The following is a 253,009-nucleotide window of genomic DNA, read 5'->3' as shown; positions in this document are numbered from 1 at the left end:
GAATCCGCGATAAACGAAGCGCGAAATAGCGAGGGATCACTGTATTAAGTTCATTTTTCCCCCACCTCTTTCATCAAATTACACTGTTCCTAATGAGCACAAGTACTTTAGATCGTTTGGGATTTCAAACCAGTAAATATTTTTCTTTTGTAACACTGTCATCTAAAGGCTGAAGAGTGACGTTGACGTGGCACAAACAGGGACAGCTGAACCTATGAACTGTTCCTGTGGAGGGTGCTAAACCCCTACAGAAATCTGCGTAGGCTCAGTTAAGCCGAAGCCATCATTTTATTTTACAAATTAAAATATTACTGATTTATTTTGAAATTAAAAAAAAATAAAAATATCTAATAACCATTGTGTTCTAATCCAATCCCTGCTTGCATGTTTGTTCTGTGCCTGGGCCAGTGTCTCTTTTGGTCATTGGGTATTACCTTTTGGAAACAGATATTAAAAATACAAAAATCACTCATTATTTCAAAATTGAAATTCAGCCTAGCCATATGCATATGTGGGAATATTAAGTTCTTTCTGTCTCTAGTAGACACGGCTTTTAACAGATGGCCCTAAAATCCATCCATCCATCCATTTTCAACACCACTTAATCTTAAAATTAAGAGGGTTTCTGGGAGTTGGTGGAGCCGATCCCAGCTGACTCTGGGCAGAAGGCAGACTACACCCTGAACTAGTCGTCAGCCAGTCGCAGAGCACATATGGAGAGAAACAACCATTCACACCTGCATCCACACCATCATTGAGTGGGATCCGATCCCACACTGCCCACACACAAGTCAGGCGAGTACACTGCTACACCATCAGCGACTGTGCCTAAAACCTTAGCAATTTGAATCAGTTATTTGAAGGAAATGTGAAACGTTTTGCCCAACTAACCAGCAATTTTAACCTACCCTCAAGGATCACTGTAGGTACTTACAAATAAGAAATTATATAACAAAACATAGTGAATGGGTATATCAGAAGGGAGCCAACACATATACAGTAGAAAAGCATTTCATACGCTTGATTCACAATGAGGGCGGCACGGTGGACAACTGGTTAGCACGCCGGGTGCAGAGGTGCAGGGTTCGATTCCGGCTCCGGCATATTCTCCCCCGTGCCGGCGTGGGTTTTCTCCAGGTACTCCGGGTTCCTTCCACATTTCAAAAACATGCACCATAGGGTTAATGGAACACATTAAATTGTACCTCGGCGTGACTGGGAGTGTGAATGCTTGTTCGTCCATGTGTGCCCTGCGATTGGCTGGCAACCAGTTCATGGTGTCCCCCATCTCCTGCCCTATGACGCCTGGGATAGGCTACGGCATGCCCTCATGAGAATAAGCGGATTGGAAAATTGATGAATGGATGGATACAGAAGAGTACTGAAAAAACAAGTGCACTTGATGTATTAGAAATTGTTGAGTGACACATCAGATAACACACAACACATAAAGACAATGGGAACTGGACATGAATGTGACGTTGGATGATGACACCTGGGATGTCTGCTGTGGTAGTCAGATGGGGCTGGGATGTCAACTGTGGAAGGAGTTTGACTGGAAAGCTAAGATACAATTTTTTTTAGCACCCTATAAAAGTGTTCTCTGTTTAAAAGTGGGGTTAGTAACAAATGCTGGAAGAATTATGGTCTGGTAGGTGATCAAACCCACATTTTCTTCATCATACAAGCTTTTTAGACTGATGAAATATTAGAAAATCCTTGTGACATGACCCATCCCTGGATCACGATGTTTTTGCTGGATGTACTTTCTGATAGTTTGCATATTTGCAAGCCACTTTCCAAAAACATTATTTATATTTCTATTTTTTACATTCTGGTGTAATCTGCAGTAGCTGAAAAAAGTAATATGCCTAATTTGACATAGTAAAGGGAAGGAACTACATATTTTGTTTTTAAAATAGATATTCAAGGGAGACTGTCTTATTGTCACACAGGTTAAATTGTCACATTGCAATTATCTTCTCCATCAGAGGGCGGAACTAACAACTGGAAAACTAATTTTATTCCAGGTTCTCCTTGCCAATTGCAAACAATTGTTTTCAAAATGTTTTATCCTGGCTCTTAAAGTTACCAGCAACCTTCGTAGGTCTTTGTCGGTATTGTGCTGTTGATGTTGTCGGTATTGTAATTTTGATTGGTGACCTGAGCCCTGAACAACGGTGATGCCATTTTCAGTAAAAAGCAACTGCCAAAATGGTGGCCCCCTGGGATGGACAAAGACCGGTGGAGTTTCCCGCTTATGGTAACTCATGTTCCACAAATGCAATAATGATCACACTCCATCGAACATATTATTGGAAAGGAAACGTTTGGGTTGACTTCCCCTCTGACTTTTTTTAACTTTGGGTTGTGCAAAATAGTTAATTGGCGGTCATCTCAGCTGACAATGTGCTCAAACAAAAAAAAAGTTTGACAAAAACTGTAGATTGTTAATGAGTATATCCATATCTTTATATTTTATATAAATGCAGACGTAATGAGTGAGAGAGAGAGTGAGACAGTGAGACCCATGAACCTTGTGTATTATGTAGGTTCTCGCTTTCGAAAGAGTGACCTTGGGTGTCTTGAAAGGCGCTTATAAATAAAATGTATTATTATTATTATTGCTATTGCTGAAGGGCAGATCTGCCACATAGAATATGGCGGATACTCTCACGTGTCGCAGCAACGAGTCAACCCTCTCAGGGCGATCTAACATGTCTGTGGCAGATGCAGCCGTACGGGCAGAGTGGGATAGCACTGGAGCAGAGTGGTTAGCTTCAAAACCGCAAATTGAGTGCTATGGCAGGTCTGCTCTCTTTCGTCGTGACGAACATGCTGTAGAAAAGAAAACAATGTGACCTATATAAGGATATTGTCCGAACAACAGCCACACGGAATGCAGAGCACTTGACGTGAAACGGAGATTCTAACACCACAGACGCTAAAAAGAAGACGCGGCTGTCTCCGACTTCTCTCCACCATTTTGGTTGTCAGTGATGGAGCACATCCGGACGCCCAAGGTATCTTTGAAATGTTAACAGCTACATAGTGATGATGCCGAGATTTTCCGGTTCCTTATTTTCTTACTTTGTGTTTATTATCATCTGTGGCCATGCTTCTTCAATTGACTAACGTTACCAGTTGGCAGGTACAAGTATCCGAGCAGCATCAGGCTCAATGGTGTCACTGTGCGGACGTGCAGTTCTGCAAACGGCCTATTCGTTTTTTTTTAGGATGGCACTTCTCTTCTATGTGATCCGAGCAATCCTAATAATTGCCCACCCTATCCGCACACACTCCAATGGTGTGTCCGATAATGAAATGGATTTCGTAAAAAAAAAATAAAAATCGGGATGTACGTAATACTATCTTCTAAAGACATTGTACGTTGATTGATTTTTCTTGCAACAATTATTAATGTTAACGTCTTTTTATTCGTCCATTAAAATCCCCCATTATGACTGCGTCCCTGCAGTCTTCGGGCATCTGCCAACCGTGACGCTGCATTTTTACTCCGAACCATTTTCGCCCTCTCCTTCGTCTCACCACATCGTCAAAGCGTACCTATTATAAAGAACTAAGAAATTATCCTTATCAGTGCTTCATGGGAATACAACTCAAGAATACTCAGACATTTACAAAACATTTTTTCTGCCTAAAGATTCAGACGTGTAATTTTTTTTAAATAGACACGTTTATTTCAACTAAATTGTCAAGCCAAGTCAAATGTATTTATATAGCCCTTAATCACCAAATAGTCTCAAAGGGCTTTATATGCTCACCGTTTTTAATGACATCCCCTGATCTTAACCCCAAACAAAACAACAAAAAAACGAACACATCTGGGGAAAAATAAACCTTGAGAAGGGGCTGCAGATAATGGAATTCCCTTTCTCGGAAGACCAGGCTGCAAAGTGCCAAGTGGGCAACATTTAACTCACAATGTTACTGTACAATCTTAATGAATGATGTAAAAATCCATTTAATAAGATGAAACAATTCAGGAAGATAATGGTGGTTGCAAGGTATTCCACCATACAAATGCTGTATCCCTGACATTTGTGTGTGTGTGTGTGTGTAAGGTGGAAAATGTGCGTCTCCTGGACCGGTCAAAGGGCCAGAGAAAGGCCAGTGTTGGGACGTTCTACCTTTCAGCTACACATTCAATGTTTATTGAGAACAACACTGAGACACGCAAGGAGACATGGGTAAGCAGGAAGCCGTATGCTGGTCTTCATTAACCGCAATAACGTCATCTAATCCATGACATATTATATATATATATACAATATAGAGGTAGATGCTGAGTACACTATTCCCAATTCTTTCACTCTCAGTTTAATTCTGGCATGGGCAGCTGGTGGGCCTTTCAGTGCATGTTACTGTAGGTACATGCCTTGTGAATGAGTCAAAGAAATATGAAATTATAATATAAACCCAATTCCAATTAAGTTGGGACCTGTTAAACAAATAAAAACAGAAAAAAACGATTTGCAAATCATGTTGAACCTAGACAGTATTTACTTAATTACACTAGAAAGACAAGACATTTAATGTCTGCATTGTCGTATTTTATGCTTTATAATGCACCACAGTTTCAATGGAAGACTGGCTTGCCTGCAGTCAAGACCTGTCTCCCATTGAAAATGTGTGGTAAAATACAATAAAGGAGACCCCGGACTGTTGAACAGCTAAAGCTGTACATCAAGCAAGATTGGAAAAGAATTACACCTCCAAAGCTTAAACAATATGTGGAACTGAGTAAGTTACAAAATGTTTTTTGAATGTTGTTTAAAGAAAAGGTCATGTGATGTCAATGATTATTTGCTAATAAGAATAAAGTTTATCAGTTTGAACATTATATATATTCTCTTTGTAGTGTACTCAGTTAAATAAGATAAGAAAACATTTATTTGTCATACAATGGAGAAATTCCCAATTTACAGCAGCAAAATTATGAAAGGGAGAAGTAGAAGAATTAAAAGTATAAAAAATAAATATAAATATAAGCATATTAAAAATGGATGAGTGTGGGTGAGTCCAGGTTTTCAAGTCTGTCTATTCAATAGCCTGACAGCAGTCGGCAGGAACGAGCGGCGGTACCTCTCCTTCTTGCAGCACAAATAGAATATAGCAAATATAGGTTGAACAGGATTTGCAAATCATATCCTGTTTTTTTAATGTTTAATTGAATGTCCCAACTTAATTAGAATTGAGTACGTATTCAGAAAGATCAGTATTTGACAAGACCCTTGTAAAAAACAAGTAAAATAATGTATGTGGGTGTCTTTGGACACAGCAATACAATAACGACTCCTTTTGTAAACTGTATGACCACAAAAATTCTTGGACTGTCATGTCTCTCACATCGTTAGTCCCTTGTCCAACGTTTATAAATGACTACGATACAGGTTGCAACTTCGCTTCACATTTTGTGGATATCCATGGTCTGATTGCATATATTGACTGATATATCTGACAATCGCCGATATATTAGGGGCGTTCACACGGCACACATTTGCTCCGGCGCTGCACCGATGTATTTTGTTGCGATATATTTTGCACCGCAGCAAATTGTGTGGAGCGTTCACACATACAAAGCCGTTGAGCGTGTCTGCACCTGCACAGCGTCCGTGCAGCCCCACTTGCATTCACACGGCAGTTTCTGCAGCGGAGCAAAACGACAGAAAACAAATGAGCTGTCGTGTTGGTTCTTTTTAAAACGTATACACAACTCAAGCGACTACTGGACAGGCACATCCTTCTCCTTCTCGGTCTCCGTGCCTTCTGCTCGAGAGTGACCGCCCCCGAAAACGTAAATCAACGATGACTTCAATGACACTCAGAAAAGCAAACACGTAATGCGCCAAACAGAAAATCAAGAGAGGAAATCACAAAATAAATTATATGGGGGGCGGGGGGTTGTGAACACACAACAAAAGCACTACACGAACAACTCCGAGACAGTCCAGTCTTCTACAAAAGGAAAGATGTTACCAGCCAAGTCTTGTGTCGTTATTAAACAAACGCATGACGGAAGTCCGACAGAGCGCGAAAGCAACACATTCTCGCCGTATGTAAAGTCTTCACAAGCATTTGCTCTGGAGCAAATTTAACCCAGTTGCGTTCACACGTGCAAATTTACACCGGTGCTGCTTCGCTAACGAGCATTTGCTCTGGAGCAAATTTTTAAACCACCTCCCTGAGGTGGATCAAATTTGGTCCGGTGTAAGCTGTTTTCCGGGGCTACGCCGGAGCTAATTTGCACGCGTGAACGCTTTACTGGGGCAGCCCCGGCGTAGCACCGGACCAAATCTTGCCGTGTGAACACCCCTAATGTCTAGTAGCTTTATTCATTTATTTATTGCCCCCAGAATTGATATCTGCCCAAAAAAATTCCATTGTGGTCGGACTCTACTCCAAACGAAATATACTGCTCCTCCATCCCATAATGATCACCATCAAGATCTAATGTGTAGAAGAAAGCTAATTTTTCTGGAAACATTTGAAATTTCCAAAGGATAGATTTCATCTTTTCATTCTATGGATTGTAGTTTTAAAATGTGTCTTGTGTTTCAGCTCTTACACAGCATGATAAGCAGTGTGGAGAGGTTGCCCACCACACCCACTGGTAGTCAGCTGATCTTACGTTGCAAAGATTTCAGGGTCATCCAGATTCTCATGCAACAGGAAAAAGATTGTTTTGATGTCCACGCCTCATTATTGAGGTTGTCACGACCAGGTTTGTGTGTTTTAAGGGCTAACTGTGTGTCTTTTATACTATCTGATACTGTATGTGCGCAACCCACTTCCCCATTCGGTAAGGCGGGCAAAAGCACTTCCTCCTCATCCAGGTGAATGGCGAAGGGGACCGTGACATACCACCCATGGTAACCTTAAATGTCCACAATTAGGGATGCAGGACAAATGTTTTTTTCTACGATACCAATAACCGATAACATCCTACTTCTCCAACCGATATTGATAAACGTTAACTTTATTTTTGCATATTACAATGCAGTACAATATATCTTTATTTATAGAGCGCTTTCACAACAGCTGCAGCTGTAACAACGTGCTTTAAAGAACAGTTAACATAAAATAACAAAATAATATAACAAGATGCGGACAGTCATGCAATCTTAACCACTTTTCTTGCATACGCTTATTAGAAGCAGTTCTAGATGAAAGAGGAGAGAATCAAAGTGTCCTTTCACCAGGGGATCAGAGACGTCCTGCTCAAAATGTGCACACGCCTGCAAGAAGCTTAATTTTGAAAGTAAACAAGAAGCTGTTGCGTCCATTGATTAAAAAAAAAAAAAAGAGATTGGTTCACTTCTCCTGTCCCATATAAATCGGCTTCAACTCTCAGTTACAATCACGTATCTGCGCTTCGCGCCAACGCTCCTCTCTCCTCGTCCTATGCTCCACAAGCCATCCATCAAGCCGCACCAATGCATACTGTCCAACAGCCCCGCCATCTCCGCTGAACAAAACGACACTGTGAAAAATGCTGCACAGGCGCAAAAAACACAAGCACCCTCGGGGCTATCCAGCGGCGACCGTCAAATAGTGCCGACATTTCACCCCATCAAAAGTAGTGCTGGTACACGTGTGTTGCAAAGAAGGCACAACAATCAAACACGAGATTCTTCTCCTTGAACGAATGGCGTGGCCAAAATGCTAAAAAAAAAAGTCCACAACAGGTGCAAACGAAGGAAAAAAAACACAATATGACTAAACAAAAAATAAAAACAATTTTAAAAAGTTGAGCGCTTCAAGAGTTGTTGTAGACAGCTGCCAAATACTTTGTACTGATAAAAATTATATTTTTGTGTATTCCAAATATATCAGTTGTTGCAGCTTAATAAAATATTTCAACCCCTCTTCACACTGATGTAGCGGGGTCAGAGGATGATGCAGTATATAAAAAGTGGTCGGCAACAACGTATAGTCACGTTTTGCTACTTGATGTTGTTGCGATGAATCAATCTCAAAAGCTCTGATGTGTAGCAGTACCTATTAATAAAGTTGTTTTTTATTTTGCTATCACCCCCACTGGTGTTTTGCAGATATTTAATAGTACTATTTCAAGGAATATATCACTCACAAAATTATTCTCTTAGTTGTGACATTTCAACAATACCCATTGCACACAAACATGGGCACACGCATATTTTTAAATAAAGGCAGGACCCCAAACATTTTATTGCGACTGGCCATTTTTATGTGACGACATTTAAAAGGGCCAAGAACAAAAACATGATTAAAAAAAATATCCCTCACCATAGCTCAACTTCAACGAGCTATGGCTGTTTGTATTCCAACAAGTACAGTTGGACACAGTGCAGTGTCATTTGCTATCCATCCATCCATTTTCTGAACCACTTGCCCTCACTGTTAGCAATTAGCTTAGCCATTGCTTGTTTAAGCTGCTTTAAGCCGCTTTTGGTTAGGTTGTCTCTGCTGTCTCTGGCGCCTGCCAGACCCGGCAACTATCCATGGAGGTCTTGCTGGTCACGCCTTATCTTGTCTGGCATGTTGAAAATGCTGTGAAATTTTGCTAAAACTTACTTTGTACTGTAATCCAATGTTGATAAAGGCCACACAGTTATAGTATGTAGCAACGAAGGTAAAAGTATAGTTAAAACAGAAAAGGCACGGTCGTCATCACTATATGGCATCCGAAGCAGGCCACCGCCTTCGGGACGACTGGCGCTGAGGGAGCCTCGGCTGTGGCTCTCATTCAAGTGAATGGGACCCAGCACGCGGTGCCTACGCTCATGAAAATCTTTACCCTAAGTATCAATATTTATAAAAAATATTGTTTTTAGAGTTGAGGAGACTTCGGTTGGTTGTTCATGTAAACAATCATTTTAATCAGTCGCCATACCATGAAATTTGGACACAGACTTGATCCCTGTTTCAAATTAATAGCTCCGGTAAAACTAAAGCCCTGTTGACACTTCTCACTGTTATTTGTGAAGTTGCGTGCAGCGGCGCTGTATTACCTCCTATGTCATATGCAGCAGAGGTTTTGACTCTTAAAGTGACAATTACTACACCAACTTTAGTGCATTTGAGGCCGGTTTCAATGTCAGCCTAATTTATTGCCATCGGACTGATTGAAGGGATGTCATTTTTATCCCAAAATTGGATCGATAATTGTCAGCCCGATTAGTTATTGTGCATATCTATCTACAATGTTTTTTTTTTTTAAACACAAGATGACAATAGCTGTTTAGGCTTCCTTCATGTTTACATGTATCATGTATTTGTATAAATAAATTATATTGATGTATTTAACTTTTGCCTGCTGACACCAGCCTTAAAGACTTTATTTGTTTTTGTGTGGTTAGGCTTCAACAATCATGTCATCAACCCGTTGTGTTGCTCGTTATTGCAGCATACACAGGAAACCCGCTAACCTCTTTTTCATGTTTGATTATGTGCTCTGCCACATACAGTGGATTATTTTATAGCATGTTGAACAATAAAAAACAAAGCATTTCATCCTTTTTTTTGCTGGCTCTTCTATTTTTAGAGAAGTACAGTGAGCTGTACTGTCTGTCCTTCAATCCCAACATTAACAAGGAAGAGAGGCAAGAGTCATGGAGCTTCATAGACCTCATGGCCGACTACAAAAGAATGGGAGTTCCAAATAACCTCTGGGTTGTTTCAGCAGCAAACAGTGAATACAGGGTTAGTTGTGATTCTTATACCCAACATTTTCATTTTGATGCGATCCATCCATCCATCCATTCATTCATCGAGGCTTGGCAATATATCGATTTAATTGGCACTCATAGGGGGATAGGGGCTGTGCCGGCCAGCGAATAGTGATGATCTATGTTGATCTGTTATGATCTTTATGTTGCATGGTTGATGTAATTCCCAGGTGCTGGCCAATATGACGTTTTAAAAATAACATTAAAAACTGAGTTGAAAAAAACCCAATATTGTGAATTTAATTTTAACATCAAATTATTTTGTTAATGGAATTGATTCAATCTTATTGATTTCAATAACTTGATAACTAATTATCATGTCGATGTGAAGCCAGCATCGATGTAAACTTGTCCAGCGAGTTCGATGTAGTTGGATCGCACGGCAAACGCATTGATACATCAAATAGATAGATGTATAGTTACACCCATACTTTATGACCAACTTTATGAAAAATATTCCTTGATAAACTGTGAGCTGTGCTTGCATTTATAATTTTTCTAGTTTTTCTTTAGTTTTGTTATCAAAGAAAACTTTTTTAAAACATTTAAATAAAATGTTTTCCAAAGTACATAAAAAATATCAACTAAATGAAATATGAAATACACTCCTCACAAAAAGTTGTATAGTTAGTTGGCTTACAGGTGAACTTTATGAAAAATGTAAAGTTCATGCTACACTGATATCATATGTTATGAAAGTAGGACATTTAAGTAGAAGGATACACTGGTAATTTCCTCATCTCAAAGATTAATTGAAACAAAAATTAACAATGGTGAGTACACCACAACAAAAAAATGTCTACATCTCAAAAACTCGTCATGTGCCCTTGAGCATCAATTACAGTTTGACAACGTCTCATGCTGTTCACAAGTCGACTTACTGCTCTCAGGTTATTGAGGTTCTGGGGCGCAGCGTTTTGAGCCTCGATACGGCGACTAAGCTGATCCCACACGTTTACAATAGGATTCAGGTTGGGAGAACATGCAGGCCATTCCATTTGAGGTACAACAGTCTCCAACAGTTGTTCCCTGATGATGCGACCTTGATGAGCTGGAGCATTGTCATCCAGGAAAATGAAATTAGGCCCGTGTTGTTCATGTAGGGGCACAATCACTGGATTAAGAATGTTATTCAGGTAGTAATAATAATAATAATAATAATACATTTTATTTATAAGCGCCTTTCAAGACACCCAAGGACACTTTACAATAACAAAAAACACAAAACAGGGGCTTGTCACAAAGTTTAGGGCAGTTCTGTACAGACTGGAGATACCTGCCCACATGTAACACCGCCACCACCCAAAGGTCGTCTGGTGACAACAGTGACTGAAGCATAAGAGCTCTCCTTGATGTCTACAACATTGTTGGCGGCCATCATTTCTATTCAACCTGAATTAACTTTGATCAGAGACCAGCACTGAGGCCCACTGGTCCCTCGTCCAGCATAAATGCTCCCTGGCCCATGCAAGACAATGTCACCTGTGCCTGGTGGTGTGGTCAGGTACTCTTGCAGGTCGTCGAGCACGCACACCATGCATTTCATGCCCCTTAAATGTGCCTGGAGTTGAGTGGCCTTACTCATTCGGTTTCTCAGGGCATTGTTTACAATGTAGCGGTCATCAGCCTGGGATGTGGCCAAAGGACGTCCATTTCTACATCTTTCTGTGACTCTTCCAGTCTCTTGGTATCTCTGTTGCAACCTGCTGATGACACTGTGACACTCTAAGCTAATTTTTTGGCCACTTCCGTCTGAGAATGTCCTGTTTGAAGCATGAAAATGGCAAGATACTGTTCATCTATTGTTAGGTGTCGTCTCATATTTTGACATCTCATGATGTCAAAATATGAAAAGCATGATGAGGACGACTGTTTAAATACAAAGACATTTATTGGTCGATTCATGGATCTAAAAGGACTGAAACATTTAACAGTTGCCCATCTGTATTCAAAAGCATGGGGAAGGTCATAAGTTCACCTGTTAAGGTTTGATTGCAAATTTCACCTGAAAGCCAAATATCCCGAACGTTTTGTGAGTAGTGTGATTCATGATAATGCATACATCCCTGTTAATGTAATTCAGCTCATCACGCGACTTGATTTTTTTCACGAAGGACACCCCAACGTCTTCATAATGTTCCAAATAGCAGCACATATCTTGGAGTCAGCTAACAACATTGAATAAAATATTATGTGTCGTCTTTTCCCAGATATGTGAAACGTATCCTTCAGAGCTATTTATTCCAAAGTCAGCCTCACCTACCGTCATTTTGGGCAGCTCAAGGTTCAGGAGCCGAGGACGATTTCCTGCTCTGTCGTACTTTCACCAGGACACACTGGTCAGTGTTCCAGACAATCATACTGAACTACCATAAATGAGTGTAATGTTAATAGCATTATGATGATGTTTCATTGCCTTTTAGGCTGCAGTGTGCAGGTGTAGTCAGCCACTGTCAGGCTTCAGTGGACGTTGTCAGGAGGATGAGGCCATGCTGCAAGCTGTGATGAAATCCAACCCTGGAAGTGCCTATATTTATGTGGTCGATACGAGGCCCAAGGTAACACACTTAAGACTCACCTCTCAGCACATACCCGAGGAGAGCTTTAAAGAGAAACATCGAGTTATAATATTGTCCATGTACACTGCTCTTTATGAATGTGTGTCCAGCTGAATGCCATGGCAAACAGAGCCGCTGGTAAAGGCTATGAGAATGAGGACCACTACACTAACATCAAACTGCACTTCATTGGCATCGAAAACATTCACGTGATGAGGAACAGCCAACAAAAAATTATTGACAGTAAGTAGGATTGCAGACCCGTAGACCGGCCGTGGAAGGTGTCTTTATTTCTTCTTCCAGGATCACTGTCCTGTGTATAAATGATTGAGTGAGTAAGGATGGCCGAGTAATTTACCGGCTTCCACCTTCGTGTTGGAGACATAACAGAGGCATTGTGTGAAGTCTAAAGCCAGAAACAAACCACCCACGCCCGTTGTGTTGAAAGCAATAGATCAGTTTCAATGTTTACAAACATTGCCTCCAAGATCCGCACGCATCTTAATGACGTCACTGTTGTTTGCAAAGACAGACATTCTTAATTGCCTCCTCAGTCGAATTCTCACGTTGTCAAGCTTGTAACCATAATTTTCGCCGTTTTTTTTTCTGAAAGGGGTGTATACCAGCAGGAATACTATAAAAGACTAGATCTCTGTGTGTGCTCTTTCCATTCTGACAACCCGCGGCACGAGACTATTTACGACTCACAAGCGTGTGTTTTCCGCCTTCAAGATGCGTGCGCAGCCAGACTTAATGAATGCAAACGTCACATGAAACTGATCGATTGTGGTTTTTGCAGGTAATTATTTAATTGCTTTGAGCCCAATTGCCAATGTGAACGCGCACATCTATTGAAAGGAAAAGGCCAATCAATTCTGGCTCTCCTGTTATTGTTAAGCCTCTGATGTGCCAATTTACCATGAAGCCAATGTTTGCTTTTATATATATTTATATATATGTATATATATATATATATATATATACAGTATATATATTAGGGCTGTCAGTTTAGCGCGTTGGCATTAATTTAAATAAATTTTAACGGGATTAAATTTTTTCTCGCGAGATTAACGCGGCACACGTCACAGCGGATGTTACGTTGCTCTATTAATAAACCAGAAACAAAACATCAAGCGCGCTGCACAGGTCCACGCACGTTTGTTTTGCCAGCCACGGCAGCGCGAGACACCGAAAACGGATACTTAAAGAGTTTATGAATGGAAGGTTTACTTTTAAAAAGTTGCCAGATAGTTCCACTGACAAGACCAAAGTTACCTGTATGTTTTGCAGTCGTAAACTGAGCTATCATCATAGCACGTCGAGTCTGAAATACCACTTAATGGCCAAGCACACAGCTGATGTGAGTACTCCGCCCCCTCGTCTAAGACAGACAGCTATGGATCATTTCAAAGCGAAGAAAATGGATAACACGACGAAGAACAAATTTGCTGAAGCCATCGCTAAATGTATGGCGACTGCATGCAAGCCTGTCAACATTGTCCACAGCTCGACTCAAGCTGAAATAATTCGCATTGCATCAAACGACTCCACAACGGATTGCCAGCGAGAGCCTCCATTACAAGCTGTGTATAGAGATTGTACGTAGCGGAGAAGGCTAAGGTACACCAAGCGGGAGAAGACACTGTTTCGGGAGAGAAATAAGAATAAAGAGCAGGTAGCCTGTCGAATATGATGTATGCCACTGACGCAATTGTTACTTGTTTGGAACTATTTTGTGTTGAAGGTTACAGTGTTGCGTGTCCATATTAATAAAGCGGGTGGAGCTTCTGTGTTCGTCTGACTGACGGTGCACTTAGGCACGTCGAGAGTTCAGCGGTGCAGTCGTGGCGACCATACTGAAAATAAAACGTCTCCGGTGTTGTCATCGAACCAAGTGTAGTCATCTGAAATGATGTCGACACAAAACCGTAGAGAGACTTTAGCGCAAGAAGGAAAAACAGAATCAACATAGCCTGACTGCTGTGTTCAAAGCAAACTTGAGAAAAACGAATTATGCAACCATGCCTTAAATCCGCTATCGGCTGAGTACTAGTTTACCTTCAATGTGCACTTTATAATGTTATATTGCTCTGTTTTGATTCCATAAAAAGAGCTGTTAAAGCAGCTGTTGTGTGACAAAATACATTTTTCACTGTTGTTCATGGACAGTAATATTGTGTGAGAGATTATGTGTGAATAACTGCTCCAAGTGAAAAATGTTCATGTAAAATTGAAAATCAAAATTATTTCAGTAAATATTTGCATTTTGCACATAGAAAACTGATTCATGATTCCATGTTGATGAGAGCATTAAAATGGGGGGAAAATAGGGCAAAAAAATATAAAAGGAAATTCAGAAACGATAAAAAATGCGTGAGTGATCATGATTAATTTTTAGTAAATTTGAGTTAATTATGACAGTTGCATTTTTTATTTGATTAAATATTTTAATCGTTTGACAGTTCTAATATATATATATATATATATATATATAGATATAAAATATCCGCTGTGACGTGTGCCGCGTTAATCTCGCGAGAAAAAATTGAATCCCGTTAAAATTCTTTTAAATTCATGCCAATAAAAACGCGCTAAACTGACAGCTTTTATATATATATATATATATATATATATATGTGTATATATATAAGTAGAGAATGTTTAATTAATAAGGGGCGGCTGGAGTTTACTGCCTGCACTATACTTGACCACCATTAGGGGTACCACATCTGTTTTTGGGATTAAATTAAAAAGGCTTAAACAAACAAAAGAAACCTCTGGAAAACAGTCATTCATGAGACATTTGCTGCACTTGAAGATTTTTGAGTTAGTTTTTGAAGCTTAGAGGTTAACTTTAAATACAGACACACACTATACAATGCAGGTTTCAATGTACATGCACATTGCACATTATTCTTTAAATCTACATGGCAATCAGAAGAAGTACATAATCGGGAAAGTAACGATTATGATAAAAGAAGCAAATATCGATAAAATCTTCGCACATGACTGTTAACAAGCATGAGGATTACAGAAATTAATAGAAACTGTTTTTCGGTTCTGTCAGATTACCCAATGGGAAACCACTAACGAATTTTGGGTTCCATAAACGTTCATCATGGGAACCCATTTTTCTATTTTAACTGATATTCATAGTCAAGATTTGTGATCCTCAAAACTATAATATTTAAAGGATAAATGATTGAAAATTATGCATTAACAATGAACAATTACCATATTTTCACGACTATAAGGCGCCATTAAAAGTCTAAAATTTTCTCCAAAATGGACAGGACGCCTTATGATGCGGAGCGTCTTGTCTATGCGCTGAGTTCCAAAACCTGACTGACAGCCGACACGCTGTTTATATAGAGAAAATGCGGAAGTGACTGTGGACAGGCATGCGGCAAAGAAGTCGGCCAATCAGTGAAGGGTGGGCGTGTATATATATACACATATGGAGAGCGAGAGAGAGAAAAGGCAGATGTGAGTGAGGACAGGCATGCGGGGAAGAAGTCCGCCAATGAGTGAAGGGTGGGCGTGTAAGTGGACGCTAAAGGTACGCCCCAAGCAGGTACCAACACCTGTATAGAGTGTGGCTATGTGCATTGTTGCAAAACAACTTCGGTTTTGGTTTCTAAGAACCCCCGAAAATAAATTCTACAAAGAGACACGCCTACGAAGCTCAGTTCAAACTTCAAGCCATCGGTTATGCTTTTGGCATGCGTGCCCATCTCACAGCAGCGGTGAAAAACCAAGTCAAGCAAATGAACTCTGAGCTTGCCGTCATTCCCGGAGGCTTGACTAAATAACTCCAACCGCTGGACATCGGCATCAACCGGGCGTTCAAAGTAAAGTTGCGAACGGCATGGGAACAATGGATGATCGATGGCAAACACAACTTTACAAAGAGTGAGAGGCAGCGCCGGGCGAGTTACGCCACAATTTGCGAATGGATTGTGGCTGCTTGGACGAACGTGTCTGCTTGCACTGTTGTTCGAGTTTTTGGCAAAGCCGGCATCATTTCTGTGGAGCCACATGGCAATGAGAGTGACTGACAATGAGAGGGAACACGGCGTTTTTGATGGATTACCGGTACTTGCACAATTGTTCAATTCTGATACAGAGGCTGAGGCCTTTGATGGATTTCTGGGTGATGATTGATCGAAAAACGTGAGTACATTGTACGATGGCTAAATAAAATACAACGGAACTCAGTTTTCCGTTGCCTTTTTAAAAACGTGTTTTTAGCTTGTATCTGTATGTCTTGGCATGCTACCGTATGCTACAAGCTAACGTGTTTTTAGCGTGCGCGCATGCATGCCGTATGTTTTACCACTTTAAAATTGCGCCCAATAAACAGTGCGTTTTGTCTGTGTAAAATACAGAAATAGCACCCATTAATGAGACTGCGCCCAACCTACGGTGCGTCGAATGGTCGTGAAAATACGGTGCATCAGCAGCCGTGTACTCCAGGTTTATTCTATCAAATAAATGGATCAAAATATGTTGTTTATCACAAAATCTGGCTATATACCATGGGCCACAAGTAAACCTGACACTGTTAACATGATTATGTATGTGTGTACTATTTATGAAAATAAACATAATATCAATGGCTACTCACCCCCTTTATTACCGTATTTTCCGCACTATAAGGCGCACCGAAAAGTCTTCCATTTTCTGAAAAACTCACGGCGTGCCCTAAAGATGGCTCCTTGCTGGAGACATGCTTACAATGTTATAACTTGCTGTCGGTTCAGTGAACTGTGTCGCTGCTTTATTAAATAAGTTTTTGTTGCAGCTCCGAAAAAAGGAGAGCTGTGGTGTTGTTTTTCAAAACGCACACTTTAGTAATGGTTTTCACAGTCTCAACAAATACAGGTACGTCTTTGTCTGTCTCCGTGCCTTCTTCCGTTCGACTCGAGAGGCGTTCATGACCGCCTCGGAAAAACGTAAATGAACTATTCCTTCAATGAAACTACGAAAATTGAAAATAATGCATCAAAACAGAAAATCAAGCGACAAAATCACAAAATAAATTCTGTAGCCCCACTACAGAATTTATTTTGTGATTTCCTCGTTTGTGAATACAGTACACAACAAAGGAATAAATAAACTTTTCTGAGACAACTGTATTTATAGAGCACTTTCAAACAGCCATTGCTGCATACAAAGTGCTGTACATGGAGCAACTAACATATATATACAACAATAAAGCAATAATCAGTAACAAAGATGGTAGTAGGCACCAAACGGTACAACTAAGACCAAATTTACTGACATTTGATCGTTCTGTTGCAGCTTCGCTCAAGGAAATGTCAAAATTAATTCTGTCGGGGGGCTATAGAATTTATTTTAGGATTTTCTGTTTTGATGCATTACTGTATTTTCAATTTTCGTAGTTTCATTGAAGTAATCGTTGATTTACGTTTTTTTGGAGGCGGACATGAACTCCTCTCGAGTCTAACGGAAGAGAAGGCACGAAGACGGAAAAAGACGTACCTGTATCTCCATCTAGTGGATGCATTGTAGATCGCGCCTTATAGTCCAGTGTGTGCAATATATGAAAAAAATTAAAATATAGGCCATTTATTGAAGGTGCGCCTCATAATCCAGTGCGCTTTTAGTGCGGAAAATACGGTAATACAAAAGCATGTAATAGGAATTGAATGATTACAATCATGAGATGAATCTTAAAAAATGACCTTATTACTATATATAGACTTATAGTATTGATATGGCTTGACGTCCTCTTTGCAACCCCAAGACGATGCACTGTGTAATCTACTATCAATTTAACCAAAGAATCTACCACACGTCATCGTTAGGCCTACCGACAGTTAACATTAGTATTACTACACCTTATGACGAATGTTTTATTTCTAAAGTTACCATGTCAACAACTAGTAAATTATAGAATAACTAAGACAGTTTCATAATATTTTTGATAGCGATTAGCCTTTAGATCTAATGACCAACTTCAAGTACTTGCCTCGGAATTGTGTCTCCCGTCCTATTTCTCTTTTGTGTTTTGTGCATACATCACACGTCATGATGGTAATACTCCCTTCATCGGATGATTCAAAAGAAAAATTTGACTGGCATTCCCATTTCTTAAATGTAGTAACTAATACACCCTTTGGTGTTTTTTTTCGGCGCCATCTCTTTCCATCATCCACGCGCTTTCTCAGCGTGCAGACTAAAATAGCAACCCACATTCGCGCATAATGTTTCCTGTTCCGCACCTCCACCACGTAATAAAAACAAAACGAAAGGAGAATAGAAGAAAAACACTCACACACCACACCACAAACACACATACAGGCAGAGTGAAATCGCATTGATCACACAGGAGAGATTTTATCTCATACTGTCTGGTGATTTTTATGGGAAAAGATTTTTCGGTACCGTACAAATGATCTCACGGAAATGACACGCTACCGGAAACGATCATTACCGTGAAATCCTCAGGCCTGTGTTAACTTCCTGGATGGAAATAGCACTCATGGAGGAAATTAAAACAAATTTTAAGTACCAATTTTGTACATATTTGGCAGCCTGCAAAATGTGTGCCAATGGCTGAGCTGTGTGAAGTGGGTCCAAATTCCAATCCCACAGTCGTTTGAAGGAGGTGGCAAGAAGTCGGGGGGGGAAAAAAGAATAAAAAGCAAAAGTTAAAAATGTGCTTTGTTGTATATAAAGAAGTAAACAAAAAAACAACCCCAAAACCATACCGTATTTTCTGTACTATAAGGTGTTTCGCAGTATAAGGCGCACCTAAAATGAATGGCCTATTTTAAAACAGTTTTCATATATAGGGCGCACCACATTCTAAGGCGCATAGAATAGAAGCTCCAGTAGTGGCTGCAGTTGCATTATGGAGCCACTAGATCACAGGTGTCAAAGTTAAGGCCTGGGGGCCAAATCTGGCCTGCCACATCATTTTATGTGACCTGCGAAAGCAAATCAAGCGTGCCAAGTTCCATGATGCTTGCTGAAGTCTGAACTAAAATTTCAAATTGCCATATGTAATCCACAATAACAGTCATTATTCTTGACTTCTGATTTTAAAACTAGTTAACCATCATTTTTTTGTATGCTGTGTATGTAATATGTGGAGGTGATTAAACTTTTGTATGGTTTCCCAAAATTCATAACGGCCCAGAGTTTGACACCCCTGCACTAGATTGAGCTATGCTAAAGTGAATACAATACAATACAATACAGCTTTATTTTCATCGAGCTTTCACAACCGCTGCAGCTGTAACAAAGCGCTTCACAGAACATTTAAAATACTACGTCCATGAAATCGGAGTATTGATCCATATACTGTATATAAGGCGCATCAGATTATAAGGGGCACTGTCGGCTTTTGAGAGAATTGAATACATTTTGGTGCGCCTAATAGTGCAGAAAATACGGAAATAATGAATGAACGATTGGTTTTCAGTTTTAGATCATTTAGATTTAATACTGAAATTTAATATGTGCATCGAAGCACACGATCATCCGCTCTAGAAACATTAGTTAGATTTGACATAACTCTCTCCCTATATTTTGGTCTATGAGACGAAGCGACATCACAACTCCAGTTGGGATTTTGCCGGCTAAAACAAACTTGAGTAAGCCTGATTTGTTCAAAGGTGATCAGCAGGAACTGCAACTGTTTCAGGGTATCATCATCAAAGTGTGCAGTCTTTTAAAGTGTCTGTGTATTAAACTGGCTTTGATCCGACAGCTTTCACTTGCTTAGCGGCCCGCTAACAGTAGAGCTCTCGCTAAATGCAGGCAGCAGGCACCGTACAATTTAGTGCATAATTATGTCCTTTATTTATTTATTGCACCCTTAATTAGCAATTGAACATTATTGACAGTGCACGTGTTAAAAACCGAGTACTCGAGGCAGAAAAAAAAATGCAAAAGCATTTTTTTGAACCAAGGTTACGGAATTACTCGAGGACCTGTTTCAGCCCTAGTCTTCCATCACCCATTTTAGAAACAAACCAGTGTCCCCTTTGCAGATGATGATAGAACTTGAGGCGTGTGGAAATGTTCAAACTGTGGCTAATCATTGTTGATAACAATGACAATAATTTGAAGAAGAACAACTGTTTCACCTGTGTGTGTGTATTTCCTTCTGTCTTCTACGCAGTGGGTGAAATGCGATCTCCTTCGATGACTGACTTCCTTTGGGGTCTGGAAAACTCTGGTTGGCTGAAACACATTAAAGCTATTCTAGATGCTGGAGTCTTCATTGCCAGGGTATATACTTCTTAATCCCTGTAAAGTAACACTTTTTTTACTTCAAATTGCGTGTGTGTGTGTGTGGTTGTGCGCACGTGTGCGTGTGTGTGTGTGTGTATGTATGTATCACCATTCACTACTAGTTGGCACACATTCAATTGCGCTCATATAAACTTATGAGCACAAGACTACATGTTAGCTATCCAATTCATGAAAAAAACTACGATGTGGGTTGAATTCCATTAGCCCCGAAAAGGCTTCCCATGGTCCCAGATGTTTTTCCATTCGACTTTTTTGAGGGCGAGCAATTCTGATGGAACTGTCTCAGAACTATCCCAGAGTTGGTTCAAAAGTGCCGGCCATCTGGGGCCAAGCGAGGCTGTGTTGTTACTGATTGGCTGACAGCGCTGCAGTAAGGAACTCTGTCCCACATGCCTATTTCCTGGTTTTAGACAAGCTGCCCACTGGCCCTTTCCAGAGTTATAAAAACACAGTATATACAATAAACAATGTTGTTTCACAACAACGGTGAACCATATTTACAATTTCATCCATACTAATGGATGCATTTTTGATAAATAATGGTGAAAATTTCGTGAAAGTACGCAGACAACACTTGCTTGCCAGGTCTCATTAACTTGAATGAGAGGATGGAGGACAGATTAGAGGCCTGCCGCTCCCCCAGCCTGACCAATTGTGGCCCCCACCTCAGAATGGCGGCTTCAGGTGGCCGCTGGAGAGCTTCAGATGCCGCAGAGTGAGGACGACCAGCTGTTGACTCGGGAGAGGTGGCCAAATGAATGAGAATGAGTACTCATTCAAAAAGAATGAGCATTGGCGGCGAGCTATGCGTGCCGCTCACGAAATCACTGTTGTACTGTTTTGTCCATGGTACATATGAAATTGTAAACATGGTTCAATATTGTGATCAGACACAAACTAGGTATGCAGTATACACTGCATTTTTGTCTTGGTGGTGGTTGGCTAGTGGTTGTCATAAACTTGGAAATTGATTTTTTGTCTATATGTGAGAGCTTCTGTGTATTCAATGGACTGTACTTATAACGTAACCATATCATGCAACGGGAATTACTATTTTGAATTGCTCCAAAAAACAGTGGCCAAGACATAACCCTTGGAAAATGTTATCATACACTGCAAGCTTTCACAGGACAGTTTATCCCGCCCCCATTCCGCCTCGTTATAATGGAAAAGCAACAAAGGTGTGTGGTGTGGTGCTGGGCATAGCAGCATGCTATGATGTGGGGCTGCTTGGGGCCAATGGAAGAGCGGCATAAGTTATTACAAGCCTGAATCTTGTTTAACATAATCATGAAAGTAGCAGGTAGTTGCTAGTTTTTGACACATAAATGTATCAAATGATTTATTTTCAGGCGGTGGCTGATGAAGGGGTCAGTGTGTTGGTTCACTGTTCCGATGGCTGGGATAGGACAGCTCAGGCCTGTTCTGTAGCCAGCGTACTGTTGGACCCATTTTATCGAACAATCAAAGGAATGATGGTAAACACACAGCCACACACTAGGGCCTGACCGATACAGATTTTTATTTATTTTTTTGGCTGATTCCAATGCTGATGTTAAACAGAAAAAGTAAAGATTACCGATTAATCAGGTGATATAATTTCATCCATCCATCGTCATCATCGGGCGCCGACAGGTATGGCAGCCTCGGTCACACGCTCGCTAGTATTATCCCTGTTTTTGTCATTTTCGTTAGTTTTTGGCGACCCTGAGCGGCTTACTTACACGAGGGAAAAGTTGCTGCGCATTGGGGAGTCTACGCTCGGTCTTTTTTCACCAGCACACGAAAATCCACAAGGCGTTTCGGAGCTAATCGCGAGCGGAGCGGCTGCGCTGTACGGAGCATGGAAACGCCGCCGGAGGAGGGGGAAGAGAGCCGGCGTGCTCGTCAAGCTCCGGCAGCGCGGATTTCGAACCCCGCTCCCATCGATCCATCTTGCTAATCTACGATCTCTGCCAAACAAAATGGATGAACTTCTTCTCCTCACAAAGACCAACAAAACCTTTGCACGTTCTGCTGCGCTCTGCTTCACTGAAACCTGGCTCAGTGACCGCCACCCGGATTCCGCGCTACATCTACCCGGCTTCCGCCTTCTCCGAGCCGACCGCGACACGGAGCTATCAGGGAAATCGAAAGGTGGCGGGATTTGCTCCTATATCAACGAAGAATGGTGCACTGATGTCACGAAGCTCGACGCACACTGCAGCCCGGACCTGGAGTCGCTGTCTTTAAACTGCAAGCCATTCTACTCGCCACGTGAGTTCACCTCCTTTTTACTAGTCGGTGTTTACATTGCGCCACAAGCTAACGCTAACACGGCGATACAAACGCTAGCCGAACAAGTAAACAAACTCGAACTAAAATACCCAGAGTCACCCCTGATAATTTTGGGCGATTTTAATAGAGCACATCTTAACCGTGAACTTCCCAGATATAAGCAGCACATCGACTGTTTCACCAGAGAAGGCAACATTCTAGACCACTGCTATACAACAATCAAAAATTCATACCAATCGGTCGCCCGTGCAGCATTGGGTCTTTCTGACCACAATTTAATCCACTTAATACCTACATACAGACAGAAACTCAAATGTGCTAAACCGGTTGTTAAGACTGTGAAAAAATGGACAGATGAAGCAAAGCTAGCTCTACAAGAATGCTTAGACTGCACTGATTGGGGCGTCTTTGAAACTTCAACGGGCACACTGGATGAATACACAGACACTGTAACATCATACATCAGTTTCTGTGAGGACATGTGTGGACCAACGAAGTCCTTCCGCTCCTTCAACAATAACAAGCCATGGTTTACTCCCAAACTCAGGTAACTCAGGAAAGAGAAAGAGGCCGCATTTAGAAGTGGAGATCGGGCACTGTACAAACACGCCCAAAACCAATTGACAAAGGAAATTAACATCGCTAAGAGAAGCTATGCAAAGAGGCTGAAAAACCAGTTCTCTGCTAACGACTGCATCTGTATGGAATGGCCTGAAAGCAATCACTAACTATAGAATGCCACCCCCCCAAACAGTGAACAATAAGGGTCTTGCTAATGAACTAAACATGTTTTTCTGCCGATTTGAAAAGGTCACCCCCATTTCCCACACACACCCACCTCTACCAGAAACCACTCTACCTACCCCCCCCACCCTCTTTTTCTCCACTACAGATCCATGAACAGGACGTGAGACGGCTCTTCAAGCAGCAGAAGATCAAGAAAGCTGCGGGGCCCGACAAAGTGTCCCCCTCCTGCCTGAAAGTCTGCGCTGACCAGCTGGCTCCGGTCTTCACACAAATCTTCAACAGATCCCTGGAGCTGTGTGAGGTCCCATCCTGCTTCAAACAGTCTACCATCATCCCAGTTCCCAAGAAATCGGCAACATCGGAACTGAACGACTATAGGCCTGTCGCCCTGACGTCTGTGGTCATGAAGTCCTTTGAACGCCTTGTGCTGAACCACCTAAAGAACATCACCGGACCCCTGCTGGACCCTCTCCAGTTTGCCTACCGGGCAAACAGGTCTGTGGAAGACGCAGTCAACATAGGTCTGCACTACATCCTCGAGCACCTCGACAGCACAGGGACCTACGCAAGGATTCTGTTTGTGGATTTCAGCTCTGCGTTCAACACCATCATCCCGGAACTCCTCACCCCCAAACTTCTCCACCTCGGTGTGTCCCCTACGATCTGCCAGTGGATCCTCAGCTTCCTTACGGGACGGACACAACAGGTGAGACTGGGAGCAACAACATCATCAATACGCACCACCAGCACTGGAGCCCCACAGGGATGTGTCCTCTCTCCACTGCTCTTCTCTCTCTACACAAACGATTGCACCTCAACAGATCCAGCTGTCAAACTCATAAAGTTCGCAGACGACACCACGGTCATCGGTCTCTTCAAGAGGGTGACGAGTCTGCGTACCGCCAACAAGTGGAGCAGCTGGAGCTCTGGTGCAGCCGACACAACCTCGAGCTGAACATGCTCAAGACTGTAGAGATGATCGTGGACTTCAGGAAACATTCTTCTCCACAGTTGCCCCTCACACTATCCAACTGCCCCGTGTCAACCGTCGAGACCTTCAAGTTCCTGGGAATCACAGTCTCCCAGGACATGAAGTGGGAAGTCAACACCATCTCCATCCTGAAAAGGGCCCGGCAGAGGATGTACTTCCTGAGGCTGCTGAGGAAGCATGGCCTGCCACAGGAGGTGCTACGCCAGTTCTACACGGCAGTCATCGAATCAATCCTGTGTTCTTCCATCACGGTTTGGTTTGGGGCCGCCACAAAAAAGGACAAAATCCGACTTCAACGGACAGTTAGGACGGCGGAAAAAATCATTGGCACCGTTCTTGAGGACTTGTACACTGCAAGAATCAAGACAAGGGCACGGAAAATCCCCCCGCACCCTGCCCACCACCTTTTCCAGCTACTCCCCTCAGGCAGACGCTACAGATCCATGCGCACCAAATCCAGTAGACACTTAAACAGCTTCTTCCCTCTAGCCATTAACTCCTTAAACAGTCACTGACGTAGTCACTCTTCTTGTACTACAAATACTGCTACTGGTTACTCTAAAATGGTTCAATGATTTGTTGTTTACGATGATACTAATGCAGCGTGTTATACCGGAGACAAATTCCTTGTGTGTTCTACATACGTGGCCAATAAAGATCATTCTGATTCTGATTCTGATCTTGATCTTCAAATTCCCTTTTCCTCACAAGAGTCGTGGGGGGTGCTGGAGCCTATCCCAGTTGTCTTCGGGCAGTAGGCGGGGTACACCCTGAACCGGTTGCCAGCCAGTCGCAGGGCACGCAGAGACGAACAACCATCCGCGCTCACACCATGGGACAATTTGGAGTGTTCAATGAGCCTGCCATGCATGTTTTTGGAATGTGGGAGGAAACTGGAGTACCCGAGGGAAACCCACACAGGCATATAGAGAACATGCAAACTCCACACAGGAAGGTCGAAGCCGGAATAGAACCATGCACCTCTGCACTGTGAGGCCGACACACTAACTAGTCGACCATCAGGCCGCAAATACTGCATGCATTTCACATTATGGGGGCGGTGAATTCTACACTGATGATGAAAATGTTTATACATTCTATGGAGACAATATCAGGACCATCCATTCATTTTCTGAACCGCTTATCCTCACAAGGGTCGCGGGGCGTGCTGGAGCCCACCCCAGCTGTCTTCGGTAGTAGGCGAGGCACACCCCGAACTGGTTGCCAGCCAATCACAGGATTTCGGGACCATTTATAATAAAACATGCAAACTCCACACAGGAAGGCCGGAGCCAGGATCAAACCCACGACCTCTGCACTGTGAGGTCGAGGCGCTAACCATTTGACCACTGGGCCACCCTGAAATTATTTAAAACCTATAATTCATAAAATACCCCGCGGCCCTCAATTCACTTCAATGGGTGTCAATTATACGCGGGTTTTCGCTATTCGTGGGCTTCCCTGTTCATCGTTAATAGCAGGGATCAACCATTAGTATATGGCTCGGAAAGATAACTTGATGTTGCACTGTTTTTATTTTATTGCTTAAATTTTTTTTTAACTGACTTTAGGTTGCGTGTAAAGTAGTGAAATCCAGATCAATTACTTGCACAACTTCTTTTTATTGCGCACCAAAGGATTGCATGTAAATATTAAGATTTGCTTTGTTTTGAATGACAGTTCCAAATAATGACCCAATCAACAATTTCATGAGATGTATTTAAGGATACAAGGTTATGGTCTAGATTTATCCGTAATAAATAATGAGGCCAGAGTTATTTGCGTACAACTGCTGTAATTGGTTCGAGTGCATAAAGATAAAAACAATTGGCAAATATCTTCCGTTTAGCCAATTAATTTCGCTGATATTTGAAGGGCCATAATCGCCCACTTTAATCGGCTAGCTGATTAATCGGTCGGGCCCTACCACACTCACCCCACGTATTTGTTGTTCTAAGATCACTGTCTGTCATGCAGCTCAGCTCTGATCTGCTGGTAGGCCATGTACCTGAATATGGCAGATCTATTTTTATTGTTCATCATTTACATGTGTTTCTCTTCTCTTACGTAGTTGCTGATAGAAAGAGACTGGGTTTCGTTTGGTCACAAGTTCTCCCACAGGTCTGTAACTGATAAAACTTGACAGCACATGAACACCAGATCACAAGTTATAAGGAAATTATAGCTGTTGTTACTGTACTTGTTTTTTGAAATGAAATCCATCCATCCATTTTCTGAACCGCTAAAATGTAATTCAACACCCAATAAATTCAACAGAAATTAACTAGCTCAAACTTTACTAAGAACAGTAACTGTAGGGGTCACTGTGACAAATATAATACCGTATTTTCCGCACTAAAGGGCGCACTGGATTATGAGGTGCACCTTCAATGAATGGCTATTTTGTAATTTTTTTTCATACATTGGACGCATCGCATTATAAGGCGCAATCTACAATGCCTCCACAAGATGGTGTTACGCTCCTTCCATTCAACTCGAGAGGCGTTCATGACAGCCTCTGAAAAACGTAAATGAACTATTACTGTACTTAAATGAAACTACAAAAATTGAAAATAATGCATCAAAACAGAAAATCAAGCGAGGAAATCACAAAATAAATTCTATATCCCCCTACAGAATTTATTCTGTGATTTCTTTGCTTGATTTTCTTCGTAGTTTCATTGCAGTAATCATTAATTTACGTTTTTCGGAGGCAGCCCTGAACGCCTCTCGAGTGGAACGGAAGAAGAGAAGTTTTAAAAAACAACACCACAGCTCCCCTTTTTTCAGAGCCGCAACATAAACTTATTTAATAAAGCAGCGAGATAGTTCACTGAACCAACAGCAAGTTATCACATTGTAAGCATGTCTCCAGCAAGGAGCCATCTTCGGGTCGATATATTACCGTAATGACCATACACAAGACGGACTGAATTTTAAGGCGCTCGATGAGGTTTTAAGAAAATGGAAGACTTTTTGGTGCACCCTATAGTGCGGAAAATACGGTACTCTCTTTCCTGCAAACCAACGTACCAAAATTTTCTCCCACATGTCCTTGTTAGGGTGTCGTGGGAGTTACAATACAATACATCCTGATTTATATAGCGCTTTCACAACAGCTGTAATAAAGTGCTAAACAAAACAGTTAACATAAAGTACAATAAGAAAACACAACACATAACATAAAAACACGGGCAGTCGTGCAATCTCAACCACAATTCCCTCATACGCTTTGTTGTTTGAAGCCATTTGAGATGAAAGAGTTGAAGCCTATCTTGGTCGATTGGGCGAGAGGCAGCCTTGGACTGGTCGTCAACCAATCGCACCGCACAAACAAACATACATGCGCTGTCACATTCACCCCTTTGGACAATTTTGAATTTTCAGCTAACCTAACATGCATGTTTTTGAAATGCGGGAGGAAGCTGGAGTACCCAAAGAAAGCGCCAATCCCACGCAGGAAAGCCAAAGCCGAGATCTGAATTCCAGATCTGAGAAGTGTGAGGCAGATTTACTCACTCACCACTGTTGTCACCACACCAAAATCAAAATAACAAAATCATGTTTTAATGTTTTGACTGCAATCAGTGTTTTAGTTGTAGTTTTTTGTATTTTGTTCTCTCCTGCTTCTCCAAAAGCAACCTTGAACAGAAGAGGAAATTAATGGATGGATGCTTTTATTCCCTGCAGAGAAAGTCATGTTGGTTCCAATGATTAAGAGAACCTTTGTATTTATTTCTTCAGGTATGCCCACTTGGATGGCGATCCCAAAGAAGTGTCCCCAGTTATTGATCAGTTCTTGGAATGTGTGTGGCAGCTGTCTCAACAGTTTCCATGCGCCTTTGAGTTTAACGAGTGCTTCCTCATTGCTATACACACACACGTCTACTCCTGCCGGTATGGGACCTTCCTGGGCAACTGTCAGAAGGAACGCAATGATATGAGGTAACAACACAAAGCACACAATTCAGCATGGTCAAGAACCTTTTGAGGTACAAGAACAGAGAGTGGGCACGGCCAACCTCGGGGGGCACTTTCCTGCATGTTTTAAATGCCTCCCTCAAATGATCAGGATTGTTATCAGGCTTCTGAAGTGCTTGTTGATGATCTGATCTTTTGAACCATGTGTGTTGGAGGAAGGAGACATCCAAAACATGCAGAAAGCCAGGAAAGCCAAGGACCGGAGTTGCTCAGCCCTGTACTAGAATGTTGTTTCGGGTGCTGAAAAGGTCTTTAAACTTGAGATGGCACAGTACAGCAATTCATAAAATAGCTCTGAAAATGTTTCTGTTGATTAGGATTCGTATAGTTTCGTTTTCGTTTCGTTTGTTTATTGAACATAAAACATATACAGTAATAATTTGACAGAAAGTAAGCTAAGTAAAATAGTCATCATTCAACACAATTATTATAGAAAGTATTTGTGCTTAAAAGCACAAATAGGGATGAGGACACTTATATTTAAAGAAAGATTAGATGTACGCTAAAAATAGTGGAACTTGTGTTGTGGCCCGGTGGGCGACTATTTAGTGCGTCGACCTCAGCGTGCAGAGGTCGTGGGTTTGATCCCGGCTCCGGCCTTCCTGTGTGGGGTTTGCATGTTCTCCCCGGGCCTGCGTGGGTTTTCTCCGGGTACGCTGGTTTCCTCCCACATTCTAAAAACATGCATGGCAGGCTGATTGAACACTCAAAATTGTCACTCGATGTGAGTGTGAGCGCGGATGGTTGTTCGTCTTTGTGTGCCCTGCGATTGGCTGGCAACCGCTTCAGGGTGTCCCCCGCCTACTGCCTGAAGGACATGCTGGGACAGGCTTCCAGCACCCCCCTGGTGACCCTTGTGAGGACAAAGTGGATCAGAAAATGGATGGATGGATGGATTAATTTCTTTACTTTTAAATGTGCCTGTGCAGCCCTGCCTACTACTAGCCACAGTTTTCAACTGGTCTTCAAAAATTCTAGAATTAGGGGTCAGTCAATGGTCCAGAAAATGTTCATTCAATTGAAAGACAATTTTTTTTTGTTTTCTATGAAGTAATATCATGACCTGCAAACTTAAGTTATACCTCAAGGGATTCAGCACATTTCATTTGGATAAATGTGTATAACTGCTGATGATGTGCATATGTGCATCCCCCAGGCTTCAGGAGCGCAGTCATTCCGTGTGGCCCCAGCTGTGGAAGGACAGAGCAGACTTTACCAATCCACTGTACAAGGCTGAACTGAGTCAGTGTCAGGGTGTACTGAGACCTAACACCACCCCTTACTGTTTTAAGTAAGTCACCACTGTGTGGATCCTCAATTCAGTACAGTACAGTGATCCCTCACTCTTAACGCAGTTCACTTTCCGTGGCTTCGCTGCACGGATTTTTTTTAGTGCAGTTTTGTTAAATACTTTTAAACAGTGAATTGCGTTCTGCATCCTGATTGGCTAAGGGACTGACCAAGGTGAACAGTCTCCGCACCTCGTCTCTGTACAGCTTGCCAAATTTACCTTTGCTAATTTTTGGTCTTTGGTTTCATTGTCTCAGTGGCGGATGCTGGTCTGTCAAGGAGGGGAAGCTCAATTTCGGCCTACATCATAAAATGCGTCCGTTTATTTACACGTGAATTCTACTCTGCGTTCCTTTTCAAAAAAATGACACGGTTGCCTTCACCATAAGATCGGCGATTGGCTCATTTCGCTGTCAATCAAAAAGAGATTCAGCCTCAGACAGATCAGACAGATCATCCAATCATCGTGCAGAAAGCTGAGCTTCCTGGCCAGCCTATAAAACGCCCACTGTCCATAGACTCCCAGAGACGCTGAGGGTCCAATGGGCGGGACAAAACCAGCATTTATCCAATGACTCGTCTCGTTTCAATGCATTAGGACAACCAACCCTGAACTCTCTCGACGCCCAGCGTCCACACAGTTTAAAGCACAGTGAAGCTGCGGGAATGAATGAGAAGAGAGTCGCGTCATAACCAGTAATAAGAAGCTGATTCGGAACAAAGGTTGAGCGCATTGTAGCGCATATTTAGTCAATGACATGGACACACAATTGTACGTACACACATATATTTGATCACTTATTTTTTGACATTTTAGGGGAAGCTGAGCTTCCCTTGCAGTCTGAGAGCAATCGCCTCTGCATTGTATACATAGTTCAGTATTGTATAATAACTGTAAAAAATAAAGCTGACCATCAAGTACCAATTACAACTTTATTGTCAAATGTGCTGTATGTGAAGTAGGATTTATAAAAATGAAGCAAAAAAATGTGAGAGGGACAAAATTTCAAATGTGCTGTATGTTCCACATACAGCACATTATAAATCCTACTTCACGGATTTCACTTATCACTGGTTCCTTTTGGAACGTAACCCCCGCGATAAACGAGGGATTACTGTACTGCACTAAAAGTGAAACGATGATGGCTTGAGTAATCGTTCTGTGTTACACATAAATTTCATATAGTTCATTGATACAAGCAAGATGTCATTCATCTTGTATCTACTCCCAAAATATACCTTGGACATCCTTGATGGAGTTATTTTTAAAAGTATATTTTTGTTTATAACTCAATTTACACTCAGCATGTTTTTGTGTTGCACACCACAGAGAAAACCAAATTGCACACGCATGTTTAGGTGTCACTAACCTTGTCCAAATTAGTAGGCTGCGTTCACCAAAGGGCCCTTTGCAGCCTTGGTCCTTCAAAGTTTCCTCCTTATGGAGCCTCAGTGGACCGCATAAACCGTAACGAATTGGGACAGGTCGAGTGACTGTCACTTGACTGTCTTCTGTACCACCACAAGGTGGCGGCAATGTGCTTGGCTGGTAGAAGAGACGATGAAGTGTAAAAGAGCGGAGCAATGTAAACTACGTTCGCTCAGGGCCCATCTGTATGGAAACAAATTTCATTTTTCGTTGATGTCCTTAAAGATGGGCTACTGCTTGCCCGTATTACTTTCTACTTGTCATTGTTTTAGAATGTGGAAGGGACTCTACAATCATGTGGAGCGGTCGACGCCTCCTTGCCAGTCACCAGCCGACTTTCTGTCCGCTATGAGGGAGGAGTCCCAGCAGCTGGAGGAGGAGCTGACCAATCACCAGGAGGTACCACCAGGAGGAAACGCTCACCACCACCCGGGCTCCAGACAAGGCATACAACACACAGAACACTCGTGACATTGCTACACGTTTTCCCTCTCTAGTTCTGCTTGTTCCATCTTTGGAAGTTATTCATAACGTCCATTTGTGCTGTTGAGCATGTCAAAATACAAACCAACAGTAATGGCACTTTAATCATAAACCTAATTCCAAAGAAGTTGGGACATTGTGTTAAACATACATAAAAACAGAATACAACAATTTGCAAATCATGTTCAATCAGCCAGAGACTGTTACACCCGCGCTGCAAGTAGGAGAGATACCGCCGCGCGTTCCTACCGACTGCTGAATAAAAAATAAAATAAAATAATGTGAAACAACAATTGTGACTAGCACAGCCACGTTATCCATATCTATATTTAGATTGCACTTAATTGAACGGTGTAAATTGAAACTGTAACATTTATTTTGTGAATGCAAACACTTTGTTTTTCTTCTTTCTACCCACAATCTTGCTGCTGTAGACTGTAAATGTCCCCAGTGTGGGACAAATAAAGGATATCTTATCTATATTTCATTGAATACACAACACATACAAGATATTTCATGTTCAAACTGATCATTTTTTAAAATTGTTTTTAACTTTGAATTTTATGGCTGCAACACGTTCCCAAAAAAAGCTGGGATGGGTGGCAAAAAAGACTGAGAAAGTTGAGGAATGGTCATCAAACACCTGTTTGGAACATCCCACAGGTGAGCAGGCTAACTGGGAACAGCCTGTTGCCATGATTGGGTATAAAAGGAGCTTGCCTGAATTGCTAAGTCAGTCACAATCAGTGATGGTGTGAGATTCACCTCTTTGTGAACAAATATGAGAAAATTGTCGAACAGTTTGAGTCCAATCTTTCTCAATGTACAGTTGCAAGGAATTTATGGATTTCATCATCTATGGTTCATAATATCAAAAGGTTCAGAGAATCTGGGGAAATCACTGCATGTAAGCGGCAAGGCTCAAAACCAACATTGAATGCTCGTGACCTTCAAATCCTTAGGCATTATCTATGTGTAAAATGTATCACCACATGGGGTCAGGAATACAGGTCGGCGCGACATCCGTAAGTACAACTTAAAACTATTACAGTGAAACTCCTTTACAAAGAAATCATGTTTGCAGCAAGAAATTTTTCACAAGAGGGGACTTTTCACTATAGCAAATTTATCTCAGATGTACAGTAAACACACACACACAAACGTAGTGTAAGATAAGATAACCTTTATTTGTCCCACACTGGAGGAAATTCGGTTATCTAATCTTACACATATGTTTGTACTCTTTATTTTTATTCCAATCGTGCATAAGTATGAGCATACACTTATTTGACACTTCATATACCCAGCGGAAAAAAGAAAAAAAGGGAAAGAAATTACCAAATTTACGATCAGCATTCACTTTCACTTACCGGTACATCAATTTCTTGCAAAATGTCTTTTACTTTGCTTCCTCCATCTTTCATTTTTATTACTTTTATCCTGTCTTCAAGCGTTAAAGCTTTTCTTTTCTTCACTCCTGGGTCTCTAAAGATCCCGTTTTTGTAGCTATAAAATCTAAGTTAATGATTTGCTAAAAACAACAAAGTGAATCAGTTTGAACATTAAATGCCTTGTCTTTCGGGTGTATTCAATTAAATGTTGGTTGAACATGTTTTTTCAAATCATTGTATTCTGATTTTATTTAGGTTTAACACAATGTCCTAATGTCATTAGAACTGGTGTTGTGCAGAACAGATGAATAAGTCAATGTTCTTCCAGAGTTTCACACATTACCCAACTTTGCTTCACAAAACTCAAGAAAAGTGTCTTCGTGATTTCCCTGATGAATCGGTGATGAGTAAATAAAGAGAACTTCTCACTTCTCTTTCTTATGCAGAGAATATCTGCACTAACAGGGAAACCAATAATGTGGGAGAAAGTAGTGGTTAAAAGGAGGACTCGGCACATCCAGAGACACTCTGGGCCGGACCCACCCAGCCCATACACAATTCCAGTCACCAGCCCCGCACAGGACCACAGGACCACAGGACCAGCCAACCAAAATGAGAAGGGGAAGGACCCCGGTCTCACCACATCTGTAGACCAGCCCATCCAGGTCAAACCCCTCAACGCAGATGACATCTCCAGCGACCTGGAGTCAGGCGTGGCTGACCTCAGCAGTCGGTCATCCAGTGCTGGGGAGGAGGCCAAGGACCCGGAGACGGACGAGATAGCCTTCACTACTGCCTGACTCAATACTTAATTGGAGTCGAAGAAGACCGCTAAAATGTTAGCATTGTTTTATCTGAATTTTTTGGTGTCTTTCTGGTGTTTTAAGTTTTGTCATATTTAAGATGTGAAAGCCCATATTTGAAATCAACAATACTTGAGTGATAATTTGCTGGCATTTGTATAAAAAAAAAAAGCACTTTCGTGATGGGGCCGTGATTTCATGCAGGAAAACATGATGGTTTTGGGGAAATGAGTCAGACATCGGGCAGTTGCTTTGTTTTCGGGACAGAGAAATCTTGCGTTGGTTATCAGAGTCTTCATCTAAAAGGAATGCAGCAAGAGGAGAAATTGTCAAACATTTGTCATGTCGTCTTCACATTGGAAAGCCAATGTGCAGGCCTGTTTGGTTTTATAGATAATTTGGTTTTGTAGAAAACAAACCATGCTTTTTTTTTTTAAACTGTATTATAACCTTTAGGAATCACTTTGCGAATGAATTGGAAGTGATGGATGGACTTGTAAGCCACATAGGGAAGTGTTAAATCTGAATGCTGAAAAACAATTTGATACGTTATAAAACAAGAACAAAAAGTGAACATTGTTTACATCAACAGCTGCTCATGCCCCCCCCCCCCCCCCCCCACGGTCATCTCATTCTGTGCAATATAATTTATTCTTCGTGTACTGGATTACATTCTCAGATTGTACTGTGATTTACCAGTTGAGTGCATTAAGGTGTTACTGTAATTGTTTAAACTTTCGCGTGTCTTGTTTTGTACACACACCCAGAACCCATTCTTGAATCAAGAGATGATGTCAACCTGATCTCTGCACTGCTTAACCGTATGGGGTGTATATAGTGGCAAGCATTGTAAGACCTGATCTTGTTAAGTTTGTTTTTGACTGATGAGGGACACCTACAGATTGGCTGGAGGTGGGGATGCTGTGTGAAAAGCATTATTGAATTCCCTGAATGAATGATGAGTAGCAGTAGCAAGCTAGTATAACTGTCCTATACTTTAGAGCAGTGTAAAATTTCACAACACTGTCAACATATGCTTTAAAAAAGTTGTGAAAAAGCTTGACATAGCACAGCAAAATAAATTGTTACAAGAGAGGAACGGCTGATCAATGCCATTTCCTTCTTACACTGCTGTCTGGCGTGCATGTGTTCTGTCTTAACGCTACATCAATAAACACTCAGATGGCAACACTCTTGATGTGACATATCTCAAAGACAAATGCAAAAGATCATGACGTAACATGATTTATTTTTTTGAGAACCTGTTCTCATTTCCCACAAAATACAGCAAGTGGCACAGTAATAATTATGAAATGCTTAAGGCATTACAAGCAGTTGTGATTTCTTTCCTTGTTCGCGTCGACCTAATGTTATGACATCATGAAACAGCAAGTCTTCTGCATGCTGTGCAGTAGTTGGTACTGGTCCCATAGGCGGGCAAAATTTGGGATTCCTGGGTGGGCATTTTACCTTTCACAACTCCCTTTGAGGAAGCATGGCCTGCCACAGGAGGTGCTACGAGAGTTCTACGCGGCAGTCATCGAATCAATCCTGTGTTCTTCCATCACGGTTTGGTTTGGGGCCGCCACAAAAAAGGACAAAATCCGACTTCAACGGACAGTTAGGACGGCGGAAAAAATCGTTGGCACCGCCCTACCCACTCTTGAGCACTTGCACACTGCAAGAATCAAGACAAGGGCACGGAAAATCCCCCCGCACCCTGCCCACCACCTTTTCCAGCTCCTCCCCTCAGGCAGACGCTACAGATCCATGCGCACCAAATCCAGTAGACACTTAAACAGCTTCTTCCCTCGAGCCATTAACTCCTTAAACAGTCACTGACGTAGTCACTCTTCTTGTACTACAAATACTGCTACTGGTTACTCTAAAATGGTTCAATGATTTGTTGTTTACGATGATACTAATGCAGCGTGTTATACCGGAGACAAATTCCTTGTGTGTTCTACATACTTGGCCAATAAAGATGATTCTGATTCTGATTCTGATTGAGCCACTGCCATATAAAGCAAAATAGTGCATGTTTCTTGTACCTTTTTCTTCAGTAACTTGCAACAGAAAAAAAATCCTTCATCCCACTTTGTTTGCACACAAATGATCGAGTTGTTAGCTCAGGGATCGAGGGGCGTGATTCAATTCAACGAATATGGTCAATGAAACCCAGATTGTATTTTCCTGAGCAGTGATGGTGTTAATAAAAAAAAAAGACTGACAATTATTCCTGATTAGGTTGCACATTATTCCAGTTATTCATCATTCATTCTCAAGCGGGCAGCTACGAAGTTGCTAATTATCACCAAATGTTGGCGATTACAGCCATCGTTTAAAAATGCCTTGACACTTTCATGATCAGATTTCAAGTCATCACCAGTCAAATGATGCCTCAACAAAAACTAGTAACCCTAACCTGAAAGTTAGAGCCTCCGCAACTATTACAACTTCTCAAATACGTCTCTTCCGTCCTTGACATGCAGTCGATGTACTCCTCTCATGAAAAGAAAAGCTGCTGGCACAGCGTTATTGTTTCATCTGGACAGGTAACCTCATGACCAATGGTGCGAGAGTCGCAGTAGATCTCATAGTCATTTCCTCCCTAAAGCAAAACAAAGACAAACACACACACATAAATTGTTGAAGTTATTTCCTTTTCATCCCTCCCTTTACAGAAATATTTCCAATACTATATGAATAATTTAAAACTGCGCAAGCGCAGGTGAGCGATGTTGGTTAAGGCTGTGTTTCACCTTGTGACATGTTCCCACGTGTCACAGGAATGAAACGCCACCATAAGGTCCAAGGACAACCTATACAAGTTCAGTTCACCTATTCGCCGATTCTTGTTTTGTTCTATTGTCAGTTATTTGCTGAAAAACAGTGGCACCATGTGGCATTGTGGTGCAAAAAGTATGCTGAAGGGGGTTGAGGGGCTTCATTTTGACACCACCTGGTGGCATCTCGGTGCCAAGGAACTATGTTGAAGCACCCCTACATTTTCTGCTTGTGCCTCTGACCACAGAAGAGGTACCACTGCGTTGCTAAATTGCACGGGGACATAATACCAGCAACGAGATTAAGATTACAATACCGAATCGTTGATCAATTTATGTCTGCGGTGAAATTGTGAAATGACATTTTGGGTAAATACTGAACGGTTCAGAAAAACGTTGAGCCGAAACCTTCAAAATGTTCACTTTTCAAGTGAGGCCCGAGCGACATGGCTCTGAGACGCATACTCACAGGTTTAGTTTTGTCACCAAAGAAGTGAATGGTTGAGTAGTCGTCCTTCTCAATGATCCCCAGGCAGTATCTTTTATCCCAACCGTCAGGAAACACATCAAAGCTGATCTGCCCTCCTGCAGAGAAACCAGCAGTGGCAAAACACGAATGGAACACATCACATTCCAAACGCAGATGACTTACCGATTGAAAACGACAACCCTTTCCCTTTGAACTGCTCCCTTAAAACAGACACAAACTTCTCCCGGATTTTTTCTCTCTGTTGGGGCCAGAAAACACAAAAGCTTCAGACAGTCTTTTTGCCGAAATGAAGCGAAATCTCAGCCATCACCGGCCTCAAACCCAGATGAAAATAGGTGAGCAGGGAGGAAGGGCATCCGCCGGTGTAAATACAGTACTGCGCTCTCGCAAGAAATCAGACTGCAGTACCAACTTTCCAACAATAGAGGGTGCTAATACCACTTGAGCATTTCGAATACAGTCGAATGGGGCTTTATGCAGATGGGGCAATGCAGTGCAATTTTTGTGTTGATCGCCGTAAGAGTACATCATTTATCGCTCTCTCTTAGATGTATAATCAACTGACGAGTGTGACACTGCAAGGACTTCCATTTACGTACATAGTGTACAATCAAAGTAGTTTATCACGCTGAAGACACCGTCTTGTTCCTGTTCGAGGCCTTGAAGTTAAGATAACTGCATCAGGACGGCGCGCCCGTGACGCATCCACAGCTGCTGTCACAAACCAACCGTCAGCATGACTCCTCCAAATACCTAGAAATACATTGTGTGTTTCCCCACCCCTTTAGAAGTTTGTGTATTAGGACACTCCGTAAGACAATAAAAGGGTGGAGACAAGCAAAGTGTTTCCAGAGCTGTTTGGAGATTGTAATGGTTTACACTTGTTCACTCTCCTTGTGCACATGTAAAAGACAACTCTGCTTGACTCTTTTGTGTTTTAAAGTTTGTCTTAAGGGTCTGATTGCCCAATAGATTGCCTGACAATACTATTGTGGTTGACTTTCAACTTGGCCAACTTTCTTTTTCCCAGCCCTAGTTGGATGACTGCAACTCTCTGACGTTGAGTGACGGGGCAAAATGTATCTTTAAGCTTCCCCAGCTGAACCAGAATGTTGCTTAGAACACTAGGGGTAGAGACATACTCTTTTGTGGCATTGAAATCAATCAAAGAGACTTTTCAGAGGACTGTGTGGCAATAAATATGTTAAAACAAGCCACTTGAATTATTCTCATAGTGTGTGTGTGTGGATGCTACCTGGTCCAGCTCAAAGAACTCTTTGCGTTCCTCCACAGAACAGTTGCGTCCAATCGGGGAGACGTTCAACATGCCGTTACGAAATTCAATGAATGTACCCCTGTCAGAATTAAAAAATTAAATTAAATACGTACACACAAAACACAACAACAAATGTCAACTACTTTTTGAGCAAACTGAATATACTGAATATTGGCCACTTGGAAATGAGACATTGGAAACAAGATGATGGTACTGACAACAAGAAGAAAATGATAATACCTCTTCCTGGGAAGTTTGATCTTGGACAAGTAGTTGAGACAGAAATTGATAAACTCTTGTAGCAGCTCTTCTCCCATGTGGGCTTGGATGGACTGATGATAAACAGCAGATTAAGTGGCCCCATCTTGAGCATGGAAACACCTCAGTAGGCTTACGAGCTTGGTGAAGACAATGTCTTTACCTGAATAGATAGTAGCTGTCCCTCCTTATAAGCCACAAGACCATTCTCGGCAAATACATAGTCCACTTTCTGGATCACTGCAGACATCAGACAGTGGGGAGAGGCATACATAACCAAAGTTAGCACATCACACATCTCGGTAAGGTATGATGCGGCGCAAACCCACATCCCTGCAAACTCCAGTACGCTCGCAATAATAAACTGCACGCTGGGCATTTTTATCTTTCTCACGGCAGAGTCGATGACACATTTTTATTATATTGCATGTCAAGGGACTGCACCATTAATAATGATGTCGCGGGCAGCTAGTGCATGTTTGAAAGACACAGGCGAGGAAAATCTTTGTTCAAAGGTCAGGTTTGTGCGTCTCACCGTCATCTCCCAGTTGCTCTTTGATTTTGCTGAGGTCCGACCCCCCCACCACACCGACACGAACCTTCGTCTTCAACTTTTCAATAAACGTAGCCATTTCTGCAGTTACAGGCTGAAAGCATACAAGTGATACAACAGCAGAAATATAAATAGGAGCGATACAATTACAAAGCGACTGCACAGAACTCTCTTTACGGACAGATTGTTCATAATAGCTTGTAAAAGGTAATGTATACTTTCCAGAGTATATTTGTGTTGTTGTTTTTTTTTAAAGCTCACTGTGATAGTTTATCCTTCCCATACACTCTACTCCTTTAAATTGGGTTTTAACATTAATAGGTGTTGAAAACGCAAGGCCTTAAGCGGTCATATTAGTGAATATAATTGGGCTGAGCTGCCCAGTGCATTAATATGTCAGTAATTATGGATACCTGCAGTATTATGTCTTGTGACCTGTTGTAACTGGCATATGCTTGTGCAGGAGTTTTTTGCCTCACTCAAATTATCCTCAAATGAGGGTAGTTCCAGCGTGGGTTTTTTTTCTCCCCCTCTCCCTCCCTTGTTTCTTTCTGACTTTCGGGTTGAGTGAACGCTGGCGCGTTTTGGCTGCCGCTGCTCAACCCGTATTATTTTGTGTTTTTTGTTATTGTAAAATGTCCTTGGGTGTCTTGAAAGGCGCTTATAAATAAAATCTATTATTATTATTATTATTTACTGCAGTGGCCAGAGGAATATTTTCACTCTGGAAAGGTCTAGGACAGAATTCATTAACATGTGGCCGCAGGTACGAGGTAGCCCACTAAAGGCCTTTTTCCAAAGCACTGTTTCTATCCCGAACCAGCCTGGTTCCACCCTGTGTGGTGGCTTTTCCATTTCACCATTGATGGGCAACTAGGTGGCGCCGGTCTGAGTGGTTCCTTGACTTTCCTGTGTGTGTGTATGTGTACACACACACACACACACACACACACATATATATATATATATATGTATATATATATATCCCCCCCCCCCGCAATCCTCCAAAATCTTTAAAAAAAAAAGATGATAAACATTCTAAAATATGCTTTACATCTAGCTAGCTAGCTAGCTAGATATAGGATCCCGGCATGAATGGGAAAAAATGAATGTGGGGTGGGTCAGCAAATTTGCAGGTATCGTAATGTACGTAATACGTAATCGACTATAGTTTTAAGTTGTAATATCACCAATAACCACGAAAATAGTTGCACTTATACTGGATCTTATACTGCCATACACTACAATATGAGTACGCCTCATATTTGTTTTAGAATTTGGAATGATATGCAGGACAACCAGAATAAAAAATGTATCATACAATTTTGAATGAATTTACTTTTTTATGGGGGAAAAAAGTACAAAATGAGTAACCGGTTCAGATCCTGGATGGCTGGATGGATCGAGTTCTTGCACTTAATGTTGGGTTCTTCTTCATCTGTTTTGTGCCATCCATGAATAGTAATTTTTATGCAAGACAATCCCTCTGCTCGAGAGAAAAAAAAACCAGTGTGTGGTTATTTTGCGTTTTTCTTCAAACACTTTGTTGTTGGGTGAGGAAAGTGGATCTTTTGAAATGTATTCAGAGCAGGAATGCACGTATTTTGTGCAAATTTAAAACAGCCTTTTTGTCATACATCTGGTCACAAATGTGACCCCCAAGTAACAGTGATGAAAAATTGTGGCCCTCTCCAGCATTTAACTTGGCCATCCCTGCATTACATGTTTTTGTGGCCGCGGCAGTGACAGTGGCATGGTTCTTCAGAACCTCTTTCAACCTGCAGGGCGAGAAGGGCCAGGACAACAATGTCACGTGATTGGCCAACAGATGTAGGTGGTTCTTGCGATCCAGTGGAACTCTCCTGCACAATCCCATTTCCTGATTTCAAAGGGGAAGTCAATTAAAAAAAATTCTTGGGAATATGTTCTATTCGCTCCCACTAGTCTAAAACGCGGTATTGTGAATAATATTGCGTTTGCGGATTAGGAAATTAAGCAGCCATTTTGCCACTTACTGTTGACTGAAAATGACATCACAGTTGCACAGGGCCCAGTTTACCAATCAAGGTATACCTTTTTTCAGAGTTTGGTCATGTGACATTCAGAAGCTAAGCCGTTGTTCGTCATGAATAGAGCCCTGAGCAACTGTGATTAATTTTCAGTCGACGGCAAGGGGCCAACAGGCCACCTTGTGAGATGGATAAAAACAGGTTGATTTTTATTCTTAATTCATATTCCACCAACACAATATTAATAAGAATCCTGTGTTTCTGGCTAGAGGGGTACATATTATTGTCATCAAAATGTTTTACTTGACATCCTCTGAGCAAGCAAAACAAAACCGCCCACCGCAATGTCATAAAAATCTGTGGTGGGCGCAACAATGAACTTCCATCAGTCACAAACAGCTGACCCGGAAGTCCGTCGTCATTATTTCATGCCGGTCCAGCCCGCTAAATTAGATTTCGTTCGCGCTATTTAGAACCGTCAGTAACAAAAACAAATAAATAAATATGAAGCATACAATTTTATTCATTTAGAAACAGATTGGACCACTTTACACAAAAATATATAGATATACAGTATATATATATATAAATTATTAAGCTATTAGTGTTCCTTATCCACAAAATGCCACTCGTCTTTTTTTTTGCGGGTTTGTGGCAGTTCGGGCAATGGCCAAAAGTCACTTCAGTTGTTACTTATTCCATCAATGTTTCAAAGTTACTGTCAGTCGTCAGTCCACCAGCGAAAACAGAAGTCCATCAGTGACAGACTGACGGACGTGTTCCCTCCTCCAACAACTGACTCAAATGATTAGCTAATCAGAAAGCTCTAAAGAAGCCTAATAACAACCTGATCATTTGAATCAAGTGTGTTTGTAGGAAAGAAACATCTAAAACATGCAGGATAGGGGTGCTGAGGAGCAGAGTGAGTGGCCGCTTGTCAAGTACATGACAGATGCAGAAAGAACGTTAATGTATACATTTACTAACTGTGAAATCAGTGGCAATGACAGTGACATATGGTAATGTTTGGATTTTTGAGTCACCTCCCACGCTACTCGGCAGCGTTGATTCCCAACAAAATACATTCGGGCAAAAAACAAATATTTATTGATTACAAATATGTCTTTGTTCAACGATGGCAACTATTTATCGTGACAGGGACATATCTTCCAGTAGATGACATATGCTACAATAAAGCAGCTCCTATATTTTGTTGTTGTTCTTCTTCCTTTCATAACTTTGCTGTTGTGAATTGGGAATTTCTCCATTGCGCGGTTAATAAAGGATTTCTTATCTTAATGTATCCACCTCTTGTCGTTCATACTTAAGTCTTCTGCGAATATATGAACTTTGTGTTCACACTGGGTACGTCAACGTGAAAGTAAATTGAGGGCGAAGTCGGACATTTTGGATCGGTGGTGTGCCGTGGCATTTTTGGGAATTGAGTGCCTTGGCTCAATAAAGGTGGGGAAATTCTACTTCAAAGACAAGCAAGACTGGGCAATGAAAATTAAAGCAAGGCTGATTTGATCTTAATATTCGAAGTAGAGGCTGCATAATCGCAGTTCCATACTTGCAAACTAGTGATGATTGGACTAAGCGTTCCAGTATGACTAGCTTTGTACGACAAATTACAAAGAGCACCGTGGATTCTGCCCCGGTTGCCCACGTAAGTGAGGACGTGCACTCACTCATTCGTGTATTTTCTACCTGTCTCGCGGCTGTCAAGGTGCCATCAACATCAAATAGGCAGAGGGTTTTGGAGTCCACAGACATTTCACCCATCATCGCTCACGGCTTCTTCAGTACTTTTTCCTGTGTGGAAGTGCGTTGCTGCCACCTACCAGACTGGAGTGTGAATGTACGAATGTAAATTTGTGCAGATTTGAACAACTTCACATTGTTTGCTTGCATTTTCCAGATTAAAAACATATTCTTTCTCTCATTACTTTCCAATGGAAGTAGTGTAATATCTCTACCAGTTTCATGCAGTTGATATTATCTAAACTCGTGTTGATTATTTGTCTTTTGACTCAGCATGAGACTTGATTTTCAGCTTTACTGTTTTTGTGCTTTCTACTCTTTGTTATTAATTTGTATTATGGTTTGTTGTTGTATACATTATTTTTGCTCCATGTGCAGCACTTTGTACACATTGGTGGTTGTTTCAAAGTGCTCTGTAAATACAGTTGAGTTGAGCACTTTTAATCCTTCTTCGTCCATTTCTTTGATATAACTTTCAATAATACTAATTTGTTCAGTTTTACTATTTCGTCTCACAGATTTCCTTCAGCATCCTACACATTCTGGAATTACGTGCACTTAAAAAAACAAGAAAACTGCATACTGAGATGGTGGCAGATATGCGCGTGCGCAGTGTTGATTTGCAGCAGCCGAACAGGAAAAATCGCACAGGTATGAAGACAACGTAATTGCCGCCAAGCGAATCGGCGTACCAAGACAGCGGCCATGTTGGCGGGGGCGACATTTCCATCAAAGTCAATGCATTTGCATTGAAATGTAATCGTATCTTTCTCATTTTCAACAGACTTTTGCGAGGTTTACTTTTTTGTCAACACCACAATGGCCGCTGTTGATGCAGGACATTTGAATTTAAGTTATCCAAGTATGTGTGAAAGGTTATTCCTAGTTCTTTTTTCGTTATTGTAAGACGTTAATCGGAACGGTAGAAAGCAGACTGTGTTGGCATTGTTCTCCGGTCTCCTTGCCGTCCACACCAAAGAAAAACGCGGACGCATTTGACACTTCTATCCTAGCCTGGCCGCAGACACGCTTTCTGAAAGGGACGTGTCTATCTACGTTATTCATAACTATGGAAATGACGCCAGTTCGCCTACTTCTTCGTTTTACGCCTTGTCGGACAACTAACCATCCTAAATTGTTCACAGCGCCCCGTACTGTTTATCAGCTGGAATCATAGACTTTGTTTTGTAATGTTCTGTTTTGAAAGGTGTGGAAACCTGAGCGGTTAAAAGCTAGGCTGGGAGTCACAATAACGATAAATTTAAGAAAACATTGCTTAATCATTGTTAACTAGTCTTCATACACTTATTTGTTACCATTTAATGTCTTTGTGACATTCTTTGTGGTATGTCGACAAAAATAAAATTACAGTAACAAGTCTATCAACACTGTAATGGTCTGAATCCCATTCGCAAAAATAAAATTAGCAAGTCTATCAACACTGTAATGGTCTGAATCCCATTCGGCATACAAATAATTTGTACGTATTTTAACAGCAGATTACTCCGGCACTGTCGATTAGGTTCGTCACACAGTTCGTGTACTGCATACTGTATTGTATTATAGTAAACAATGTTGCCTTAATGTTGCACGAAAATTACATTGTCAAATCAACAAAAAAAAATCGAAACGAAAAGCTCAACAACCGAGGAGGAAATACATATATTTTTTTAATTCAGATTAGAACAAAGAACCATTCGCGCCATGTGTTTAAAACCCACGACTGACCAATCGGTATTCAGTCAAGGCATATACTCTTGGTGTTTTCGTCCTTGGCATTTTGGCCAATCAAAAATTGCCTTTCTTCCTTGTCCTTTGGGTTCAAATTGAAACGATTGTATTTGACCAATCGGCTACTGGTAGGAGGAGTTCTCCGAGTACTTCAAGGCAAGTTAGTGTGGCGTCGCAGACTGACAAAACTGCTACGCTTTGTACCGTCTTCAGTGAGACGCAGATTGTCTAAACTGCCAACAGGTAAGGTTTGACGGTTTTCGGCATTATATGTTGATTGTTTTGTGTTGGATTACGAAAGACCTTTGTTTACGGTTATTAGAAGGACATCATGTCTATGTTTTTGTCTCGAGGACTATCTTGTACTAAGCAACGTTTGGGGATTTAAATATGTTAAGATGTCCGTCATAAATTCCAAGTAAGTGTTTAATGCAAATACTGATATAGACTTCGTTTTCCATAAGTACGTTTGTTCGTGAGGAGCAAACTGCTGCGCAGGCCTTCTTCGTAAACAACTACAGCTCAAACGCCATTTGGTTAACAGCTTTGCACGATGGCCGCTTGTCCAACTTTCGAAAGTAACTGGCTCGAAAGATCTCGCTTCCTTCGGGCTCTTAACGTTAGTCGTATGTAACGTTTAGCGGACCGCAACACGTCGTGCGGTCGGGTATAAGGACTTCCTCAACCACTTTATTAAGTGTTTGCGAAGTTCACTTTAGGCGGGAAGATACAAAATGGAGTCGTGTCTTTTTGTCTCTACGAGGCAGAAAGCCGATTAAGGCCACGAAGCATCTTTCAGAGTCGGTGCCCTGTTTGTTTGGCAAGACTGTTCAGTACGAACAAGCTTTACTCGTAAGTTCCATTTATTGCCAACATAAAGCACCCTCCCGATTAATGTTAAATATATGTATTTTTATTCTTAGTAACTGGGCTTTTATCTCCCCTTCGAAATTTCGGCGTGTTACTCAGTTTGACTTTTATCCATCCGCAGTAGATAAAAGCAGCCATGACTAAGGATCCAAACAAGCCCAGGGGCAAAACCTCATCTTATGCTTTCTTCGTGGCAACCTGCCGTGAGGAGCACAAAAAGAAGCACCCAGGAACCACTGTGGGATTTGCAGAGTTTTCCAAGAAGTGCTCTGAAAGATGGAAGGTAATTCACACCAGCCTTATACTATCTAAAAAAAAAAATAAAAAGTGCTTTGTTGCGTATTTTGGTTACAAATGCTACATTTCTTCTGCAATGCAGATCTTAACATTAGTCATTTACCGCAGTGCTTAATTTTCTTGATGCCAAATGGATTAATGGTGTTTTGTAAATCATGCATGTTTAGTGGATTGTGCCCATGCCACATTCTGTTTGTGTATAGACCATGTCGGGCAAGGAAAAGCAGAAGTTTGAGGAGATGGCCAAGAATGACAAGGTCCGCTATGACAGAGAGATGAAGACTTATGTTCCTCCGAAAGGTGCTAAAAAGGGGAAGAAGAAGAAGGACCCCAATGCCCCCAAAAGGCCCCCGTGAGTTAAATAAATAAATAATAATGATTGTGAATGTGAATTAATAGGATCTCCTTTTCTCTAGCTCTGCCTTCTTTGTCTTCTGCTCGGATCACCGACCCAAGATCAAGGAAGAGAACCCTGGTATCTCAATTGGTGACATTGCCAAGAAGCTCGGAGAGTTGTGGTCAAAGCAGAGTGCTAAAGACAAGGCTCCGTATGAGGCCAAAGCTGCCAAATTGAAGGAGAAATATGAGAAGGTGATGACAATTCACGAGCTTTGTATTTCAGCACATTTGAACAATGTATCGCCAAAACTTAACATTTCACCTAAACCTATCATTCGTAGGATGTCGCTGCTTACAGAGCGACAGGCGGCTCAGGGAAAACTGACGCTGGCAAGAAAAGTGGCCCGGGTAGGCCCAAGAAAGCTCAACCGGTGGACGACGATGACGATGATGACGACGAAGAGGATGAAGACGAGGAGGACGAGGATGATGATGACGATGAAGAGGATTAAGCAAGCGGTTATGCATGTGACGTTTGCAATGCATTAAGCTAAAATCTTTCGTCGTGTGGGTGTTCAAACCGTATAGCCTGCTGTCCCTGTTGATCAACTTCTTCGGGTGATCAGACCTGTTTATTCCTTGTCAAATTCAGGGATTTAGGTTTTGTTTGTTTGTTCTCAATTAGTCCCCTTATTTCTTTAATATCCTTGTTGCTATATTCAAAGGGGTCAGCTCTAGGTTTGTTGTACCATATTGAAAGGCTGTTCTACGGTCACTGGACAGCAATGTATCAGCAAGGTTTTAAAGAAATGTTTTGCTTCTCAAAGCACTGCTTAGGTTTGTGTATAGTGGTGCTGTTCATTCACTGTCATCTTTCTCAGACTTCTAGTTTGACTTTAAAAAAGCAGCCATTTTAATGTTAAAACCTTGTAGAACTGATTTTTTTTTTTTGTAATAAAATTTTGTATATTGGTTATAGTTATGTGATCTGTTATTTCTCCACTGCTTTATGTGATGTAATTCTCAACTTGCTGTGAACACTCACTCCTGAGGCATGTTTAAATTGCTTTCGGTTTACCTTTGCAAAAGAAGATAAATGAACTGGCCGAGATGTACATAAACTGTTCAAGGCAAATATTAAAGTGTTGTTTTGGACTTAGTGTCCATTACTTCTGTGATTGCCAATTTGTAGTGTTGGAGGCATGGTCTGTTGTGGGGAAATTGTACAATGTCACTCAATTGGGTCATGAATGATTACTAATGTGTCATCTATATTACAGTAATCTTTTTTTTTTAATGTCCCTCTTCCCTTGACCTCAAAAGGCTCTAGTGGTGCAACCCCACGCAAATCTTCTGTTCCAAAGTCTACAAAGTCAGTATTTATTTTTAGCTCAACAGTAGCCTGTTGGATCCCTTCAGTTTAGTGGAAGTTACTGGAGTTTTGTCACTGACAAGAAAGTGCGCTTAACCCAGTTTCTCGGAGTGGGGTGCCCCCGTTTGACCTCGAGGGGAACATGCTTTATTTTTTTACTGCTTCAAACCTCACTTCGAAAAGCTGTCCATTGCAAAACGTGCTCATTCTAGCCATTAATCCAGACATGTTTGATTAAAAAAAAGGACAAATTCTTTTATAGATATTTGTTTTGCTGGTTAGTTTTTTAAAATATTGTGCTCCTGAGATGATGTTGGTGATGCATTATTAGTTATTGATTTCATGTAATTTTTCAGTATCGTATAGTTTGACATGCACAGTCAAAAAGTATTGTTAAATTATGGATTTACTGTTATTTTTGAATTTCAGATGCACTTTCAATCTTTTGTTTGTTACTACTCAACTCAACTGTATTTATAGAACACTTTTAGACAGCCATCGCTGCATACAAAGTGCTGTACATGGAGCAACTAACATACACAACAGTCAAGCAACAAATCTGTAACAAACACGGTAGAAGCACCGAACAGCAAAACCATGCTGAGTCAAATGCCAAAGAATACAAGTGATACAACACTAGTAGAATTCTATTCTTTGTTGTAAATTGGTCCATATTTCTTTCTTTTTTTTATTCTCTTATACGTTAATAAGGATACAGTGTTATGCAAAGGTGTACTTATAATAATTTTATAGACAAATGATGCTATTTATAGTCGTGCGGGAGGGGGGGGGGGGAGATGTTTTCCTCTTCCTTGGGGGGCATGACAGAAAATAATGGAGAACCACTGACTTAACCTATGAATCCATCCATCCATCCATCCATCTTCCACTGCTTATCCGGGGCCGGGTCGCGGGGGCAGCAGCTTTAGCAGGGAAGCCCAGACTTCCCTCTCCCTCGCTACTTCTTCCAGCTCTCCCCGGGGGATCCCAAGGCGTTCCCAGTCCATCTGGGTGACATAGTCTCTCCAGCGTGTCCAGGGTCGTCCTCTGGGTCTCCTCCCGGTGGGACATGCCCGGAATACCTCGCCAGGGAGGTGTTCAGGAGGCATCCGAATCAGATGCCCAATGTGGAGGAGAAGCGGCTAGACTCTGAGCCCCTCCCGGATGACCAAGCTTCTCAACTTATCTCTAAGGGAGAGCCCAGACACCCTGCAGAGAAAACTCATTTCGGCCACTTGTATCCGGGATCTTGTTTTTTCGGTCACGACCCATAGCTCGTGACCATAGATGAGGCTTGGAACGTAGATCGACCGGTAAATTGAGAGCTTCGCCCCTTGGCTCAGCTCCTTCTTTACCACGACAGACTGATACAACGTCCGCATCACAGCAGACGCTGCATCGATCCGCCTGTCGATCTCTTGCTCCCTGCTGCCCTCACTCGTGAACAAGACCCCAAGATACTCCTCCACTTGGGGCAACATCTCCCCAACCCGGAGGGGGCACTCCACCCTTTTCCGACCGAGGGCCATTGTTTCAGATTTGGAGGTGCTGATTTTCATCCCAACCGCTTCACACTCTGCTGTGAAACACTCCAGTGAGAGTTGGAGAGCCCTGCTTGAAGGAGCCAACAGTACCACATCATCTGCAAAAAGCAGAGATGTAATACTGAGGCCACCAAAACGGACCTCCTCAACGCTTCGGCTGCACCTAGAAATTATGTCCATAAAGGTTATGAACAGAATCGGCGACAAAGGGCAGCCTTGGCGGAGTCCTACCCTCACTGGAAACGATTCCGACTTACTGTCGGCAATGCGAACCAAACTCTGACATCGGTGGTATAGTGACCGAACAGCCCGTATCAGGGGGTTCGGTACCCCATACCCACGAAGCACCCCCCACAGAACTCCCCGAGGGACACGGTCAAACGGCTTCTCCAAGTCCACAAAACACATGTAGACTGGTTGGGCGAATTCCCACATACCCTCGAGGACCCTGCTAAGGGTGTAGAGCTGGTCCACTGTTCCACGGCCGGGACGAAAACCCCACTGCTCCTCCTCAATCTGACGCTCCCCTTCCTGACGGACCCTCCTCTCCAGCACCCCTGAATAGACCTTACCACTGAGGCTGAGTAGTGTGATTCCTCTGTAGTTGGAACACACCCCCTTTTTAAAAAGAGGGACCACCACCCCGGTCTGCCAATCCAGAGGCATTCTCTCTGCTGACCACGCGATGTCCCCCGGGACATGGGAAAAGCTCTGTCGGAGGTGGGAGTTGAAACTCTTTCTGACAGTGGATTCCGCCAGACACTCCCGACAAACCCTCACAATACGTTTGGGTCTGCCAGGTCGGACCGGCATCTTCCCCCACCATCGGAGCCTACTCACCACCAGGTGGTGATCAGTTGACAGCTCCGCCCCTCTCTTCACCCTAGTGTCCAAAACATGCGGCCGCAAATCCAATGATACAACCACAAAATCAATCATCGAACTGCGTCCTAGGGTGTCCTGGTGCCAAGTGCACATATGGACACCCTTATGTTTGAACAAGGTGTTCATTATGGACAATCCGTGACAAGCACAGAAGTCCAATAACAAAACACCACTCGAGTTCTGATCGGGGGGGCCGTTCCTCCCAATCACGCCCTTCCAGGTCTCACTGTCATTGCCCACGTGAGTATTAAAGTCCCCCAGCAGAACAAGGGAGTCCCCAGCAGGAGTACTCTCCAGCTCCCATGAGTGGTGAGCCCATGAGAAGGGGGACCCACGTTGCCTCTTCGGGCTGAGCCCGGCCGGGCCCCATGGATGTAGGCCCGGCCACCAGGTGCTCACCAACGAGCCCCACCTCCAGGCCTGGCTCTAGAGGGGGGCCCCGGTGACCCACGTCCGGACAAGGGAAACTGAGTGCCATTTATTTTAATCATCATAAGGGGTTTGTGAGCCGTGCCTGGTCCCTCACCTCAGAGCTTTTTGCCATGGGTGACCTTACCAGGAGCATAAAGCCCCAGATAACTTAGCTCATAGGATCATTGGGACACACAAACCCCTCTACCACGGTAAGGTGACGGCTCACGGAGGGGAGACTTCAGGCATTATGGCAATTCCTTCTCCCCACTCTTCCTCCAGGCTCTGGCACCTTGATTTCCAAATGATTTGCTTTCATCTGAAAAAAGTACTTTGGACCACTGAGCAACCGTCCACTGCCGCTGTTTCTGGTTCAAAAGTGTCTTGACCCATTTCCTGCACATGCCTGCGCACGGCGGTTCTGGATGCTTCGACTCCACCCAGTCCACTGCTTCCACAGGTCCCGCAAGGTCTGGAATCGGCCCTTCTCTACAATCTTCCTCAGGGTCCAATTACCTCTTCTGGTTATGCAGCGTATTCTGCTACACTTTTTCCTTCCCACAGACTTCCCACAGAGGTGCCTTGATACAGCACTCTGAGAACAGCCTATTCGCTCAGAAATTTCTTTCTGTGTCTTACCCTCTTGTTTGAGGGTGTCAATGGTGGCCTTCTAGACCGCAGTCAGGTCAGCAGTCTTACCCATGATTGCGGTTTTGAATCATGAACCAGGCTGGGAGTTTTTAAAATCCTCAGGAATGACTTGCGGGTGTTTAGAGTTAATTCATTGATTCAGATGATTAGGTTAATAGCTCCTTTAGTGTACCGTTTCGTGATATGCAAATTTTTTGAGATAGGAATTTTGGGTTTTCATGAGCTGTATGCCAAAATCATCAATATTAAAACAATAAAAGACCTCAAGCACTGTATTTCTGTTGGTGTGCAATAAATCTAAAATATATGAAAGTAGAACTTTTATCATTACATTATGGAAAATAAATAATGAACTTCATCACAATATGCATTTTTTTTTGAGAAGGACCTGTATGTATATCTACAGTGCTGCTCAAAATAATAGCAGTGCAATGTGACGAACCAGAATATCCCTGGTTTATAGTAATTTTTTTATTGTTACATGCCAGACAAGTTACCAGTAGGTGTAGTAGATTATCAGAAAACAAACAAGACCCAGCATTCATAATCGGCACGCTCCGAAGGCTGTGCAATTGGGGAAATAGTTCAAAGGGGTGTGTTCAAAAAATAGCAGTGTCTGCTGTTGACCGTACAAAACTATTTTGTATTTCCCAAAAAAAAGGTAGGATTTAACAATCCTAATATTTAGTTGCATGACCACAGTTTGGTCATGGGGTCTTGTTTGTTTTCTGAGAATCTACTGCACCTACTGGTAACTTGTCTGGCATTTAACAATAAAAAATGTACTTAAAACCAGCGATATTCTGGTTTGTGACATTGCACTGCTATTATTTTGAGCAGCACTGTATATACTGTGTATATATACCTGCATATATATATATGTATATGTGTGTGTGTGCGTGTGTGTGCGATGTAGTCAGCTCCATAAATATTTGGACATTGGACACCATTTTCAGCATTCCATCTCTGCACATCACTACATTATAATGGGGTTGAAATGAAACAAGATGTGCTTTAAGAGCAGACTGAGCTTTAATTTAGGGTTTTTTACATTCAAATCAGGTGAACATGTGTAGAGATTCCACCACATTTTATATGTGCCTCCGCCAAAAGTAATTGGACAAACTCACATAATCAAAGAACAGAGCGTCACTTTTCAATACTTGTTTGCAAATCGTTTGCAATCAAGGACAGCCTGAAGTTTCGAACCCACAGTCATCACCAGCCGCTGGGTTTCGTCTCTGGTGATGCTCTGTCAGGCTGCTAATGCAGCTTTCTTCAATACCTGCTTGTTTTTTGGGCATTTTCCTTTTTGTTTTATCCAGAGCAAGAGAAATTCAGGTCAGTTGATTGACTTGGCCTTCGCAAAACATTCTACTTTGGTTTCTTTTGCAGTATGCTTTGGGTCATTGTCCATCTGCATTGTGAATGATTTTTGAAACATTTGGCTGGATATGAGCGGATAATGGGTTAACACCCTGTGGTGAATCCTTTGAATTTCCTGTGGTGAAGTTGTCTCTTAATTGTTACTTGGACACAGATAAACCCACCCCTAGGGGGAGTGTTCTTGATCTGGCCAACAACTGCGAAGAACTTTTTTCTTGACAAGGGAAAAGATTTGTCTGTCATTCACCGCACTTGTTTTCCGTGGTCTTCCAGATTATTTTGGTGTTGCTGAGCTACAAGAAAACCTAGAAAGGTGGAGGTTTGCACTAGAGAGAAGAGGAATGAAGGTCAGTTGTAGTAAGACAGAGTACATGTGCATAAATGAAAGGGAGACCAGTGGAACGGTGAGGTTACAGGGAGCAGAGGTGGCGAAGGTACAGGAATTTAAGTACCTCGGATCAACAGTGCAGAGCAGCGGAGACTGTGGAAGAGAAGTGAAGAATAGAGTGCAGGCAGGATGGAACAGCTGGAGAAAAGTGTCAGGAGTGATTTGTGATAGAAGGGTGTCAGCAAGGGTGAAGGGAAAAGTTTACAGAACAGTTGTGAGACCAGCCATGATGTACGGTCTAGAGCAGGGGTGGGCAAACTACGGCCCGCGGGCCAAATCCGGCCCGCTGGTCTTTTTAATCCGGCCCGCCAAAGGTTGGTACACAATTAAGGTTCGATGTCAATGACTGCATTCATTTCATTTGGACTTGTAATTGTAACAGGCATTTCAACGCCAGGTGGCACAGTTACTTGAAGTCGCAGAGCATTGGGAGGAAGGGGGAGACGATACGGAAGCCCGCAGTAGCGCCAAGTCAAGCAAATCCCGTTCGATACGACGGAATAATGTACTCTTAAAGTCTGAAAAACGTGCCAAAAAATGCAAAATACTGCTTTTTAAATAAAGAAATCCAATTAATATTATGTTGAATTTAGTTCACCCTTTTGATCTGGCCCTCCATAATATTTTCTGGTTCTCATGTGGCCCTATGCAAAAAATAATTGCCCACCCCTGGTCTAGAGACACTAGCAATTGGCAAAAGACAGGAGGCAGAGTGAGAGGTGGCTGAGTTAAAGATGCTGAGATTCTCCTTAGGAGTGACAAGGATGGACAGGATCAGAAATGAGGTCATCAGAGGGACAACTCAGACAGGAAAGTTTGGAGAAAAAGTTAGAGAGGCCAGACTGAGATGGTTTGGACATGTACAGAGGAGGGACAGTGGATACATTGGTAGGAGAATGTTAGAGATGGAGCTACCAGGTAGGAGACAGAGAGAAAGGCCAAAGAGGAGATTCATGGATACAGTGAGGGAAGACATGCAGGTAGTTGGAGCCAGAGTAGAGGATGCAGAGAACAGGGAAAGATGGAAATTAATGACTCGCTGTGGCAACCCCTGAAAAGGGACAAGCCGAAAGGAGAAGAAGAAGAAGAGCTCAGCGGTTCCCTCTCTCTTATTAATGTGTACCAAATAAGTGATTTGGCCACATCTAATATTTTACCTACTTTTCTGATAAGATTGTTTTGATCTTTCAGCCTAATGATGTCTTGCGTCACTGAGAGTTACAACTCTTTGGACTTCATGTTGAGAGATGCCCATACTTGATTCAAAATGAAGATTCCACACTTGAAAACGAACTCTCGGACTTTTATCAGCTCCTTGTGAGTGAAATAATAAGGAAATGGCACATACCTGGCCACGAAACAGCTGAGTAGCCAATAGTTCAATTACTTTTTTGGTCTTAAAAATGTGTTGGAATTCCCACAATGATTTGGACTTGATTTGGACGTAAATACCCTGAAATTAAAGATCAGAGTTTGCACTGAAAGCAGCCTTGTTTTTTTTTTCCACAAATGCAATATTAACCAGACTTTTAACGAGTTTAGACAAGAGGAGTGGACAAGAGAGAACGTATTCCATTTTGACTTGACTTCTCCTTTTATGTTGTGATACAGATATGAAGACATTGTTCCAAAACATTTTATTCCTCTTGGAACTTGAAAGTGAGCCATACATTGATTGGCCCAGTCCGTAAACCTGACCTCACGCGTTAAAGCGTCAAATCACTTCCACGGTACTCGGGCATCAAGCTTGAGCAGTGACAGATGTACGTGCATGACTGGCAGTAAGGATGACCAATAACCGATTAAATCGAGCTCTCCAACTGCCCAATCGCTGCCGCCACCGAGGCCTATTTCACCAGACCCACCGGGAGTCCAGCCTCTGTATCGAGGAGCTGTCCGTAGGGCTCAACCAGCCAGCCAACGAGCGACGGTAAGCAGACGACCTCAGAACAAACGATTTAGCATCCTCCCTGTTCGCGCTGGAATTTCAAGTAGCAGCGGTGGCACACCAACACACATCCAAAAACCAACAAAGGGCGAATATGACATCAGCATGCCTCTGAAGTAGACGAGGGCGATCTGCGACGCGAACGTCGAAGTCGACACTTTCCTTGGGTATTAGCTGTGCTGAAACCTGTTGATGTCATCTCTTCCGCTCTTAAAGAACGACAAGCAACGCGGCTCCAAAATGAGTATATTTAACAATTTGGGCCAGAGGTAGCTAACACCATTTTAGCTTGTTAGTTCTACTGTACACTGGTCATTCTGTTCAATGTTGCTAATATATCATATGAACAAATGGAAACGTTTCTGCGTTATAATCGAGATAATCCGCATCAAGTGATCATGTTTTGCAACTACAAAACGAACATGTCTCTGCGTCATTGAAAATGATCAATGAATTACTAATACAACGAAGGTAGAGAGACGCGCCAGATCAGTACCAAACCGCTTCGTATTTTCCCCTTAAAAACACAGACACTTGTCATCTTGTGATGATAAGTAATGCCAAATAAGAATAAAAACAGCAGCGGACAAAGAGGCCTGCACGTGTCAGGTGTCTTAACAAGTAGCATAAGACAGTCTTTCCATCAGCGCTCATAATTGAACCGCGGGGAACTCGTAATAGACCTTTTACAGGCATTTGACAAACGTGCTGCAGCGGGCTTTTCAGTTTTGAGATGTGGACGTCTTCGTGCTTTTGCAGTCATTGGTTCTTCTCATTGGCTTGTCGCACAACGATGGCACCCGGTGTTGGTTAGTATGACTGCTACCCATCAACCCAGGCGCTGTTCTTTACACTGTCAGATGTTACGTGTTGCAATCTCTCGTGCGATGCTGCCACCGTTAATTATTACAATAATGTGCAATTCCAGATGGGGAGAAAAAAGTGAGAAATCCGACTAAGCCTAAACAACATTGAAACACAGATATGCAGACCGTTGCTGTCCGGGGTGCTGAAAATCGATAATGAAACAAACATGTGGGCTCAGGAAGCACCCCGCAGAAGTCAATTTCAGCTATGTATGTTCTAAAAAAATCCTTTAAAAACATTTTAAAAGCCTAGACCAAATGACAGAACTAGACGTATAAACTAAATTGGACAAAAATTACAGTGAAAAAAAAGATCTCCATCCTTTTGTATGTAATTTTTTTTGTGTGATTAGTAAATTGTCAATCCTTTTTTCATTTAAATGATTCCTCGTAATGTAACCATGAAGATAATAGGCATCTTTTGATATCAAAAGCATGCGTTTAAAAAAATATGAGTTGCATTTCTTGTCATTAGAGCACTTGTCTCACAAATGTACTTAATTGACTGCACTCTGATGTAATCAAATTTAGCCATGTGCTTTCCTAGTCAAATTTCACCATAAAGAAGACGCCAATCACTTATCATTATTATTAATCATTTCCAGTGGTTTAATATAGGACCACTGAAATATTCTGGTTGGCCTATATTTCTGCTTTTTTTTTTTTCAAAACCTCCCCACCGAAATGTTTTTCAGTCAAGAGATAAGCAGTTGCCTTAGCCAATCACTCTTTAGATTAGTGCAATCCTCTTCCCATACTGTAGGTCTGTGTAATCACCTTGTCCTATTTAAATCATAACACTACAGAATGTGTTGTGATGTTGTGTTCTAAAAGGGATGTAAGTTAAATTGGAGACAGTAATTAAGATAAGATAAGAAAACCTTTATTTGTCTCACAATGGAGAAATTCCCAATTTACAGCAGCAGAATTATGAAAGGGGGAAGTAGAAGAACAAAAGTATATCAATAAATATCAATTATAAAATAAAATTACAAGCATATTAAAAATGGGTGAGTGGGGGTGAGTCCAGGTTTTCAGTCTGTCTATTCAATAGCCTGACAGCAGTCGGCAGGAACGCGCGGTGGTACCTCTCCTTCTTGCAGCGCGGGTGAATCAGTTTCTGGCTGAAGGAGCTGCCCAGTGCTGTCAGTTAGTAATGACGTAATTCTGTTAGTAATAACAATTAGTATGCCCCAACTGGTTTTCAGAAATACTGGAAAATAATAATTTCAATAGTCAATACGCGGTTGGACACATTGTGACTCACGCGTATTTCACAGTTTCTCTGATTTTGCCTCTTCTTCCTGACTCCGCTCCGCTGTAGCATCTTTTTCTACTGAAGGCTGTGATGCAGTGATGTCTTTTTCCGAGAGAAGAACATTGCTATGGATAATTGTTGGGGTATATCCTTTTTTTAAATTACCGGTATTCTCATTTAGAGTTTGTTCCATCTTCAATTCACCAATGGCACTGGCAAAGAATTGGCATCTGGAGTACCAGGTGACGCATTTTAAAATGGTACGCGTATTTATGATAGTTTTTCTCAACACACTGCAAATATGTATCCCATGCCTCGGCGTCAGGTCTCTACTAAGGATGGCAGTGATTTCCTTTTCACAAACTCTTGCATCTACTTTTTTCTGTTTTGTTCATGTTAGAGGCCGTTTTATGGCCATTGCTCATCATGGCATGCGTGCGTATGCGCGCATTTGCACGGGTGGGCGCACACCTACGCGCATGTGTGTGTGTGTGTTTGTGCGTGCGTGCGTGCGTGCGTTCATTGCTTGTTCACTACATCCTCAGTCAAAAAAAGTTGGGCACCCCTGCAGTTCAGAGACGAGGCGCAGAGACTGTTCACAGTGGTCTACAGTCCCTTAGGCAATCAGGATGTAGAACACAATGCACAACGCAAAAAAATAAATACATCTGTGAAACAGCAAAGCCATGAAGGATGAACCGGGTTACAGTGAGTGTTAGGTTGATGGACCTGACAGTGAGGGTTCACTGTATATGTGGATAGAACTAATGAATATGACCACTTCGTCGATGAGAAGGTGACAGAGAACATGGGGTTGAAAGCATGAGTCAGTCAACTTTTTTACTTTCTGCGGTGCCAAATTGCAAGTATGCGGTGGTCGAGCGTATTACCATGCTGAACCGGTCCGTGGCAGGAAAAAAAGTTCAGAACCACTGCCTCCGGATTATAATTTGCAATTAGATTGTGTTTTATAGCTGGAAAGATGACAAAAAACTGCTTTCAGTAAATAGATGTTTATTACGCAACATTTTGACAACAGCCATGTTTCAAAAGTAAGATTAAACAGAAGAAGCAGTGCTGGTGTGAAGAGCCACGTAATCGTATTCTGTGGTTTGGTCCCATCCATTTTATTGTAGATAAGCACTATCTGAAAGAACTTGATTTAACTCATTAGTCCTTTCATATTGTTGACGCATGTGTATTTGTCCAGGTGAGGATGGCCAAGGTGAAGCAGGTGGGTTTGCTTGCAGCAGGCTGTCAGCCCTGGAATAATGACGTATGTGCTGCAAGTGGAGACCGCTTTGCCTACTGTGCTACTCTTGCTATATACATCTACCAGGTAAACTGTGCATTAATATTTTAACCTGTCTCACTGTGATACCTCATTGTAATTTTTAATTTTGAATGATACTGCCATTGGGCTTTTAATTGATAATTACACTTTGGTTCGGTTAGGTGGATGTTCAATTCATATTTTATTGTTAAATACTTTAACAGAACTAATGAAGTTTGGATGCTCATGTAAAAAATAAATAAATAAAAAGATTCCCACAATTTTTATAGAGGTCAGCATACAATAATTCATGGTCACCCATGTGGTTAAACATAATTCCACCACCCATGGGTGTGTCATCTCCCATGAAACATGAATTCACCTGCGAAATAAAAGACTCATGGATAAATAACTCCAGCACTCCATCAACTGTATTTCAGCTTAGCTCAAGGTTTGGCAGAGGTCTCGTTGTTGTTCGATATGGTCATTATGTAGTAGCGTCGGTAGGACAACAAATTGAATGGTGACCAGAGACCATTGCGCAATACTGGAATAGCTTCGACTGTATATCTAACATAAGGCAATGTTGTTTCTGGTATCAAATTATTAGCCCATTGTAATATGAAAATCAGATACCCAAACTTCACCGAAAATCACTAGGACACCAGTGAACTCTGACTTACTATCAATCTCTTGTAGTTGGACCAGCAGTACAATGAATTCAAGTTGAGATCCATCATGTCAGAACACAAAAAGACGATAACGGCCATCAGCTGGTGTCCTGATAACCCCGATCTGTTTGCATCAGCTTCAGCTGATAACCTGCTCATTGTGTGGAATGTAGCTGAGCAAAAGCCTGTAGCACGACTGGACAACACGAAAGGTGGGATGGCTGATCAAAGTTGTGTTTTACTGTCAGAAATGTGTACGCCATCAACAGCACGTCCTTTCTTTCAGGTGTCCCTGCCGCAGTGAGTTGGTGCTGGAATTCAGCTGACGGTGTGGCGTTTGTCTCTCAACGTGGCCCACTGTATATTTGGGTCTATGGGAATTCTGACTCTGGAGTGACAGTGCATAAAGAGGCCCACTCCTTCCTGTCTGATATCTGTCTCTTCAGATGGCACCCAACCAAAAAGGGAAAACTGGTATTTGGACACACAGATGGAAGTTTGTCTATTTTTCAGCCAGGTATGGATGTTTTCCCCAACGTGCACTTTCAACCATTTCTTTGTTTATTTTATTTATTTTTATTTTATTTTTTTTTGCTATAAACACACAATGTCTTAACTCCTCTTTCTTCCCGTGTGTACTGTAGGATGTAAAAGTCAAAAGCATGTGTTGCGTCCTGAATCTTTGGAGGGAACGGATGAAGAGGACCCAGTCAGTGCCCTGGAATGGGACCCTTTGTCAACAGACTACTTATTAGGTTGGGAAAATTCAAAATGATCCCCCCTCATATTTTTGTCCATTGCAAATGCAGACTACAAACTTTACCAAGTGGAAAATGGGTGTCGATTTTTGTCTGGTGCCTGTAACCATTAAAAACTGACCTGCAGACACAGTTTAAAGAAATCCAGCAAGAAATGATGATGCTGTTGAAAGCAGACTCGCACTGGTTCCACTGTCACAATTTCCCACCTTTTAATGTTGCATGTTTGGGATGTTTACTTTAAAAAACATTCTGTTACAGTTACCAGTTAAAAAAATGTAGTTAGTAATGTAAGACAAGTATCATAATATTAAAGAAATGTAACTTGGTTACCCCTCCGTGAGCCGTCACCTTACCGTGGTGGAGGGGTTGTCAGTTGTCATTTGTCAGCAGCTTGGGCGCCCATCCGTCATCGTCACGCCGTCATTTTTTTCAAGCCGAACCAACCTGCAGTCGTCGGTCAGTCAGTCCATCATGTTATTTTAATTGCGCTTCCGTCATCGCATCCGTCGGTATATTTCACCATTATGCCAGTCTGTCAGTCTGCCCCTTCAAAAACAAAAAAAAAAACAACCAAAAAAAACCCACATCATAGTACAACAGATGAAAAATCAAACTAGATTAAAATGGTAAATAGGGTGCACTATCTAACACTGGATTTACATCATCCGGTTGCTGCCCAAAGAACTATACACATACTGTACATACACTCAGATGCTTCGTAATTTGACAAACTCTTATTTGCCCATCCATTGTACTGTAAATGGTACAGTCGGCACCTGCAGCTCTTTTATCTCCTAAAACACCAAAACGTTTTAATTTAAAGTTTAAAATGGCTTAAATTCACCAAAATCCAACGGTTAAAATCCAGTCCAAGTGGAGTACACCTACTCTTGTCTTTAAATGCTCGTCATCTGCTTCCTCTTCTTCTTCTTGAACAAAAACATTACCCAGAATGACCAACGGCAGTCCATTGAGCTGTATCATGATACTTTCTCCATTTCATTCCTCGAAAGGTTGTTTGGCCAGGTTGCGGGTTAGGACGAAGTCAACTGCATTTTTCTCCCTGCATTAAAAATGTAATGTCCTGCAAAATAATCAAAACTTTTAATGATCTGATAATGTGTTTTTGTTTTCTAACAGAATATAGTTAAATTTTATGTCTATCCTGAATACGTAATGCCGGTCGGTACATATATTACTCCCCAAGCATGCATAGACCAATGACCGTCTTTTCCCCAAACCGAGAATGTCCTACTGTGGTCCGTATCCAGGGCCGGCGCTAGCCATTTTGTTCCCCTAAACATAAATGCTTTGTGGTGCCCCCTACACCCCTCGCACCACCCCTGAGAGAAATGAACACTATCTGAGTACTTGTCAGTTTTGCTTTATTTTACAAAATAAATTATCCCCAACAATATTCATGTTTCAAAAACTTTCACAAAAATAAGAGGTAAATAATAATTAAGTATTTATAAAACACTAAGAATGCCACCAAATACTCAAATAAATAAAAATAAATAATTTAAAAAATACTATTAAATGCCACTACAATGAACAAATAAACATGGTTGATCATCTGAAACTTTCACTTGGCCTTGAGTTCCTCCTTGAACATATTATTGAAGCATTGATCCTGTATTCAGAAATACAAGACAAAATATCCAAGGATTCTACAGTGAAATATAGTTTTGAACCATAGTACAAACATTTGGTAAATTATGTAATTATGTGTATTTCAAACACAGGTACATGAAAATTTCAAGATTCTAACTTTGTAGGCAAGGACAGATAGGGCACTATCTAAATATTCTGGACATAATGTGAAAACAGTGAATATGAAAGGGAGAAATCTACACAACTTTAAGATTGATTTGTTTTCCAAAGTACAGTTTCACCAATAGATGTCATTCTTGCCCGATGAACCTCTCAAAAATGTCGGCATGGTCGTTGCATATAAAAGGACTTTGTCTCGGAACATTCCATTGACTTTTCATAGCGCAATCAATGTGCAGGTCATAGCTTTTCCACAACAGTGTTTTGGGTTGTTTTTGGCGAGCTTGTATAACGCAATTGCCACTAGCATTTCTTGAGGTACAGTAGTTTTTTTGGGAGGAGTACCTGCAAGTGATGCGTGAGCATCGTGAGCATCATCTCGCTGTTTTTTTTTCCCTTTTCCTCTTTTCCGCTCCCGACTCTTGATGCCTTTTCGACAACATGTCCAGATATTGAAGTGTGTCTTCTGCCCATATTTAGTCATGCCTGTATCGCTTTCCCATGCCCGCAGCGAAACGTTCCGTCCTTTAAACAATCATCAGTTAATTTTGATACATTCCTTACTGGAGACCTTGGAGATGCACAGAGCATAGGAATGTGCCAGTTGATTCAAGCTAAGAATCGGTTTAGGAGAAACGAAATCCAGATGCTGCACCATAAGTTTCGGTACCGCCCTTTCTGATTATATAAATATGTTGTGAATCCCTTATGTGATCCGCAGCCATTGTCTGTAAACCATGGGTGCCCGGAATATTCTGCAAACCTTCGAAGATACTGTTCATCATCTCCAGCCTGTATTTGGATAGCCAACATCCTCACCATCCGAAATTAACGAACACGCGGTGGAAGAGATAGGACATCTCTCCCTCAACAATATCTAAAAATAAACTTCTGCCAAATTTGCGATTGGCGCAGAATGGAACAAACTACTAGGGAATGAAAGAGAAGGGGGTGGCTGGGCACCAAAGGTAGACCTTTTCTTCGGTTCCTTCGGTTTCCTCCCACATTCCAAAAACAAGCGTGGCAGGTTAATGGAACACTCTAAATTGTCCCTAGGTATGAGTGTGGATGCGGATGGTTGTTTGTCTATGTGTGTCCCGCGATTGGCTGGCAACCAGTTCAGAGTGTACACCACCTATTGCCCGAAGACGGCTGGATAGGCTCCAGCACCCCCCGCGACCCTTGTGAGGATAAAGCGGATCAGAAAATGGATGGATGGATATATCTATACAACTAACTGAAAGACGTTGCCATGAAAGCCTGGAAAAGCATCAAAAGATGAAAGCAAAGTTTTGGCCTGTAGCGACGCCACTCGAGTGAAGGGCAACTCAGCAGTCGATAGTCCGCTGCTCTCCGCTGTGCGTGCATCAGCGCGGACGTGTACGTCTTTTGGCTTCAACCAATCAGTGCTGACGCAACGGACGTTACACATCAAAGAGCTTTGATCTCTTTCAACAGCTAAGCTAGACTAGCCACGACAACAGCTAAGCTAGTGAGTGGAGACGACACGACGCTCGAGGTCGGACGGACACACTCTTTCGTAATCTGTATGTTTTTCCTTTTTCCTTTTTTCTGTCCAAATATATATTTTTCTACAAACAATAGTTGTCCTGTCCCCATCTTTTTTCATCCCACCGGAGTTTAGCCAGTGTGGTTATAAAGAGACCAGGAATCTCTTTAGGCCATATGTCATTGGTGATGCAGTTATTGCAAGCAATTTTGTTGCTCTTATTCTTGCAATTTTCGGCTTGTCCAGGCCGCCAAGGGTGGTTACGGCAAGTCATTTAATATTCAGCAAGAGAAATGTAACAGTGACTCTTTTTCACAGTGTCCAACCTCAATAATGGCATCAGGCTGGTGGACAGTGAGGCCTTGGCTTGTATTACGTCCTTCTCCTTCCCTTCAGCTGCTGCATCAGTTCAATGCCTTGCGTGGATCCCCTCTGCCCCAGGCATGTTCATCACTGGAGGTAAACAAAAACAATGCGGGTGGGTTTCTCTCTGCCTTGATGTGTGTTTCAATCAATCTTTGTACAGCAATACAAAATGTACCCTGTCATTAAGGGGCCTATTTTTTTCATGTGCTTAAGTAAGGAAAAGCGCGTTGCGACACACTTTTTTTGGGCGACATTTAAATGACTGAGGAGGTCCCCTGTCAGATCAAGCAGTTGCGTGGATTCTCCCAGAGACTTTAGCCCTTTAGACCTTTTCCGCGTGCAGGAGGCTGAACTAAGATCTAGCGCCTCCTAAGGTGAAAGATCACATTACACAATTTAATTCATTTAACTGCTTCCACGCTTCGCTGGTGAAGGCCGGGTGACCGAGTACTGGTGTCTTGGAGTTTGCCTGAAATCAAACTGTACTCATGAGTTTTTAAAATTATTTTTCATAAAATCCATAGAAGTGACGCGCTCACGCGGGCAACACTTAATTGACTCGCTTTTCAACTAATGGAACAGCTCCAAATATGCATTCAGTCATGAACACAATCTTCTGCTTTAATTACTTTATTGTATTTATTTAATACAGAATGCAAATACACGTGCTCCTTAACCTTTTCGGGGACAGTGGTAACTACAGTGGACAGCTTATCATGTTATCAGGTAAGTGGGTGCATGAAAGGGTTAATTAAAAGTAGCTCGTTAGATGAGCTTCACACGTCACTGGGGACAATCGGTATAAAACTTCATGATTCACGCGCAAGAAAGTTTGACATGTACACCCAATAGATCTCTATGGAATTCAGATGTGTCGGCATGGTGGTCGACTGCTGAGCACGTCTGGCTCACAGTGCAGAGGGAAGGGTTCGATTCCAGGCCCCAGCCTTCCTATGTGGAGTTTGCATGCTTTCCCTGTGCCTCGGTGGCTTTTCTCCAGGTTTTCCGGTTTCCTCCCACATTCCCAAAACATGCATGACAGGCTGATTGAACACTCTAAATCAGGGGTGGGCAAACTACGGCTCGCGGGCCGGATCCGGCCCGTTGGTCTTTTTAATCCGGCCCGCCGAAGATTGGTGCACAATTAATGTTTGATTGCATTCATTTCGTTTGGACTTGTAATGACAGGTATTTCAACACCAGGTGGCACAGTTACTTCAAGTTGCAGAGCACAGGGAGGGAGGGGAAGACGAAGAAAGAGGGAGAGAGTAATGACCATGGAAGGGAAAGTGATATGTATCTGATTAAACGAAGCGGCTAACAAAGTACGAAACATTCAGGAGATGCCTGGAGTTGGAAAGACTCAAATCTACGAGACTTTGAAAAACAAGGAAGCGATTCTTACTCAGTCCAATTCTGGCAATTTTCATGCTCAGAGTGAATTGCTTGTGGCTCGAGTAAATGAACATTTCCTAGAATGGTTTGATTGTTATCATGTTAAAAACTTTCCGCAAACTGGACCGCTAATAAGAGTCGGAGAGCAGTCAAATGTGTAGAGCGTGAACAACAGGGGGCTCAGTACACATCCTTGAGGAGAACCAGTGCTGAGTGTGATGGTGGAGGAGAATGTTACATTATTACTGGCATACAAAGACATTGTGCTATCTTCTTTATTTTCTATTTCTAAGTTTTGGCCCGGCCCTCCACAATTTTTTCTGCTTCTCATTTGGCCCCCCCCGGGAAAATAATTGCCCACCCCTGATTGCCCACCCCTCAATTTAGAGTCTAAATTGTCCCTAGGTGTGATTGTGAGTGTGAACGGTTGCTTGTATGTGTACCCTGCGATTGGCTGTCAACTAGTACAGGGTGTACCCTGCCTGAAGACAACTGGGATAGGCTCCAGCACGCTCGCAACTCTTGTGAGGATCAGAGGATTCCAAAATGGATGGATGGATGAATAGAAGTCATATGTCTCAAGAAAACTCCACAATCCAGGACTTGCAGACATCATCAGAATTCATCGGGTCACACCTCTTCTGTGCCTGCGCGAGTTTTTACCGGTTACACGCGTAGGTGTGTCACGATCCTAGACGGGCGAATTGCCGTACCTTGAAAGTGCATTCGAGAGGAATAATTCTCCCGTTAGCGTTTCAGTCAATTCCTCATGCCCGTTTCTTGCACACTTTAAAGATGCGGCGATTCTCCATCCAGGCTTCTGAGACACCCAGACATGGGTAACCTGGAAATTTGTGCGCAACCACCAAATGTGCGTGATTCAGTGAAGTCTGAGTGAGGATGAGCCTAATTTCTGAATTGTGGAGTTTTCATGTGTCATCAGTGTCTGATTTATTAAACTTTACAACTCAATTTACAATGGTATCTCAGGAACTATTTGGAAATACAGTAAAAAAAAACACACACACACACACACACACACACACACACACACACACACACACACACACACACACACAAAGAAGAAAGAATTACCTTGGTGATAAATCAATATTCGTGCACATAATATAATTATCAACATAAAGTATTCTACTTTGGAATCACAGTTCTCAATAACAAATCATTAATTTAATTACAACTAAAGGCAGAAACTGAAAAAATGACCTGAAAATTTAAAAAAGAAGATGGACAACATTGGGCAGCTCAGTAGTCGAGTGGTTAGCGCATCGACCTCCTCGCTGCCCATCTTCAAAACCCTCGTCAAAACTCACTTGTATTCTTTGGCATTCGACTCAGCATGACTTAGATTTGTTCTTGGTTTTACTGTTTGGTGCTTTCTACCGCCTTTATTACCGATTTGTCTTACTGTTTATTGTGCATGTTAAATTGCTCCATGTACAGCACTTTGTATGCAGCGATGGCTGTTTGAAAGTGCTCTATAAATACTGTTGACTTGACTTGACTTGACTTGACCTCACAGTGCAGAGGTATCGGGTTTGATTCCAGCTCCGGCCTCCCTTTGTGGAGTTTGCATGTTCTCCCCAGTGCCTGTGTACTCAGGTTTCCTCCCACATTCCATAAACATGCATGGCAGGCTGATTGAACACTCCAGATTGTCCCTAGGCTGTGCAAAAAATATATTATCAGCATATATTGCCAAGACACCATACCTGTCAACTCATACGGGTTAGCCATAGTTCATACGGATTTTGTGGTGAATCTTACGTATATGGCCGTATCGCACAAATCATACGGATTCTGAAAATTTCCGGGGTTTTTTTTTCACCAACTCCAAATGCTGGAGCTGGACTCCAAATGATTTGGAGTTGGTGAAAAAAGTAACGCAGGAATACAACTCTGAACACAGTAATGACACTAAGTAGAATGATGATTAGATATTAACCAGACATTGTATTATGGAGATCTACAATAAATATCATTGAAAATTTTGTGGGGGTTTTTTCTGCCGTTATTTTGACATATAAAATGCTTTGGTATGTTATAAGGATTTTTTGCTCTTTATAAGGATTTTTTTGGTAGTTTATACAGGTTGGCGCTCCGAAAAGTTGACAGGTATGAGACACATTCATTCACATTTGGAGTATGTATGAAAGTAAAGTACTGTAGCTTATGTTTCAAGTTTAGCCAGTTGAGAAAATGTGTTGCTTCCCTTTCTCTGCCAACATTTGTTGGTAGAAATATTGACAGATACAATAGTTTTGTATGAAGATTAATTGAGAAACAAAATACTGTTGATCATTTAAAATCGGCCAACATTTTTCTGATCAGACTTTTTGACTTGCTGTGATCATCTTAACAGGAAATGTTGTTTCCTGTCTCATTCCACAACTGTGCTTACCAAACATCGCCGTTTATGTTACAACATTGCTTTGGTATGGTACTATTCTTTTCTAAAGGTCATGTTGCACATAAAATGAATTAATTTGCAGATCAAACCAAAGAGGAAGGTTCGAAAAATACAAAAGCACTTTGAAAAAAAAAAGAATTTTCACGCTTCTAGAAAATGTTAAGAAAATGCATGAAACGAACAAAATAATTCTCTGAGCTGAAACCGTGACGAGAATACATGTTGAGGACTCCTTAATGAGGAGTCAGTGATTGAAACTGGAGAGGTTGTCGGCTTGTACCCTGAGGTATCAACATAAGTTCCAATATGAGTTATGGCCCCCTGACTATGAGGAATGCCTCAAAACGTCGAATGTGATGAGTTTGCCTTTGAGAGGCGCTAGACCTTAGTACTGCCTCCGAAATGCGTAGGCCAAAAGACACTTCATAATGCGTGCACTGACAGATTTGACAAATCCAGGTCTGGGTCGCCCATCCTGCCAGCCAATCATTGAACCACACTGGTTTGTACCCTAACCCTACCACATATTGGTACATATACCCCTTTGGTAGTTTGGGCCATAGCCACGCCCTGATGTAAACTGTCTCCATCCACACTGTCAGAAAAAAAGGGTACTGCTGCGTGTACTTATAGGTGCAATTTTTTGTTACGTACTGTACCATACAAGGGCTTAAAATTGAGCCCCTAGATACAAATGAGTACTGTTTATGGTTAAAAAGGGTAGATTAATGGTTCAATGATTGGCTGGCAGGATGGGCGACCCAGACCTGGAAAACACCGATGACCGGCATCTATGATCACCCACTTTGGACTAGTTTCTGTTATTTTTCTACCCGTTAAAGCATTTTTTGTGATTTTGAAGACATTTATATTTAGGTCATTTGTTTGCCATTCTGTTGACTGTGAGAAACATTTATACATTGTAAAAGTCACAAAGGTGCCAACGCCGTGAAGGACGGTCATTTTTCTTTTTACCAGTAATTAAGTTTATCTGAGTTTTTCACCCTTCCTCCTCTTTTCCTCCTTAGCTAGTTGCCACCGTGTAACATGGTAGAAAAAGCATAGTTTTACAAACAACCACTGGATATTATTCTCTTTTATGATTAATACAGCCCTCTTGATTTTTGAACACATATGTTGGTTAAAAAGTGAATTCAACACAGCTTCGAGCTAGCATCCACCACCAGGGAGTGACTATCGACTGTCCCTTGATTTGGAGGGGACGTCGGAAGGGGTGTGACATCTTGGCTCACAGCTGTTTCGAATAGCAAATAGAGGAGACACATTTGCCGTGAGTGTAACACACGTCGATGTACTGTAAAGGTTCATGTTAAATCCAGCTAAAATGGGAACATTTTAAAAATGTCAATGTTCATTCATTTAAAAAATGCCACAAAAAATGTTCTATCAAATCAACGTACATTTTTTATGTAATTGTAGGTCTACTAATGGATAATAACACTAGATGGGTCGTGGCTGCCTTAGATCAGGCTGACATGTTTCACTGCCATCTTTCTGCTACGGATACCCGAAGGAGACACCCGGTCACAAATTTGTTGGATCAGCATGTGTAACAGATGCAATGCATTTATTCTGGCACTTGAGTGAATACTAGAAGTTGTTTGTGATGGCATTCTGCTTGCACCTCTGCTGAAGAAATTGGTGGTAGGCTTGCGAAATCTGGTTTCTCTGCGGCACCATGGTGCGAGTGTTAAATTGCACGCACTTTGAACTTAGGTAGTAGCATTCTATTACTTCACCAATAGATGGCAATTCCATTTTATATAAATGACCTGAAAGCTGTACTTGCATGAGACTTATTGGCAAATGAGTGTATACTTACATCCTCGTAGCAACATGGTTAGCGGGCAACGCTATGTTATATGCTATACTTAACAACTAAAAGTTCAGTTGCTTCACCTAGCTACATATGGTTATTCATTAGGCAGTGGTTATTTTGCTGTGACTGGCTACTGTCATGCTAGCATGAGTTTGCTGTGAACAGCTCTGATTGGTCAATCGCCGGAGCCAAGAATTCTGGGCCTGTCGTGAATCGCCTATTTTACCATGATTACAGTAGGTTCGCCATGAATAGGTTATTTTAGCGAGATGTGTAGGCTGCAGTGTTACGGTTCAACTGGCTTCCACGTGAACTGGCTCCTGATTCCGGCTGCGGCCGTTAGAGCAACGTCACTCCAGTAATTTTGTGTTTCCTCATCGTAACCTTACCTTAACTGAGTTTAAAAATATATATAGGTTAAACTCTGGGATTTTTAAAAATTCTAATTGCAGGGTTCGATTCCAATTCCGGTCTTCCTGTGTGGAGTTTGCATGTTCTCCCCATGCCAGCGTGGATTTTCTCTGGGCACTTTGGTTTCCTTCCACATTCCAAAAACATGCATGGCAGGTTGATTGGGCACACCATTGCCACAGTTACTAACAAGTGTTGTTGTTGTTGTTGTTGTTTTTCTCAAAACACTGTTCTAAGTGATAGTTTCAGACTAAGATTCCTGTCTGGAGTAATCAGAGCCTGAGTGAATGTGTCCTCCTGAAGTTAGGTTACCATTTTGCAGGTATTTTTTGACCCGGTTGGCTTTGCTTTCATTTTGTTATTGATGATTCTGATGAGACACAGAAGAATATTTACAATAAGATAAGATAAAATCACCTTTATTTGTCCCACACTGGGGAAATTCGCAGTCTATAGCAGCAAAATTGGGGGGGCGTAGAGAAAAACAATGTACCCTTGAGCGTACTGCCCCACTGACTCTCCACTGGGCCCTAAAAGATACAAAAATATCACCTTTTTTCTGACAGTTCAGACTGAATGTTTTATGAGTGGCACACTTAACTCAATTGGAGAATCTACTCTACCAAAAAGTGTGCTGCAGCACTCGCCTTTTCTTACTTAAGCACATGGGAGATTGGGACCCAACGGGAGAATGGGCCCCTAAGTGGGCAGCTGATGCTCGTTTTTGAGGAACACATTTTTAGCACAACCTTGTCTCTTTCAGATTCCCAGGTTGGGGTATTGAGGATATGGAATGTGTCTCGTTCTACTCCTTTGGATAGTTTTAAACTGAAGAAGACGGGCTTTCATGCTTTGCATGTCCTCAACTCTCCACTTGCAAAGAAAGGTACAGTTTGAGAATTGTGGACCTTGAGAAATAAATATGCACGCCATGTCATATGCAGGTGCATATGCAGATGTCAGTTAATTTATTTCTCATCTGTGATAGATTTCCTTTGGATTGAGGCATTTTGTTTCATGTTTCTGAGATCTTTTGGTCAACTTCATTTCTTCATTTCTATTTTAGTGATTTCTTGATTGATTGGAGAAAATTTGGCTTGCGTGTGATCAGTGAAAATTCGATCAGCTTTCCCAAAAATATGAATAACCACAGTCAATCTCATGATTTAAAAGGCGGTGGGGGGGGGGGGGGGTCACATCAGGTACTTTTTTCACACAGGGCCAGGTAGCTCTGAATAGTCCCCCCCCCCCCCCTTAATAAATAAAATCATCATTTAAAAAAGGCATTTTATGTTTACTTTGTCTGATCTTTACATGTGATTGATGATCTTAAGCATTAAAGTGGGGGAACTATGCAAAAAAATAATAATTTTAGAAGGGAGCAAAAACCTTTTCATGTGGAACCGTACTCTTATTTCCTTTGTACCCTTTTGTGTTCGAAGCACTAAACTAAATTAAACTAAACATGTACTCTGTTTTTAAACAGTTATCAAATCTACTTAACACCCAAGCATAGTGGCAGGATGATTGCCTACATGCCGTACGCATTGATACAATGCAATACAATAATATATCTTTTTTGTATAGCACTTACACAACAGCTGCGACCGCAACAAAGCACTTTCCAGAACATTTAACTTAAAATAAAAATAATGCAGTTAGTATTTTAAAAGAAGCTCCAACCAAGTATTGACTAATGACCATACTTTCAGTAGGCCAACATTTTTACATGAACAATATTTTTGATCGACTTTTATGGAATATTAAAAAAAAATTGTGCGCTGAATCTATATAACATAAGACTTTCACTTTTTGAATTGAACAACTGAAATATAAATGTCCATTTGAAGTTTCCCACAGTATTCAAATATGTTGATACACACCTGTAGAATATGTAAGAACTTGTTTGAATCTGCCACCTCTGTCTATAGCTCAGAGCGCCTGTTCTTCTGGCAAAAGCCAGCACACCAGCTCTACTAGTGAGGCAGTACCTCCCCCAACTTTGTCACAGAACCAGTCCTTCTCTCTGCCTCCTGGCCATGCAGTGTGCTGTTTTATGGATGGAGGGGTAGGACTCTATGACATGGGTGCAAAGAAGTGGGACTTTCTACGAGACCTGGTATTCCCACGAAAGAACTTACATTTTGTATTTTGTCGGAAAACACAAAATATTTTCTTGAAGTCACCGAAACATCTTTTGCGTTTTAGGAGAATTCATGACCGTCTTCCATTTGCAGGGCCATGTCGAGACCATCTTCGACTGCAAATTTAAGCCCGATGACCCAAACTTGTTGGCCACAGCTAGTTTTGATGGAACCATCAAAATCTGGGACACAAACACACTGACTGCAGTCTATACCTCCCCTGGCAATGAAGGTGTGGTTTACTCCTTGTCCTGGGCTCCAGGTACAAACACAAGCACACACCCACACTTACCCGTGTACAGACGAATTTAGTAACATCTTTCAGTTTTAACAAAAGAATGTAAATTCTACTTGTGTGTTTTGAAGGTGACCTACACTGCATCGCAGGAGCAACATCACGCAATGGAGCTTTCATTTGGGACATCAGGAAAGGAAAAATAATCACACGCTTTCATGAGGTTTCTTGCTTCCCTATTTCTGTTTATTTTTCATATTTCTTGAGACTGCGTCCAATTTTAGGGGAGGAGGTTTTGTATGTGTGTGCCTAAAGTGGAGATTTCAAATGGAATCTCATTCTTTCCCATTATACTTTGCTGTATGTTATACTGTAGACTGCGCGTGGACATGATATGGACATATGGGAGAGTTTGGATTTAAAAAAAAAAAAACAGTGACCTTTCCCCAGGTCAAATCAGTTATTATCTGGTTTCGATTGAAGTCTACGTAACAGTTAAAAAATCGTGACCCTTTGTAAATGATTGTCTTATCCTCCTTCAGCATGGTAAAAATGGGATATTTTGTATATCCTGGAGTCACAAAGATTCAAAGCGAATTGCAACCTGTAGTGGTGATGATTCTGGTAAGTGGGCATTTTATTTTCAAATTATTATATTACAGTACAGTATACATGTACCATTATTGCGCTAAAATCCTGATTCCATATGTATCTCAAATTGATTTTTTACTTTTTTTTTTTTTTTTAACAGTATCATTCGGACCATTGATGGTAAAATCCTGCATAAGTACAAACATCCTGCTGCAGTTTTTGGCTGTGACTGGAGTCAAAACAACAAGTATGCTCTACTTTTTCAACAGGGAAAGCAATGTATCATGTACCACAGATCAGTTCATTACTGAAACCACACAGAAAACACAATTGAAAGCTATTCCTAGATTAACAAACCTGATGTACCACATATGATACCAGGTTTTTATTTTATACACGATCATAGCAATGTTCACTGTTGTAGAATGGCTGAACTCTTCCCACAGGGATATGATTGCTACCGGTTGCGAGGATAAGAATGTTCGTGTGTATTACCTGGCCACCAGCTCAGACCAGCCACTCAAAGTCTTCACTGGTCACCTAGCTAAAGTATTTCATGTCCGTTGGTCTCCGCTCAGAGAGGGGATACTGTGTTCTGGATCAGATGACGGGTGGGTATAAACACAAACAGTTTTAAGTCTATTATCAGATGAAAAGTGCAAAAAGAAAAATCCCCCATAACTCAAAAGATAAATCAATTATAATATATGTATATGTACTATACAATACTATATTTTGCTTGTCTGTATTTATCTGTATTTTGTGTTGTAAAAAAAGAAAAAAGATAAGATCTTTAAATTTAACTCATTCACTCCCAAAGACGGTTTTAAACGTCTTTTCAGACTTGGTCCAGAATTGGCTGGTACTGAATGAGGACCTTGTGTGATTGTGTTTGGACAGTACTGTTCGTATATGGGACTACACACAGGATGCATGTATCAATGTGTTGAGTGGTCACACAGCACCAGTCAGAGGCCTGATGTGGAACACAGAGATTCCATTCCTCCTAATTTCAGGTATGTTTTCTTTGGACCCTCCTTTAACTTTCTTCATGAAGACAAACCAAACTCTACTTTTACTGTTCAACACACTGCTCTTCAACTCTTAACATAAGCTCAGTCGGAGTTTATAAATGGGATGTGCACAGTGTTAGTCAGTGTTTTAAGTGGGCCAGTACGTAGCAGTATGCAGTAATAGTACTTCTATGTTTTAGCCTCAAGCGTACCGGGAATTTTTAAAGCATCCCACGACTTCACATGAGCCCACAATACCCGTTCTTGTTCTTTCTCCCTTGCACTTTGTTATAGTCATACGACTCCCATCAGTAATTCGGAGCACTCTATTTCACGTTGTGAGCCATCATTTAGACAAGGAGGCTGCAAACATACTCCTGATGTAACACGTCACAAATAATGGTGGCAAAACACTTTTGATTGGGCACAATTTGGAATTTTTCACTTGACAGTGTACTCAATTTTGTTGTCAGCAGTTTAGGTTTGAATGTGTTGAGTAATGTTGAGGGGAATTTAAATTTACATGGCTTCCAAGCTGTACACTGTGTACTTTTTAAACTGGGTCATATCTTGTGTGATACTCCATGAGAATCAGTGGGGGGCCGTGCATTTCAACCTTAGGCCTTCAGTGACGTCACATACATACACAATACTGTATAGGCTCGTCAAGCAGCACTGAATTTCAGGAGCATTTAAAACCATCAAGTATGCATTCACAATTAAGAGCAGGAAACTAAATGTACAGATATTGTCAAAAATAAAAAGATGATTGAAAAATACTAAATAAAATGCCACCCAAATTACGCTGTGTGATCTTAAACAAGTCTGTCCAATAAATTGCGCAATGTCGCAGTTTCATATAAGACACCAACCACACAATAACAAAACAAACGATTCTTTGAAAATAAAGTAAACAGATCATTTCCATTTTGAGAATAGGCTATACAACAGCAAATAACGGGAAATGTTGAGTAGCTGAGATTGAACGAACTTTAGTGCACAAAACTGACTACAATGTGCCATTATAAATTGCAGGTGAGCAGATTTATTTGTCATTTTATTTCATTACCATTAATTTAATATGAACGAAATAAAATGACAAGAAGAAATGTAAAATAAAATTCATTTACTCACCAATGTAGTGCCTGTTCACTGAGCTGCACATCTACGCGAGTGTCCCCAAACGTTTTTAAACGCACCGTAGCTTGTAAGTGCCCAGCCGTGCTCTGATGTTTCCTTGCTGCCTTGGTAAAACAATCCAGTGTGGCTCCAAACACCAAATCGGTCCGTTGCAAGCAATAGGCATTCCCAGCAGTACAATTTGCAGCGTTTCTCAGAGGCTGTGAGCCACGGGTACCGTTCATAATTGCTCGTCTGAAAATGACGGACAAACCCTTTTCCTTGCTGGGACAGGCTAGCTTGCGCAGGAGTTGGGCGACCTCTTCGCACAATATCCAGCTTTTCGTGGAAGGTCCGTCTTGAAAATTGTGTGGAAAGTAGTTCTGCAACCTGATCAACGTCTTCTCCTTCGGCCATTTTGGGTTAAAATGCAGTGATAGCTCTCGCAGGCGCTAATCCAATCTTTTTTTTTTTTTAAGAATCTTTATTGAACAAATCAGGATACAATTCTCAGTAAACAGAAAAGGCGCTAATCCAATCACTGAACGTGCACGGCCAGTTTCGATGTAAGGCCTTCTAGCTGGCCCAGGTACGCAGACTTGTGATCTGATTGGCTATTGCAAGCTGACTGTGCCCGTTCACTTACAGCGCACAAGGGCCTGCTCTGTTTAATCTGAAGGCCCCGAGCAAGTTTAATTTACCTGGCAACACAAGCAAGCTGAAATATGATTGGTTAAAAACTCTACCATAATAAATACGTTATTTATGTTCTTTTAAATAATATTGAAACCCACTCGACTAAGTGGAAAAAATATGACGTAAAGAATACAGAGAATAATTTTGTTGACATATTTATGAAAATAAAATAAATAAAATTTATGTTATTGTTTAGGCCAGCAGAGAAGGCCTTGCTGGCCCTGACGGAACGCCACTGATGAGAATATATACAATATTTATAAAAATGTGAGGGTAGTACTCATGTTTGTGAAGTACTGTATTTGCATCACTTAAAGCACCTAAAAAACCCTGACAAAACAAAAACACTTGGATCAGATACTTTATTTTAATCATAATTGTATTAGGGTTGCTAAACCTAGTGGTTTTGCAATATGTTGTGCTTACCGATGTGCTACTGACACATACATTGGACTTTAATTTAGAAATACATAGCGAAAGGTGTTATTTCAATGTCTGCTTTTTCTAGGCTCTTGGGATTATACAATCAGAGTTTGGGACACAAGAGATGGCAACTGCCTGGACACAGTCTATGACCATGGTGCTGACGTCTATGGTAAAATGATTATTGAATGGAATATGAATGGCTGGAGACCAGGGTTCACCAACATGTTGCCCATGGGCATTTGGTACACCTCCCGAAAGAGAAAAAAATGAGTAGGCCGCGGGCTTGTTTGAAAACTAATACCAGTCATGGGTCATTGTGATTTCATAGGAATTTTGGAGACATTTTTAAATTAAGGCACTTTCCAAGACATTTTTGCCTATTTCCTACGTTGTTGATACATTTTGTGAGAAAATATCAAAGGTTTGGACCCACTTTCTCGTGATACTGAATGAGAAACTGGTGATGTACTTCTATGTTTATTATTATTAAAAACAACAATTACTCAAATGTAATTGAAGCCAATTTGCTATTTCGGAAGTATGAATGTAACTGGAAGTCCTTTCCATTAATCAGGACTCAAAGAAGTAGCTTTCAGTTCACAAAATGTCGATGACCCCCGCTGTAGTTAACAATAGATTGCAGCAATTATGAGAGAAGTACAGTCACTGACATTGTTTCTTATCACAGTCTGGAAAGGAACAACAAAAAGTCCATTTGTGGGATGTACAACTGAGTATTTCTATTAAGCTCATGTAAAATGATCGTGTTCTTCACAAGTTATTCTAAACATCTTTTTTGACCGTTGTTATTGAGTCAAAACTATTGTTGTTTTTTTTTTGAGGGATTTGATTGTTGAACTTAATAGCAAAGGATAAACTTTATTCTTTTGATCAAGAGTCTCAGTCATGTTTGAAGGAGCCATTCACAATAACAACAACAAAAACCACAACAGCCTAGTTACTCTTACCTGTATGATGGTCACATATTGTCGTGGGATAACATTCCATTCCTTAATTGTAAGAGTTGTCTCAAGTCGGTCAAAGTGCTTGTTTTGGTCACCCTACCATAAAGACCACGTGCAAGAGCATGCCAAAAATCTGCAGTTAGGTTTGACGTCAGGATTTGTGTGTTTGTATGTTTAGGTTTAACATGCCATGAGAGTCGTCCTTTCACCATGGCCAGTTGTAGCAGAGATAGCACAGTGAGGCTGTGGTCTCTGACACCCCTAATCTCTCCTCTGCTGCTAAACATCCTCACCAATCAACCGTGGGAGAAGATAATTGGAAACACTGGTATACTTAATTCATACTGGTTTGGTTCCGTTTTCTTTTGGTCCAAATTCATAAAAGGTATAGACCCAGACTGGTGATGTGTCTTGTAGATAAAGCAATGGTTCCCAGTTCCCCACCACTGCTCTGTGGTAAAGTGTCAAGAGACCTCAAGCAGGAGCTGGAGAAACTCAGCTCCGACACTACAGCCAAGAAGCTACGTTGGTTCTCCGAATGGTGTTCGGTAAGTATTTATATCTATATTTCAAGATCTTTTTTTTTGTCTATATAGTTTGGGATTTACAAATGTAGTTGGATACGTGAAATTTGTACAGAGCCAAATTTATACACAGTAAACAAAGCTATTATAGTTAATGAATCAATTTTCTGGACCACTGCTGCTGTTCCAGACCACTGAGGAAGCTGGAGCCTATTCCAGCTGACTCGGATGACCCACCAGACAAATACAGGGATGACATGTAGCCAAAGACAGCTACTAAAAAATCCACACCGATGGGCCATTTATAGTCTTATTTACCGAACAGATCCACTATCTTGGATCCCTGGTAGTCCTGGCTCTGGAAGCACAACTGCTACAACAATTATGACACTTATGGGAACTAGCAATACCCCTATACTGTGTGTGTGTGCGTGTGTGTGTGCTCTATATATATATATATATATATATATATATATATATATATATATATATTTATATAAATCCTCATCTCACCCCTCGGGTGGTGTCCGTCCCTCATTCAGCTCGGGTCCTCTACCAGAGGCCAGGAAGCTTGAGGGTTCTGCGCAGTATCCTTGCTGTTCCCAGCACTGCACATTTCTGGACAGAGATGTCCGATGTTGTTCCCGGGATCTGTTGCAACCACTCATCTAGTTTGGGGGTCACTGCCCTGAGTGCTCCGACCACCACAGGCACGACTGTCACCTTTACCTTCCAGGCTCTCTCCAGCTCCTCTCTGAGCCCTTGGTATTTCTCGAGTTTCTCGTGTTCCTTCCTTCTGATGTTTCCATCACTTGGGACTGCTACATCCACTACAACGGCTTTCCTCTGCCCTTTATCTATGATCACGATATCTGGTTGGTTCGCCATTACCATCTTGTCAGTCTGGATCTGGAAGTCCCACAGGATCTTCGCTCTGTCATTCTCCACCACCTTTGGAGGTGTTTCCCATTTTGACCTTGGGGTTTCCAGTCCATACTCCGCACAGATGTTTCGGTAGACTATGCCAGCCAACCTGGTTATGGCGTTCCATGTAGGCTTTCCCTGCCAGCATCTTACACCCTGCAGTTATGTGTTGGATCGTCTCAGGTGCCTCTTTGCATAACCTACACCTTGGGTCTTGTCTGGTGTGGTATATCTGGGCCTCAATGGCTCTGGTGCTCAGGGCCTGCTCCTGAGCAGCCAGGATGAGTGCCTCTGTGCTGTCCTTCAGGCCAGCCCTCTCTAGCCACTGATAGGACTTCTTGAGATCAGCCACTTCAGTTATGGTCCGGTGATACATCCCGTGTAGAGGCTTGTCCTCCCATGATGGTCCCTCTTCCAGCGCCTCATCCTCTGTTCCCCATTGTCTGAGACATTCTCTGAGTACGTCATCCATTGGAGCCTTCTCCTTGATGTATTCATGGAGCTTGGATGTTTCATCCTGGACAGTGGCTCTCACACTCACGAGTCCCCGTCCTCCATCCTTTCGGCTTGCGTACAGTCTCAGGGTGCTGGATTTGGGATGGAACCCTCCATGCATGGTTAGGAGCTTTCGGGTCTTAACGTCTGTGGTCTGAATCTCTTCCTTTGGCCACCTTATAATTCCTGCAGGGTATCTGATCACTGGCAGGGCATAGCTGTTTATTGCCCGGGTCTTATTCTTGCCATTGAGCTGGCTTCTTGGGACTTGCCTCACTCGCTGGAGGTATTTGGCCGTAGCCACTTACTTGTTGCCAGTTCGAGGTTGCCATTGGCTTGTGGTATACCGAGGTACTTGTAGCTGTCCTCAATGTCTGCTATTGTTCCTTCAGGGAGTGAGACCCCTTCAGTGCGGACTCCCTTTCCTCTTTTAGTCACCATCCGACTACATTTCTCAAGCCCGAATGACGCTGCTGTAGATCCTGGTTGTGTGGATCAGGGAGTCTATGACCCTTTCGCTCTTAGCGTACAGCTTTATGTCATCCATGTAGAGGAGGTGACTGATCGTAGCTCCATTTCTGAGGCGGTATCCATAGCCTGTCTTGGTGATTACTTGGCTTAGGGGGTTCAGTCCTATGCAGAACAGCAGTGGGGAGAGTGCATCACCTTGGTATATGCCACATTTGATGGACACTTGGCCATTGGCTTCAAGTGTGGTTTTCCACATCCTCATTGAGTTCGCAACGAAGGCTCTTAGGGTCCTGTTCACCTTATACAACTCCAAGCATTCAGTGATCCATGTATGTAGCATCGAGTCATAGGCTTTCTTGTAATCAATCCAAGCTGTGCACAGGTTGGTATGTCGAGACCTGCAGTCTTGTGCGACTGTTCTGTCAACCAGGAGCTGATGTTTGGCTCCTCTGGTATCTCTACCAATGCCCTTCTGTGCTTCGCTCATGTATTGATCCATGTGTCCACTTATCTGAGCCGCAATGATGCCTGACATGAGCTTCCATGTTGTGGAGGGACAGGTTATTGGCCGATAGTTGGATGGGACTGCACCCTTTGAGGGATCCTTCATGATCAGGATTGTTCGCCCTTCGGTTAGCCATCCTGGGTGAGTCGCATCCCTCAGCAGCTGGTTCATTTGTGCTGCTCGGCGCTCATGGAGTGCTGTGAGTGTCTTTAGCCAGTAGGTGTGGACCATGTCCGGGCCTGGTGCTGTCCAGTTTTTCATATCTGAGACTCTTTCCTGTATGTCTGCCACTGTTATGGTAACTGGGTTCTGTTCAGGGAGGTTGCTGTGCTCCTCTCTCAGGGTCACCAGCCATTGTGCACTCCTTCTCCCATATGCCTTTCCAGTACCTTTCAGTTTCCAGTTTTGGTGGGTCAGCTCTGTTGTAAGGACCCTGCCACTGAGCGTACACTTTTGCAGGTTGTTTATTCGTCTGGCCTCATTCTTTTTCGTGTACCGCTTTAGGCGGCTGAACAAGAATTTTTTGGCAGTTTCAAGTGCTTCAGTTATGGTCATCTGGATGTACCTCTCAGGTACCTCTCCGTCAATTGACTCACATCTTTCCGAGCCGCCTTGATCTTAGCCTCTAACCGTCTTTTCCATGGTGGGTAACGTATCTCATGGCTTCCATGGTTGCTCTTATCGCCAAGCATCTCTAGGATCACTGATGCTGAAGTGTATATCAGCTCATTGGTTTCCGTAATCGTTACAGTAGGGATCGCCCTCAGTGCTGCATTCACACTTTCCATGAGACTTTCAGGTGGTACTTCACATAGCCGTTGTTTCTAGGTTGCCCAGCTTTCATTCTCACCATGATCTTAGCTTTCAGGTCAGTTGCTGCCTCGCTCAGCATTTCATTCATTGGGGCTTGCCTCCCAATCTCATCATCTGCATTCATTGGGGCTTGCCTCCCAATCTCTGGTATGACCTCCTCCTCCGATCTGGCAGCCTGGGGCCCTGCGTTGTCCCTCATCAATCTCAAGTTGTGACAGCAGTTGCCGTTTGTGGATGTTGGAACACTGAGCTACTCGTTGTTTCGTGGTCAACCTTGACTGTGGGTTTCAAAGTAACCATGCAGCCCACACTCTCTGCATGTAACCCCTCTGACTAGGGTTGCTTGAGTAGTAGCATTCCAACAGAGCCATGTTATCGCATCTCGCCCATTTCCGCTTTGTTCCAGTAGCCCATTTTTCATCAAGGTGCTCTGGTTCCCCAGCACCTGACGCAGACCTTGTGCAACCTGTGGGGAACAAGCTTGCTTGTCAAAAATTACAACAACTCATACTTGTTAAACTTTTAAGTGAAATCATTTGGTCAGGTCAGAATTGCTAACGTGCCTGACGCTCTCTCTCTCACCTCTTTCCCGGTGCTCTGTGCTGTCATTTACCGTCCTCCTAAATACAACAGACTTTTTAAGCGACTTTTCAACCTTTCTTGCGGAAATCAGGCTGAGATATGATCATATCCTCCTAATGGGGTTTTTAATATCCATGTGTGCTGTCTGGAAAAACCACTAGCAAAGGACTTCTTAAGACTTATCGACTCTTTTAATTTCGTGCAGTATGTGACCAGCCCGACACATGAACAAGGACATATTTTAGACCTTGTCCTTGCTTATGGTCTACCGGTGTCAAATCTGGAAGTCCTTGAAAATGGGATTTCTGATCACATGGCAGTTTTATTTGACGTAGTCTTATCGCATGCTGCTGTGAAATCTGCCGCTCCTAGTTGTAAACGCCGAATTTTTAACCCTCGCACTGCTAGTCGTTTCTCTGATGCCTTTAATAACCTTTGCGTACCCTCGTCTAACACAGAGTAACTCACCTCTTGGTTCGACTCATCATGCCGTGCCATCCTGGATTTGGTGGCTCCTTCAAAAACTGTGCTCCCAAAACCTAAACCCGAGCCATGGTTTAACGACATTACCCGCGCAGCTAGGCAGGGGTGTGTGGAAAAAAGACAAATTGCATGTCTCTTATCAAATTTGGAAAGACGGCTGGCGTAACTACCAGCTCACAGTAGAAGAGGCGAAAAGAGAATATCTGTCGGACCTTATTCAAGCTAACCGTCACAACCCACGCGCACTATTTAAAACGATAGATTCTGTACTCAAACCCCCTCTGCCTACTTGCTCGGATTCTTCACCCGAGATGTGCACCAGATTCCTTCAGTTTTTCATTGATAAGGTCTCTACAGCTAGGACTCCGGTCTCAAATACCGCATCTGACCCCTCTGTCTATGTTCCATGTTCAGCTGTGCTAAATTCTTTTGAAACTGTGTCCTTGACGCTTTTGGAGGATGTAGTTCGCCAGACGAAGCTATCTGGCTCCCCTTGCGACTCTCTTCCCCCGCACTTCTTTCAGGAGGTTCTCCCGAGTGTTGGCGCATCGGTCTTGGATATCATCAACAGCAGCCTCTCTTCTGGTGTAGTTCCCCAACAGTTTAAGCATGCTGTGGTCCAACCCTTGATCAAGAAACCTGGTCTTGATACAGATTTGCTGTCAAGTTTCAGGCCCATTTCCAAACTGCCTTTCATTTCCAAAATTCTGGAAAAAGTGGTGCACATGCAGTTGAAATTTTTCTTGGATGAACATAACATCTTGGAGGTCTTCCAGTCAGGTTTCAAGACGATGCATAGCACGGAGTCAGCCCTGTTACGCGTTTCTAATGACATCCTCCTGGCAAATGACGCTGGAGACCACGTGTGTCTAGTTTTATTGGACTTAACTGCAGCATTTGATACAGTGGATCACAGTATTCTGCTGACTCGTTTGCAGCACTTGGTGGGCATTGGCGGCAGTGCTCTTGAGTGGTTCAGGTCCTATTTAGCTGACAGAACCTTTTGTGTCAGCCTTGGCTGCTCTGAGTTACGCACTGCTCCCCTGTCATGTGGTGTTCCACAGGGCTCAATTCTGGGGCCTCTGCTGTTCTCGCTGTATCTGCTCCCATTGGGTTCCATCTTAAGGAAACATGGTATTCCCTTCCACTGCTATGCAGATGACTGCCAGATCTATGTCCCACTGAGCAAGAAAGACGCCTTCTCATTAAGGCCACTCCTATCCTGTCTGGAAGAAATCAAAACCTGGATGGCACAAAATGTCTTGAAATTCAATGAAAAGAAGACAGAGGTGATATTGTTTGGTCCCAGTGGCCCTTGTACATCCCATCCTGTAGACTTGGGCCCCCTGTCTCCTTATCTTAAGTCAACAGTCTCAAACTTGGGCCTTAAACTGGACAGTGATTTCAAACTTGATCGGCAGATTGGTGCTGTTGTTAAATCCAGCTTCTTTCACCTTAGACAGCTGGCCAAAATAAAACCTCTCCTCTCACATGAACACTTTGAGACAGTAATTCATGCCTTTGTCACATCCCGGCTCGATTACTGCAATGCCCTTTACTTTGGAGTCCGCCAGTCCTCCATTAAGCGCCTTCAGCTGGTCCAGAATGCCGCTGCTCGCCTCTTGACTGGTACTCGTAAGAGGGAGCACATAACTCCTACTCTGGCATCCCTTCACTGGCTCCCCATACATTTTAGAGTTATTTTCAAGATCCTCTTATTTGTTTTCAAATCTCTGAATAATCTCGCGCCACCTTACCTCTCTGAGCTCATTCCGCCCCTACACACCTGCCCGGCGCCTCAGGTCTGTGGACCAGACATTATTAGAAGTACCAAGAACTAAACTGAGGCTCAGAGGGGATCGAGCCTTTTCTGTTGCTGGTCCCTCTCTCTGGAATGACCTCCCACTGAACATTCGGCAAGCCTCCTCGCTGCCCATCTTCAAAACCCTCCTCAAAACTCACTTGTATTCTTTGGCATTCGACTCAGCATGACTTAGATTTGTTCTTGGTTTTACTGTTTGGTGCTTTCTACCGCCTTTATTACCGATTTGTCTTACTGTTTATTGTGCATGTTAAATTGCTCCATGTACAGCACTTTGTATGCAGCGATGGCTGTTTGAAAGTGCTCTATAAATACGGTTGACTTGACTTGACTTATGCTTGTCATTGAGTTAGCTGTATTGCAGGCAAAGCAGACTTAATCTATTTTATAAGTATCTTTTGGCTTACTCTGAGTGTTTTCACATTGTTTGTGTGCTGTTGTTGCTCTAGTTCATGTGCTGCTGCAGCGAAGAAGGAGACCACTGTGAACACGCAGACGTATCTTCGTGCATGCGCATGCATGTGGTTCTGACTGCCACTCTGACTGCTACTCCCTCAAAATAAACAGAACATTGTTTAATATAAAATTAACATGATACTGGTCCATTTGACAAAATATTTATAGCTTTGAATTATTTGGTTACGCTGTGACCTGAAAAAATCTCTCAAAATAAAGAAAAACAATATTTTTGCCCTGATCACCAATCAGCTGAAAACCAAATGATAGGATGCGAAATCTGATCACGTGATTGGATCTTAACAGCTCTGGTTTTATTGGTCATTTCAGGAAGCAGTGTTGATATTTTATGAATAATAGAGAGCTTCACATACCAAAACTGTACATGGTTACAAATGTCATAGCTGCAGATCCCCGCCACCCCCACAAACACAATAAGAATGACCTCTCAAGACATAGTGATAATTTCACATCATCTTGAGCCATAATCATGCATTTGTTGAGAGGGAAGAAATTTCATCTGTGCTGTATGTTACACATACAACACATTTGACAATAAAGTTGTATCCAATCCAATCCAATACTTTCAATAAACAATTAAATAAGAACTGGAATGTTTAGACCAGTGGTTCTTAACCTGAGTTTGATCGAACCCCTGGGTTCGGTGAATCGGTGACCATAGGTGAGGGATGGAACTTCTGCCCTGGAGGTTAAGACACACCCGACTCAACATATCATTTAGTTATGACACGCCCGCTTGGCCATCAATGGCTGTAGATAATCACATTCTAATCAGTGCTGCGGGATATTTAGTTCGCTCAGTAGTCAAAGTGTGACTGTCGCGATAGTATGTCTGTAATTTCTTTATTTTTATTTTTAGAATGTTTTAATACACGCTTGCAGATGTTCAATTCCAGCTCCAGCCTCCCTGTGTGGAGTTTGCATGTTCTCCCCGGGCCTGCGTGGGTACTCCGGTTTCCTCCCACATTCCAAAAACAGGCTGATTGAACACTCTAAATTGTCCCTAGGTGAAAGTGTGAGCATGGATGGTTGTTCGTCTGTGTGCCCTGCAATCAATTTAGGGTCTGCTGCCCGAAGACGGCTAGGATAGGCTTGCCCGAGTGAGGATAAAGCGGTTCGGAAAATGAATGAATGAATTTAATACACACTAACTATGTCGAGCTAAAAAACTCCAAATTGGTCGGATGAATATGTGCTAAATGGATTTACATGCATCACGGAATGTGATGGGACTCAGCATCCAATCTGCATGATTTGTCATGCCAAGGTGAGCAACTCTAGTCTCGCATGGGCAAAACTGAAGGAACACTTCTTGAATTTTTATTTTTCAGGAATGAAGGGTTCGATGAATGTGCATATGAACTTGTTGAGTTCGGTACCTCTAATAAGGCTAAGAACTACTGGCTTAGACAATTTAATTAGACTGTTTTAACTAGTTTGTGAATACCGGTAATTAACTTGTGTGTATTTAATTTTTTTTGATAGCCTCCAGGGGAAAGCAGCAACTTGTGGGACTTGGTGTCTGTCATTAACGGACAGGACGACTCACTGCTACCAGGCAGCTACAGCAAGGGTGTAATGCACATGAAACACCTGCTGAAGTTTAAAACAGTAAGTATCTGTCATAAACCTTCAAATAGAAGCTGATTAGCTCCACCAGGATACCCTTTGCATAATTTGGTTTCCTCACACATTCAAAAAACATGCATGGTGGGTTAACTGATCATTCTAAATTGCCTGTAGTTGTGATTGAGGGTGTGAATGGTTGTTTGTCTTTGTGTGTCCTGCGATTGGCTGGCAAACAGTTCAGGGTGTCCCCCGCCTACTGCCCAAAGACAACTGAGATAGGCTCCAGCATGCCCGTGACCCTTGTGAGGATTAGCAGATAAGATAATGGGTGGATGGGATGAATACAAACAGAAAATAGTCACTTGAACTAGAACTGGTAAGGATCCCAGAGTAGTGGTGAACTAGTGTTTCCAAGATCACAATATGTTTTCTCCTTCGACCTTCTTACCCCGTCAAATATGTTTGGAATTACAGAAGCTAAGGTTTTAAAGATCACTACAGTGCTCAAAGGCTCCAAGATTTCCATGGCTACTCAGGCGAAATGGGCTAAGGACAAAAATTGCCTTGGAATGCTTCAAACGTGCCACTGGTCACCAACCGCAGGTACCGCATTGGGAGCAGAGCACATGGAGCCGTGGGTGGACTCATTTATGAAATACAACTGCTTAGCTCCACTCCAATGGAGAGGGATTTTTCTATAGCAGGAGATATCCTTCAGCCAAAGCCTGGCCTGTGCCAGCTTTGACAAGCTGGTCTTACTCAAGGGGAACATGTCCCTATTGGGGCACTACAACTACGAGGGACAGTTGGAAATTGAAAAAAATAAGTGTCTAATGAGCTAACCGGCTGGTTTATTGTCATGAACTTTACTTTGGAGTCAGCCAATCCTCCATTAAGCGTCTCCAGTTGGTCCAGAATGCTGTTGCTTGCTTCTTGACTGGTACTCGTAAGAGGTAGCACATAACTCCTACTTCATCCCTTCATTGGCTCCCTATGCATTTTAAAGTTCTTTTAAAGATCCTATTATTTGTTTTCAAATCTTGAAAGGGCCTCGCTCCACCCTACCTCAATGAGCTCCTCCGCCCCTACAGACCTGCCAGTGCCTCAGGTCTGCGGACTAGACATTATTAGAGGTACCAAGAACTAAGCGGAAGCTCAGGAGAGAATTACCTCCCACTGAACATTCGGCAAGCCCCCTCAATGCCCATCTTTAAAACTCATCTCAAAACTCATTTGTATTCTTTGGCTTTTGACTCAGCATGACTCAGACTTGATTTTTGTTTTACTGTTTTTGTGCTTTCTATTGTCTTCATTATTAATTTATTGTTTATTGTTGTATACAGTGATCCCTCGCTACTTTGCGGTTCGTTTATCGCGGGTTCAGTGCATCGCGGATTTTTTCAAACATATAAAAAAATATCTACAGTATATATATATATATTTTAAACCGGTTTATGTTAATTGGACGCTACTTGGTGGATTTTCGTTTATCGCGGGTGGTTTTGGTCCCCATTAACCTCGATAAACGAATGACTACTGTATATGATATTTGCTCCATGTACAACACTTTGTATACAGCACTGGTTGTTTTAAAGTGCTTTATAAATACATTTGAGTTGAGCTTTAAAAATGTGTGAGTTATGAAACCTCTGATGTTAACCTCTCTCCCAGAGGAGAGGATGGACTGGTGAAATGTAAGGATGGAAGCGCTTTATGAGGACGGACGGGGACGTAGAGCAATTATTTTATGAAGGACGGATGGGCACTTCCCCACGCATTTCCTCCTCCCACCCCTTGCGGTCGACTTGGGACCAGTTCGCTGGCTCCCGGTCGATTCTGATCGACGTATTGGGCACCCCTGCCTTAAAATCAGAGGTAATTCGCTGACTAGCTTAGCACTTAGCGCCGTTGTTTGCGCATGAGCGGTGATGCAGTCATCTGATTGGTTGCCCTCTATGTCAATCAAGTAACGGGATTGATGATAGGCTGACTAGCTTAGCGTTTAGCGCCGTTGTTTGCGCATGAGCGGTCGGTGATGCAGTCATCTGATCGGTTGCCCTTTATGTCAATCAAGTAACGGGATTGATGATCGGCTGACGGAGTACGTTCTGTGAAGTTGGCGCCTAATTTGAATGGCGTCGCCGCTGCCGAGGCGTTTTCGACACTTGTCGTGTGAGAGCCCGGGAGGCGAATTGAACCAGCCAAAGAGCCGCATGCGGCTCGCGAGCCGCGGGTTGGCCACCCCTGTCATAGACCAATGGATGAAAAACCCAATTTGATTAAAACAGTAAATGGACTGCACTATCTATCAGTGTATATAAATCATACAGTCGCTCATCAAAGAGCTTTACAGGTACATACACTTATATTCTTTTAACATACACTTATATACATCTATTGAACTGTTAATTCGCAAAAATCTGCCAGTTCTGTCTCATTCTTACATGTTAACATTATCAAAGGCTAAGATAATATAATTCCAACCAACATCCACAAAAAAAATATCCATCAATTATCTGAAGCGCTTATCCTCACGACGGTCACGGGCGTGTTGGAGCCTATCCCAGCTGTCTTCGGGCAGAAGGCGGGGTACACCCTGAACTGGTTGCCAGTCAGTCACAAGGTACACATCGACAAACAACCATTCGCACTCCCACTCCCACCGAGGGGTAATATAGAGCGTTCAATCAACCTGCCATGCATGTTTTTGGAATGTGAGGAGGAAACCGGAGTACCCGGAGAAAACCCACGCAGGCATGGGGAGAACATGCAAACACCACACAGGATGGCCAGAGCCAGATTCGAACCCTGCACCTCTGCACTGTAAAACCGGTGTGCCAACTCGTCAACCGCACTGCCCTACAATGAAATATATTTACCAAATAATGTAATCAAATTTCAGGGGTGTTCACACGGCACACATTTGCTCCGGTGCTGCACCGATGTATTTTGTTGCGATATATTTTACACCGGAGCAAATTTTGTGGAGCGGTCACACGTACAAAGCCGCTGAGCATGTTAACTCCGGCGTAGCATCGGTGAGCGCCAATGCAAAACAGAGAGCTGTCGTGTTGGTTCTTTTTCAAACTTTTACACAAATCAAGCAACTGCTGTACAGGCACGTCCTTCTCCTTCTTGGTCTCCGTGCCTTTTGCTCGAGAGGCGCTGAATGACCGCCCCCGAAAACTTAAATCAACGGTGACTTCAATGACACTCAGAAAAGCAAATATGTAATGCGCCAAACAGAAAATCAAGAGAGGAAATCACAAAATAAATTCTATGGGGGGGCAGGGGGTTGTGAACACACAACAAAGGAACAAACTACACAAACACAGTGGCGTTCCGTCAGGGCCAGCAAGGCCTTCTCTGCTGGCCTAAACATTCTCAGAAAAGTAAATTTATTCAATTTACTTTTCTGAGAATAACATAAATTTAATTTATGTTATTTTTATAAATATGTAAACAAAATTATTCTCTGTATTCTTCATCATATTATTTCCACTTAGTCGAGTGTTATTTTAAATAACATTGAAAGCCACTCGATAAATAACGTATTTATTATGGTAGAGTTTTTAACCAATCATATTTCAGCTAGCTTGTGTTGCCAGGTAAATTAAACTTGCTCGGGGCCTTCAGATTAAACAGAGCAGGCCCCTATGTGCTGTAAGTGAATGGGCACAGTCAGGTTGCAATAGCCAATCAGATCACGAGTCTGCATACCAGGGCCAGCTAGAGGGCTTACGTCGAGACTGGATGTGCGCGTTCGGTGATTGGATTCGCACCTGCTAGAGCTATCACTGCATTTTAACCCAAAATGGCCGAAGGAGAAGACGTTGATCTGGTTGCAGAACTACTTTCCACACAATTTTCAAGACGGACCTTCCACGAAAAGCTAGATATTGTGCAAAGAGGTCGCCCAACTCCTGCGCTAGCTAGCCTGTCCCAGCAAGGAAAAGGGTTTGTCCGTCATTCTCAGACGAGCAATTATGAACGGTACCCGTGGCTCACAGCCTCTGAGAAACGCTGTAAATTGTACTGCTGGGAATGCCTATTGCTTGCAACGGACCGATTTGGTGTTTGGAGCCACACTGGATTGTTTTACCAAGGCAGCAAGGAAACATCAGAGCACGGCTGGGCACTTAACAAGCTACGGTGCGTTTCAAAACGTTTGGGGACACTCACGTAGATGTGCAGCTCAGTGAACAGGCACTACATTGGTGAGTAAATGAATTTTATTTTACATTTCTTCTTGTCATTTTATTTCGTTCGTATTAAATTAATGGTAATGAAATAAAATGACAAAGATACAAAAATGTATCAAATAAATCTGCTCACCTGTAATTTATCATGGCGCATTGTAGTCACCTTCGTGCACTAAAGTTCGTTCAATCTCAGCTGCTCAACATTTTCCGTTATTTGCTGTTGTATAGCCTATTCTCAAAATGCAAATGATCTGTTTACTTTATTTTCAAAGAATCGTTTGTTTTGTTATTGTGTGGTTGGTGTCATCACTCTAAATTGTCCCGAGGTGTGAGTGAGGGTGTGCATGGTTGTTCGTCTCTGTGTGCCCTGCGATTGGCTGGCTACCAATTCGGGGTGTCCCCCACCTACTGCCCGAAGACAGCTGGGATAGGCTCCAGCACCCCCGCGACCCTAGTGAGGATGAAGCGGTTCGGAAGATGAATGAATGAATGAATGGTTGGTGTCTTATATGAAACTGCGACATTGCGCAATTTATTGGACAGACTTGTTTAAGATCACACAGTGTAATTTGGGTGGCATTTTATTTAGTATTTTTAAATCATCTTTTTATTTTTTGACAATATCTGTACATTTAGTTTCCTGCTCTTAATTGTGAATGCATACTTGATGGTTTTAAATGCTCTTGAAATTAAGTGCTGCTTGACGAGCCTATATTGTGTTAATGTATGTGACGTCACTGAAGGCCTCAGGTTGAAATGCACGGCCCGCCACTGCACAAACAACTCCGAGACAGTCCAGTCTCCTACAAAAGTAAAGATGATGTTTGGGGACTATCCCCCACGTCGGTTCTAGTTGAGATGGTATAACCCAAAGGTGCCGCTTGCTACTGTTATTGCCAGCCATGTCTTGTGTCGTTATTAAACACATGACGGAAGTACAACAGAGCACGAAAGCAACACATTCTCGCCGTATGTAATCAACTCTTCTCACGAGTAGCAAGGCTACTCCCCCCCCGCAAACGAGCATTTGCTCCGAAGCAAATTGTAGCGTTCACACGTACCATTTTACATCGGTGCTGCCCCGCAAACGAGCATTTGCTCCGGAGCAAATTTTTAAACTACCTCCCTGAGGTGGGTTAAATTTGCTCCGGAGTAAGCTGTTTTCAGGGCCTACACCGGTGTAACTTTGCACGTGTGACCGCTCTACTGGCATAGCACCGGAGCAAATGTTGCCGTGTGAACAACCCTAACTTTACTCAAAAGTAATGTGGTGCGGGTTTCATTACGAGTTACTCCCTTTAAAAATACTCTTCAGCATGGTCGTTACTTTCTGCCACTCAGCTGAACTGTACACAGCAGGCGAGTCCAACCAGTGCATCGCGGTCGACCGGTAGTCCGCAGACTGCTCCCAAGTCGACCGCGAAGGATGTTGGGGGAGATGAGGGGCAAAAAATGCAAGATTTGTGTGTCTGCGTGTTGTTTGATCATAGATTTTGTGTTGGTGTAGATTCCATCCTAAGATAAGATAAGATATCCTTTATTTGTCCCACACTGGGGAAATTTACAGTCTACAGCAGCAAGACTGTGGGAAGAAAGAAGAAAAAGTGTTTGCATTCACAAAATAAATGTTACAGTTTCAATGTACACTGTTCAATTAAGTGCAATGTAAATATAGATATAGATAAGGTGGCTGTGCTATTTACAATTGCTTTTCACATCATTTTATTTTTTATTCAGCAGCGGTAGGAACGAGCGGCGGTATCTCTCCTTCTTGCAGCAACCCTTCATATAAAAATATAAAAAAATAAAATATAGGTCACCTTTAACCTAAGGTGGCGCATGGCCTGTATAACAGGAAGTTGCGGTTAGCAGTGTGCAATTACAGCCAACGATCAGAGCGGTTGAGACATATCAATTTTTTTTTCATTCTTATTCAAAGTTTGTTTGATCTGCAATTCACCGATGGCATTGCCAAAGAATGGGAATCTGGAGTGCCAGGAGAAGCATTTTAATACTGTAGACGTGAGCTACGATAGTTAACATGCCAAAGGTGCATCCCTGCACAAACTCTTGTGTCTACTTTATTTTTCAGGGTTTTTTTTGTATTAGGGTCTGTTATGGCTGTTGCACCTCATGGCATGCTTGTGTTTGCGTGCGTGTATGCATACTTGCGTGCATGCACGTTTATGCGTGCGAAGTTCTACCCATGCTTGTGTGTATGCTTGCACGTGCGGTAAGTGGTCGATCGCGGGAAGTTGGCTGCTTGAAAAATAGATCTTTGTTCTACTAAAGGTTGAGCACCCCTGACTTGCATGGATACTTAATATTTAAGACGAAACTGATAACATGGGTAATAAAGGTCAGTAGTAATGGGTTCATGTGATAATGTATACATATTAGTTCATGTTTCGTCTGTTTACAAACAAAATTGAAAAACATTGCTCGGGTGGCTATCCATTTTATTTTTTATTTTTGGCAAAACCTGAAGTAAACAAAAAGACAAATTTGGGGATATATTGGTGCTAACCAGTGACGTAATGCACATGGTGAACTTTGATGGTACCGTTAAGTAAAAGCGTGACTAACCATGTTTTGTACAATGTTGGTTGAAAAATTAACCAGCGGTTAGGCGTTAACCAATGGTTAACCAAGAATTGATCTGCCGGGCACGGAAAATTAATCTAAACTTGGACCAAATTGTCAATGACCTGTTCCAAAATAAAACCCCAAAGTCAAATGCTTAACAAAAAATTAGATCATGACATTGTAACTGGCCACTATATAGTGTGTATGCAAATTAATGCATGTTTTCACGCTACCTATGAGTGGCACATTTGTCTTCTATCCATCCATTTTCGATCCGCTTATCCTCACAAAAGGTCACGGTCATGCCAGAGCCTACCCGGGCTGTCTTCGAGCAATAGGCGGGGGATACCCTGAACAGGTTAAGATGAAGATTAAGATATCCTTTATTTGACCCACAATGTGGAAATTTACAGTCAATCGCAGGGCACACAGACGAACAACCATCCGCGCTCACACTCAAACCTAGGGTCAATTTAGAGTGTTCAATCGGCCTGCCATGCATGTTTTGGGACTGTGGCAGGAAACCAGAGTACCCGAAGAAAATCCACGCAGGCACGGGGAGAATATGCAAACTCTACACGGAAGGCCGAACTCTGCGATTCTACAGTGTGAGGCGGATGTGCCAACCAGTCGTACACCATGCTGACCAGATGATCTTCCATAATCACAAAATTATTGTTGTCCATTCAAGATTTTTCATGTTCAAACTTCCTGTCCTTTTTTTGTGTGTTTTCCACCAGTCTGAAGCCCAGGAATTGACCATTGTCAAGATGTGTAAATTCGGAGGTGGTATTGGAGCGCCCAGTAAAGAAGAACGCCTTAAAGAAGCAGGAGATATCCATCTGAGGCTAGGACAGATCCAGCGATACTGTGAATTGATGGTGGAGCTTGGACAGGTGCAGCACTTGCACGTCTGCATCTTTCTTATTTGCTCTGCAAAGTGCACATCCGATGACTTAAACTTTACAAACTTGTGTTTGAAATTTATAACCAAAAACACAGAAAAAAATGTCTACTCCTGAATGGAATCCATTTGAACAAATGTAAAGTTTGTTACTTGTTTTATGTACCATCTGATGACAGATGAAAACAAAGAAAATGAACATACTGAGAATGAAATGAATGAGTGACTAAGTGTAAATATTTCTCTCTGGCAGTGGGAGAAAGCATTAGCTGTAGCACCAGGAGTATCCATGAAGTACTGGAAAAAACTGATGCAAAGGTAGATTTTTATTTTCACCTATGGGCCATTCCTGGCTTTTGGTTACTTTTCTGTCCCTAGAATATAAATATTCATATTTTATTCAAAATACATGAAATGTCAATGAGTGTGGCCCGGTGGTCGACTGGTTTGCGCATCGGCCTCACAGTGCAGAGATGAAGGGTTAAATTCCGGCCTTCCTGTTTGGAGTTTGCAGGTTCTCTCCATGCCTGCATGGGTTTTCTTGTATGTATATTTTCTTCAATGCTTTTGCTTCTGCTATACCCAACACTTTTCAGTGCTTTGGTTCCGGGTTTTCCACAAGAAAAGCTCTGATAAAACATTCTCAAATAGCTTCATTTTTATTTTTCGACACAAAATAAGATGAAAGAAAAATAATAAACTGATCAAAGAACGTTATTTCTGCTGGTACCAGATCGGCTCAGGGTCCTACCCCTGCATATGAAGTCGAGCACGGCACAGTTAGTGATTGGTTGAAGGTCAGAAGACATGGAAACACAGTGTTTGTGGTGGCCGTATAGTATTAAATTAAATATTTTTTTTCTGTCTGAAAAGTTCTGCTAGTGGCTAGCATGGAGCTAATGCTAACACGGGCACATACACATAAACCTTCGCTTGTGTGTATGTTGTAGTGCTAGCTCCCTGGTAGTGTCTCAGCACTCATTTTCCCCATTCTTGTGCGTGTGTAACGTCAGGTCTGGTGCTGCACCCGGCTCCGGTTTCAGCCACACTGGCATGTTGTTTATCTTTTTAAATGTGTATTCAGCAGAAGCGGCAGGTTGTTTACATCCGTGGTTTACACGTGTGTTCAAGTTGATGCGGGGCACTTTTGGCATGGTCATGTCACTGCTATAGTCTGGGTGCTCTGAAGCTGTCGGCTATCGAACGAGACAGACCTAAAAATTTAGCACGGAGGTAGTGCTAACACATTCAGCATCCATATCAAACTCGCGTGGGCCGCACGTACATTAAACTTTCATGTCAAGGCCTATGGGCCACAAGTTTGTGATCACTGCTCTAAATTGTCCTGAGGTGTGATTGTGAGCACGGATGGTTGTTCGTGTATGTGTGCCCTGTGATGGGCTGGCAATCAGTTCAGGGTGTCCCCCGCCTACTGCCTGAAGACAGCTGGGATAGGCTCCAGCACACCCCGTGACCCTTGTGAGGATAAGCGGATTAGAAAATGGATGGATGGATGAAATGTCTATGATGAAAAGCTTTTATCTTCGATTGAGTTCTTTGTCATCGAATTAGCACATAATATAATGTATTTCATTTACTTTCAATTACCTTTTTTGGAACATTACATATGCTCTTTTTTTATGTTGTCACCAAAGCAACTCAAATGTACCTTCCTTGTTATGCCTGTTTTGCAGGAGAGCTGATCAGCTGATAATGGAGGATAACGATGATGCTATCCCCTACTGCATCGCCACAGGAGACATTAAAAAGCTCGTAACATTCTTCACTGGTAGAGGACAACTGCTTGAGGCCTTACTAATTGCACAGGTACAGAGGGAATTCAGACAATGGTGGAGGGTTTTTTTCCTCAGAAAATTGTCAAGGACAACGTGACAAGGCCACGGTGTGAAGAGCATTTGACACCAGACGTAACACTGTATTGGCCCGAATATAAGATGGTGTTATTTGCATTGAATAAGACTGAAAAAGTGGGGGTCGTCTTATATTCGGGGTCTGGACATTATACCCATTCGCGACGCTAGATGGCGCCAGATATCATTGACGCGAATGCTGAACTTGACTCCCGAGGCCAAAGTGAACCTGTCACGAAGGATAAAAATAAAAAAATAGAGGTAAGAAAGAAAAGAGAAGAAAATAATAGGAGAGATAAGAGAAACTGGCGAAACGCAGCGATAATCTGGAGAAAAGTGGGTTGAAGATCGGCCAGGTTAACCGGCATCTTAGGAGAAGTTATGATGTAATTTACATTTCAAAAATCAGAAGCCATTCATTTACGAATGTGATTGCATTTTAGTTTACATATTTAAATGTTCAGATATTAAGATTTGAATGAGGAAAAATAACATGCTTTTTCTCTCAAATATATTGTTATAATCATTTGTTTCCGATGTACTGTAATTATTTTCTGTAAAAAAATTAATTTGGTGTTCAAAAAGTCTTTTTTCAAACTTGAGTCTTGAAAAAGAGGGGGTCGTCTTATAATCAGGGCCGTCTTATATTCGGGCCAATACAGTACTTGTCGGAGTAGTAGTATTTTATTGTATTTTAAATTGTTTGTTGGACCTGACTAGAGTGCGCAAAGAGGCTAAGACAGGTGTAACGTGTTCATGTTTCTTTGTGTTAGTGAGCAGCCTAGCTCTGGGTAACACACGGCTCCAGAGCCGCATGCTGCTCTTTCCCGCCATCTAGTGGCTCCCTGGAGCTTTATAAAAAATGTTTGAAAATGGATGTGGGAGGGAAATTTATTTTTTTGTTTTAAATATGGTTTCTGTAGGAGTAAAAACATGACACAAACATCCTTAACGTTTTCCAATGCCGTAAAATTGTGTAGAATAAATTGTTGAACGTAATTTGCAAGTCATTGTATTTTGTCTTTACTTATGTTAAACACGATGTCCCAACTTCATTGCAATTGGATTTGTATAAGGTTGTAAGTGCTCTTAATACTGTTATGGGTAGCAAAGGTAATGGCGGCAGAAGATCCAAAAGCAAAGCAGATGGGGGAAGGACGGGTGCAGGGTCAAGTGGTCCGTGGAGGAATATGTGGAGCCAGGCTGGGTAGGGAGGCAGGCACTGGAACAAGACAAACAAGAACAATTGAGTATGCACAAAAAATACAAAAATGGCAAGCATGTGCACTAGCAATGGCCTATATACCACTCATAATGCGAGAATCATCTGGCACCCTCTTGCAGATCAGCAGAGCTCTTATACGCAGTAGGTGATTGCTGATAAGCTGCAAGTGTGGGAGCACCATCCGGCCTGGTATAATTAAAGGGAAAAAGACACAGAACGTCCCTGTAAGTGGACTCTCCACAAAATAAAAGCGCAGAAGGAAGAGGGTCTGTGATGACACATCACAAATACTTTATCAAAGCCCTGTATATATCACAGTATTTCTACTCCAGAAAAACACAACAAATGTATCATGGAAGGAAGTCTAATGAATATAATTTTTCAGGGGGCATGTGAAGGGAACATCCGGACACCTCAAACCACTCTCAACCACAAGACTAATGATGTGGATAACAAACATCAATACCAAAGGTAACGCACACAAAAATGCCACATGCACATATCATTTCGCATTTGTCATTGTTGTGCAAGGTGACTTACACCTAAAGCAGTGGCGGATGCTGGTCTGTCAAGGAGGGGAAGCTCAATTTCGGCCTACATCCTAAAATGTGTCCGTTTATTTATATGTGGATTCTACTCTCCGTTCCTTTTCAAGAAAATTATCTGTGACCCTGTCATACCAACAAGGCGTCTTTTCCAGGGACTTAACTAGTGTCCTACAACTACAGCAACTACAATAAAACCCACCAGAAATAAAAGATTAATTTGTCGCTAGTCGTTTTCAACAAAGAGAGTGTCGCTCAGATGATTCGAAGAAGTCTCCAGTCCAACTCAAGAGAATGAGAATTGAAAAATGCTCTCATGATGCTGACACCAAAAGATCGGCGATTGGCTCATTTCGCTGTCAATCAAAAAGAGATTCAGCCTCAGACAGATCATCCAATCATCATGCAGAAAAGCTCAGTGTCCGGGCCAGCCCATAAACGCCCACTGTCTATAGACTCCCAGAGACGCTGAGCGTCCGATGGGCGGGACAAAACCAGCATTTATCCAATGACTCGTCTCGTTTCAATGCATGGCGACAACCTACACTGAACTCTCTCGACGCCCAGCGTCCGCGCGGTCGACGCTCGGCGTCCACACAGCTGCGGGAATGAATGAGAAGAGAGTCGCGTCATAACCAGTAATAAGAAGCTGATTCGGAACAAATGTTGAGCGCGTTTGTAGCGCATATTTAGTCAATGACATTGTCAGAGATTTTCTCTGACAAAGTTAAAAAAATGACTCGGCACACAGGAAAATTGTCTTCAATATCGGCGGGAGCGGATCTCTGAGAGCGAACGACGGTTTAGTTGCTCCGCGATCACACTCGGCTCCCTCTTCGCCGGTTCGAACTTTTATTGCAAAATACAAGAAAGACACTGCCCCCGAGATGTGCATACCGCGCCCCCCGGTCCGGCCCCTCGGTAGTGATCTGATCTACCCGAATACACAAGTCACAGACTTTGCTGATGACAAATGTCCACCTGGGCGCGACAGCTGTTCCCAAACTGTCTTTTGGTATTCAACAACTCTTTGTTCCCAATTTGTTTATTCCCACTCTGTGATTGAATCTAGCCTTCTTCCATCTGTTCGCCCTCCTTGCTTTGACGTGATTACTCAAGAAAAGGCCCTCCGCCCAAACGGCCGACGCCTCTGCGCTGAGTATGTCCAGACATGCCCAAATTAACCGAAACTTTAAACATGATACGATTTTGTTCATAGATTTCTCTATCAGACATGTACACACAATTCTATGTACACACATGTATTTGATCACTTATTTTTGGACATTTTAGAGGAAGCTGTGCTTCCCTTGCAGTCTGAGAGCAATCACCTCTGACCTAAAGGCTATGTTTTACCAACAGAACAGTTTGGAATGTCGATTTTGTTTCATTTTTTTTCCCTACATGGCACTGCTTTTAAAATTATTTAGAATCAGTGATTCACCTATACATACATACCCGGAGAGCAGATACAATCTTCAAATTATGGCCTTCTATGGGGATGATGATGGGATGATGTAGGGGGTTTGACTCTAATAGTCACAATGTCATTTGAACAGCTGAGAGTTAAGTTTGACATTGATATTAAACATTTCTTTGGTTAAAATATTTACAGCTTACAGCAAGTTTTATGAAAGCAAACCAGAATATTGCTCTCTCCAAACCTCAATTTTTTTTTCTTCTAGAAAAAAATCTTAAGCACGGACACCTTGAAAAGGGGGGCTATATTGAGATTTCATGACGTGTTGATGCTTCATTCTTCTGAGAATTTTAGAGATAAGATGAAGGCCTTGATTCATCCATCCATCCATCCATTTTCCGAACCGCTTGATCCTCACTAGGGTCGCGGGGGGTGCTGGAGCCTGTCCCAGCCGTCTTCGGGCAGTACGCCTTGATTCAAGATTTAGAATTTGTTAGATCAGAATTTATATGGGTGAACGATTTATATGGATGCTCAAACTAAATTTATGAATAAAAGCCGTAAACAGATCCAATACAAATTGCTAAGAAAAAATTATAGGACTCCAGTGGATGTAAACAAATCCAGTCAGGATGTTCCAGGACAAACTACAGACTTTTAAACACTCGTGGATACCCTTTATCAATTTTGTTCATTGAAAATATGGAAGTGATTGATATAACGCGAATGCGGCCCGGTGGTCCAGTGTTTAGCACATCAACCTCACAGTGCAGAGGTACTGGTTTGATTCCAGCTCCGGCCTCCCTGTGTGGAGTTTGCATGTTCTCCCCCGGTCTGCGTGGGTTTTCTCCGGGTACTCTGGTTTCCTCCCACATTCCAAAAACATGCCTGGCAGGCTGATTGAACACTCTAAATTGTCCCTAGGTGTGAGTGTGAGCGCGGATTGTTGTTTGTGTCTGTGTGCCCTGCGACTGGCTGGCAACCGGTTCAGGGTGTCCCCCGCCTACTGCCCGAAGATGGCTGGGATAGGCTCCAGCACCCCCCGCGACCCTTGTGAAGAAAAGCGGATTGAAAAATGGATGGATGGATGGATGGATGATATAAAGGTGACATTTTATTTATTTATTTTTAAATGAAGCTTCAACCTGTGATTTTAATTCATTGAAATTCCTGAATTGGCGCTGTTGGAAGAGGATTATGTTCTGTTTTTATTTGTTGTTGTTTTCCTTTCCGAGCAGTTTGCAATTTTGAAAATACAAATTCAAGAACATTTTTGAAAAGAAATTCTTCAGAATCTTGATAGCTAGTAAAAGTCTTCAATGAAATAACAATTTAAGTTCCAAATAAACTGTACGGTCTAAATATGGATTTGTATTTATTTTTTAAACTCAGTCTCCTTCATGACGTATGTGAACAGCTGGCTGAGTGGTACTTTCAGGACGGCCGCTCTGTGCGGGCTGCGTGCTGCCACCTAGCGGTCGATAATGTCAAGGTACGCACGACGACACAGATGTATTTATGAACACTGCATGTACGTTCAAGAAAAGAGAAAGAAGATGACACATCACCATCATGACTGAAATTATAAAATAAGTATTATTGTTTTGGGTGGAGAATTTGTATAGCCTTTCTGGGGGTTTTTTTGCTTTGTTTTGCATAATTCTTACCTCCCGCGACCCGTGAGGATCAAGCGGTTCGGAAAATTAGTGCATGAATGAATGAATTCTGACCTTGGGCAGTGGTTAGCACATAAACCTCACAGTGCAAAGGTCCTGGGTTCGATTCCGATTCCGACCTTCCTGTGTGGAGTTTGCATTTTCTCCCCGTGCCTGCATGGGGTTTCTCCGGGTACTCCGGTTTCTTCCCACATTCCAAAAACATGCATGGCAGGCTGATTGAACACTCCAAATTGTCCCTTGATGTGCGTGTGAGTGTGGATGGTTGTTTGTCTAACCTGCGATTGGCTGGCAACCGGTTCAGGGTGTCCCCCGCCTAGTGCCTGAAGACAGCTGGGATAGGCTCCAACCCTTGTGAGGATAAATGAAAATGGATGGATGGATGATTCTTACCTTTTACAAATGACAGAATGTGTGTCAATTAATGACAAAACAATCAGAATGTAAAAAAAAAAAAAAGATTGTTTTTGATCTACGGTGGTTTTAGTCAGATTACAATTAAATCCTACCTGCAAATACTGTATGGATCATATAATACAGATGTTGAGATATTTGCTTTGTATTCGAACAATTTCTTTGAACTTGTTGTATGCTCTGTATCGCTTTGTGTTTTTAGTTAGCCATGTCTAGTCTGATCAGAGGTAATGAGCTGGAGTTGGCTGCGTGCGTGGGTATAGTCCTCGGAGAGACGGCCGCTCAGAGTACAGCCTACTGTCTTGAACTCCTTGCCAGGAAGTACATGACCCCACTGACATGGTGAGTTCCCTTTTAAGACTTGTACTGATAATGTTATCAATGAACTGCACTTGTATGACAGACAATCATAGTACTATAATTAAACATATCTATCTATCAGTGGTTCTTAACCTGGGTTCGGTGAATCGGTCTCAGGGGTTCGACGGAGCCTCTGCCACGGAGGTTAAGACATACCCGACTCAACATGTCAATTAGTTATGACACGCCGGCTTAGCCATCACTGGCGGCAGAAGATCACATTACATTGCTTGTCCAATCAGTGCTGCGGGAAATTTAGTTCGCTCAGTCGTCAACGTGTGACTGTCGTGATCGTAAAATAAAAAGAAAAACATAAACTTCTGTCTTGAAACTTTATTTACTTTTTTTCCCTGTTTTTAATTAATGCGATTTTTGTGTCTTGAATTTGTAAAAAGTAATATTTTTGTTTTTCACGAATGAAAGGTTCAGTAAATGTGCATATGAACTGGTTGGTTGGGTTCGGGTTGGTTGGTACGTCTAACAAGGTTAAGAACCAGCGAGATAATATATATATGCGTGTGTGTGTGTGTATATACAGTATATATGTGTGTGTGTGTGTGTGTGTGTATATATATATGTGTGTGTGTGTATATATATATATATATATATATATATATATATATATATATATATATATATATACTGTATATGTATATAATGTGTGTGTGCGTGAGTGTGAGTGTGATTTATATCTTTTTTATCACACTATATAATTTGGAACCTTCTTTTGAACACAGTAAGTTCTTCACACCTTTTCAATAAATGTTCATAATTATTCCATAAATTAACACATTTAACAGAGACACGCACAAAGAGTTCTTATCCTTAATATTTTAAATTGACGTATGCCCTTTCAGTACAGCAACCTTCTCTAATTTCAAAGAGCTTCCGAAAACTGTGGCAAAGTTGTGTTGTTGTATGCTTTGTGCATTGTTCGTGCAAGAATTTGAGAGTGATTCATTTGAAATATAATTGATTGGTTGGTTCTTCATAATCTGAAATGATGATCATTCATGCAGCTCTTTTTGTACCTTATGCTTTGTAGCTAGATTGAGTATTTGTTTTCTATGTATTACCCAATTTCGTCACACAATAAGTCAGGTATGGCAGCAATAATGAGGAGTAAAATATGCAAAAAGACATTCCTTAGTTTTATAAAGGATACCGATAGTACTGTATTGTGGATAGTGAGAATACTGTATCAAGTTCATTTACTCATTCCATTTCAATAGAGTCAATGATGATTTTGACTTTCTCTTTACTTCGTGTGGTGCCAAAATTATAAACTTCATTTTAGTTAAATCCAGAGACAATATATCTGTATCAAACCAGTTCCTTATTATGTTTCATTCTTCTTCCACAGTCGATAGAAGTTGTTTGAAATTTTCTCCCAAAAAATATAAAGTCGTGTCATCAACTTTTGCAACAAACTTTACAGACACAGTAAATATCATTTTTGTCTATGCTTGTTAAAATTCCTTCCATGTGTTGCATTACGGCCATGGACGTGGGTCTTTTTTGTCTAAAGCCATATTGGTTGCCTCTTAAAAATTGTGCTTCTTGGTAAAGTTGTCAAGTCTTTGTGAGAATAGTTTTCTCGAATTTTTGAGAATTGTGCCATGATATTGGTCTGTAATTCGTGAAAAGATTTTTGACTCCACTTTTATATAATGGACTAACTTTTGCTGTTTTCATTTTCGATGGCTTTGAAAGACAGGTAACAAATATATCTGAACGGTTGTACTACATATTCTATGAATTATTGATGTCAGTCATATCAGTGGTAAAAATGTCAGGTGACTTTTTAGTTTAGTTTCAGATTGTCCTGTGTGTCTCAGCTCTCATTTACAAATGCATACACAAGCATCTTGTTGGGTGGGCACGACCCCCCATGGCCCGCCCGCTTCATGATGGGTGTTATGTCTGTCTCGTTTGGGGAGCGTCCAGCGAACACTATTAATCAATGCGTCCATTGTGATGTTGCAGACTTGGAGAGGGATAAACTACAGTACGTTCACGCAACATATGCTCAAAATAGCGTAATAATCTGATGCATTGCATTGATCTCATTGTCCTTCTAAACCAGGGGTGGCCAACCTGCGGCTCGCGAGCCGCATATGGCTCTCTGGCTGGTTCAATGCGGCTGCTGGGCTTTCACATGACAAGCGTCGAAAATGCCTCCGCGGTGGCGCTGCGATTCAAACAATGGCTCTAAATACACAAAACTAACTAAGTCAGCCTATCATCAATCCCGTTACTTGATTGACATACAGGGCGGCCAATCAAATAACAACTGAATCACCGGATTGACATACAGGGTAACCAATCAGATGACAACTGAATCACCGTTCATGCGCTTTAAAGGTAGGGGTGCCCATTACGTCAATCGCGATCGACCCAGAGCCAGCGGACTGGCCCCAAGGCGAGCGCGAGCGTTGGGAGGAGGAAATGGGGAGTGGTGGGTATGCCTATGTGTTTCGATTTTGTTCGTGTTCAGTGAAGTTCTGGCTCTTGCTCATCTCGGTGTCTGTGCGTGCCTGCGTATGCACACGTGTGCGTGCATGCGTGCGTGCGTGCCTCCGTGTGTGTGTGTGTGCGCGCACGCGCGTGGGCATGTGTGATGTACTGTAGCTCTTTGGAGTAATACAGGAAAAAATTGGCTCTTCGTCTCTGACCGGTTGACCACCCCTGTTCTAAACAAATGACAAAGTAGCTGGCTAATAGGAATATTAGTTTGTTAAGGGGCACGTGTGTCAAACTCACACCCAAATGTGGCCAACCGTGTCATTTAATATGGCTTGCGTGCGAGAGCTTGGGAGGCCTGATTGTCTTAAAATAAGTACAATGTTGAGCATGAACTACATTTCCCACAATTCATTGGATTTGAATTTAATACAACTTTATTGTCAAATGTGCTCATGCCCATTATGTTTCACATGAAGTGCCAGCATCCCACTAGACTGGTGTGTTGGCCACATTAATGCATCCACAGTCATGCATCTAATAGGCCCACCATAACGCTGGAGGAGCTGCAGTTGGGATTTGTCATGGACTCCACAAATCGGGTCTTTATAGACAAGCAGACAGAGGAAAACCGTTGCTGAAAACAACGTTTGCAGTTTGGCAAATGTCATTTCGGGGACTGAACATTAGGAAGAATGTCCTCTTGTCAGAATTTGTTGGCCGAAATGCAAGACGCTATGTACGGAGAGAAAACAAACTTTGGGCATCACCTTGAACACACCATCCCCACTGTGGAACATGGGTGTGGCATCATCATGCTGTGGGGATGCGTTTCTTCAGCACGAACAGCGAAGCTGGGCTGACTTGAAAAGCTTCATGAGTTGGCACAGATATTGACACTGGGATAGAAGTTCATCTTCCAGCAAGACAACAACCTTAAAATGGTTAGTTGCCCTTGCATTTGGTTACCATTTTTATGACTAATTTTAAACAGAAGCCAGGAATAAAATTGTGTCAAGCTTTCACAGGCCACACAAAATGCCATGGAAGCCCATATCTTGCCCATGTGCCTTGAGTTTGACATGTGATTTGCAATTTAAAAAAAAATCATTTGTCCACTGATCTTTACTCTGTTTACATTTAGGGATCTCTCAGTTGACCTTCTCGGAATGATTCCTGACAACCATATTTTACTGGTTAAGGTCTGTGCATTTTACCCCGGAAGTGCTGCAGAAATCAACCAATTACACGAAAGGGTAAGTGGGCCTACAGTAATTTACAAGAAGTAATCTCAAGAAGACACAAAAACACAACACTGTTTGGCTCCCATTTTCATGAAGTCAATTAAAAGATTCCCAGCATGCAAACGATTGTCTCTATTCCCCCTCAAATTTATGAGGCATTTTGGATCAGCATTCGTAAAGCAAACTTGTTTCACCAACATAATTAGTGATGGTGACAATGTTGAACAAAATTGAACAGTACTTTTGCCATTGCTGTTCAACTAGGCACATCCCGTCAAAATTAACTCATGAATTTTGGGTTTTTGTTGTGGGTAACTTAAAACTTGACTATAACCCTGTGTTATCTGTCATTTTAGTGTTGTCTCCCGTCGTTAGAGGAGTGCAAAGCATTGGCAGATGAATCCATGTGTGAAGGAAATTTGTTTTCAGCGGTTAAATTTCACCTCCTGGCCTCTGAACCTGAAAACGCCCTGAAGATAGCAATCGATCACGTCAAAGGTATAGACAACTCATCATCGTTTCATTTATAAACATGCATGATAAAGTAATAATTCAGACATCTAATTGTCAATGTTTTTTTTAATCCATAAATCTGCCCGACCTGTCCAATGTACACTTCATAATCCTCCCACTGTTTATGGCTCAAATGTGCCCTCCAGGGGTGTAGTGGGTGTGGTACGCGGGGGTACGCCGTCCATCCACTTCTCCCGACGCCACATTCAATTTTTATTTCAATTTTAGCACTAATGCGAGTTATGCTTAATAACGTTGGCCTGTGATTATTTTGGAGTAGTAAAACATTAAATGTAACGTGAGTTCAACTGGTGTTGTAGCCTGTGATTGATGTTCTGTATGTATATATAGAACATCGCAGAATCGCGTACACCCACTTAAAAAATCCCCACTACACCACTGGTGCCCTCGCACCCGATTGGGAAGTGTACATTGCAATGGTGCAAGTAATAGTTGGAAGATTTACTTGAAGGCAAATTTGTATCTGTTTGCACCCATCTGCAGTGTATTTGATCACAGACTCATTTTAATTTTCATCTCCATCAGAACAGCTGACTGGATCTGACTGGACAGTTGAGAGTATTCATCCGATCCTTGACCTGTTGAGTTATATCAGAACTGACCGCCTCCTCATGGCCAAGTATACAAAGTAAACCAATTAATATATTTTTTCAATGACAATTACTTCACAATTTCCTGTCAGAATTGATCATCAAAGTGTATGTGTGTTTAGAGCCCGCAGTGAGCTGTTGATCCTGTGCGGTTACATCGGCGGTCTGCTTGCCATAAGGAGACAGTACTCCAGCATCGTACCTGCACTCTATGAATACACCAGGTACACAAAAATAAATCCGTCGGTTACAAACGTGTCTGGTTTAAGATAAGAAAACCTTCATTAGTCTCGCAATGGAGAAATTCCCAATTCACAGCAGCAAAGTTATGAAAGGAAGAAGTCGAACAACAAAATATAGGAGCTGCTGGAAAGGCAGCCACTCAGAAAAGGGCAGAAAGTTGGTGTTCGAGTTGACATTTTGTCACGATAAGTTGAAACATACCGATGTGTGTGTGTGTGTGTGAATCTGTGTGTGTGTGTATATATATATATATATATATATATATAAATCTCAGGGCCTGACAGGAAGTGATCCAATCCTGCAGAGAGATGACACAAATGTTTTTTAGGCAAAGACAACCAAGTTTGAATGACCATTTCAAAGTCTTAATCTTTATCTGAGCCGCCTCATCAACTGTATTGCACAACGATTTGGATAATCCTATATGGCATGTTGTTCCAACTCCAGCTTGTCTCATCAGGGGTTGCACACCCACCCATTTATCCATATTAGGGACGAGTAATGGCTGGGAAATGTGGTACTGTGGACAGGAATCAAATAGTGCCATCTAGGCTTATGATTGGCATTTTTCATGAGAGTTAGTTACTATTTTGTTGTTGTTGTAAATTCTGTTTTCATTAGTCTTTACAACAGGGTTGTTCATTTTTGGTGATATTTTGTCAATATTTAAAAAATATTTTGAAGAGTTGTTTTTGTGTTTATTCTTAATGTATTTCAATGGCCATTAAGAGAACGGTGCCTACCCCACCCCCAGGAAAAGCAATGGTCCACTGTATTAGTTTTAGCTTTTTAAAAAGACAATATATTGATTCAATGTCAAGTGCAAGATAAAAAAGGCACTACGTTTTGTGTAAAAAAAAAAAAAGACTTTCCAGCTTCTGTATTGCCGTACAATAGTACTGTCATAAATACACGTGAAATCAACTCTGAAAGCTAATGTTTGATTTAAATTGACAGACTCATTTTTACTTAAAACCGTGGTGCCATCTGCCCAAAAAAGGCAGCAACATGTACCATTACCCCACCACATAAATAATTGTCATAGTCTAGTTAAATGTCGAAAATATTGAAATTGAGAATGGTTTGTGGAAAGAGATTGTACACAGTTTGATCACTGCCACGATGGTTTGAGCAAACCATCAAACGCTGGGGAGAACATGCAATCTCCACACGGGAAGGCCGGAGCCGGAATCAAACCCTGCACCTCTGCATTGTGAAGACAACGTGCTAACCAGTCAGCCACCTGACCCCATCAGATTAATAAAATGGAATAATAACAATAATAATAATATAGGTGGTCCAGTCGTTAGCGCATTGACCTCACAGTGCAGAGGTACCGGGTTCAATTCCAGCTCCAGCCTCGCTGTGTGGAGTTTGAATGTTCTCCCTGTGGGTTTTCTCTGGGTATTCTGGTTTCCTCCCACATTCCAAAAACATGTATGGCAGGCTGATTGAATACTCAAAATCGTCCCTAGGTGTGGGTGTGAGCATAGGTGGTTGTTTATCTCTGTGTGCCCTGCGATTGGCTGGCAACCGGTTCAGGGTGTCTCCCGCCTATTGCTCAAAGACAGCTGGGGGAGGCTCCAGCACCCTCCCGCGACCCTTGTGAGGAGTAAGCGGATCAGAAAATGGATGGATGGATAATAATAATACAGTAATGATGCAAATAATTTAATTGGTCATACCAACATGTCTGGGTGTGCTACCATCACATTTCCCTCTCTGTGACACAGTCAGTTGTTGAAACGGAGAGAAGTGAGTGTTCCTCTGAAGATTGAGCATCTGTCAATGGAGCTGGATGCCTGGCGGGCATGCACTCAGAATAGCGGCAAGTAAGTTAACACACACTCATGCACATCATCCATCACAGGTCCTGAGGTAAAATAGCAATTGGCCAAAGTAAGGTAGGAGTTTCAGGAGGTAGCCAATTATGTAAGGCAGAGGTCCCCAACCCCCGGGCTGCGGACCATTATCGGTCCGCGGGTCATTTGGTACCGGGTCGCACAGAAAGGATAAATGACTTAGATAACTTCCTGTCAGAGATTTTCCGGACAAAGTTAAAGAAATGACTCGGCACACAGGAAAATTGTCTTCAATATCGGCGGGAGCGGATCCCTGAGAGCGAACGACGGTTTAGTTGCTCCGATGATCACACACTCGAGCTCCCTTCCCGCCAATTCAGACTTTTATTGTAACATACAAGGAAAACACTGCCCCCGATATTTGCATGCCGCACCCCCGGTCCGGCCCCTCGGTAGTGATTGGTTACCTGTTTTTTAAACTTGAACCACCAGTACGTTGGCGCCTTTTCTGTCTGGTCTACATCGAATTAACATGTTGCAGACTTTGCGGATGGCCAATGTCGCCTGGGCACGACGGGTGTTCTCAACTCGTCTTTTGTTGTTCAACCGCTGTTCCCGAATTATTCATTCCCCTTTTGTGACCGAGTTTCGCCCTCTCCCCCGTGATCGCCCACCTGCATTGATGTGCTAATCGTGGACTTCAACAGCCCTCCGGCCAGGTGGCCGGCGCCTCTGTGCACAGGCATTTGGAGGTGCTGGATACACACCCAAACGTTTAGATGTGCCCAGATTAAATGAAACTTTAAACACGATCCAATTTTGCTCATAGATTCCTCTAACACTTCCATTTTATTCATTTCAGAATTTGAAAGATATTTTATGTTGAAGAATTACCGGATTCTTTATTACATCCGTCTGTCACTCTTGACGCGTGTCAAAGTGCGCTTCTCTGTCACGTGATAGGTTACCGCTAAAATGAAACCCAGGAGCTAGCAAAATGAGTAAAAAACAAAGGTCTTGGAAATTTTTAGGGAAGGGGAAAAGGCCAGGCCAGGAGACAGAAGAGGAGCCTACGACTTTCAAGAAAAAGAAGGCTACATTTAATAGACAGTATCAGGAGTCCTACCTAAAATTCGGATTTATCTCAATGGGAGATTCCCACGCACCTAGGCCGTATTTGTCATGCACTTTTTATCTGCAGTGTATCTTATTTTGAAGGCACATTTCAATGTTACCATAGAGTGTTGCGGCCAAATAGGACGTTCCTCGTGTCATGATTCGTTTTTATTATGTTTAGGAAATACCACAGTTTTCATGCAGGTCATATCATATTATTTTGTTGTATTTATCCGGCCTTAAAGGCCGGTCCCTAAAAAAATATTAACCGGTCCACGGGGCAAAAAAGATTGGGGGCCGCTGATTTAAGGGACATTTTCTTCATCGGCAAATCAAAATAAATTACAGTGAAGTATTCAGAACCCTTTTATTTTGTGACCTCACAATCACAAACCTAAACTTATTTTGTTAAGATTCTGTGATAAACACAAAAAAGCACATAATTGTGAAGTGTCAACACAAATTTGTTTTTTTTTTCAATTTTGAGAGAATGTGAATCTGAAAAGTGTGGTGTGTATTTGTATTCAGACACGATTCTGATACCCCTAAATACAATCCAGTGAAATCAGTTGCCTTCGGATGCCAGTTAATTAGTAATTTGCATCTACTTGTCTGTAATTTACTCTCAGTACAGTGTAAATACATCTGTTCGGTGAAGGCCTCAGCGACTAGTGAACAACAACATCATGAAGACCAAGGGATAAAGTTGCGTAGAGGTCTAAAGCTTATTCAATTAAGAAAAGAAAACCTTTATTAGTCTCGCAATGGAGAAATTCCCAATTCACAGCAGCAAAGTTATGAAAGGAAGAAGTAGAAAACAAAATATAGGAGCTGCTGGAAAGGCAGCCACTCTCGCGGCGCCATTTTGAAGTCAAAATAACAAAAATAACACAACACAACACATAGGACACAGACAGTCGTGCAATCTTCACCACTTTTCTGCATACACTTTGTTGTCTGAAGCAGTTATAGATGAAAGAGGAGAGGATCAAAATGTCCTTTCACCAGTGGGTCAGAGACGTCATGCTGAAAATGTGCTCACGTCTGCTACAAGCTAAGTTTTGAAAGCAAACACGAAGCTGTCGCGTCCATTGACAAAAAGAGATTAGTTCACTTCTCCTGTCCCACGTAATCCGCTTCAAACTCCAAGCCGCGACTCCCAGTTCCAAATCCGCATCGGCGCTACGCGCTAACGCTCCTTTCGTCTCATCGTCGGCTCCTCAAGCCTTACATCCATCCAGCCGCAGACCGTTCAACAGCACCGATCTCTCCGCTGAACAAAGCGGGGCTGTGAAAAATGCTGCCCATTACAGGCGCAAGACACAAGCGCCACGGGACTGTCCAGCAATGACCGTCAAATGGCGCCGACATTCCTCCCAGTCAAAAACAGTGCTGGTATACCCATGCTGCCAAGAAGGCGCAACCACCAAGCACAGAGTCTCCTCCTTGATGAATGTCGTGGCCAAAAAATGCTGAAAAAAGTCCACATCAGGTCCACACGACGTAACAACAAACGCAAAGTGACAAAAAAAACACAAAAACAACAAAAAAAAAGCAAAGCTCATGAGAGCACTTGCCAACGGCTGCCTACTCGGGCGCCATCTTGACTTCAAAGAATTGTTTTTAAAAATAGCGAAAGCTTTGAACATTTCAAGGAGTTCCATCTATCCATCATCCAAAAACTGAAAAAAGTTGGCACAATTGCGAATCTTCTAAGACATGGCCTTCTCAGACTGAGAGAGCAAGCAAGGAGAGAACTGGTCAGAGAAGCAGCCAAGAGACCCGTTGTTACTCTGGCGGAGCCGCAAAAATCCACATCTCGGGGGTCAGTTATGAACTCCTCAAATATGGTCTTTCGGGAATAAAGATTTAGCAATAAGAAAAGCATTGTTTAATGAAAGAAATGAAGTATTTGCAAAGCGCTGTGTGTGGCGCAAAACCAACACTGCTCATCACAGGGCAGGCTAAAATATCTATTCACAGAGATGCGAAAGATTGATTGGCAATTATAGAAAACGGTTGTTAGCCAGCGAGTTAATAGGTTTGGAGTGGGGGACTACTTTTTCACACAGTGTCGGGTAACTTTGAATAGACATTTTTCCCTTCATTAATAAAATCTCAAAATACTGCATTTTATGTTTTCGTGGGTTATTTTTGTCTGATGTTTACATGTTTATGGATGATCTTAAACATTAAAGTGGGCAAACTATACCAAAAAAAATAAAGAATATGAGAAATGGGCAAATACTTTTTCATGGCATTGTAAATCCTATTGATCATCTGTGGCAAGACTTGAAAATTGCTGTTCACAGACACTCCATCCATACTGATGAGCTTGAACTTTTTTGCAAAGAATGGGCAAAATCTCTCAGCTATATGTGCAAAGGTGAGAGAGAAGTACTCCAAAAAACTTGCAACTGTAATTGCAGCCAGAGGTATTGACGCAGGTGGGCTGACTACAAATGGACATTACACACCACGATTTTTGGATATGTATTTGCCGAAAAACGGTGAAAACTATTGATTATTTACCTTCCACTTCAGAATTCTGTGCGATTTTGTGTTGGTCGATCATATAAACTCTCAATACAGAACAATGACGTTTGTGGGTTTAAGGTGGCAACATATGAAAAGGTTCAGAAAGTCTGAAAACGTTTTCAGGGCCCCGTAATTGTGAAATGAAGGCATTTCTTATTTAACTGTTGAGGTTTGAATTTAGCCAACACCTTTTTTTCTTGTGCAAAAATACATCAAATCGTATATTTATTTTAAAAATATGATAAGCACTGTGTCTTTCTGCCTTTTTAATAGCCCTCCATCAGAGAGTCAACGAGAGGATTTCCACTGCCTTGAAAAAAGAATCCTACCTGTGAACCCAGGTAAGAATAGTAAAATAAAAAGTTGTCAAAAACCAATTCATAACTATTTCAAACAGCCTCTCTCTTTACTCCATTAGTCTCAGGCGGTGCTGATTATGTGACTGGCTCCAATCTGCCAAGTCACTCTGATGTTCAGCTTTCCTGTTTTACGGGTCACAGGATACAGGTGGGTGTGGTTCCTTATTGCTTTATATTATTAACCCTTTTACAATCACTGTAAAATGTATTGCGAGCATTTAATCCTATGAACTTGTGTGCCACTGAGATGTATTTCTATTTATTTATTTTTTTACATGCAGGGTCCTGTATTTTTACTTGAAGATGGCAAATCAGCTATTTCCTTGAATGATGCTCTGATGTGGGCAAAAGTCAATCCCTTCTCCCCACTGGGTACAGGAGTGCGCATGAACCCCTTCTAGCACCCCTCTCCACACACACACACACACACACACACACACACACACACACAGTCTTACAAAAAAAAGTGGTGGATGGTAGAATAAAGTCCTTTAAACAATGCATTTGTGGATCAACAGAGAAAATGTTGTAAAATGTCCTTGTTTAAAATTGTCACTGTGCCGAAAAAACTTCTTTTGGAGAACATACTTGTGGTGGGTCATCTTCTTGTTTGTACATATGCATACACACAGTATGCCTCTGACCTAGTTTGTCTCATCACTTAAAAAGAACAGATGGACAGCAAAATAAACCTAGCATTGCATGTCCTGTGTCGTTTTCTCTCCGTCATTTCATTGTATAGAAAAAAGATATAGGCAGCTGCTGACAGTGATAGGTTTGAAAAGACATGTGCAACCTTGTGCAAGTCTGCACGCAACGTATCGTACCATTAATGAAATATACACTTTTCAAATTTGATGAACTTGGAAAATGTGATCGGTTCAAAACAGTATTAGCTGTAAGTTCACAGATGAACAAATTAGGTGTGTTAATAGACATTATCTTTTACCACCCCGACTAACAGTATGGAATATTTGTTGATTTGAATGTATGCTGTACAGCTATATCGTCACCCATATTGCGGAAAGACAAAACACCTTTGAGGCCAGAGTCACGATGAGTCTTGAACGCAAAACAACAGGACAAGGACTTGGTCTTTTCTCTTGAATAAACAAAAAAAATTGTACAAAAAAATGATCTCTTTGTCCATATTTCTTTGTTTGAGCTTAATCTTTTTGGTCAAAAAAACTATCGCTTCTATCATGAGCTAAGCACAACTCTCCCTCTAAAGTCGAGCTCTTGATGAGCTTAAGCTGCGGTCCAACGGCTTGCCACTGTTGAAACAAATCTTACTTTGTAGTTTTTCCCTTTTCGCAGGGCCTGGCACCAATTAATCGGGAAAAACGGGGGATTAATGGACGTGAATATATTTTTAGCAAATTATTATTATGGCCGTATGCAACAGATGTACCGCCCAACTGTATTTACTGATAGGGCTTTTCAGAACAGGTCCTGACCCCATGTGGTGATATCCTTTACATATTGATGTTGGTTTTTGATGCAGTGGCGCCTGAGATATCAAAGGTCATGGGCATTCGATGTTGGTTTTCGGCCTTGCCGCTGACAAGCAGTGATTTCTCCAGATTCTCTGAACCTTTTGATATTATCATAGATGATGAAATCCCTAAATCCCTGAAGTGTTTGTTGAGGACAATTGTCCTTAAACTGTTTGTGAACAACTGCGTAATAAAATAGCCAAAGAGGTGAACCTCGCCCCATCTTTGCTTGTGAATGACTGAGCAATTCAGGGAAGCTGCTTTTATCCCCAGTCATGGCACCCACCTGTCCCAGTTAGTTTGTTCACCCGTGGCATTTTCCAAGCTGGTGTTTGATGAGCATTCCACGAATTTCTCGGCCATTTTTGCCACCTGTTCCAGCTTTTTTGGAACATGTTACATTCATAGAATTCGGAGGTAATGATTATTTGCTAAAAACTGTGTATTCGGTTCTATATACAGTAGATTGCACATGTTTAGTAAATCATTGTATTTTCTTTATTCTATTTAGCTTAAAAAACAGAGGACACCGATGTAGTTGACAGACTACACAAAGATGCCTTGAAAAATAATGTTACAAAGAGCACACATAAAAAGGTAATAAAACCTAATGTTTTTCTCACAAGTGGCTTATCTGTGAGGCCAAGAAGTATCCCTTCAAAGTAAAAGGAAAGGTGTGGTTCCACACAACAGGAAGCACTTTTCCATAATTTATTAGAAAATAAGTAATTGTAAAAACTGTGAAAAACATCAGTGATCCTTCACAAAAAACAGCAATTAGTATCTGTATCTTTTTCATTTTAATTTGACCACGTAAAGCAAGCAAGGCAGCGTCGTGGAAAAATTGTGTCAATTTCATTTGAAACAGTGCTGTCCTTTGCAGTTTTGAAAAGCAAGCACGTTTTCATCTCTCCCTTGTCTTGTTGACGTAATCCAACAAAGGTGAAGGAAAGGTGGCACAAAGCTGAGGATATCTGTCTTTCCAAAGAGGCCCCAGGTGTGGTTCTGTCTGTCTCATGAATCTTGCAGGTGAACGATAATTATTTACTCGAAGGCTTCATGTAAATGTTGTGTTGTACTTTGTAGTCATCCATTGTTGTTTATCCCGGTCAGAAAATGCCTCAGTGAAACTGGCATGGTCACGTTGTGTTAAACAGTGCATGGGGCCCAATTAAAGACAAAGATATTTGACTTTCTCATGTGTCTTCAACTGTTACACACTCTGTATATGTGTATGTGTGTGTGTGTATATATATATATATACAGGTATATACTGTATATACACCAGATATCGTGATCATAGATAAAGGGTAGAGGAAAGTCGTTGTAGTGGATGTAGTGGTCCCAAGTGATGGAAACATCAGAAAGAAGGAACACGAGAAACTCGAGAAATACCAAGGGCTCAGAGAGGAGCTGGGGAGAGCCTGGAAGGTAAAGGTGACAGTCGTGCCTGTGGTGGTCAGAGCACTCGGGGCAGTGACCCCCAAACTAGATGAGTGGTTGCAACAGATCCCGGGAACAACATCGGACATCTCAGTCCAGAAATGTGCAGTGCTGGGAACAGCAAGGATACTGCGCAGAACCCTCAAGCTTCCTGGCCTCTGGTAGAGGACCCGACCTGAATGAGGGACGGACACCACCCGAGGGGTGAGACGAGGATTTTTAAAAAATATATATATGTATATGTACACTTTTTTTCAATGCATAATTGGCATCAATTAATGTGGATTTTCACTGGACAGCTCGGTCCCGATCCCCTTCGAACAGCCCGGGTCCATTGAATTGCAGTTTTGCTCTGCTGATGCTTGCATGGTTAATTCAGTATGTATTGCAGCAAAGCTGCTATTGCATTAATGCAATTGATATAATAAATTTCATTGTTTCATTGTATTCACATAGTTGAGTAATGTTCAGGGCACTTTGTGCAGTAGATTCCAAACATTCGTGGATTCTATTCCAATAGGACTGCCACACAGCCACCGCGTGATGTCCTGATGCACCAGACTGTTATGTTTCAGTCTTTCAGGTTACCGCTGTGTACCGCCCCTCTCTTCAGTGAGGGGCGGTCCATTAGGCGAGGATCAAGCAGACATGGGTTCATACGTGTGGAAGTGGATTCCTTTGGAGCATGTTATCTTCATCACTGCCCCATTTAGACTGGTGTCAGTGATCAATCTCATCATGCCTTCTGCAATCATTGATGGCCTGCAGATTGGTCAACAGGAGAAAGGAGAGAGGCAAAGGGCTGTTAAATGACATTTTTTTAAAAAGTACTTGAATTCACATATTTTGTAGAGGAATATATACTGGCTCCTTGAATGGTACATCTCTGAAGGGGGCTGTTTACTATTCAAAAGTTCGACCAGCATCTTGCACTGTACCACAAAACACCCTCCTCAAAATAGCAACTGTTACTGTATATGGGCCTCATTCAAACTATGTGAGTTGGTCTTCGTACTGTGTTTGACTTTCTGACTTCATGTTTAGATTCACCTCTGACACTCTTGGTCCACTGCATCTTCTTTAACCCTTTCAGGGGCAGCGTTTAGTACAGTGGGAAGCTTATCATGTTTTCAGGTTACAGGGTGCATGAAAGGGTTCATGTCAGCAATTTAGTGTTAGGAGCCATTTGTCGGCTGATTAACTTTACTCAGACACACGATTTTCCTCACAGACACAACATTTTCCCAACTCCAGGCAACAAAAACAGCTTGACTGAAACAGGAATGTAAACAGAAGAGGGTCAGAAAAGGCCTCGATGGTGCCTTGCTTTCTTCCGTTATTTTTTTCGATAAATGTCTTTACGAGATCTTTAAATCCTTGCTTGTAGAGTGAAAATGAATTATTAACGGTCCAAGCAGCCATTTGAGATGATGACAGTCTGGTCCTGGAACTTCAGTTTTATTTTCATTAAATCCTATGCGGAAAGTTTCCAAGTCACTACAGTGGTACTTCTACTTAAGAAATTAATTGGTTCTGGAAGAAATTTCTTAACGACAAACTTTTAGAAGTACAGATGCATTTTCCATGTAAATGCCTTAATCCGTTCCAACCCCACCCCCTTCACCCCCCCACCCAAATTCACACATAAATGTTTCCTAAAGCATAAAAATGCACAAAGTATGTAACAAATACATGTTATAATTAGATTATTGCACAATAAATGAGAGTTGTGCATAATGTAAAAAACAAAGAATAAAAATAAAAATGATGGTCATTTAACTTTTGATTGCGTCCGTGTAGTTTTTTTGTCCTCTTTAGTCCATGTTCTCTCTCAGAAGGGGTTTTCGCCTGGCGTTTTGTAAAGAACTGATCCAACGATGTTTGCTTTTGTCGGCTTTTAACAATCCTTTGAAAATATCCAAGGCAAACATCAGCATAGTGAGCGACTGTCCAACTGGTGAACGCTTTTTCTGGGTGATTCACATTTATGTAAAACTATCAGAACACCTCATGGCCCGAGGGGCGAATGACGAGGACGCTGCATACACACCTATTTATCTATGTACACTCATAAACGCAGTCGGTCGAGGTCCCTCTTAGCCAATGGGATGCCAGTATGATGCCATAATATATATATATATATATATATATATATATATATATATATATATATATAAAATTAAAATCCTCATCTCACCCCTCAGGTGGTGTCCGTCGCTCATTCAGCTCGGGTCCTCTACCAGAGGCCAGGAAGCTTGAGGGTTCTGCGCAATATCCTTGCTGTTCCCTGCACTGCACATTTCTGGACAGAGATGTCCGATGTTGTTCCCGGGATCTGTTGCAACCACTCATCTAGTTTGGGGGTCACTGCCCCGAGTGCTCAGACCACCACAGGCACGACTGTCACCTTTACCTTCCAGGCTCTCTCCAGCTCCTCTCTGATCCCTTGGTATTTCTCGAGTTTCTCATGTTCCTTCTTTCTGATGTTTCCATCACTTGGGACCACTACATCCACTACAACGGCTTTCCTTTGCCCTTTATCTATGATCACGATATCTGGTTGGTTCGCCATTACCATCTTGTCAGTCTGGATCTGGAAGTCCCACAGGATCTTCGCTCTGTCATTCTCCACCACCTTCGGAGGTGTTTCCCATTTTGACCTTGGGGTTTCCAGTCCATACTCCGCACAGATGTTTCGGTAGACTATGCCAGCCACCTGGTTATGGCGTTCCATGTAGGCTTTCCCTGCCAGCATCTTACACCCTGCAGTTATGTGTTGGATCGTCTCAGGTGCCTCTTTGCATAACCTACACCTTGGGTCTTGTCTGGTGTGGTATATCTGGGCCTCAATGGCTCTGGTGCTCAGGGCCTGCTCCTGAGCAGCCAGGATGAGTGCCTCTGTGCTGTCCTTCAGGCCAGCCCTCTCTAGCCACTGATAGGACTTCTTGAGATCAGCCACTTCAGTTATGGTCCGGTGGTACATCCCGTGTAGGGGCTTGTCTTCCCATGATGGTCCCTCTTCCAGCGCCTCATCCTCTGTTCCCCATTGTCGGAGACATTCTCTGAGTACGTCATCCGTTGGAGCCTTCTCCTTGATGTATTCATGGAGCTTGGATGCTTCATCCTGGACAGTGGCTCTTACACTCACTAGTCCCCGGCCTCCTTCCTTTCGGCTTACGTACAGTCTCAGGATTTGGATTTGGGATGGAACCCTCCATGCATGGTTTGGAGCTTTCGGGTCTGAACGTCCGTGGTCTGAATCTCTTCCTTTGGCCACCTTATTATTCCTGCAGGGTATCTGATCACTGGCAGGGCATAGCTGTTTATTGCCCGGGTCTTATTCTTGCCATTGAGCTGGCTTCTTAGGACTTGCTTCACTCGCTGGAGGTATTTGGCCGTAGCCGCTTTCCTTGTTGCCAGTTCGAGGTTGCCATTGGCTTGTGGTATACCGAGGTACTTGTAGCTGTCCTCAATGTCTGCTATTGTTCCTTCAGGGAGTGAGACCCCTTCAGTGCGGACTACCTTTCCTCTTTTAGTCACCATCCGACAACATTTCTCAAGCCCGAATGACATCCCGATGTCGCTGCTGTAGATCCTGGTTGTGTGGATCAGGGAATCTATGTCCCTTTCGCTCTTAGCATACAGCTTTATGTCATCCATGTAGAGGAGGTGACTGATCGTAGCTCCATTTCTGAGGCGGTATCCATAGCCTGTCTTGGTGATTACTTGGCTTAGGGGGTTCAGTCCTATGCAGAACAGCTGTGGGGAGAGTGCATCACCTTGGTATATGCCACATTTGATGGACACTTGGGTAAGTGGCTTGCCATTGGCTTCAAGTGTGGTTTTCCACATCCTCATCGAGTTTGCAACGAAGGCTCTTAGGGTCCCTTTCACCTTGTACAACTCCAAGCATTCAGTGATCCATGTATGTGGCATCGAGTCATAGGCTTTCTTCTAATCAATCCAGGCTGTGCACAGGTTGGTATGTCGGGACCTGCAGTCTTGTGCGACTGTTCTGTCAACCAGGAGCTGATGTTTGGCTCCTCTGGTATCTCTACCAATGCCCTTCTGTGCTTCGCTCATGTGTCCACTTATCTTAGCCGCAATGATGCCTGACATGAGCTTCCATGTTGTGGAGAGACAGGTTATTGGCCGATAGTTGGATACTGGTGCTGTCCAGTTCTTCATATCTGAGACTCTTTCCTGTATGTCTGCCACTGTTATGGTAACTGGGTTCTGTTCAAAGAGGTTGCTGTGCTCCTCTCTCAGGGTCACCAGCCATTGTGCACTGCTGTTATGTGCAACCTCCTTCTCCCATATGCCTTTCCAGTACCTTTCAGTTTCCAGTCTTGGTGGGTCAGCTCTGTTGTTAGGACCCTGCCACTGAGCGTACACTTTCGCAGGTTGTGTTGCGAACAGCCTGTTCATCCGTCTGGCCTCATTCTCTTTCGTGTACCGCTTTAGGCGGCTGGACAAGGCTTGGAGCCTTTGTTTGGCAGTTTCGAGTGTTTCAGGTATGGTCATCTGGATGTACCTCTCGGGTATCGGCCTTTTCATCACACCTCTCTGGGCCTCTGTCAATTGACTCACATCTTTCGAGCCGCCTTGATCTTAGCCTCTTTCCGTCTTTTCCATGGTGGGTAACGTATCTCATGGCTTCCATGGTTGCTCTTATAGCCAAGCATCTCTAGGATCACTGATGCTGAAGCGTATATCAGCTCATTGGTTTCCGTGATCGTTACGGTAGGGATCGCCCTCAGTGCTGCATTCACACTTTCCATGAGACTTTCAGGTGGTACTTCACATAGCCGTTGTAATCGGTTTCTAGGTTGCCCAGCTTTCATTCTCGCCATGATCTTAGCTTTCAGGTCAGTTTCTGCCTCGCTCAGCATTTCATTCATTGGGGCTGGCCTCCCAATCTCATAATCTGCATTCATTGGGGCTTGCCTCCCAATCTCTGGTATGACCTCCTCCTCTGATCTGGCAGCCTGGGGCCCTTCACCATGGAACCTGCGTTGTACCTCATCAATCTCAAGTTGTGACAGCAGTTGCCGTTTGTGGATGTTGGAACACTGAGCTACTAGTTGTTTCGTGGTCAACCGTGACTGTGGGTTTCGAAGTATACCATTTAGCCCACATTCGAGACATTTGAGTTGAGTTGAGATAACTCACAATTTGTGACCATAGGTGAGGGTAGGAACATATATATATATATATATATATATATATATACAGGTATATAACAAAAGATAATAGCCAATGGCAGAGCAGCTATCAGTATGCTGCATTCAGGAAACTCAGAGTTGAAAGCATCAGCCCATACTGTATTTTTGACTTTCGTATCTTGAAATTTCTTTCGTAACAAGAGGCAATATTTTCCTGTTGAGACATTTCGTAACTTGAAGATTTCGTATGAAGAGACATTCGTAAGTAGAGGTACCACTGTACACATGGTCAGCTACTATCTTGGAAGAGATTTTGTTCATTCTTAGCTAGTTTATTACTGTTGGCAATTGTATGATTGCAGAATGGATTACTTCAATGTTTGCATGTGTCATGGAGGGCGGACTCACTGTAAAACTCCAAACTTGTTCATGCTGCGCCTGAAATCATCCTTGAATTTGACAAATTTCCCCATGTTTTCCTCCTGTTCTACTGAGTGGAGCAGAGGGGTGTCAACAAAGGCGGGACACAGCACATTGATACGCACGCCGTAGTCACTCTGAGAAGATGCATCCTGTAAAAAACAACATTGTTGTGCCACGCTAGAAAATACTTAAAGTATAGCTTGGGTTTTACATGACTAATAGCTAGCTACTAATGGTGTGGGCATGTGTGTATTGTGTATGCGCGTGTACTTCTTACGGCCATAACTCTGGTGAAACCAATGACTCCATGTTTTGTGGCCGTGTAGACGGGCTGGTGAGGAGAGTGCAGGAAGGCTGCAGCAGAAAGAAACCACAAAAGACATCGCCGTGTTAATGTCTATTAGTCATACAGCAATAACCGCGAAAGAAATATCAACAGCTCCTCCTTGAGCCGTCACCTTATTGTGGCGGAGGGGTTTGTGCCTTTTGAGGGCTTTATGCCTCGGCGAGGGTTCAGACAAAGCACGGCTCAATGATGAAGAAAACTATTGCGCCATTTCATTCCCTCGCCTGGACGCAGGTCACCAAGGCCAAGTTGGACTCGATCACAAGCAACTGGTGGACTCTGTCTCGGTCTCATTGTGATGAAGAGAAACTAATCTGAAAGGCTAAGCTCTTGATTTTACCAGTCGATCTACGTTCACACCCTCACATATGATCAAAGAGCTGTGGGTAGTGTCCGAAAGAACAAAATAGCAGACAGAAACATTTCTTCACTGTGCGTCTGATATTCAGGAGCTATGATGAGAATCTCGGTCATGGCGGGAGCTCAGAGTTGAGCCGCTGGTCCACCACACTGAGAGAAGCAAGATGCTTCTCAGGCATCTGTTTTAGATGCCCCCTGAAGGTTGTTGGTGACACCAGCAAGACCAGCACAAAAACACAAGACTGTTAAGTCAGCGCCTTTGATAAAGTTTTATTAATCTATACAATATCGCCCGTCTACACTTCTGTTTTATCCTACATCTCAGGTCAAAGCACATGTGATACTTGTGGGACAGTTCTGTTGGTAAAAAGGCTCACAAAAAGGTCATTTGTGTATAGTGAGGTTTTGTGTGTCAACAGGAACAAGCAAGATGTTGTTCACATCTCAAGTCACATGTGCATCTCTCTATTCATCCCACAGTGTGTCAATGCCCAAGTATGAATTCAATCTGTGCTTTTACAAGTTCAAAATGCTGGCAGCGCAGGCCATTTGTCGACATGTGATACAGTACGTGTTACATTCTGCGCATGACAGTGTGTAACTGTTACCTGCCATAGAAGATACATTGATTATTGTGCCTCCTTCCTTGCCATGCTCCTTACTCATATGTTCCAGAGCCAGATAGGTCCCATTTATGACCGACGTCTGTAAAGAAAGGGACAACCCCACCATGGTGACATTCCTCACAACAGAGAATTAGAATCTTGATGAGAATAATTTGCAAATAAGGTGTGTGAAGAGAACAGAAGCGTGTTAACAACCGAGCTGTGGCTTTGCTTCCTTCCCAGCACCAACCCCAAAAATAGATCAGATAAGTCCCTTGGAGAACAAACAATACTTATGTTTGTTAATGAGGTATTTCCTCCTCTTAATTAGCTCAACAGGCAAAACTGGTAATGAAAGTGCATCTGCTCTCAGTGCTCAGTCAAATTGAAAAAATACAATTCTTGTATAGCCATGCAGCAAATGACTTGTTTCCCCCTCTCTTGTGGACGTTTCTGTGTGGATAGTCACACATTGCACCGAGCACCATCTTAAGCTTGTAAAACTCAATGGCAGGTTGTTTGACAAGCGTGAGATTGTGCTGTTCTTCTTCTCTTCAAGTCATCTGGCTCTTGCTTATTATCGTCTTCATGTCAGTCAGAGCTGCCGTTTGCCCAACTTCAACTGTCATTACAGAGCCTCCGCACCACAATCACAAGTAGTTTTCAGTTTTCCCGAATTACCTTGCTCTTTGTCCAGAATAGAACTTCTGGATTTGCATTGCTATCATCTGCCGACTTTTGGATTGAAACATCATCAAAACGCAAAATGAAAAATTGGTTCATGTTTGAGGATGAGAACCAAGCCATATTTGTCGAAAAATTATGAGCGCAAAACTGATTATCTCATATTTTCTATTTCAACATAAATTTTATGAATCTCTCAGACATCATCAACATTCAATAGCGTGAATCTCTTTTTCTGTTTTTCCAGGCAGAGTTTGTAGCGAGCTAAATCCCAAAGAAAAGGCTGTTTGAATGACAAAGTAAGAGTTGACAGCATTATGCCTCTGGACAAAGAATTAGCAGGAACAGGAAATCAGTCAAACCACACAAAGGAAATAACTCCCAACACCGCACTCGAAGAAACATGAGACAAGTTTATTTTGTACACATTCATTTAAACCAGGGGTGCCCAAACTTTTTGGACCGAAGATCTACTTTTCGTTCAACTAACCTCCCGGGATCTACCCTTACCGGCGGACGCGCATACACACATACACACACACACACACACACACACACACACACACACACACACACACACACACACACACACACACACACACACACACACGCACACGCACACGCACGCCGTGATGAGAAACAGCCTGAAACTGAGACATGCGATGCACTTTTGCAGCCTGTTAACTATCATAGCTCACACGTACCGTTTTAAAGTGCTTCCCTGGGCCCTCCTAGATTGCTATTCTTTGCCCGTGCCCTCGGTGAATTGCACACGAAGCAAACTCTGAATGAGAATAATGACGATAAAAGAGAGAGCGCAACAGCTCTAATCACAAGCTGCAATTGCAGACTGCTGAGCGCTAACAACTTCCAGTGACGTAATCTCGCGCCACCGTAAATTCAGGATTTACCTGCTTTATTTTATTTTTTAAATATTTTTTTGTGAAAATGAGACTGATAGGATGATTAGGGTGCAGCGTACATTAACACAAAAATATATATTACTAACATGTACAAAGACACACAAATGGTTGTTTTTTCTCCTCGACACTCCTCAGATCTACTTGGGACCTGTCTTAGATCTACCGGTAGATCAGGATCGACGTAATGGGCACCCCTGATTTAAACCACATTGTAAAGGCCTCACTCCTCTGCTAAATATTGATGAATGTACTCCAAAGACTACACAGTAAAAAGCGCCGGTCTGTTTTCCTAAACCTCTTGCAGGAAAGCACGGCTCCAGGACTTATTCTCCCGCCGTGAAGGAAGGTTGGAGTGGTGGTGGGGGTGTGGGGGGGTTGACCTATGCTGAGTGGGGCTGTGAAAATAATTAAGATATTTTGGAATGTCAAACAAACTGCTGGAGGGATTTAACTCCCAAACCCAGTGTAGCGCATTCCTGCTTGCAGGGTAGCTATAACGCTAAGGATGGGCTAATTACTTTGACCCAGCAGACTGGATTGAAGATTGGACTTGGGCGGCTGAAGATCGGAAACTGATCGCCATTTTTCCAGTTAGAGTAAAATTAATTTAAAATTCTTTGAAAATGCTGGTAGGTGGATGGTTCAGTATGTCACAGCATTTAGTTGTTGGTAAAAACAAAAACAAATATGCAGCATATATATATATATATGAGCTAGCCATATATATATATATGGCTAGCTCAGTTGGTAAGGCATCAGTTTGGCATACGGGAGTCGGTGGTTCGAATCCCGCTTGGGGCAAAAAAAAAAAAAAAAAGAGCACATAACACCATCCAGTGTGTGTCCTTGAGCAAAATCCTTCACGCTAATGCCTACCTCATACAATGATGAGAGACAATAAAATGAATGACATGGCGGCTCAGACGTCACCCGGCCAAACAAGGTCTGCGTCAGGTGCTGGGGAACCAGAGCACTTTGATGAAAAATGGGCTACTGGAACAAAGCGGAGATGGGCGAGATGTGATAACATGGCTCTGTTGGAATGCTACTACTCAAGCAACCCTAGTCAGAGGGGTTACATGCAGAGAATGTGGGCTAAATGGTTACTTCGAAACCCACAGTCACGGTTGACCACGAAACAACTAGTAGCTCAGTGTTCCAACATCCACAAACGGCAACGGCTGTCACAACTTGAGATTGATGAGGTACAACGCAGGTTCCATGGTGAAGGGCCCCAGGCTGCCAGATCAGAGGAGCTCATACCAGAGATTGGGAGGCAAGCCCCAATGAATGCAGATGATGAGATTGGGAGGCCAGCCCCAATGAATGAAATGCTGAGCGAGGCAGCATTGACCTGAAAGCTAAGATCATGGCGAGAATGAAAGCTGGGCAACCTAGAAACCGATTACAACGGCTATGTGAAGTACCACCTGAAAGTTTCATGGAAAGTGTGAATGCAGCACTGAGGGCGATCCCTACTGTAACGATCACGGAAACCAATGAGCTGATATACGCTTCAGCATCAGTGATCCTCGAGATGCTTGGCTATAAGAGCAACCATGGAAGCCATGAGATACGTTACCCACCATGGAAAAGACGGTTGGAGGCTAAGATCAAGGCGGCTCGGAAAGATGTGAGTCAATTGACGGAGGCCCAGAGAGGTGTGATGAAAAGAGAGGTAAAGAGAGAGAGGTAAAGAGAGGTGCATCCAGATGATCATACCTGAAGCACTCAAAACTGCCAAACAAAGGCTCCAAGCCTTGTCCAGCCGCCTAAAGCGGTACACGAAAGAGAATGAGGCCAGACGAATAAACAGGCTGTTCGCAACACAACCTGCGAAAGTGTACGCTCAGTGGCAGGGTCCTAACAACAGAGCTGACCCACCAAGACTGGAAACTGAAACGTACTGGAAAGCCATATGGTAGAAGGAGGAGAAGTGTCCATCAAATGTGGCATATACCAAGGTGATGCACTCTCCCCACTGCTGTTCTGCATAGGACTGAACCCCCTAAGCCAAGTAATCACCAAGATAGGCTATGGATACCGCCTCAGAAATGGAGCTACGATCAGTCACCTCCTCTACATGGATGACATAAAGCTGTATGCTAAGAGCGAAAGGGACATAGACTCCCTGATCCACACAAACAGAATCTACAGCAGCGACATCGGGATGTCATTCGGGCTTGAGAAATGTAGTCGGATGGTGACTAAGAGAGGAAAGGTAGTCCTCACTGAAGGGGTCTCACTCCCTGAAGGAACAATAGCAGACATTGAGGACAGCTACAAGTACCTCAGTATACCACAAGCCAATGGCAACCTCGAACTGGCAACAAGGAAAGTGGCTACGGCCAAATACCTCCAGCGAGTCAGGCAAGTCCTAAGAAGCCAGCTCAATGGCAAGAATAAGACCCGGGCAATAAACAGCTATGCCCTGCCAGTGATCAGATACCCTGCAGGAATAATAAGGTGGCCAAAGGAAGAGATTCAGACCACGGACGTTCAGACCCGAAAGCTCCTAACCATGCATGGAGGGTTCCATCTCAAATCCAGCACCCAGAGACTGTACGCAAGCCGAAAGGAAGGAGGCCGGGGACTAGTGAGTGTGAGAGACACTGTCCAGGATGAAACATCCAAGCACCATGAATACATCAAGGAGAAGGCTCCAACGGATGATGTACTCAGAGAATGTCTCAGACAATGGGGAACAGAGGATGAGGCGCTGGAAGAGGGACCATCATGGGAGGACAAGCCCCTGCACGGGATGTACCACCGGACCATAACTGAAGTGGCTGATCTCAAGAAGTCCTATCAGTGGCTAGAGAGGGCTGGCCTGAAGGACAGCACAGAGGCACTCATCCTGGCTGCTCAGGAGCAGGCCCTGAGCACCAGAGCCATTGAGGCCCAGATATACCACACCAGACAAGACCCAAGGTGTAGGTTGTGCAAAGAGGCACCTGAGATGATCCAACACATAACTGCAGGGTGTAAGATGCTGGCAGGGAAAGCCTACATGGAACGCCATAACCAGGTGGCTGGCATAGTCTACCGAAACATCTGTGTGGAGTATGGACTGGAAACCCCAGGGTCAAAATGGGAAACACCTCCGAAGGTGGTGGAGAATGACAGAGCGAAGATCCTGTGGGACTTCCAGATCCAGACTGCCAAGATGGTAATGGCGAACCAACCAGATATCGTGATAATAGATAAAGGGCAGAGGAAAGCCGTTGTAGTGGATGTAGCGGTCCCAAGTGATGGAAACATCAGAAAGAAGGAACACGAGAAACTCGAGAAATACCAAGGACTCAGAGAGGAGCTGGAGAGAGCCTGGAAGGTAAAGGTGACAGTCGTGCCTGTGGTGGTCTGAGCACTCGGGGCAGTGACCCCCAAACTAGATGAGTGGTTGCAACAGATCCCGGGAACAACATCGGACATCTCAGTCCAGAAATGTGCAGTGCTGGGAACAGCAAGGATACTGCGCAGAACCCTCAAGCTTCCTGGCCTCTGGTAGAGGACCCGAGCTGAATGAGGGACGGACACCACCCGAGGGGTGAGACGAGGATTTAAAAAAATCTATCTATCTATATATATATATATATATATATATATATATATCTGTTTTGTTGAGTTTTGTATTTATTTCACGGTATATGGGCATAATGCCCTGGTGAAAATCAACCTGGGACCAGGTAGTCTACCCCAAGGTCCTGATTTTATTTTTTTACGAAATGCACAAAGGAGTGGCACCCAAATTTCGTTGTATGCAATACAATGACAATAAAGGCGATTCTGATTCTGATTCTGATGTATACACATACACACACACACACACAAACACGGTGGTTGAAATCCTCAACCCAATGCGCTGGGTATATGGTCAATAACCATGCATTGGCTCTGTCTTTTCAAAAATTCAGTCACCATTGTTCAGTTAGTCACCCACATTACATTAGAATACAATGCAGTACACATGATTGTAAATATTTTCCACCATCCAAAAAGACAGTAAATTAGAGGGATCGATGACTGGGCTGAACTTTGGCATTTACGTAATATAATAATGGTGTCAGCACTACAATTCACCATCCTGAAAAACTACGTAATGATTTAGGAGTTTTTTTTGTGATGGCTTTCAGGACTCCTTACTGATGTCTATTATTTATGGACGGGGAGGGCTTTTTTTTCAGAAACTATGAGCCTGACTATGATATTGAAGGGGCGGTGGCAGCATTTTACTTTTTGTTTCCAGGCTTGTTATGTCCACGGCCCGTTGTTTTCAAATACATTTCCAAACAAAATGGCTTACTTTCAACAAAGATAGTGGTTCCCCACCACATTAATAAGATAAGAAAGATACGAAAACCTTTATTTGTATCACAATGGAGAAATTCACAATTTACAGCAGCAAAATTTTGAAAGGAAGAAAGTAGAAAAACAAAAAGTATTTGCATGCACAAGAATCAATTTTAAAAATGAACTGTACAGTACAGAATGAAATATAAAATATAAGATATAAGCATATATGCATCTGCAAAGGTGCTCCTGCTTAAATTGCGGTGCTACCGATAACGTGTGCGGCTCCTCTGGCTATGTCTCCCCACCTTCATGGAAATCAATTGTCTCGGTATGAGGGCTCCGACTTTCGTGTCTCGCTGTGGCCAACAAGGCTCCACAGACGAATGTCACCACTGACTATGCAGGCATAAAAATGTTTCATGTTTCCTTGTGTCTAAAGCTATGACCATTTGTCACCAAAATTCATATGAAAATTCCTACTCGAGTCCAATTCAACCTCTGAAAATATTAAAATGCATGCAACAGCAGTTAGTGACTCACAGCTGTGGAATTGGTAATCCTACCCAATGCCAGCACCTTCTGGAACCACTGTCTGACTCTCATTCTCTATGCATTCCTGAATTTATTGACACTGACGCTGATGCGAATTTTGTTCACTCCTGTCTGGGGCTGAAGAAGTTTGGCCTTCAACAAACCTGAAAAGTCAAAGCCGTGGATAGCACCCACCTCGGAAGGATAACCCATCAAGCTCAGTCAGTTAAGATAATGTTTCCTGACTCTCACACTGGGAGTATCAGCTTCCACATCTTGCGCAAGGTCATTTTCAGGGACCCCTGGCTAAAAAAGACATAATCCTGACTTTGATTGGGTGCGTTGGAAGATTACCTCATGGGGGCCTCAGTGTTCTACTTCATGCTTTCCTTGATCCCAAAGATTCTGTGAGAAAGCCCCTATGCTACAAGGATCTTTTGGTTCTCATCCTCCCGGACCCCAGCCAGCAGTTCATGGTGAAGTTAGACGCTTCCGACATTGATGTTGGTACGATCCTCTCACAGTTCAGGTCCAAAGAAGGTAGGCTGCACCCCTGATCTCTTCTGTCCAAGAAACTGTCATCGCAAGAGATTAGTGACAGTGAACTGCTGGCTGTTAAAGTGGCCTTGGAGGAGTGGAGACAATGGCTGGGGGGAGCTTCTCAGCCCTTCCAGATACGGAGAGTTCATAAGAATCTGGAGTAATTGAAATCCGCAAAATGACTGAATTCTGGGCAAGCTAGATGGGCTCCTTTAGCCACTTTGATTTAACACTCTACCAGTTCTAAGAACGGCAAACCTGATTCCCAGTCTTGCATCTCTGACCATGATCCAATTCATCTTGAACCAAAGACTATTCTGCCTCGGTCTTGTTTTGTTCCTGTTTTGGTGATGCTGCCACAAACATAACTGCCCCCCGAGTGTCCCGCAGACACTTGTACAGTCTCTCAGAGAGGAGGTGGTGCACTGGGCCCACACAAATAAGACGGTTTGTTTGGTTTGTATCAGCAAAACCCTGTTTATGGTGCAGTCACTGGTGCCCCACAATGTCTTAGGATGTCACTATGTGAATGATTGCTCTGTCTGTGCCAGTAACAAAGTCTCCCACCAGAAATCCACAAGAGCGCTCAGGCCCTTGCCCAGATCACAGGAGGACCCCTTCTCCATGCTGTAGAACAGGCCAGAGAATGCGGTTATCTTGAAGGCATCGTGAGACCAAGAAGATTGCCCCCAGGTTCACCGGCATGTTCTCCATCACCAAAGTTATCAATTGTCTCAAGGTCCCGAGGTCAATGCAGGTTCACCCAACGTTCTAAGTCAGCCAAGTCAAGTTAGTCAGTTCCAGTCCTCTCGTCCCTTCCTTCAAACCCCCTCCACCTGCACGGTTAGTCAAAGGTGTATCGGTGTTCACCATCCAGAACCTCCTGCTCTGCATTGGGGTCTGGGACTCCAATACCTGGTGGACTGGGAGGGCTATGAGCCAGAGGAGCGCTCTTGGGTGTCCTCTGGATGCATCTTGGACTCCTTGACTGCCACGCTGACAATCCTAAGATGCCTGGGACGTCGGGAGCCATCCCTTGAGGGGTCAGTACTGCAGAGATCTACAGGCAGTAGATCTCGCCACCTTCCTCATATGTGTCACCTGCTCCCTGATTGTTTCACCCTCACCTGTCTCTTATCTCCACTCAAGCCCTCTATATATTCATCTCGTGTGTCTGTCTCATTGCCGGTTTGTCGATTCTCTTCAGTTCACGTTCCACCATTGCCTCTTGTCATAGTCATAGCCATAGTGTACCAAATATTGTTTGCTTTTGACCATGCATATTGCCTCACACCACTTGTACCTCTGCTCAATCATTGGTCTCTCACATGCCCCGACCTTCACCTGGATTAAATGTTGTTTTTGCCCTCACCAACTCTGAAACGTGCCTTTGAGTCCAAACCACCTGTCCCTATTTCTTGACACCATACTTGTGTACAGCGAAAGTCTGTCTCGCGGTGTGCTGTAAATATGAGCATGGACGGGCTGTTGGTATTATCACAGATCCATAAAGCTTGGCAAGCTTGATTTTTATATCATTGATATAAAAATGGTTTATTAGATACAATCACATAACGGGGTAGGACTAGATAAGTTTTTTACTTCTTCCTACTCCCTTGAACATAATAACTGTGTTGAATGAAGATTGATTTCTTTCTTTTTACTTTTTTTATCTACCTTATTTTCTGTCAAATTATTACTGTATATATGTTTTATGTTCAATAAACAAACAAACAAACAAACAAACAAGTAAGACTTTTCCGCTGCTGTCGACGTGACCACAACCAACTTGATTTGCAGCCAATGGAAGTGGCTTCTTTCATTCCCTTTAAATTCAGCGCATAGGACGCTCAGTCCTTGACATGGCGAAGGCAGAATCTCATTTGCTGGAGTCCATGCAGGACACTGAAGCATGCAATATACAGGTATATTTATAAGGAAATGCAATTTAGACTCTGTAAATTTGGCCAGGGCGACCACGGATCATTGCTGTAAAGTAGCCACTTTGAGACCGCCTTAATCAAATACACTACGCTCATTCGTGTCCGTGGGTGACCGCCGAACTTGTCTCAAAGGATTTACTTACCCCAGTTTGCTAAAGTGTGGTGTGAGACATACAGTAGTGTGATCGGGGTTGAGAGTGAATCAACACATCTGGATTTGGAAGAACATAAAATACTCTTTCTTATAGATGACTAAGGAAATATAAATAAACTCCACACCAATTATCATCTTATCACCTCACCAGGTTTACTTGTATGGTCTTCTCCCAGTTCTTTTCATTGTTGATTCCAGCATTGTTGATCACAATGTCTAGACGACCAAACTGGTCAACTGTACTTTGGAAGGCACCTAAATGACAGAAATCAAACGGCATTAGTAAATGATTTCAGACATTTGTATCACAAGGGACAAACTCGACACCCACTTTTATGACCATAATCCTTCAATTAAGTGTTTCTATAATCGCCCCAAGGGCAGTATGAAAAAAAATATGGACTTCCGTGATTCTATTGCGTAAACCAAAGATAAGACGGTACATAATCAGTGATGGTCAGTAGATTACATTACAACATTTCAACATGTTGATTGCTCTTATGCGCTGTCAGACCGATGAAAAAAAAACTAGTCTAGTCAAATGGAGTACTTTTACTGGAAAGCAAATGACACAGGGATCACTCCAAATTACTGAGCAGTGCCTTCCTCTGTAATATAATTGTCAAGCAGTACAACACCATCCTAAGCTGCAAAAATACAATTCAAGCTTCACTTTTGAATACAAAGGGAAAATAAAATCTCATGGTACGGTCAACATCATCCCCTTATTGAAGATTGAGAACCAGGGAGATCTATTCTATGCGATTAATCTTATACCTTCATACAGCAACTCTTTTTGTGCTTGGTTCTGGACGAAGGAGGATTCTTTTTGCTCTGGTCCTGCTCCGCTTCCCTTATGTCCCTGTTTGCTGACTTGGTCTATGTGCTGGCTGTCCTCTATCTCAACTTATTCTAGCCTCCTGCTGTATTTTTCTTCCGAAAAACAACCTTTTTTTCTGACGGAAAGAGCAGGCAGTGGGGAGCCTTCTTGGCCCTCTGGGACATTTGGACTTCTGATCACAGGTATCCTGCTCTTTGAGTTAGCAGTTTCTTAATGTATCGCAAAATTCAACAGACAGGAGTGGCTTCACTGGAAGGGAACAAGCGTTTTCCTTTCACATCTAAGATCTCAGGCCACTAAACAGCGAACAGCGAGGATTTCCATTCTGCGTCCCTCCTTTGGTTCATTAATGTTGTTTATGTTTCTCCGGACGGGTTGTAACTGGGAAGGCAAATTCCTTGTGTGTTTTGCATACTTTGCCAATAAATCTGATTCAGATTCTGATTCTCTAGGGCACATTTTGCATCCTTCTTTCTTGAGATACAAGAAGAAACTACACAGACACTATGTAGTTTCAGTGGACAAGAGTTGTTAAGATGATACAAAACAGGAGGGCATCTCGGGCATTGTACAGAACTAATCTTAAGTTGCTGAGGTGTTCTGGGATACCCACGGAAAAGCTAAGGTCAAAATCACAAACAATAATTAAGCCAGCCAATAATAAATCTGAAGGCAAGTGCAACGAGTGCATCCCACATGGAGAATACACAGTGAAAGTTAAGCTAATTTGACGGATTTGGTGGCAACATATAAATCATCATGCTTTGCAGGTATTTAGGATTTAAAAAAATGAAGCAGAGTGAAGTGTTGTGCTCACTTAGTAAAAATTGTAATGAAGCAAGTCAGCACAACATTCGTTGCAGTTTACAATGTGAAAAAAACACGACAACGTTTTTAGTGCATTGAGCAACATCATAAATTGTGAGAGGTCCTGTTTCAAACCAGACATCATTAATATGGTAAAATAGTATTTTTCAAAGAATCTGTAGAAGTTGCACTGTTGCGTTTGGTCATAATAATTGCCCCCCGTCGCCCTTGTTTAATTCATGTGTCTCCATAAAGATTGAGCTCTGGTGACGAGTCTGTATTAAGATGATAAAAAGACAAGCCCCCACATGCTGGACCATATTTCCTTCTGTAAACGCTGCTGCCTGAGGTTGTCTTTTGTGTGTGTCACTCTATGTCGTTGCGTTCATAGAGGTCGCATAAACATAAAAATATCAGACCTAACCAACACCCCCCGCCCCCAAAACAAATCCAAATTGGGCATCACACTCTGCAGTGTGAACGTAGCCTATAAGTCTTGTTTTAATTAGCTTCCACAGACTTGTTTTGCGGTGTGAAATAGTAATAAGATGGTATGTGGTTGTTTTTGCTGGCGAAGTTGCGCTGGATGTTTCCGTCGCCAAAAATACTCAAAAGTGTCTGCTCCTCTTCGTCTGTCGATCTATTCATTCACTTTTCCTCCATTCTTAAAATATTGCGACAAGCGAGGACAGCTGGTAAATACTGCACACTAGAAGTTAGCAGTTAGATAATGTTGACACAAACAACACACACCCAAGTTCAACCAATCGGTGTTCGTCGGTGCAGCCCACCCCCTCTAAAGTTCTAACGGGGCCCAGAAAGATCCTAGGTCATCTTCTTATCTACGTAAATCCTTTTGGTGGAAACTCACAGCCAACTCCATTTCCCTAGGTAAATTGAAAAGTTCTTCAAAAGATTCTTGCAGTGGAAAAGGGGCTTTTGAGGGCCCTAAATGGTCATAGGATCCTCTATACTTGGATTTTGTGTCATTTTGTTGTTTTGTTCGGTCAATGCCATCTGCCGGCTGTCTTTTACTTTATGTCAGTGTACACCTATTTTGACTTTTACTTGCAAAAATTAAAAAAAAAAAAGTTTTATACTTTTTTACTCATAAAAAAAAAAGATACCAGAAAATTATTGCAGTACATTATGTGACTTTGTTACATAAACTTGAACCTAATGTAAATGTTTAATCATTTTCATTATGACTGTGTGTGTGTGTGTATATATATATATATATAAATTCCTCGTCTCACCCCCCCTCGGGTGGTGTCCGTCCCTCATTCAGCTCGGGTCCTCTACCAGAGGCCAGGAAGCTTGAGGGTTCTGCGCAGTATCCTTGCTGTTCCCAGCACTGCACATTTCTGGACTGAGATGTCCGATGTTGTTCCCGGGATCTGTTGCAACCACTCATCTAGTTTGGGGGTCACTGCCCCGAGTGCTCCGACCACCACAGGCACGACTGTCACCTTTACCTTCCAGGCTCTCTCCAGCTCCTCTCTGAGCCCTTGGTATTTCTCGAGTTTCTCGTGTTCCTTCTTTCTGATGTTTCCATCACTTGGGACCGCTACATCCACTACAAAAGGATATATATATATATATATATATACACACACACACACACATCCATCAATCCATTTTCTGAACCGCTTTATCCTCACATCCTCACAAGGGTCGCGGGGCGTGCTCCAGCCGTCTTCGGGCAGTAGGCGGAGGACACCCTGAACTGGTTGCCAGCCAATCGCAGGGCACACAGAGACTAACAACCATCCGTGCTCACACTCACACCTAGGGACAATTTGGAGTGTTCAATCAGCCTGCCATGCATGTTTTTGGAACGTGGGAGGAAACCGGATTACCCACACAGGGATGGGGAGAACATGCAAACTCCGCACAGGAAGGCCGCAGATGCAATCGAACCCTATGCACTGTGAGGTCCACGCGCTAACCACTGGACCACTGGGCCGCCTATTAATATATATATATATATATATATATACACATATATGCACACAGTATATACTGAATTCCTTTAGCATAGCTCCATCTAGTGGATGGATAATGCAACCACAACCACTATTGTTGCTTCTATTCTAGGCGCCCTATATATGAAAACAGTTTTAAAATAGGCCGTTTATTGAAAGCGTGCCGTAGACTCCGAAGCGCCTTATAGTGCGGAAAATACGGTAAATGTTATTTTATAATGAACAGTAATGTCAATACTAACACAATGAAACAATAAAAGCAATAAATAAATCAGAAAATTTTAAAAAGAAAAAGTATTGTGGGACTACTGTATATATATATATATGGTTGCATTAAAACATTAAAGGTTAAAGGTTGTGCAACTTAGATGACAAGAGTATGTTGATGTATTCTTCACCTATCAGAACTCTGGATGTTAAACTAAACATTCAAAATAATTCTGTATTATGGACAGCTGCTGAGCAAGCCATTTAAAATGTCAGAGGCCAACAATAGTGAATGACTACAAAGTACATACATCTCTCCCAAAACAAGCCACCAGCTTGTTGTTTATCTCCATGTGTGAACAGACAGATCAGGTTTCATCAACCACTGACGAAACCAGAGGTGGTAAAACCTGCATGTGTCAAGAGCGGCTGCATTCCACACTTGGCCACCACACAATTACAATCAAACACACCTGACGTCAGAAAAGCTTTGACACATAAGTTGACACACACTAATTGATAGGAGTAATGCGATCACACATTTAGAGGCATTCCCCAGTTGTTAACCTGCCGGGATTTCCAGGCAATGTCACACATCGAAACCTCTTTCCCTTTGCTTGTCCTTTCATTCCCTCAGAGCCACATTTGCCCATATAGAGTGCACAATGTTCAACGCGCTGCACTGTCGAACCAACAGCAGAAATGCAGCGAAACAAGCAGTCATGTGACTACGTACAAGACCAGACAAGCTTCATTTGAACTGAACTCTGATTGCTGCTTGTCAAGTGAGATCCGCAAGTGACCAGATTGTCACAGCTTGTCTGTGGCAACTGTTCCCACACTCTCAATGTATAACTGGCAGCAGACGCAAACACACAAGCAAGGACTGGCTCTTGGAAAATGTTTGTCAAAAAAAAAGAAAGAAACAACAACGTTTTCGGTTCTTCTTTGACGTCATTTCCCAGTTGAGGCTGACCAGCTGAGACGTTTTATGAATTGGTTATTGTGTGTGTTCAAATTATAAAGCAGAGGCGAGAGTTTCCTATCATGGGATAAGTGTAATAAATGTTTCCGATGAGAATATGTCACTTCTCACGTGCTGAGTGACAGTTACCTCGAAGGGAGTCTCCATTGGAAACATCACACTGAATAAAAGTGCTTCTGTCATCTCCAAATTCCGCATCCAGCTGTTTCTTGCACTCTTCCCCACGGGTCTTGTTCAGGTCAACCACAGCCACCTAAAGGACACAAAAGCTTTGAGTAAAATGTCAAAAGGAGTGCGCTGATTTTTTCTTTGTTGTAAAATTGAATCATGCTGGCCTCTGAATCAGTCTCGGCTAATATTGTCATTGTTTCATGCAACAGTTGCCCAAATTGTTGAATCAAAATAATCACTGTCACAGAACGCTAATTCTTTGAGATGGAGATATGAGCACTCAGAATCTGTGCTGCCGGGTAAAATCAGAGCAGTTTGGTCAAAACAGGTTGTGTGGCAAAAAGTCAAATTAGTTGTGCAAAGAGCTGTCTGTGAATGAAAACACCATCTGCTCCATGGCAATGAATGTTACAACGGTGTGAGCGACTGTCAAAGTGGTGAAAAGAAGCAGTGAGACAGATCCGGACTGACCTTAGCTGAGCTCTGTAGGAGGGACTGGACTACGGCTCTCCCTATGCCTTGAGCTCCCCCAGTCACCAGAGCCACTCTCCCATTTAGAGACATGATCTTATCCACGTTGGCTTCTCTCTGGCAACCTGCCGCTCACTTGTGAAGTGTTGCTTTTTTTTTTTTTTCTTTGCTGCCCACCTACTTGAGGACTCACACACCCATCTGACGCTTTCTCTCTCTTCGAACACGCTCAGAGGCTCGCTCACTATTCCGTCTGTTTTGGTTGGGTTGCGCTTTGCCTCTTTTCCCTCCCTCCTCTTCATTGGCCACCTCTCCCCTTCTGCTTATCAGGCCAAACAAGTGCTGTTTGTGTGTGTGTGTGTGTGCGCGAGAGAGAGAGAGAGAGAGAGAGAGAGAGAGAGAGCACTTCGAAGCGTTTAAGTAAACTGTTGGATAATAATTACAGATTTATCCAACAGTTGTACCTGCCCTCCTAACTCCTCCCATTTCCTTGTCCCCACCCCTTTTTCAGCACTCTTTCACCTCTCTCACTTCATTTGCCTTGAACACATTTCAATTCCTAATCTGTGGAATATCCTACAATTGAGTGCAACCATTGGTATTCAGTGTTAGTTGTCTGGATTTCTCATTGTGCACGACTTCTGCCAGAATCCCCGCCCCCCACCCCCCACCTCCACAAAAAAAAAAAAAGATCTGACTGAGCTAACCAATATTTGAGTGTGGTTTTCCGTGAGATGAATGAGAAAGGGCATTGTTCTTTGACAGTGTTGAACTAATACAGGTGAAGTGACAAAGGAGCGGGTGCAGGATTACGCTGTCATGTTTGGTAAACGTTGCAGTATATCAAGTAACAATGACTTGAGCAGCTGCAGTGTAAACATCTCCAACTCCAAGGAGGAGGAAACCAGCTGCTCTGGTCACTTTACACTTCAATACGAACTTTGGTCCATTTACACAGTTACAATAACCTGGCTTGGTAAACCAACAACCCCATTTTAACAAAGGACTTGATGTTTTAACCAGGATTGTTATGGTTGGTCCAGTGGTTAGCGCGTTGACCTCACAGTGCAGAGGTTCAGGGTTCGATTCTGGCTAAGGCCTCCCTGTGTGGAGTTTGCATGTTGTCCCTGTGCTTGCGTGGGTTTTCTCCTGGTACTCCGGTTTCCTCCCACATTCCAAAAACATACGCTGCGGTTTGATCGAACCCTTTAAATCGCCCCTTGGTGTGATTGTGAGCGTGAAGGGTTGTTTGGCTCCATGTGCCCTGCGATTGGCTGGCAACCGGTTCAGGGTGTCCCCCACCTACTGCCCCAAGACAGCTCCAGGCTCCAGCACGACCCGAATGAGGATCAAGCGGATCAAAAAATGGATGGATGGATGATATGAATAACAGAAAGTACATGATCCAGTTTGATAACGGATCCTGTTTAAACCTATTTATGCAATTTTTACTGCAACAATTGATGATGCCCTCTTCTTGGTAAGTTTGCCTTTCAGCCTGTAGCTAAACATCCAATGAAACACCCATTTTATTAGTCTGTCCGGTGGCCTTTAGAACTCTGCTCCCTTAGGCCACTTGAGTTTCACACCACAACCGGTAGTTAAGACATACCAACTCAACATGTCAATTAGTTATGACATGCCCGCTTAGCCATCACTGGCTGCAGATGATCACATTACATTGCTTGTCCAATCAGTGCTGCGGGAAATTTCGTTCGCTCAGTCGTCAACGTGTGATTGTCATGCACGGTTCATTTTGTGCACAATTTAAAAAAAGTATACTTCTGTCGGTGGCCCGGTAGTTCAGTGGTTAGCATGTCGACTTCACAGTGCAGAGGTACCGGGTTCAATTCCAGTTCCGGCCTCCCTGTGTGGAGTTTGCATGTTCTCCTGCGGTTTTCTATATCCCACGTGGCGTGGGGGGTGGGGGGGGTTGAGAAGATGCACAGCCAATCAACATGGCTTTGCATCTTTTCAGCCCAGCACCCTCCCTTCTGTCTTATCACGTGGGTTACTCTTTGATCAGTGTCCAAGGGTTGTTTACGATGCGTGCTAGTGTGTGCATGTGTGCGCTGCGCACGCGCGAGGGTGTGTGTGTGTGTGTGTATGTGTGTGGCTGAGAGAGAGAGAGAGAGAGAGAGGAGGCTTAAGAACAAAAGCAGGAGTGTCTCTTCCATCCTTAATTGTCTAATCATTAACACATCAGCTGCACGCTGTGGGATCGCTGGCCTGTATGTGCTGTATGTAAAACAAACAGCACATTTGATATTTCGTCCCTCTCACATTTTTTGGCTTTTTATTTTTTATAAATCCTACTTCATGGATTTCACTTATCACTGGTTCTTTTTGGAATGAAACCCCGCGAATAACGAGGGATTACTGTACATGTTCAGTATTCTACAGTAATATGCGGAAGTTACTTTGAGTGTGAGGGAAAACGGTAGCAATTACTTTAGTGATGGTTGCGATTTTCTTATGAGCGTACTTTGCAGGATGTCAAACTTTGGAGACTGCTTGTCACGTTTGCGTGGTGGTGGTGGACACCCAAAAAGCAGGCCAGAGGGAGGAGCAGGGTGTACTTGAAGTGTATTGATAAAACACAGAAAACTAAATCCTAAACAAACAAAGTCCTAACAACAAAACAAATCCAAAGTATCAAACAAAACCATGACTGAAGCTCAAAAAATTAGAACAGAACCAAGACAGAAACAAACATGACAGGACAAGCAAACAGCAACAAACAAACAGCAACAATGACCCGACAATGAGTCTTCGGGCGGGAGTCCTTTTATGCAATTACCCAATGACCAACAGGTGTGCAGCTGCAAGGGGAGCCCTACAGTGCCACCTGTTGGTTGCAAACGAAAACATGACACTGCTCTTACTGTGAAGCCCAATAAAATGTATTATTATTAAAAAAAACTGCATAGACCATCATGGTTTTGTTGTGTTTAGCAGTGTTGTGTCCAAGGACCGGCAACCCGAGGCCAAGGCCAAGGCCAAGGACTTGACTCCGAGGCCAAGGCCAAGGACTTGGAAAATATTCTGAGGCAAGGCCAAGGACCAAGGACTTGCCTCCGAGGCCAAGGCCAAGGACCAAGGACTGATTTTGTTTGTTTGTTTGTTTGTTTATTGAACATAAAACATATATACAGTAATAATTTGACAGAAAATAAGGTAGATAAAAAAAGAAAGAAATCAATCTTCATACAACACAGTTATTATGTTCAAGGGAGTAGGAAGAAGTAAAAAACTTATCTAGTCCTACCCCGTTATGTGATTGTATCTAATAAATCATTTTTATATCAATCAGAAAAGAAAAAAGTAAGAAAGAAAGAAGTCTCCATTAAGGCTCATACTTTACCCTTAACCGTGATATTTTTACAACTTTTGGTTTGTATCGGGATTATATACTTCCACACCCTGACACTCTTGTGTCAATTTTCTCTTGTATTCATAATGGATATTTATATACCTTTCTCTATTTATCAACTTAGTTCTGATTTATCATTATATTTAATGTTTTGAATTTATCATTTTAACTCTGATTGATGTAGGTTGTTTGTACTATTTTTTTGAATTTGTTTTTGAACTCAGCAAGCGATTTACTCATTTTCAGGTCCGTTTCGAGATTATTCCACAGATTAACACCTTTGATAGATACACTTCTTTGCTTGATGTTTGTTCTTGTTTTGAGTTTTTTGAATAAGTTGGTACCTCTTAAATCATAGCTGCTTTCTCGAATTTCGAAAAACTTCTGAAAGTTTTGGCAGAGCAGGTTATTGTGTGCTTTGTACATTAATTGGGCGATTTTAAAGTCAACCAGGTCATAAAATTTCATCGTATTTAATTTGATAAATAGTGGATTTGTGGGTTCCGTATATTTTGAGCTATTAATAATTCGAATTGCTTTTTTTTGTAGGTTGAGAATAGGGAGTGTGTTTGTTTTGCAGGCATTTCCCCATATTTCCACACAGTAGGTCATATATGGTAATAATAATGAAGTGTATAATGTGTACAAAGATCTCTTATTTAGCACTTCCTTGGTTTTGTAGAGGATCCCTACGGTTTTGGCTATTTTTCTTTTTACGTTATCGATATGTGGCTTCCAACATAGTTTTGAGTCTATTACTAATCCGAGAAACTTGGTTTCATACGCTCTTTCTATCTCAATTGAGTTTACCATAATTTTAGCTTGGTGTTTGATTGGTCTTGTGCCAAAAACAATTAACTTCGATTTTTTCAGGTTAAGTGACAATTTATTTCTGTCGAACCAGTTTTTTAATTTGTTTAATTCGTTTTCTACGGTTGTCAGGAGCTGTTTCAGATTTATTCCAGAACAGTAGAAAGTTGTATCATCAGCAAATAGGACACATTTAAATTGTTTTGAGACCTTGCAGATATCATTTATATATAAGATGAATAGTTTTGGACCAAGCACTGACCCCTGAGGAACTCCGTGAGTGATTTTTAGTTGATTCGTTTTTTTATTGTTGAGTTGCACGTACTGATATCTGTTTTCTAAATAACTTTTTATCCATTTATAAGCTACACCTCTAATGCCATATCTTTCTATTTTTTTCAATAATATACTGTGATCTATTGTGTCAAAAGCTTTTTTTAGATCTAGGAAAACCCCAACAGTAAATTCTTTGTTGTCTATATTAGTGGCTATTGCTTCCACAAACTCCATAACTGCCATTGAGGTGGTCCGTTTTTCCCTGAAGCCATATTGATTCTCACTTAACAGCGCATGCTTTTGTATAAAGCTATCAAGTCTGCGAGAAAATAGTTTTTCTAATATTTTTGAAAATTGTGGTAGTAGTGATATTGGTCTATAATTTGTAAACCGATGTCTTTCTCCACTTTTATAGATTGGAATAACTTTAGCAATTTTCATTTTTGATGGAAAGATACCAGCTTTGAATGACAGGTTGCATATGTGCGTGAAAGGTCACACTACATATTCTATAATCTGCTTTATTATTGTCATATCAATATTAAAGCAATCAGTTGACTTTTTATTTTTAAAAGTTATTATAATATTTGATACTTCTTGTTTTACAGCAGTAAGGAACATCGTGGAGGAGTTTTTTTCTACATATCTATCTATTTCAAACAAGTTTGTTGGATCAGGAATTTGTTTTGCTAGGTTACTGCCGATGTTGACAAAATACTCATTAAATTCAGTTGCTATTTCTGCAGTTTTTTCCAAAATAGTATTTTTGCCTTTGATAAAATACTCTGGATAATCCATTTTTTTAGGACTATTTCTGATTACTTGGTTAAGTATCTTCCATATTTCTTGTGTGTTACTTTTATTCTGCTCTAATAGTGCATGATAATGATCTCTTTTACTGGTTCTTATAATATTTACTAGTTTATTTTTATAGGTCTTATATTTTTTTTCTGCTTCTTCAGTTCTCAATTTTAAAAACAATTTATCCATCCATCCATTTTCCGAACCGCTTGATCCTCAGTAGGGTCGCGGGGAGTGCTGGAGCCTATCCCAGCCATCTCCGGGCAGTAGGCGGGGGACACCCTGAATCAGTTGCCAGCCAATCGCAGGGCACACAGAGACGAACAACCATCCACGCCCACACTCACACCTAGGGACAATCTAGAGCGTCCAATCAGCCTGACATGCATGTTTTTATGGAATGTGGGAGGAAACCGGAGCACCCGGAGAAAACCCACGCAGGCCCGGGGAGAACATGCAAACTCCACACAGGGAGGTCGGAGCTGGAAAAAACAATTTATATAAATTGTTTTTCTTTTTACATGCGTTTTCTATGCCTTTCGTTATCCATGGCTTACTTGGGTCTTTATACTTTTTGGAGACTTTAGTTAATGGAAAATGTTTATCATATAAAGAGATTATGGTAGACTGAAATACTTCAAACGCTGTATTTGGGTCTTTGTTTGAGTAGACCTCGGTCCAGTTTTGTTTTTCTAGGTCTTGCTTAAAGGCGTCGGTGGAGCGTTGGGTTCTTAGTCTTATTTCTGTTATGTGAGTTGTTGACTTAGCTTTTCTATCAAAATAATTATGAAAAACTGCAAAAACAGGTAGGTGGTCACTTATGTCATTAATGAGAAGTCCACTTTCCATTTTATGATCAATCCTATTTATAAATATGTTATCTATTAATGTGGCCGTGTCAACTGTTATTCTGCTAGGTTTCAGGATTACTGGGAAAAAGCTGTTGCTGTACATAGTATTTATGAAGTCGGTTGTTTTTTTGTGTCCATTTGGGTTTAATAAGTCAATGTTAAAGTCACCACATATTATTCGTGTTTTCTTATCGTTGTTGTAACTGAGCATATCTGTTAGTTTTTTATTGAATGTGTCAATACATGATCCTGGTGTCCTATAGATGCAACTTATGATGATATTTGATGCATTTTTATTATGTATTTCAATGGTTAGACATTCCATTAGGTTTTCTATTGTGTTTGTCAATCTCTCGATTTTACTGCATTTAAGTGCTTTGTCTACATATATTGCAACCCCCCCTCCTTTTTTGTTTTCCCTATTAGTTGCAAACATTTCATAACCTTCTATTTCCATTTCAGTTGTTTTATCTTCATCAAGCCAAGTTTCTGATATGGCAATTATTTTAAATTTATTGAATTTAGTCAGGTATTCTTTGATTTTTGTGAAGTTTTTATAGAGACTTCTACTGTTTAAGTGTATTAGTCCCCCAGTGTGGGACTAATAAAGGATATCTTATCTTATCTTATCTTATTACTGAAAGTGCATTTTCCAATTTTATATTAGTGTTGAATTGTTCATCCAGGTAATAGTCAGAGTTTGTTACCCTTTGTTTGTTCTGGAAGAAGTTGTTGTCTGGGTCCAAATTGTTCTCGGGATCGAATGGCTTATAGTCAATATCTTCAAAGGGTTGGAAGTCCATGTTTTTGGGATGTGAATTTCCCGCTCCCACGCGGTCGTCGCTGGCTCCCTCGCGGTCGGTCGGTCTTGAAAAAGTTATTGTCCGGGTCCAAGTTGTTCTCAGGGTCAAATATCTTGTGGTCAGTAGGGTTGGAAGTCATCAAAGGGTTGGAAGGGTTATCAAAGGTTCGAAGTCCATGTTTTTGGTATGTGAATTTCCTGCTTCAGTAGGGTCAGAGTTTATATCTTCGGGTGGTGAATAATTCTCATTTTGAAGCTGAGGCCTAGCAGAGGACATGTATAAAACAATGCTATCATACCACTTGGCAGATCTTCATGATTTGCAACACCCCTCCATCATAACCCTTTGCACTCCCTAACGCTTGAATGAAGTGTTTTTATTCAAAGAGTAGAACAGTCAGGGTACGTGTTATTTATAATGAGAAAAACAAAAATAAAAGCAGATGATATACATTTATGAATTAATGTTTTAGTGCAGTCGTTTCTATGAGTGTTGATTTATATGAAGTAAATCAACACTCAACAGGCATGACATGGCACGGAAGACAAGTTGAGAAATGACTTTGCATAGAAGTCAATCACTGAGTGCAGAAAAAGCGGTAATCTCTGCAGTGATAATTTTCCAGTTTACCGACAGCGAGTCCCAGGGACTCGCTGATGAGAAAAGTATGAGTCCCATTATGCATTGAGAGAGTCCCAAATTTCAAATTCTGAAATGGTCTACTTATTCAATTGCATATGATAATAACACAAACATATGATAATAACCTGAGGATTTTGGAAATTCATGGTAACCGTTTTTCGGTTCCGTTGGATTACCCAATGGGAAACCATGGTAACTAACGTTGGGTTCCGTAAACGTTCATCATGGGAACCCATTTTTCTATTTTGACTGATATTCATAATCAAGAATTCTGACACTCAAAAGTATAATGTTTCAAGGGTAAATGTTTGAAAACGATGCATTAACAATGAACATTACATCAGTAGCTGTGTACTCCAGGTTTATTCCAAAAAATAAATGGATCAAAAACTGGTGTACTCATGTGGCATCATCAGAGTATTTTTTCCAATCTCACACTGCAAAGATTAATTTACTGGTAATCATTAATACAGGTAAGTATTGATGTGGCTTGACATCCTCTTCCCAAGACGATGCATGTGTAATCCACGATCAATTTGCCGAAAGAATTTAACACACGTCATCATTAGTTCTACCAACAGTTAACATTAGCATTACTACACCTTGTGACGAATGTTTTATTCATAAATTTACTATGCTACAACCAGTAAATTATAGAATAACCAATACTGTTTCATAATATTTTTCATAACGATTAGCCTACAAATCTCATGACCAACTTGCCTCGTAATCGTGCCTCTCGTCGTATCTCGCTCTCGTGTTCTGTGCATACGTCACAGGTGAGTTTAGTGATACGCCCTTTGGACGATTCATACGAAAAATCAGACTGGCATTCCCATTTCCTAAATGTCGTAATTAGTAGACCTTGGTGAGGTTTATTTCGCCGCCATCTCAAACTTTCATCCGCGCGATTCCTCAGTTTGCGGACTAAACTGTCCGCAAACTGATAAATCTGTTGCACCCCCCCCCCCCCCCCAACACTGAAAAAAAACAAACCGAAAGTAAATTAGAAGAAAGACACTCACACACCACACCACAAACACACATACAGGCACAGTCAAATCGCGTTGATCACACAGTCTACTCGTGTGCGGTGACTTTTATGGTTAAACTATTTTTCGGTACCGTTAAAATGACGCCACGGAAAAGACACACAACCGGTAACGATTGTTACCGTGAAATCCTCAGGCTTGCCGTAGTTTTTTGTTTATTTGTTTTGACTGAGAAATTTCCTTGCGTCCCAAAAACGCACATTATTTGGAACTGTGCGTCCCGTGGGAAAATTATGCGTCTAGGACGTGGTACGCAGAGGTAACGAGATGGCTGAATCTCTAACCATTCTCTGAGTACTACTATTATTACCACTACCACTAATACTACATTAATTAATACATTCAACTTCACAATAATAAATAATAATTAAATAAACCATGATTTTAAACTATGTATTATTAATATTCATTATTCCAAACATGAGAAAGCATTCAGCAAACATAACTGGAATCGAGCAAAAGGACTCCAAATCCCAATGGCCAAACCCGAAAGTGAAGTGCCGACATTATTGACTCCAGCTGTAATGCAAATCACTTGGTTCAAACAAACATTCTAGTGCAAACGTGACGACTGTGCAAAAATAACAAAATAAAAGACACCACTGTTACGGAAAGGCTTTACACGCTATATAAACTGCCGATCGCGAACGGAACGAACCGTGATTGAAACTAACTGTGATCCCGCTCTTTACACGTTGCACTGACTGTCACCTGTCAGTAGCAGCCCCGCCCCTCTAAAAGCGCCAGATAAAGTCATCAACATGGGTTTCCCTGGATGGATTTTGTTTGATTTCTTCATGATTTTTGCGGTCCTCTGGCCCACTTTATATCTGTGGACGAAGGATTAGAGGCTCAAATCCCTCATTGTGTCCGAGGACCGGCAACCCGAGGCTAAGGCCAAGGCCAAGGACTTGATTTCCGAGGCCAAGGCCAAGGACCAAGGACTTGACTCCAAGGCCAAGGCCGAGGACCAAGGACCGCCCTTCGGTGCTCGAGCCGGTCCTCGAGGCCAAGGACCGGCTCGAGGAACACATCACTGGTGTTTAGCCATCCAAGATATTTTTGACATAAACACAAAGTGAATCTTAATAAGCCAAAGCAATTGATAATGTGGTATTACTCCTTATATGAGAAAGAGATCTCGTCTGAAGCACGTGTGAACAGTTAGAGAGTTATGAGCTTTTGCTATGAGATGCATTGTTGTGAACTGTAAGACTGTTTGGCCAAATGACCTTGTAGTTTTAATGTCATCTCAGTTTCAAGAAATTTGCCAAATCAATAGAGCAAAACCGTGAATGAATAATCCGCTCGCACACTGCCCTGCCATCACCTGTGATACGACTACACATCACAGGAGTAATTTACATTTAAAAACTGCAGGGGGAGCCTTAGATCAACATTTTGACTGTTCAATCTATTCCTTTCATTTTTTTGACGAATATCACACATACTTATAATGTGTACAAATAGTGTTATTTTAGTAACTTAGTTTAACCATACAAAACATGAATATACACGAAATGTAATAAGGCTAATTATTTTTGCATGGATGTCATGTTTATCCAACACGGCAACTCTGACTACGTCAAGGTAGGACTGTAAGGTTTTTTTTTTTTAAATTAGGGTAAAGTATGTTGTGATATACGGCACCATGTGAGACAATGCGGGGCCTTGGTGGAATCATCAGGAGGTAAATGAGGTAAAAGTGTGAAACACTTTAATTTCCCAAGGCAGAAAAGTGCAACACAAGTGACAGCCCATTTAGCATTTAGTGTAATGAAGACAGCCACGTTGATTTGAATTGTCGTTCTGATTCTGGAATTCATTATAGGTGAATTAGGAAAAATGATCTAAAGGTCATGGAAGAAATGAACGAATTAAAAATACTAATATTAACATTAATTTAATTTAAATCTTCATCCATCCTTCCACTTTCCGAGCTGATTATCCTCAGAGGGTTACAGGCGTGTTGTTCCATTAACCTGCAATGCATGTTTTTGGAAATTGGGAAGAAACCGGAGGACCTGGAGAAAACTCACGCAGGCACGGGGAGAATCACATGGGGGAACCTGGAATCAAATCCCAGATCTCCGCACTGTCTGCCGTGTTGCCTCCTTTAAATTTCAAATTATATGATCAACTCTCATTCATCTGGTTATCACAGATGTAAAAAATGTAAATGAGACAGAATCCGGCTAACCTGAACTCAGTTCTGCTAGTGGTTTACATTTTTGGTCATTTGTCTTTTTTTTATTTCATCAAAAAGATTCAAAACAAGATTCCAAAAATACTATACTGTACTCAGGAGTCAAATTTACATGCACGGAAACAGACATGCATATTTCCTCTGGCTCGCTATGACGCCACGGTGCTGCTTTTTACAAAGCTCATGGATGTGTCATGTGCAAACATTTCACCTAGATAAGTCAGTGCAAGTATGGAGCATTTACCGACAGCGGAATAATTTGGGTCTACAATTTAGGATTTGACCAACATTTTCCATGGGGGGGGGGGGGTAATCTTAAAAGTTCCTCTCGAAGGTAAAGCTCAGTACGTCCATATTTTGCTTTTTCTCTGAAGTTTGCACTACATTGTGTTTTCCAAAAGAAGGACCAGCGTCAACAAGAGGTTCTGCCATTTGTGTTGTCGCTTGGTAATAACAGCAGCTTTTTGTTGGTAAACTGTGTGTGCTCCAGTATGTGGCGAACCACGACACATCTGCAACACAAATGGCATTTACGCCATCCTCCTTCATCATGAATTGTTCTTTGAGTGTTTTCGTGTGCTTGTTCTAGTTCTTCAATCTAAAGAGGGTCATCTTATTTCCAGTTGTACTGCCATTCGCGATGTTTATACAGTGGTACGTACCTCTTCTCTCGAATGTCTCTTCATTTGATATTTTCAAGTTACGAAACGCCTCAACAGGAAAATATTGCCTCTTGTTACGAAAAATAATTGAAGATACGAAAGGTAAAAATACAGTATGGGGTTACTAGCATCTCCGAGTTTCCTGAAAGCAACATAAATATAGCTCCTCTGCCATTGGCTATTGCCGAGTATCTTCCTGGCATCCCATTGGCTAAGAGGGACCTCAACCAAATGTGTCGATATGTGTGTGTGTGTGTGTGTGTGTGTGTATGTAAGTAAATAGATAGATATGTGCCGATGCAGCGTCCTCGTCATTCGTGCCTCGGGCCACGAGGCGTTCTGATAGTTTTTTGTAAATGCGAATCACCTAAAAAAAATGTTCACCAGTTGGGCGATCGCTCACTATGCTGTTTGCCTCGGACATTTTCGAAGGATTGTTAAAAGCCGACAAAAGCAAACTTCCTTGGATAAGTTCTTTCCAAAACGCCAGGCCAAAACCACTTCCGAGAGAGAACATGAACTAAAGAGGGGGAAAAAACGAGGAGTTAAAAGTTAAATGACCATCATTTTTATTCTGTACTTCTTTGTTTTTTTACACTGTGCACAACTCTCATTTATTGTGCAATAATCTAATTGTAACATGTATTTGTTACATATTTTGATGCATTTTTATGCTTTAGTAAATATTTATGTTTGAATTTGGGGGGGTGGCTTGGAACGGATTAGGGCAGGGGTGCCCAACCAGTCGACCGCGGACTTATCGCAAGGCGACCGCGAGGTGTGTTGGAATTTATTTTTTTTTTTAATGACATGAGAGGAAGTCAGTGTTGCCAAACTTTGACTTTGACGCTATATTCAGTGAGCATTCAGAACCTCTTGAGCGACTCTTTTTTTCAAAAAAGTGACTCGTAACAATATAGCGACGTTTTCTGGTGTTGGAGACTTTTGGAGTCTGTGTGGTGAAAGCATGTTGTTCTCAATGAGCAGCTCTGGGAGCTTTTGTGGCCCCTCCCCCAAATGAAGCCACTGCTGGCTAATCGTGCCAGGTTTACAATCTGGGCTGGATTTAAATGTAAAACTTTTCTTTGTCTGAAATAAAATTTAAAAAACAACAAATAAAAATTACAAAAGAAAAAAAAAACATCTCCCCAAGTAAATCACACGCACAGATGACATCATTGAGCGACGTTTAGGACAGCCAATAGCTACTTTCCTTACCGATGAGTTGGAAACGCTGCTGGAAGTTGACCGCTGTTAACAGTCGAGCAGCTCGCGATTACCGCAGCTTTCACCCCAAAACGTCAACATGGCTGAGAGGAAACGATCCAAGAACTACCATTTTCACCCTGAGTGGGAGCAAGATTATTTTTTTGTTTATTCTCGTTCAAAGCCTGTTTGTTTGATTTGCAATGCAACGGTGGCTTTGGTGAAGACAACGAATCTGGAGTGGCATTTCACAACGGTACACAGGAGCTATGAGATGGATTTACCTGCAAAAAGCAAACCGAAGACGCACAGTAAGCCTGCAACTATTGTCATGTGCTTGCCAAACATAACAAGCCATTCAAAGACGGCGATATTGTGAAAGAAGCCTTTCTCGAGGCAGCGGATAGCCTTTTTGATCACTTTAAAAATTAAATGGAGAACGTGGATGCCAAGAGTGCAACTCTCTCTCAATACTGCTACAAGGCGATGTGAGGGAATGGCTGTGGATGTGGACAGTGGCGGTTCTGGGGGGGGCCAACGGGGGCCAGTGCCCCTGTAGCACCGATTCTGGCCCCCCCTGTGGCCCCCCCTCCGAGCGCAGATTACGCAGTCGTGCCGAGTCGCCGACGCGAAAGGTGGAACCAAAGTGCGTGATTTAACATTCTAGTCAGACCCTTTAGTGCACTGCGCCACTTAAAAATGAGCGGGAAAATGAGAAGCAGTCCGCAGAGAAGGAAATTACCATGACACGAGTGCCATTTACGTGTGTGTGCGTGTGTGTGTGCGCGTGTTTGTGTGTGCGTGTGTGTGTGTGTAACTTTTTTAGTCTCCCTTTTTATTTTTATTTTTATTTAACAGGATCAATATATAAGACATTGCCTTTTTAAATTTGGATAATTATATGCATGTAAAACATCTAGCTTCAGTGTATTTGCAATTTTTGTCCCCGGCAGGCTGGTACCATATCATCCCCTGGCTTGAATATTCTCAACAGATGGACACGGTGTATTGTTACGCTTGCAGACATTTTAGCCCTCCTAATACTGTTTTTTTCTCATCACTGTAATGTTATGACTACAATTTCAAAGTCTGAAGAAATAAAAAGTCAAATAAGATTTCGAATCTGTCTTTTTAGCCCTGGGTTGAATGTGCCCCCCCATCAAAACCCCTGGCCCCAGCCCGGCCCCCTCAGTGAAATTAATCCAGAACCGCCCCTGGATGTGGAGGAACAATTCAGGAAGGATATTGATGCATGTGAGTGCTTTTCCCTCCAATTTGACGAGACGACTGATATGATGGATGTGTGTTCTCATCTGAATGTTTTTTCAAGACATGAGCACCAATGAAGAGCTACTCACCATTTTGCCATGAAAAGGACACACCAGGGGTGATGATATTTTAATGCTTTCATGGAATTGTTAATGGGACTAAACAGTGGCTGATGAGATTTATATTTCCTCGCTGATCTCACTGGCAAGCTCAATGAATTGAATTTAGAGCTGCAGGGTAAGGGTAAAGATGTCGTCAACATGATGAGTTCAGTGAGCACATTCAAAAGCAAGCTAAAGCTGATGTCCAACCGGCTGTGGCTTGGTAACCTGTGCAACTTCCCTCGCATGCAAGCAGAACTACAACGTCAAGAGAAAGATGTGACACAGCTTGACAGTGCACATTATGAGGAGCATGTTCAGAGCATCTCTTCAGAGTTTGAGAGGCGTTTTACTGACATCTTACTGGCATCCATCGAACCTATAGTCAGCTATATGTGTTATCCATTTGGTGCAAGTATTGACGTTGCCGCCAAAGTCAAATCACTTTTCGACTTTGAAAGCCCCACTCCTTGAGGATGAGATTCTTAGATTGCAAAATGACATTGGGATCAAAGCCAGTCCACAGAGATAGGAAGTGATTTCTTTTATTCAAACAGAGATCTACCGATTTGGAAGCAGTTTTTTTCTGTTTGGTTCATATTTGGTTCTATGTAGGAAAGCCAAATGGTTTGGCCCTGGGATTTTTAGTGTTTTAATGTGTGTGTGTGTGTGTGTGTGTGGTAGTGGTGGGGGGGGGGTCAGATGTTGACACTGGACTGGTAGATTTCTGGAGGTTGGCTCCTTGAAAAGTAGCCCTTGAGACAAAAAAGGTTGGGCACCCCTGGATTAGGGCATTTACATGGAAAATGCGTCTCTCCTTACAACATTTTCATTTCCAGTACCTCTGCACTGTGAGGTCGACGCGCTAATCACTGGATCACCAGGCCGCCCACAAATACATAATATTGACCTTTTTTAATAAAGAAAAATAGATAAATGATCCTGAAATCAAGACTTTTATGTTGGTGTAAATTACCCATGCATAAGTATACAGATTTAATGTAATTTGTGTGAGGTTGTTCGGCCATCTATTATTCGTACCACTTTATTTTAATGTTCCTGTTTTTCTTGCTCCCCGCTCATTTTTGTTTTCTCTTCACGCCCCTTTGGAAACATGTGGCTGTTGGCAATCATGAGCCACTTAAACTCAGTAACAGAGGAAGGAAGGTGCCGGATTATTATTTACAGATTGCTTGTTTCCACTGTCTCCAGGTACAAAGTAGTTGTTGGCCTGCTTTATTATTACCTGCTAGTTTTATTTCTGTCCTCGAGTCCTAGTAAGTACTGATGACTTTTCTCTCCTTTGTGTTTCTCAGCCTTGCGTTGGTTTGAGTCTGTTTCTGGTCTTATGCCTGTGCAAGTGGAATAGGGTTTAGTTTGTCTCTCATTCCGAGTGGAGATCTTTGTTTTCTCGTTTTGTTTTAGTGAGGCACCTTCCTGAGGTGTTTTATGGATTTGTTTATGTGACAAATTTTGGTTATGCATTTTTTGTTTTCATATTTTCACGCTTACGTGCAAACTCGGTTGTTAATACAGTAAATTGAATTGCTCAAAGGTTATTGTGTCCACTTTAGGTTCTGTTTTCATGACTCTTCCAAATCCAACACTGATGTGGGTGTCGGTCAATTTGCAAACATGCGCAAGCTAGCATAAATAAAAAACATTTTTTGCTGAGCCAAGGTCATTCTCCGCCAATCAAATAGCTTCCACTTATTTGGAGCACACTCGCATCTTCAATGGAGACAGGTCTGTGCGGGTAAGGATGTAGATATCCGTGCATGACCGGACAATTTTCACTCTTTTTAGTCACTCTGGCAACAGACAATGTCAGTGGGTACTATTATTAAATCGAGAACGAGCTTGTGATAACGGTTGGTGAATGAAATATGTACTGTATGTGGACATTTATGATAACAATGCTTTCAATTAATTAATAATAATAATACATTTTAATTATAAGCGCCTTTCAAAACACTCAAGGACACCTTACAATCAAAATAAGAACAATAAAACCACAGATACAATTATAAATAATAAAAGAAGAGATTAATTTAAACTGAGTATGCGATTTTGAATAGGTGGGGTTTGAGATGGGATTTGAATGAGGGAAGAGAATCAATATTTCGGATGTTGGGTGGGAGTGAGTTCCAGAGTTTGGGGGCAGAGAGGCTGAAAGCTCTACACTCCATCGTGCTGAGATGGACAAAGGGTACACAGAGGTGGAGCGAAAGAGAGGGAATGGAAATTTGAAGAAGGTCAGACAGATAGGGGTGTGGGGGCAAGGTTATGGATGGCTTTAAATGTATAGAGGAATATTTTGAAGTTGATTCTAAGGTTGACAGGCAGCCAGTGGAGCTGTCTGAGGATGGGGGTGATGTGATGAAAGGAGGGGGTTCTAGTGATGATCCGGGCTGAAGAATTCTGGACGAGTTGAAGTTTATGGAGGAGTTTCTGATGGAAACCGAAGAGAAGTGAATTGCAATAATCGATAAGGGAGGTGACCAGGCTGTGGACAAGGATAGCAGTGGTGTGGGGGGTGAGAGAGGGACGGAGACGATTTATATTATGTAGGTGGAAATATGCGGACTGGATTATGTTATTTATGTGGGAGTGGAAAGATAGTGAGCTATTGAGGATGACACCCAGGCTCTTAACCTGACGGGAGGGGGACACAGTGGAGCTATCAGTTGTGAGAGAGAAACTGTTGGCTTTGTGTAGGGTGGATTTGGTACAGACAAGGAGGAGTTCTGTTTTATCACTGTTAAGTTTTAAGAAAGTTATGGGTAAACCAGGATTTAATTTCTGTGAGGCAGTGTGAGAGGGAGGAGGGTAGGAGGGAGGAGTCGGGTTTGCTGGAGAGGTGGAGCTGGGTGTCCTCTGCCAAGCAGTGAAAGTGTATACCAAATTTACGGAAAATATTGCCAAGGTGGAGAAGGTAGATAATGAAGAGAAGGGGTCCCAGGACAGAACCCTGGGGCACACTAGAAGAGACGGGGGAGGACTGTGAAGTGAAGGAGTTGAGTTGGATGAACTGAGAGCGGCCAGAGAGATAGGAGTGAAACCAGCGTAAGGGGGTGTAAGGGGGTGTGAGTGACGCCGATGGTGGAGAGTCTATTAAAGGAGGATGGGGTGAGAAATGGTGTCAAAAGCTGAACTCAGGTCGAGGAGGATGAGGATAGAAATTAAACCGGTGTTCGCTGCCATGAGAGGGTCGTTGGTGATTTTTATGAGGGCTGTTTCTGTACTGTGACAGGGATGGAAGCCAGACGGGAATTGTTCGTAGAGATTGTTATGAGTGAGGTGGGAGTGAAGTTGAGAGGCAACAATTTTTTCAAGGAGTTTGGAGATGAAAGGAAGGTGAGAAATGGGACGTAAGTTATTGAATTCATTGGGATCTGAAACCGTTTTTTTTAGGATTGGAGTGGAAGCTGTAATTTTGAAGGGGACAAGAACAATTCCAGTGGACAATGAAGAATGAATGATGGTTGAGATGAAAGGGAGCAGAGAGGGTAAGCAGGATTTGACCAGAACTGTGGGGAGGGGATCTAGCTGAAGTGTGAGATTATTGAGGGAAGGGGAAAAAAAAAATGATTTATGAAATGATTATAAGGATTTGATACCAGCTGTTGTGAAATTTCTGAAATGAAAGTCAAATGCGTCTCACGTCCACACACACAAACTCACCTGTGCCACAATTTAGACATGGTCCGAGCATGCGTATCCTTTCTGCCACCAAATTGTCACTTATGCTGTCCAGGCCCTGACCAAGCAAAGCATGCATGTGTACTATGATGGTCCAAAGTTGGAATCAGGTTTTGATGCTGGTGCGGGGTGCTTTTTTTCCCTCCACACATGGTGTTGTGTGTTACTCCCAAACGATTCAATTTTGGTTTCATCTGTTGACTATTCTGCCACTCGTGCTAGAAACATCCAAATGCTCTTCATCAAAATTCAAACTTATTTTTTTTATTTTTTAGACAGCGACAGTGTCCTGCTTGGTATTCTCCCGTGAACATCATTCTTGTTGAATGTTTGACATATGGTAAATTTGAACTTGTGTCAGAGATTTTTGTCTTTTGCCGGATTGCTGTAGTTATTTTGTACATCTTGCAGTAACCTTTACAGGACGAACATTCATTGAAAGAAAAGTGCCAGTCCTGAACTTTCTCCATCCATAGATACTTTGTCTGACCGTGGACTAATGAACATGAAGACTCTAATAAAGACACTCGTCTCTATTAGAGGTATTCAAAGTATAGTCCTGACCTCAACCCAATTGAGATGCTGTGCTACAACGTCATGAAAGATATTCACACCAGACACCCCCCTCCAAAAAACATTGTTTTATGTGGTATTATTTTAGGCAGACTCTGTTTATTTATGTGATTTTGATCATATTTTACGACCAACTTATGCAGAAATTCAAAGAATCCCAAACGGCCCCAGGCAGTGGTGGCTTGTCATTAGAGGGCGCGCCCCAACAACATCAGTTCTGACCTTTCACTTTTCAAAATTAGTGCATTTAAGTCGTAATTGGCAAAAAATAAAAAAAACAACATTAGGGCAGAGTTCAAACCAGTCAGACATTCAGGTTAGATTTACATGAAATGGTTTAAGTGACCAAATTCTGATTGCTTTTCCGCTAATGGGGCTCAGTCTGGACATGGGCCATGACAGTGTAAGCAGGAAAGAAAAAAACCCACATTTAGGAAATTAAAAAATTAGGACACATGCAAACCGAATAAGGCCTGAATCATATCAATAATGAATACAATGTGTAATTGTAACGGCAGTTTAGGTAAACAGGTATATACAATGCCATTGTGAGCCAGATAACATTGCAAACCTCCACTGGATAGCATATACTCACACATCCACCCAAACATTAGCCAAAATCAAAACGAGAGGTGAGGTGAATAATACGCCATGATATTTTAAAAAGACAAGGCGACCAGTTCAATTATGCAAAAGGTTATCTGCCTTTAGAACAAATTCCTTCGGTGTGACGGCCTCTGCAGGCCAAACTAAACGCTATGTAACATTTAACATTGTTTATTCTCACTTTTCACTGCCGTGCGGTTACTTGATTGCCTTTTTGGTATGTGTGTATCTGTTATAGGTGTTCACTTTATATTAGCTCACATGATAATGGACAGAGTTACTTGAACGTACCGTATTTTCCGTATTATAAGTCGCTCCAGCCATCAAATTCAGACTAAAGAAGAAAAAAAACATACATAAGTCGGACTGGAGTGTAAGTCTCATTTTGGGGGGAAATTTATTTGATAAAATCCAACATCAAGAACAGACATGTCATCTTGAAAGGCAATTTAAATAAAATAGACAACAGGCCGAATAAGTGTACAATACGCTAGCGTTACATGACGCATAAACATTGAACTCTGGCAAGTTCACAAAACATATTAAGACAGGGGTGTCAAACTCATTTCATATTGTGGGCCACGTACGGCCTCGGTAGATGTCAAGTGGGCCGGACCATTAAAATTACACCATACTCTGCTATAAATAACCAAAATAATATGTCTTTCCTTTGTTTTGGTCGAAACAAGCACAAGGACATTAGGAAAATGTTACAATTGAATGAACATATCTTTTACAAAACATTTCATGAATCACCTTAGATTTCCTTAGACAAATGTGCAATTTACTTTTGTCATTCACATATATGAATTGGAACTGATCCCACTGATTGGACAAAGGCACAAAACTTTACCAAGTAATTGGTATTGAAAATATAGTACCTGTAATGATAAAAACTTTAAGATTAAACGAGATTTATAAAGAATTTTAAAATAACTTACACATGTTCATATAAAATTTAAATTTAATCCCTGCCTACACCTTACAAACTAAGGAGAGTGCTATTAAATGTGTAAAGAATAAAGTATTCACATGTCCTTGATAGCATGTGCTGTGTTGGGTCTGTCTCAGTGAAAGACTGAGGCTGCTGTTGTCTTCTTCTCCAATCAAAACAATGTTGTCTTCTACTCTGATCAAAACCGTGTCCCCGAGCGGATACTCAATGATCACCTTATTAAAAATATTCATTCCGTGTCTTTTATGCATTTTTTCACTTTTGAATTATCCTGCGGGCCTGATCGAACCTCCTTGGGGGTCGGTTCCGCCCCCGGGCCGTATGTTTGACACCCCGGTATTATGAGTTATTCAGATAACTATAGCATAAAGAACATGCTAACACGTTTACCAAACCATCAATGTCACTCCAATTGTCCACTTCCTCTTCTATGTCGCTTATGTCAGACTCATAGTCGTTTTATCAATACAGGCCTAGAGCGCCCTCTTGTGGTTTAATGGGAAAATAATGTGAAATGATCTGTAATAATCTGTTAATAATTTCACACATAAATCGATCCAGAGTGTTCGTGATACCCCTGGTCAAACTATGAAAAACACTGTGATTTAGATTTCGGAAAATACGGTACTGGAGATGTAACAATACAGACCCCAAAAATGAGACAGGCACTCAATTGGAATTGGGCATAAGAAGCGGCAGTGAAAACTGAACCACTGATTTCAAACCCTATCACCAGTGAGTATACTGTACCAAAAGAGTTTCTACATACAAACACTGTGTTGTCAAAATCATGCCAAAACTGTTGTCTTGAAGACTACCAAGTCATGATTGTTTTTCATCTGTGTAGTATGCTTGTTTCTCCCTGTACATCAATGTTTTTGGCAACTTTGGGGCAATGTGAGGTCACAAGTGGCAGTTCATAAGAAAGGAGAGTAACGTGCCCGGGAGGTAAAGAAAGAAAGCATGTCCTCACATGAGCTACAGTACAAGTGTGTTTGCATTTATTTTATGTGTGCATATCTGATTGACGGTAAGTACGCACCGCACCGTCTCTGTCTTTCTCTGTGGCTAATGGAAATCTTCATGGCGAAGTATTTTATAAAGAACCCAGTAGAATATATTGAAAAACAGGAAGGCCAGGGGGAAACCGGCCCTTGACACCGTGTCAATCTTTTTGGCCCGGTCGATAAATAACTTTCTCATCTCCTCTATGCTTTTCCCTCCTCCTGGAGCGACGCCCGAGGGATTCGGGGCAGTGGGTGCCGGGGCTCCTTGAGTGTTTAGTGCTGCGGCGGTATTGTTAGTGGTGGCCTTGGAGTCCTTGCTGTTGCTGGGAGTGGAAGTTACAGCAGCTGCAGAGGTCAGTCTGGTCTCATGTACTTCCCCTTCCTGATAGACAGAAAGGAGCAGCAGACATCTCATTAGACCGTGCAATTATAAATCAAGCAAGATATTGAACAAGCTCGCTATACAGTAAAAAATAATTCATTGAATGTTTAAACGGTGATTTTTTTTTTAATGTCAATGCAGCGGAACCCCCAATGTCAAATACAATTTGTTGTGCGATGCTGGTTGTCTTTCAGGTTTGTTTTTACATTTCAAAGACAGTTCGCTTCAGGAAATAAATAATTCATAGCAAATCGAACTGTTCCACTGTTTTCATCAAAGTTAAGATCGGCAACTAATTCTATATTTTGTCCCCTCCTGTTAGCAGCGCCAATTTACATTTGAGGGACAGCTAAATTAAAAACAAATTTCAGAAGAATTAAGCAGTGTGTGTAAAAGTGTTGGGTATCATCACTTTATTTTCACATTGTGGGTGCTTACGTTTATTTAAATATGGCTAATTCAAAGTGTCTGTTGTCCTGCATTTTACAGTTTGCGTATTAAGCAGCAGTCTGGGGCACAAACTTCAATGATCACGCAAACAGATGTGGAAGCTGATCTGCTAACCAGGCACACACAGGATCATTTCTGCCAAAAGGGCAAAATTGCCATGCAGTTCATTTTGCAGGTTCTGGAAAGTCTATGAGCAAATGAGACTAATTGTGATAGCCGACTTTGTGTCTTCAATACCAAAGTGGAGTGTACGATGAGACACCATTGTGCTGTGCAGACAAAATGAGAGGGGGCAAGAATAAACGTTCGGGACAATGCAGTTTTGGAGCTTCCGTATGATCTAAGTGATGACTTAATGCCAGTCACAAGAAGGTATCATGCCATATCACCCGTGACTAACCTCCTTTCAACTCTGTACTTTATGGGGACAATCGCTGCTCGCTTCTGAAGAGTAGTTTCTTGGGTCTGCTGTTCCAGTTTTAAACGCAGCATTGTGCAGGATGCGCAAATCCATCTGATTGCCTTGCACTCGGGACAAGTTAAATCAAATGAAGCATGGCATTTATTTGGTTGCTGGCGTCCCCCAAATGTACTGCAGCGCGAGACTTTTTTCTTCTGGACCTCAGTAATTAAGTTGGTTTGTTTTCCTCTTCCACCAACACTGCCAATCCCATCACTTTAATCTTTATTCTGCAATTGTGGCACTCCCCTAAATGTTTCATGTTAAAACCCATCATGCTCTTTTAGTTTTCCGCAGTTAACTATTGGCATATACTGTACCTCTGGCCCAATGATGATATAATTTTGTATGAAATTATTTTGGTGGCTATTTTTCTAATCCGGATATAATTTCACCAAAACCCCACATCTCCGTGTGGCTACTGCCTCCCCTTTCACGACGTTCTCCTAAACCTGGCTGCGCACACCTCCCATGAAACAGTAAAAAGTAATAATGAGAAGAATATATTGTAGTGTTTCTCAAGGGTATAATGTCAGAGTAGTCGTGGTTTATTTCAACTTTTATTGTGAATTACAAACACGGCTGGCAGCCCGGTGGTCCAGAGGTTTGCGCGTTGACCTCAAAGTGAAGAGGTACCAGCTCCAGCCTTTCTGTGTGGAGTTTGCATGTTCTCCCCGAGCCTTCGTGGGTTTTCTCCAGGTACCCCGGTTTCAATCCACAATCCAAAAACATGCATGGTAGGCTGATTGGGTCGTTCTAAATTGTCCCTAGGTGTGAGTGTGAGCGTGGATGGTTGTCCCGTCTTTGTGTGCTCTGCGATTGACTGGCAACCTGTTCAGGGTGTCGCCCGCCTACTGCCTGAAGACGGCTGGAATAGGCTCCAGCACCCCCTGCGACCCTTGTGAGGAGAAAGCAGATCAGAAAATGGATGGATGGACAAACACGGCTACCGTGGGTCGCAGCTGATGCCAAAACCGAGCAACAACGGTCTGAGGCAAAGCCTCCACGCGGACAAAGTTCTCTCTCAGTATCATAACGTCAGCTTTCTGAAATGCTCTTGTGACCCCCCACCCCACCACTTTGGGGGGTGGTGTTAGTGAGGAATTAGCATTTTAACATGGCTCAAATCTCAAAAAAGTGAAGTTAGCGTGATGTGGCCCCTTTAAAGTGCAAAACCCTCTTTAAAATACTGTACTTCAGTATTAGTAGTAGTATATCCAGTTGCCAACAAGTGCGCTCAACCTTTTTGAGTAGGTGAACACGCACTTTAGCACTTGCTATTTGGGATCTAAATAAAATATAGCAATCTTATTAGATTACATGTAACGTGCCCACCATTAGTGCACGCAAAGTTAGTGGGACATGCAATTCAGCACACACCATTACAGATCTTCGTAAATCAGGTCCTAAGTGTTTATGTTTGATTACCGTATTTTCCGCACGATAAGGCGCTTCGGAGTATAAGGCACACCTTCAATGAATAGCCTATCTTAAAACTGCTTTCATACATAGAGTGCATAAGGCACATAGAATAGAAGCTACATGCTTGGCTGTGGTGGTGTTATGCATCCACGAGATGGAGCTACGCTAAAGGGAAGACAATACAATGCATCCGTCCATTTTCTGATCCGCTTTATTCTCACAAGGATTGCAGGGAGTGGTGAAGTCTATCCCAGCTGTCTTCGGGTAGCTTTATTTACATTGAGCTTTCACACCCAATGCAGCTTTAACAAAGCATTTTACAGAATATTTATAATACTACATCCAAGAAATCAGAATATTGATGCATGTGTAAGGTGCATCAGATTCTAAATCGTACCATTGGCTTTTGAGAAGATTGAATGCTTCTAGGTGTGTTATATTGTGTGGAAAATACGGCATATGCCTGGTATTTGCTTATAATACAATCAGTTATTTATAGAAACACATGACAAAAAATTGCTGCAGCATTTAGATTATTTTTAACCATACTGTGTAATATTTGTCTGTCTTTCCATGTTTCTGTTACTAACACCTTCCTTAGGGCTATATCCAGTCCACATCTCCTCTTAAACAGCTTTATTGATTGGCAGAATGCTGGTGAAGACACACAATACACCGGTTGCATGACGCGACATGCACATGCGGGTACATGCCAACACACTTCATGTATTGTGCCATACCCTGTAGCTGCTGCTGTAGATGTTGGTCATAGATCCATAGAGCGGGTCTGATGCCTTGAGGCCGTTGTCAATGTTAACACGATGGAGGGATTCAGCTAGCTCATCTGCATCAACTGCACCTCCACTGTTCTACCAGTCGACAGCATGCACACCAGTCGTCAATGGAGAGAAACCAAAAAGGGGTGGGGAAAAAAAACCCCCACATCCAGTACAAACACCAAATATGGGCTACTCACTCATTCAGTCAATGTACAAGACATTTTGGTTACATTGGTGAGGTTTGAGAGTTACATTTTATTAGTGCGGGTTGGATTCCAAACAACCTGCTGCATTCTGAGGAAAACTGACAACATACTGTAGTGTTACCTCTACTTACAAAGTTAATTGGTTTTGGAAGAACTTTCTTAACTAGAAAATATTCGAAGTAAGTTTTAAGTTTTCCATGTAAATGCCCTAATCCGTTCCAAGGTCCCCCAAAATTCAGACATGTTTTCTATAGCATAAAAATGCATCAAAATATGGAACAATATGCTACAATTAGATTGTTGCACAATAAATGAGAGTTGTGCATAATGTAAAAAACAAAGAATAAAGAATTAAAATGATGATCATTTAACTTTTAACTGTGTCCCCATTGTTTTTTGCCATTTAGTTCAAGTCAGAAGTGGTTTTTGCCTGGTGTTTCGTAAAGAAGTGATTCAAGGACGTTTGCTTTTGTCGGCTTTTAACAATCCTTCAAAAATGTCCAAGGCAAACATCAGCATAGTGAGCGATCGCCCCGGTGAACACTTTTTCTGAGTTTGATTCACATTTACGTAAAATTATCGGAACGCCTCATTGCCCAAGGGGCGAATGACCAGGACAGTGCATAAACACATATCGATCTATCTACACACAAAAGACACATACGGTAGAAGTCCCTCTTAGCCAATGGGATGCCAGGATGATGCTCGGTAATAGCCAATGCCAGAGCAGCTATAAGTATGTTGCGTTCAGGAAACTCAGAGCTGCGAGCAGCAGCCCATACTGTACCTTTCGTATCTTGAAATTTATTTCCTAACAAGAGGCAATATTTTCCCGTTGAAGCATTTCGCAACTTGAACATTTCAAATGAAGAGACGTTCGTAAGTTGAGGTACGACTGTACATACTGTATAGAACTACAGATGTATGAAATTAGTTTTGAACAAACTTGACATTTTCTATCCATATTCATTATGAATTATTTGTAATATTTATGTTATATTATATTTACATGGTAAAGCTTCTTTCCTCTAAACAAGATCTTGTGGATGGAGGAGGAAAAAAAACATTAACCCACCCTTGTTTCTTCACTTTCCTGTCCGGGGAGCCAAAATCAGGTTCTTACAGCTATCGTATATCTTTGTACAAACAAAAACAGTGCTTTTAGGTATTCCATGTTTTTTCTTTTGTCAGTTAATCACTTGAAACTATTTTAGTAGCTCAAGACATTAAAATTAAGAACAAACATGGAGGTCTCATAATTTTTGACGTGGCTCTACATGTATTCTTCCTTTTTTCTTTGAAATTTATTTCTCCCAGGCATCACCAAGCGTTCCATGTCAAAACATGAGATTTCTCATTGACATTGTTTCCTTGTGTTACTTTTAAACTATATTTTCACAAAGAAATGCCAGACTAAAGCCACAAGCAGAAAATTGCTTGGGAAATACATTCAACTTTCTAAGCTTTGTTTTGTTCAGCATCTAAAATGGATTCACTTTCTAGTCCATTTGTTGCCTCAAATGGACTAGAAAGTGAACCCCCCCCCCCCCCCACTATATATTCCACCACTTTTCCATTACATTGAACAGAAGGAGACATGTTATCCACATGTTGACTGAATGCTGAATGCTCACAAAGATTGATATCATGCACCAACGTTCAGGCTCATCTTGTTTGGATGGCTTGTCCAAAAAAAAAAACACAACTCCTGTGATGTAGCCATGCAGAGCCATGCACCAGTACAGCAATGAGGTGGTGGGGAAACTTAAACATGCTCAGACAGAACTCGTGAAACATCCCTCCTCATTTCATGACGCATACACTATTAGCATGCCACCACTAGAAGGTAGCCTCAAAATCTAAAAGTTGACACACTGCAACGATAACCTGGGTAACTATTTTATTGTCCGTTCACAGAAAAATACACCAGTAAAGGAGTATTTATTGATTTATTATTTTTTTCCACGAGTATCTTGGAGTACCTTGCTCTTCTTGGGATGTCGCCTGAATCGGAGCAGCTCTTTATGTTGCCTTGAAACAAAATTGACTGCAGCGTACTCCAAGAGCGCAGAGAAGACAAAGAGAAGACACACCGCCATCCAGATGTCTATGGCCTTGACATACGAGACCTGTGACATACACACAATTCATCGTGAATACCTACATTTGGACAACAATCCATTTGTTGATACTCAATTAAATTAATTCAAAAGCCCCCTGTGAACCTTCTTTGTCAAACATGTATTTAGTCATTATTATTTTACAGCATATTCTCCGAAAACCTTTTCAGACGTTATTTTAAGGTAGGAGCTACTTGTTGTTAAACTAATGCCTTGAGTCAGAGTGTGTGACCTCTTTTTTTTTTTTTTTTTGGTTTTGATGAAATTACGTTGTATTCAGACATGCGTAACACAGTGGAGTGCAAAGCTCTGTTTGGCACTTGGAACACGATCAACCTCCTTCCTCCGAAACACACACACAAACTCGTGCGCGCACACACATACTTTTATGGAAATGGTCGTGCTAATAAGGGTTATGTAACAAAGTGCTCCATGTCAGATTTTTCCTCATGCATACAAGATACCAGAAGACGACTGAAGGGCTCTTTCTCTCACACACAACAGATGAACAGTGTGCTTAATCAACACATCCTTGACATCAGATTAGATTGTTTGAAAAGACAACAGCAAGTAAATCTACAACAATGACATTCTTAATTTTCACCACCGGTCCTTCAGGCTATTCGGCACAAAACAAACAAACAAAGACACATTTATGCAAATCGTAGTACAGCATGTGAGGGGCCGGCCGTTCAAAACAGAAAGCGAGATTATTTCGTCTACATGAGCGTGCATTTCTCATGCCAGGTACGCCCTCGGGGTGAGCAACCATAAACTGTGGGTGTTCCCTGACAAATCTGGCTCCGTGTGCATGCTGCGTGCCTACTCCGATGGATTGAAGAACTGCACTTATCTGCTCTGCACAGTCTGTAGAAAGTCCAGCAAAAATCATAGTGCAGATTTTGAGTCGTTGTGACGGTATGAGGCACACCTGGGCCATAACGCTCACCACCGCTTGTACACTGCCCAACGGCCAGACTGTGTGTGTCCTCAACCACATGACGCTGATGGCCAAACATATACTGGATATGTCACATTAGATATCAGTGCATTCCAAGTGCAGGCCTGACCACTCTTACTCACAAAAAAGTTGAGTTAGACATTGAATCATTTGTTTTTATTTGCTTCTGTGTCAGTCAGCAAATATGATTGTGACTCGTCTGGTCGGTGGCGCAAGGAAGGATGCAGGGCACCGCTGATCTAGCGACCAGCAGGCGCACCGCCTTTTTTCTTTCTTGAAGAACCTTCAAATATGCATTCAGTCATAACCACAGAATTGTGATTAAACTACTCCTATTGGTTTTATTTCATGAAGAAAAAAAAACAAACCACGCTGTACTTCAAAGTGTAGCATGTTGGACAGAACAGTGAACATAACACATTGGTGAACTATTTTCCAAATGGATTTGACAGAACGTTCACAAGTCTCAGCAAAAATCGATGTTGATGATTTACACCCAGCCGCAGCCTTTAATAATTACACCTCTTTGGTGCCTGCGCACATTTCCAGGTTCTACGCCGTGGGTGTGTCAAAAAGTAGGCATGGGCTCACGATGTGCTAACAGTTAGCAAATATATCACGTTATCATGGTATTAAAATTACAGCTGTAGAATGTCCTTTTTATCCAAATATTAGGCGAAATAAAACAAAAATGTCTCCACTGAAAACAATGTGTTTTTGCTTAAACAAAACATTGAATATTATGAAAAGCATGCACATTTATAATCTGAGTCGTGACCCCGCAAAAGAACCCTTACCCCGCCAAAACAAAGAGCTCCTGTGTTTGTTGTTTGATGCAATATTGGATGTAAATTTTTGGATATCTCCACATACTGTATAAGCACTTTTTCGTTGCTCTGGTGCATGTGTAGTCGGCGAGCTGTCGTTCAGTCCGCACAGTCTGAAAATCATCGCCGCCCCCTACATATCATTTATGATCGACGGAGACACTGACATCCCCACGTAAGAGTGTGAGATTGGCTATGTCCAGACGAGAATAAAAACGAAGGCAGTGTGTTCAAATAAGGGGTGTTCACACGGCACACATTTGCTCAGGCGCGACACCGATGTATTTTGTTGCGATATATTTTACACCGGAGCAAATTTTGTGGAGCGGTCACACGTACAAAGCCGCTGAGCGTGTCAGCACCGGCGCAGCGTCGGTACTGCTCCACTTGCGGTCATACGGCAGTTTCTGCAGCGGAGCAAAACGACAGAAAACAAATGAGCTGTCGTGTTGGTTCTTTTTAAAACGTATACACAACTCAAGCGACTACTGGTCTGGACAGGCATGTCCTTCTCCTTCTCGGTCTCCGTGCCTTCTGCTCGAGAGTGACCGCCCCCGAAAACGTAAATCAATGATGACTTCAATGACACTCAGAAAAGCAAAAATGTAATGCGCCAAACAGAAAATCAAGAGAGGAAATCACAAAATAAATTCTATGGGGGCCGGGGGGTTGTGAACACACAACAAAGGAACAAACTACACAAACAACTCCGAGACAGTCCAGTCTCCTACAAAAGGAAAGATGACGTTTGGGGACTATTCTCCCCCTCCCCCCGTTCTAGTTGAGATGGTATAACCCAAGAGGTGCTTGCTACTGTTACCGGCCATGTCTTGTGTTGTTATTAAACAAACACATGACGGAAGTCCGACAGAGCACGAAAGAAACACGTTCTCGGCGTACGTAATCAACTCTTCTTGAGCATTTGCTCCAGAGCAAATTGGAGAGTTCACACGTGCAAATTTACATTGGTGCTGCTCCGCAAACGAGCATTTGCTCTGGAGCAAATTTTTAAACCACCTCCCTGAGGTAGATCAATTTGCACGTGTGACCGCTCCACTGGCGCAGCGCCGGCATAGCACCGTAGTAAATGTTGCCGTGTGAACACCACTATAAATAATGAAGTATGCCCTTAAAAGAAATACAGTGGTACCTCTACTTACGAATGTCTCTTCAAACAAAATTTTCAAGTTACGAAATGCCTCAACAGGAAAATATTGCCTCTTGTTACGAAAGGAAATTCAAAAAAGGTAAAAATTCAACATGGACTGCTGCTCGTAGCTCCTGAATGCAACTTATAGCTGCTCTGCCATTGGCTATTACCGAGCATCTTCCTGGCATCCCATTGGCTAAGAGGGACCTCGACAGTATGTGTCTATGTGTGTAGATCAGTGGTTCTTAGCCTTGTTAAAGGTACCGAACCCAACCAGTTGAAGTGAACAGTCACCGAACCCTTCATTAGGGAAAAAATCAAAATATATAATAAAACACATTTATTAAAAACAGAAAAAAGGAAATATAATTAGTCTAAGTATAAAGTATCGTTTTTTTTAATTGTGCACAAAATGAACCAGCCAGTGATGGCCAAGCGGGCGTGTCATAAGTAATTGACATGCTGAGTCGGGTGTGTCTTAACCTCCATGGCAGAAGCTCCATCGAACCCCTGACACCCATTCACCGAACCCTTGGGGTTCGATCGAACCCTGGTTAAGAACCACTGGTAGATAGATAGACAGATAGATAGAGAAATAGATAGATCTGTGTCAATGCTGCGTCGTCATCATTCGCCCCTCGGGCCATGACGTGTTCCGATAATTTAACGTAAATCTATTAACTTTTACAGTATCCACGACAGACACCAAGAAAGTAATGGAGAAAAGAGGAAAAGAAATGAAGAAGAAAATATATATTTTTTGTCCACACAAGCAAAGCAAGAGACGGTAGAAAAATATGAAAAAGGAAGTGTTTGGTAGATCTCGCCAAAGAATATGGCCGTAATGTATCTACAATCGCCACATTATTAAAACAAAAGAAAGCAAAAAAAGCTAGAACTCCTTCTAAAGGCCTCGCTATAATTTCAAAGAGGAAGTCGGCAGTGAAGGATGAGATGGAGAAGTTGTTACTCATGTGGCTAAAGGAGAAAGAGATGGCTGGTGACACAGTGACTGAGGCCATAGTTTGCAAAAAGGTAACTGTCATTTTTAATGACCTTGTGAAGGAGGATGCAGGGAGGGAACATCGGCAAGAGAACACCGGGAGTTTAAGGCATCGCGTGGGTGGTTTGAGAAGTTCAAAAAGAGGACTGGAATTCTCTGTTGCTTGGTATGGTGAGGCCGACCACAAAGCGGACGACGAATTTGTGCAAAAAATTCAAACACTTGGTGATTGATGAAGGCTACGTTGCTCAGCAAGTTTTTTAATTGTGACGAGACGGGCCTTTTTCGGAAAAAAAGTGCCTTGCCGTACCTTCATCACAGCAAAAGAGAGGAAAATGCCAAACTTCCTTGGATCAGTTCTTTAAAAAACACGCCAGGCAAAAACTTCTGAGAGAAGGCAAAAAACGATGAGGATGCAGTTAAAATATAAAAGACCATAATTTTTATTCTTTACTCTAATTTTTTGTTTTATACATTATGCACAGCTCTCATTTATTGTGCAATAATCTAATTGTAAAATGTATTTGTTACATGTTGCGATGCATTTTTATGCTTTATAAAACATTTATGTCTGAATTTTGGGGGGCTTGGAATGGATTAGGGCATTTACATGGAAAACACGTCTCTACTTAACAAATCTTCTAGTTAAGAAATTTCTTTCAGAACATATTAACTACATAAGTAGAGGTAACACGAATAGTAAGCTTATATTTCAAATTTGATGTACCTACGATACATTTTAGCAAATCAATCAATAATTAATATTTACTAATAACTAATTAATCAATGCATAAAGACATCCAGTATTTGCCTGTTTCATTTATCCGTTTATACTGCCATTAAGTAAATTAAATTATTAAATGCAAAATAAACATCCTATTCAAGGTAAAACATTTTGCAAATAGTCACTATCAGTCTCTTCTTTATACAAAATCCCAACACACCAATGAAAACAACTCATAAAATAAATAAATAAATAAAATAAAAGGGGTGCAACCAAATTAAGTCCTGGTGCAACCAATTTTGAAAGCTGTTAACACCAGTGATACCAGGTGAAGAGTTAGTATAGAGCCATGGATATCACTGCATACATCTCAAAAAGCTTTATTCATAGAGCCCTTTGAAACAACCACATCTTCATACAAAGTGCTGCACACGAAGTGGTTGTTTTTGCACCTAATCTGGCCAGTGACAAGAACTGTTTAGTTACATTTTATATTACAAAATGCGCAAGTAGGGAAAATAAGTTTTTGGCTGTGAGAAGTTTAAGACCTGTGTTGCTCGTGGTAACACGTCATGTTATTTTTGCTGAGCAATGTTACTGCCAAGTGTTTTTGAATGTTTCACACCACTCACCAGACAGGAGGGAGCAGTTGAGAGAGAGGATGTTATGCGTCTGAAAGAGCAGTTCGCCCGTGTGTCCCCTTTCCCCTTGGCTGTTGTTGCTGTTTTGGCGTTGGCTATGGCCCACTTTAGTACAACGTCAGGAAAGGGGCACAGCAGCCACATGGGGAGAGGTGGAGTTTTAGTGAACCAAGTCTCTTCTGGGTTCAAAAAAACAGCCACCAAAATAACTCATATTTCATTAGAAATTAAATCACCATTGTGCCAAAGGTAATACCTGTATAAAATCATATACATGCCTATACCCCTACGTAAGCCGGCACCTTACCATGGTGGAGGGGTTTGTGTGTTCCAATAATCCTAGGAGCTAAATTGTCTGGGGCTTCATGACCCTGGCAGGGTCACAAAGTGAGGGACCAGACAAAGCATAAAGACCCCTTATGATGAGTCAGATATATGGACCTCGATTTCCTTTGCCCGGACACGGGTCACCAGGGCCCCCCTCCGGAGCCCGGCCTGTAGGTGGTGCTTGCTGGCGAGCGCCTGGTGGCCGGGCCTACACCCATGGGCCCGGCCGGGCTGAGCCCGAAGAGGCAACGTGGATCCCCCTTCCCATGGGCTCACCACCTATGAGAGGGGCCAAAGGCGTCGGGTGCGAAGGGAACTGGCTGGGAACCTTGGTGGTCCAAACCTCGGCTACAAAAGCTAGCTTTAGGGATATGGAATGTCACCTCTCTTGCAGGGAAGGAGCCCGAGCTGGTGTGCAAGGCAGAGATGTTCCGACTGGATATAGTCGGACTTGCCTCCACACACAGCCTGGGCTTTGGTACCAGCCCTCTCGAGAGGGTCCACTCTGGAGTTGGCCATGGTGAGAGGCATAGAGCAGGTGAGGGCATACACATTGCCTCCTGGCTTGGTGCCTGTATGTTGGTGTTCACACCGGTGGACGAGAGGGTTGCCTCCCTCCAACTTCGGGTGGGGTGGGGGTGGGGGTGGCTGACTGTTGTTTGTGCCTATGTGACCAACAGCAGCTCAGCGTACTCACTATTTTTGGAGTCCTTGGAGGGTGCACATCCAATTTGTCAAAATTGCACTGGGGAAGAACCCTGGCTACAAAACATTCATATCCATATACAAAAAATAAAAAAATAAAATGTATATTTTTTAAATGGCCAAATACAAATGAGATACAGTAATCTCACAGCCCCCATGCGGGCAGTGATTCACATGGTTGGTTTACAGCATGATCACAACCTTGCTTCAAGCCAATGCCAGAGGCAGCAGGCTAGCGGGCATGAGTAGTTAGCACTTCCGTTGCAATCCCAGACTGGATGAAAACGCAAATATTTACATACAGTTTCCACACCAAAAACAAACTACATTGCTCCAGAGTTGCATAAAACAATGAATCACTCCCCTGCCGTGTTGAAAAAAAAAAGTCTCTGCTGTGTGCAAGTGTGACCCAGACTTGTTAAGACTATCATGTCATTGTTAGTTTCTGTTAAGGTGATGTTTATTAACGATACTGCCGTTTCCGAAGGATCTTAAATGTACCACGGCACTCCGAACTGTTCTAATGCATTGTTTGTCCATGGTGTCGCCCCTCCCTTTTGTTTTGTTACCTTTTTCAGTGTGGGCTGGGTGCCACGCTAATTGGTGCACCTGCCTCCCTTACACACCTGTGAGTCTTCAGCTCATCAGCCACTTGCAGCATAAAAGCCAGCCGGAACAGCCACCCGTTGCCGTCAGTGATCTTTCCTGCCGTACTCGCTAATGCCAAGCCATTACGCTCCTACGTCGGGCACTCCTTGAATTGGTCGCTTTGACTACCATTCGATTCCTGCCACCTCGACCTATCCAACTCCTGGCTAATGAATCCTTCTTTGTTCATTGTGTCTGCGTGTGGGTCCTGTGCTCATTTCTCACGAAGCCTAACAGTACGAACTGGCCAAGAATGGACCCAGCGGACCCAATGCACCAGGCCCTGTCATGCCAAGGGATCTTGCTTGGCCAACACGACCAACTCCTCTGTGCTCGAGTGGGGAGCAACCAGGCTGCTTCTGCCCATATCTCTGAGTTTTCTCGTCAGGTCACCATGCTGGCCTCCTAAATTCAAGACTCCAGGCCCCCCTCACTGGCTGAAGTGACACCTGCCTCGACAGCTTGCCGGGATATTCATGTAAGTGACCCAGACCCCTTCTCTGGAGAAAAATGTCGAGCCTTCTTACTCCAGTGTGGACTAGTTTTCCAACAGCACCCTCTATCCGACTCAACTGGCTCCGCAAGAATCAACTATGTCATTGGGCTGTTTCGAGGAAGGGCGCTTGCATGAGCCGAAGCCTTGAGCACAGACCGTGAGTTTTTCAAGATGACCAATCCCGACTTTGTTGCGAGACTCAGGACTGTGTTTGACCACCCAAACTCTGCTGGGGACGCCTCAAATCGACTCCTGAAGCTGCGCCAAGCTAACCGCTCTGTGGCAGATTCTCTGTGGATTTTTGGACCCTGGCAACTGAGGCTCGGCGGAATGACACAGCTCTACGGGCAGCTTTCACCGATGGTCGAAGCGAAAGATTAAAGGACGAGTTGGCAACTAGAGATGTGCCTTCCGACTTGCCCGCGCTAGCCTCTCTCACCATGAAAATAGACAATAGATTCCGTGAGAGGCAAAAATGAAGGACATCTTCGGTCCAACAGTCCACGAACCAATCAGGCCAGCTCTCAGTCCGCCCTGCGGAGGAAGAGCCCACGCAGCTGAGTCGAGCCAAGCTCACCTCAGAAGAGCGCCTCTGCAGGATACGGGCTGGTGATTGTCTGTACTGTGGTAAACCGGGCCATTACGTTAACACCTGTCCTTCCCGCCCAAAAGGGGGAGCTCGTCGGTAGAAGAGGGAGTCCTGACGAGCACCCTATCTGTGAAAACTCCCCTAACCACCCGCCTATCTGTGCATGCCACACTACACATATCTGTTTTCCCGCTCCAGGCTCTTATTGATTCGGGGTTAGAGGACAATTTCTTAGACATTGAACTCGCTAAGCAGTTGGGGTGTGTACTGGAGCCACTGGAGACACCTATTCCTGCCGTGGGTATTGATAGTGTGGTCTTACACAGGTGTGCCAAAGGACCTCTCCAGTCATGCTGGTTCTGTCTGGCAACCATCACGAAAAGCTTTCCCTTAAGATATTCTCGGCTCCACATAACCCTCTAGTGCTTGGCTACCCCTGGTTGCAGTTGCATAACCCACATATTGATTGGTCCTTGAACAAGAGCATTGGTTGGAGCACTCATTGTCACTCTTTGTCTGCAGTCCGTCTTGTCCCCCCTTTGCTCCTAACCCCACTCGTCTCCCTTCACCCGATTTGTCCCTCATTCCTCCTGAATTCCCAATTCACTTAGGGAAGTCTTCAGTAACACGAGGGCTCTGTCCTTTCCACCTCATTGACCCTACGATTGTCAATGATTTGCTACCTGGCGCCCCCCTCCCAGCCAGTAGGTTATACCATCTATCACGACCTGAGAGGGAGGCAATGGAAACCTACATCTCAGAATCCCTGGCAGCCGTACTCATTAGGCCCTCCTATTCACCTTTGGGATTCTTTTTTGTTGCCAAAAAGGACAAGTCACTCAGGCCCTGTATAGATTTCCGAGGTATGAACAGCATTACGGTGAATAACAAATACCCACTGCCATTAATGAACTCTGCTTTCGAGCTCCTACAGGGTGCAAGAATCTTTACAAAATTGGATCTCCGAAATGCATACCACCTGGTGCGTGTGAAGAAAGGGGATGAGTGGAAGACTGCCTTCAAGACTCCCATTGCCCACATCGAGTACTTAGTAATGCCTTTTGGTTTAACCAATGCACCCGCTGTGTTCCAGGCTTTGATTAATGATGTGCTCAGTGACTTTTTGAACCATTTTGTGTTCGTGTATTTGGATGACATATAATTTTTTTCTCGAGACCCACAGGAAGACCTCTCTCATGTGAGGCTGGTGCGGTTGCTGGTAAACAGGCTTTTGGTCAAGGCAGAGAAATGTTAGTTTGGGGTGAGCACAGTGTCTTTTTTGGGCCACATCATCCAGGAGGGACAGGTTCGAGCTGACCCAAGCAAGATTCGGGCCGTGGAGGAGTGGCCAGTCCCCAGCTCACGGAAGTAACTCCAACGCTTCCTGGGGTTTGCGAACTTTATTCGGGATTACAGTAAGGTGGCCTCACAACTAACCAGACTCACGTCCTCTTCTGTGCCACTCTGCTGGTCTAAAGAGGCCAATGTGGCCTTTAATCAACCTAAAGACTTGTTGACCACAGCTGGAGGGGGCTGAGTTGCCGTTTGTGGTATGGACTGACCATAAGAACTTGGCATACTTACAATCCGCAAAACGCCTCAACTCCCGTCAAGCCCGGTGGGCCATGTTTTTCAGCCGTTTCGACTTCACGCGCACATACCACCCTGGAAACCAGAACACGAAGCCCAACACACTCTCCCACCAGTTCTCCCCTGAGAAGCCCACTGAACACCCCAAGACCATCCTTAAACCAGATGTGTTGTTGCTTCCCTGACATGGGCGATCGAAGAAGTGGTGAGGACTGCACAGCGTCAGCAACCCGATCCTGGTACAGGCCCTGAGAACAAGCTTTTTGTCCCCGAGTCAGTTCGTTCTCAAGTCCTCTTGTGGGCTCATGCGTCTAAGTTTGCATGCCCCCTGGGAGTCAACCGCACAATTACCCTGCTCAAGAGACAGTTCTGGTGGCCTGGCAAGGAGAAAGACACCCGGGAGTTTGTTGCTGCTTGTACCACTTGTGCCCGCAGCAAGGCATCCCATCAGGCCCCAGCTGGATTACTCCACCCCTTGCCAATCTCCCACAGACCCTGGTCTCACATAGCACTGGACTTTGTCACCAAGTTTGTCACCATCCCAAGGCAAAACCACTATTATGACGGTTGTATACCGTTTTTCCAAAGCAGCTCATTTTGTACCCCTCAATAAACTCCCCTCGGCTTTGGAAACTGACAAACATTTATTCAACCAAGTATTCAGGGTGCATGACCTCCCCCTTGACATAGTCTCTGACTGGGGCCCCCAGTTCATATCACGGATGTGGAGGGCCTTTTGTAAATCTATTGAATCGGGGACCAGTCTGTCTTCTGGGTACCACCCTCAGTCCAATGGTCATATAGAGAGGGCTAACCAGGTGTTGGAGACCTCCCTCCGCTGCATGCCTGTGAAGGACCCCTGTTCATGGGCATCACATCTGGCATGGGTGGAATATGCTTACAACAGCCTGGCCAGCTCAGCGACTGGTGTCTCTCCCTTTGAGGCCTCCTTGGGCTATCAACCCCCGCCTCTTGACTTCCCAGGTAGTAGACATAGAGGTACCCTCAGTCCAAGAGTACATTGGCCAGTGTAAGAGGGTTTGGCAAAACACTTGCCAGGCCCTGGACAGCACCCAACGGTCTGCCCAATCTTCTTACCTTTTTCGGTGTGGGCTGGGCCGCCTTGCTAATTGGTGCACCTGCCTCCCTTACACACCTGTGAGTCTTCAGCTCATCCGCCACTTGCAGCATAAAAGCCAGCTGGAACAGCCACCCGTTTCCAGTTCATCAGTGATCTTTCCTGCCGCACTCACTTTTGCCAAGCCGTTACGCTCCTATGTCCTGCACTCCTTGAATTGGTTGCTTTGACTACCATTCGATTCCTGCCACCTCTACCTATCCCACTCCTGGCTAATAAATCCTTCTGAGTTAATTGTGTCTGCGTGTGGGTCCTGTGTTCATTTCTCACAAAGCCTAACATGAACGATGACTCAGGTTCGTGATGTTTATTAGCGATACTGACGTTTCTGATGGATCTTAAATGCACCACGGCGCTACGAACGATGACCTAAGTTCGTGAGGGAGAGAACTTCCTAGCACTTTCCCATGCGGGTCGAAAGACAAACGGCTCTGGATAGACGAAAGCTGTTCCTTGAACCTCTCTACCTGTGTAAGGTAGTGGCATTGAATCCTGTGAACCTGTGGCAATCTTTTTTTTTTTTGCCTAGGAGAGAGAAGCGTTTAGAGGAGATAACGTTCCTGGTGAGTGTTTTTAGTTGGATATATGCAATTAGCATTCCAGCGTTCGATTTGTAACATAAAAAAACAGTCAGGAATGAAGTTGTTGAAAATGATTGTTTTTTGTTGATGTAAGATATAACTGTGTTCTTATAAAAGGAGGTTAAACCATTGCAACTAAACGTGCGCTCCATTGCAAGCGCATTAGCATCGAGCTAAGCTAACATGCTCACGGCGAATACCGCTGTGGCCTTCATGTGAGCTAGATTTACTGAATTGTTTATTTTCCCTGGCCAATTATCGCCACATTGCCTTGTTTCGAAGTAAAAGCTGTTTAAGAGAATTAGCCACATTGAGTGAATGCCTTGCGCATTTCATGCAGGCTGTTTTTTTTGGACTTATAGAATCATCAAAGGATTGAACTGCACCATGGGATGTCAATGAAAGACACTTTGGACTTCATGGCCACCCGTTTCCCTGGAGGGTGGTAGGACAGTTTAAAAGGATTCCAATTTTTTTTTGGGACGAACCCAGTATCTTTTTTTATCTGAGACCTCAGACGTTTTTTTTCATGGGTCAGATCTGATACCAACCCTAATCGGAACCCATAACAACTTAACCTTGAACTTGTATTGCAAAAAATTTCATTGAATGCCCTCAGCATTGAGGGGGACTCTGAACAGTATTAGAAATACAGTACAGCGTATTTGTACTTTTTCTTGGGGGTTTTTTTCAATTCTTGTTCAGAGTTGGCGAAAATTCTTGCTAAAGGAGTGTATTCACAATTTTTTGTTGCCCGATTACTCTTTATGTAAATATTTACTCAATATACCTTTTCTAAATTTCTGCCAGTGTGTCTTATTTCTGTTGGAAGTTTCCCTTTATTCGAAATAGAGCTTGCTGTTGCCAATCTCACTGCAACATAGGGTAAGTGCACTCTAACTCGAATAGATTTGGATAATTTGATACACTTGAGAGACGTTGATTTATTTGTTCTTTGACAACCCACTAGAAGGGTGAAACTGAGTAGCTGCACTTAGGGTGGCTACACAAGCATGAGCGACGCACGTAGCGATGAAACAGGTGTCACCGCTGCCACTTAACATTCGTTGTCATGGCTAATTATGCTCGAATGTGGCTACAAGTTTTTTATACAGTTGAGCCCAGCGCCAACCCTGGATTTGGAGAAAATAAATGGCTTACATTTACATTTTGTTTGTAAAACAATCGCAGTTCCGCCTGAAGTCGTCGGGGAGTTAAGGTGGCAACAATTCAAAAGCGCTGCACTCACCAGTGCCAGTCCAAGACTCTGTCAGATCGAGGAAATCCAGGTCCAAGGAAGAACTCCCTTAGGGTAAAACTTCTGTTCATCAAAGACTGAACAATTAACAATGCAAGTACTCCAGGTAGCTGTTCGGATCGGCGGATTCAGGGAAACTCCCTCTGAAGCTGGAGTATGGAGGCAACCAAAAGTGGAAGCTCCACAGGAAAAACAATGACCTGTACAAAGCAGGAATCGACAGGATCCAGGAAGCACCACGATGGAGTAAGTTCATGCGTTCGGGAACGAACAGCGGATGAAAACGGTTTTCGCTTTCGTTTTACCAGTTGACCGCCGCCACCTTCACCATGAATGAAAGGCGTGAACGCGAAAGAGAATTAACAAGGATGTCTGCCAGGAGTGGGCGAAAGGTCTTTTCCCGAGCATGCACGAATGCACCCGAATCACTGAGTTCGTGTTGAAAATTTAATACGGATTTGCAATCATAAACACGCAGAGACTCAGTCAGTAAACTGTAGCACCATATGTCAAAAACAGAAAATGAAGCCGATGCAACGGAAGGGTCAAAGACACACATCAGCACACTGTTGGCCATCTTGCCTCTCCCACAATCTTACTGTCAAAGTGTAAAATATCTTAAAACACACGCAGTATCAAATAAGTCCTATATTATTGATGTGTACTTTCATACATATTCGGGATTTGTAGTTTTGTAGCTTTGTCAGTCTGGTCTACAAAGAGATGCACATCGCGAGTAATTTAACTGAATAAGGCAACACAACTGTCATGTAATCATGTTGACCAGCTCATGCACAGTACATTCATGAGAGTGATTGTCTTTAATAATTGATTACTGGATATCCATTCATATGAGCTGACTGCCAGTATAAATAGCGTACTTTGAGTAATGCAGCACATTCTTAGTTAGTTAGTTAGTTAGTTCCGCCCGCTCCTATTTGGAACATTGGGCGACGAGCCTCCTCCATTTGTTCCGGTCACTGGCGACCTTTCTTGCTCCATGCCAGCTGACACCCATCTCACTGAGGTCTTCTTTGGCAGTCTGTCTCCACGTCTTCTTTGGCCTACCTCTCTTCCTCTTTCCACCCTCTGGCATCCAGTCCATGGCCACACTTGCCGGTCTCTCTCTTGGCAGCCGGAGTACGTGGCCGATCATTTTCCTTCTCCTTTCAGAGACAATGTCTGACAGTTCAGCCACTCCTGCCCTCTTCATCACCTCCTCGTTGGTGATGTGGTCTCTCCATGAGATCCTCAGGATGGATCTCAGGCAACGCCGATGAAAGACATCTAACTTGTTGGTAATGTTGGCTGTCTTCATCCATGTCTCACAGGCGTAAATCGCTGTTGGGATAACCACTGACATATAGAGGCGTAGCTTGGTGGTCGTAGTGATGGCTTTCGATGACCAGATGTTGCGGAGGCGTTGGAACACTCCCGCAGCTTTACCAAGTCTACTGTTGACGTCTTTCTCCACACCACCTGTATTTGAGATGTTACTCCCAAGATATGTGAAGCTGTCAATGTACTCTATGTCATGTTGGTGTAGAGTGAGTGGTTGAAGGTGTTGGTGCTGTCCGACGGCCATGGCCTTGGTCTTTTCCTGGCTAATTCGTAAACCGACCTTAACTCCGTGCTCATGCAGATTGTTGGTCAACTCCTGGAGTGCGGGCTGGGTGTGACTTAACAGAGCCAAATCATCTGCAAATTCCAGGTCAGCTAGTCTGCTCCCTCCCCACTTGATACCAACTTCTTCCCCTGTGATGGACTTCCTCATCACAAAGTCAATTATGATGATGAAGAGTAGGGGTGACAGAATGCAACCCTGTCTTACACCAGTGACAATGTCAAAATCATCAGTTGTGCCACTGTTGGTTTTGACACAACAGGTTGAGTTGTGGTACAATGACCTGAAGATGTTGATGTACTTGAGGGGTACACCATACAGCTGGACGATCTGCCACAGTGACTCCCGGTGGATGCTGTCGAAGGCTTTCTTGAAATCGATATAGTTGATCATGAGTGGTGTCTGAAGTTCTTGGCACTGCTCTATGATGTTTCGAAGGGTAAAGATCTGTTCGGCGCAAGACCTTCCTTTCCTGAAACCGGCTTGCTCTTCCCTCAAGATGTTATCCACTTCATCTTTAAGGCGATGTAGCAGGACACTGCAGAATACCTTGCTGGGGATTGACAGCAGTGTAATGCCCCGCCAGTTATTGCAGTCTGCGAGGTTTCCCTTCTTAGGAAGCGTGACAATGACCCCACGTCTCCAGTCGGCAGGAACCTCTTCAGCATGCCAAATCAGGTTGAACAGGTGGGTAAGGCTCTCCACAACAGCGTCTTGGCCGTGTTTCAACATCTCGGCAGCTACCTCATCGAGTCCCGGTGCCTTGTTGTTCTTAAGGCCCTTGATTGCTCTGGCAACCTCAGTCTCGGATATCTCTTTCGATGTAATATTTAGAGCTGGAGCTGGTGTCTCTTGATCGAAATTGAAGAGCACGGGAGGCATTGGTTGGTTGAGAACCTCCCTGAAGTGTTCCAGCCATCTTGCTTCTTGCTCCTCGTCGCTTAGAAGTGTCCTGCCATCCTTGCTCCTGATTGGCACGCTAGAGCTGCTCCTGGAGTTGGTTAGCTCCCGCACGATCTTGTATAGGGTCGTCGTGTTGTTGTTCTCGGCTGCTTCCTGTGCCTCTCTTGCTTTCTCTTCTAGCCACTGTCTTTTATCCTTCCTGCAACTCTTCTTCACTGCCCTGTCCAAGCGCCTGTACTCCTCGTCTTCCATCCTCCAGCTCCGGAGCCTCCTCTTTTGTTCTCTCAGCACATTCTAACCGTCAAATTGTTCCCAGATGTTAAGAGGAGCGTGAAGTATCTGAATGAAAGCCAACCAAACAAAAGCTTGACAACAAAAAGTTCCAAAACTGACCTTTGGCAGTGAAGTCCTTGAGCCTGAGCTCTGTGTTGTCATTGTCAGGACAGTAGTGATGCCAAGCGCCACTCTGGCCGGGGCCGCATCCATGTTAATCCAAAAGGAGACCCAGGACAGAATAACAATCAGCAGAGACGGGATGTACATTTGGATCAGGTAGTAGCCCATCTGACGCTCCAAGTGGAACCGCACTTCAATACAAGTAAATTTACCTGCAACATCACACATAGACAGCAAACATTTTTTTGTTTGTATAACATGAGTTTTTTTTTTTTTTTTAATGAGCTGCATCTGGAGATGTCAGCTTCTGGTAATTTACTGCTGCTCGTATTTACGTTGGACTTCAGCTGAAGTAAGGCGCTGCGCTATTACAGATTTTAAAGGTAGTTTTTTTTTTTAATACAGTTAAGTCTGTAGTCTGTAAGTCACTTTCAGTGCCGAATCCACAAAGAATGAACTCCACCCATTGATCGTACTTTTGACTGCACTTCATTTGCACCCGCGGTTTGCTCCATCTTATCGTCTATTAACAAAACCCGTTGAGGAGTGTTTTTCAGCGTTTTGGCCACATAATTTTGCGAAGGAGAAGAATCTTTAGTCGTTGTGCCTTCTCGGCAGCCAACACAGATTTTGATGGAGGGGGGCGGGGGGGTCCGTGTTTGACAGCCCCGGGGCACTTGTGTTTTTTGCGCCTGTAATGGGCAGCATTTTTCACAGCCCTCTTTTGTTCAGCAGAGATGTCTGCGCTGTTGGACAGTCTGGGCTGGTGCGGTTGGATTGATGGCTGGTGGAGCCGAGGCTGAAGAGAGGAGCGTCGGCATGGAGCGCGGATGTGTGTGTATTTTGAACTGAGAAACGGCACTTGGAATTGAAGCGGAGATAAATGGAAAGGTGAAGTGAATCCAATCTCTGTTTTCATCACTGGACGCTGCAGCTTCTTGTTTACTTTCAAACTTTGCATAAAGCAGACGTGGGGGACGTTATGCACACTGTGAGCATGACGTCTCTGATCCACTTGTGAAAAGAGACTTTGATTCTCTCCTCTTTCATCTATAACTACGTCAAACAACAAAGCGTAGGCAGGAATAGTTGTTACAATTGTATGATTGTCCATGTTTTATGTTACGTGCTCTAATATTTTTATTATTTTATGTTAATGTTCTGGAAAGCGCTTTGTTACAGCTGTAGCTGTTGTGAAAGCGCTACATAAATAAAGATGTACAGTATATAAGAATGATGATTATGATATTCCAGTACAAAAACAGCAAGTTTGACTGCTGAGTACAGTTTGCACCTAATTGCAAAGTATAAATGCTTGCTTTGCACCAAGAACACGCTGGCAGAACAGTGGTGGGTTGGAAGAGCAAAGCTAAATTTGCAGAATACAAGCTTGGGGTCCAGGCCAGAAATACAATGGCTGCAGGAAGGCACCATATTTGGAATGGATATCCGAATCTGTCAGTGCCCCGGGAGTTTCCAAACGCATGCCATCGGAATGCAAAAGAAGTTGGCATGATTTGATGCAGAGGACAGAAGAAAAAAAAAATCACACTACACCTCACAAGCTGCTCAGATGGTGGGGGTCCACCTCAAGAGCAGGCCCTTAACACAATATAAATGATCCAGCAAACTTTACAAACCGAAGAAATATTATAGCCTGGAGGGAATTGACACAGGAGTGTGTTTCACAGGTCTTTGATGGTAGGCTATGTTTCATCCGTCCATCCATTATCTGAACCGCTTTATTCTCAGGAGGATTGCATGTGTGCTGGAGCCTCTCCCAGCTGTCTTTGGGCAGCAGGAGGGGGACACCGCGAACTGGTTGCCAGCCAATCGCAGGACACACATAGACGAACAACCATTTCCGATCACACCTAGTGACAATTTAGTGTTCCATTAACCTGCCACGCATGTTTGTGGAATGTGGGAGGAAACCGGAGTACCCAGAGAAAACCCACACAGGCAAGGGGAGAACAGGCAAACTCCACGCAGGGAGACCGGAGTCGGAATCGAACCCTGCACCTCTGCACTGTGAGGTGGACGTCTGAAACAGATCGACCACTGTGCCATTTTTATTTATATTAATTTAAATATTCATCTACAATATTATTATTATTTATTAATATTCAACACCACTTATCTTGTACAGCAGGGGTGTCAAACTCATTTTTGTCGCGGGCCACATTTTAGTTATCGTTTCCCTTGGAGGGCCGTTATGACTGAAACCATATAAAAGAGTCAATAATAACGGTTTATTCAACTATTGTTTAAGTTTCTGTAATGAGGGGTTTGATCACAAGAAAATGCTTACAATATGTCTCTAATTTATTAAATATGAGAATTTTAAATTTTGGTAGAGATTTTAGCAAGCATCATGGAAGTGGACATGTTTGATTTGCTTTTGCGGGCCACATAAAATGACGTGGTGGGCCAGATCTGGCCCCGGGCCTTGAGTTTGACACCTGTGTTGTACAGGGTCAGGGGCTGACTTTGGGCAAAAGCAGACTACGCCCTGAACTGGTCCTTAGTCAGCCTCAGGGCACATCTATCGACGAACAATCATTTACAACCACATCCGCGCACACGCTGCCCACACACAAGTCAGCCGTGTTTATCACTACACCATCAGTGACTATATTAATATTAAGAGTAGTTAAATACTGATATCAATGTATTAAAAAATATTGCCAATTTCGATCATTTGTCCTCACTGCCTTTTACTTTTTGCTATTTTTTGATGTTTTACATTTAATAGAAGTTTTTGAATCATTTTTGTCAACATTTGTGTTTCCCAAGTGTTCTCACAAAAGAAGAAATTGCTTTAATTTGTCTGGAGTGCGTTTTCGAAGCCACCATCCTGGACCTCCTGATTCCTCGGCATCTTGACAGCATTGAAAGACAACTTTCAGAATCAGCAGAAATGAAAACACAATGCATTGGGCTATTGGAAGAAATGCTGACTAATGTTCTGTCTGACATTCCTGCCTAATTCGTCTGCATGCAAATGAGGTTGTGGGGCAGGTTCGTTCCCTTCATCTGCTTCAAGGACTTTGGACATTTTGCAGTTCCTCACGATGAAGGGCAGCTCTGATTGCTACGTTGTGGAGGATGCAGCACACCACTGTAATGTGGCACACTTGCAGGGTATTGGATATCATTTCTCTACTGCTACGATCCAGGCATTGGAATCTGCTTTTTAGAATTCTAAAAGTGCGCTCAATCACCGCTGCCTGTGCCTGGTTGCAAGCTTCTTCACTATCAGTTGGTGAGTTCCGCACAAGAGTCATCATCCACGCCTGCAGTTGGAAGCTGCTGTAACCTTTAATATTATAAATAATAAGCATGTTTTCCAACACCTTTGCGATCAACATTATGGCACAAACGTCTCAAAATCTGTGTCTTACGCAGCAGTTATCCGGCTGTTATACGTGTTTTGCATCATTCTATACAGAATACTGTTCCTAAAAATATAACTGTGATGTACAGACCCAGGGAGCTTGGTAACCACATTTGTGAGGATGTTGACACTGTTGCAAAATGGCTGTCCATTCGTGCTGACAGACAATCTGACCCACATCATTACGGAAGCCAGCGACATTAAAAAAGGGTTTTGTCCCTTTACTCTCCAGTCAATTTTGTGGAAATGTGATGTGTCTACCTATGACAGGTTGCTGTTTATATCTCCCACTGCTGATGGGTGATTTTGATAGGCCAAACGCACCAGGGATAAGTGCCAGACACAAGAACCTGGAGCGGTGAGAGAAGTAAACCAGGTATTGCATGGGACCTTTGCCTGGCAGGCCCAATGTTATCCTTGATATCATGAAGTATGTCAACAATTCAAAAAGTGATTTTCTCCTTCTAAATATTTGCTCACGTGCATGTTTTGCATGTTGATGCCTTCTCCGTGCTGCAATCGCTGCTTCCATGACCATTGGAATGAATCTTCCAGAGAGGAACGCCAACTTGTGCCGAAGACATGGAATCGCTTGGCTTCATTTTTAATATAACCTAGAACCACTCGAGAGTCCGCCTCAAAGTATTCGTCATCTATTTTGACCTCTAGCTCCTCCCTTTACATCTTGTTCATGGTGGCTGAAGTTAGTGCAGCACTTTGCCCTGGTCTTGGTTTTACTCCTTTTTGTTGCCGTTATTATTGTCACTCAAACTGGGTGTGGCTATTAGCGGTGGCTTTAGTGAATTAGACTTTTATCAATGAGGCTCACTGGGATTAAGATGGGAAATTTCTTGGCCAAATATAGGCATATTCCCTTTAAATAAGCGCTAATACCAACAGCGCACCGAGACGCGTTCCACTTCGTATCTCAGCTACTGACGCATTGCACCATCTGTGCGTGCTTTGTGGATTAGACGCTGTTTGCTCCATTTTTACTGAAGAGCACCATGGGAAAATCACGCAATCTTTGAGTGAATTTGGCCCTCAGTGTAGTGCCGTGTCGTGTCACAACCTGCCATGCAACAGTGAAGTCTAATAGTTGAGATTCTGAGTCATAACTTCAAGAAGAAGAGGCAGAGAAGGGCCCCAATATTTTAATAGCCAACAGTTAAGTCAATCTTCCCACAGAGCAGAGAGAATATACTGTATGCCCGTGGGTTTTGGTGCATGCTCTGGTTCTACTTGTTGCTGCAGCCTGTGCGTTAGAGTAGTAATTGTTTGGACACTTATCGTTAACCGTAACATCCTTTGATAATTTCCGAATATTCAATTATCTTCTTTATGCGTTTGGTGTAACAGTAAACTCGCCAGAGAGTGACAAGAGGCACTTAGGAATACTTTAAAAAGTACAACTGTGTTTTAAGTACAATCATTGAAATAACTGAAATTCTTGAAAAATAGAAATGGTCTCTCTATTTAGCGACTGGGTTGGTAATATATGTCTCGGGATAAATAGGAAACTTCCCGTATTACTTTTTTTCAGGATCCCACCTCAACTTGATGAGTAAAATATTTTTTGATGTATGGGTGTGTGTGTTACCTGTGTTGTAGTGCTTGGTGCAGTATCTGAGGTCAGATTCATCTTTAAGGATGAACTGTGGGAGCGTCAGTCCTTCGGCCACTTGGACCGGTCCATTCTCTTGCCACTCAAATATCAGGTCATTCATGGTGTAACCAACTGTAAAAGGCAATACAAAAAACACAGGTTAAATTATTTTCATTTAAGGTGCTGGGCACTAGGAGCTCATCTGTAAGGACTTGGCTTTCGGAACCAGGACACAGTTTTGAGTTCTGTTGCAGACTAGATACATCATAACTCGTGGTTGGACAGATGCTTGTCAGATTGCATCCTGACGACTGTTAAGAGTGCCCTGGGCAAGTCAATGAACACTCAGGTCAGGTGCAAGTCACAAGTTGTGCACACCGTCACTTTGCTTTTATATATCTGCATGTGTGTGTTCTGCTAATCTGTGTGCAAAAAAATATACAGCAAGTGCCTTGTTAAAAACCAAAACTGAAAACACATGCTGATCAAGGAGAACTTAAGGCTTCTGGTATGTTTTATTCAAGTTAATCGAAAAACCAAACCTTTGGTTTTGGTTGAGGTCTGGGTATTCTCCCCCATGGTAATCAAAACTGGTTGATTCTAAAATATCCCTGAAAATAACAAGGTTGTGTGAAATCTGCGACTTGAATGACGAGGAAAGTCGATCTCTCTTTTCTACTGTCTTACACACTCCGTGATGATTTACTGTTACAGTAACAATATTATACGGCACTACTCGGACACGTTTTATTGGTTAGAAAGAGGAAATGGTTGTTTTAGTTTGATGGTTTTGAATTATTTGTATGGTGGCTCATAAACCCATGCGGGATGTTCTTACAGTTGTATGCATGACAAAAAAAATCCTTCATTCACTATAGAGGTAAACTAAACATTGACTATATGTTAACATGTATGCTGAAACCATATGCGACTGTCGTGCCTACTGTGATGAGGAAAGTAATTCTTTTCAAGCTGCATCTGTATTCAGTCGACGGAGACAGATTAAACACGCTGCTATGTTTATACTGACATAATCATTTAAATGACTACGCTCTGACCAGGATGACTCTGCTTGATAAAGATTAAAAATGGTAAAGAGAAGGAAAAGAAATCACTGAAGCTGCGCAAGAGGTGAAAGCTTTCGGAAATGGTATTAAGCCAGTGCTCTCTGGAGCATTTTTTAAAAAGCGGAACAGCTGCTAAAAGCTGGTACTCGCCTAAAGCCATCCACAAAAGATGTAGTTGGCTTTTGTTTCTTAAGGTTCTATTGTGTGCGTGTGTGTGTGTGCATGTCTGAGCAGATAAGTATTTTAAAAGAGTATGTGTGCTGACAGCCTCCCACTACCAAAACCTAAAAAGAAAATGAAAAAAAAATACAAAAGACAGTGGAGACCATCGTCACTACTAGTGTGTCTGTACTTGGACTGGGAGGTCATTTAATTCTGGTGTTACCACATCACATATTACAAATCGTTGTTGATTTTTTTTTAAACGTAATGTTGAGCAAACAACTATGAAATCATGACATTACAACTAAATAACTCAATTGCCTGAGCAAGGTCAGTCATAAAAAAACACACCACCCTGCCAGAGAACACAACAAAAACACAAACCCCTTTAAACCTATTCCAAAACAGCATGTGCAATTTCGAAGACTCCGTATGAATGAATTCTTATGATAATTATAGTGGAAGTGGAGTTAGCAAAATCAAATTTCTCACGAATGAGTATGTTCTCAACGTGTGTGTTGTTGTGTTTCCTGTGCTCAGCATCATTCCATCAGAGTGAGCTGCATCATCTCAGATAAAAATAATCTCATACACACATAATTTATGATGAGTTCATCTATGGATGGTAAAAGCTGCGGTTAGAGGGCTAAAGCAGAAATATCACTGAAGACAAATAATTGGATCCTTCTTTTCTCAGTCCATTGTAGTCATGCTGTGCCTTCACAGAAATTAGGTTGCCAATTTATGAATTTGATTTTTTTTAAAAAGATGGAACCATATGGCTCTTTTTGAACATGGCCCCATTAAGGGGAGAAGAGAGTGACACTAAATTATTTCAGCAAGTCATAGGAATGACATATTGGGAAATGTGCATTAAGAGAATTAACAATTACCGTATTTTCTGCAGCGTATAAGGCACACCTTAAATGAATGGCCTATGTCAGGCATGTCCAGCTCCGGGCCTGGAGGGCCACTGTCCTGCCTGTTTTCCATCTCTCTCTGCTGCAATACACCTGATTCAGGTGATCAGCTCATCAGCCAGCTCTGAAATAGCATTACAATGATCCTGATTATTTGAATCAGGTGTGTTGCTCCTGGGAGAGCTGGAAAACAGGCAGGACAGCGGCCCTTAAGGACCGACTTTGGACACACCTGGCCTATGTTAAAACGGTTTTTATACATAGGGTGCACTGCATTATAAGGCACATATAATAGAAGCTACAATCGTGACTGTGGTTGTGCTCCGCATCCACTAGATAGAGCTAGGCTAAAAGGAATACAATACAATACAATAAAATACAGCTTTCTTTTTAGAGTGCCTGCAGCTGTAACAAAGCGCTTTATGAAACATTTATAATACTACGTCCACTAAATCAGAATAGTGATCCAAATGTAGCTCCCTCAGGATGTAGCATGAAGCATGGCATGAAGTCCATAAAAATACAGGGTTGATTTGTGCGCAACCCGTTAGAACTGGTCACAAACACAGACATGAAACATATTACAACAAAGTACAAATGGCATGACAAAACAAATGAAAGACAAAAGTTATGAAGACAATCGATTCAACAAAAGGGTACACAAACCTCCTGGGGTCACATCCACAAGGGGTTAAATAAATATCCTTAGAAGTCTTGCTTATCTCCTTTTTGTTTTAGTCAGAAGTTAACTTTCATCATGGCTGTAGTTGATTGTGAGAATGTGTTTTGGCGAATTAGTTTTGGGCTGCACTTACCCCAATCACCACTTGGGGCAACACATCTATTTTTTGGATTGTTCAAATGATGAAAAAATTCATTAAATTGATCTTTAAATATGAAGGGTCACAATTGAAAAAAAATGGAGTTCTGTTTAAAAATAGAAATTGTTACTTCGATCCAAACACACACACACACACACACACACACACACACACACACACACACACACACACACACACACACACACACACACACACACACACACACACACACACACACACAGTCTCACATTATGAGCAGTGGACAGAACTTGGACTTGTGTTCAGATGAAGTTAAGAATCAAAAAGATGGTGAAAAGGGAGGCAGCAACCAGGAAAAACAAAAGCTTGGCATGGTTCTCGTGGCTCGTACCCAGTGTGGTTTTAGGAGCCCTGTCAGGGCCACCATGTGTTCCACTCGTGGCCTTCAGAGGAGAGAAGGGCCTCAAACTTACATGTTCCAAGCTGCTGAATTGTTACGGAAAAACCTGCCACATGTGGTGGTGTGCATCGCGAACCCAAGAGCCAAGAAAATTAGAAGTCTCACCGCAAGTTGAGGCGGGGTGGATGGACTGGTGAAATGTAAGTGAGGGAAGCACTTTAAAACGACAAAGACGGACTGAGACGGAGGATGATTATTTTATGAATAAGGAGGGATGATACTGGAAGGGTGCCCAGGTCGCAGACGGAGAACGGTCTGGAAAAATAGTGTAAAGTGCCCCATCTCTGGTCAACACAATATTAAGAAGCTTACACAGTCACCAATGATGCACTTAACCGTTAAGACAAAAGAACTGCAACATCCAGTAATAGTAGGGATGTGTCCCACTCTACCACGACAAACCCTACTCGTGAAAGCCAGTTCCATAACTTATGACTCTTATTTTTAAAGTGATTCTGTTGCAGCAGAAAATGTTGGAATTTTCATTGATCTTCCCATAACATTTCATGATGGTTATTTTATTTTCAGTCGCCTATTCAACAGCTAGACCCCCCCACCCCCCAAAAAAATTATAATTTAAAAAAATGAATTTTATGTTAGTTGTTTGTATGTTTTGTTGTTTGTCCACGGCGTCGCCCCTCCCTTTTTGTTGTTCCTTTTTTCAGTGTGGACTGGGCATCTCGCTAATTGGTGCACCTTACACTTACAGCATAAAAGCCAGCCTGAACAGCCACCCGTTGCCAGTTCATCAGCGATTCCTGCCTGTCGCACTCGCTTCTGCCCAGCCGTTACTCCCCTGCGCCCTGCTCTCCTTGAATTGGTCGTTTTTGTTCTACTCTTCGATTCCTGCCACCTTGACCTATCCCACGACTAGCTAAATAAATCCTTCTTAGTTCATTGTGTCTGCGTGTGGGTCCTGTGCTCTTTTTCCACAAAGCCTAACATTCTAAACCAATAATAAACATCTGTCACAAACAATGACACATCTACAGTCACAGCCAGCCAGTGACAATACAGCCAGATGATGGGGTTTAAACAGAAGCAAGAAACAAAAATTTTCAACAAGAAGAGCAATACATGTTGACCAAACTGACGGAATGTTGCAAATTATTTAACAGTGACAAGGAATCGTTTTACAGGTATCAAAAAGAAACCTTGTACTGAAGAATATTTCAAAGTGCTGCATTGGTAATCATATCCAGTACTTACAGCTTTCTAACTGCATAATGCACGTCTGAACATCCATGGGGAAGTTTTTTAGATCCATGGGACATGACAGCGTCAACGTTAATCTGAAAGCACACAGAAAGAGCTTGAGTGAGAAGAAAGTCAAACACACTAACAGGGTTTAACTGTCAGCTGAAAACAAGGCCTGGGTGAAAATATATTTGGTTTCAGTGAAAAAAAAGTTACACTCAAGCTTGAAGCATTCACACTAAAGCTTCAAGCATTGAATTTGGAAGTGAATTATTTGTGAACAGTATTACTTGTATGCCATAATAATCATAAATGATGAATTGTGTTCACATGGATGACTTGGAATTAACCCACTGAGATTGTGTTTGAATGGAAACAAATGCACTGGCTTTCCAACTGCAAAATGATGTTAATGAGTAAATTTCTCAAGTATAAAACACTCTTGAATACAATATGCCACCTAAAATCGCCATTTAATGCATTTTATCGATACTTATGTTTAATGTGCACCCCCAATGTGCTGGTATTCATGTAGAAATGTTTTGCTTTTATCTGCATGGTAATTTGAGGGATTGGAATTTGTCATGTGCAGACGCATTGTTTTTTGTATTAAGCGTTCTCTTAGCTCACTAACAATTTTAGCTGTCAACACACGACTCTACAAATATGAATATCGGTAAGTACCTCTATACAACATGCCCCTTTTGAGCCGCATCCCGATGACGGCACAAAGCTAGCAAGTTGTTACTAAACATAGAAAGACGGGCTTCAGAACTGAAACATGGCACCGTTTGATATCACGAGAATCTGTGCTCGGTGGTACCATACCCAGAAAAAATATTGTCTGCGGCATCCATCCCTACACGTAGCTGGCTGCTAATGCGCGAAAAACGACTGATGCATTGTAGCCGAACAATGTTAAAATGCCGATGTGGTGAAACTGACTTTTTGGGGTGCTGCTTGAAGAACAAATTTTGTACAAAACACGACATCAGGTAGAATGTCTCTTTTACGATTGTTCACTTGTTCCTTGTCATGACTTTCTTCAGAAAAGCACTTGCAGTTGACAGCTCCACCCCTCTTTACTCGAGTGTCCAACACGTGCGTCCGCAAATCCGATGACACAAAGACACGCTGACCACAAAGTCGATCATTGAACTGTGGCCTAGGGTGTCCTGCTGCCAAGTACACATAGGGATCCCTCATGTTTGAACATGGTGTTTGTTATAGACGTTCCTTGACCAGCACAGGTCATCAGAAGGGGTGTTCACACGGCAACATTTGCTCCGGTGCTGCCCCAGGAGAGCGTTCACACGTCATTTGTTTGTCTAATAACGACATAAGACATGATGGCTGGCAATAACAGTAGAATGGCAACTGGCAATAACAGTAGCAAGCAGCACCTTGCCTCTTGGGTTATCCCATCTCAACTAGAACGGGGGGTGGGGGGGGGGGGAGTCCCCAAACATCATCTTTCCTTTTGTAGGAGACTGGACTGTCTCGGAGTTGTTTGTGTAGTTTGTTCCTTTGTTGTGTTTTCACAACCCCCCCACCCCCCATAGAATTTATTTTGTGATTTCCTCTCTTGATTTTCTGTTTAGCGCATTGTATATTTGCTTTTCTGAGTGTCATTGAAGTCATCGTTGATTTACCGCTGCAGAAACTGCCATGTGAACGCAAGTGGGGCTGCATCGGGGCTGCACCGGGACTAACACGCTCAGCGGCTTTGTACGTGTGAACACTCCACAAAATTTGCTCCGGTGTAAGATATATCGCAACAAAATACATCGGTGCAGCACCGGAGCAAATGTGTGCCGTGTGAACACCCCGAGAGTAAACTAAGGACATAAAATGTACAAATTGTACAAAATTTAAGTTGTTTTGCAGTTCTGCATGCTCCACCAATATATATGTACAGGTATATCGTTTGAAATAAATAGATAGACAGATAGATAAAGTAGGTAGCTCACTTGCTGAGTGTGGGCACCACTGCTCTATGACCCCCCCCCCCCCCCCCCCCCCCCGCCACCCCCATCTAGATACTCCTCTATGCCTCTACGAGTGGAACCATCCATCCATTTTCTAATCCGCTTATCCTCACAAGGGTGCTGGAGCCAATCCCAGCTGTCTTCGTACACCCTGAATTGGTTGCCCCCAGTGGCAGGGCACACATAGACGAACAACCGTTGGCACTCACCATCACACCTTTGGACAACTTAGAGTGACTAGTGGAACTAATACACTCTACATATAAAGAATTCTCAGTATATTTATAAATAAATGTTTGGTATTTTTATTGTGGGTAGTTATTTCAGAAGTAGATCGCATTCTGAAAAAGTGTTGGCACCTCGGCTTTACGCTACGTTTTGTTCTCAGTCATTTGTAACCTTGCCAGTGACTCCTAAATTTCCATTAAATACTGTGCCGTACTGCTACATAATGACATTTAATACTCCTGTTAGCTGCACTCTAGACTCTGTAGACTCTACAGTGCAACCAGCATGAGAACAGAGATGTGTGAGGGACGGAGATAAAAACAGCTGAGCTAAAGTTTAACATAAAACATAATCGTAACGTAAATATAAAAAAAAATGGTGAGTGGAAATTGTGATTGGCTGACTTTACATTTTGGCTTGTAATCAAAAAAGTTATTTAGAAGCTTGATTATAATTACTAACTTGCCTTAGCTCCCCATGTGTCTAAATGGGGTGATTTTTATACTTAACTTATTTGACCTTTTTCTGGTTTATATTTATTGGTTTTAACGTATTTTAGTTTGTACATTATATAATGTGTTTGCTGGAACTGAAAGGTTGCTGATGGTCTGTTGGACCATTTCTCATCCCGTTTTGTATCTGATGTACACAGTCACTCTGGAACCTACCTTATAGAATATAAAACATTTCCATTCTTAAAAATCCGCAGCAGCTTGTTGTCTGTTGTGACCTCGTGGAAGTGTGCACCCTTTTCGTTGGCGAAGAAAAGATCTGGCTTCCAAATGGAGTCTAACATAGAGGGGTCCAAGTCCAAAGAGTCATCTGGATATTCTGCATAGGCGAGCCTTGGGTCATTCCACTGTTGACGAAGGAAGATGTTCACGCGATAGTCCTAAGTGCACAAGACATATAATGGGTTCATTATGGAGATTGAGCAATGTCATGTGGCATTTGAATAATAGGAAATCAGTGCCCACCTACTTATGACAAGAGACTGGACCATGGCACACACTTTCACAATGTAGTGTACGGTATTTAAAAAGTGACTGAACAAATGGGGAATACCCGATGGTATATAAAGTATTTCAACTCATGCTACATTTGTGAACGGCAAAGCTAGGAGCTGATTAGCAAACGTGGTGTCATTAAACAAATCGTTACGTTAAGATCTTTTTGGAGAATAGACAGTCCATACGCCCCTCTCCCCACTATCCAGGAATGGGTCAATTGTGGCTTTTTAACATTTTATTTATTTTTGCCTTGCCTGAGCAGAGAGCAAACACACCTGCACAAAATGGCTCAGTCGATATGACTGACAGCTGCTTCTCCCGAATTCTCGACGGACCTACGCACTCTCTCTCTCTATCTCTCTCTCTCGATGGCCAATACAGATTTTTTTTGAGGATGCCAATTTTCCACAGAGAAAAAGAACAGATTTCTGATTAATTGGCCTTTTAATATAAAACATATGCAGTGTATAAACTTTTTTTTTTTCAATTATATGCTGATTTTTGCTATTCGCGGGCCGGCCTGAAATAACTTTCTTTTTAGGGTCTCAAGATGCATTGCGTTTGTGGTACCAGTAGTTGAATGTGTGTCTTATTTAACACCTGCATGTTTGATTTATGTTGCACTGTTATGTTATTATTTCGATTTTTTTAAAACTGTGACTTAAGGTTGTGTGTAAAATGGTGACATCAAGCCAATTCCTTGCACATCTCACATTGCACACCAAAGCATGATTGGCCTTATCGATCTGATACTTTCAAGATTTCAAGGTATTTTTAACTCTTTCATTGCCAAGCATTTTGCCAAGATGGGGCGAGGTTCACCTCTTTGTGAACAACTGCATGAGAAAATAGTCCAACAGTTTAAGGGCAATGTTTCTCAACATACAATTGCAAAGAATTTACGGGAGCCTGAAAATTGAACGCTGAACCTCTGCCCTTTGAAGCGGACATTTATCAACACCCGGAAACGATACGGGCTTCTCCAGGCCCGAGCTCATCTGGGATGGTCTGTTGCAAAGTGGAAATGTGTTCTGTGGTCTCACGAGTCCACATTTCAAATTGTTTTTGTAAACTGTGGACATCGTGCCCTCCGGGTAAAAGAGGAAAAGAATCATTCGGACAGTTATGGATGCAAAACAGCATCTGTGGTGGTTTGGGCCTGTGTTACTGCCAATGGCATCTGTGAAGGCACCATGAATGGTGAAAGATACATATGTAGCTACCCTAGGTGCAGCTACCCAGTGTCACCCTTCTAATGAATTGTCAAAGGACAAATAAATCAATGTCTCGCAAGTGTGTCAATTTATCCAAATCTATTCCAGTTAGGGTGCACTTACTTAAGGTCACAGTGAGATTGGCAACAGCAGACTCTTTTTAGAGTCGAGGGGAAACCTCCAACAGAGAGAAGACCCACTGAGTTTTTTGCAAAAATATATTGAATAAATATTTACATAAAAGTAATTGGCAACAGAACTGGGAATACAAAAAAAACAACAACCCCACAAATTAAATTATTATCAATTCCTATCAGGTTTGGTATCAGATCTGACCCAAAGAAATTGTCTGAGATCTCAGGTAAAAAATACTGGGTTCGTCAAAAAATTGGGAATCCTTTTAAACGGTCCTACCACCCTCCAAGGAACCGGGTGGCCATGAAGTCCAAAGTGTCCTTTGTTGACGTCCTATGTGGCATCCAATTCAAAGAGCGGTTCAATCCTTTGATAATTCTTTGATGATTCTATCAGTCCAAAAAAAACAGCCTGCACGAAATGCGCAAGGCATTCACTCAATGTGGCTAATTCTCTTAAACAATTTCGCTTTGAAACAAAACAATGTGATAATAATCGGCCAGGGAAAATAAACGATTTGGTAACATACTGTAGCTCGCATGAGGGCCACAGCGCTATTCGCTGAGCATGGTAGTTTAGCTCGATGCTAATGCGCTTGCTATCGAGCGCACGTGTAGGAGTAATGGTTTATCTCCTTTTCTTTTTAACAACACAGTTACATCTTACATCAACAAGGAACAATATTTATTTTCAACAATTTCATTCCTGACTGTTTTTTGATGAAAAATGGGCTACTGGAACAAAGCGGAGATGGGCGAGATGCGATAACATGGCTCTGTTGGAATGCTACTACTCAAGCAACCCTAGTCAGAGGGGTTACATGCAGAGAATGTGGGCTAAATGGTTACTTCAAAACCCACAGTCACGGTTGACCACGAAAATACTAGTAGCTCAGTGTTCCAACATCCACAAACGGCAACTCCTATCACAACTTGAGATTGATGAGGTACAACGCAGGTTCCATGGTGAAGGGCCCCAGGCTGCCAGATCAGAGGAGGAGGTCATACCAGAGATTGGGAGGCAAGCCCCAATGAATGCAGATGATGAGATTGGGAGGCCAGCCCCAAAGAATGAAATAATGAGCGAGGCAGCAACTGACCTGAAAACTAAGATCATGGCGAGAATGAAAGCTGGGCAACCTAGAAACCGAATACAACGGCCATGTGAAGTACCACCTGAAAGTCTCATGGAAAGTGTGAATGCAGCACTGAGGGCGATCCCTACCGTAACGATCACAGAAACCAATGAGCTGATATACGCTTCAGCATCAGTGATCCTAGAGATGCTTGGCTATAAGAGCAACCATGGAAGCCATGAGATACGTTACCCACCATGGAAAAGACGGTTGGAAGCTAAGATCAAGGCGGCTCGGAAAGATGTGAGTCAATTGACGGAGGTTCCCCGAGAGGTACAGATGACCTTAGCTGAAGCACTCGAAACTGCCAAACAAAGGCTCGCTCCAAGCCTTGTCCAGCCGCCTAAAGCGGTACACGAAAGAGAATGAGGCCAGACGAATAAACAGGCTGTTCGCAACACAACCTGCGAAAGTGTACGCTCAGTGGCAGGGTCCAAACAACAGAGCTGACCCACCAAGACTGGAAACTGAAAGGTACTGGAAAGGCATATGGGAGAAGGAGGTTACACATAACAGCAGTGCACAATGGCTGGTGACCCTGAGAGACGAGTACAGCAACCTCCCTGAACAGAACCCAGTTACCATAACAGTGGCAGACATACAGGAAAGAGTCTCAGATATGAAAAACTGGACAGCACCAGGCCCGGACATGGTCCACACCTACTGGCTAAAGACACTCACAGCACTCCATGAGCGCCTAGCAGCACAAATGAACCAGCTGCTGAGGGATGGGACTCACCCAGGATGGCTAACCGAAGGGCGAACGATCCTGATCATGAAGGATCCCTCAAAGGGTGCAGTCCCATCCAACTATCGGCCAATAACCTGTCTCTCCACAACATGTAAGCTCATGTCAGGCATCATTGCGACTCAGATAAGTGGACACATGGATCAATACATGAGCGAAGCACATTGGTAGAGATACCAGAGGAGCCAAACATCAGCTCCTGGTTGACAGAACAGTCGCACAAGACTGCAGGTCCCGACATACCAACCTGCGCACAGCCTGGATTGATTACAAGAAAGCCTATGACTCGATGCCACATACATGGATCACTGAATGCTTGGAGTTGTATAAGGTGAACAGGACCCGAAGAGGCTTCGTTGCGAACTCGATGAGGATGTGGAAAACCACACTTGAAGCCAATGGCAAGCCACTTACCCAAGTGTCCATCAAATGTGGCATATACCAAGGTGATGCACTCTCCCCACTGCTGTTCTGCATAGGACTGAACCCCCTAAGCCATAGGTGTCAAAATCAGGTCCTGGAGGGCCGCTGTCCTGCATGTTTTCCAAGTCTCCCTGTTGCAACACACCTGATTCAAATGAACAGGTTCAATGTCAGGCTTCCGCAGAGCTTGCTGATGATCTGTTCATTTGAATCAGGTGTGTTGCAACAGGGAGACTTGGAAAACATGCAGGACAGCGGCCCTCCAGGACCTGAGTTTGACACCTATGCCCTAAGCCAAGTAATCACCAAGACAGGCTATGGATACCGCCTCAGAAATGGAGCTACGATCAGTCACCTCCTCTTCATGGATGACATAAAGCTGTATGCTAAGAGCGAAAGGGACATAGACTCCCTGATCCACACAACCAGGATCTACAGCAGCGACATCGGGATGTCATTCGGGCTTGAGAAATGTAGTCGGAGGGTGACTAAGAGAGGAAAGGTCGTCCGCACTGAAGGGGTCTCACTCCCTGAAGGAACAATAGCAGACATTGAGGACAGCTACAAGTACCTCGGTATACCATAAGCCAATGGCAACCTCGAACTGGCAACAAGGAAAGTGGCTACGGCCAAATACCTCCAGCGAGTGAGGCAAGTCCTAAGAAGCCAGCTCAATGGCAAGAATAAGACCCGGGCAATAAACAGCTATGCCCTGCCAGTGATAAGATACCCTGCAGGAATAATAAGGTGGCCAAAGGAAGAGATTCAGACCACGGGTGTTAAGACCTGAAAGCTCCTAACCATGCATGGAGGGTTCCATCCCAAATCCAGCACCCTGAGACTGTACGCAAGCCGAAAGGAAGGAGGCCGGGGACTAGTGAGTGTGAGAGCCACTGTCCAGGATGAAACATCCAAGCTCCATGAATACATCAAGGAGAAGGCTCCAACGGATGATGTACTCAGAGAATGTCTCAGACAATGGGGAACAGAGGATGAGGCGCTGGAAGAGGGACCATCATGGGAGGACAAGCCCCTACACGGGATGTACCACCGGACCATAACTGAAGTGGCTGATCTCAAGAAGTCCTATCAGTGGCTAGACAGGGCTGGCCTGAAGGATAGCACAGAGGCACTCATCCTGGCTGCTCAGGAGCAGGCCCTGAGCACCAGAGCCATTGAGGCCCAAATATACCACACCAGACAAGACCCAAGGTGTAGGTTGTGCAAAGAGGCACCTGAGACAATCCAACACATAACTGCAGGGTGTAAGATGCTGGCAGGGAAAGCCTACATGGAACACCATAACCAGGTGGCTGGCATAGTCTACCGAAACATCTGTGCGGAGTATGGACTGGAAACCCCAAGGTCAAAATGGGATACACCTCCGAAGGTGGTGGAGAATGACAAGAGCGAAGATCCTGTGGGACTTCCAGATCCAGACTGACAAGATGGTAATGGCGAACCAACCAGATATCGTGATCATAGATATAGGGCAGAGGAAAGCCGTTGTAGTGGATGTAGCGGTCCCAAGTGATGGAAACATCAGAAAGAAGGAACACGAGAAACTCGAGAAATACCAAGGGCTCAGAGAGGAGCTGGGGAGAGCCTGGAAGGTAAAGGTGACAGTCGTGCCTGTGGTGGTCGGAGCACTCGGGGCAGTGACCCCCAAACTAGATGAGTGGTTGCAACAGATCCCGGGAACAACATCGGACATCTCTGTCCAGAAATGTGCAGTGCTGGGAACAGCAAGGATACTGCGCAGAACCCTCAAGCTTTCTGGCCTCTGGTAGAGGACCCGAGCTGAATGAGGGACGGACACCCCCCGAGGGGTGAGACGAGGATTTTTATTTTTTTATGAGGGAGCAGTCAAATATTTGCTGTTTTATAATACTGGGGGACAGAGTGAAATTGGCAGTAAGTAAATTTGTCCATAGGAACAGAGTGTATGAGTATAATTTAAAAGTTTACTTATGTAGTCATTGAATCCCAGCCATTTTCACTGGAGCAACCCCCTCAATCCCACCCATTTTAATGGATTTTGACTGATTTGCAAGGCCCACAGATTATTGTGTTCTATTGCGATATAAACATGCAGGCTACCGAAGAAAGATCCAAAATAATGGCCGCTAAATTGCACATTCCCTCAAACAGAGGGTGCCATGTTCGCAACAGGTGTAAAAGCGCTTAAGCTACCTTATTTAACAAAAGAGGGCTTTACGGTCAGGGTTTTCACAATAGAACATATGGCACAGCACAGTGAGCACAAACAAATATATATGACTTTGTTCCATAAAAAATAAAATAAAATAGCGCTCCACTCGTTTTAGTGTAGCCAACAACGGCATATCAGAGAAAATCTTATTGAACTTGTCCTTGTACTCGGCCATCCTGCATAGTATTGCATTTCAAACTTGGAAGAGCACACCCGAAAAACTGCTTTGGGAGAGGCCAGCCAGCACCAGACAACTGTCAAAGTGCACGGAAATGACTTGAAAAAGGACACAAGGACATGCAGAGTGGAAAGTAGTCTTGAAATAGGTGACTGGCACTGACATTATTCAGAAGCTCCAAAATTGAATGCTGAATTGATAGGTCTTACAAACTTTTATTTTTCACTTTTTAAAAATGTTCCGAGTGGAAAATATCTGTTCACCTTGTTGTCTCTTGATTTGCCTTTGCGTCATCATGGTTAGACACAGCTGTGCCATTTGCAACTGCTTTTTACATGTGGTAGTTAAAGACACGAGATCCACAATCACAATTTGTCCCAGGTTTGACAAATTATATCGTGAGTGCAAAAGGAATCTGTTTGCATGTGCTCCTCCCAGAAGGCACAAAATAAATTGCTTAGCAGTTGAGTGCAATTGGCTGATGCAATCCTGGGTGTGCCCGCTCAGCAATCTTTGTAAATTTAAGTGGCATCACTTGAAAAGGCATCACTTCTATAAAAGTGTTTTTGAAAATCCTGTTCGATCAAGATATGATGAAATTAAACATTGCACAACTAAGCGTGTCGGCTTATCTAAATGTAAAATACTACTAATTCAAAGAATTGGATCTTAATGAGCCTGACACGCCATTTCCATTTGCTGAGCTGTACTTCTATGATCTGCCTCATTAGAAATGTTTCACTCCCTTGTAATTTCATTTCGCAGATTCCTCTTAAGGCATTTGATGTGAATGTAATAATGTGATTCCTTCACAATGTAACCGTTTCTTCATTATCAGTGATGCAGAAAGCTAATTAGATGTGATCTTTAAGGACAGGTGGTACACTATGGAATGGTACTCTCTTCAATTCGGCCTTGAAGAGAGTTGTATTTGAGAGAGAGAGGAGGAGAGAGAGAAATAGATGTCTATGTGTGCTTAACCCTTTCATGTATCAATAATGATAACATGTAACCTAATAACATGATAGGCTGGCCAATGTTGTAACCGCTGTCCCTGAAAGGGTTCAACTACAAGAGATGACATTTACAGTCTAATTTGGAGCACAATCTAAATGCATTGACTATTAACTAGCATCTTCCTGGCATCCCGTTGGCCAAGAGGGACCTCTACCGTATGTGTCTACGTGTGTAGATAAATAGATATGTGTCTGTGCAGTGTCCTTGTCATTTGCCCCTCGGGCAATGAGGCATTCCGGTAGTTTTACGTAAATGTAAGAAAAAGTGTTCACCAGTCGGGCGATCGCTCACTATGCTGATGTTTGGCTTGGTCATTTTCGAAGGATTGTTAAAGGTTAAAAGACAAACATCCTTGGATAATTTTTTTACAAAACGCCAGGCAAAAACCACTTCTAAGAGAGAACATGAACTAAAGAGGGCAAAAAAACTGATGAGGACGCAGTTAAAAGTTAAATGAACATAATTTTTATTCTTTGTTTTTTACATTATGCACAACTCTCATTTATTGTGCAATAATCTAATTGTCACATGTATTTGATGCATTTTTATGCTTTAGAAAACATTTATGTCAGAATTTTTAGGGGCTTGGAACGGATTAGGGCATTTCCATGGAAAACGTGTCTCTACTTACAAAATTTTCTAGTGAAGAAATTTCTCGTAGAACCAATTAATTTCATAAGTAGAGGTACCACAGTACTAACTTCAGTTTTTCAACTTTTTTCTGGTACCCATAATAGAGAAATATGAATGTAACCTTCCATCACGACTGAGTGGAAAGACTGCAGTGACTGTGAGCGACAAATCCACAAACGCATGCTTGTTTTTATTTGAACTGATCTGCTCTTCAGACAAACCTGTGGCATTGTAATTTCTCCCTTTGTACTCTGCTCACACACAGAGCGAGTGGATTAAGAGGGATTGCGTGAGCGATTGAGAAAAAAAAAAGAGAGCCGAACAGCAGTAAATCTGTTAAACATAGATAGCGTGTGCAGACCACAGTGACCAAACCTGGCTCTAAGCCTTCTGTGTGTGGATGGTTGCGTGTTTATGTGTGTCTGTGTGACTCACATTATATATTTAATATTAACCTTAAATCTCTTGACCTCGCTGTATTTGTCTCCACTATTAGGGTAAAAGAAAAAAAAGTGATTGACAAAAATTCTCACTGAAAAAGGTTACTCTTCTATGATTACAATTAATATTGAGTTTCTTGAACCTCTAATAAAACTAAAATGCTAAATTTTATTCTGCCTGGAAATTATGCTCCTCCCTTGGCACTATAACCATATTTGGACATTAGTGGTGTGATGAGTCACTGGGACCTCCACTTTATCAAAAGAAAACGAGTAGTGGGTGCATCATTAGACAGATGGTGAAGAGGAAAGAAAGATCTTAATCCTAAAGTAACATATGGACTCTGTATGTTACTCGGTGTTCCGCTCTCTCTGGAGTGCTTTGAAGTATTAACTGTATGTCAAAACCTCACTATTTGCCTCGTCCCTTTTACTCACCCTCCTAACTGGTTATCCCCTTATTGGCCATATGCCGCACACAAGTTTTCAAATCACTCAACAGCTTAGAGCTACATTATTACACATAGGCTGGACTCCTGTATGTTGCTAAGAACAAGACTAAAATACATCTTCGTTGACAAATCTTGACTGGTAATAAAATAAGAAGGTTGAGAGCCTCTTACAATCACGAATATTATGCTGTTTGATCTCTGCAGCAAAATAAATAAATAAATCAATTGCTCACTTCAGTCGGGAGAGTTTCCAAAATCCCTGGAAGGAGCTGTCATTAAGCCACTTGTAAAAAAAAAAAAAAGAAAAAAGAGAATGCTGGATGCTGCCATGTTAGCAAACTCACAAATCTGCTTCTTAGCTAAGAATGAAGTGTTCTTAACTCAGTCATTTTGTGAACTCTAATGGACTAATAATTTCCATGACGTTCCCCACTTCATCACAACACAGAATCAAAAATGTTTTATCGTTAAAGGTTGAAAACTGACTCAGGAAAGGTGTCAGTTTTAGTCTTAGTGGAATGTTTGATAGAGTAAATAATACTGTTGAACAGCCTGGAAACCTGGGTAGCACAAAATCAAACAGGTTCAGGTCCGATTATTTTGTGACCACTGGAAAACTGATGCAATGCACATGACTTGGAGTCCCTCAACGGTCAGTCTTGGACCCCTTTTGTTCAGCATGGATATGCTATCCTTGGATCACTCTCTTTGGCATTCGAATGCTTCCTAATCATCGGTATGCAGATGACTCGCAGTTATATCTAGCAGGGTACCCAAATGACTACAGTTTTAGTGAGGTGTTGTGTCATGGTCTAAAACAGGGGTCCGCAACCCACGGATGTCATCCTTATGTTAGAGCTCTGTGTGACTTGGGAAAATAAATTAAAGTATCTGATTGAATAAATAAAGGTGTCTGATTGAAGTGTATGTTATTTGTCTCAAATATGTCTCAAAAATGTGTCTCGCTTCTTTCTTCAGACAGTGTGCAATTTTGATCAGTATTTGCCTTTTTTAGAGATGTTTGTGAATACTTGACATGTCAGCAGGCAGATTTGACAGGTGGCATGTGACAGCAAAATTGCACAATATGTGAACATTTATTTGTGTTTGTTTGTTTCTTCAATTGTAGTTGTAAATTTTAGAAGTTCAGCTCTAGAATTTTGCTCTAAGTTTTCCCCCATTTAATTCATTTTTATTTATTAGTACAAAATGTGTAGCCCGGTGGTCGAGTGGTTAGTACGTCAACCTCACAGTGCAGAGGCCTTGGGTTCGATTCGGGCTCCGGACTCACTGTGTGGGCTTTGCATGTTCTCCCCGTTAATGTGTGGGTTTTCTCTGGGTACTCCGGTTTGCTCCCTCATTCCAAAAACATGCATGGCAGGTGAATGGAATGCTCTAAATCAGGGGTGCCCAAACTTTTTGGACCGAAGATCGACTTTTTGTTCAACCAAACTCCCGGGATCGCCCCTCACCGCGCATGCACGCGCACACACACACACACACACCCTCTAGATTCCTATTCTTTGCCCGTGCCCTCGGTGAATTGTACATGAAGCAAACTCTGAATGAGAATAATGACGATTAAAGTTATAGCGCAACAGCTCTGATCACAAGCTGCAATTGCAGACTGCTGAGCACTATCAACTTCCGGTGACGTAGGTCATGCGCCACCGTAGGTTAAAGATTTACCTGCTTTATTTTATTTTTTTTATTTTTGGAAAATAAAACTGATAGGATGATTAGGGTGCAGTGTACATTAACACAAAAAATATATTCCTACATGTACAAAGACACACAATTTTTTTTTTCCTCCTCTACACCTTTCGGATCTAATTGGGACCAGTCCTCGATCTACCGGTTGATCAGGATCGACGTAATGGGCACCTCTGCTCTAAATGGTCCCTATGTGTGAGTGTGAGCGCGGATGTTTGTCTATAGGGGTGTTCACACGGCAAGATTTGGTCCGGTGCTATGCCGGGGCTGCCCCAGTAGAGCGTTCACACGTGCAAATTAGCTCCGGCGTAGCCCCGGAAAAGAGCATACACCGGACCAAATTTGATCCACCTCAGGGAGGTGGTTTAAAAATTTGCTCCGGAGCAAATGCTCGTTTGCGAAGCAGTACCGGTGTAAATTTGCACGTGTGAACGCAACTGGGTTAAATTTGCTCCAGAGCAAATGCTTGTGAAGAGTACGTACGGCGAGAATGCGTTGCTTTCGTGCTCTGTCGGACTTCCGTCATGTGTTTGTTTAATAACGACACAAAACTTAGCTGGTAACATCTTTACTTTTGTAGGAGACTGGACTGTCTCGGAGTTGTTTGTGTAGTTTGTTCCTTTGTTGTGTGTTCACAACCCCCCGCCCCCCATAGAAATTATTTTGTGATTTCCTCTCTTGATTTTCTGTTTGGCGCATTACGTGTTTGCTTTTGTGAGTGTCATTGAAGTCATCGTTGATTTACGTTTTCGGGGGCGGTCACTCTTGAGCAGAAGGCACGGAGACGGAGAAGGAGAAGTACGTGCCTGTCCAGTAGTCACTTGAGTTGTGTATACGTTTTAAAAAGAACCAACACGACAGTTCATTTGTTTTCTGTCGTTTTGCTCCGCTGCAGAAACTGCCGTGTGAACGCAAGTGGGGCTGCACCGACGCTGTGCCGGTGCTGACACGCTCAGCGGCTTTGTATGTGTGAACGCTCCACACAATTTGCTGCGGTGCAAAATATATCGCAACAAAATACATCGGTGCAGCGCCGGAGCAAATGTGTGCCGTCTGAACACCCCTTATGTGTGTCCTGCGATTGGCTGGCAACCAGTTCAGGGTGTCACCCACCCACTGCCCGAAGACAGCTGGGATAGGCTCCAGCACCCCCTGACCCCCTGCGACCATTAATTAATATATTAATTAATTATTCATTAATTAATATATTAATTATTAATGATGTGTGCTAATATAAAAGTAACACATTTGAGACGATTTAATTTGTGTCACAAATCTCCATTCAATTATATGTTCTATTTAGATATAAAGATGCTTTGAATATTTTTAATAATACGTAACTTGTTATAATTGCAGGTTTTGGGCAGGTGTGATACTGGTTTGGCTGCTGTGTGCATGTCTGATGTTGCTCACCATGTTACAAGGAATGCTCAGGGAAGTTTGTATGAATGCTCAGATGCATGGAAAATTACAGGGAACATTGCTATACACGCATACATACATACACACAAACATGCATTGATGTCAGGGTTTCCTCAAGTGATTTAAAAGGTGGGGGGCCACCACACTTTTCTTGTCCCCCTGACAGGACTGCACCCAATTTGGGCACACAGGCGCGATGTGGTGACTGAAAAAAATTATAGATTGTTTATGTAAAACCAGCCGAAGTCGCCTATTTATTCTAAATATTGAAGCTTGGGGTAAAAAATGTTCACAAGTGCGCGCGCCGCTGGCTGGGTTCCATCTACTTGATTGAGAACCACAGCCAAGGCTGCCTTGGCTTGCCCGACGGTCACGGCGCTGCCTCAGGGGAAGTAGCTTCAGGCAGCCGCTGGAGTACTTGAACAGCAGAGTATGGTCGTGAATATTGCCAGTTGGCAGTTACAACCACTTTACAAGCCTCAAGAAACTTCTGTCAACATCATCAAGATGATACTGGTGTGCCTAGAAAGGGAACAGGAGTTTCTGTCTGAAGGAGGATGAAGACCATCTCCCATCCCAAGATGCTCACATTCCAAAGTCACGTGGCACTCAAGAAGAGTACAGCTATCTCGATTCATGAAGTGGAAGAAGAAACACAACTTTGAATTACTAAGTGTTATTTACCTCTGAATCCCTTGTGGTTGATTGGTTGACCATTTGTTCGGTTTCCAAGCTTTATTTTATGCAAAGTATAATTTTAAAATAGGTTAGCAAAGATTCGACTGTGTTTAACTTTACCCTTTGTCCATTTATTACTTATTTGATGGGGGATGGAGTTCACAAGTCCCCCCTTGAGTCCCACATGACACTATGGGAGTGGCTTGGTTTGAATTCGCAGCCTATAAAAGCTGAAGCCACTTCCTTTTTCGCTCTTCAGTTCCTGCTTTCTTTTGTTCCTTTTGCTCCTTTTGCCTCACACCTGTTGTAACTCTGCCCGATCATTTTGTCTCTCACGTGTACCGACCTTTGCCTGGATGAAATGTTTTTTGCCTTCACCAACTCTAAGTCGTGCGTTTGAGTCCAAACCACCTTTGCCAATTCTTGACAGATAGATGATCGTCAATCCATATATCAACAAAAGGAGGTAAAAACCACACCCAGTTCTCCAGCAACACATGGTCAGAAGAACAGAGGAATACTTCATCCCGGTGTGGCCAGCACCAGGTACCAGCTCCAATGTGCACCCAGACAGACAGGCGATTCACTGCACCCTTTTTTGATCAGTGGACAAGGCCTGTCCGACTGCAGGATGGCACTATTGTGTGTCTTGTCAAAGGCAACTCAAGCAAATTGTTAAAAACTGAAACTGGTGAAAAACACCCCACACTGCCCCTACCCACCCTTCCAATGAAAGTTTAATGGCCAATAATGAAAAGGAATTCCTTGATCCACATCATTTTCAGATCTGCACTAAAATACTGCTTTTTGTTTGACATTACAACTTTGAAACCTTCATATACTTTGCCAATCACATATGATGCTACACATCGAGCATGACAGTGGATGAAAGGTTAAGGCAAATCTAATAGCAATCCGCAAAAAGGTTTGGCTATCAAATCTTCAGTGTGGAGCTGCTGGTTTAGGCCGAGAGGTGCCACGAGTGAATCAAAGGACCACCACTTCGTGACAAGACAATCATTCACAACTTGTTTACATCGACTGATGTCTTCAATTAGCCCAGCATATATGTTTGAAGACTATGGGGTGCAAAACTAGGACACTAAGACAGAACCAGTCTGAGATTTTTCTTTTATTAATTAGTACATCATTAATTATGAACCTAGACATAGTGAAGATTGTTACCAAATTTCAGGGGTGGAATCCTTTAAGAATACCTAACAAAGACAATCTAGGTTGATAATGATCCTCCTGGCTTAAGCTTGGTGTCGCTATTGGGGTGCTTCAGTTGATAACTATGCATTAAAAGAGTGCTACCAATGACGTCCCTCGAGTGGATCGCACAAGTGTAATTATAAGATTAAAGACAATCAGTATTTTGAAATACTGACATTTTACCCATGTTCGATTCTTTCACTGGCTGGCAATACTGTTTCATCATGATAGAGTACTTGAGATCAGACTCACTGATACTATAAAATATATTTTGTATGCGAGGGTATATGAGTCTGTGCTGAGCTCATGCCACCTAAAAGTACTTGCTGTCAGAGTTATTAAATGTCTTGACTGCACATCTGCTATTCCTGTCTGCTTGACTGTCTCTTCTCATTTTGATCACTTTCTGCTTCTCCCTGTCATTATCTCTGTGCAGTATTGTTTCTGGTCAGAGTTTAGGACCTTCATTCTTTCTTTTGAAAGAATTCTGAGTACTTCTGGGAACTCTAAATAATTGCGCTTGACCATATTATCCAGAATAGTTAATTAATCCATTTGCCGAGATCACGATCACTGTTGGGCAAGCTCCTGACTTCCCTCACTTATTGCGGTTAATGGGGACCGGCACTCGCTATGATAAGTGAAAAACCACGAAGGAGGGTGGCTGCCCCATGGGAATTTTTGTGTATGTGGGAATCAGCATGTTTAAAATATGTAAGCAGTATTTATACTTTACATATGTGAGACAAAGACGACAGCAGTACACGTATTTATTTCAATTTTCAATTATAAAACCTTATACAGTAATTAACATTCATCAGCATTGCCTTCTGAGAGAGGCAAAGAGACTTGTGTTACTCTCACTCTCACAAAGACGATGTAGGCGCTGTTAGCCACCAGCTAGCTCCTGACCAGCTATCCCCGTGCAGCCGATGTGTTTATGATAAGACAATTCATTGCTATTGATGAGGAGGAGGCGAACAGAGACTTGCTTTTATCAGACAAGCCCAATCACTCTCTCTCTCTCTCTGTCTCTCTCCCCCCTCAGCCGCGCATGTAGAAAGCACAATATATTAAAAGACTATGCCAGAGAGAGGCAGGTGAACAATCAGAGAGTCAACAGCGTGACGAGACACTGACAGAGAGTAAACAGTGTGACGAGACAAATGTGCAGATAATGGGCAGGGCTACGAAGAAGCGCAGCCAATCAGGTCCGGGATAAATCTACTTGTGCTGTCATTGGTCGACGTCGCGCCAATCATGCGTAGTCATGTGCAAAAACCTCTGAGTCATTTAACATTTCTTTCTGAATACATTACTTTGGAAGAAAACCTACAATGTAGTGAAGTTGCGATAAATTCACTTTTGGGTCCACTGCTGACTTTACTTTGGTTTATCCATAACAAATCAAGGATGCACGGTCTTTATTGATAGAACAAGTTTTAGCATTGACAAAAAAGTAAGCCTCATGAAAATCATTTGAGAAATGAGCAAGCTATTCCAGCGGTCACGTGACATAAATTTGATGTCAATTTCTTGTTGAAGACTGGATTTTGATGTCATGTTGATGTCGAATTGACGTCAGATGAACACGAGGATGGCTGAATTTCATTGCTTTGCATTGCTTGACTTCATTTGGAACGTCGCGGCCAGCATATGGACTTTTAGAGGTCCATGTACCAGCAGCGAACTAGCATTAGCATCGAACTTTGTCATGCTCTGCCCAGTGCAGTTTGAAACCTTGGATCACCACAAAGCGTTTCACAGTGGGCAGGGGTCGCTATCTGGGCTTCGACCAGTCTTTGAAGTGTGGTTAGTATTCTCAACAATCAGTCTTGCATTTCTTCATTTATTCACGGATCTACAGTTTAATAGAGCACTATAACATCTTTTTCAAGTCATGTATGTCTAGGTGGGTGTCACCCAAGATTCAAATAGAGAAACCACAGTTGAAAACTGGTTAAATGGTCACTATTTTCCTAAATATTACTTGAAGCACTTTTTTTATTTTCCTTATATAACTTTAACCTACACTTAATGAAATGAATAATGACATTATTAATGTCATACTCATACTGTACATTTATTCATGTTCACCCTTGTGTACATACCATGGTGGTTTCAGCAATGGAACCAAAGCTGTTGATGAAAATGTTACAGGAGACATTGACTGCTGGACCTGGAAAGGGAGAATTAGAAATATTACATGGCCATATTGAAATGTAATGTTATCAAATTACACAATGGCCTGCTGCACTTTCTATTTTTCAGTAACGGCCTTCTCCGAACATTCTACTGTTGGGTACATGGTAGCTACACATACTCTGTCCATTTCAAAATTTTTAAAAAAACCTTTTTATCCCCCAAAAAGAAAATACCTGCAACCTGCTGTGATTCAGTCCAGAAGTAAGCGCTGGAGTGCTAGTCTGATAAACTTGAGTAACTTCATCTGTCGGCATGCCATTCAGGCGCAGGCCTTGCCCACAATAACTTTGGATGTAAAAAATAAACAAGGAGCCTCCAGCAACAATGAAAACTAAGCAAATGATGTTTGTCATATTTTTGTTCCTCAAAACTCAGAAATTATTTTTACTCCAGCAAGAAGTTTGTAATTTCATGATCAATTTGTGAATTGTTTTGTATGCAAAAATGGGTAGATATTCTTACAAAGATCATCTCCACCAATTTTTATTTTGAGAAATCAAATGAATCAAATCTCCTTAAAAACAAACAAACAAACAAACCAAAAAAAACACATTTTCCCCACCAACAGCCCAAAAAAGGTTTAAGACAGCAGAAAAAATATTTCAGCTATTTGGACATTAACTCATTCAGTACCAGCCAATTCTGGACCAAGTCTGAAAAGACGTTTAAAAACGTCTTTGGGAGTGAATGAGTTAATAGGCACGTTGACTGTGCTGATTAACACATTTGCCTCCCAGCTACGAGGTTGTTGCAAAAACTTATCAGAGATTTTTTTTGTCATATAACAAGCTTATTTTTGTGAAGAAAAAAATACCAGCGTTGTTCTGGGATACCTTTGAAGTTTGGTCTTATTCTGGCATCATATCCAGATGTCCTCCCCATCAGTTTGTCCAGAAAGTCGGAGGGAGACATTGGGACCTGTCGAGTTCTTGCAGCATGGTCAACCTCCTTACACTGGCTGACACTAGAGACAAAACACACAAAACGGTCCACATTTTAGTGACACAACAAGTATTTGAGCTGAAAACAAATCATTGTTTCTCAAGAGTTTTACATCAAGTACTAATCTCTCCAATTGGCTTAGTTACAACAACATTGACTCAGCATGACTCAGGCTTGATCTTAGTTTTACTGTCTTTGTGCTTTCTACTGTCTTTTTTATGAATGTATTGTTTTATTGTTGTAAATATATTTGCTCCATGGAAAGCACTTTGTATACAGCGGTGGTTGTTATAAAATGCTCTATAAATACAGTTGAGTTGAATTAAAATACAGTTGTCAGGTTGGCCTGCAGTGATCACAAAAATGTGATAAAGGTTTTATCCCTAAAAAGTCCATTTAATATTATTGTAAACCACAATAACATTGTGTACAATTTCAACACTTTGCTTAAATGCACAACCAGTTGATCGAAATCGACCGGTTGCCCCGTGGACTGGTCCCAAGGTTCACTTTCACAAAAAAGTATTTAAAAAAAGTAACATAAAATAACAAAGCAGGTCAACGTTAACCTATGGTGGCATGTGACCTGCATTACTGGAAGTTGTTAGCAGTCAGCAGTTTGGAATTGCAGAGCTGTGATACAGTAATCCCTCACTATAACGTGGTTCACCTTCCGCGGCTTCGCTGTTTCACACATTTTTTAGTGCAGTTTTTTTAATGCTTTCTTTTTTTTTAAATAGTGGATTGTGTTCTGCATCCTGATTGGCTAAGGGACTGACCAAGGTGAACAGTCTCCGCACCTCGTCTCTGTACAGCTTGCCAAATTTACCTTTGCAAATTTTTGGTCTTTGGTTTCATTGTATCAGTGGCGGATGCTGGTCTGTCAAGGAGGGGAAGCTCAATTTCGGCCTACATCATAAAATGTGTCCGTTTATTTATACGTGAATTCTACTCTCCGTTCCTTTTCGAGAAAAATGAGAAGGTTGCCTTCACCATAAGATCGGTGATTGGCTCATTTCGCTGTCAATCAAAAAGATTCAGCCTCAGAGAGATCATCCAATCATCATGCAGAAAAGCTGAACTTCCTGGCCAGCCTATAAACGCCCACTGTCCATAGACTCCCAGAGACGCTGAGCGTCCAATGGGCGGGACAAAACCAGCATTTATCCAATGACTCGTCTCATTTCAATGCATTGGGACAACCCACTCTCTAGACGCCCAGCGTCCACAAAGCACAGTGAAGCTGCGGGAATGAATATGAAGAGAGTCGCGTCATAACCAGTAATAAGAAGCTGATTCGGAACAAAAGTTGAGCATGTTGTAGCACATATTTAGTCAATGACATGCACACACAATTGTATGTACACACATACATTTGATCACTTACTTTTTGACATTTTAGGGGAAGCTGGGCTTCACCTCTGCATTGTATACATAGTTCAGTATTGTATAACTGTAAAAAATAAAGCTGACTATCAAGTACCAAGTACAACTTTATTTTCAAATGTGCCGTATGTGCATTTGAAATTTCTTCCCTCTCACATTTTTTTGCTTTTTAAAAAAAATATATCCTACTTCACGGATTTCACTTATCACGGGTTCTTTTTGGAACGTAACCCCCGCGATAAACGAGGGCCTACTGTATATAAATTGTTTTATTATTATTCTAAATCAAAGTTAGTTTTATCTGCAATTCACCAATGGCACTGGCAAAGAATGGGAATCTGGAGCGCCAGGAGAAGCATTTTAAAACTATACACGTGAGCCACGACAGCGATGTTCTTGCACTTAAGACGTTGCAAAAATGGCCTTCCATGCCTTCGCGTCACGTCTTTACAATGGTAGACAGTGATTTCCTTTTCACATACACACTCTTGTATCTACTTTATTTATCTGTTTCATTCATGTTAGGGACCATTATGGCTGTTGCTCATCATGGCACGCGTATGTACGTATGCGCGTGTGCGTGCGTGTCGGCGTGTAGATCTTCGGTCAGAAAGTTTGGGCACCCCAGTACTAGAGGCACTAAGTGCTAATATCATACTTTGCGAATTACTGAATATCGTCGGCACGGTGATCGATAGGTTAGCACGTCGGCCTCACAGTGCAGAGGTGCAGGGTTTGATTACAGCTCCGGCCTTCCTATGTGGAGTTTACATGTTCTCCCCGTGCCTGCGTGGGTTTTCTCCGGGTACTCCGGTTTCCTTCCACGTTCCGAAAACATGCATGGCAGGTTAATGAATCACTCTAGATTGTCCCTAGGTGTGAGTGTGAGCATGGATGGTTGTTCATCTCTGCTTGCCCTGCAATTGGCTGGCCCCCGCCTTCTGCCCGAAGACAGCTGGGATAGGCTCCAGCACCCCCCGCGGCCCTTGTGAGGATAAGCGATATGTGGATGAATATCCTAACAAAGTGTAAATGTTGACTTTTCTATTTCACATTCAAAGAACCTTCTCTCCAGGGCTGCAATAAATGTATATAGCTGGGTTTTGTTTTCATTTACCCCTACGATAAGAGCTACAGCATTACCCTGTCAAAATACAATGTGTTATCTTCAACTTTCCTCCAAATATTTTTTGTTTACATGCTAACCTGTGCCTTTCACTGTACTTTCGAAACCATTTTCACCTTACCTCATCGTACCGTACCTAAACACTGCTGACTCAATTTTGGCCACACAGCATCATTTAACTTGGTGATTGATCCTTTCTATTCCCGAGGCAGGTGTCAGTCACAATACAAGACAAATAAGTATGGATATCCTCTGTACTGTGGACAGGAATATTTTGGACGGTGAGGTTTCATGAGGAAAGTCATAAGTCTAAAAAAATAACACCCTCTTTCACATCTTGCTGCGAAGGATAAGGCAGACTTGGCTTTGGTTAAAAAGTAAAAAGCTTTATTGGACAATGAAAGCAAATCCAAACAGAATCCAAATTGGAGATGCTCACTCTCAGTCTTCCTCTTATAATTTGAAATTGCCATCATCATCCAATGTCCCCATGCAAAAACAAAAACAAAAATAAGCAATCTTTAAATTATTCGTCTGTCTGTCTGTATCTGTATATCCACCCTTCTTCGTTCAACATGACACGTTTCATGAAAGAGACAGACAGGGCTTTGAAATCACAGATTTCATGACCGTAAAATGTGTAGCTATGCATTATGCACAGAAGCTTTGTTTTAAAACAACACCCGCTTCCCACCCACTACAATTTTTTATTTATTATTATTTTTGTGTAATTCATCAGGCCAGTAACCAGGTAATGTTTTCAGTGGTGCAATCGTGCAAAGTATTCATTCTGCACCACACAGTCAGGGATTGCACACACAGTCAAATGCCCTAATGCTGCAGGTCAGAGGAGACCTGCAGGCTACAGTGGGGCGGCCTGCCGCCTGACGCTCCGCGCCATATGAGCTAAACAGAGGAAGAGGACAGGGGAGGGGCGAGGCCGCGGGACTGTGTGTGATGCAAATCAGTGTGGGGAACAATTCTCACAAGAATTCAAATGAATGCCTGTAAGATATCGAAACACTTTGGAGGAATTAATTACAGATTGAGTAGTGTATATTTTTTTTTACATTGATCAATGAAAAACCAAATGGGCTCCAGTTTTCCAATAGTCCATCCTGAGCAAAAGGGCAGGTGATTGAGCACCACTAGGGGTGAATCTCTGCACGTGCTTCCTCCATACTACGTTTGTGTTTGTGTAATCGTCGGATGTGACAAGAGAGAACATTTCCAAAAATATCTGTGCTTACAGCAAAGACTGCCCTGATAAACAAACACACACACACACACACATGACATGTCTTTTCAGGATCATCAGCCTTTACTTTTGGAGGTACTAGTGTTTACTCTGATGAAGCGCGTAACCTTGATGGTTTGGTTTGCCCTCAGTTTGATTACACATTTAACCTCTTCGTAACAAAATCATACCCTGACAGTTCAAGGAAGGAAGATGAGCTCTCATAACATTCCCATTCTTGAGCTTCGGGAAGTGACACATGGAACGTTATTAAACAAAGTACAAGCCCATGCAGGACAGTGGTTCACTGAGCATTGTTACCGTCTTGCTTTGAGGTGACACTACTGGACAGCTGTTTCTTAATTTAATAACAGCTGCCCAGTGGAGAATAGTGCCACCTCAAAGCAAGATGGTGGCAGTGCAATACAATGATGTAACACATTAATATCTGTGTAGTATTAAGACCCTATGAAGATTTGGGGGCAATGGGGGGTGGGGGGGGGGATAAAAAAGCAGCAAAAAGCAAGTTCTCCAAAGGGGAGTTAAAATTGCTTTTGTTTCCGGGAGAAGCCTGTATAATTAAAATAAAAGCATTGAAATCTGTTCTCACTGACATATATGTCTTCACCACCATCAAGCTGAGGAGTGAGACAACCGCTCACCCTGCCCCCAGCCAAAGAGCACTGACTCAGAAATGCTTCCTGGATACCATGAAGCCACACACACATGTGCGCAAATGCACATACGGACAATTTGTTGTCTGTATGAGTCGATTTGTGAATGTCAATGTGTCTGCAAGGAATGTGTGAGTCATGCTGTGCATCATGTACGTGTGTTTATTTTGGTCTATTTTAGGCAGCATCCAAACCCTAGATTTCTACATGCTGGGTTTGCAGGTGTAATTTTCACTTTTATACAGTTGGAGCAAAATACTCGTGCTTTGACTGATTGATGACATAGGGCAGTGGTCCTCAACTACAAATGCTGTAGGTCCACTTTTTTTTTTTTTTAATAAGACCAAGGTCCGGTCCCATGCACGGCGGTCATGGGGAGCAGAGCTATATGCCCATTTAGTATGGTCAAGCCAAGCTTATACAAATCAACACTCCTCACAACCAACCAATAATGGGGTGCATGAAAATAACAATTATTCACTTTGCCAGTACACAGCAAATAATGAGAGGTACTGTATTGTGTTGAGGCACAGGAACTCTTTTGTTTTGTTAAGTTGTGCCTGCTTAATGATAGAAATAGCCCTTTTAGGGAAATGAGACATTTTTACTTTAACTTTGTTAAACACTAGTTGTCTTTTTTTCCCTTAATTTAACAAAAACAAAACAAAGTACTCATTTTAATATTTTGACTCTTCACCAGAGCTACCGTCTTTAGGCATATTAGACACATTGGCTTGGTGCTCGACAGAGGTAGAATGAAAGCATACTTGTCAGTCCATTCTTCATTGAAACGCTGATTTTCACTGTCCACCTTTCTCTTTGTAGCAAATTTAGAGGACGCCATTGTGATGTTCATTTACCATGTTGCGGTGTTCTGCTGTTAAACAGCTGCAAAGATCCCCGGGTAGACGGGAGCCAAACTGCACACAATCGAAACCTCCCGCGATTCGTCTTGTCTAATTGTCTGTGTGCGGCTCTCCTGGGCTGAAGGTGTGAGCACACTGTGGCGTCGCGCATGCGTCTGTTTCTTGACACAATCATCCATTTTGAATGCGTGTGTATTGGGATAGACGCGTGCTGACGCTTATGTGTGGGCACACCTTAAGTTCAGAGCAGCAAATCAGCGCATCGTTATCACCGACATGCCCTGCTCAGCCAGGGTCTCCAGTTAGTCAAACATAAAACAACACACAGTCGCGCTGCTGCGGTCCTCTGCAATACATCTGTGAGTGCACGCAAAGAATACGACGGATAATTTTAACAAGCGATCGCGGTAATGTGCAGATTATAGTCCACAAATATAAAATGTATAACGTAAAAATCACTTTATAAATTATTATTTTATACAATTTGCCGAGGGTCCGGACAGAGGAGGTCGGCGGTCCGGTAGTGGATCGCGGTCCGCCAGTTGAGGCAGGTGGACATAGGGCATCAGTTTTGCAAAGCATACACACACTTAGAAAACTAAAGGTATACAACATTAGAGTATAGAGTATACACTATATATACTGTATATAAAAAAAAAAAATCCTCGTCTCACCCCTCGGGTGGTGTCCGTCCCTCATTCAGCTCGGGTCCTCTACCAGAGGCCAGGAAGCTTGAGGGTTCTGCGCAGTATCCTTGCTGTTCCCAGCACTGCACATTTCTGGACTGAGATGTCCGATGTTGTTCCCGGGATCTGTTGCAACCACTCATCTAGTTTGGGGGTCACTGCCCCGAGTGCTCCGACCACCACAGGCACGACTGTCACCTTTACTTTCCAGGCTCTCTCCAGCTCCTCTCTGAGCCCTTGGTATTTCTCGAGTTTCTCGTGTTCCTTCTTTCTGATGTTTCCATCACTTGGGACCGCTACATCCACTACAGCGGCTTTCCTCTTTCCTTTATCTATGATCACGATATCTGGTTGGTTCGCCATTACCATCTTGTCAGTCTGGATCTGGAAGTCCCACAGGATCTTCGCTCTTGTCATTCTCCACCACCTTCGGAGGTGTTTCCCATTTTGACCTTGGGGTTTCCAGTCCATACTCCGCACAGATGTTTCGGTAGACTATGCCAGCCAGCTGGTTATGGCGTTCCATGTAGGCTTTCCCTGCCAGCATCTTACACCCTGCAGTTATGTGTTGGACCGTCTCAGGTGCCTCTTTGCACAACCTACACCTTGGGTCTTGTCTGGTGTGGTATATCTGGGCCTCAATGGCTCTGGTGCTCAGGGCCTGCTCCTGAGCAGCCAGGATGAGTGCCTCTGTGCTATCCTTCAGGCCAGCCCTCTCTCGCCACTGATAGGACTTCTTGAGATCAGCCATTTCAGTTATGATCCGGTGGTACATCCCGTGTAGGGGCTCGTCCTCCCACGTTGGTCCCTCTTCCAGCGCCTCATCCTCTGTTCCCCATTGTCTGAGACATTCTCTGAGTACGTCATTTGTTGGAGCCTTCTCCTTGATGTATTCATGGAGCTCGGATATTTCATCATGGACAGTGGCTCTCACACTCACTAGTCCCCGGCCTCCTTCCTTTCGGCTTGCGTACAGTCTCAGGGTGCTGGATTTGGGATGGAACCCTCCATGCATGGTTAGGAGCTTTCGGGTCTTAACGTCCGTGGTCTGACTCTCTTCCTTTGGCCACCTTATTATTCCGATATATATATATATATATATATATATATATACAGGGGCGGCCCGGTAGTCCAGTGGTTAGCACGTCGACTTCACAGTGCAGAGGTACCGGGTTCAATTCCAGCTCCGGCCTCCCTGTGTGGAGTTTGCATGTTCTCCCCGGGCCTACGTGGGTTTTCTCCGGGTACTCCGGTTTCCTCCCACATTCCAAAAAAAAACAAAAAAAACATGCATGGCAGGCTGATTGAACTCTCTAAAATTGTCCCTAGGTGTGAATGTGAGCGTGGATGGTTGTTTGTCTCTGTGTGCCCTGCGATTGGCTGGCAACCGATTCAGGGTGTCCCCCGCCTACTGCCCGAAGACGGCTGGGATAGGCTCCAGAACCCCCCGCGACCCTAGTGAGGATTAAGCGGTTCGGAAAATGGATGGATGGATATATATACAGTATACGTATATGTGTGTGTGTGTGTGTGTGTGTGTGTCATGGTTCTGTTTGTGACCAACAGGTGGCACTGTAGGGCTCCGCCTGCAGCTGCACACCTGTTGGTCATTGTGTCATTAGTTTGTTTGTTTAAATGGACTCTCGGCGCGACCACTCGGTGTCGGGTCATTCTTGCTGTGCGCACGTGTCATGTTTTGTTTTCTGTCTTGGGTTTTTTTGCTACTTTGATTTTGCTAGACTATTTTTGAGTGAGTTTTTGAGTTCATTTCTCCGGTGTATTCCTGTTTGTATTTTTGTTAAATACATTTTGGTCACTCCACCCTGCTCCTCCCTGCCTCCCTGCTTTTTGGGTCCTCCTCTGCACTACCATCACGCAAAACATGACAATATATATGTATATATATTTTTTAAAATACAATTTCTCAGTGCAAAGGACAAAAATCTCTGCTACCGGTGGTGCAGGGACTGAACACTCATTGAGTAATGAAGTCAAACTTCTTTCCTCTACTGCTCTGCCAGAAAGAATATTTTCTTGAAGGCTTAAATAACACAGAATAAAGATACTAAATATGAAATAATTATTGAATCACATCTCTCCTTTTATTATTTATAATTTTATCTGTGGTTTTATTGTTCTTGTTTTGGTTGTAAAGTGTCCTTGAGTGTTTTGAAAGGTGCTTATAAATGAAATGTGTTATTATTATTATTATTATTAATTGGGCCAGTAACAGGCCTGAGGATTTCACGGTAATGATCGTTTCCGCTAGCGTGTCGTTTCCATGGGATCATTTATACGGTACCGAAAAATCGTTTCACATAAAAATCACCGTGCACTAGTTGACGGTACACGATCGAATCTCTACTGTGTGATCAATGCGATTTCACTGTGCCTGTATGTTTGTTTGTGGTGCGGTGTGTGAGTGTTTTTCTTCTAATCTACTTTTGTGGGGGGGGGGGGGGGGTGTCAGTGGTGGGGGCGGAACAGATGCGCATGCATATGTGCGCATGCAGGTTGCGAGTTTAGTCTGCACGCTGAGAAAGCAGCGAAAAAAACCACAGAAAGGTGTATTACTTACGACATTTAAGAAATGGGAATGCCAGTCAGATTTTTCATTCGAATCGTATCACGAAGCTCACGTGTGATGTATGCACAAAACACGAAAGAGAGATTCGACGGGAGGCACGATTCCAAGGCAAGTGTTGGAAGTTGGTCATGAGAGGCTAAAGGCTAATCCTTCTGAAAAATATTATGAAACAGTCTTAGTTATTCTATAATTTCCTAGTTTTAGACATGTTGTAGACATGGTAACTTTATGAATGAAATAAAAATTCGTCACACAGTGTAGTAATACTAATGATAACTGTCGGTAGAAGTAACAATGTGTGTGGTAGATTCTTGATAGTAGATTACACCAGTGTTTTTCAATCTTTTTCGAGCCAAGGCACATTTCTTTCATTGAAAAAAAAGCGATTTTTTAACATTGAAAATGAACGCAATATTATAACACATTGAAGAGGAATCAAATCAACATCAATCCAATATTTGGTGCATTCGTTTTAATGACAAGTAAGATATAGTCAATTAGAACTTTAACTTGCCCAGGGTCGGACAAGCCGGTTCTTTTTCTCCCGGTCGTTTGCGCTCTCGCGCAATATTGTACCAATGCCTTTTCCCTTGACTCTTTGGATAATTCTAACATCATTCAAATGATTTTTCTGCTGAATATGTCGCTTGCGGTAGTCCATCTTCCATTTAGTCCGTATTTTTCCATCGGAAAATTTGCTTACAGTTTAAGCTTTGCTGCATGTTTTGCGGAGGAGACCTTTCTCACTTGAAAAAGAAAATATCTCACCCAGTTTCACTGCTTGTTCTTCTATTTGCACATACTCCGACAGCCATTACAACTTAAAAGAAACACAGTTCATTCTTGTTTTGGTTTGGGGAGTCGACGTATCACGTTCACTGCCCGGTCGTTTCGCCATGATAAAGATTAGCATTAGCATCACTTATCGCCGCCGCACTCTTATTGTTATGGAGCAGAGAACATGCGCAAGTACTGTCAATGCCATGATAAGCTCCATAGCGTCATTGCATCGTATCGTGTGATTGGCTGGGCACTGTCACTCACTGAATTCCACAGCAAATTGATACAGAAAAAAAACGTCTATTTCTAATTCATTTGCAGTGCACTGCGCTGGATACGTTTTCGTGTGCACTGAGAGTGTGCGACCAGTGCGCAGTTGTGCAGCTTAGAGGGAACATTGGCGCCGTTGCATCTCCAGTAAACGTAAATCTAAATGAAAGATACCTTTCATTGTATGGCCTTGCGTCGGAAACTTCGCTTGTCTCGAAGAATAAGGCAATTTCCTAGCTGCTGCTGCTCCCTACCGGTATGGAAGAGTACTACATGATTACTCTTCCAGGCGATCGACCGCACAGGCATACATATTGTATAATTTCCCACGGCACACCAGAGTGCCGCAGCACAGGGTTTGAAAAACACTGGATTACACAGTGCATCGTCTTGGGTTTGCTAAGAGGATGTCAAGCACTCATCACATGGTTTTAATCATTCAATTCCGATTACATGCTTTTGTATTAATAAAGGGGGTGAGTAGCCATTGATACTATGCTTATTTACATAAATAGTACACACGCATAATCATGTTAACATTGTCAGGTTTACTTGTAGCCCATGGTATATAGCCAGAACTGAGGTATTGTGTACACATATGTGTTACCGATGGCCATAGTATTTCATAGTACCGTAAATTCCGGGTTACAGACCGCACCTGATTAAGAGCCGCATGCTCAGATTTATGAGGAAAAATCAATTTTGTATTTATATGCGCCGCACCATATTATAAATGCAGGCGCTCCGCCTCCGGTGAGGCCGCGGACGCGGTCCCCCGCTTAACCCCCGCAGAAAAAAATGCAACAATTTCTTCAGGTTAAAATAATCTCCATATTTTTATGAGCATGATAAATGCATTTGCGCAACGAAATTACGCTGAAACACATAATAAGAGGCCAGACAAAGAGAGATCTTGATGCGCATTTGAGTAATTACGAGGAGAAATACTGCAGCCCACTAGGCTTTAAATAGAATAATGCAAATCATATAAATGGCAAAAGATATATAAAATTATTTCTCTAGTCAGCCGCTTAAAAATGATCATCATAGGCAGCTTTACGCCCGATGCTGCGCAGCTCAAAACACAGGTAAAATGTGTTCTCTCGTGGCCGCTTGTTTTCAGTATGACGGAGGAGTCAACTTTTTTATTTCCAGTCCGAGTGAGGGGCAAATCAAATGTGCATGGGTCTTTTTACACTGGCTCAGTTCTTCTTGCCGGAGCATCCACCTTCGCACCATCGACTCGTCTATGCCAAGATTACGGGCAGCAGCTCGATTTCCTTCTTTAACTGCCAGAGCGACCGCTTTTAGTTTAAAAGCTGCATCATATGCTTTTCGTCTGGTATTCTCTATGTTGATCAGGGTTAGAAGAAAGACTGAAATAAGGAAGTTGTGATGACCGGTAATCATACAATTTCATTGGACCCCTGTGTACTAGTCATTCATTTTATTGGTCGACTGTTGCCAGGTAACACATTTTTCTCCGCTACGGCAAAAGAGCGAAAATTGTGATTAGTCATACAATCTTATTGGACCTCAGTGAATTATTCATTCATTTTATTGGTCCATGTTTTTCCCATGATGGAAAAAAAATTAAAAAGCCGCTTCATATTACACGCCGCAGTGTTGAAAGTGTGGAAAAAAAGTAGCGGCTTGTAATCCGGAATTTACGATAATTAATATATTAATGATTACCAGTAAATAATTTTTGCAGTGTGAGACTGAAAAACAATACTCTGATTTTTATGGTTTACTGTATTCATGATGCCATATGAGTACAATAAAAGTGTTAAACAACATATTGTGATCTATTTATTTTATTGAATAAACCTGGAGTACACAGCCGCTGATGTAATGGTCATTGTTAATGCACAGTTTTCAAACATTTACCCTTTAAATATTATACTTTTGAGTCTCAGAATTCTTGATTACGAATATCCATCAAAATACAAAAAATGGGTTCCTACGATGAACGTTTACGGAACCCAAAATTAGCTACCGTGGTTTCCCATTGGGTAATCTAACGCAGGGGTCCCCAACCTTTTTTGCCCCACGGACCGGTTTATGTCAGACAATATTTTCAGGGACCGGCATTTAAGGTGTGGCGGAAATAATACAACAAAATAATATGGTATGAGCTGCATGAAAACGGTGGTGTTTTCGAAATATAATAATAAACACAAGGAGCGTCTAATCTGGCCGCAACACTGATCGCGATGGACATGTTTAATGCCTTCAAAATACGATACAATGCAAATTCAAAGTGCATGAAAATGACGACTCACCACAGCCCCGAGCTTGATTTTCTGCAACCAGACGGTCCCATCTCGTGGTAATAGGAGACAATGACACCTCAAGTGTGTGCTTTATGTCCAGTCTACTTCGTAATTTTGTTTTAGTCGCCGTTGCTGCAGAAAACCCCCGCCTCACACAGGAAGCATGTCGGAAATAGCAACAGTGCTATTGTGGCGATCTCAGATTATTCAACCATAACTTTAATCCAGTTGTCTCGAAAGTCCTTTTAAGGCCGCCGTCATTTGCGATCTTCAGCAGTTTGTTTTACTCGTGTTTTAGTCTTTTTTTTTTTTTTTTGCGTAATCGGTCACGTGACGCAGAAGCGTGGTTTGACGCGTGTCAAACGTGACACAGACGGATGTAACGGAGAATCCAGTAATTTTTCAAAATAAAACATCTTTCGTATTCCGAAATAAATAAAACGGAATTAAGGCAAGTTCTTTCTGTGCGGCCCGGCACCAAATGCCCTGCGGACCAGTGGTTGGGTGCCCCCTGATCTAACGGACCCCAAAAATGGTTTCTGTTAATTTCTGAAATCCTCAGGCCTGCAGTAACGGTTCTGACAGGGCCACCAAAATTTGGCTCACGGTGCCCCATGGTGCCACGACTCCAAAAGGGTCAAAACTGGACATTGTTAGCAAGACTGCATTGTTGGTATAGATTAGCATTTGCTAACCGAATTACAATCGTGAGCTGCTGACAAACGGTACACACTCAAAAATTTGGCTATTTGTGTTTGCCGATGTTTTGCATGCTGAACATTTACGATGCGTCACACAACTTGACAAGTGTAATGAATGCCAAGTTGGGGATATTGTGCTGCCCAAGTGTTTTGAAAAAAGAAATGTGTCTTCGAAGTTTGGATTTTTATTCTTCACATTCTCTGCTAATATCAGGAGATCACCTCGTCGCAAGTCCCGAGCTCTACTCAGGTCATCTTGGTCACAAAAACAGGTACACGACATTGACTCTGCCGTCGAGGGGGATTGAGCGAAATAAAACAAGCTAATTTCAGATCGGCCTAAATAAAAGGGTGTAAAGTGCTTGGGATATTTAGTTACTGGTGCATTCTGATAAGTTTCCTTCATTGGGAAAAAAGTGCACTTGCCTTTCAAGTTAATTTTGATGTATGAATATAGATTAACTGTCAAAACATTGTTTTAGACTCATCGACACATTCAATCATTTCAGTGTTTTACTTTGAGCTAAATTTTAGGATCTCTCCTTCCACTGGATTGTTGAGTGACAACTTGTCAGTTTTCGAGACTGAAATCAGCTGCTAAGCCGCTTAGGTTGCTGTGGCCATACCTCACCCAATTCTTTCTTCAGCTCTCCTTTCGTTTCTTTCCCATTTCTCATCCATGTCCAATGTTCTCTAATCTCATGCTCTTCGTTCTCCAACACGAGAGAAAAGACACAGCATAACCGTCAAACCTCATCAATAATTGATACGTGTTTAAGATAGAACTACCGTCTCTCACACACTGAATACATTAGAAGCAGTGTGTGGAACGTATTCACATAATCTATTGTCAATAATATTAATCTTACAATAAAAAAATATTGGGCTGCTAGTGTTATGCCACAATTAAATAAGAAATGCATTTATCAAAAACTTCGTTATGAAGCAGTGATAATTTTACAGTTTACCGCCAGCGAGTCCCAGGGACTCGCTGATCAGAAAAGTATGAGTCCCATTATGCATTTAGAGAGTCCCAAATTTTGAATTCTGAAATGGTCTGCTTATTCAATTGCATATGATAAGAACACAAACAACAACATATACAGTAAATATTCCCATCCCCAGAATTCTATGGAGAGGAATATCCTTCACCCGGAATAAAAACCTATGCATTAACATTTTGACTACGATGTTACGTGTTACCGGAACTTGGGTAAGCGGAAATCCCACTACCCGTAACCCGGATGAAGGTGTAATGCCGCGGGAGCTTAAATAACGCCCACCCGATGCGACGGAAAAGACACAACGTTGAAACAAGTTTTCACTTCGTGTTTTTCGATCATCCGATTCTAAACGACATCGTGTAAGTGAGTTTTTATTGCCGTGCGTTTTACTGTAATTGTGAATGATTTTAACTTTATTCACTTACGTCCTGGAGAACGCGGCACTAGCTTAAAAGCAGCACCCACTCGACATGACAGAAGAAACGTGTTCGCTTCGCCGTTTTCATTCATCAGATTCGAAACGAAGACGTGTAAGCGACTTTTTATTGGCGTGCGTTTTACTGTAATTGCGAAAGATTTTAACTTTATTCACTTACTGTACATCGTGTAGATCATCGCATCGAAACGTAGAAGAACTGTAACGACTGGAGCGGAACGAGTGAAATGCATCCGTTTGAGCGAGGCTGGACACAAAGTTAAAAAGATCCAGCAGACACTTGGAGTTGGAAAGACGCAGATCTACGAAACTTTAAAAAACACGGCATCGATTCAACTCCTGATGACAAGCCACCACCCAGCAAGGAAGCAATGCAAATGGCAACAAAAATCCTTCAGTATGCACAAGAATTACCAGACATCGGTGATCAGCGGGACAGTTACTTGCAACTAGCAAGAAAACTGTATGACACGCAGGCAAACATTGTCATAAACCAAAGAATGCATCCAACAAAACAATCCAAAATACACATTTTTTTTCCCAAGACAGAAAAAAATAAACATTAAAATACTGTACGTATTTTACTGTTGTGATTTTTTTGGGATACACATGTATTGCAGTTTTTGTTATATAAACAGTTTTTGGACAGTACATTTTTGTATTTTATTGATTGTGTTGTTACACGTGCATTTTGTCAACATACTTGCAGGTTCATAAAGGACATGTACCATGCTCATTTCCCAAATGAGGAATTTCTGTTATCAGGACAAATTGGACAGCGCAAACACGAGTCTGTACTAGAGAATATTTACTGTACTGTACATACAATTCTAAACAAATGCTGCAAAATTTTAAATAATTTAGTAGCAGGCCTGAGGATTTCGGAAATTCACGGTCACCGTTTTTCGGTTCCATCGGATTACCCAATGGGAAACCAGGGTAACTAATTTTGCGTTCCGTAAACGTTCATCATGGGAACCCATTTTTCTATTTTGATAGATATTCATAATCAAGAATTTTGATACTCAAAAGTATAATGTTCCAATTGTAAATGTTTGAAAACTATGCATTAACAATAAACATTACATCAGCAGCTGTGTACTCCAGGTTTATTCAACTAAATAAGTGCATCAAAATATGTTGTACTGTACTCATATGGCATCATGAATACAACATACCACAAAATCAGAGTATTTTTTCCAATCTCACACTGCAAAGATTAATTTACTGGTAATCATTGATTCAGGTAAGTATTGATGTGGCTTGACATCCTCTTCCCAAGACGATGCATGTGTAATCTACTCTCAATTTGACAAAAGAATCTACCACACATCATCATTAGTTCTACCAACAGTTAACATTAGCATTACTACACCTTGTGACGAATGCTTTATTCATAAAGTTACCATGCTTCAACCAGTAAATTATAGAATAACCAATACTGTTTCATCATTTTTTTCATAGCGATTAGCTTATAGATCTAATGACCAACTTGCCTCGTAATCGTGCCTCTCCTCGTATCTCGCTCTCGTGTTCTGTGCATACGTCACAGGTGAGTTTAGTGATACGCCCTTCGGACGATTCAGTTATATAAGCAGTTATACCTGTAGATGAAAATGGAGCGAACCAAAGTCTGCTTTTACCAGTGGGTCAGATATCACAGCGTACATGATGTCACACAATACAATACATCCTGATTTATATGGCGCTTTCACAACAGCTGTAGGAAATTAACATCGCTAAGAGAAGCTATGCAGAGAGGCTGAAAAACCAGTTCTCTGCTAACGACTCTGCATCTGTATGGAATGGCCTGAAAGCAATCACTAACTATAGAATGCCACCCCCCTCAAACAGTGAACAATAAGGGTCTTGCTAATGAACTAAACGTGTTTTTCTGCCGATTTGAAAAGGTCACCCCCATTTCCCACACACACCCACGTCTACCAGAAACCACTCTACCTACCCCCCCCCCCACCCTCTTTTTCTCCACTACAGATCCACGAACAGGATGTGAGACGGCTCTTCAAGCAGCAGAAGATCAAGAAAGCTGCGGGGCCCGACAAAGTGTCCCCCTCCTGCCTGAAAGTCTGCGCTGACCAGCTGGCTCCGGTCTTCACACAAATCTTCAACAGATCTCTGGAGCTGTGTGAGGTCCCATCCTGCTTCAAACAGTCTACCATCATCCCAGTTCCCAAGAAATCGGCAACATCGGAACTGAACGACTATAGGCCTGTCGCCCTGACGTCTGTGGTCATGAAGTCCTTTGAACGCCTTGTGCTGAACCACCTAAAAAACGTCACCGGACCCCTGCTGGACCCTCTCCAGTTTGCCTACCGGGCAAACAGGTCTGTGGAAGACGCAGTCAACATAGGTCTGCACTACATCCTCGAGCACCTCGACAGCACAGGGACCTACGCAAGGATTCTGTTTGTGGATTTCAGCTCTGCGTTCAACACCATCATCCCGGAACTCCTCACCCCCAAACTTCTCCACCTCGGTGTGTCCCCTACGATCTGCCAGTGGATCCTCAGCTTCCTGACGGGACGGACACAACAGGTGAGACTGGGAGCAACAACATCATCAATACGCACCACCAGCACTGGAGCCCCACAGGGATGTGTCCTCTCTCCACTGCTCTTCTCTCTTTACACAAACGATTGCACCTCAACAGATCCAGCTGTCAAACTCATAAAGTTCGCAGACGACACCACGGTCATCGGTCTCATCAAAGACGGCGACGAGTCTGCGTACCGCCAACAAGTGGAGCAGCTGGAGCTCTGGTGCAGCCGACACAACCTCGGGCTGAACACGCTCAAGACTGTAGAGATGATCATGGGCTTCAGGAAACATTCTTCTCCACAGTTGCCCCTCACACTATCCAACTGCCCTGTGTCAACCGTCGAGACCTTCAAGTTCCTGGGAATCACAGTCTCCCAGGACATGAAGTGGGAAGTCAACACCATCTCCATCCTGAAAAGGGCCCGGCAGAGGATGTACTTCCTGAGGCTGCTGAGGAAGCATGGGCTGCCACAGGAGGTGCTACGACAGTTCTACACGGCAGTCATCGAATCAATCCTGTGTTCTTCCATCACGGTTTGGTTTGGGGCCGCCACAAAAAAGGACAAAATCCGACTTCAACGGACAGTTAGGACGGCGGAAAAAATCGTTGGCACCGCCCTACCCACTCTTGAGGACTTGCACACTGCAAGAATCAAGACAAGGGCACGGAAAATCCTCCTGGATCCCCCGCACCCTGCCCACCACCTTTTCCAGCTACTCCCCTCAGGCAGACGCTACAGATCCATGCGCACCAAATCCAGTAGACACTTAAACAGCTTCTTCCCTCTAGCCATTAACTCCTTAAACAGTCACTGACGTAGTCACTCTTCTTGTACTACAAATACTGCTACTGGTTACTCTAAAATGGTTCAATGATTTGTTGTTTACGATGATACTAATGCAGCGTGTTATACCGGAGACAAATTCCTTGTGTGTTCTACATACTTGGCCAATAAAGATGATTCTGATTCTGATTCTGATTCTGTAACAAAGCGCTTAACAAAACAGTTAACATAAAGTAAAATAATGAACACAACACATTACATAAAAACACGGACAGGTGCAAGTCTACTACAAGCTAAGTTTGGAAGTAAACAAGAAGCGTCAGCGTCCATTTACGAAAACAGAGACTGGTTCAATTCCCCATATAGGTCCGCTTCAATCCCAAGCGCCGACATTTAATTCAAAATACACAAAATACACTGCGTGTCATGTTTTGCAAGTTGTTAGGAGGACCCCAAAAAGCAGGGAGGAGCAGGGTGGATTGACCAAAATGTATTTTACAAAAACACAAACCGGAGTACGTAGGAGAAACAAACTCCAAAAACTCACTCAAATAAAGTCCAGCAAAATCAAAGTAGCAAAAAAACCCAAGACAGAAAACAAAACATGACACGTGCACACAGCAACAATGACCCGTCACAGAGTGGTCGGGCATCAAGTCTTTTAAAGTGGCACGAATTACACAATGACCAACAGGTGTGCAACTGCAGGCGGAGCCCTACAGTGCCACCTGTTGGTCACAAACAGATCCATGACACTGCGCTCCATACTGACGCTTTTCTCTCCTCAACTCCATCCAGCCATATCAACACAGACTGCCCAACACGGGCCTGTGAAAAATGCTGCCCATTAGAGGCACAAACAACTCAAGCACTCCGCAGCTTCCAAGGCGGTCAAATGCTGGTACGCAGATGCTGCCGAGAAGGCGCAACCTTTAAACACATTTTCTTATTCAAAGAATGTCACGGCCAAATGATGAGAAGAGTTAATTACTGGTATACACGAAGGACAACATACACCCTATGACAAAAAAAAAAACAACAACCCCACCCCAAAAAAAACCCAAAAATTTAAAAACCCAGCAGAGCTCTTCTAGAGCTGTTGAACACTTGCCAACTACGACACCAACTTGAAAGTCCAAAAATCTGGTTTGAATCAATTGTATTCGAGAGTGCCACAGGCAGAAAAGCCAGGGATGGAATTGAAAATCTTTCTGACAGGAGATTCTGCCAGACGATCCAAACAAACCCTCACAATTTCTTTGGGTCTGCCAGATCAGACGGGCATCTTCCCCTATTATCGGAACCAACACACCACCAGCTAGTGATCAGTTGAAAGCGCTGCAGCAGTCTTAAACTGAGTGTCCAAAACATGCGGCCGAAAATCCGATGACACGACGACAAAGTCGGTCATCGAACTGCGGCCTCGGGTGTCCTGCTGCCAAGTGCACATATGGACACCTTTATATTTTAACATGATGTTCATTTTGGAAAATTGTGGAGGAGCACACAAGTGCAGTGACAGACACTTACTCTGGCTCAGATCGAAGGTGGGGGAGTTTGGTTTTGGGGTCCCGTCGGGTGGATGGGATTCAGATTCAGAAAACTTTATTTATCCCCGTGGGGCAATTAGACTTGTGCGAGAGCGGCTTATTATAGAGACAGTCAGAGCAAAGGAAAAACAGAATGAGAGTAGCTTAGCACTTGAGGTCTTGAGGTAGTGGTTCCAGCAACAAAATAGTATTGCACATTGAGCAGTATTGCACAGTAAAGACAGTATTGCACATTGAAAACAGTATTGCACGTCAAAGTATTGCACTGTAAACCCGTATTGCACAAAGGGGTGTGCGAGTCAGTCTGGTGGGGGGGGGGGGGGGGGGTTGTCCTCCCAATCACAAGCTTCCAAGTCTCACAGTGACCATTGAAGTCCCCCAGCAGAACGATAGAGTGCCCAGGGGGAGCGCTCTCCAGCACAACCTCCAAGGACTCCAAAAAGCTGAGCTGCTGTTGGGTGCATCGGCACAAACAACAGTCTCGTTCCGACACCTGAAGCCAGAAGGAGGCAACCCTCTCATCCATCAGAGCGAACCCCAATGTAAACGCATCAAGCGGGTGAGTAATAAGTAATGCCCATATCTGCTCAATACCTTTCACCATGGGCAACTCCAGAATGGACGGCTGTCCAAACCCTCTTGAGAGGACTGCTACCAGAGATCAAGCAGTGGGTGGAGGCCAGGTGACTATATTTAGTCTGAGTTTCTCTGCCTCACTCACCATTTCAGGCTCTTTCCCTGCCAGAGCGGTGACATTTCATGCCCCAAGAAATAGTTTCTGTAGTTGGGGATGGCCAAGGTCCCTGCCTTTTACCACTGCCCAGCTCACAGGGCACTGACGCCTTTTCCCCTCCACAGGTGGTGAGCTGATGGGAAGGGGGTAATAATTGTCAGAAATGTTCAGCATATTCTGTTTAAACACCAATATACAAATTCTTAACAAGGAAAGAGAGAGAATTTCAACTAGTTCCTCCTTCCACCAATGGCAAATAGATTACCCTTGTTTATCCCGTCCCAATGAATTGGGAACCTTGGCAACACTGTGGCAAACTTGGATTTTAAGTTGGACAGTGATTTGAATTTGAAGCGGTAAATTTGTGTGGTAAGTCAATTTTTTATCACCTCAGGTGAAAATGCCTTTGTAACATAGAACTTTGAAACAGTAATCCATCACATTTTGGCTGCACTTTATTTTGGAGTTAGCAATAGGGAGAGAGAGCGAGAGAGACAGCACACGAACTAACATTCACCATTGTCACCTGAAAGGAAGACGTGAAAATGTTGTTAGCGGCTTACAAGAGGAGAAGGGCAGCAGACGTCATTACTAAAACATTAAAGAGAGGCACGACTCTTTGTGTGCACGCATGCAATGCATTATGTAGGCCTCACCCTCTCAAACATCTCTTGCCTCCCATCTCTCTTTCACGTCACCCTAAGAACATTTATTGAAATGTAGAAATGTCTTTACGGGTGATGCTAACTAGAAAGTAATGGTCAGGACACAATTTTGTTGAATTTGAAGGTAAGCGGTTCAGATAACACGATTGGCTGGCAACCGATTCAGAGTGCGATTGGCTGGCAACCGGTTCAGGGTGTCCCCCGCCTACTGCCCGAAGATAGCTGGGACAGGCTCCAGCACCCCCCATGACCGTTGTGAGGATTAAGCGGTTCGGAAAATGGATGGATGGATGGATGGTTAAAATTGCAATGGCTGATTTTGCATCTTTAAATCATGTGTCTGAAAGGCAGGTGCAAATCAACATGCACAGTCGGGCAACCATGGAGCAGGCAAAATTAGAGGGAGCGGAGAGAATTTTCCTGCTTGTGTAAAGGTTTTGAACAAAAATTAGGGCTGACTTGTAGCCAGTCACAAGAGGGATACCATATTACCTGACAAAAGTCCTTTCAACTCTGTATTTCCTTGGGTGTGGTAAGGCTGGATGATTAATAGGGGTGTTCGCACGGCACACATTTGCTCCGGCGCTGCACCGATGTATTTTGTTGCGATATATTTTGCACCGCAGCAAATTGTGTGGAGCGTTCACACGTACAAAGCCGCTGAGCGTGTCAGCACCGGCACAGCGTTGGTGCAGCCCCACTTGCGTTCACACGGCAGTTTCTGCAGCGGAGCAAAACGACAGAAAACAAATGAGCTGTCGTGTTGGTTCTTTTTAAAACGGATACACAACTCAAGCGACTACTACACAGGCACGTCCTTCTCCTTCTCGGTCTACGTGCCTTCTGCTCGAGAGTGACAAAACGTAAATCAACGATGACTTCAATGACACTCAGAAAAGCAAACACGTAATGCGCCAAACACAAAATCAAGAGAAGAAATCACAAAATAAATTATATTGGGGGCGGGGGTTGTGTGAACACACAACAAATGAACAAACTACACAAACAACTCCGAGACAGTCCAGTCTCCTACAAAAGTAAAGATGTTACCAGCTAAGGTTTGTGTCGTTATTAAACAAACACATGACGGAAGTCCGACAGAACACGAAAGCAACGCATTCTCACCGTACGTAAACTCTTCACAAGCATTTGCTCTGGAGCAAATTTAACCCAGTTGCGTTCACACGTGCAAATTTACACCGGTGCTGCTTCGCAAACGAGCATTTGCTCTGGAGCAAATTTTTAAACCACCTCCCTGAGGTGGATCAAATTTGGTCCGGTGTAAGCTGTTTTCCGGGGCTACGCCGGAGCTAATTTGCACGTGTGAACGCTCTACTGGGGCAGCCCCGGCGTAGCACCGGACCAAATCTTGCCGTGTGAACACCCCTATGGAAAAAATAATAATTCTAATGACTTTGATTAAGATTAAAATTAGAGGTGTCAATTTATCACATTAATTGTGATTAATTAATTACGGCCATGTTTAGCGCGTTATGTTTTTTAATCGCATTAATCTAAATTTTAATCACTGCCTTTATTGTTTCTGTAGGTGGGTTGCCTTATTCTAATATCCTTTGTTATGTGTTGGCTTCCTGTGTTCGAGTTGTTGAGGGTGGGGAAACAACTGTCAGTCACAGCCTGAAGCGGACATTGATTGGCTGCCATTATGTTGGGGCTTGTTTAGCCGAAGCTGATAGGCTCACATTGGAGTTGGGCGGGCTGAGTTAGCAGCGGTGAGGAGTGGAGAGGTGTAAATGGAGGAGCATGTGAGAGTTCTCGGCACAATGAATGAAAATTTACATTCAAAAAATGCCCTGATGACACAATTGATAAAGGTAGAGTGTTGTGCCTAATTTGGAAGAAGCAGATTGCTTACCACCGAAGCAGCTCAAATTTAGCCTCCCACATCAATGCAAAGCACCTAGTCCTGAGTGCAGCCACAGCTAACGTTAGCAATATAGCCTTAGCAATATAGCAATATAGCGTTAGCAATATAGCGAGCGAGCCATACAATACAATACATGCTGATAGCAAAGCTCTTCGGCAAACTAAACTCGAGAACACCCCACGTACGAGATATAGTTGATGTGTCCTCTGTAGACTACTAGAAGTGATTGCTGGTTTTTTCAGCGCTTTTAGTTTGTCATGATGAACAGTGTTTTTCTGAAGTGCTAACTTATAGCACTGTGATTTAACAGTCTGTTTTATTTATTGTTTATTATCTGAAGCAAGTTCCGTGTTGAGTACTTGTATTGCGCAGAAATTGTTCTAACTGTTTTTGATATGTTAACCTAGGCACTTTTTTAACTCATTCACTCCCAAATACATTTTTAAATGTCTTTTCAGACTTGATCTAGAATTGTCTGGTACTGAATGAGTTTTAAGGACCTGAGGTTCTGTTTTATAATTCTTTGGAGATTTACAAAAACAATGATACTCCCCCTCGTAGTCGAAAGTAAATGTTGCAGGTAAGGACTTTGACTAGTCTCAAATAAATCAGAAAGTAAATGGCGAGGAATGCATCTGTCCAAGTCTGCTGAAAAACAAGAAAATACTTTATAATGCCACTATTTCTTTTATCTTTTGATCTGCCTCAATAATGTAATGAATTTAAAATGAAAATAGGGGTTTTCTAAATCATTTTTAGATGAGATTAAAATATTGACTAATTAGATCAATTAATCAAAGACCCTAATTAATTAATCTCACGATTTTTAAGCGCTTGACAGCACTAGTTGATATAATAAATTTTTGATATTTGACCAAAAATGTCATTGTATCTCTGTATTCTTTAATTTTGAGCCAAGGAAAATTGTTTGAATCTTTGAAAACTCAACTTTAAATGTGACTATATGTATAGATAATTATAATAACTATAAATAAACTACAGGTAGTCAGAAAATAAAATAACTATACTAAATTAATAGCAATAAAAATAATAAATAAAAGACAAATGCTGTCTGCTATTGCATGTTTTGGCCTCTTAAGAGCAGTTTGGGGCTGTGCAGGGATGGAGTACACATTTAGAATGGGAACAGAAGAAAGTTGCGATTAAAGAAATCATTTTTGCAGATAGGGAGGAATTTGTACATTGCAGTAGCTTTATCTTAGCTGTGTGTATGTGTTTCCACAGTCTGAATATTTCTTATTTGACGGACTATCAACCCCCAAGTCAACCCTAAATTCATTAGCATTTGAATGGGGTGTTATTAGTCAATGGGGTCCATTGACTTATTAGCACTAGCTACAGTATGTTTTAGAAACAAAGCATATTTTGTATTTAAATACACAGTGTGTGTAAATCTTTTGTAGTGTGTTCAGTTTTACAATAAACTCCAAACAGCTTAAAGGACACTTAGGGACAGCAGAATCATATACGCTATACCAGGGTGTCCAAACTTTTTCTTTCAAGAGCTGCAGACAGAAAAATGTCAGGATGAATGGGATACTTTTAAATTCTTCAACTTTTTGAAACACACTAAAGTCAATCAAAAAAGTACTGTAATGTATACTGTTTGTATTGTCTAGTTAATGCAAATTGTTGTTTTTGGGATGGCTAACAAGCATGTATCTCACAGAGTAGATCCAGCTCTGTACTAAATAGCATTCGAATCCCATCTCCACATTCAGAACCCAAAAAAGAATAAACTGTAGAAAAGTGACCATTTTTCAGTGACAGTTACTTGAGGATCATTGATGTGATGTCATCATAAATCAGCCATAGAGCACAAAGTGGAAGAAACTATCTTTGCCCCTCACAAATTGAATGATCTTCATTCACGACAGTGTTTTGAAGATAAATTGTTATTCTTTTAATCATAAATTGTTTATTTGTAACTTTGAATTAAGAGAAAAGGTCTAAAGTATATAAACAAATGTATGAGTGGTAATGGTACTTACTATTCTGACAACCTCTCTTCTTATTCTGCCCACCTTCACCTTTTTTAACTAATCTTGCAGCCCATGTCAAATGTCTTCTTTTTTTTTTTGCCAAATCGCGGGCCGCTGAAAATCAGTTGGCGTTCTGTTTACTGCTTCTTATTTTACTTGTTGGTGGATTCTGTTTATTTCAACTTGCAAATCTAAGTTCAAAGAAAGAACCGGACTCTGATTGGCTGCAGTCGCCCACCTTTCCTTGGCGCCCACATCCGATAGAGTAAATGTGCTCCCAGGTGGTCACATAATCTCACAATTCTCAAACATATACTGTGATCCCTCACTATATTATTGTTAAAAGCCGACAAAAGCAAACTCCTTGGATCAGTTCTTCCCAGAATTTCTATGAGAGAACATGAACTAAAGAGGGCAAAAACCGATGAGGATTCAATTAAAAGTTAAATGACCATCATTTTTATTCTTTGTTGTTTACACTATGCACAACTCTCATTTATCAGAATCAGAATCATCTTTCTTGGCCAAGTACGGAGAACACACAAGGAATTTGTCTCCGTTAGTACACGCTGCACGAGTATCATCATAAACAAGGACATGACAAATAGATATGGAAGGACATTTCGTAATGTAAGTGTACCGTTGTGCGGTGGTACCACCCAATGACAACTGTGAGACAATGTGCAAAGTATCAAGCAGAGCTAAAGTGATCAGTGGTAGAATAAAATACTAAAAACAGTTGTACAGTTGGTGCAGAAAATCATTGAACCATTTTAAAGTGACCAGTAGCAGTATTTGTAGGACAAGAAGTGTGCAATTATGCAGATGTCCATGAGCGCTTTAAAGTTTCTAGTGCTGTGGAATATAGATCAGTGACAGTGGTTCAAGTGAGTACAGAGCTGGAGCTACAATAACTATGATGGGATGCTGTTCCACAGGGTTGTGCAAAATTGCAAAGAGCCACTATACAGGTAGATTTGGGTTCCTGGTTTGGGAGTTAATGGCTAGAGGAAAGAAGCTGTTTCAGTGTCTGCTGGATTTGGTGCGCATGGATCGGTAGTGCCTGCCTGAGGGGAGTAGCTGGAAAAGGTGGTGGGCAGGGTCCGGCAGTTCCAGTAGGATTTTCCGTGCCCTTGTCTTGGTTCTTGAGGTGTGCAAGTCCTAAAAAGTGGGTAGGGCGGTGCCAATGATTTTTTTCCGCCGTCCTAACTGTCTATTATTGTGCAATAATCTAATTTTAACATGTATTTGCTCCATATTTTGATGCATTTTAAGCTTTAGGAAACATTTATGTCTGAATTTGTGGGGGGGGGGGGGCTTGGAACAGATTAGGGCATTTATATGGAAAGCGCGTCTTTACTTACAAAATTTTCTCGTGAAGAAATTTCTTCCAGAACCAATTCCTTTCGTAAGTAGAGGTACCATTGTACAAATAAACTTGCCTTGGGTTGCCTTTCCTTGGACCCCTTTTGTTCAGTCTGTGTATGTTACCTTTGGATCAAATACTTCAGAACACCAATGTCGGCTACCATGGGTATACAGATGACACACAGCTATATCTGTCAATGTATCCAAATGACAACACTCCAATTAACGTGTTGTGTAACTGTCGAGAACAAATTAACAACTGGATGCACCAAATTTCCTTCTGCCAAACCAAAACAAACAGACCTAAGTGTGGTTGGCACTAAAGAAAAGACATTTCCTGTTCAAAAACACCTGGAGTCACTGTGTTTTAAAATTTGTGACTCCTGTTTCCTACCTCGCCGGTTATGTGGTGAAATGGGAAATGGCAAGGTAAAAAACCAAAACATTTGTATGCAAATTGCAAAGTTATCCCACAACCCCTCTACAGCCAGTGCTGTATATGATTGGTTACAGTCTAATCACAACATTGCTTCCAGCCAATGACGCTTTGTTTACATCTGCTAGCTGCGGCGTGCTGGCAGGAGTTGGTGAATTACCACTCCCGTTGGGATCACAGAATGCCTGAAAATGCAAATATTGTGACGGTTTCTGCAGCAAAAACAAATTATATTGCTCCAGATGGACAGACCCTCCCACGCCCTCCAGGCCACCCTGACAGCATTGGACAGCTCCTTTAGCCAGAGACTGATACACCCGCCCTGCAAGAAGGAGAGGCACCGCCGCTCGTTCCTGCCGACTGCTGTCAGGCTAATGAATAGATGGACCTGGAAATCTGGACTCACCCCCACTAACCCATTTTTAATATGCTTATATTTATATTTTATTTTTATACTTTTTGTTCTTCTACTTTCTCCCTTTCATAATTTTGCTGCTGTAAATTGTGAATTTCTCCATTGTGAGACAAATAAAAGTTTTCTGATCTTATCTATAAAACAACTTTGAATTACACGCTTCCTGTGAAGGAAAAATGCAAGGGATGACATGGCAATTGAACTATTTAATTGGGATACAAACACTCAAATCATATCTTCGTGCTTTTGTAAATTCCCTAGCTTTGAAACATCAAGGAAAAAGTGATTTTTTCCTTCAAGTACGAGCAAACAAGGATAATCAAGCGCTTTCACGAGAGGGAAGTCAGACATGGTCGCTGAGGGACCAAAGTACTGAAGAACACAGGTATATGTTTTTTTCTAACGTTTCATTTCATTATATCTGTAACCTGGACACATTTCCTCCACGGACTGTTAACTCATCCCTGATGTATGTTACGTAATCCCACAATGCACACTGATTGTTGTCTATGTGGTAGTGAGATAGTGTGTGTGTGTGGCATACTGCAGTTGAACGGAATAATGCAGTAATCATGACATCACGTCATTATTATTCTATGTATTGTACTAAAATCGTATGTTACACTTAAGATGTATGTGGTATATAAATATGTAGGATAAAAATGCATCAAAATATGGAACAAATACACGTTACAATTACCGTATTTTCACGACTATAAGGCGCCATTAAAAGTCTAAAATTTTCTCCAAAATGGACAGGACGCCTTATGATGCGGAGCGTCTTGTCTATGCGCTGAGTTCCAAAACCTGACTGACAGCCGACACGCTGTTTATATAGAGAAAAGGCGGAAGTGACTGTGGACAGGCATGCGGCAAAGAAGTCGGCCAATCAGTGAAGGGTGGGCGTGTATATATACATATATGGAGAGAAAGAGAGCGAAAAGGCAGACGTGAGTGACAGGCATGCGGGGAAGAAGTCCGCCAATGAGTGAAGGGTGGGCGTGTAAGTGGACGCTAAAGGGACGCTACAAGCAGGTACCAACACCTGTATAGAGTGTGGCTATGTGCATTGTTGCAAAACAACTTCGGTTTTGGTTTCTAAGAACCCCCGAAAATAAATTCTACAAAGAGACACGCCTACGAAGCTCAGTTCAAACTTCAAGCCATCGGTTATGCTTTTGGCATGCGTGCCCATCTCACAGCAGCGGTGAAAAACCAAGTCAAGCAAATGAACTCTGAGCTTGCCGTTATTCCCGGAGGCTTGACTAAATAACTCCAACCGCTGGACATCGGCATCAACCGGGCGTTCAAAGTAAAGTTGCGAGCGGCATGGGAACAATGAATGATCGATGGCAAACACAACTTTACAAAGAGTGAGAGGCGTAAACAGTTACGCCACAATTTGCGAATGGATTGTGGCTGCTTGGATGAACGTGTCTGCTTGCACTGTTGTTCGAGTTTTTGGCAAAGCCGGCATCATTTCTGTGGAGCCACATGGCAATGAGAGTGACTGACAACGAGAGGGAACACGGCGTTTTTGATGGATTACCGGTACTTGCACAATTGTTCAATTCTGATACAGAGGATGAGGACTTTGATGGATTTCTGGGTGATGATTGATCGAAAAACATGAGTACATTGTACGATGGCTAAATAAAATACAACGGAACTCAGTTTTCCGTTGCCTTTTTAAAAACGTGTTTTTAGCTTGTATCTGTATGTCTTGGCATGCTACAAGCTAACGTGTTTTTAGTGTGCGCGCATGCATGCCGTATGTTTAAGCTGGCGTATGTTTTACCACTTTAAAATTGCGCCCAATAATACAGTGCGTTTTGTCTATGTATAAAATACAGAAATAGCACCCATTAATGAGACTGCGCCCAACCATACGGTGCGTCGAATGGTCGTGAAAATACGGTATGTGGTAAATATTGGAGTCAATACCTGGGTACAGATTATTATATTGCATTATTACACTCTGTAATGATATCATAAATATCTATTGTTCAACTTGGCAATGGTTCTCAAACTTTAACGCCTAAAATGTCAATCTGCAAGTACCACCACTGGACCAACATCATAATACATGATCAAAGTGAGCCCAAGTGTTCTTAAAAACAAGGCAGAGGTTTTATTCCTCAAACGCACTTGTATTTATTATTGTAAACAACTCCAACATTATGCACAATTTAAACATTGTGCATGAATGTACGAAAATAAAAAGTAATAATTACATTGAAATGAAAATGTTCAATGAAAATCATTCTGCAATAAATAAACATTTCTTAAACATTAAAGACCTTGTATAGTCATTTGTGTGTGTTTTTTAAAAATGTTAAATATTTTGGTATAATAAGAAACTCTAACTTTGTAAAACTTTGTATTTATATTGCACTTAATTGCACGGTGTTTCTTTGTTTTTTTCCTCTTTCTTCTTTCTACCCACAATCTTGCTGCTGTAGACTGTAAATTTCCCCAGTGTGGGACAAATAAAGGATATCTTAAACTCAGTACTGAATTGCTGTAATATTGCGTAAAACTCTTTCACCCTCTCTGTTGTCCTGATTTTTGGGCACCGGGGATAAATGGGGAGGACCTGATGCAATAAAGGAACAGCATTGAGTCACCCGTCCCCACTAGAAAAGTGCCCTAATTACATCTGTGGTGATTCGGCGCAATTGCCACTTCCTGATTGATATTAACTTTGTCCATTTCTTTCCACTACAACATGCAGTTAGCCATCAAGCTATGCCAACATCCTTTAAAAAAAAAAAAAAAAAAAACATCTTCCCTAAAGTCTTCCGTGTTTTGTGTTCTTTGGGCTGCAGTGTCTCTGCCGTGGGGCGGCACGGTGGGCGACTGGTTAGCGCATCTGCCTCACAGCGCAAAGGTCATGGATTTGATTCTAGGCCCCGGGCCTTCCTGTGTGCAGTTCAGATAATGGATACGGGATAATAGACGTCTCTGCCGCGTGCATGCATGATCGGTGCACGGAGCAAATTAATCCATTTATCTTCACCAGGGTCGCAGTTGTGCAGTTCGCAGGGGACAACCTGAACTGGTTGATAGCCAATCACAGAGATACACCTATTTCATCAATCAAGTTGTCTGCAACGCGATCCAGCTACATCGATTCGGCACTGGATTTATGCACGTCAATGCCACACGTCGATGCAACATCATTTTTATAAGTTATTGAGTGATTGAATCGATATAATTCAGCATTTATATTCTAAATTCCCAATGCCTTTTTATTTTTTTATTCAGGTTTCGATGTTATTTTAAAGAAACCTATATTTGTTTTTCGCTTGTGCACATCATCTCAGGTCGGTGCCGGAGATTTACATCATTAGCAACATAGACAATAGACAATTATCTCTATAATTATATATCAACATAGATCATGGCAGCAAGGAGACGGAGCAATGCGTTTGTTTGTGTGGAAACACTTTGGATTTTTAAAAAAGAGATTGTCTTGACGACACGACTTTGTCGATGCGTCTTCACCTTCGCCATGGCATCCCAAACAGCAACAAAACTCAAGGAATCAGCAGCGGCACAGAGCAAAAAGGTGTTGCTGCCTTATTTATTCAAAAACTTGATCATAAATCTCCTCGTGCTCAAAGAATTATCACTGCAGGGCACCCAGTGAAATATCGTCCAGACCACATTGATATTTTTGAAAAAGAATATGCAAGCCGTTGGCAAAATTGTTTACTGTTACATACAGTTGTAACTTAAACGGAACAATCACATCAGGAGGTTTATTCAATGTGAAAATCGACATGTTTCATAATTGTGTATATTCTTTTGTAAAAAGAGAGTGTTGAATATATGAAGCATTTTATCAAAAGGGCTAGTTTACACCGATCATTTAATTTTATTTGAAAATAAATGTATTCTGATAATAAGGGAAACTAATGTATAAAAAGAACTAACGTGAACTGTTTCACTTAGTTTATACTAGAATATTAAGAGAACTTGCTTGTTCTGATATCAGTGCTGCTGTTTTTTGGACATTTTACTGTCAGTAAAGCTGAGGTTTTTAAAAAAAATCAATGGAAATGGCATTCCATTGTGTTTAATTGAAGTTATTGTTAATTGGTATAGGGTTTTTTTTTGCATAAAAGCCATTGTTACCAGATTGAAACGTGTGTGTGTGTGTGTGTGTGTGTGTGTGTGTGTGTGTTAGGGGATAATGTAATGGTGGTCTTTTAATTAGGTATAGAATTGTGCTTAAAAATTTACATCCCAATGCAGAGGACGTAATATATGTGAAATATTGTTGGAAAATGTGTTTGATGACTGAAACCAGTCGGGGATGTCGTTATTTTTGTCACTGCTGTGTTTTCTTCAGTGACTGTGATATTTTAAAACGCTTTACATTTTAATTTGAATCCCATTTACAATAAAATAAATGTGCTTGATCACTCGTGTTCTTTACAGAGCGTTTACACACCTTACGTCTGCCAAGGTATGTAAACTTATGAGGGCAATTCTAATTGAAAACTCTTTGAAATCGACTGGTCACACAAGGACAAGAAAATAGAGTTCATCGCCTCGAGCTGTGGCGCGGAAAGAGCGTAAATTTAGTAAATTGCCTCTTTTATTTTTGTGACCTCTTACCTGAGAAACAGCGACAGTCTCCAGACGAGTAAGAAAACTCCAGCAGAGTAGTTCTTGCTCTTCATCGCTCCGGCGACGTTCGGACGGACCCGTCCTGGCTCCTCGCGGCTTTTGGAGCTTTCAGCACCGCAAACACCGCTCGTGAGTCTGGCTGTAATGTAAACAACGCTCAAAACATGCTACGCAAACCGGAGAATCCCCGATTTACATGGTTCTGTTATTTCAAGTCAAATAATGACATAGTGTATAAAAAATTATGCCGGTTTAGAAAAAGCGGTTTAACTAGAAAAAGAAGGACCGGTGCGCTCATCCCAGCTATTCAAGCTCAGCTCTGGCTTTGTGCAGTGAGTGGCCCAGCGAGAGCACAGTGGCAGAGAGATCCGCCTCCTTCCCTCGTCGGGAGGATGATTGACCGTCCGCTAAACCAATCATCTTGTCTCGTTTAACCCAAACTGAACAGCATCTGAAACTCCAGCGAAGAGGAGCTAATTCAACACACACCGTTGGATGCATCGTCTCCTCTGTATGCGTCCCTGTGGCTCTCCAGAAGACTGCCCTGACATCTTCCCCCTGTTTCTTTCCATGTGTTTCCTCCTCCATCTGGCTCAAACACACGTTATTATTCTGCTCTGCTGGGCAGAATTACATTGAGACGCATGTGGCTCATATTCCCTGTCGTGAAGTCACCGAAGTTTATGCAAGTTTGCCATATGTGGCCAAAGTGGGCGTAGGGAGAGAGGAGGTGATTGAAATTACAGTACATTTACAGACCGAGTGATTGAATTTAAGCTTAAATTAAAAAAAAAAAAATACACCCATGTATGAAAATATTTGGGGTCCCCAACATAAGCAGAAAAGCAATAAGCTTGTGTAAACTATAAAGAAGGCAACATATACGTTTGGAGAGAGAATAATCAAGAATAGTCTATTTTTGAAACATTTTTCTTACCTTTATAACTCCATTACTAAAAATTTTCCACAATTGTTGGTGTGGAATTTTTATGCACTCTCGAAAAAAAATTTAAAAAAAAATACACACTATGAAACCTACCAAATAAAGAAGTATTTATCTATTTTGACTCTCAATTACTGGCACACAGTGGACATTGGACTTAAATGTCATTTTAACCCATATCACCATGTTAAAGGATTATGGGTTGCCACTAAAACCTCTTGGGCAGTGCGTTAAGTGGAAGAAAATAAAGGCCAGTATTTCCCTTAGTCAACTGTTGCCAGGTAAATTGGTGAATTGGATAACGGGTAAGAGACGTGGGGCAGTAAGCAATTTTAAAAGCTTTGAGGCAGTACCTACACAGTAATAAAGTTGGTTATTTTTTTAAAGGGGTTGGACCCAGTCTTATTTAGCTTCAAGCAGACGTAGGAGCCAGCCAGACCTCCTAATTTCAACTGTATGCTCACCACATTACGGGCAAGCTTCACTTCGCTCAATGCCAAAAAACTGCAACCAAGTTAGTTAGTTAGTTAGTTAGTTAGTTAGTTCCGCCCGCTCCTATTTGGAACATTGGGCGACGAGCCTCCTCCATTTGTTCCGGTCACTGGCGACCCTTCTTGCTCCATGCCAGCTGACACCCATCTCACTGAGGTCTTCTTTGGCAGTCTGTCTCCACGTCTTCTTTGGCCTACCTCTCTTCCTCTTTCCACCCTCTGGCATCCAGTCCATGGCCACACTTGCCGGTCTCTCTCTTGGCAGCCGGAGTACGTGGCCGATCATTTTCCTTCTCCTTTCAGAGACAATGTCTGACAGTTCAGCCACTCCTGCCCTCTTCATCACCTCCTCGTTGGTGATGTGGTCTCTCCATGAGATCCTCAGGATGGATCTCAGGCAACGCCGATGAAAGACATCTAACTTGTTGGTAATGTTGGCTGTCTTCATCCATGTCTCACAGGCGTAAATCGCTTTTGGGATAACCACTGACATATAGAGGCGTAGCTTGGTGGTCGTAGTGATGGCTTTCGATGACCAGATGTTGCGGAGGCGTTGGAACACTCCCGCAGCTTTACCAAGTCTACTGTTGACGTCTTTCTCCACACCACCTGTATTTGAGATGTTACTCCCAAGATATGTGAAGCTGTCAATGTACTCTATGTCATGTTGGTGTAGAGTGAGTGGTTGAAGGTGTTGGTGCTGTCCGACGGCCATGGCCTTGGTCTTTTCCTGGCTAATTCGTAAACCGACCTTAACTCCGTGCTCATGCAGATTGTTGGTCAACTCCTGGAGTGCGGGCTGGGTGTGACTTAACAGAGCCAAATCATCTGCAAATTCCAGGTCAGCTAGTCTGCTCCCTCCCCACTTGATACCAACTTTTTCCCCTGTGATGGACTTCCTCATCACAAAGTCAATTATGATGATGAAGAGTAGGGGTGACAGAATGCAACCCTGTCTTACACCAGTGACAATGTCAAAATCATCAGTTGTGCCACTGTTGGTTTTGACACAACAGGTTGAGTTGTGGTACAATGACCTGAAGATGTTGATGTACTTGAGGGGTACACCATACAGCTGGACGATCTGCCACAGTGACTCCCGGTGGATGCTGTCGAAGGCTTTCTTGAAATCGATATAGTTGATCATGAGTGGTGTCTGAAGTTCTTGGCACTGCTCTATGATGTTTCGAAGGGTAAAGATCTGTTCGGCGCAAGACCTTCCCTTCCTGAAACCGGCTTGCTCTTCCCTCAAGATGTTATCCACTTCATCTTTAAGGCGATGTAGCAGGACACTGCAGAATACCTTGCTGGGGGATTGACAGCAGTGTAATGCCCCGCCAGTTATTGCAGTCTGCGAGGTTTCCCTTCTTAGGAAGCGTGACAATGACCCCACGTCTCCAGTCGGCAGGAACCTCTTCAGCATGCCAAATCAGGTTGAACAGGTGGGTAAGGCTCTCCACAACAGCGTCTTGGCCGTGTTTCAACATCTCGGCAGCTACCTCATCGAGTCCCGGTGCCTTGTTGTTCTTAAGGCCCTTGATTGCTTTGGCAACCTCAGTCTCGGATATCTCTTTCGATGTAATATTTAGAGCTGGAGCTGGTGTCTCTTGATCGAAATTGAAGAGCACGGGAGGCATTGGTTGGTTGAGAACCTCCCTGAAGTGTTCCAGCCATCTTGCTTCTTGCTCCTCGTCGCTTAGAAGTGTCCTGCCATCCTTGCTCCTGATTGGCACGCTAGAGCTGCTCCTGGAGTTGGTTAGCTCCCGCACGATCTTGTATAGGGTCGTCGTGTTGTTGTTCTCGGCTGCTTCCTGTGCCTCTCTTGCTTTCTCTTCTAGCCACTGTCTTTTATCCTTCCTGCAACTCTTCTTCACTGCCCTGTCCAAGCGCCTGTACTCCTCGTCTTCCATCCTCCAGCTCCGGAGCCTCCTCTTTTGTTCTCTTTTTATCTTGGCCACTTTCCTTTCATCAATCAACTTCCAGGTGTCGTCTGTTATCCATCTCTCTTTGTTGGTACCCCTCTTTCTGCTGATAACTGCTTCTGCAGTTTCAGCAATGGCACAAGAGAACATACTCCACTGCTCCTCAATGTTTGCAAGGTGTTGTGATACCTTGAGCTTCCTACTCAACTCCTCACAGAAGCTTTCTGAGATGTTGTTATCCTTTAGCTTGTCCACTGCGTAAGGTCTCTTGGGCTGCACCTTTTTCACCTTCTTCAGCTTCAGCTTGATTTTACTCACCACAAGGAAGTGGTCTGAACCCACATCTGCACCTCTGTGGGAGCGAACATCGAGCAATGACGAGCGCCACCTTGTGTTGATGCAGATGTAGTCCAGTTCGTTCTGGGTCCCGCCACCAGGTGAAACCCAGGTTACTTTGTGGATCCGCTTGTGCTCAAAAAAGGTGTTGCCAATGCTGAGGCCGTTGGTACTGGTTAGCATCAACAGTCTCTCCCCGTTGCTGCAACCAAACTTGGAGAGAATTTATGTGAGCATCTCTATTGATGTCAACTTCAACTACTGCAAATATTAGAACAATCGCCTAAATATTTAGGATTTTATGAGAATGACATCTTCCTCTCGATAGGCGTTCACTACACCTTACGTGAAATGAAACATGTGGTAACATTTTACCGGAAGTCAGGCGCATAATCATTTCCATATGAAAGTCCTCAGGAATAAAGGTGGATGAAAGGTCCACAAAACATTTCTAGAAATTAGTAATGAATTTATGCAGGTGATAAAAAAAACATGTTTTAAAGACCTGAACCTGAACTACTGTAAATATAGCCACCAAATATATCTGCTTTATTACTTCCCACTTTTGGTTGTAGATCAACACTATATTGCACCTATCATAATTCATCAGTAAAACTAATTATAAGCCTCTTGTCTGACGAATAATTTTAACCTGATAAGTGTTCTATCAATGTATTTTATTGTGTTACAATGATGATTATATTAGTTGTGTAAAAAGTAAAGATATTGTAAAACACTACTTAGAATACAATATGTGTTTCTCTGCCAAAAGGTGCAATAAGTTAAATATTGTAGATGTGTAAAGATTTAAATGATAAGCAGTTTTGCAGTTATGTGAAATTGCAGTCAAGTTTCTGGGATGGAAATGATTTTTATTGCTAATATTATAGACAATGCTGCATTGACTGACATATACAGACTGGATGAAAGCAAATTATAAAAGTACTGCATCCAAAAGCACTCTTCCTCTTACGAAAATAATCATTTATCAGTGATGGGGAGTCTTAGCGAAACTGATTGAAACCATTTCAGCGATCATGCCACAGAGGGCCACAGCGAAAAAGTGGGGAAAGTGTTGCAGGGATGCAGACGAGGACGAGTGACAGATTGGCATGTTAAAGATGACAAGGAACGTTAGAGACAGCTGTATTTTGAACCCTTCCCCTTCATCGCACCATCCTCATCATCCTAATGTGAAAGATATGAATTAGACATTAGGTGCTGGCTATGACAGAGTAGCATGGTGAAACTTTTAACATTTTATGTCAGCTGTCTACCACTCCGCATACCTGCTCTGGTCCAGCTATCCAAATTCTGTAAGGTCACCTTCAACATGCAATCCAATTCAATTACAAGATTACATCTAGGCTTAATGTCATTTAATATGCTCTCTCTCTCTCTCTCTCTCTCTCTATATATATATATATATATATATATAAAGTTTGAAATTGTTTATATATATATTAACAATTACAAACTTTCAGGATTTCTTCTGTGTATGGATACCTTCAACAGTTTGGCTGTATCTTTATGTGCTGTGACTATGCTGGAATTCTCTTGGGTAGTATCATCAAGTAATTTCAGAAGACTTAAACATGGCACCAAGATTTTTTTCATCCAATGCTTTCTATTCTTCAAAGTTGAACAATGCAAAGCAATGGTGCAGTTGTTTTTGCCTTCATTCCAGATTACAATTACACTTTGGGTGTCCCAAAATGTATACGTTTGATACAATTAAAAGTCTAATTCCACATTGAATTGGTTCTTGGTCCATATACGAACCGGTGTGCATTAGTGGCAGCTGTTGGTCATTCAAGGACGGGAAGTTCACATTTTTTCTCTCTGCCATACATCATAAATGTGTCTACCATTGAAATGTAAAATCTACCCTCCGTTCCTTTGCAAGAAAATGATCCAGTCGACAACATTCCTATTATCTGCAGTGATGTGCAGTTTAGTTCAATGAAGTTTATTTGGGCATGGTACATTCCAGACAATGCATTTACAGCACATACAATATTCAGTCCATAGGAACAAGAGCCCACATGGAGTAGGCCGAAGCAGATGCTGATGCCCATCCCACCACACATCAGGCAGTACAGCAGCGGTGTCCAAACTTTTTCCATCCAGAATTGCATTAACATGAAAAATAAAAATATCACATGCGGGTGGAATAAAAATAGTCAAGTCAAGTCAAGTCAAGTCAACAGTATTTATAGAGCACTTTCAAACAGCCATCGCTGCATACAAAGTGCTGTACATGGAGCAATTTAACATGCACAATAAACAGTAAGACAAATCGGTAATAAAGGCGGTAGAAAGCACCAAACAGTAAAACCAAGAACAAATCTAAGTCATGCTGAGTCGAATGCCAAAGAATACAAGTGAGTTTTGAGGAGGGTTTTGAAGATGGGCAGCGAGGAGGCTTGCCGAATGTTCAGTGGGAGGTCATTCCAGAGAGAGGGACCAGCAACAGAAAAGGCTCGATCCCCTCTGAGCCTCAGTTTAGTTCTTGGTACTTCTAATAAGGTCTGGTCCACAGACCTGAGGCGCCGGGCAGGTGTGTAGGGGCGGATGAGCTCAGAGAGGTAAGGTGGCGCGAGATTATTCAGAGATTTGAAAACAAATAAGAGGATCTTGAAAATAACTCTAAAATGAATGGGGAGCCAGTGAAGGGATGCCAGAGTAGGAGTTATGTGCTCCCTCTTACGAGTACCAGTCAAGAGGCGAGCAGCGGCATTCTGGACCAGCTGAAGGCGCTTAATGGAGGACTGGCTGACTCCAAAGTAAAGGGCATTGCAGTAATCGAGCCGGGATGTGACAAAGGCATGAATTACTGTCTCAAAGTGTTCATGTGAGAGGAGAGGTTTTATTTTGGCCAGCTGTCTAAGGTGAAAGAAGCTGGATTTAACAACGGCACCAATTTGCCGATCGAGTTTGAAATCACTGTCCAGTTTAAGGCCCAAGTTTGAGACTGTTGACTTAAGATAAGGAGACAGGGGGCCCAAGTCTACAGGATGGGATGTACAAGGGCCACTGGGAACAAACAATATCACCTCTGTCTTCTTTTCATTGAATCTCAAGAAATTTTGTGCCATCCAGGTTTTGATTTCTTCCAGACAGGATAGGAGTGGCCTTAATGAGAAGGCGTCTTTCTTGCTCAGTGGGACATAGATCTGGCAGTCATCTGCATAGCAGTGGAAGGGAATACCATGTTTCCTTAAGATGGAACCCAATGGGAGCAGATACAGCGAGAACAGCAGAGGCCCCAGAATTGAGCCCTGTGGAACACCACATGACAGGGGAGCAGTGCGTGACTCAGAGCAGCCAAGGCTGACACAGAAGGTTCTGTCAGCTAAATAGGACCTAAACCACTCAAGAGCACTGCCACCAATGCCCACTAAGTGCTGCAAACGAGTCAGAAGAATACTGTGATCCACTGTATCAAATGCTGCAGTTAAGTCCAATAAAACTAGACACATGTGGTCTCCAGAGTCATTTGCCAGGAGGATGTCATTAGAAACGCGTAACAGGGCTGACTCCGTGCTATGCATCGTCTTGAAACCTGACTGGAAGACCTCCAAGATGTTATGTTCATCCAAGAAAAATTTCAACTGCATGTGCACCACTTTTTCCAGAATTTTGGAAATGAAAGGCAGTTTGGAAATTGGCCTGAAACTTGACAGCACATCTGGATCAAGACCAGGTTTCTTGATCAAGGGTTGGACCACAGCATCTTTAAACCGTTGGGGAACTACACCAGAAGAGAGGCTGCTGTTGATGATATCCAAGACTGATGCGCCAACACTCGGGAGAACCTCCTGAAAGAAGTGCGGGGGAAGAGAGTCGCAAGGGGAGCCAGATGGCTTCGTCTGGAGAACTACATCCTCCAAAAGCGCCAAGGACACAGTTTCAAAAGAATTTAGCACAGCTGAACATGGAACATGGACAGAGTGGTCAGATGCGGTATTTGAGACCGGAGTCCTAGCTGTAGAGACCTTATCAATGAAAAACTGAAGGAATCTGTTGCACATCTCGGGTGAAGAATCCGAGCAAGTAGGCAGAGGGGGTTTGAGTACAGAATCTATCGTTTTAAAGTGCGCGTGGGTTGTGACAATAGGATTTAACAAATCCTGCAGTACAGCTGTCAGCTTCTCAATCTTCAAGCCATAGCACACATTGAAAAGATGCCAGGAGCTATATAGTGTGATTTTTTTGGGGGGGGGGGCATATTTATTAAAAATACTTATATTATATATATATACAGTATATATATATATATATATACATATATATATATTTTAATTGATGTATATTCGTAGCTGCCCTGTGATTGGCTGGCAACCGGGTCAGGGTGTCCCCCGCCTACTGCCCGAAGACAGCTGGGATATGCTCCAGCATCCCCCGCGACTGTAGTGAGGATAAAGCGGTTCGGAAAATGAATGAATGAATGAATGTATATTCCTAGCAAATTTTAAGTCCTCATCTAACTTGTCTAGCTTGCTGGTGGAGCTGCTGCATGATTGAGACTATTGTGTGACCGGCTGTGAGTGTGAATGATCGTGATGGGAGTAAAATCCACTTTTGCCGCTGCTCGTTGAGGAAAGAAACTGAAAAGAAAACAGAAAAGAGTCGCCAAACACAATGTGTCGTTTTTAACAAAGGCAAAATCTCTGGATCAGTTCAGAACAAGGAAAGAAAAACTTGAAAATGCTCCGGTGGAAGTTTACACTTCAAGATGGCTGATTTGCTGATTTCATTGTCAATCAAAGAGGGATTCATCATGCGGAAATCGAGTGTCTGGGCCAGCCCACTGCTCACCCCCAGAGATACTGAGCATCCGGTGTGTTGGATAAAGCTCATCATTTATCTGATGGCGAGTTTCGTGGAACAACTCACTCAACACTTCCTCATCGAAGCAGTAGCATCAGGTTCAAAACGAACCGAATAATGTTTAGGTTCCCAGAAATTCAGACACAGACAAAATGCGATAACAAAAATGTTTATCATCGAAAAACGAAAGACCGACAAAGTCCAAAACAGAAAACGTTGGTCACAAGGATCCAAGAAAAATGAGGAATCAACAAAAGGCAAGGTCATGGAACAATGAGAAAACAGATGAAAAGACAAGAGTCCAATTCACACGATAAAAATTCAAAAGCAAGATCAAATGACTAAACAATGAGAAAATGAACACTTGCGCACGAGCAGCCACAAAGTCAATAATCTGACAAGCAGCAGCCAGTTTGTCAGTCCTTAAATACATGGCTAGTGATTATTGGCAACAGGTGTGCACACTGAAGGGAAGGCCCACGTCTGCCACCTGCTGGAGACACACAAGAACAGGATCATGACAAGTAGACACTCAGCGTCCGACGGTGTAATAAAGCTCCCTGGAGCCATGGAGTAAATGAAAAGGAAGTCGTGTCACTTAGTCCGACCGATGCTAAGTAGCTGAACAATAAGTATTAGTATTCTGAACAAAAGATGGTGATCTAGCTCATATTGTCAATGAAATGCACAGAGCGCTATACATATTTCATCACTTTTTTTGTGGGGGATGGAGAGGGTTCATGTTCATGTCTGAAGAGAAATCGCCTCCGGTGTGCAGACTTTTACAAGAATACAGCATCATGTTACTGCACTAAGGGAAAGATGGATGGGCACTATGGGTTGCTACTCCTTGTGACTGAAATATTAATTTCCTGGTGCTTATACAATGCATCTCTGGGACAATCGTTTCTGAAGAACAAATTTAATGTCAACACAGACAGTTTCCCCCGCCACCTCACTTCCCCACTGTTACGTAACTTGCTCGACTGTCTGAGCTTTCTGGATGCTGCTTGAAGTGTGATAGAAGTCACGTTTGTCTTCATAAATGCACCGAAAAAAAATGGTGTGTTGAATTTACTCAATTTTATTTCATCAAGCAGTTGTACCAAATACAATCATCTGCATCCAGATACATTTTTAAGTAGTTGCATCATCTATGATCGAGATGATTTTATTTTGTGCAACCTCTTGATCAAATGAAAGTGAGTATATTCAACATTTTTTTTCAGTCTGCGATTGGCTGGCAACCAACAGCTGGGAAAAGAAGTGGATCAAAAAATGGATGGATCAATGGATGGATGGATTTTTTTTTCCAGCGAGAGACCAGAGCCTCTGGCCTCGACAAACCTGTTTCCTCATACACTGACAAAAAATGTGCTGCATTTATACTCAAAGAAATAGAATACATATGGAATAAAACATTTTAATCCAGATATATTTCTTAAGTAGACTGCAAATCGACTTAAACAATGTGATTGGATAGAGATGAGGTCATTTTGTGCAACCACTTGACAAAATAAAATTGAAGAAATTCAATGAGCATTTTTTTCAGTGTAGTATGCATCCTGAAGGAGACACAGCATTTCAGCCATTTCATTCCAATATAGTGTCATTCTTCCTCTGTCACTCCCAAAAGGGTGACGTCTCTGACGAGGCGTTTTTGCTTCTGAAAATAGGAGGATAATGCGAGCACAAAACTCCTTTGCATATTTGCATGCTGACATTTACCTCAAAGCACTGCTGTGCTCCATCTCACACAGCCTCTAGCATGACTGTTGACTCTTACTAAGTCCTTCTAAAGCACTAAACAGTCAGACTATATTTTTTTCATCTCACTGTGGAAGGAGCTGTGCCAAAATCTTGAAGCTGAACTGATGCGAGACTGCATGTTTTGGTGTTTATAATGGGCAATTTCATCTGTCATAAATGCAACCAATATGAGATTTAGATGGGGGTTTTTAAATGGATGTGTTCATTACCTGATTTTTAGGAGTGTCACATCACTGTGACAGATATATCTGAATTTTAATTTGCCCCCATTGCAATTTTGCACATTAATGTAGCGCCATGAATAAAGAAAAGAGACAGTTGGGCCAACTTGTGTGACAGCCTGCTTAACTAGTGGACATAAATAGCATGAGAGGCTAAGGAGAAAGAAACAGAGAGAAAATGCATTATTAACTTACCTCGGTACAGCTCACGGTTCAGCACGAGAGTACAAGGCAAAGTGACAACACTAAAGCAAAGGGAGTTTTTCGTATGACATCAATTGATTTAGTTGATATTTTGGATGTCATTTTGTGATTGTGGCATATAAATCAATCATATTCATTTCTTCTTGCTCACTGAACATTATCTGAACCGCTTATCCTCATGAGGGCCGTGGGCATGCTGGAGCCTTTGCCAGCTGTCTTCGGGCAGTCGATGGGGTACACCTTGAACACTGAGCCAGCCAATTGCAGGCCACACATAGACAAATAAACATTTGCGTTCACAATCACACCAAGGGGCAATTTAGAGTGCTCGATTAACCTACCGTGCATGGAATGTGGGAAGAAACTGGAGTATCCAGAGAAAACCCACACAGCAAACATGCAAACTCCACACGGGAAGACTGGGGTCTGAAATGGAACCTCTGCCACCGTGTAGCCCTAATATCAAACTGTATTTGTTTATTCATTATTGTTCATTATTATTATTATATATAAGTAGTAGTTTTAGTAGAAGAATAGAAGTGGGGTTGTGTGTGTACAGTATATGTGTGGTCACTGTAGTGATCACACATATACAATAACTAGTACATATACAATAGAGCTTTATGCCTTGCAATACCACTGTACCTATCTGCTGAGAATTTAGAAGCGGCAGAGCTTATACTGTTACACTTTTAGGTTGTATCAACAACAATCAGCATCTATGCAAAGATGCACAACACACGAATTGGCAAATACCTTTACAATGCATCGCCGTTTTGAATTATGCTACCTGTATTTGTTTAATCATATAGAATAATAACATGCCAGCTAGCGCGAGTGTGTCACTGGGAAAGAAATGTCAACAAAGACAAATGATATGTCAGGCGGCATGTAGCCCAAACAGCTAGCCCTTCATGCACACAGGGTAGTGCAAGTGGATCTCAAAAGGTGACCTTGCTCTGAGGGTACGATGATCCTCATTCAAGCCATTCTGCAACTGACAGTGAAATGCAGAACATGTTATATGCTATATCGCTCACACGCATGTACTTACAGACATGCAGAGACACACACTCACGCAAAGTCACACATGCAGTAACCCCCCCTCCCCTCCCCCCCACACACACACACAAAACATGCCGTTTCTTTTCAAATTACCTTATTATACAGCACACAACACAACAGGGTGCGTCATCTGTCTGTCTACCAGATTTTTTGATAATTTTTCCAAAGAAGCCTCCAGCTGCGGCCCACTCCAATTGTCATGAGTGATTTACTTTCACCCAAAGCTACTACGGCGTCAAAGATAAAGAGATTTGCTTTTAATTGTTGCTCACCAAATCAGGAGAACATCCAAGAATCCTTTGGCAGAGGTGAAATCATCACATCATCATCAAAGATTCAATGTGGATTTTCTCGAAATCATAGAGCAGAAACAGTTGTACTTGTAGCTTCATTTATTTAGTAAAGACATGCTTTCTCACTTAGAATGTTTTTCCAAGAATATATTTCTTCTCATTCTTTCAGAGTTGACAAAGCATGTACAGAGGCAATTAAAAAAATGTGCGATGAATTTTCAAAAGCCATCGAGCCTGACACGTATTGTCTTTTAATCCCCCACTCATTTCCTATGCGGTACAGGGGGCTCGTCATCCATGAAGAAGAGTTTTACTCATTTACAGGATCATGCAGTGTCCTCCTCCTACACTGTGTTACATTTCACAAATATGCTTCCTACTGAATTTAAATGTATTTGAGGCCAAGCGCAGAGGCTGGATGACGAGGTCACTCGACGGATGTCAGGAAAGATGTCAGATGGTAAAATGACCTCGATTGCTATATGAAAAGATGCTGTATAATCATATTCGTTAATTAAGATTCCATGACACAGAAAAAGACAATCTGTCAACAAGGGCCTGGGTAATTTATGGGAAATGAGTCTTTCTGGCTCAAAGAGCTCATGGCCGACAATGTAAATGCTCTCATTGTCTTGTGCATGTAATGTAGGACGCTGTAATTCCCATGTTGTCGAAAGTCCTTTTCCTTCGTGATGGACAATCTCATTTGTGAATCACTTGTCTCTAAGCCCGATTCCATCCACTGCACTGTCAACACGCCAATTTCTCCCGCCATTTGAAAATGTTTCATATTTTGTGCATTTGTTTTTATGTTTGTAAATGTGTACTCTTTGATGTCATTTTGTGATTCCCAGTTTTTTGGTTCGGATTTACAGAAAATGTTTCCCATTCTGTGAAATGTGGTTTACAGTGGTACCTCTACTTACGGACGTCCGTCATACAAAATTTTCAAGCTACGAAACACCTCAACAGAAAAATATTGCCACTTGTTCCAAAAGAAATTTCAAGATAAGAAAGGTAAAGATGCTGTATGGGCCGCTGTCACAATTCCGAGTTTCCTGAATGCAACATACTTGTAGCTGCTACCTAGCACCTTGCTGGCATCCCATTGGCTAAGAGGGACCTCTACCGTATGTGTCTGTGTGCAGATCTGTGGTTCTTAACCTGGGTTCGATCGAACCCCAGGGGTTCGGTGAATCGGTCTCAGGGGTTCGACGGAGCCTCTGCCATGGAGGTTAAGACATACCCGACTGTCAATTAGTTAAGACACGCCGGCTTGGCCATCACTGGCTGCAGATGATCACATTACATTGCTTGTCCATTCAGTGGTGCGGGAAATTTAGTTCGCTCAGTAGTTCAACGGGTGACTGTTGTGATAGTACATTTCATTTTGTGCACAATTAAAAAATATATACAGTATACTTATGTCGTTTAATTTTATTTACTTTTTTCTATTTTTATTGATTGTGTTTTTTATGTCTTGAATTTTTAAAGTCATATTTTTGTTTTTCACTAATGAAGGGTTCAGTGAATGTGAATATGAACTGGTTGGGTTCGGTACTTTTAATAGGGTTAAGAACCACTGGTGTAGATAGATAAATAGAAAAGTGTCTATGCAGTGTCCTTGTCATTCTCCCCTCAGGCCATGAGGTGTTCCAATAGTTTTGCGTAAATGTGAATCACCCAGAAAAGGTGTTCACCAGTCAGACGATCGCTCACGACGCTGATGTTTGCCTTGGACAGTTTTGAAGGACAAAAGCAAACGTCCTTAGATCAGTTCTTTACAAAACGCCAGGCAAAAACCACTTCTGAGAGAGAACATTAACTAAAGAGGGCAAAAACAAAACAAAACGATGAGGACGCAGTTAAAAGTTAAATGGCCATCATTTTTATTCTTTACTCTCTATTCAACTCTCATTTAGTGTGCAATAATCAAATTGTAACATGTATTTGTTACATATTTTGATGCATTTTTATGCTTTAGGAAACATGTCTGAATTTGCGGGTGTGGGTGGGCTTGGAACGAATTAGGGCATTTACATGGAAAACGAGTCTCGACTTACAACATTTTCTAGGAAAGAAATTTCTTCCAGAACCAATTAATTTCACAAGTAGAGGTACCACTGTATGTGTTCAGGGTTGCAGGGGTAAGGAGCCAGTCCCAACAACTAGGCAAAAAGGGAAAACCCTT

General features: G+C 42.4%; 6 protein-coding genes across 9 annotated transcripts; 3 read left to right on the top strand and 3 right to left on the bottom strand.

Moving 5' to 3' along the window:
• The first annotated feature begins 2,763 nt into the window (after window positions 1–2,763).
• Window positions 2,764–35,161, top strand: mtmr7b (myotubularin related protein 7b). Of its 2 annotated transcripts, none has more exons than XM_086120989.1 (14): window positions 2,764–3,023; window positions 4,086–4,211; window positions 6,583–6,745; window positions 9,548–9,705; window positions 11,942–12,070; window positions 12,155–12,289; window positions 12,400–12,532; window positions 20,445–20,554; window positions 21,931–22,056; window positions 26,665–26,714; window positions 28,338–28,538; window positions 29,731–29,865; window positions 31,566–31,692; window positions 33,614–35,161. In XM_086120989.1, the coding sequence occupies exons 1-14, from the start codon at window positions 3,000–3,002 to the stop codon at window positions 33,965–33,967; spliced, it is 1,971 nt and encodes a 656-aa protein (XP_085977115.1). In that variant the 5' UTR covers window positions 2,764–2,999; the 3' UTR covers window positions 33,968–35,161. The 2 variants fall into 2 exon arrangements, with proteins under 2 accessions (XP_085977115.1, XP_085977117.1); XM_086120991.1 differs by having other exon boundaries at window positions 31,566–31,738; window positions 33,614–33,816.
• Window positions 35,162–35,199: 38 nt separating this feature from the next.
• On the bottom strand, window positions 35,200–43,178 carry pmm2 (phosphomannomutase 2). Of its 2 annotated transcripts, none has more exons than XM_086120992.1 (8): window positions 43,053–43,178; window positions 39,316–39,427; window positions 38,944–39,020; window positions 38,763–38,854; window positions 38,502–38,601; window positions 37,409–37,484; window positions 37,226–37,341; window positions 35,200–36,581 (listed from the first exon to the last, which is right to left on the bottom strand). In XM_086120992.1, the coding sequence occupies exons 1-8, from the start codon at window positions 43,128–43,130 to the stop codon at window positions 36,477–36,479; spliced, it is 756 nt and encodes a 251-aa protein (XP_085977118.1). In that variant the 5' UTR covers window positions 43,131–43,178; the 3' UTR covers window positions 35,200–36,476. The 2 variants fall into 2 exon arrangements, with proteins under 2 accessions (XP_085977118.1, XP_085977119.1); XM_086120993.1 differs by having other exon boundaries at window positions 43,034–43,137.
• Window positions 43,179–44,956: 1,778 nt separating this feature from the next.
• hmgb2a (high mobility group box 2a) lies at window positions 44,957–47,512 on the top strand. The gene is made up of 5 exons (XM_086120994.1): window positions 44,957–45,080; window positions 45,829–45,990; window positions 46,208–46,356; window positions 46,421–46,595; window positions 46,685–47,512. Exons 2-5 carry the CDS (start codon window positions 45,844–45,846, stop codon window positions 46,853–46,855), a joined length of 642 nt encoding a protein of 213 aa, XP_085977120.1. The 5' UTR covers window positions 44,957–45,080; window positions 45,829–45,843; the 3' UTR covers window positions 46,856–47,512.
• Window positions 47,513–54,816: 7,304 nt separating this feature from the next.
• wdr17 (WD repeat domain 17) lies at window positions 54,817–112,134 on the top strand. The gene is given in 33 exon segments (XM_086119267.1): window positions 54,817–54,910; window positions 58,263–58,391; window positions 59,025–59,208; window positions 59,283–59,513; window positions 59,641–59,751; window positions 63,359–63,499; window positions 70,244–70,366; window positions 71,412–71,599; window positions 71,718–71,886; window positions 71,991–72,082; window positions 72,402–72,474; window positions 72,477–72,483; window positions 72,611–72,697; window positions 72,897–73,061; window positions 73,351–73,466; window positions 75,787–75,873; window positions 76,848–76,997; window positions 77,087–77,217; window positions 85,251–85,376; window positions 92,863–93,018; window positions 93,280–93,344; window positions 94,721–94,853; window positions 96,508–96,593; window positions 99,480–99,579; window positions 100,380–100,519; window positions 104,145–104,256; window positions 104,601–104,742; window positions 105,304–105,406; window positions 105,491–105,592; window positions 107,345–107,443; window positions 111,341–111,408; window positions 111,486–111,574; window positions 111,708–112,134. Coding segments are annotated over 32 exon segments (3,819 nt in total). The 5' UTR covers window positions 54,817–54,910; window positions 58,263–58,268; the 3' UTR covers window positions 111,828–112,134.
• A 1,263-nt stretch (window positions 112,135–113,397) lies between these two features.
• Window positions 113,398–136,129, bottom strand: hpgd (15-hydroxyprostaglandin dehydrogenase). The gene is made up of 7 exons (XM_086119266.1): window positions 135,800–136,129; window positions 135,287–135,410; window positions 130,481–130,587; window positions 121,268–121,364; window positions 120,231–120,307; window positions 119,939–120,102; window positions 113,398–115,127 (listed from the first exon to the last, which is right to left on the bottom strand). The coding sequence occupies exons 1-7, from the start codon at window positions 135,890–135,892 to the stop codon at window positions 115,004–115,006; spliced, it is 786 nt and encodes a 261-aa protein (XP_085975392.1). The 5' UTR covers window positions 135,893–136,129; the 3' UTR covers window positions 113,398–115,003.
• An 18,076-nt stretch (window positions 136,130–154,205) lies between these two features.
• glra3 (glycine receptor, alpha 3) lies at window positions 154,206–239,051 on the bottom strand. 2 transcript variants are annotated; one of them, XM_086120775.1, is made up of 10 exons: window positions 238,729–239,051; window positions 207,563–207,693; window positions 206,636–206,703; window positions 190,568–190,791; window positions 187,696–187,778; window positions 183,072–183,209; window positions 178,072–178,286; window positions 162,376–162,522; window positions 160,149–160,277; window positions 154,206–157,076 (listed from the first exon to the last, which is right to left on the bottom strand). In XM_086120775.1, exons 1-10 carry the CDS (start codon window positions 238,791–238,793, stop codon window positions 156,756–156,758), a joined length of 1,521 nt encoding a protein of 506 aa, XP_085976901.1. In that variant the 5' UTR covers window positions 238,794–239,051; the 3' UTR covers window positions 154,206–156,755. The 2 variants fall into 2 exon arrangements, with proteins under 2 accessions (XP_085976901.1, XP_085976902.1); XM_086120776.1 differs by lacking the exon at window positions 160,149–160,277.
• Between the last annotated feature and the right edge of the window lie 13,958 nt (window positions 239,052–253,009).

This window comes from Hippocampus guttulatus, chromosome 9 (assembly GCF_054856545.1).
Source record: "Hippocampus guttulatus isolate MCC_2025c chromosome 9, RoL_Hgut_1.0, whole genome shotgun sequence".
Taxonomy (NCBI): Eukaryota; Metazoa; Chordata; class Actinopteri; order Syngnathiformes; family Syngnathidae; genus Hippocampus; species Hippocampus guttulatus.
The sequence above is the reverse complement of the archived record's forward strand: the minus strand, read 5'-3'. Positions and strand labels throughout refer to the sequence as shown.

Bases quoted from the DNA above. Each gene is read 5' to 3' on its own strand.
- hpgd (XM_086119266.1), bottom strand. From the start codon at position 135,892: ATGTCTCTAAATGGGAGAGTGGCTCTGGTGACTGGGGGAGCTCAAGGC. The intron at 120,103-120,230 runs GTAAGAAGTACA...TGTTTTTTACAG, and splicing joins GTTTCACCAGAGTTATGGCC to GATGCATCTTCTCAGAGTGA. The intron at 115,128-119,938 runs GTGAGTCCGCCC...ACCAATCTGCAG, and splicing joins AACAAGTTTGGAGTTTTACA to GCCATCAATGATTGCAGAAG.
- glra3 (XM_086120775.1), bottom strand. From the start codon at position 238,793: ATGAAGAGCAAGAACTACTCTGCTGGAGTTTTCTTACTCGTCTGGAGA. The intron at 187,779-190,567 runs GTAGGTTCCAGA...GTGTGCTTTCAG, and splicing joins AATGTTTTATATTCTATAAG to ATTAACGTTGACGCTGTCAT. The intron at 178,287-183,071 runs GTAACACACACA...GTGATGTTGCAG, and splicing joins CACCAAGCACTACAACACAG to GTAAATTTACTTGTATTGAA.
- pmm2 (XM_086120992.1), bottom strand. From the start codon at position 43,130: ATGATGGGTGAAATGTCTGTGGACTCCAAAACCCTCTGCCTATTTGAT. The intron at 39,021-39,315 runs GTGAGACGCACA...TGATGTCTGCAG, and splicing joins AGAGCAACTGGGAGATGACG to TGATCCAGAAAGTGGACTAT. The intron at 38,602-38,762 runs GTATTATCATTT...TAATTCTGACAG, and splicing joins ATCAAACTTCCCAGGAAGAG to GGGTACATTCATTGAATTTC.
- hmgb2a (XM_086120994.1), top strand. From the start codon at position 45,844: ATGACTAAGGATCCAAACAAGCCCAGGGGCAAAACCTCATCTTATGCT. The intron at 45,991-46,207 runs GTAATTCACACC...GTTTGTGTATAG, and splicing joins AGTGCTCTGAAAGATGGAAG to ACCATGTCGGGCAAGGAAAA. The intron at 46,596-46,684 runs GTGATGACAATT...TATCATTCGTAG, and splicing joins TGAAGGAGAAATATGAGAAG to GATGTCGCTGCTTACAGAGC.
- mtmr7b (XM_086120989.1), top strand. From the start codon at position 3,000: ATGGAGCACATCCGGACGCCCAAG. The intron at 3,024-4,085 runs GTATCTTTGAAA...TGTGTGTGTAAG, and splicing joins AGCACATCCGGACGCCCAAG to GTGGAAAATGTGCGTCTCCT. The intron at 12,071-12,154 runs GTCAGTGTTCCA...ATTGCCTTTTAG, and splicing joins ACTTTCACCAGGACACACTG to GCTGCAGTGTGCAGGTGTAG.